General features: G+C 40.2%; 13 protein-coding genes across 22 annotated transcripts; 2 read left to right on the top strand and 11 right to left on the bottom strand.

Annotated features, from left to right (window-relative positions):
* Positions 1–763: 763 nt before the first annotated feature.
* On the bottom strand, positions 764–6,681 carry LOC117807772 (mucin-5AC-like). Its single transcript, XM_034677177.1, has 14 exons — positions 4,956–6,681; positions 4,740–4,850; positions 4,496–4,657; positions 4,314–4,421; positions 4,084–4,239; positions 3,832–3,996; positions 3,590–3,757; positions 3,333–3,506; positions 3,098–3,205; positions 1,953–2,114; positions 1,776–1,880; positions 1,595–1,672; positions 1,149–1,231; positions 764–1,061 (listed from the first exon to the last, which is right to left on the bottom strand). The coding sequence occupies exons 1-14, from the start codon at positions 6,679–6,681 to the stop codon at positions 990–992; spliced, it is 3,378 nt and encodes a 1,125-aa protein (XP_034533068.1). The 3' UTR covers positions 764–989.
* A 20,156-nt stretch (positions 6,682–26,837) lies between these two features.
* Positions 26,838–44,773, bottom strand: supt16h (SPT16 homolog, facilitates chromatin remodeling subunit). 2 transcript variants are annotated; one of them, XM_034676241.1, is made up of 25 exons: positions 44,328–44,628; positions 43,954–44,060; positions 40,603–40,695; positions 40,347–40,517; positions 40,100–40,252; positions 39,825–39,971; positions 38,267–38,418; positions 38,002–38,174; positions 37,807–37,897; positions 37,633–37,706; positions 37,366–37,478; positions 37,188–37,253; positions 35,588–35,686; positions 35,074–35,189; positions 33,539–33,692; positions 33,314–33,441; positions 32,955–33,217; positions 32,739–32,857; positions 32,383–32,621; positions 30,492–30,567; positions 29,950–30,119; positions 29,724–29,853; positions 29,505–29,631; positions 29,334–29,411; positions 26,838–27,811 (listed from the first exon to the last, which is right to left on the bottom strand). In XM_034676241.1, exons 2-25 carry the CDS (start codon positions 44,017–44,019, stop codon positions 27,708–27,710), a joined length of 3,102 nt encoding a protein of 1,033 aa, XP_034532132.1. In that variant the 5' UTR covers positions 44,020–44,060; positions 44,328–44,628; the 3' UTR covers positions 26,838–27,707. The 2 variants fall into 2 exon arrangements, with proteins under 2 accessions (XP_034532132.1, XP_034532131.1); XM_034676240.1 differs by having other exon boundaries at positions 43,954–44,773.
* Positions 44,774–47,791: 3,018 nt separating this feature from the next.
* tox4b (TOX high mobility group box family member 4 b) lies at positions 47,792–57,917 on the bottom strand. 4 transcript variants are annotated; one of them, XM_034677024.1, is made up of 9 exons: positions 55,215–55,876; positions 54,975–55,058; positions 53,012–53,299; positions 52,671–52,931; positions 52,281–52,589; positions 52,030–52,110; positions 50,577–51,203; positions 50,325–50,479; positions 47,792–49,014 (listed from the first exon to the last, which is right to left on the bottom strand). In XM_034677024.1, the coding sequence occupies exons 1-9, from the start codon at positions 55,320–55,322 to the stop codon at positions 48,957–48,959; spliced, it is 1,971 nt and encodes a 656-aa protein (XP_034532915.1). In that variant the 5' UTR covers positions 55,323–55,876; the 3' UTR covers positions 47,792–48,956. The 4 variants fall into 4 exon arrangements, with proteins under 4 accessions (XP_034532915.1, XP_034532918.1, XP_034532916.1 ...); XM_034677027.1 differs by lacking the exon at positions 55,215–55,876 and adding an exon at positions 57,792–57,913 and having other exon boundaries at positions 48,023–49,014; positions 54,975–55,043; XM_034677025.1 differs by having other exon boundaries at positions 48,023–49,014; positions 54,975–55,043; positions 55,215–55,915.
* Positions 57,918–61,223: 3,306 nt separating this feature from the next.
* Positions 61,224–103,210, bottom strand: LOC117807669 (solute carrier family 12 member 6-like). 4 transcript variants are annotated; one of them, XM_034677020.1, is made up of 27 exons: positions 103,043–103,210; positions 98,218–98,949; positions 89,372–89,466; positions 88,641–88,769; positions 84,261–84,407; positions 84,118–84,172; positions 77,848–77,978; positions 77,462–77,703; positions 77,253–77,380; positions 76,982–77,167; positions 74,685–74,849; positions 74,286–74,384; positions 73,980–74,037; positions 73,697–73,871; positions 73,436–73,554; positions 73,216–73,314; positions 72,905–73,024; positions 72,676–72,780; positions 71,175–71,343; positions 70,892–71,087; positions 70,591–70,760; positions 70,359–70,490; positions 68,955–69,062; positions 68,662–68,718; positions 64,175–64,413; positions 63,957–64,090; positions 61,224–62,451 (listed from the first exon to the last, which is right to left on the bottom strand). In XM_034677020.1, the coding sequence occupies exons 2-27, from the start codon at positions 98,426–98,428 to the stop codon at positions 62,360–62,362; spliced, it is 3,561 nt and encodes a 1,186-aa protein (XP_034532911.1). In that variant the 5' UTR covers positions 98,429–98,949; positions 103,043–103,210; the 3' UTR covers positions 61,224–62,359. The 4 variants fall into 4 exon arrangements, with proteins under 4 accessions (XP_034532911.1, XP_034532910.1, XP_034532914.1 ...); XM_034677019.1 differs by having other exon boundaries at positions 98,218–98,946; XM_034677023.1 differs by lacking the exon at positions 68,662–68,718.
* A 4,918-nt stretch (positions 103,211–108,128) lies between these two features.
* Positions 108,129–118,303, top strand: LOC117807104. Of its 3 annotated transcripts, XM_034676164.1 has the most exons (10): positions 108,312–108,580; positions 109,802–110,417; positions 110,495–110,583; positions 112,119–112,258; positions 112,356–112,442; positions 112,545–112,637; positions 112,811–112,873; positions 113,792–113,887; positions 114,027–115,846; positions 116,462–118,303. In XM_034676164.1, exons 2-10 carry the CDS (start codon positions 109,837–109,839, stop codon positions 118,212–118,214), a joined length of 4,722 nt encoding a protein of 1,573 aa, XP_034532055.1. In that variant the 5' UTR covers positions 108,312–108,580; positions 109,802–109,836; the 3' UTR covers positions 118,215–118,303. The 3 variants fall into 3 exon arrangements, with proteins under 3 accessions (XP_034532053.1, XP_034532055.1, XP_034532054.1); XM_034676162.1 differs by having other exon boundaries at positions 108,129–108,580; positions 114,027–118,303; XM_034676163.1 differs by having other exon boundaries at positions 108,452–108,580; positions 112,143–112,258; positions 114,027–118,303.
* lpcat4 (lysophosphatidylcholine acyltransferase 4) lies at positions 118,187–137,230 on the bottom strand. Its single transcript, XM_034676165.1, has 13 exons — positions 136,742–137,230; positions 132,310–132,673; positions 130,593–130,705; positions 128,562–128,622; positions 128,306–128,364; positions 126,480–126,514; positions 124,019–124,073; positions 123,741–123,823; positions 122,060–122,185; positions 121,779–121,935; positions 120,685–120,777; positions 120,447–120,582; positions 118,187–118,814 (listed from the first exon to the last, which is right to left on the bottom strand). The coding sequence occupies exons 1-13, from the start codon at positions 136,817–136,819 to the stop codon at positions 118,645–118,647; spliced, it is 1,530 nt and encodes a 509-aa protein (XP_034532056.1). The 5' UTR covers positions 136,820–137,230; the 3' UTR covers positions 118,187–118,644.
* Positions 137,231–140,884: 3,654 nt separating this feature from the next.
* On the bottom strand, positions 140,885–146,440 carry emc4 (ER membrane protein complex subunit 4). The gene is made up of 6 exons (XM_034677041.1): positions 146,266–146,440; positions 144,142–144,289; positions 143,817–143,928; positions 142,654–142,807; positions 142,380–142,540; positions 140,885–141,171 (listed from the first exon to the last, which is right to left on the bottom strand). Exons 2-6 carry the CDS (start codon positions 144,246–144,248, stop codon positions 141,136–141,138), a joined length of 570 nt encoding a protein of 189 aa, XP_034532932.1. The 5' UTR covers positions 144,249–144,289; positions 146,266–146,440; the 3' UTR covers positions 140,885–141,135.
* A 1,377-nt stretch (positions 146,441–147,817) lies between these two features.
* si:cabz01101003.1 (ubiquitin carboxyl-terminal hydrolase CYLD) lies at positions 147,818–168,429 on the bottom strand. The gene is made up of 17 exons (XM_034676695.1): positions 168,329–168,429; positions 167,882–168,075; positions 166,380–166,497; positions 165,956–166,113; positions 163,516–164,046; positions 163,129–163,234; positions 160,726–161,189; positions 160,419–160,584; positions 159,828–159,969; positions 158,543–158,665; positions 158,332–158,423; positions 158,149–158,212; positions 152,391–152,595; positions 152,194–152,302; positions 151,971–152,089; positions 150,515–150,722; positions 147,818–150,430 (listed from the first exon to the last, which is right to left on the bottom strand). Exons 2-17 carry the CDS (start codon positions 168,050–168,052, stop codon positions 150,246–150,248), a joined length of 2,961 nt encoding a protein of 986 aa, XP_034532586.1. The 5' UTR covers positions 168,053–168,075; positions 168,329–168,429; the 3' UTR covers positions 147,818–150,245.
* A 2,222-nt stretch (positions 168,430–170,651) lies between these two features.
* On the bottom strand, positions 170,652–197,696 carry LOC117807853 (adenylate cyclase type 2-like). Its single transcript, XM_034677262.1, has 26 exons — positions 197,400–197,696; positions 191,010–191,965; positions 188,102–188,299; positions 187,863–188,024; positions 184,845–184,994; positions 184,239–184,393; positions 182,531–182,642; positions 182,309–182,436; positions 180,690–180,848; positions 180,436–180,595; positions 180,059–180,241; positions 179,770–179,801; positions 179,603–179,662; positions 178,715–178,778; positions 178,489–178,586; positions 178,324–178,408; positions 177,986–178,123; positions 177,828–177,905; positions 175,934–176,109; positions 174,784–174,868; positions 174,532–174,690; positions 173,204–173,350; positions 173,004–173,111; positions 172,799–172,913; positions 172,489–172,613; positions 170,652–171,421 (listed from the first exon to the last, which is right to left on the bottom strand). The coding sequence occupies exons 2-26, from the start codon at positions 191,790–191,792 to the stop codon at positions 171,287–171,289; spliced, it is 3,795 nt and encodes a 1,264-aa protein (XP_034533153.1). The 5' UTR covers positions 191,793–191,965; positions 197,400–197,696; the 3' UTR covers positions 170,652–171,286.
* A 4,020-nt stretch (positions 197,697–201,716) lies between these two features.
* Positions 201,717–217,374, bottom strand: khnyn (KH and NYN domain containing). The gene is made up of 9 exons (XM_034677238.1): positions 216,792–217,374; positions 213,830–214,091; positions 211,512–211,646; positions 208,228–209,996; positions 206,423–206,553; positions 206,061–206,157; positions 203,655–203,762; positions 203,405–203,506; positions 201,717–203,320 (listed from the first exon to the last, which is right to left on the bottom strand). The coding sequence occupies exons 2-9, from the start codon at positions 214,046–214,048 to the stop codon at positions 202,960–202,962; spliced, it is 2,922 nt and encodes a 973-aa protein (XP_034533129.1). The 5' UTR covers positions 214,049–214,091; positions 216,792–217,374; the 3' UTR covers positions 201,717–202,959.
* Positions 217,375–220,393: 3,019 nt separating this feature from the next.
* Positions 220,394–234,170, top strand: ripk3 (receptor-interacting serine-threonine kinase 3). Its single transcript, XM_034676745.1, has 13 exons — positions 220,394–220,472; positions 222,360–222,523; positions 222,601–222,766; positions 223,082–223,237; positions 225,806–225,954; positions 227,372–227,421; positions 227,897–228,058; positions 228,913–228,995; positions 229,078–229,138; positions 229,224–229,288; positions 231,315–231,366; positions 231,465–231,634; positions 233,335–234,170. The coding sequence occupies exons 2-13, from the start codon at positions 222,366–222,368 to the stop codon at positions 233,557–233,559; spliced, it is 1,497 nt and encodes a 498-aa protein (XP_034532636.1). The 5' UTR covers positions 220,394–220,472; positions 222,360–222,365; the 3' UTR covers positions 233,560–234,170.
* Positions 234,171–240,638: 6,468 nt separating this feature from the next.
* Positions 240,639–249,758, bottom strand: si:dkeyp-74b6.2 (cerebellin-1). Its single transcript, XM_034676851.1, has 4 exons — positions 249,646–249,758; positions 244,723–245,432; positions 243,368–243,487; positions 240,639–241,201 (listed from the first exon to the last, which is right to left on the bottom strand). Exons 2-4 carry the CDS (start codon positions 245,044–245,046, stop codon positions 241,004–241,006), a joined length of 642 nt encoding a protein of 213 aa, XP_034532742.1. The 5' UTR covers positions 245,047–245,432; positions 249,646–249,758; the 3' UTR covers positions 240,639–241,003.
* A 7,828-nt stretch (positions 249,759–257,586) lies between these two features.
* LOC117807498 (zinc-binding protein A33-like) lies at positions 257,587–262,987 on the bottom strand. The gene is made up of 10 exons (XM_034676815.1): positions 262,699–262,987; positions 261,290–261,521; positions 260,834–261,197; positions 260,624–260,719; positions 260,294–260,527; positions 260,054–260,201; positions 259,931–259,957; positions 259,759–259,823; positions 259,361–259,477; positions 257,587–258,250 (listed from the first exon to the last, which is right to left on the bottom strand). The coding sequence occupies exons 1-10, from the start codon at positions 262,712–262,714 to the stop codon at positions 257,849–257,851; spliced, it is 1,701 nt and encodes a 566-aa protein (XP_034532706.1). The 5' UTR covers positions 262,715–262,987; the 3' UTR covers positions 257,587–257,848.
* Positions 262,988–264,326: the final 1,339 nt, after the last annotated feature.

Here is a 264,326-nt window from a genome sequence, read left to right as displayed (position 1 = left end):
AGATACACAAGACGTCTATTTCTGCCGGATGCCGAAGCACGACGCATCAATCTCAACAGAGCAGAGGGAGCGGGACAGGAAGTCAGGCACCAAAACAAAATGAAAACATCCGGTTAATTTTCAGAATAAAACACTCTGTGTTATCACCAGATCGTATTTCACTTAACTACAACAACAAACCGTCATGATGAGCCGAGCCAGGCCTGGAGTCAACAGGTCAGAGGTTTTTCAGAGGACCAGAAAGACAACATGGATGAGGAGAGGAGGAGGATGATCGTTGATTCAGGAATTACCGCAGGAAAAACTTGGTCACATGACTCCAACTGTACGGCGGTCCTGCTCCAGACCACAGCAGATCGGAGATGGGCCGAATCTGGTCGAAGTCCCGGGTCAGCCTCCTGAATCACAGCTACTTTGTGCTATGTGCTAATAAAGGACTTCCTGAGCTTCTGAAGCCAGCCTCAAGTGGACACTCAAGGAACTGCAGTTTAAGCATTTCAAACACCAGAAGTTTCTGCTTGGTTAAAGTGTTTTTTGTTTGTTTGTTTTTTACACGATTTGATGGATTGGTGATATATAATTACTTATGTTTATTATATTTAGAAAGAACAAGATAAACAAGTGTTGGTGGCTAGCAAGAGAGAGCAAGATCGGCTATATCTTCTGTTTCTATTCTCTATTCTGAAACTAAGCTAAGCAGTTCCAACAAACTAGTGACATATGAGACAAGATTATTCAAGGAATCCCAGTACAAGAAAGCAACTACAGAAAACTTTACCCCTCTCTTTATTGAGAAACAATCAAATGTAAAGTTTAAAAAGCACACGTTAAGTACATTGAGAAATTGAAAAATGAATCACATCACATAAGCTTTTTAGGGACTTGGTAATGTCAGTGGCCTGTTGTTTTATGTGAAACATTTGGTAATGAGTGATAAAGATCACAATCCATGTTGCTCCTCCATTCACTGTCAGTCAGCTGGTTTGTGATTATTCCAGTCGTCGCAGTAAGCTCACCTTGATGCTCCCAGGAAGTCCCTTTTCTATTAGAAGATTGCGAAACTGACAAAGTACAAATATCAGACCAGAAATGGAGCCAGAACTGAAATGGAGAGTTAGTGCTAAGAGGGACCATGTCTCAAATCTCACCTGTACTGCTACTAACTCTTTGAGTTCATCTTCGCTCATTTGTGTTCCAGAGCTAAGTTTCACTCCCAGGATGACCACATAATCTGCCAAGAGCAAACAAAACCAACAAGGTTAGTTGAACTGACTTCTGACTCAAACACATACAGAGTGTTAACCTTAAATAAAGTTAACTGTGAAATCCAATAAAAGTATCCAAAGTGCTGTTTTAAAACAAGGAACTGGCCCAACTTTTGGTATCAACATTGCAAAATGAGCAATAAAGTTTATGGAACCATAACTTTGGTTAATGCCAAAGAGATGAATATGAAAGTCACGGTCATGTTTTCATCTACACAAATACTTAATTTGCTCCATTTTTGAAGTTAAACACTACTTATTTAAATCTCTGTAAATGTTGAAAGGGCATGAGAGTCCTCTACTTATGAGAATTATCAAATTTAACTTACCAGTAGAGGGACCTGTTGGGTCCACTTGTGGGGTTGAGGGCTGCTCAGATGTGGCAATGCGTAAGTTGTCTGGATTTTCTTTTTTTTTTAAGGGACATTAAATTAAGACATAGATTAATCACAACGTTCAGGGCGTATCTTTAAATAAGCTATTTCCCCATGAAAGATACACCAGACCTACCAGAGATGAATTCTGTACTAGCCGAGAGTCTCTCATTGGTGGATACTTTCTGTGGGACCTCTGTGGTTGTGCCGGTGGACAAGTGGTGCTTGTTTGGAGCTTCACCTACAAAATACACCATTAAGCTTTTGCAGTGACTGCCATCAATGCAAATTTAAGAATTCTAATACAACTCACTGGAAATAGGCTTTGTTTGGTCCGTCCTAAAGGTCAAAGGCTGCTCAGGTGAAGTCTCCTCTGTGCTGAAATGACTGGTGGTTGGTTTAGTACCGGGAGTGGTTCCTTTACTTGGTGCCATTGTGGTGACAGTGGAATATGTTGATTTATGAGAGGTTTGGTCTAAAAATTAGACACACAGACAAATTATATGTTTAAATAAAATTCAGATATTTTGGCATGATACAGAGAAGAATTTCCTGGGATACAAGTCAGTACCTTGGTCTGGATGAAGTAATATCAGTTGGGGGTCAAAACAGAATTAAGGACTATTCAATAGGGGGGAAGTCGAGCACACAGCCTAGACCAGCATCTCATCTTGGCTCTGCCTCCCCTGTCTTCTAATATCTAACTACAGACTCTTCTTGTTGTGTGTTAGGTGGTGGGGTCTGCGAGGGTCCAGGTGGTAGAGTAGGTAGTATCAGTGTTGTCACTACCTGGAGCTTGCATGTACGGATTCTGGGTCCATTGAACGTGGCAGGTTGGTTTATTAAATTGGGGTGTTCTGCTGGTGGATACGATGGACAGTGGGAGCTGGCATGGAGGGAGGTTGCTAAGAGACTCTAGAGCTAACTGTTTAGACTGCCCGAGGTGTTATGGGCCTAACTTGGATAACCCCCCCAGTGATGTGCTGGCTCTCGCTCCTCATCTGTCCTTTCTATCTCAGGCTTTGGGGGACAACAGGAGCCAAGGGGTAGGCTACTAAACTTATCAGTAAAGGGCATAGTGGGTTGGGTTACTTCACTGAGCGTTCATCCTTAGTTGGAAATATATAGTCTAAGGTGTTCCCCAGGGGTCATTACTTGGTCCCTTAAAATTTGCAAATTACATGCTTCCTTTGAGCTAAATATTGTACCACGACTTCTAACCACATTAGGTTAAAATCAGGATTATGTCTTAGGATACAACTGAGATCATCTTGAAAATTTAACAACATGGTGGATTGTCTACTTCAGATTAAGGAGTAAGTTTGTACTTGGCTTCAGTTACACATGTGGTCAAACAAGGCCACAAGTTGGGCCCTATTTCTGCTACAATTGATACAACTCTAAACGCATTTGAGCTGCTTTTATGCTACAGAGTGTGAAAAATGATATGTGACTCACCAGTAATAGAATTAGTTTGGTACTCCTCTTTAGTAAGAAGCTGTCCAAGTGAGGTGTCATCACCAGTAGTTGATTTGATCTCAGTGATGGTTCTGATAGCAGGAGTTGCTGGGGACATAGTCATAAATATTAGAGAAAGTTGGCTTGTTTGAACCTCGTATGGAAAAATGGTAACATATTATTCAGAAGTGACAACATCACCACCGACAGTCGGCTAGAAAATACTTCCACTCACTTGTAATGGGTCTTGTTTGGTGAACTTCTGTTGTTGGAGACTGTTTGGATGACGTCATCTCTGTACTGGCATGCCCAGTAGTTGCTTTATTTATGTTATTGGTTGTTCTCTTACTTGGGTTCAGTGTGGTGCTGGTAGTATAAGTGGATAAAGGCGTCCAGTTTGGGGTTTCATCTGCTAAATGAGCATTTTATATTAAGGTATAAACAGAGCTCAAAGTCGTCACCTTTAATGAAACTCACAGTCAATACACTCACCTGTAACACTTTCTGTTTGGTCCAGCTTTGTGGCTGAAGACGGCTCGGCTGAGACCTTCTCTGTACTGACACGACCGGCAGTCGTTTCCATTTCAGTGGTAGGTCTTTTATTTGGGACCTCTGTGGTCAGGGTAGTCGACAAAATTGCCTTGTTATGAGCTCCATCTGCTAAAAAGGAGGTTGTATTCACAGTGCCTCAATATTTCTACCATTTATGAAACAAAGAAAACAATTCAACTCACTGGAAGTTGTGCTTTTTTGGTCCATCTCTGTGGTTGAAGGCTGTTTGGAAGAGATAAACTCTGTACTGGGAGGAGAAGTAGTTGACTGGGTGTTAGTTGTGGTACTTCTATCTGGTGTGCCCGTTGTTGTGGAGGTGGATGAAAGTGGGCTATTTGTCGTTTTAACTGTGAAAAAATTAAGGTGGCTCTTTTATTTTGGGTCTCTGTGATGATGGTAACATGTTGAATAAAACTAGAAATTATGTAACTCACTAGTTGAGGTTTTTGTTTGGTCCATCTTTGTGGTTGAAAGTTTCTCTGAAGAGGTTTTCCTTTGACGGACAGTTGTTGATTTTATATCAGTGGTGGTCCTTGTATTTGGGATTTCCTTTTTTGTAGTGGCCAAAACTGGCGTACTTGAGGTTTCTTCTGAAAACCAGAAGTAAAGGATTTTAAGGTCACAATGCTAACAACATCATAATACTCCAACTAATAACACTCACCAGTGGTGGCTCTTGTTTGGGCCACATGTGGGGTTGAAGTGGTTCCTATATTTGGGGTCAATGTGGTGCTGGTTGTACTCGACGGAAGAGGGTCGCAGGGGGTTGTATCTGCAAAATAGGAACATGGTAATCACAGTGCAACAACACGACCCACAGTTGATCTAAAAACAGATTGTACTCACTTGTGATGGTGTGTGTCTCGTCCAACTTTGTAGTTGAAGGCTGCTTAAAGGATTTAGTCACTGTATCGACATGACCAATTGTTGATTTAGTTTTGGTGGTGGATCTTTTATTTGGGCTCGTTTTGGAGGTTGTGGAAGACAGTGGCCCATTTTGAGTTCCACCTGCAAAATAGTTCCATTGCATTCACATAGTACAACATTACCACCATTACCATCAATGACACAAGAGTATCATTAAACTCACTGGTAGAAGTTCTTGATTGGCCAATCTCTGTGGTTAAGGGCTGCTTAGAAGATGCCGTCTTCACATTGAAATGCCCAGTGGTTGATTCTATATTAGTGGAGGTTCTTGTATCTTCAAAAACATGTCAACAACAAGGTTTGGGGGAATTGTTTACTGCATGAATATTACTTTATGACTCATACCACAAACACTAAGACCAACAGCAATTTAACTCACTTGTTATGGTTTCAGATTCAGGAACCTCTGTGGTTGAAGGCTGCTGGGAGGAGTTGATCCCTGTACTTTGATGACCAGTGGTTGATTCAGTTCCAGGAGTGGTCCTCTTAGTTGGGGTCAATGTGTTGCTTGTAGTGGATTGGTCCTCTTTTGTTGTTGAAGTTTGTCCAGATGAGGTAACCTTGGTACTGACATGAGCAGAGGTTGATCTTCTTCCAGGAGAGGTCTTCTCAGTTGGGGTCAGTGTGGTGCTGGTAGTGGCTTGGTCCTCATTTGTCGTTGAAGTTTTGCCAGATGAGGTAACCTTGGTACTAACACGAGAGGAGGTTGATCTTCTTCCAGGAGAGGTCTTCTCGGTTGGGGTCAGTGTGGTGCTGGTAGTGGCTTGGTCCTCATTTATCGTTGAAGTTTGGCCAGATGAGGTAACCTTGGTACTGACATGAGCAAAGGTTGATCTTCTTCCAGGAGAGGTCTTCTCGGTTGGGGTCAGTGTGGTGCTGGTAGTGGCTTGGTCCACATTTGTTGTTGAAGTTTGGTCAGATGAGGTAACCTTGGTACTGACATGAGCAGAGGTTGATCTTCTTCCAGGAGAGGTCTTCTCGGTTGGGGTCAGTGTGGTGCTGGTAGTGGCTTGGTCCTCATTTGTCGTTGAAGTTTTGCCAGATGAGGTAACCTTGGTACTAACACGAGAGGAGGTTGATTTGCTTCCAGGAGAGGTCTTCTCAGTTGGGGTCAGTGTGGTGCTGGTAGTGGTTTGGTCCTCATTTGTTGTTGAAGTTTGTCCAGATGAGGTAACCTTTGTATTGAAATGAGCAGAGGTTGATTTGCTTCCAAGAGAGGTCTTCTCAGTTGGGGTCAGTGTGGTGCTGGTAGTGGCTTGGTCCTCATTTGTCGTTGAAGTTTGGCCAGATGAGGTAACCTTGGTACTAACACGAGCGGAAGTTAATTTGCTTCCAGGAGTGGTCCTCTTAGTTGGGGTCAATGTGTTGCTTGTAGTGGATTGGTCCTCTTTTGTTGTTGAAGTTTGTCCAGATGAGGTAACCTTAGTACTAACACGAGAGGAGGTTGATTTGCTTCCAGGAGAGGTCTTCTCAGTTGGGGTCAGTGTGGTGCTGTTTTGGTCCTCTTTTGTTGTTGAAGTTTGGCCAGATGAGGTAACCTTGGTACTGACATGAGCAGAGGTTGATCTTCTTCCAGGAGAGGTCTTCTCGGTTGGGGTCAGTGTGGTGCTGGTAGTGGCTTGGTCCTCATTTGTCGTTGAAGTTTGGCCAGATGAGGTAACCTTTGTACTAACACGAGAGGAGGTTGATTTGCTTCCAGGAGAGGTCTTCTCAGTTGGGGTCAGTGTGGTGCTGGTAGTGGTTTGGTCCTCTATTGTTGTTGAAGTTTGGCCAGATGAGGTAACCTCGTTACTGACATGAGCAGAGGTTGATCTTCTTCCAGGAGAGGTCTTCTCGGTTGGGGTCAGTGTGGTGCTGGTAGTGGCTTGGTCCTCATTTGTCGTTGAAGTTTGGCCAGATGAGGTAACCTTGGTACTGACATGAGCAGAGGTTGATCTTCTTCCAGGAGAGGTCTTCTCGGTTGGGGTCAGTGTGGTGCTGGTAGTGGTTTGGTCCTCTATTGTCGTTGAAGTTTGGCCAGATGAGGTAACCTTAGTACTGACACGAGAGGAGGTTGATTTGCTTCCAGGAGAGGTTTTCTCAGTTGGGGTCAGTGTGGTGCTCATAGTGGCTGTGGACAAAAGTAGCTTGTGTTGAGTTGTGGTTGAAGGCTGCTTAGTGGATATACTGGGACCAGTTGTTGATTTTATCCCAGTATGGGTCCTTTTTTCTTGAGTCACTGTGTAATCACTTGTAAAGGGTCTTGTTTGGTCTGCTCCTGTGGTTGAAGGCTGATCATGTGAGGTGATCTCTTCACTGGCATGATCAGTTGTTGATCCGATGTCTGTAGAGGTTGTTGTATGTGGAGTGTTTGTGGTAGTGGAAAAAGGATGCGTGTTGGGAGTTTCATCTGCAAAGCGGATACAAGAGAAAAAAAGTCTTGACAAAATAATCCCGCTCAGCTACCGCTACGACTTCCTGCCTCTCCTGAGATCACAGGCAACAGAAAACACAGTTTTAACTCTAATCTGAAGTGAAAGTTAAACTAACGAAGACCAAAACAAAACTTAAGGAGTCAAAAGTCTCTCAAAATAAGGCAAAAAAGACAAAACCAAACCTTTTTTGTTGCTGTCAATTGTATTTAAAGCAAACTTAAATAAAAAATAAACAGAAGTCTTTTATTTTGTTTACTCTCATGATGATTTTTCATTGATATATATGTTTCTTGGTCTTGTCACGGTCTTGCCCAGCCTTGGTCTTGGTCTTGACTTGGTCTCTATCCCTAAATGTCTCGGTCTCGGTGCACTCTGGTGTCGGACATGTCTTGGTCTTGGTTAATGTGGTCTTGACTACAACACTTATACTACAGCTCAACATGTACAGCATATAAGTTCCTGGATAATATTTCCTACAGGGTTATGAGGTGAAGTGCGTCATATTTTGTCACAAGAGTTATAGGGATGTAACAAATAAAAAACTAAAATCAATTTTACTCACAAGTAAAGGGTCTTTCTTGGTCCACCACCGTGGTTGAAGGCCGACTTATCTCTCTACTGTGAGGTTCAGTATTTGTGTGAGTGGTAGTGGATATACTTGTATCTGGCATCACCATGGTGGCTGATATCTTTGGTGCTTCTACAACAGAGGCAGACTGAGAGTTAATACAAGGTAATTAAAAGGACTGGCTGACATTGTTAGGTGAATAAGTCTTCACTAATGATTTTTATCACAAATAATAAAACTAGAAAAACTTCACTCACCGGTCATGATTCTTGTTGGGTGAACTTCGGTGGTCAAAGGCTTTTCAGGGGAACTTCTCTCTGTACTGATATGAACGGTGGTTGACTTTATGTAGCTGGATGTTCCTGTATCTGGGGTCACCGTGGTGTCAGTCGTGGACAAACTTGGTTGGCTTGGAGTTTTATCTGTGCATTAGACACATTTGAATTTATTGGATGTGACGATACCATGATCAATTTAACAAAAGGCTAATTCTACTCACTGTTTTTCCTTTGGTCCAGCTCTGTGGTTGCAGGCGGGCTTAATGAGGTTTCATCTACACTGACATGTTGTGATGTTGATGCAGTCTTGGTTGTGGTTTCCTTATTTGAGAGAGCTTCAGTTCTGGGTGAAGAAAGTGACTGCTTTTGAGATTCACCTGCAAGATGGAGACATGATATTAACACGCTTCAAGACTTCAAACATCAATGTAAGTTAAAGTAGATTCACTCACTGGTTGTGTGACTTGCTTTGTCCTCTTTTGTTGTTGATGTTTGGCCAAATGAGGTAACCTTGGTTCTGACATGAGCAGAGGTTGATTTACTTCCAGGAGAGGTCTTCTCAGTTGGGGTCAGTGTGGTGCTCTTAGTGGCTGTGGTCAAAAGTGGCTTGTGTTGAGTTGTGGTTGAAGGCTGCTTAGTTGATATACTGGGACCAGTTGTTGATTTTATCTCAGTTTGGGTCCTTTTTTCTTGGGTCACTGTGTAATCACTTGTAAAGGGTCTTGATTGATCTTCTCCTGTGGTTGAAAGCTGACCATGTGAGGTGATGCCTTCACGGGCACGACCAGTTGTTGATTTAATATCCGTGGTGGTTACAGTATCTGGGATCTCTGTGGTAGTGGTGGTAGGAGGTGTCTTGGGAGTTTCTTCTGCAAAATGGAAAGATGGTCATCATACATACGTTAAAAACCGGTTATGACTCCGTAGTGGAAATCACTGCAAGGCGCTCAAAATCCCTTCCAAGTGAGGGAGGAAAACGAAACAGGATGCTAGCAAGAGACGTTGTAGACTGGAAGAAGGACAAGAAGTAACAGGTGCACTATGACGCAGCACAGAGACAAGGGATCCCGCATCGAGGAGTGTCAACAGAGCAGCGAGTGTCCGCCAACACCATTTCCATCAAGCCTGGGTCTGTAGTCGGCAAACTCCAACCCGGGAAAACCATTGTTCTATCCCCTTAGGTCTTTTTGAAGAGTCGACGTGAGGTGGGCCGCGTTGGGGAGCATCAGGAGTTCAGAAACGTGGAAGGAACGTTCCACTTTGGACTTGGACTTTTATTTGCCTTTGTTAAATAGTATTTTATTGTCGCTTTTACACCTGTCGCCTGTTTTAAAGTCTATTTATTAACCTTTATGTTAATAAACTAGATCATTGTTCATTTTAGATTCCTGTCTGGTTTTTAACTCTGCTCCACATGATTTAAAGGACCTGTGTATTTTAACCAGTCCTAGGCTCACCATTTTAAACCCTGGGTTCATATATTTCTTCAATTCGCTTACCCCAAACAATGACATCAAAGAACTTTAACTCACCTGAGGTTGGCATTGTTTGGTGAACTGTGGTTGAAGGCTTCTTAGAGGAGTTAATCTCTGTATTGCGATGACCAGTGGTTGATTTAAGATCAGTGGTAGTTTCCTGATACGGGGTCACCGTGATGCTTGTGGTACTTGACAAACGTGGCTCATTTGTTGTTTTATCTACATACAAGAAACGTTGTAGTCATTTGATGTGACAAAACACAATGTATATAAACTAATGTTACTCACTGGTAATGTTTTTTTGGGGGGCAACTCCTGTGGATGAAGGCTGGCCAATTGGCATTTTCTTTGTACTTAGATAACCAACGGTTGACTCCATCTCAGCGGTGGTTCTTCTTTCGGAGGCCATTGACATAATGGTGGTGGACAATAGCAGCAAGCTTGGAGTTTCACCTGCAGAATAAAGAGGTGGTGTTAACAGGTGGCAACACTAACACCATTAATAAAACAAAAATACTTAGAAGTACTCACTGGTAACTGTTCTGATTTGGTGCTCCTCTGTGGTTGAGGGCTGTCTAAATGAGGTGAACTTTGTACTGACAGGACCAGTGGTTGGCTCAGTAGTGGTGGAGACTCTCCTGGTAGGGTTGTCAGTGGTTTCTGCTGCTTAATGGAAACATGAGGTTCAAAGGATTCAAATTTAACCTTTAAATGTGATTAAGACAAATACTCACTGATGAAGGGTCTTGTTTGTTCCCCAGTTGGCACTGAAGGCTGCTCAGGTGACACAATCTCTGTGGTAAGCTGGCCATTAGTTGATTCAATTTCATTGGTGGTTCTTTTATTTGGGGTCGATGTGATGCTGGTGGTATTGATGGACATAAGCAGCTTGTTGGAAGTTTTATCTGCAAAATCAGACATTGTATTTGCAGTCTTTGACATGTCCATCATCAAAGAAATTCAGACTTGTCTTACTCACTTTTAGTAGTTTTTGGTGGATTTGTACTTAATGGACCACTGGTGGATTCAGTTTCAGGGCTGTTGCTGGTTTTTGGGGTTTCTGTGGTGACGGTTGTTGACTGAAGTGGCAGGTTAGGAGTTTCACCTTCAAAAAAGAGACATGTTCTTTAAAAGGTTCAAACACCCACCATCAATATGAATATTGTTCTACTCACTGGTAGGCCTTGTTTGCGTGACCTCTGTGGTTGAAGGCTGCTGAGGCAGGACCACATCTGTGGTGAGATGACCGGTCTCAGTACTCATACTTCTGTTTGGTGTTTCTGTGGTGGTGAACAGTGATTGGCTTGGACTCCCTTCTGCAGAATTAGGACATTGATCATTCTTATAATTTCAATTATTATTGCAACCAATCTAAGACAACGTGTTAGAACACCAACACCAACACAGCTTTATCCCATGGCTCAATTACTGCAAAAGAAACACTTTTAATACTTTTTTGTCATTGAAAGTGAGCTGCGTCCTATACACCAGTGCAACCAATATACCAGCATGACTTGCTGGTATACTTGCGGTATTTTACCCATAAGATGGCGCTTAAAAAAGCAATGCTCAAAGCCCCAGGCAAACCAGTTTAGTGGTGCCACTTTTTAACGCTTTCCCCCTCATTGGGTCAAGAAAACGGTGGTATACTATTAAATGATTAAATCTTGTGCAGTGCTGGTTTGATTGAGGAGACTTCTCAATTCAAGCCAACAAGTGACCAGGGGAGAGGGTTGGCAGAAGTCTCTGGAATCGGTCAGAGGTAGTGGATCCATCCGTACCTCACAAGTATCAACGCTACTGTTGGCTGAGCTCAAAAACTGGCAGGGTGGCGATGACAGATGGTACTAGAAAGAGCTATACATCAGCATAGAAACTGGACATTGCTGAGTGCAATTAAAGCTTTCAAGAGTGAACACAGTTTAAACTTTTTTTTCTCTTGGATCCTTTAAAATACAGACTGCATCTCTATACCAGTGCAACTTATATTCTGGATTTTGCGGAAGTTATGAGTTTAACAGAGATCCCTAGCAGGTGACTTTTTTAACCACTTATTAAACTAATGTGGACAAAGTGGCTTATTAAAGATTTTCAATGCAAAATTAAAATATGGTTTTAAAAAATAACATTACCATCATCATTAAAACTAAAAATAAATTACTGACTGGTATTGGCTCTTTCCTTGTCCACCTCTGTGGTTGCAGGCTGCCTTACTGATGTATTCTCTGAGCTGACATAAGACCCTGTCTGATCTGTACAGTGGCATGGACACAGGCATCCTTTGGTGGTGGTTGTGGATGAATGTGGCCAGTTTGGTGTCTTACCTGCAAATGGAAAGGGGGATTTAAAGGATACGCTGTCAGCACCAACAATAACATGAAATCTCTATTTAACTCACCAGTAATAGATCTTGTTTGGTCCGTGAGTGGGGTTGAAGTAAACCCATTGCGGAGAATGCCTTCGGTGGATTCAGCTTCTCTGGTGGTCCCTATATTCAGGGTTGGTATGGTGCTTGTAGTGGTAGTCGGTAAACTTGGCTTGTTTGGAGTTTCATCTTCAAAGTGGACAAAAAAGAGATGGTTCCTGATAAATTTAATCCATGACATACATTCATATTTCAAACTGGCTGGACCCATTTTTTTTAGAAGATGTGGAATAATGTACACACTTGTAATTGCTATCATCTCGTCCACCCCTGTGGTCAAAGGCTGCCATAATGACGTAATCCCAGTCGTGGATTTTATGTCAGATGTGGTTCCTTTCTGATGACTCACTGTGGTGGTGTTGGTGGCAGTGGACAAAGCGGCAAATTAGACATTGTATTCAAAGGTTGTGACAGTTGTGTAATCAGAGGGGCAATTGGTTCTACTCACTTGTACTGGTTTTCGTTTGGTCCACTTTGGTTATCGAAGGATGTTCCAATGAGGAAGTCTTTGTACTGGGAGCTGTAACTGCAACACACAATAAAAGAGACCTTGTGTTGAACTCTTTTAATAACAATATCTTAAGGGGTAGTTTCTTAAGATTGCATCTTTTCCACTCATGTAATTGTAACGCTGCTGGTGGAGGTTGAGAGAGCTAGCAGTCTTGTCAGTTAGCAGTCGACCCAAGATAGGGAGGGAGCATCAGAAAGCTTTGAGATGACAGAGTGGGGATCTCCACACAGCAGTTTATTATACAGGAATTAACACCTTATAATGACGGGTCTCCACAACGCTTTATTCATTTATCCTACATGACAAATAGACAATAGGCATTATATGAGAGTGCTCTCTCGGTCGGACCGTTACAACGACTGCAGTCTAAGAGAGTAGCAACTTCTCTGTAATATGAAACCAAAACAGAAAGGTGGCACCACCTTGTGGCTCTGCCTGGTACTGCATCAGTATTACATCAACTTGATTCTGACTGTTACATAATGCAAAGACAGTTGGGAGCTCTAACATGAAGACCTTAGCAAGACGGTGGATTTCTTCCTTAGGGTTTGGACTAAGCCTGCCCTAGGTCAAAACCCTTGGAGTTCCCCAAGGGTCACTGTTCGGGCCCTTTCTATTTTCAACCAATATTCTTTCTTTTGGCATTAAACTGCACAATTTTGTCATGACTACCTTGTACACACGCATACGAAGGATGTCCATTGTCCTATTCTACCAAACCCAGGTACAAAAAATGTATAACAAATAATGCAGAATAAAATAATGCTTCTCAATCCCAACTTGATACTTTGGGACTGTTTCCATTTTATATATGGTGCCCCTCAGAAATCACCCTTAAGACACCTCCCATTTCCAACTAAAAAACATCAGAAGTCAAGATTTTCATCTATCTCACCAGGAGTGGATGCTGTTGGACCAAGTTCTGGGGTTGGAGGCCTAAGAGATGGGATAGTATTGGTGGTAGTTGAGTCTTCTTCTGTGGTGGCTATTGCGTTTGGGATTTCTGTCGTGGTGGTTGACAAAACCGGCACGTCTGGTATTTCTTCTGCAAAGAAAAAAAATGCAAATGTGCAGAAAAGTTTAAATAATGTAAACAGTTTTCATTGAAACTACTTCATACAAGAGATTTATTCACATTAGACTCTTGGCATTGCTATCCTGTCAAGATCAAGAACAATATATTTAAGATTCTCAAAGCATGACTTGCTTCACGGGAGGTCTATACATCCACTTTGTCCAAGTCGGACATATTATTATGCAGTTTAAGACAAAAATCAACAACCATAGGACTCAAAGTGGAAGCCACCAATGTTTTCACCAAAACTTGAAACAGACCCACTTACTTTTTTCCCCATAACACATGAAAACAAGCTTCCTGCTGCATTGCTCATCTGACCACAGGCCTGCATTCCCAAGATCAGTTGCAGTGCAGTTCTCTTTCCCTCCAAAATGATCTGGCTGTCCTTGCTTCCAGTTGCGATAGGTGGACTCACTGTGATCTGACCATTCCCGGGTCCTTTCCAGAAAACATAGGAACATATATTTAACTCTGCAACAACATTTGACTGTTTAAATCAAACAGATGTAGCCAAAAAATCAAGAGCATGTGCAAGTCTTTCCAGACCTATAGAGGCCGATCCAGACGGCCCTGTCTTGTGCCATACTGTGAATTTCTTGGTTCTCCTTCTCATTTCTGATACTGGCCAGGTCTGTGTGGTGCCTCCTGCAGTAACGCCGGGCTTCAAACCAGTTCAAATGAGTCCCAACATAAATGAAACGTTGAGTAGAACTGGTTCTCCCTGTGAAATAAAAGGGCACCAGTCAGTGTTAATTGAAGTAAGAGCACTTTATGGTTGTTTTATGGTTATAGAAAGTGAACAGAGACCATCGTAACAGATGAAGGGGATTTTCAGGGAGCACTGCAAGTCGTCCCAACACCCTCTGGTCCACATCCTCACACACATCTTATTTCCATGGAAGCGGTCCGGCTGAAACACATCCCAGTTCCTGTAGTCCCGCTCTTTGTGTCTGTAGTAGCTCCATTCTGAAAAGGACCACCTCCAGTTGGTGAGGTTTTCATGCAGGCCGATCCAGGCCTGCCCCTTAAAGCCTCCGGTAGAGTCCTGAGCTGTGTTCACCAGACTGTTCATGTCCTCTATGTTGTCAACGGTGGCCAGGTCTGTGTACTGCTCTCTGCAGTACATCTGCGCCTCCAGCCAGGTCAGGGTCTTATCGATGAAGTGGTACTGACGAGGAAGGCAGACATTGAGAGGACACAGCTCTGTGGATGGAAGAAAGGGATAACCCAACAATGGAAAGTTTACAGAACTTGTTTTTGATTTGATTGAAGTTAGTCCTCCATAGTTCCAAACCTTGGAGTCAAAGCCCGTAAGGCATGCCAAGGAAAGTTACAACGACTGCAGTCTAAGAGAGTAGCAACTTCTCTGTAATATGAAACCAAAACAGAAAGGTGGCACCACCTTGTGGCTCTGCCTGGAACTGTAGCAGTATTACATCAACTTGATTCTGACTTATATAATGCAAAGACAGTTGGGAGCTCTAACATGAAGACCTTAGCAAGACGGTGGATTTCTTCCTTAGGGTTTGGACTAAGCCTGCCCTAGGTCAAACCCTTGGTGTTCCCCAAGGGTCACTGCTCGGACCCTTTCTATTTTCAACCAATATTCTTTCTTTTGGCATTAAACTACACAGTGTTTTCATGACTACCTTGTACACACACATACGAAGGATGTCCATTGTCCTATTCTACCAAACCCAGGTACAAAAAATGTATAACAAATAATGCAGAATAAAATAATGCTTCTCAATCCCAACTTGATACTTTGGGACTGTTTCCATTTTATATGTGGTGCCCCTCAGAAATCACCCTTAAGACACCTCCCATTTCCAACTAAAAAACATCAGAAGTCAAGATTTTCATCTATCTCACCAGGAGTGGATGCTGTTGGACCAAGTTCTGGGGTTGGAGGCCTAAGAGATGGGATAGTATTGGTGGTAGTTGAGTCTTCTTCTGTGGTGGCTATTGCGTTTGGGATTTCTGTCGTGGTGGTTGACAAAACTGGCACGTCTGGTATTTCCTCTGCAAAGAAGAAAATGCAAATGTGCAGAAAAGTTTAAATAATGTAAACAGTTTTCATTGAAACTACTTCATACAAGAGATTTATTCACATTAGACTCTTGGCATTGCTATCCTGTCAAGATCAAGAACAATATATTTAAGATTCTCAAAGCATGACTTGCTTCACGGGAGGTCTGTACATCCACTTTGTCCAAGTCGGACATATTATTATGCAGTTTAAGACAAATATCAACAACCATAGGACTCAAAGTGGAAGCCACCAATGTTTTCACCAAAACTTGAAACAGACCCACTCACTTTTTTCCCCATAACACATGAAAACAAGCTTCCTGCTGCATTGCTCATCTGACCACAGGCCTGCATTCCCAAGATCAGTTGCAGTGCAGTTCTCTTTCCCTCCAAAATGATCTGGCTGTCCTTGCTTCCAGTTGCGATAGGTGGACTCACTTTGATCTGACCATTCCCGGGTCCTTTCCACAAAACATAGGAACATATATTTAACTCTGCAACAACATTTGACTGTTTAAATCAAACAGATGTAGCCAAAAAATCAAGAGCATGTGCAAGTCTTTCCAGACCTATAGAGGCCGATCCAGACGGCCCTGTCTTGTGCCATACTGTGAATTTCTTGGTTCTCCTTCTCATTTCTGATACTGGCCAGGTCTGTGTGGTGCCTCCTGCAGTAACGCCGGGCTTCAAACCAGTTCAAATGAGTCCCGACATAAATGAAACGTTGAGTAGAACTGGTTCTCCCTGTGAAATAAAAGGGCACCAGTCAGTGTTAATTGAAGTAAGAGCACTTTATGGTTGTTTTATGGTTATAGAAAGTGAACAGAGACCATCGTAACAGATGAAGGGGATTTTCAGGGAGCACTGCAAGTCGTCCCAACACCCTCTGGTCCACATCCTCACACACATCTTGTTTCCATGGAAGCGGTCCGGCTGAAACACATCCCAGTTCCTGTAGTCCCGCTCTTTGTGTCTGTAGTAGCTCCATTCTGAAAAGGACCACCTCCAGTTGGTGAGGTTTTCATGCAGGCCGATCCAGGCCTGCCCCTTAAAGCCTCCGGTAGAGTCCTGAGCTGTGTTCACCAGACGGTTCATGTCCTCTATATTGTCAACGGTGGCCAGGTCTGTGTGCTGCTCTCTGCAGTACATCTGCGCCTCCAGCCAGGTCAGGGTCTTATCGATGAAGTGGTACTGACGAGGAAGGCAGACATTGAGAGGACACAGCTCTGTGGATGGAAGAAAGGGATAACCCAACAATGGAAAGTTTACAGAACTTGTTTTTGATTTGATTAAAGTTAGTCCTCCATAGTTCCAAACCTTGGAGTCAAAGCCCATAAGGCATGCCAAGGAACGTTACGACTGCAGTCTAAGAGAGTAGCAACTTCTCTGAAATATGAAACCAAAACAGAAAGGTGGCACCACCTTGTGGCTCTGCCTGGAACTGTAGCAGTATTACATCAACTTGATTCTGACTTATATAATGCAAAGACAGTTGAGAGCTCTAACATGAAGACCTTAGCAAGACGGTGGATTTCTTCCTTAGGGTTTGGACTAAGCCTGCCCTAGGTCAAAACCCTTGGAGTTCCCCAAGGGTCACTGTTCGGGCCCTTTCTATTTTCAACCAATATTCTTTCTTTTGGCATTAAACTGCACAATTGTGTCATGACTACCTTGTACACACGCATACGAAGGATGTCCATTGTCCTATTCTACCAAACCCAGGTACAAAAAATGTATAACAAATAATGCAGAATAAAATAATGCTTCTCAATCCCAACTTGATACTTTGGGACTGTTTCCATTTTATATGTGGTGCCCCTCAGAAATCACCCTTAAGACACCTCCCATTTCCAACTAAAAAACATCAGAAGTCAAGATTTTCATCTATCTCACCAGGAGTGGATGCTGTTGGACCAAGTTCTGGGGTTGGAGGCCTAAGAGATGGGATAGTATTGGTGGTAGTTGAGTCTTCTTCTGTGGTGGCTATTGCGTTTGGGATTTCTGTCGTGGTGGTTGACAAAACTGGCACGTCTGGTATTTCTTCTGCAAAGAAAAAAATGCAAATGTGCAGAAAAGATTAAATAATGTAAACAGTTTTCATTGAAACTACTTCATACAAGAGATTTATTCGTATTAGACTCTTGGCATTGCTATCCTGTCAAGATCAAGAACAATATATTTAAGATTCTCAAAGCATGACTTGCTTCACGGGAGGTCTGTACATCCACTTTGTCCAAGTCGGACATATTATTATACAGTTTAAGACAAAAATCAACAACCATAGGACTCAAAGTGGAAGCCATCAATGTTTTCACCAAAACTTGAAACAGACCCACTCACTTTTTTCCCCATAACACATGAAAACAAGCTTCCTGCTGCATTGCTCATCTGACCACAGGCCTGCATTCCCAAGATCAGTTGCAGTGCAGTTCTCTTTCCCTCCAAAATGATCTGGCTGTCCTTGCTTCCAGTTGCGATAGGTGGACTCACTGTGATCTGACCATTCCCGGGTCCTTTCCAGAAAACATAGAAACATATATTTAACTCTGCAACAACATTTGACTGTTTAAATCAAACAGATGTAGCCAACAAATCAAGAGCATGTGCAAGTCTTTCCAGACCTATAGAGGCCGATCCAGACGCCCCTGTCTTGTGCCATACTGTGAATTTCTTGGTTCTCCTTCTCATTTCTGATACTGGCCAGGTCTGTGTGGTGCCTCCTGCAGTAACGCCGGGCTTCAAACCAGTTCAAATGAGTCCCGACATAAATGAAACGTTGAGTAGAACTGGTTCTCCCTGTGAAATAAAAGGGCACCAGTCAGTGTTAATTGAAGTAAGAGCACTTTATGGTTGTTTCATGGTTATAGAAAGTGAACAGAGACCATCGTAACAGATGAAGGGGATTTTCAGGGAGCACTGCAAGTCGTCCCAACACCCTCTGGTCCACATCCTCACACACATCTTGTTTCCATGGAAGCGGTCCGGCTGAAACACATCCCAGTTCCTGTAGTCCCGCTCTTTGTGTCTGTAGTAGCTCCATTCTGAAAAGGACCACCTCCAGTTGGTGAGGTTTTCATGCAGGCCGATCCAGGCCTGCCCCTTAAAGCCTCTGGTAGAGTCCTGAGCTGTGTTCACCAGACGGTTCATGTCCTCTATGTTGTCAACGGTGGCCAGGTCTGTGTACTGCTCTCTGCAGTACGTCTGCGCCTCCAGCCAGGTCAGGGTCTTATCGATGAAGTGGTACTGACGAGGAAGGCAGACATTGAGAGGACACAGCTCTGTGGATGGAAGAAAGGGATAACCCAACAATGGAAAGTTTACAGAACTTGTTTTTGATTTGATTGAAGTTAGTCCTCCATAGTTCCAAACCTTGGAGTCAAAGCCCGTAAGGCATGCCAAGGAACGTTACAACGACTGCAGTCTAAGAGAGTAGCAACTTCTCTGTAATATGAAACCAAAACAGAAAGGTGGCACCACCTTGTGGCTCTGCCTGGAACTGTAGCAGTATTACATCAACTTGATTCTGACTTATATAATGCAAAGACAGTTGGGAGCTCTAACATGAAGACGTTGGCAAGACGGTGGATTTCTTCCTTAGGGTTTGGACTAAGCCTGCCCTAGGTCAAACCCTTGGTGTTCCCCAAGGGTCACTGCTCGGACCCTTTCTATTTTCAACCAATATTCTTTCTTTTGGCATTAAACTACACAGTGTTTTCATGACTACCTTGTACACACGCATACGAAGGATGTCCATTGTCCTATTCTACCAAACCCAGGTACAAAAAATGTATAACAAATATGGCAGAATAGAATAATGCTTCTCAATCCCAACTTGATACTTTGGGACTGTTTCCATTTTATATGTGGTGCCCCTCAGAAATCACCCTTAAGACACCTCCCATTTCCAACTAAAAAACATCAGAAGTCATTATTTCCATCTATCTCACCAGAAGTGGATGCTGTTGGACCAAGTTCTGGGGTTGGAGGCCTAAGAGATGGGATAGTATTGGTGGTAGTTGAGTCTTCTTCTGTGGTGGCTATTGCGTTTGGGATTTCTGTCGTGGTGGTTGACAAAACCGGCACGTCTGGTATTTCCTCTGCAAAGAAGAAAATGTAAATGTGCAGAAAAGTTTAAATAATGTAAACAGTTTTCATTGAAACTACTTCATACAAGAGATTTATTCGCATTAGACTCTTGGCATTGCTATCCTGTCAAGATCAAGAACAATATATTTAAGATTCTCAAAGCATGACTTGCTTCACGGGAGGTCTGTACATCCACTTTGTCCAAGTCGGACATATTATTATGCAGTTTAAGACAAATATCAACAACCATAGGACTCAAAGTGGAAGCCATCAATGTTTTTACCAAAACTTGAAACAGACCCACTCACTTTTTTCCCCATAACACATGAAAACAAGCTTCCTGCTGCATTGCTCATCTGACCACAGGCCTGCATTCCCAAGATCAGTTGCAGTGCAGTTCTCTTTCCCTCCAAAATGATCCGGCTGTCCTTGCTTCCAGTTGCGATAGGTGGACTCACTGTGATCTGACCATTCCCGGGTCCTTTCCACAAAACATAGGAACATATATTTAACTCTGCAACAACATTTGACTGTTTAAATCAAACAGATGTAGCCAACAAATCAAGAGCATGTGCAAGTCTTTCCAGACCTATAGAGGCCAATCCAGACGCCCCTGTCTTGTGCCAAACTGTGAATTTCTTGGTTCTCCTTCTCATTTATGATACTGGCCAGGTCTGTGTGGTGCCTCCTGCAGTAACGCCGGGCTTCAAACCAGTTCAAATGAGTCCCAACATAAATGAAACGTTGAGTAGAACTGGTTCTCCCTGTGAAATAAAAGGGCACCAGTCAGTGTTAATTGAAGTAAGAGCACTTTATGGTTGTTTCATGGTTATAGAAAGTGAACAGAGACCATCGTAACAGATGAAGGGGATTTTCAGGGAGCACTGCAAGTCGTCCCAACACCCTCTGGTCCACATCCTCACACACATCTTATTTCCATGGAAGCGGTCCGGCTGAAACACATCCCAGTTCCTGTAGTCCCGCTCTTTGTGTCTGTAGTAGCTCCAATCTGAAAAGGACCACCTCCAGTTGGTGAGGTTTTCATGCAGGCCGATCCAGGCCTGCCCCTTAAAGCCTCTGGTAGAGTCCTGAGCTGTGTTCACCAGACGGTTCATGTCCTCTATGTTGTCAACGGTGGCCAGGTCTGTGTACTGCTCTCTGCAGTACGTCTGCGCCTCCAGCCAGGTCAGGGTCTTATCGATGAAGTGGTACTGACGAGGAAGGCAGACATTGAGAGGACACAGCTCTGTGGATGGAAGAAAGGGATAACCCAACAATGGAAAGTTTACAGAACTTGTTTTTGATTTGATTGAAGTTAGTCCTCCATAGTTCCAAACCTTGGAGTCAAAGCCCGTAAGGCATGCCAAGGAACGTTACAACGACTGCAGTCTAAGAGAGTAGCAACTTCTCTGTAATATGAAACCAAAACAGAAAGGTGGCACCACCTTGTGGCTCTGCCTGGAACTGTAGCAGTATTACATCAACTTGATTCTGACTTATATAATTCTAAGACAGTTGAGAGCTCTAACATGAAGACCTAAGCACGACAGTGGATTTCTTCCTTAGGGTTTGGACTAAGCCTGCCCTAGGTCAAACCCTTGGTGTTCCCCAAGGGTCACTGCTCGGACCCTTTCTATTTTCAACCAATATTCTTTCTTTTGGCATTAAACTACACAGTGTTTTCATGACTACCTTGTACACACACATACGAAGGATGTCCATTGTCCTATTCTACCAAACCCAGGTACAAAAAATTTATATCAAATAATGCAGAATAAAATAATGCTTCTCAATCCCAACTTGATACTTTGGGACTGTTTCCATTTTATATGTGGTGCCCCTCAGAAATCACCCTTAAGACACCTCCCATTTCCAACTAAAAAACATCAGAAGTCAAGATTTTCATCTATCTCACCAGGAGTGGATGCTGTTGGACCAAGTTCTGGGGTTGGAGGCCTAAGAGATGGGATAGTATTGGTGGTAGTTGAGTCTTCTTCTGTGGTGGCTATTGCGTTTGGGATTTCTGTCGTGGTGGTTGACAAAACCGGCACGTCTGGTATTTCTTCTGCAAAGAAAAAAATGCAAATGTGCAGAAAAGTTTAAATAATGTAAACAGTTTTCGTTGAAACTACTTCATACAAGAGATTTATTCGTATTAGACTCTTGGCATTGCTATCCTGTCAAGATCAAGAACAATATATTTAAGATTCTCAAAGCATGACTTGCTTCACGGGAGGTCTGTACATCCACTTTGTCCAAGTCGGACATATTATTATGCAGTTTAAGACAAAAATCAACAACCATAGGACTCAAAGTGGAAGCCATCAATGTTTTCACCAAAACTTGAAACAGACCCACTCACTTTTTTCCCCATAACACATGAAAACAAGCTTCCTGCTGCATTGCTCATCTGACCACAGGCCTGCATTCCCAAGATCAGTTGCAGTGCAGTTCTCTTTCCCTCCAAAATGATCTGGCTGTCCTTGCTTCCAGTTGCGATAGGTGGACTCACTGTGATCTGACCATTCCCGGGTCCTTTCCAGAAAACATAGGAACATATATTTAACTCTGCAACAACATTTGACTGTTTAAATCAAACAGATGTAGCCAACAAATCAAGAGCATGTGCAAGTCTTTCCAGACCTATAGAGGCCGATCCAGACGCCCCTGTCTTGTGCCAAACTGTGAATTTCTTTGTTCTCCTTCTCATTTCTGATACTGGCCAGGTCTGTGTGGTGCCTCCTGCAGTAACGCCGGGCTTCAAACCAGTTCAAATGAGTCCCGACATAAATGAAACGTTGAGTAGAACTGGTTCTCCCTGTGAAATAAAAGGGCACCAGTCAGTGTTAATTGAAGTAAGAGCACTTTATGGTTGTTTTATGGTTATAGAAAGTGAACAGAGACCATCGTAACAGATGAAGGGGATTTTCAGGGAGCACTGCAAGTCGTCCCAACACCCTCTGGTCCACATCCTCACACACATCTTGTTTCCATGGAAGCGGTCCGGCTGAAACACATCCCAGTTCCTGTAGTCCCGCTCTTTGTGTCTGTAGTAGCTCCATTCTGAAAAGGACCACCTCCAGTTGGTGAGGTTTTCATGCAGGCCGATCCAGGCCTGCCCCTTAAAGCCTCCGGTAGAGTCCTGAGCTGTGTTCACCAGACGGTTCATGTCCTCTATGTTGTCAACGGTGGCCAGGTCTGTGTGCTGCTCTCTGCAGTACATCTGCGCCTCCAGCCAGGTCAGGGTCTTATCGATGAAGTGGTACTGACGAGGAAGGCAGACATTGAGAGGACACAGCTCTGTGGATGGAAGAAAGGGATAACCCAACAATGGAAAGTTTACAGAACTTGTTTTTGCTTTGATTAAAGTTAGTCCTCCATAGTTCCAAACCTTGGAGTCAAAGCCTGTAAGGCATGCCAAGGAAAGCTTTAAAAGTTTCAAGATGGACTAACAAAACAAAACTTTAAAGCCTCTGGTAACCCAAATCAACAAAAACATTCTACCTATGATATTTCAGACCTTATGTAAATACTAAAAACTATGTAGAAATATTAGAACTCAACTTTGTTCCATTTTCAAATATGTTCAATTCCGTTGTTTAACACATTCTCACGCTGGGTTTTAAATAAGCAGTTTTTGAACAGAGCTTTTTCATAGTTGTGGATGTTTATTTTCACTCAGATTTTTGTTGAAGCTTGATTACAAATTACATTTTGATATTTTATATGAATTTTAAATATTCCATTTCAATTCCAGAGGCTTTAAGTTCTGCTAATGTAACATATCGTTAAATCCTTGTTTTAAAAATAATGCCTCCTAAAGCTCCTGTGAGGAACTTTGTTTTCTTTGTTTATTTTTGCGCCCCCTTTTGGACAAAGTGGTGCAGTGCATCTTATCTCTTTGGTTATAAAGTCCATGTAGTTAGTGTGCAAGTAGTTTAAATAGTCGAACACATCAGTCATCGTTGACCTTTGAAAAATGTATAATACCCTGAATACTCCTAAAAACATTTTACGCTAATCCTTCCAAATATTTCCCCCTCTGGTCTTTAGTGGTGGACTAGTCTGGAGTCTCTTTGTCAACAGTACGATTTTATGTTTCATCATTAAACTGGAAAAGATATTGCAGAAAATAAAGACATCTAAATCCCATATTGGCTCTTCATTTCAACAATTAAATTTCACAGATTTGGACAGAAGTAATACTTACCCATGAGGAACAGGAGGACACATAGCCCCCACTTCATGCCTGATCAGCTTTCTTCTCACTTTTCTTTTTTTTTTTTACTGCAGCTAAAAAATCAAGGAAGACTTTTACAAGACACTCATTATTTCATTGTGTTATGTATCATGCTTTTCACATAGGCCAAAATATGTCAAAGTGAGGGGCTGCACAGATGAGCACCATGAACAGTTTGGGATTTGGTGCCTTGCTCAAGGAGGGGAACTTGCTCCTCTCCAGCCTGACTTGAGACTTGAACCAACCACCCACTGCCAACTTTGAGCAGTGTCCAGATACTGTGAGGTCTGCAGTTCTCTGGGTGTTTTTAAAAGTAAACTTAAGATTTACCTTTTTAATCTAGCTTTTAATTTGGAATAATTTATTTTTGCCCTGGACTGCATTATTATTATAATCATTGCTTTAAAATGTATTAATATTATTTATTTATCTATTTATTTCTTGTATTCATCTGATCTTGTTAACACTACCTTATTTTTAACTTTTCTTTCCACTATTACTCATTTTATTAATTTTGCTGTATTGATTTTATTTTTAAGTATTTTTTATTTAGCAAGATGGCCACCTCCATGGAAGAGTCCCTCTCTTTATGTAGATATAAAGGCTCATTCTGAGTTAACAAATACAAAATCAATTTTAAATAAGGTGATTATACACTCATTTAAACAGATGCTTCTAAATTCTACACACTGTACCTTTAAGTAAAATTTGATTGACTCAAAAATGGTGCCAACTCTTGATGATTTTACCCACAAAACCCTGACTTTTCATAAACGTATTCACAATCAGATTTTTCATAAAGGTAATAAAATCAGCACAATCCTTCTTTCCCATTAATGCGACAGTGACTTTATACCAATATTTTTCTGCTTTGTGAATACTTTAATTCTTGTAGTTGTATTTTAAAAATTGTGTGGCTATGTCGACCATTATTGAGGCTCTAAACATGTCAAATTTGTTGAAATGTTTTGCTTTACTCTCTAAAACTCAGACTTGTTCATTACTGGAGTATTTCTATATTATCTATTTGATACTTCTGTCCCCAAAATTCAGACACCTACATTGGTTTTACTCACTTTTTCCCCAGTTATAGCATAATAAGCTAACAAGAAATTATGAAGAGGCAACACTAAAATGTTCTTACATTTATTTACCTACATATATCTATAAATAACTGTCCAGTATAAGCAGCAATTCTCTGCATGAGCTACTTTTGCTTAGGTCCTAAATCTGAGTTCTTCCTGTTCTCCAGCTGATTGATTGAAAACCTTTAACCCTACCAGGACACATTTGTGAATTTAAATACAGAAGCTTGGATCATGTGCTTGTTTCTACAAATAATACAGTTTAAATGATTACACAAGAGGATAAAGAAAGACACTTCCTCACATTTCTAGTCAAACTTAAATGGTAAATAATGGTTTCACCCACCTGGAGCTGCTTTTTTGTGGAGTTCTTCCTCTAACACGACGAGTAGTTCTAAAAAAAGGCAGATTTTCTTAAAGAGTTGTGGAAACAGTGTCGCCAAACCATGCGACAGTGACTGTTCTGGTTGTCCACAAATGTCTTGTGTGCACAGGTTGACGGGACGTGAACGTCCAAAGAAGAACAGGTTTATCTGTAAAGCAGAGGCAGCCTGGGGAGGGGGACAGGGGGGTCATTACACACAAAGGGGATTAGCTACAACTTAACATATCTCTAATTAAAAGCATTAAAAGCAGCTTCGTCTGCAGAAATATTCAGTGAGGTCAAAAGGTCAGACATCCTTGTGTTGCAATGTGAGCAATAAACAAAATTGCAGTCACAAAAACAAAGATGAAAGATTTTTAAACGTCGGTCTTTGAAAAGAGTGATTTGTTTTTGTTAAGATTAAAGCAAAACTGGAATCAAAGGGAAGTTCTTTGATGCTACAGAATAGTGAAGTACCAATTTGTGATTAGTCAGAATGTTTTTTATTCAGATCAATCTTTATTTGTATAGCGCCAAATCACGACAAACATTATCTCAAGAAGCTTTTACAATCAGAGCAGGTCTAAACCGTACTCTGTCAAATTATGAACAGAGACCCAACACCAAGACAGGACAAGATCCAGTCTTAGCCCACCTTAATCCACCATGAGCATTGCACCTCGCAATATTTAGCTAGTTACAGCGGCGAACAGGCAGAAACCTCGAGCAGGACCAGACTCATGTTAGATAGTCATCTGCCTCGACCGAGTTGGGTCTGGTAAGAGGGATAGAGGAGAATAAGAGAGAGAGATAGAGGTGATAATGATGAGACGAGTAGTAGTAGTAGCTGGAGTCGAGCAGTAGTAGTAGCTGGAGTCCAGTACGTCTGTATCAGCTGGAGTCTGGAACTTCCGCAGCAAGAGGATGTCTACGGCAGCTCAGAGGAACCTACGAGCCAAGGGAGCTCAGGGACTCCAGAAAGGTCTATGGTTAGGAACTTTAATGGGTGAAGTAAGTGATGGGGGGGGGGGTTGGGGGTGAGATAGGATCCCAGTGTGTCAGTTCCCCTGGCAGTCTAAGCCTATAGCATCAGAACTAAGAGCTGGTCCAAGCTTGAGCCAGCTCTAATTATAAGCTTTCTCAAAAAGGAAAGTTTGAAGCCTGATCTTAAAAGTAACATATGACTCCAGTTGTTCAGCAGTCCAGCTCTGTGCTGAGTTCTGAAAACGCAACCGGTGGGTGTTGATGGACGAGAAAGCATGGAAATGGACCAGACACGGATCTGGATCTGGTATAAGTCCCGTTTAAGAAGCACGACGAAGAACACAAACGGTAAAGACAGCTAGCTGCTGTCCGTTCAAAGTTGTTGGGGTGGAGGTTAGCATAACAAGAACTGCTGTCTTCATAGATTTACAAAGTCAACAAACCAGTAACAGTAGATAAAGTCAGAAGAGTTACGTCCACGAAACTTTGGAAATCACGACTACAAATGTTTTTATTTAAACGATCTGTAAATTAAAAAATGGCGGCAAGTGTTTTATAAAATCTTGTCAGATTCTACACATGGTCAGCTGAGGTGACAAAGTTTCAGACAACTTCTCAGTACTGGAAATATAAAATACAAGTGATAAAACGAACTTTTAACATTTCTAATTTTTCGCCCAGAGAGAGGCGTGTTCATAAGGAAAAACACAGAATCGAAATAAACTAGAGTTCCTTTTAATTTTATTACAAAAACAGGATTTTCAGAATTAACAGTACAACAACAAACAGAATCTACTGAAAATTAACAAAATGAGGGGAACAGAGAGGAGGACAAGTGCGAGGGAGACTGTGTGTATGCGTGTATGCGTGTGTGCATGTGTGTGTGTGTGTGTGACTTTATAAACCCCCGTTTAAAAAAAACAAAGATCAGAAAATGTGTCTGCCCCTCCCTGGAAAAAGACAAGTGTGTAATCTTGTTTCTACAATTTAACAAACACAAAGAAAAAAAAAAGGAAAACAGCGTGAGGAGAGCGAAACAGAAGACAGAGGGTCGGGGTGAATCGACAGTTTCTCTCTTTTCATATAAAAACACTTGGCAGAGAATCTTCTCAAGTCTTTTCTTTTTATTATCCGTTAGATTAGAAACAGAAAATTAACAACGCTTCAATAAAAACCCTTTTAAACACACATGCACACACACACACGCACACGCATACACACACACAAAACCCTGATGGATGGATGAAAGAAGACAGGAGGAGGAAACAAAAGAGAGAATGAGGAAGGAATGAGGAGGAAAAACTAAGAAATGACAAGTGTGTGTGTGTAGATGTAAGTGTGGTGTGTGTGTGTGTGTCCTGCCTGGTTCTCTCTCATCATTACAACATCACTGACCAACACCAAAATCAGGGGCTCCTAACATCTATATACACATCCTGTGTGTGTGTTTGTGTATGTTTGTGTGTGTGTGTGTGGGTCAGAAGAGCCAGTTGGGGTAAAAGAATAAGGGGTCAAGGGTCAACTAGGTTTGGCAGTATGGGTGTGTGTGTGTGTGTGTGTCTGTGTGTGATTATGTGTGTGTGAGACATTTAGTGCCGTCTCTTCTTCTTGCTGGGCGGTGGTGGCGGCTCTGGGCGGACCTTCCTCTTCTTGTTGGATGTGTCCTCGTCCTCGTAGTGGCTCTCTCTGTCAGCTAGAGGGCGACAATGTACACAATATGTTTTTACATTTTCAGGATATTTGAGACGTTTCTGAATAGTCTTGGTGTTTTTGCAATTCTCCTTTTCAAAAATCTCAATGAAGCCTGTATTACAAAAACAATCAGAGCTCCTTAAGAGTCATGAACAGCCTCACACTCTGAGCTAAACTATCCAGGTATTTGTGAACACTGGAGCAGAAGTGAAGTGTGTCCAAAGGGGATGAAAACAAACGGCGTCCAAACATGAAAGAAATTTCATTCTGGACGAGGAAGTTGTTGACATTTAAAGTTGAAAAGCTTAAAGCTTTTTCTGAAGAACAATAAATTATGAACACATTAAAAACATTTTGTTGTTTTGAAAGTGAAAAGCTTTTTCAGACTTTCTTTTTCCTTTGGATCCAGTTTGACTCCATTTACCCCTGAACTACATGCGTTTCAGCTGGTGGACCCAGGGTCTAAATTTAGTTCAGGGGTAGATAATCTCCCCTCTATAAAGCCCCTGCTATGGGGGGGTTAGTACTTTTCAAAGGTCCCAGGACTTTCGGGGGTAGGGCCTGCAATGCTGAACGTGTCTGATTAGTAGATTAACCTCAGTGTTTTTATTCCGCCAGCCGTCCACAATAACATCACACACATCTGTGATTCACTTGATTTCTCTTTCTTTCATTAGTTTTTATTTGTTCTATCTTTTTTGTATGTGTGTGTACTTTTCAAAAGAAGAAGCTGTGATTCTCTTGATTTAGCAGCTTGTAACAGTAGTCTTCTCTCAGCCCACCGTGAATGCGTCTCTCCCGGTGTTCCGGTTTTAAAAGTGACCCTGTAAACTGGAGACCTTCAGCTGAACGTGTCCGTGAAACACAGAGGGAGTTCCTGGGAATGCAAACTAGTTTAGTTTTTAATAAGATTTCAAAATATCCTCATCAGATATTTAATGATCGTCTAAAGACGTTTATGAGGGATGCATCCGGCTGAGAGTCTCCAGTTAACAGGGTCGCTGTTTAAACCAGAACACCAGCCGATCTCTGCCACAGCTTTTTGAGTTCAAAACGATTTTAAAGCCGTGTTGAAACGTCTTTGCTACTCGCGCTTATCTCCTCTCACGTGTTGATTCAGTGAATCCATCTGTGATGAAATATAGCACCATCTAAAACAGCACCAGCTGAGTCTCTTCATGCTAACAGGCTAACTGTTGTGTTGCTCATAATGATACCTGCCTGTCCGTCTGCTTCTATGGTGTCATCTGTAATAAATGGCATTCGTCTTTGTTTTACTGCCCTCTACTGGTCTGGTGGTGCAGTGCATTTACTTTTTTTCCCCTCCATACATCACTGGCCTTATTTACACAATCTACCCGGGACTTTTTTTGGATGTATAGCGATGAAACTCATCGACAGTTGGCATGTTTGATGTGTCATTTGGTGGGAGGAGCTTAGCGAGGTGATTGTTGAGTATTTAAAAATGAGCCTTCCTCTCTGCAGCTAACCGATTACATCACTGACTCTACACGTCTACAAACCTTTCCTGGCCTCTTCCTCCAGCTCGTCCCAGTCTTTCCCGCTCTCCTCCTCGCTGCCGATCGACGCGCTGTAATCCACTGAAACGGGGAACAAACAAACACGATGAGCTCTCTGCACACATTGATCTCATGTAAACAGACACTGCAGTGTTTCATAACCAAACGGCGTACCAGAGTCCTCCGTCTCCGAGTCGTAGTCCTCGTCACTGTCCTCCTCCTCTTCTTCTTCCTCGTCTGCAGACGGGTTGAACGTTTCGTCCTCCATTTCTGACTCCGAGTCTTCCTCTCCACCACTCCCCTGAGACGAAAACAGAAACAGGAATTAGATTTAATCACAAACGCACATGTTCCGATGAAACGCTCGTCTTTGCAGCGCTGTGGTTAACGCACCTCGCTCTCTGGGTCCAAGAAAGACCAGCCTCCCTGCTCGAAGAAGCCCTCTGGATCGTCTACGATGGTCTTCATGATCTTCGTCCAGTTCAGCGACTGGACTCCCTCTGTGTACTTGATGTCACACGAGCTGAGAAACAAGACAGCAGAATATTTAAAAACCAGATCTCAATGCTCCAAACTGTGAAAATGAAAACCCTCGTCGTGTCGTATCGTTGTGTCTTACTTGAGCCACTCCTTGATGGGGTCCAGGGAGTTGACGGGCACGGCGTTGATCATGGTCACCTTCTTGTTGTAGTCCTTGTAAACGATGACCACGTCGAAGTTCTTTAGGTGGAACTGCACACGCTCAAAGTGGACCAGCTCCACCTCGTCCAGAGTCACCACAAACGGCGGCTGAAGACAAAACGCAAACGCAAAGAATGTTAGACTTTGAAAAGATTGTCAAAGTGTTTCGTTTAAACTACAGATATTCTCTGGGATTGTTCATGTCTTCAAACTTTAACTCTTAGTTTTCACAACTATCACGTCAATCAGATGGTAGCAACAGAATAAGGATCGGGGTTAAACTTTGGGAAGTGAGTCTACTCTTCTGTATGTTCCTTTGATTCAGAAAATACAACAAACTGAGAAAACAACATAAAGATGTCTAAAGAAGGGTGGGACTGAAAGGAACAAGTCTGACCTGAGGGATCAAAACACACACGAAGGGTCTAAATCTGAAAATGTCAGTTTGAATGTTGCCTTAGTGTTTTTTTTTCCACTCACCCATTCTGTAACATTCACAAGTGAACTGGACGTTGGTTGTAACAGGCAGGTGCTCCTGTAGGGGGCGCCCTGGAACCTTTAAATGAAAGAACACAGACAGAAACAGTCAGAGCAGCCAAACGGAAGGCAGTTAAATCCCAGGAGGTCACCTGCTGCATGCATCACAGAGTTGTAGAGTGTGGCTGCTCACGCTGCACGCTCTGAAGACTCAAAGCGGGAGAAAACAAGAGCAGCATGGAGGGAGAGAGATGAACGGCTGTGTGCACGGACTGATTACCGCTCAAGTGTGCGTTTACCTTGAGATTTGTTAGTCCTATTGTGTAAGTCATTAGCTGATTCATGCTGGTGTGTCATTACTTTAACACTCTTTGCAACATTAGGTAGTTTATTAGTAGATTGTTGCTTTATTTAGTGACTTATTTATGCAAATGTAGACAATCTACATTAGTGAATATAGTGTTTTGAAGCTTCTTTCATGTATTAGCTGCTGGATACATAAAGCTTTATATTAGGGGTGTAACGGTACACACAGACTCCAATTCAGTGCATTTTGGTGCATTAAGTTAAAAATGGTAACAAATAAAATGTATTTTCCTTTAGTAGTAACTTACAGAACTTTTACACACAGTCTTAAGTGTAGCATCATCAGTTCAGGCTTGTAGACCTGCTCAGATTTTCCTTTTCTTTTTACATTTTAAAGGAAATATGATTTATAAAAGTATTATTAAAAAATAACAGATTAAAACAGAATCCTGCAGAGGTCTTTTCACCACATAACAAGGAAATATCTGTGACCACAATACTCAAGTCATTAATAAAAAAAAAAGCAGAATCTTTACATTTTTGGTTTTAGATGCAGCCTCTCTATCTTAGTGCTTCGCTGTGTGCTGGTCCCACACAAACAAATGCACACAAACACACACACAGACTCGCCACTTGTTTACTACTTGGAACGCCACACTACTCCACTTTAATCTGGATTTTGGGACTTTATGACAGATCTATTAGCTGAAGGCTCACTTTCATTTTTTGGGATTTGCATTACCTTTAAATAGAGCTGGGCGATATTACATTTTCAGGGAACTAAATCCAGATACAAGCTAAACAGACAGTCTGGTTTCTTCAACTTTCAATTTAAAAGGCAGCAAAAATCTGCCTTTAAATTTAAATAAAATAATGATTTCATTTTTATTGTGATAATTATCGAAATCGACTGATATGAAAAAAAAGATTGTGAAAACATTATTTTTTTTCTTCTTTGAGTTTTGTTCAGTGTTGCTGTTGCTCATTTCAGCTGTGTTTACATTCTGCTCCAAGTGTCTTTAAGCCTCGCCTACCTCTCACCCTGAGACATGATGTCGTCTTCTTCTTCTGTCTAATGTTGGGTGGCGACTAGCGTTTAAGAGGTGTAATGGGGTTTTGGGGGTGTAATTAAAGGTTTAAATATATACATTTTTTAATCGAACATTCGTGATTCTTACATTGAGAAAGATGATATCACAATAATTATAGTTAACGAATTATCGCCCAGCCCTACATTTAGATCTGAGCTTTACCCATTTGGTACGCTTCTGCACTAAACCAAAAGGGCCATATTGAAATGGTTTTGCACGCAGAAATGTACTTTTTACATCCTGACTTTATGCATTCTTCTGATTGTTTGATGACTAAACTTTGGGTAGGTATTCTTTAAAGAACCTCTCGCACTCATAAATCCCATATTTCTACTGTAGTGAAGTCTCATTAAATCTTTTAAAAAGGAAGAGAAGCTGTCTGCCTTCGTGTCCTGATAGACAAAATTAAAGCAAAAGAAGTCTGAAATCTTCCATCCTTTCACAGAAACTGCTCTCAGATCTTTCACCTGTCACATAAGAAGTCAGCATTCACTCACCCGAGGTCTCTGAAGGGCACTTCGAACTCCAGCTCCTCCTTCGTCAGCGTCTCCACCTTCTCGATAAAGTTCTTGAAGGCCGACTTGAGCTTGTGCCTCATCTCGCGCTCCATCTGCTCGGCGTACAGGTCGTCTCTGTCGTGCATGTGTTGGTGTTTGCCCAAATCTGTGGTGATCTCCCCGACCTCCGTGTAGAACTGGACGTCTGTGTGGCGCCGCTTCCCGAACATGATGGCGTTCTGGGAGGAAAAAAAGAAAACAGTTATAACCCAGTGTTCAAACACACACAAATTAAGGCCACTTCCCAAATTGTCGTACTCTTCCTTTAAGGTAAAAGTCCTGGAGTCTGAACAAACCTTGAGGTGGAAGTGAAGTACGATGATCATCTCCCCGTCGCACGGCTGGAAGACGGCGTGTTTGATGTTGTTGTACAGGATGTCGACTTTATCTCCGCGGACTGACGTGAAACGGAAACCTGAGCGGGAGAGAGAGAGAGAGAGAGCGCCGTTTGAGACGTTTAAACCAACCGCGCTCCTTTGAGTCCCATCAGAAGTCACTTCCTGCCGCCTCACCATTAGTATGAGCCTCCAGCGAGCCCTGCATCCTCTTCTGGGCGATGTTGGGTCTGATGTAGAGGTCTTTGAGCTTGGGATTGCTGCGGTTGAGGTTGATGACCAGCGAGTCCTGCTTGATGATGCCCTCCTTCTCCTTCTCCTCGGCCTCTCGCGTCTTGTAGCGCTTCTGGACTTCCTTGATGATGCGGAAGGCGTTCTGCAGGTTTGTGGAGGGCACGGAGGTGTCGCCGGGGGCTTTCAGGTTGGAGGCTCGGTACGTGCTGAAAGGAGAGGAGAGTGGAGAGAGCGTTATGAAGCTCTGAAACTCATATTTTAGTCAATCCTCGTGGATCATTCTGGATTTAGATGAGTCTCACATTTCTTTGACAAAAGTGGCGTCGGGGTTGGGGAAGATATTCCCTTCCTGTCGCCCCAGAGAGCTGCCGGGGACGTAGAAGTTGATCCTCAAGTAGGTGTAGTCTCCTTCTACGGACATACTGATATTCTAGAGGAGTGTCAGGGGGAGAAAGTCAGTCAAACACAAACAAAAACAAAAAAAGAGTGGTCGTATGAAGGAGGAGAAACAGATGAAGTCAGTGTACCTTGATGGTGGCGATGTGGAACGGCGTGGCGATACCAAACACGGGCATGACGACGGTCTCGTACTTCTTGTCGATGAAGATCTTCATCTCTCTAATGTCTTTTTCTCGAGGCATCTGAGAGACGTTCTTGTAGGACACGTTGGATTTTCTGGCCCTGAGGGAGAAACAGAGCGGACGAGACTGATGAGCAGGAGATTAATTACTGAACAAAACCAGGACTCGTGTGTGCTTACTGCTGACTCTGAGCTTCACACTTCAACACTAAGATTATCTATGGATACAGAAATGTTGATGAAACAGAGAGCTGTATCAATCAATCTCTTAAAATCAAATGCAATTCAAGACTGCGTGCATAAGAACAAACCTGTTCAGTTAAAAAAAAGGTAAATACTTGTGTATATTAATCAAGGACTGACTTGTCTCTATATTTCAAACAAACCCAACAGAGTTCAGAGTTTGTAATGTGTCTATAGGAGTGACTGACAGAAGACTGGGTTGAGACAAAAGGAGACTAATCTTTGGGCTTCTTCAGCACCTCGGAGAGCTCCATGGATAAAAGCAAACTCAAGACCTCGCTTTTAGTCCCGCTTTAGGTGCATTTCGACCAGTAGCTCCGGGGTCTTTCAGCCCCCAGAACTACTTTACCCTGAACTAAAAGGTTCCTGTGCCACCATTGTTGTCTAAGTTTAGAACACGGGCTGAAGTCCCGGGTAGATTGTGCAAATCAGGCCAGTGACGTATTGACAAAAAAAATCATAATTAAATGCACTACACCACCAGACCAGTAGAGGGCAGTAAAACAATGACGAATGCCATTCATCACAGATGGCACCATAGAAGCAGACGGACAGGCAGGTATCATTATGAGCAACACAACAGTTAGCCTGTTAGCATGAAGAGACTCAGGTGGCGCTGTTTTAGATGGTGCTATATTTCATCACAGATGGATTCACTGAATCAACACGCGAGAGGAGATAAGCGCGAGTAGCAAAGACGTTTCAACACGGCTTTAAAATCCTTTTGAACTCAAAAAGCCGTGGCAGAGATCGGCCGGTGTTTTGGTTTAAACAGCGACCCTGTTAACTGGAGACTCTCAGCCGGATGCATCCCTCATAAACGTCTTTAGACGATCATTAAATATCTGATGAGGATATTTTGAAATCTTAATAAAAAACTAAGCTAGTTTGCATTCCCAGGAACTCCCTCTGTGTTTCAACAGCTGTGTAAACTCCACAAACACTGACACGTTCAGCTGAAGGTCTCCAGTTTACAGGGTCACTTTTAAAACCGGAACACCGGGAGAGACGCATTCGAGGTGGGAGGCTTTGAAAAGTACTATGCCCCAACCAGGGGCTTTTCAGGGGGGAGATTAACTACCCCTGAACTAAATTTAGACCCTGGTTCCTTTGGTCTAAATGCACATAGTTCCGGGTAAAGTTCCTGCGGTTGAAAAAAGGCTTTAGTGGGGTGTTGGCCTAGCGGTTTAAGCACACGCTCCATATACAGGTTCCGCGTGAAATTGGCCAAACACTCACTTCTGGATCTGCTGCTCTCCTTTCTGCTCCGTCAGACGCCGCTTCGCTTCATTGTTCAGGTGATTGGCCAGCTCCTTCTGGTGGGCCCGCCTCTTCTCCTCCGCCGTCATTTCGTTCTGAGTTCAACAACAGACAAAGCTGAGTTCAACAACAGACAAAGCTGAGTGATCACACACAGACACAGCCGTAGGGGTTTTCTTTTTGATGTGTTCAACAGAGAATGGGAGATAACAAAAGAAGATCCATGCAGGTTACAGACAAAGTGCTTTGATGGTCAAAAACACACACCACCACGACCACGACTCAAATTAAGGAACGACAAAAACTCTTTCCCATCAGTACGTGGATTCTGAAACTGAACTAGTCCAGCTGATGAGAGTTTATAGGAAACAATGAATACTTACCTTCCCGAGTAGCTGATAGAGTACAAAGACATTCACACTCTTAGTTATCAACACTCAGCCAAGGAGACAGAGTAACACACAGCTTACCGCATGCTCTCCTCCTAACTTACTCTGGTTCTGTCAGCCAGCAGGGCGGCGCTGCGAGCACCCTTCCCCAGCAGCTCCTCTGCATCGTCTCCGTCCTCCTCCTCGTCCTCTTCATCATCATTCTAAGGAGGAAAGAGTCGTTCATCTTAATAATTATAAATGCATGAACTGGTTTAAGAGCTGAGACGACTAAGGACTGAAGAACCACACGAGAAAAGAGAAACACGGAAATCCTCGACTCGTCTTCTGAATATGCCATCTTTCTTTTTGAGGAAGTTGTGACCATATTTGGAAGTGGGGATGGAACCCAGGACGTTCAAATCGGTGATTCAAACGTCGCTCAAAGTTGCAACACCGCTACTTAAAAATGTTTTAAAAATTAGGGCAGCTGGTGGCCTAGCAGTCTAAGCGCCCCACATACAGGAGCTATAGTCCTCTGTCGCAGAGGTCACCGGTTCAATTCCCGGCTGCAACCATTTCCTGCATGTCTTACCCCTCTCTCTATTCCCTACGATTCTTGTCTCTCTTCGGCTGTCCTATCTAATAAAGGCAAAAGTCCAATAAATATAATTTAAACAATGTTAAATTAATATTAAATATTAGTTGGTTTTTTTTACATACCAAAAAAAGAAACTTCCATAGTTTTAATGAATAACAAATCTAATTTGTTTTGCTGCAAAGTCAGGAGTTTTTATGCAGGTCTTTGGGGTTTGACTCACTTTGGACCTAGCCTCTAGTGGAAGTTTGGGGAACTGCAGTTTTTGGGGGTTGGTCTAATTTTCAACTTTCTTAGCGCACCAAACAAAAGGCAGCAGCTTTACCATCTTATCAAGTATGACAAAAATTCAATGTTAGATGTTAACCAGCAGCAGGACGAGGTGCTGCTAGTAGCGGTCACTGACAGCGTCTGTCTGACAAACGTCAGTGTTTCTGTGATGCAGCGTGGTGTGTATGTTTACATTTTACAGCCATGCTCAGTCTCTGGAAATATGTGTGTAGTAGTGTGAGATTCAGAAACTGAGAAAATCACAGCGACTGTCGCCAATGTTTTCATCTTCTTTGGCTATTTAATGCAGTTAGCATTCTTCTTCTTCTCCTGTTATTAATGCGGTTAGCAAACAGCTTTAAGACGCTCTATAGGCACCGTCTGGCAGGAATACAGTATTACAACCAGGCACCGGAAAAAATGATAAAAACGTGTACTTTTAAAATGAGAAAATATTCAAAGTAACTCTTCGATTTTTACAAAGTGAATGAATATTCGAATATTCTAAAATCATTGCCCATCTCTAATATCAGCATTATATATCAGCTAACCTGCTCTCCAATTATCGGCATCAGCACTTAAAAAACAGTATCGGTCAACCAGATTTCTCAGACAGATTCAAGTATTGTTCCCCGCATGTCAACCTGCTGATTTACCTCCAAGATGTAATCAAAAAAATCTAATAATGAGAGAAAAAAGAAATGAAAAAAAAAAAATCTAATAATTATCTGAAAATGATCAATAATAATCATTTATATACATATATATATCTTGTAAAGTCTCAGGTCCTGGTGGAAGTTATGTTCGGTTTTTTTTATGACAAATGACAAAAAGTGATTTTAGCAGCGAGGACTCACCTTCAAGAAGATTCCCACATTTTTGATCTTTTTCTTGACCGGTGTGAGTATCGTGGCGGCCTCCTCCTGTAACACAAACATCTCAGGATTTAATAAACACATTACATCGAGTCGGTGTCGTGATATCTCAAACTTTCTCCTGACTGCTTCTCAGTGTTCAGTGTGTTTGTGTTCTCACCTCATTGATCTGTATTGTGTCTCCAATAAACAAAGCGTACTTCTTCTGCTCCTCCTTTTTGCCCTCTTTGTTTACGAGGTCAGCGAAACCCAAACTGATACTCAACACCATGCCTGGAGGAGACACGCAACAACTTTGGTTAGAATGTGATTCGCACAATCTACCCGGGACTTCAAGCCCGCGGTCGAAACGCAGACAACAATGGGGGAACGGGAACCTTTTAGTTCCGGGTAAAGTAGTTCTGGGGGCTAAAAGACAGATTCTCACCTTTTTTCAGTTTGTACTGATTTTTTGCGTTCAAAACCAAAGAGCCTTCTCTGAACTCAATTCCCATCGCAAAGCTGCAAAAAAACCCAAACAAGTAAAGATATTAAACACGTTTCTAACATGAAAATAAAACAGGTAGAACAGAAAGAGGAGGAAAGCTTTGCGTGCATGTACCCGAGGTTTTTGGTCAGCTTTGCAACAAGATCAGGTTTCTCTTTCTTCACGTACTCCTGAGCGATGTTGTAGGCGTCACTGATTTTTACGCCTGTCAGGGAAACAAAGAAAAATCCACTCTGGGTTTGAATAAAACAAACATTTCACAGACAGGTGCTCAAAAGTCCCACTCTCCCTGCACACCCCTTAACCCACCGTGTTTGAGCTCTTTCAGCAGCTCCTCCTCCACCTGCAGCAGGAAGTTGTAGTTGTCCTGCATCTCCTGAGGCGGGTCCACCATGAGGGTCCGTACCAGGTTGGAGCAGTACGACTTGTAGCGGATGCCCATGGCACACGTGATCGCGCCGAAGTGCATGTGGTTCTTATCGCTGTGAGATCAGAGGAAATGAAGAGGATGGGTTCTGCGGTTGACGATAGAGTTACAAACACTTCAGTGAATCAGCCGAGAGAGGAGGTCTACCTGACGACGCTGAACTTGAGGCTGTAGTTCCCCCCGCTCTGGATGATGGGAGGGTAACACATCTCCACTGTGGAGGGATCTGCACCACCCAGGTACTTCTTCTCCTCGATCGCCTTCTCCACCGACTCCGCAAGCTTACTGTGGCGCACTTTCTGCAGGACGGAGGGAAAGAAGAGGGAAGAGAATTCAAAGAAGAGTCGAAAAACCTCATTTTCATGTTTAGCAGTTTAAAGGAAAGATGATGCGTCTCAAGAACTGAATCCTCTGGTCCTCCCTTCTGGACTTAGTCAAGTTAAGATGCAGAGTTTCTTAGACTTGGAGGATGTTGTGAAGAACGCCACAAATAAGATTCCTACTGGATCCAAACCTGTGCTTCAAAAGAGCTCCTTTAAGGGAGATGCTTAAAGAGATGAAGATACACGTAAATGCTGCATTCACTGGCCATCAGGAGAATTGGGAAGGACAGGAAACCTACTGTTTTCTTCCCTTTTGAGGTGTTTACATGCTACAAAAATAACAGCTGTTCACCAAGAAGCCACAGCATGTAAGGAACTCAGACTTTTTAACGGCATGCAGCTGCAAACAATGGACACTTTGCAGCACTTTGTCAACTCTTGGAATCATCTACCAGTCAGGGTCCGGGAGGCAGACACCTTCTCTACCTTAAAGAGCAGGCTTCAAACTTTCCTTTTTGATAAAGCTTATAGTTAGGCTTGGACCAGCTCTTAGTGATGCTGCTATAGGCTTAGACTGCCGGAGGAACTCACCCCATCACTTACTTTAACTCTCCCTGTCCCATTAAAGTTGCTAACCATAGACCTCTCTGGAGTCCCTGAGCTCCCTTGTCTCGTAGGTTCCTCTGGATCTCTGCTGCTGTGGACGTGCCAGACTCCAGCTGTCTCACCCTATCATCTCTCTCTCCTCTATCCCTCTTTCCATCACCAACAGAGTCTCAGCAGATGTGTGTCTAACATGAGTCTGGTCCTGCTGGAGGTTTCTGCCTGTTAAAGGAAGTTTGTCCTTGCCACTGTAACTTGCTAAATGCTGCAAAGTGCTCTGCTCGTGGTGGATTAAGATGAGATCAGACTGAGTCCTGACTGTAAGATGGGACTGGATCTTATCCGGTCTTGATGTTGGGTTTTTGTTAATGATAGAACATAGAGTACGGACTAGACCTGCTCTGTTGGAAAAGAGTCTTCAGATGACGTTTGTTGTGATTTGGTGCTATACAAATAAAGATTGATTGATTGAAGCCAAATGAAACTCCTAAAATCTCTGGAACAGAAATGAAACTGAAAGGCTGACATGGACTCTTTTTGTTAATGTGTCACTTGTTGATATTTCTACGCACAAAGGCCTCACATCGTGAACACATAGCGGAAAAAACGTCACTATTTTGAAATTTAGGTCCCATAAAGTTCTTGTTTTTATGATCATTTCTGTAGCTGAAAGTGTGTCTAAGTAGAGAAGAAAGTCTGGGGAACATCATCTCTTCCAACATCAGGTCGAGATCAGCTTCAGAATCATTCATTTGGACATAAATCTGCCGTCTCCTCACCTCGTCTGCGTCCACGATCTCCATGACGCGCTCCTTAAAGAACTTGGAGTAAACCTCGCTGGTGATGGCCGCCGCCTTCTTCATCAGGCCCAGCTCGCCGTCCTCCTTCACCGCCATCGTGTACGCGACCACAGCGCTGATGTCCACCTGCAGGCGGCGGGGCGAAGAAGGGGGGCAAATGAATCAAGAAAGAAAGAAAAGGAGCGAGTTTTGACTGAAGCGGGGAAACAAGTCCTTACTTTTCATCTAAGATCACATATTAGATCAGGTCTGACCTTTTCCAGTCCCTCAGCGCTGATCGTGTCGTTCCAGCTCTTCATGTACTCTCCGGGGAACTTGTCCTTGCTGAAGATGCCCACCGTCTTTCCTTCTTTGCTGCTCCGGATCGCCTCGATCATCTTGTCGAAGTTGCCTTTGTTGCTTTCATTCTGGTAGAAACAAAGAATAGAAACGGATTTGAATCCAGAGGGAAGAACACAGACTCGAGGAAGGTGCGTGTCCGTCAGTCTCCTCACGCGTTACCTTTTCTCTGGTGAGCAGGGTGATGGGCGGGACACCGTTGGCGTTCTCGTTGCCTTTCGTTATGGCGACTTGTTTGAGGAAATCCACCTTCTTCTTGCTGGCGAGGAAGATGATTTTGGTGTCGCAGAACACCATGATGGTGTCCGTCAGCTCGTAGCCGAACAGCCATGTCTGGTGAAAGAATAGAACAGAGTTAAGGGTTCGTCCTGAGTGACATTATCCTGCTGCTGCTGCTGAGACTGAGACGATCTCTCACCTGTATGGCTGTGGATTTGGCGTACACGATTTCCTCATCCACTCCCACGGACACAACGATGGCATCGACTTTGCCGAACTCATCCTCCGCTTTCTGGAAATCAAACACAGATAAAGTATGAATTAACTGATGCCGAAGTGAGATGCTCCTGCTTTGGAAAGATTCTGGTAAACACGAAAGATTCGTTCACGCCTGAAAAAATTTCGGACAGCCTGACCCGAAATTTTCCATCGTTGCACGTTCACACACGTCCCCTAAAGCGGGAGATTTTCCCGATGAAGAACAGGAGCAGAAACGAGTAAATGGCACTCCTATAGCAAGCATGAAGAACGCACAGGTCACGATATAAACCTAATCACCCTCTTCCCCTCGCTCTCTCAAAGTCTGGATAAAGATGGCCGATAAATCTAGCGATGGTTTCTTTAAAGCTCCTGTGTCGTGTTGATTTTGGCGCCCCCTGTGGACAAACTATCACATCTCATGTCTTTGCCGATCTTGTCCTGTATGTGTTCGTTGAGGTGTTTAGTGACAAAAAATCTCACCCAGCTCTCGGAAATCAGCCGTGACTTACGTAGGGACGGGGCATGATTTCCGAATGCTGGAATATTCGGTCACTTATTAAAGATCGTAGAGTTAACGATTTAGAGTTATCTCATTTCCAAAGTGTTATTTTCTTTGTTTACACCGGTGCCTGGTTGTAATATCATATTCCCGCCAGACGGTAATTATAGAGCGTCTTAAAGCTGTTTGCTAACCGCGATAAATAATAGAAGAAGAAAGCTAACTTCATTAAATAGCGAAAGATGTCGAGAACATTAGCAACGGTCGCTGGAAATTTGTGTGTAGTGGTGAGAGATTCAGAAACAGATAATCGCAGAGATTGGGTAGGCTGTAAAAAGTAAACACACTGCTGCGTCACAAAACGCCGACATAAAGGTCCAGACAGATGTTGCTAGTGCTTGCTACCATTAGCTTGATTGCTAATAATCACAGAATAGATGCCAGTGATTATGGAATAGTATTATGGCCTGAAATACCCATCTCTAGCAAGCGGCAACCTCCGGTCTCAAATGATGAAGCCAATGCGGAAGTGTTATAAACTGCAATTCATCAAGAATCCTCTTGAGGCTGGCTGCAGAAACACCGGAAACCACATAGACATGAATGGGAAAAAGACGATCTTTGCAGCATTAATAAACATGTTTACAGCCTGATTCAAAAAACGGCTTGGCCCTACAAAGCTAATCTCTCTATCGGCACACACTGTACGGGGGTGAATTTTTTTCTAACGTGACGGTTCAGAAGATATTAAGAGTACGAGTTTTGCCCAAATAAGGACATGACTGACGTGACTCCCGGTTGGGAACACAGCCATTGGCTAAGAGGCTCACACTACGTCACACTGCCTAGTTGAGTTCCGCATTTCCAATATGGCTGCTGCCGTCGATGTGCTTCAAAACAGCTCTCAGGAACAGATGGGTGACGTCATGGATACTACGTCCATATTTTATACAGTCTATGATCTCTAGTTTTACACTCTGTGTGTTAAATGGATGTTGAAGAATACACATTTTTTGCCTTAGTCCGACTACAACTGGACTTCTGGAAAACACGTAAAAATGTCAGTCAGACTGAAATCGCACTAAGCTGAAATTCTCAAAGTGAGACTTTCATACACAAATATGCTAGGTTGGGGGTTTATTTTTTTTTAGCATGTATACACCATAGGCATCCTTCCTAACAGCTACATTGTAATCCCGCCTGTCAATCAAGTCAGTCATGTCCTTAAATGGGCAAAACTCGTAGTCGTAATATCTTCTGAACTGTCGCTTTAAGAAAAAAAATCACCACTGTACAGTGTGTGCCGATAGAGAAATGAGCTATTCAGACCGAAGCTGTTTTTTGAACCAGGCTGTAAACATGTTTATTAATGCTGTAAAGATCGTCTTTTATGAATGGTTGTGTATGTGGTTTTTCGGCGTTTCTGCAGCCAGCCTCAAGTGGACGCTAAATGAATTGCAGTTTATAACACTTCCGCATGGGCTTCATATTTTCTCGATCAGCCTTCAAACTGTCCAAGGCGTTCAGCACAGCCTGGTTCTTTACTATTTGAACACCAGGCTTTGACTTGTTGAAGCATCTAACGGTGCAAATGTGTAGAAGGAAGCCGGTCAGTAAACAAAACCTCAACAGAAGAAGACAAAGGGAAGAGAACAAGACGGAGCTATCCTATCACATGTATGAAAGGTCGACTATACATCAATTCTCACCTGGTGCTTGTATGCTGGGACAAGTACTATAGTCCAATTAAATTATAGCTATAACTGTCGCTCACTGTGCATGAACATGTACTGACTGATTCCTTTCTGAGGGAAATTAAAGTTCAGTCTACAGTATGTTTGAACAGTGTGTTTTAACACTTCTTCTGACTCCCTGCAGAGGATAAATGATAACTTTAAAGACAGTATCTTCTTCCTGGTGGCCTCTTTCACTCCTTTAAGTCTCACAGAAGCATCCCTATTGTTTTAGTGTCTGCTAAAAACTCCTCTTAGAAGTTTAATGTGAAATGTATTAATGCAAATGAGACATCCACTGCTAGTTAGCATGTAAAATGTGAGGCCATAAGTGCTTTTCTGTGTTGCTCAGCAATATTAAACGACAAAAACAACACTAACAATACATGAAAGACTTCTGAGAATAAGTTAACAGATGAAAAGTTCAGGAAGTATTATTTTTAACTTATTTAGAAGAAATTAGACTCAGAATAAAGTGATTGTAAGGAGTCACATCCTGCACATGTTACTGATGCTGGCGTTATTGAGGCTAATGAGAGAGCTAGCATTAGAATAACGAGTGTTACAAACTAGCAGTGACATTTATCAACTCGGGAGATTAATTATTATCACACGTATGGTGTTAATGAGCTCTTAAAATCACTTTTTCACTATTTAAATGTTGAATTAACTCACCCTGCTTCTGCTGAGTTAGCTAGCTCGGTGGGAAACTTGCTAGCTAACATGCTAGCAGCTACATTAAAGTGAATGGGTTTGTTAGCATGAGTTAGCTAGCTACTTTCACTCAATATAATAAGGCAACATTGTTTTAAATATATTGAGTTTATAAAGTGATTTGGATGAATTGTGAAAATCCGTCCCACTGAGGCCTGTTCCAACCCCGGGTGTGGGTGCTCGAGTAGGCCGGGGATCATCACCTCTCACGCCGACAACACAGCCACCTCACTGGGGCTGAAAAACGCGGCTGTGCAGCCTCCACTAGCTCACTTTCTCCTCTTTAAATCAACAAATACTCACACTTTCACTCCATCAAACACATCCAATCCATCACTTTTACCTTCCAGTTGCCGTAGAACCTCTTGATCCGGCGGTAGTAAGCGTCCTTGTCCAGGTTTACCGCCATGGTGAGTCCTGTGTCACAAACTCCAGCTCCCGGCTTCCCTCCTCAGCAGGCCGGATGATGATGATGACGATGATGATGATGAGGAAGATGAAGAAGAGAGTCAACCAACAATAATTCCCTTTCCACGCCTGCTTGAGATGCACACACCACAACTAGATGCAGCCCCCCCTTGTTATGTCACTAAAGAGGCCTAATATGCAAAATCAGACCCTGCAGTGTGCTTCACATGAAACCCCCCCTCCTAAAAATATTAAATAATAAAATGTACTTTTGCTCCCCTGCACACTCACCACTACGTACATACCAACCTGTTATAATTAAGTCCTCCCTCCCTCCTTTCCTTCCTCCTCTGCTCTTTTTTCCTCTCCCTCCCTCTCTGAGTCTTCAGCTTTTATAATAAACAATCTTCCTTTAAACCACAAAGAGGCACAACACCACTTTCTGTGAACACACACACACTAAAGAGAAATCTAGAGATTAAAAATAACAGAAGCATAAAATATGATATTTCCTGTCCTGGTTTTGAGATAGTAATTGTTGCTTTTGTGGCGTATTTCGGTGCAATTTGCAGCGCTGCACTGCGCAACAGCGCCTCCCTTCTTGTGTTGACCACGTTGCTTTTTCCCGCCATGGTGGACTTTCCCGCCATCGTCATCGAACACTACTCCTGACATCTCGCGAGAAAAAGTGCAGGGATGAGCTCATCCCAGTGTGAGTCCTATTTCGGCTTCTTTTTGGGTGAGGGGGCTTCAATCAATCAAGCTTTATTTATGTAGCACCTTTCATACAAATCAAATGCAATTCAAAGTGCTTTACAGCAAGTGAAAACAAGAAAGAAGCAGAAATAAAATAATGTCAAGAAATTAAAAAAACAAAAAAAGATTTTAAAATAGAGACTAATGCACACCAACAACAATATGATATGTGTAATTATTATGAGTTAAAGCATTAAATTAACATTAAGAATAGAAATAGTTCAAATAAATAGATTAAAAAATGGTAAGGATAAAAGTTGAAGATCAAATTAAGGCTAAAAATGTCAATAAAACTGAGTAGATAAATAAAAAACAAATAGTTAAAGCTGCTGTTGGTAGGAATGGGGTAAAAAACGATACTTTTTGTGCTGGGTTTGGAAAAAGAAGTCATGATACCCATCGGTACTCATCAGTAATTGAAGTAATTTGAGATTATGGTGAAATCTGTGTTTTCCAATGCCTTTGTATCAAGCAAAGTTATTATTCCCCTCGTTCCCGTTATCATGGACCAATCAGAGCTACTCTCCTAACCGCTGGCCTTATTGGTCCAAGTTGCGGCCCCACTACGTCGTCCTGATTGGCTTGGAAGCTGGCACTTCTTCCTCATAGAACACGCACAAGAAGTAGGCAAAATCTGGTGAGGGTGCTCGTGTTGAAATTACATGTTGATGCTTTTTCTTGCAGCATTCTTTGCCCTCCTCACCATTGCCCCATTGTATTTTTTGCTGTCTTGTTTTGTTTGGTCTTCCTTTGTATGTTTTTTAATTTGTATATTTTATTTACATGTATGTTAGAATGTTAGGCTTGGATTGTCTTGTCGAGTTGTGTTGTTTGTCGATCTTGTGGTTGATACATGTTGTGATGTGTGACTTAATGTACAAAAAGTTCAATAAAAATATTTCAAAAAAATAAACCAACGCCCCATTGTCCCACACAGTTTGTTCCCACATGTTGATTTTCTGATGTAGGTTTGGACAGATTCTCCTTTGGAATCATCTACCAGTCAGGGTGTGGGAGGCAGACACCCTCTCTACTTTTAACAGTAGGCTTCAAACTTTCCTTTATGATAAAGCTTATAGTTAGAACTGGATCAGGTTTGGACCAGCTCTTTGTTATGCTGCTATAGGCTTAGACTGCTGGTTGGACCAGTGCACTAACACACTGGGATCCCATGTCACCCCCCATCACTTACTTTAACTCTCCCTGTCCCATTAAAGTTACTAACCATAGACCTTTCTGGAGTCCCTAAGCTCCCTTGTCCCATACGTTCCTCTGAGCTGCCATCAACGTCTTCCCGCTGTGGACGTTCCAGACTCCCGCTGACGTGCGGGACTTCCCGTCTCATCACTATGATCGCTCCCTCTGTCTCTTATTCTCCTCTATCCTTCTTTACAACCCCAATTCAGTCTCAGCAGATGTGTGTCAGCAGATTGCTCAACCCCAGAAAAGAAGCTCCTGGGATGCATGATAAGTATAATCCTTCCTTTATCAAGTAGGAAAAAAAATGTGCAGGGTGTAAAGTTTGTTCATTCAATGCTACTGTAGAAATGTTGCAGAGCAAGATGGCCGCCTCCATGGAAGGAGTCCCTCTCCTTATGTAAATATGCCCGAACCGCCTTATCTGGTTCCTCTGGATGCGGAGGAGCAGCGGCTCTACTTTGAGTCTGAGCTCCTGACCCACTCTCAAAGACTGAGCCCAGACACCCTGCAAAGAAAGCTCATTTTGGCCGCTTGTATTCCCAATCTTGTTCTTTCGGTCACTACCCACAGCTCGTGACCATAGGTGAGGGTTGGAACCTAGATTGACCGGTAAATTGAGAGCTTTGCCTTCTGGCTCAGCTCTCTCTTCACCATGATAGACCGGTACAGCATCCGCATCATTTCAGACGCCGCCACGATCCATCTGTCAATCTCTCGCTCCCTTGAACAAGACCCTGAAATACTTGAACTCCTCCGCTTGGGGTAAAGACTCCCCCCAGACTTGAAGTGGGCAATCCACCCTTTTCTGGCTGAGAACCATGGCCTCAGACTTGGTAGGTGCTGATCCTCATCCCCGCTGCTTCACACTCGGCTGCAAACCATCCCATGTTATTTGTGAATTTGAGAACAAATGATGCTTTTGTTAAATAAAAATGTACGGTGTGCCGTTGGCCTAGCGGTCTAAATGTGTGCCCCATGTACAGAGACTATAGCCCTCGTCGCAGAGGTTGTAGGTTCGATTCCAGCCTTGACCATTTACTGCATGTTTTCCCCCCATTCTCTACTCCCCTCATTTCCTGTCTCTCTTCAGCTATCTTGTCCATTAAAGCCAAAAATGTCCAAAACAAAAATAAATGTTGGGGCGCTGGTAGCCTAGCGGTCCTTAGCCCGCACCCCATAGAGGCTACAGTCCTCGTCGCAGAGGTTGTAGGTTTGATTTCCAGCCGCAACCATCTGCCGCATATCCCCCCAACTCACCACTCCCCACATTTCCTGTCTCTCTTCAGCTGTCCTATCAAATAAAGGGGAAAAGCCCAAAAATATAACTTTAAATAAATAATAATAATAAATTATTGTGAAAACATCTTTCCTTTTTTTCTTTGAGTTTTCGTCAGTGTTGCTGTCACTCGTTTAAGCCTCGCCTACGTCTCACCCTGCGACATGATGACGCAAAAAAAACAAAAATGTAACTTTAAAAATAAATAAATGAAAAAATATATAAATGTCAAGGCGCTGGTGGCCTATTGGTCTAAGCGCCCCACATACAGAAGCTATACTCTTCATTGCAGAAGTCGCTGGCTCAACTCCCGGCCGCGGACCATCTCCTGCATGTCCTCCCCCACCCTCCACTCCCCAAATCTCCTGTCTCTCTTCAGCTGTCCTGACCATTAAAGGCAAAACGCCCAAAAATATAACTTAAAAATAAATAAATAAATGTTGCGCTCTATATTTAAAGAAAGAAGAACACTGCCTTGAGATATATCAAATAAATGCCCCCCCAGCTGGTCTCGTGAGGCTACACCGCACATCACAAAATGTGTATTAAAACATAAAATATTTTATTTCACAATTACAAACATTTCCAGGATATCTACAATCAACCAGCATGATCTTCTCTGCGACTGTGAACAGTATTATTTTGGAGACATGAGCGTCCCTTCCTCCATAATTTAGCAGACCTGACAGCAGTTTCTTAAATTAAAACAGTGTTGTTTTGAAAAGTAAAGCTTGAGTTCTGTATTCCCTTTCCCCTCACTGAAGTATTATTGAAGCTGGTGTGTTTTAGTTCATTCATATATTTTCTTTACTTTTTTTTTTTGTTATCCTCAAACACATTTCACCACAAATGTTTGTCATAAAACAAAATATGCACCACGTATTAAAAAATGCTCTTATTGTGGCGGGGTGTTTCAGGAAGAGATGAAAGCAGAGAGAACGATAGAGCGATTTCCTTTCCTGAATTTTAGCACCTGTTCAGAAACATTCAAACCGTATGAATGACGCTAGCTTTAGTCTTTTGGCGAGCTTCAGGAGGAAACTCGTTTGACACCTGACATGTTCAACCCCGCCGCTTCATGACTCCACGACTGTTTGTGCTTTGTCCAGTTGTTGTTCGTCTGTACCGTGAAGCAGCCGCCGACCCGTTTACAAGAAAAAAATGACACAAAAAAGGATTCTCAGATTTCATTTTTGATGTAACAGTAAAGGGAAGAGCAAACTCAAAAGAGGCCGAGTTATTTAAATAAAATTAACCGAGTTCATCTGCAGGAGCGTGACTTCCTGCGCTTCTTTTTGTCCTCATAATTAAAAACACCAGAAGTCTGTAGAAAATGATCCAATTTTATATTCATAGAAAGTCTGAGTCTTCAAATCACAGAAGAGATGATCAGTGGGGACGTCTGAGGGAGGCAAGTCTCCTTATGTCTTCATCCGTCTGTCCTCGCTGTGAGATGAAATCCCCGAGTATGAGGGCGCCAGGGCGTTTAATCAATCACAGAATCATCAAGCGTAGTAGCTTTCAAATGTTCCCCCTCTTTGTTCTCATTCCTCCCATGATAAGACAAACTGTTCTGTTCTGGGCCGATACCTGAGCCGGATCCTTCATCATTCGTTCCTCAGTTTCTCATGTTTTTGCATTTCTTGTGTCATTTGTTTGTCCGTTCTCTTCCCCGTGTAGCAGTCCTCCGTCGGTTTTCTTTCTCCCTATGTGACGGTGGTGGAGTTCTGACCACGGATGGAGCACCAGGCCATGAACACGTCTCTGTGGGGGAGAAAGGATAAAGAAAGGTGGGAGGTCATTTCCTCTGGTTTGTATACAGGTATTTGTTTACGAGGTTAAACTCTGCCTTTAGTGTTCACACATGCCGCTCACCCTGGTTGTAGAGTATCTCCGTCAAAAACTTCAACAGAAAACGTACGAACCAGCCATGAGGAAAACTGTGGAACGAGCTGCCCCTCCAAAACCTTACCAAATTTTAAATCCTCTCTTTTTTTTTGCTCCTTCTCTTTTAACCAAGCATGAGAGTTGTGTGGTCTCTGTCTCTCTGTTCTTTTATTTGCAACTATCTCATTTCTTTTTGATTGTTCATGAGTGTGATGTGATTTTATTATTTTTTTTTATATTTTTTTAATTATATTTTCTTTCTTTTTTTATGTCGTATGTGTTTCATGTTTTGGATTAATATAATTTTATAAATTTTTTAAGTGTTTTATGTGTTTATAGAATAATTTCAAGTGGTTTTTTTTCAAAATATTCATTATGTTTCATTTAATTTTAAGTGGTCTAAAAAAAGTTTTGATTTAATTCTTTTTTAAATATTTTTTAAATAATGTTCTTTATTTTGTAAGTGTTTTGTGTGTGTTTTATGTTTTGTATTATAGTAATTTTATTTTCATTTATGTGTTTATAAAATACTATCAAGTGTTTGTGTTCATTATTTTTTTTAATACGTTTTTTTCCAAGTTTTGTAAATATTTTTGGGTGTCTTGTTTTTATTACTATATTATTTTTAATATTTTTTTAATAATTGTTATATTTTTGTCAAGTGTCTTATTTGTTTAATGTTTTTTTATTATGTGTTTTTTAATGTTTTAATGTGTTTAAACATTTATCAAGTGTCATTTGTTGTTCATATGTTTTTTATTATTATTATTATTTGGTTTTATTTGATTATTTTAAAGTGTTTTAAATTCTGTGTTTTAACATATTTTACTTCACTGTGCAGCACTTTGGTAAACTTTGTTTTTTAATGTGCTACTTAAATAAAGAACATTATTCAAAGAAAGAAAACCTCCTCCTGCTTGATAACTCACTCCTCACTGACTAACTGTTCCATGTGAACGCTGAATATAAACTCAAATTTTCCCTTTTTCAAAATCAGGTGAAAACCTCTCGGGGCCTTTAAACCAGACGTAACAAATCCAGGAAGACAGAGAGGATTTAAGAATCCTTTAAAAACATCAACACCTGAAGCTTCAGAGACTCTTTGCTCTGAAGTCACACTGGCCTTCAAAGAGCAGGTTATGTACGTCAGCCTGTTGTTGTTGTTGTTGTTGTTGTTGTGTACACACCTGCAGTGTGTGGCGACACACTCGTTGCTGCAGTACTCCTTGTCCCAGTCTTTGCTGTCCACAGCCGGATTGTTGCAGCCGGCGCGCACACACACGTTGAGGCTGGCGGTCGGGGTCATGCTGGGGACGGGGGCGACGTTCACCTCCACCTCCATCTGAGACACCGAACAAAACACAAGTACAGACATTAACAGAGTTTCTCTAAGGGCAGTGAATGCAACAGCAGGCCTGGATATAAAGTTTGTGTCTCACCCCTTCTTCTGCCTCCGCTGCCTCCGCATCACCCGCATGTCCCACCTCCATCGAGGAGGCGTCACCCGATGATGTCACAATGATCGGCACTTCCGTCTGCCTCGCCAACGGGGCGATTTTGATCTGCAGCGGAGGTGGAGCCGTAGCGGCAGCCGCTCCTGCTCCTCGCGGTTTGGCCTGCAGAGGGGGCGGAGCCTGAGCGTGCACCATCTGCTGCAGCCGCGGAGGAGGAGGGGTGCTCTGCATCTGCTGCAGAGGCGGAGGCTGGCGCGGCGAGGAGGCGGCTGTCGCCGTGACGGAAACGCCACCGGAGGGCAGCGTGGTGTGCTTGATGACGATCTTGGTGACGGTGGGGGGGTTAGGGGGAGCGGGGAGAGGTGGAGGTTGGGGTTTGATGGCGCCGGTGCGGGAGCGGGTGGTGACCTGAGGGAGGTCCAGGATGATGTTGGAGGTGCAGATGTTGGTGATAGTGTTCTCCTCGGGGTTGTAGTGCTGGGAGCGGGTGGCGCGAGCAGCCAGGGCAGAGGCGGGAGAAGCTATGATGGTGGGAGGAGGGGCTGGAGATGGAGACGGAGATGGAGATGGAGATGGAGGCGAAGGCGAGGTGTCCATGACTTCAATAGGAGCCTGAAGAGAGGACGGATGGACCAAAGGAACAGAAAGAGAACATGTTACGAAGTTTATCACATTACAGACCTTAGTGACATATCTCTCCACTGGACGATCTTCTCAGTTGTTGAATACCGTAGCCTACTTTTGAGCCTCTTTAGTTTAGAAGACCACTGTGTCTCTCCATCTCTCGTCCCCCTGGCGCTGTGGTTGTGAGCGACAGCTGGCCTCAGTCATCAACGGTTTACTTGTTTTATAGATGAGTGACGCTAATTCATTTAGTGAACAAATATTGGCATTTCAAGTCTAGAAGAGGGCCCAACTTTTTCAAAAAAGGTCCTATATTAGTTTAAATACGGTAATAATACAGCTTTTTGAAGGGGGGATTTTCTTGCTACCTTAAGTCCTATCATTCATGACAACTTTGCACACTCTTGGTTTTCTCTCAGTCTGCTTCATGAAGTGGTCTCCTGGAATGGAAATATATGTGTACCACCAACCTGGATGAAAATGTGCCTATGGCTTCAATCTGGCGCACTTACATGCCCATGTTCATCAATGTGCACTGTGTTCTACTTTAAAGCCATTGTTCACTGATCGCACATGACGTATGTTAGCTAACTCAACTGAGCAAGGATACCGCTTAAGCCTTAACACCAGTGGATATTGAAGTAATTTACGTCATGAGATTCAAGATTTTGGTACATTTCTTTCACACAGATCATGAATTTTAGGAAGATTTGATGCTAAGGGAGGAGACACTTTTGATTCAAGATCAACTCATAACCATATTTTGTAGATGAAGATCTGTTGCCTACATGTGTGATAACAGAGGACTTCTTACCTGAGAAGATTTCCTGGATTTGTACTCTGCCAGCGCCTTTAAGTAGTCCTTCTTTGCAGCTTCGTTTTTCCTCTTGTAAACCTGACAACGAGGGGAAAGTGTGTTTGAATCTCACGTGTGATTGATCTCATGGTTGCTATCATGCAACTCAAAAAACAGCAAGCCACAGAAATCATGTAGTGAGTTTAACCTCTGACAATTCCACCTTATAAGGTCATCTCTAGGACTCCCCTGAAGTGTGTCCATCTCACCTGCTTCTGCTCTTCCCCCAGGCTGTCCCACATGGACGCCACTATCTTCGAAACCTCTCCGAACGTGGCGTTGGGATTCTGTCCTTTGATGGCCGCCTGAGTGTCCCTGAAGAACAGAGCGTAGGCCGACACGGGTTTCTGCGGCTCGTTTGGGTCTTTCTTCGTCTTCCCTTTCTTCCCTCTGCCCGCTCCTCCTTTCCGTCCGACGGCCGGAGAGATGCTGGGAGTTGGGGACTCGGAGAGGGACGGGTCCAGGGAGATGACGCCGGGAGAGACGGCCAGAGAGACAGGCGACTCGACCAGGACGCTCTGAGGAGAGAAGAAGAGAGTCAAAATACAGATAAAGAAGATACACAGCAGCTGAAGGAATGAACCGAGTTTGAGACCGACCCTCCTGAAGTCGTCCATGTCGTCATCCTGCAGCGAGCTGGTGGGCGACGCCGTGGCCGACATTGGGTTGTCGGGTGACTGTGAGCGCTGTAACATGTTCCCTCCTCCCAGGCCGAGCCCCAGCTGAGCGCTGAGCTCTGATTGGTCAATAGTGGTCAGCTGGTTGGAGCCCAGCAGACCCTGACTCATGTCCCCAAGTGGGACATCGATGGTGACCGGGGACGAGCTGCTGAACTGAGAGCCGATTGGATGTCCCAGATCCTGGAGGGAAAACGAAGACGAGTTAAACTCAAGTTTGATGCTCAGAGAACTTAAGAATCTGAACTCCTCAGCTTCCTCACCATCCCCAGAGACGAGCCCAGCAGAGTGCTTCCCCCCGACTGGTTCATGACCCCCAGACTCAGGTGCTCCAGCCCCTGCGAGGGCGCGCTGACGAAGGTGGAGGCGAACGAGGGGTCGTCGCCTTCCACCACGGCATTCCCGGAGACCACCACGCTGTCGGAGGGGCCGGTGTCCGACAGCTCCCCGAAATGTGACACCACGTCCGACACGGTGAGGGCCGAGTCCGGGTCCAGAGAGATCGGGGGGATCTCAAACTCTTCATCGCCGAGGCTGGGAGTGTGGAAGGTCTGAAGACGAACAGAGAGGAGAGATGAATGAGGAGAAGCTCACCAACAAACTTAGAGCAGAAGCAGGAGAGCCTCAAGAGAGTTAAACATGACGATCAGTGATGACAGAAGAAAAGCTGCAACTGTGCTGTTTCCACCACAGCAACTCTCCCCAGGGACCAGGAATTTTTTGAGGTACTTAGTGTTCAATTAACGAACACATCAAAAAAGTCTGAATTCATCGAGACTAAAAGAAAACAACTTTCCATAAACACTGTAAGCAAGACTTTCTCACTCGCATGTGTACACCGGGAAGGAGGCCTTAAAGACGCTTTCACATCACTCTGATGAGGTGCTTCTCGACCTCATGAATTTAACCTGGAACCAGAGACTTCCCCCAGGAACTATGTGCTTTTCGACTGCGGGAACCAGGGTCTAATTTTAGCTCTGGGGTAGTTATTCTCTGCCCTGAAAAGCCCTGAATTAATAGTGGGTAGTACTGAATAGAGGTCTAGGAACTATGGGAAGCAGGGCCTGCAATGTTGAATGTTTCTTATTGGCCTGATTTGAATTATAATCCTGGGACTTCAGCCCGCGGACGAAATGCAGACAATAATACGGCCACCGGAACCATATAGTTCCTGGAAGAGAAGTTCCTGGATTTAAAAGTTCCTGGAACTTCTGGTCAAAAACACCTATTGAAGCAGATGAAGCTCAAGCTAGCTATCAGCTACTCCCAGGTTAATTGATATAATAGAATACAATGTACTTTATTCATCCCCGAAGGTGGATATTCAGGTGTCTGTCAGCTCATCTCCCATTGGCTAGAGAGTTATGAAGCCTAATGGCTGCAGGGATGAATGATAATGATGAATGTCAACATGGAGTCCCTGAGCTCCCTTGTCTCGTAGGTTCCTCTGAGTCGTTGCCATAGACAGCCTGCTGCTGTGGACGTGGCAGATCCCAGCTGATACAACTACTACTAACCGTCTCATCACTATCATCTCTCTCTCTCTCTCTTCATCTCCCTCTAGCCCTCTCTCCAACACAGTCTCAGCAGATGTGTCTCTAACATGAGTCTGGTCCTGCTGGAGGTTTCTGCCTGTTAAGGGAAGTTTGTCCTTGCCACTGTAACTTGCTAAATGCTGCAAAGTGCTCTGCTCATGGTGGATTAAGATGAGATCAGACTGAGTCCTGTCTGTGAGATGGGACTGGATCTTATCCTGTCTTGATGTTAGGTCTTTGTTAATAATAGAACATAGAGTACGGTCTAGACCTGATTGACAGCAGTGAGTATCTTCACCATCAGGATGTGATCAAATATCGTGATGGGAAGGACAACACTTTGAGGATGTGGTGGTTTTGGAATCAGTCATGACACACCTGTGAGGTCTGGGTTTAACACAGGTGATAGTCCATTGGAGTCAAAGTGGGACAATACTACACAAGATCTGCGAGAGGAAGACCTGGTTCAGGAACTTGGAATTTAGTATGTTTCTGGAGGACGGAGCATGAGCATTGGATCAAAGAGGATTTCTATAACGGGGACAGGGTTTTGTTTTCAGGTCCCAAATGTGGTAGACGTCTCTGTTGTCATGTTGTGACATTGAAGCAGCGTTACCTCTGAGACCAGAGCAGAGAGAAGAGGCGCTCCACATGCATGACATGCTGTTTGACTCGAGCGACAGGAGCTTACCTCTGAAGAGGAGAGGAAGGGATGGCTGGACCCTGCTATGGTCAGGTAGTTGTCACTTCCTCCAGGGAACTGAAACATTAAAGCCTGTATTAGTTACAAGAAAGATGAGTGTTTTAGAAAGAGTGTCCCACATTATCTTAAAACATCATGACATTCAAACACAGGGTCATTCAGATCCAGATTCTAAGCACATAAGACTTCTTCAACTGAAATCCCTCCATTCACAAGAGAGAGATTCACCTTGTTGTCTGTGTCAAATCCATTGAATGACTGCGGATCCAGGAACTCTGGATCCCCGTCGTGCTGCCCGGTACCATCCGTTAAATCCGAATAAAAATTCAGGTCCATCTTTTCAGCTGGGCCTCATATGAGAGCTGTGAGGCCCCCTTTAATATAAGTCGATTAACCGAGGTGTCCTGTTTCTGTAGTCTTCAGGTTTTAAATAGCGGATCAGATGAAACGCAATCCCTATAAATAAAAACCGGATTGCCTGTCTGGTGGTTTTTCTGTAACACTGACAGGTCTAGATGCTGGACTACCTCATGTGCACGCACAGCCGACCGTGCCAAAAATAACCCCGTCTGCTGGTCTGGCTGACTCGAGGTAACGTGGCTGATACCGGTCTTTATTGCTGACTTGTCCTACCCCGGTTTAGCGTTAGCTGGCTTTGACGCAAGGCTGCAGCAGTGCTCCTCAGACCAGGAGCTGGTTTGTCCGACAGTCCTTAAACGTGACACCGAGCACACAGCCACGGTTAACGGGTCCGGTAATTTAGAGGCTGAAAGGTGGGACTCTAGAGATCCGGATCAGGAGGGTACTGGGTATTAAAGGTGTTTGACAGAAAGGGGGTACAGACGGAATCCCCGGTTCCTCGCTTCGCGTTGGCCCGGGCCAGGATGATCAATCGATCCAGAGCGATGGATCGAGGATGAGACGAAGCTGAACGATGACGAGACCGGAAGTTGGATGATACGGATCTCAAAATAAAATACAAAAAGTAACGTGACTTTTTGAAACCGCCTACTGTACTAAGTTATACTTAACGGCCCTGTGAGGAGTTTTGAACTGGCTGAGAAACAGACTGAAAATGATACTGATGCCTCTTTATGACCTTCAATAGCAAACAAGACCATCAGTAACAACACTGACACCTTCTCTGTTGACATTTTTAATGCCTGAAACCGCCCTGAGGGGGTAGGTGTCAGACCAGCTGATGGACATCTTGCTTCAGAAACAGCCTTTATTTGACTGTTTTCATGGAACATAATCACATTGCCTGATACAGTTGAATGTAAAAAGACATCAGGATGAGATTTTTGTTGAAAACACTACTTGTGCATGTATAGGACAAGAGATAAGAGGTATCACTTTGTCCACAAGGGGGCAGCAGAATCGATACAAAACAAAAGTCCCTCACAGCAGCTTTAAGTCAAAATGATGACAATATTTTGTCAGAATTTTGACTTAAAATTTGATTCAGATAAAAATAAAGTAGCTGAGTTGACATTAATTATTTCTACTTTTAATTTAAACAAGTGACCAAATACACTATACCAAAATTGAGTATGTAGTAAGTGAACAAGAGCAAAATCTGCAGTATGCCAAAACTACCTGGATGTTGTACTAAATTTGAGAAAGGTTACAGAAGTGGGATTAGTACAGAAGAAGATTAAGATAAGATACTCCTTTATTCATCCCACAACAGGATAATTCACGGAGTTACAGCAGCAAAGAAGAAGGTGTACAGTGCAAGAATTCCAACAAGAATATATATAGAAAAAAATTAGGGCTACTGAAAAAAAACAGGACAGGCAAGCAAAAAAGTTTTACAGTGAAATATTTTTAAGAATTAAGAGATTAAATTCTATATTCTGAATTAAACAATATGTTATACCTTAAACTGTTTTTTTTTGCTCCAACTGTTTATTTTAAGTGTCCCTTTCCGTAGATTACATTTGAATACTTTTAATTTTTTACATTTGTTTGCAAACATATCTTTACCACAGGTTAATTCAATTTATTTGTTTCTTTTTAGTTGTTTTTAATGATCAAGGATTTCATTCTTAAAGTTTTAAAGGTTGATTTTTTTTTAACTTGAATAATAATGTTTCATTTGGTTGAGTTGTGCGTGTTCAATTTATATACCATCATTTTATTTTGAAATACGTAACCGGAAGCCACCCGGCATAACAATAGTTCCACTTTTCCCTCATCAGCAATGACTTCCCTTAGCTTAGCTCACTGTGTCGCTTTAATAAAGACAATATTCAGTTAGTTTTGAGGTAAAGTTTAGAAAGGCAGAGTATTTAATCCTCAGTTATTGTTTTTAAAGTCATTTAATAAATCAAATAAAAGGTTTAAACAGAGTCTGAAGGCCGCCTGGCAGCTTATCTCCCCTACTCTATTCAATGGTTCGGTCCATTAAAATCCTCTTAGTACTTTGAGAGGTTTGGGATCACATATTAGAAACACTTTAATGTATTAAAATCAATTCATTTAGGCGACATCACTCTGAGATGTGTCATTGTGAGGTGACAGCTTTAAAACTTCACAAAAACGACAGATTATAACATCAAAATCAGGAGCATTAAATGTGACTGTAAAGCTGAGTGTGAAGGATTAACTGTGTTTAAAAGTGAAAACAAAGTGAGTTACAGTGAAGTCAGTGTAAAGCATTTAAAAGTCGAAGAAACGCTCGCCACAAGGCCAGCTCTGTTGTGTTAAATGACCACCATAAAGATCCTGTTAACCATCAAAGTGTGAAGACAATGTGTTCATTTTATTATGTGAAGAGTTTCTAGTACCAACTACTCTTACCTCCATGCTCACCCCCGAAAACCTGATTATTTTTTAGTGTTTGTCCCACTTTTTCAAGTGAACTTCGGCCACAGTTTATTTCCTCAACTACCGCAGGGGCACCGGCTTCCGGATTGTACGTACAAGTGGAAGTGACGCAATGACGCAAGGAGCATTTTAGCCGGTGACACATTTTGTCGTGTCCGTCAGTTATGTTGTTGATAAAGTTTCATGAGCTATTTAAATAAGTTTAAAGGACTGTGGACGATTCAGTTTAGATAATTTTGATGTTTAAAAATAATTAAAAAATAATGACAATTATTTTCTTTAAATTTCTGTTTTTGTGTGGATTAATATTCTGATATTGACTCAAAAACAATAAGGGGAAAATATTTTGTCCCAAATAATTAGTTATTAAATTAGCTGAGTTATTGTAAAATTTAGTTTTAAAAAAAAAGACCCCTTTAGCTCCATTTTTCTTCACAGATAGAATATAAATATGTCTCATTTGTTTTGCACTAATGGAATTATGTTAAATCTCTTTTTTGGAGATCTCATATTCAAGATCTATTTTTTAGAGAGAAAAACCTTAGATTAAAAAAACAAGGTATTGTTATTGATGTTATTAATCTTTCGTACTTATCAGCTAAATTCATATTCACACCAGCTAATTTTAAAAACAGTAACCCAACTGCAGTCTCTACTTAAAATCTCACCAAGACACACTACAATACAGCAAACTTCTAATGCTCTGAAATTGACCTACGGGCAATTTAATAATAACAATAATTCATAGGATTTATATGGCGCTTTTCTTGATACTCAAAGTTGCTTTAAAGTGACTAATTAACCTGATGTGCATGTTTTTGGATTGTGGGAGGAAGCTGGAACCCATGCTTGCACGAAGAGAACATGCAAACTCCACACAGATAGGCACCTGCCCGACCGGGGATTCGAACCAGGAACCTTCTTGCATTCAGCCTCATTTTTTGCTGATGTTCAAACCTGCTGTATTTAACAACTTGTACAAAGCTTACATATTCAAAATAGCTCTGACTGTTCTTACTGCATATACAACATATTTATAACATTGAAAGTTCAAATATAACACTTAGTATACTTTTTAGTTCCATTTAGAATAAAACACAAGGAGTTAAAAGACCGATCTTGGTTCTGTTTATGATATCCACCACAGGGGGGCAGGTGGAGTCGGTGGTCTATCAATCAGAAGGTTGGCGGTTCAATCCCAGCTCCGGCAGTCACATGCCGAAGTGTCCTTGAGCAAGACATTGGACCCCACATCGCTCCCGCTGTTGTTAAGCTGTGTGTGAATCAAGTGGCAACCTCCGGCCGAGAGAATTGAAGCCAATGCGGAAGTGTTAAAAACTGCAGTTCCTTCAGTGTCCACTAGAGGCTGGCTCCAGAACTACCGGAAACCACATACACATAAATTAAAAAAAGACGATCTTTACAACAGAAATAAACATGTTTACAGCCTGGTTCAAAAAAGAAGTGTAGTCTGGATAGCTCATTTCTCGATCGGCACACACTGTGAATGACGGGGGGTGAATTTATATTCATAACGCAACATATTCAAAGATATTAAGATTACGAGTCTTTCAGTGAGAGGCACAGCTGACTTGATTGACAGGCGGGAACACTGTAGCTGTTGGCGAGGAGGCTCAAAGCCCGCCTCTTCACGTCACACTCGCTCGACAGAAGTTCGGTTGAGTTCAGCATTTCCAATATGGCTGCTGCCGAATATTGGCTTCAAAACAGGCTTCAGAAACAGATGGATGAAGTCACGTATACTACGTCCAGTCTATGGTGTGAATGTGTTGAGATTAGCGATATATAAGTACAAGTCCATTTAATATTTTTACCAAATGTTCAGTGTCATGTCAAGACCTTCAAACCTCAAAGTTCAATAACCTTTCACAGTAACAATGCGATTATAAAAAAAAAAGGGTCACAAGTTGTGAATTTTCTTTCAAAATTGCTTTATTTCTTCCAGTATTTTTTCAAGCAAAGTATTTTATGCTTCCTTTTTATATTAATGTAATTAAAAAAAGATAAAACTTGGGATCTTTTTTTGTCTTTATGTACAAGCCAGAAAACAATGTGTAGGAAAAAAAACAGTGAACATAAAAGAATCCCTGCAACGATAACACTGTAAAAAAAGAACAAGAGCGCAGAGTGGAATCAAACACCTCGAGGTTTACAGCTCCTTTAGCATCAAGCGCGCGTTCACAGACACACACTCTTTCAGACACACACACGCACACACAGCAGAAATCAGCAGGTTTAGTTCAGGTGTATAGTGAGGTGGAGATATTTCAGGGAACAAGCTCACATGAAGGAGAGCAGCCGCTTATTAGAAGAGATGGAGAACACCATTAATCATTTATCCATCACACTCACACTCACACTCACACTCACACTCACACTCACACACACATACAGTGGGTTTCTTTCAGCATGCAGTGCAGTGGTCTCTCCGTGACGCTCCAGACTGTGAACGTTAGGGTTTTTCATTCTTCAGATAAAGATCGGAGTCTGTAAAAATGTAACTGTGGATCAAGTCTGTTGATTCTGTTCTCAGCAGATTACACAGTAGCAGGTGTATGGAAGCCCAGTTTGACCAAAAAAAGGTAAAAACAGATGGAGTCAAAATTATTAGAAAATGTCAAAGTAAATATCTTAAAATCATGATTTCACCCCAGAAAAAAAAAATCATGACACATAATTTATATTCTTCTTTTTTAGTCCCGAAAAAATTGAATGACATCATCCAAATTTAACTTTTTTTAATCTAAAATTTAAAATTTGATCTCTTCTTAAAATTGAAATTGCATTAAAAAAATTGACTTCAAATTTTAAGTTAAAATGTAACATTTCAAAATCCTAACTTCATCCTAAAGTAGAAAAAAAATCCATTAAATGTTAATTTCCATCCAAAATAATACATTATCAATAAAAAATGTCTGTTTCTATTCCCCTTATTGGATATTCCATACTCAAAATTCAAAATATATATATATATATATATATTTTTTTAATTTAGACTCTACTTCCAATCTCAAAAAACTCTTAAATTTAGCATTTTAATCCCAATAATAGTTATTGTCTTTTCAAATTACATTTAATTAAACTATTTGAATATTTTGTCATAATTTCGACTTAATATTCAATAACAGATAGCTATGAAGAAGCTGAGTTGACATTAACTATTTATAATTCTAATTTCAACAAGTGATCAATTAAAGTGAATTCTGTTTTGTCAAGATCACAGACCGTATAAAAAATGGACGGCACACCAGTTTCTAGAAAGTGAAGCCAAAATATTAAAGGCTCCCCCTGGTGACTGGCTGCAGTATGGGATGTAAAGCCCCGCCTCCCCCATGTTAACAGATGGGAAATGGGTCAAACTAGAAAATGAGAGTTCACATATTCAATTAACATGATTGTTTATGTGCACATGTACGAGAATTTCAGTTATTTGATGTAAAAGAAGGAATGAGACGTCATGATGCTTTTTATAGAAGGGAAGGAATGTTAAGTTTTCGTGAAGTTTTACGTTAGCAGAGCGTCGATTCTGTGCATGGCTTGGTTCCAAAATGCATCACCTGCACATGTCAGCGCCCGTCACGGCTGTATTTTGGCTTCATTTTATTCAATGGCAGGAGATACAGGCATGTCGTCCATACTTATACACAGTCAATGATTGAGACAATAAGACATCATGGAGGCTAGGCAGTAAAGTGAAGCTTCTTTTTATGTACCTTTTTTAACTTTTCTTGGCAAAAATGGGCCTCCATACAGGACGAGAGGATCGCTGGAACAGCAGCAAGATTAGAAAAACATAAATGAGTGAAGAAAGAAAAACATTCTGTGTTTCACAGTTAAAAAACTCTGAGGTAAAAAAAGGAAACATTTCACTGATATGAAGCTAAATGATAAAAAATGTCTCGTTAAAAGTGATAAAAAATAAAAAGAGGTTATATATCTTCCACTGTCACTTTTCCAGTTTGATGTAGCTTTGTGATTATCGTATCTTCATGGAGAAAAAGACAACACACACACACACACACACACACACACTGCATGAACACACTCATCCTCCGCTCACACTCGCTTCTGCTCCCAGAAATACATTCTGCACAAAAAGCAGCCCTGAGTCTCGACGGTGGGATGCTTCACTCACACCAAACGCAACACTGGTCCCCTCTCCAACGCACCGAACCTCTACAGGTGACTTAAAGAGACACACACACACACACACTCTCACACACACACACACACTCAGCTGATCACTCATTCTGTTGCTCGTTCCTGGAATTGTGTTGGCGTTTCTGTGTTGGTGTAGGTGGAATGGAAACCCTTCTCCTGACAGTACCGTGGAGATGAAAAGAAAAAGGGTTGAAGGATGGGTGGAGGCGACGGGTGGAGGCGACAGCTGATGCTAACAGTCTTTTCTTTTGTTTGTCCCCCCCTCTCTCTCCCCTCTCCTCCCAGAGCTCACAGGACCCCTCACTGTCTCCTGCTCACATTGGTTTCCTCTTAAACGCCGGCTCCTTCTGTTCGTTCAATCAGGAGTAGATGGTGATGACCTCACTTCCTCCGCCTCTGACCAACAGGACGCGCTCCAGACCTTCTGTGAGGACCTCGAGGAACTCCATGTCTGAGCGCAGAGTTAAGGATGTAACATAAGAAAAACAGAACACAAAGTGATGAAAACTGGAGGATGTAACAAGTGAAGATTGCCTAAAACCCGCTCCTAGTAAAGCTCAGTCTGGTCTGAGGTTGGTGGTTCAGGGTTTTAAAATCATCCCCGATCCAGAAAGATGAAACTGTTACGACTTCTTCTCCTTTGACTCTTCTGATCTTTGTTTTTTTAAGACAAGCCTCCACACTGAGGTACTTGTGTTCTTCATCCTCCTCTTCTTCATCCTCTTCTTCTTGTCTTCTTTTTCTTTCTTCTTCTGCTTCTTAGTCTGTATCCTAAAAGTAATCTTCTTCTTTGTCTTATCTTCTTCCTGTTTCATATCTCTCCTTCTTGCTCCTTTTTCTTCCTTGTCTTTCATGTCCACCTGTCCTTCTTCTTGTTCAACCCCTTTTTCTTGTTTTCCTTAATGTTTATTTTCTTCTACCTAATCATCTTCTTGTAGTTGTCTTTTTCTTCTCCATCATCTTTTCTCCATCTATCCTTCTTTTGTCATCTTCTTTTTACTTCATCTTTATCTTCTTCTTTGTCTCTTTATCTTCTTTTCTGTCTGATCTTCTTCCTCTTTTCATTTGCTCCTCTTTTTCATCATCCTCTTCTACTTGTCTTGTTCTTTTTCTTCTTTTGCTTCCTTGTCTTTCTTATCTGTCATCTCTTCTTTTTCTTCTCGTTCCATCCCTTTTTCCTTAACATTTATCTTGTCCCAGTTGTTCCTCTTCTTTTAGTTGTCTTCTTCTCCTCCGTCATTTGATCATCTTTTAATTTTTTCTCGCATCATCTTTTACTTCATCTTTTGTCTCTTTGTCTTTATTTGTGCTCACCTTCGTTTTATTATCTTCTCCTACTTGTCTTGTTCTTTTTATTATTTTGCTCTCTTGTCTGTCATGTCTTCTTCTTCCTCTCAGTCTGTCTCCCTTCATCCCCTTTCCCTTAACATCTATTGTCCCAGTTTTTCTTCTTTTAGTTGTCTTCTTCTCATCCATCATCTTCTCTTCTTTTTCTTTGCCTTCTTTTCGTCTTCATTCGTTATATTCTTTTTCTTCATCTTCTTCGTCTCATTCTCTTTATTTGTGCTCATCTTCTTCTTCCTCTCATTTCTCTTCTTTTTAAGCTTTTATATCATCCTCCACTTGTTTGTTTTGTTGTTTGTCTCTTCCTCATCTTCTGCTTCTCGTTCATCTCCTTGTTGTTATTTCTTTTCTTTTCGTTCTTAGTCTTCAGTTCGTTGAAAGCTAGATAGAAGGTTTTTCAGTGTTCTACTGCCCCCTGCTGGAGCGAATCAGAACTGCTCAGCAGGAACACTTTTTTTTGGAAAGTGTCAACTCATTCCAAAAAAAAGAAAGAAGAAAAACAAACAAGTTTTATCTTTTCAGACATGAGATTTTGAAACCAACCTCTCTGATTCAACAGAAGAAGAAATGTTAACAGTTTGAAGAAGTTTAAACCGTCAGAGTTAAGGATACAGTTCTCGTCCCCATCAGTGTTCCTGGGGGGCCCCGGCATGTTGAGCAGGACCAGCCGAGCATCATGGGATTTATTAACAATGACTTCGTTCAGCTTCACGGCGGTGTGCATCCTCCTGACGTTGGAGTGATCTCTGAAGGAAACAGACACATTAAAAACAATCTATGTCACCTTACATGTGGTCAGACCTGCTGATAGATCGGCGTGTGAGACTCACGGCCGCATGCTGAGCATGTCTCTGAAGCCCTCGGGCGTTGAGCAGCCAGAGTGCGTGGCTCTGTACTGCGAGGCTTTCTCTTTAGTCCAGGTCATCTGGACTCTTCGATGGTGCTCCGAGCTGCTGCCGCCGCTGCTGCTAGCCGGCCTCTCTCGCTCTGCAGCATCTGTGTCGTCATCATCATCTGATCCGATGCTGGTTAGCCGCAGCATGGAGTTACGGTCTTTCACCAGCTGGGCCTGATGACAAACACAAACATTTCCTTCTCCATCTCAGTTCTACCTTCTTTTTTTTTTAACATTGTTCTAAACCCCTGACCCCTCCCTCGTGTCTCCTCAGGAGGAGTCAAAGGAGGGGACTTGAGCACTTGTGTATCAGGCGCAAAGATACACCTAAAGACAACAGAAGCAAGCTAACTTAGTGAGACGACACACAGGCTACATCTGATCTGGAAGAGGGACTGAAGGAGAACTACGGGGACAACTTTCAAGAGGAAGACCTGAGTCAAAGGGTGGCTGATATTTAAGGTGGTTAATCTTTGTTAGGAATGAAAAAGAGAAACGATGACTTTATAAAAATGAAAGTGAGAGAATATTTTAAAAGCTGACTTACAAATAAAAAATATGAGATGTCATATTTAAAATGTACAGCTAAACGTGTAGTCAGTGAGTACAGATGACTTCATCCGGACTGATAGAGATGGTCTGTGTAACAAGATCATTTCTGGAGGTCTCCGGAGGAGATCCAGGTAGAGCTGGGCGATATTACAAAAGATGTTATCATGATAATTTTTCTCATATCAGTCGATATCGGTAATTATCAAGATAAAAATCTAATCATTATTTCATTCAAATTTAAAGGCAGATTTTTGCTCCTGAGTAGAGCTGGGCGATAATTTGATTAAGATAATTATTGTGATATCATTTTTCTCAATATAGATAAATCAAATGTTCGATAAAATTTGACATATTTAAACCTGTAATAACACCCCCAACCACTGGAAAATGAGGTGGTGCTAATGTGTCTGAAACGCAGCCAATCATGTCGCAGGATGAAAGGTAGGCGGGGCTTAAAGATGTTTGAAGCGGAATGTAAACACAGCTGAAACGGGCGACAGCGACACTGAAGAAAATTCAAAACGTACCAGTTCAAAGACGAGTCGTTAGTCTGACAGTGTCGACTCTGCATTAACTATTAACTTAATACACTTCATTAAATACACTTTCAGGATGTGGGTAAATAAATCTGATTATGAAAATTATCTCAAACTGAGAAAAATAAGAATCTACAAACTAAAACTTCAGAAAAATCTCATCTTACACAAAAGACAGTCTTCAACTTTAACTCAAGAGTAGAGCTGGGCGATATTGAAAAAGATGTTATCACAATAAATATCAAATCATTATTTCATTCAAACTTAAAGATTCCTTTAAGGAAGATTTTTGCTCCAGATGGTTTGTTAGCTCGTATCTGGATTTCATTCTCTGATCAGCTTCTTGAATCCTTCATTTCTTACTGTGCTAACAGGAAGCAGGTCTTTTGTGTAAGATGAGATTTTTCTGAAGTTTTAGTTTGTAGATTCTTATTTTTCTCAGGTTGAGATCATTTGCATGATCAGATTTATTTACCCATATCCTGAAAGTGTATTTAATTAAGTTATAGTTAACACCGACTCAGCACATTGCTAACGACTCTGCTTTGAGCTGATAGGTTTTGAGTTTTCATCAGTGTCGCTGTCGCTCATTTCAGCTGTGTTTATATTCTGCTCCGAACTTCTTTAAGCCCCGCCTACCTCTTATCAAGGGACATGATTGGCTGTTCAATGCCGTCTTCTTCCTCTGTCTAATGTTGGGTGGCAACTAGCATTTAAGGCACATTAGCACCCCCTCCATTTCTTTGGGGGATGTAATTACAGGTTTATTTATATCCAATTTCTATCGAACATTTGTTAGATCTATATTGAGATCTATATAATCAAAGTTCAGGATCAACTTGTGTCTTCTTCTGAAGGACTCAGAGGAACTCTCTGATCTAAAACCTCTTTCCTCACAGGATGTGTCTAGAAGGGTCTCTATCCACAAAGGTGTACTATATCTAAATCTCTCTACATACATCAGCTGATTTTCTACCACAGAGAAACTTACATCATCAAAACTCCAGCGTACACGCTGAGGGGATCAGTGACAAGAGGATACGACACAAACTTTAATAACACAGCAGAACGCGACTCGTCCTGCGATGTGTCAGAATTTGTTACATGACTTGATTCTGATGGGAAACATGGCGGCATTTCATAACAACAGCCTGTTGCTAGAGATGCAGCTCTGATCCCAGACTGTGGAGGACTTACTGTAATCAAATCAATCTGCCCAAAGAAAGGTTAAAGACACAGAAAACTGGAGGTTATGACAGAGAAGGCTACCAAATCAAAGCTGGCACATGAAGTGAAGACTGAAGAGAACAAGGTGCAGGATAGTGACGGCGATGAGGCAGAACATCTCAATCAGCGGTAGCTCTGTGTGGTACAAACCTTTGGATTGTCAACGTGTTCAATTCTTTGATTAGTTTCAGTGCGAGGTGCGTTCAAATGCGTGATTCTGAAAGTCTCAGAGCTTGAAAAAAGAGATGGATGGTCGTGATATTTTCAACCCAAAGCTGTGCGAGCAGAAGAGAGAGAGCGGCGGCGGTCGAGTTGCATAGAAAGAAAGTGAAGCGAGTGAGCACTGCTAATGAAAACAAAGCGTTGAAACATTAAATCAAATGTTGGTCTCTGTTTTTGATGCCGTGGTATCGAAAGACGTATGGATGTCGTTTTATCTTAAAGAGTATCGTAACAAAGTTTCGCAGGATGATGTAACGTGAGCAGGTTGTTCTGGAGGAGGAGCCTCGACAGGGTGAGACAATCCCTTCATGAGATCCACTTTAACAACCTGCTCACGATACTTCATCCCTTACTTTAGATTATGTGGAGCCAACTCCGCACACTTTACATCTTTCTACACCAGCATCTGATTCAAAAGCACAAATAATCTCAAATCCACTCACAGCTGCAGAGAGCTTCTGATACCTTCTTCATGATTTGTCCTCTAGCACCAGCTCTGCGTAACTTCTGTCTTAAGTTAGTCACTAAACCATATTTTAAAACTGTATAAATAATGGACGTAGTATCCGTGACGTCACACATCTGTTTCTGAAGCGTCAATTGTCGGCGGCAGCCATATTGGAAATGCTGAAGTCAACCTAACTTCTGTCGAGCTAGTGTGAGGTAAAGAGGCGGGCTTTGAGCCTCCTAGCCAACAGCTAGTGTTCCCGCCTGTCAATCAAGTCAGCTGTGCCTCTCATAATGGAAAACTCATTATCTTAATATCTATCTTATATATATCTTATATCTACAGTGTGTGCCGATCCAGAAATGAGCTATCCAGACTACACTTGTTTTTTGAACCAGGCTGTAAACATGTTTATTTCTGCTGTAAAGATCGGCTTTTTTGAATTAGTGTGTATGTGGTTTCCGGTACTTCTGTAGCCAGCCTCAAGTGGACACTCGAGGAACTGCAGTTTTTAACACTTCCGCATTGGCTTCAATTCTCGCAGCCTGAAGTTGCCGCTAGGTTAAAACTAGTTAGTTTGTAATTTAAGTTGTTTCATTGTTTCGTTGTACCACAGAGACTTAATATTCACCAAAACATGTCGCAGTTATGACAAGCTTCAAGCTAACGGCTAATGCTAACGGCCGTAACGTCCGTTAAATCGACAAACAGCAACATAGCGGTATTTAAAATATGACAAAGCACTTTGATATGGTGATAATTAATCTATGATGTAAAATAACAGTGAAATCGAGTGGTGAAGTCGTCAACTACAACATACGGTATATTAATAACGGTACTCTAATGTAGTGTAGATGTACGGTAATTATCTTCGCTCATGGGAAAAGAAATTGGACATAAGATCAGAGTCGTCATACGTCGTTGATTCATGTAATCTAACGAGGAGAACATATTGCCGACACGTCACAGCTGCTACAACTCTCAGCTTCTCCTCATCCTTCAAATGATCCCATCTTTGAAACCGTGCCCCAGAACAACCGGTCTTTAACGCAGGACTTTACTCAGAGCTAGGTGTAAAATTTAAGACGCAACTTATGCTGACATTGGAACTATCTCAGCTGGTCTAAAGCCTGAAATGTTAGTAGATCGTAAACTCCATCCTAAAGGAGAACTTACGTTCAATCTAGGCTACGTTGGAACTTACGCAGAGCTGGTGCAGGACTTTAATACATGGTTGAAACTTGAATTTCTACATTTCTCAAACACACACACACACAGCCATAAGTTCTCTATTACGAATCTGAAAACGTCTCTAAAGAGGGTGCTTTGGTTTCACCAACAGATGACTGTCTCTCAATAAAACTATCTATTCAACTTTCTCAACATCCGCTACAGTTTTTCATTGGACTCACAGGCGGCTATAACCACTGACCTCACCTGAGACCTTGTAGCTCCTACTGCCTCTGGCCTACTGCTGTTGAAACCAGGATATCCCTAATAAAATGATGCACGACAGTCACAAACACATCACACCAGCACCAACATCACCGCTAACTGATAATAGAATGAGCCAAATACATTAAAATATGGTTTTTACCCACTGATAGGAGTGATTGACATCAAGTAGAGGATTTGAAATGACTACAGGACATTCAGAATACAAGGTGATTCCTTTTTCACTGCCTTCATTGATTTAAACTCTTTTCAGTCACAATCCAACCTCAGCTTACCTCTTTCTCTCGGTCGGATTTCGACAGTCTCATCTGTCGGAGCATCTGGGACCTCTGCTCCATCATCAGGGTTCTTTCATAGGTGTACGCACTGATGTCGCTGTTATGCTACAAAGACACAAGAGAGAGAGACATTCAGAGAAGAACAGATGAGCAAACAGCCACAGAGAGGAGCGTTAAGGTGCATTTCGACCAGAACTACTTTCCCCTGAAGTAAAAGGTTCTGTGCCCCCATTCTTGTCTGGGTTTCGACCGCGGGGTGAAGTCCCGGGTAGATTGTGCGAATCAGGCCAGTGACGTATGGAGGAAAAAAAAGTAAATGCACTACACCACCAGACCAGTAGAGGGCAGTAAAACAAAGACTAATGCCATTCATCACAGATGACACCAGAGAGGCAGACGGACAGGCAGGTATCATTATGAGCATCACAACAGTTAGCCTGTTAGCATGTAAGAGACTCAGCTGGCGCTGTTTTAGATTGTGCTATATTTCATCACAGATGGATTCACTGAATCAACACGTGAGAGGAGATAAGCGCGAGTAGCAAAGACGTTTCAACACGGCTTTAAAATCCTTTTGAACTCAAAAAGCCGTGGCAGAGATCAGCCGGTGTTTTGGTCTAAACAGCGACCCTGTTAACTGGAGACTCTCAGCCAGATGCATCCCTCATAAACGTCTTTAGACGATCATTAAATATCTGATGAGGATATTTTGAAATCTTAATAAAAACTAAACTAGTTTGCATTCCCAGGAACTCCCTCTGTGTTTCAACAGCTGTGTAAACTCCACAAACACTGACACGTTCAGCTGAAGGTCTCCAGTTTACAGGGTCACTTTTAAAACCGGAACACCGGGAAAGATGCATTCATGGTGGGCTGAGAGAAGACTACTGTTACAAGCTGCTAAATCAAGAGAATCACAGCTTCTTCTTTTGAAAAGTACACACACATACAAAAAAGATAGAACTAATAAAAACTAATGAAAGAAAGAGAAATCAAGTGAATCAAAGATGTGTGTGATGTTATTGTGGACGGCGGGCGGAATAAAAACACTGCGGTTAATCTACCAATCAGACACGTTCAGCATTGCAGGCCCTGATCCCTGAAAGTCCCGGGACCATTGAAAAGTACTACCCCCCTAGCAGGGGCTTTTCAGGGGGGAGATTATCTACCCCTGAACTAAATTTAGACCCTGGGTCCACCGGTCGAAATGCACGTAGTTCAGGGGTAAAGTTCCTGTGGTCGAAAAACGCCTTTAGCGTGAATACTGGCCACATTCCTCACAACTAACAAATGACTTAAATCTCCATCAATTAGCAATAATTACAAGGATTGTCCTTTAAAGGAGCATGCTGAAAGTTTCCTCAAATAATCGATGTGGTTCTGAAAGAGTTGAAGACGCACCATCTCCACTACTTCCACCTCAGCCTCGATGCGGAGGTGATAGAGGAAGGTTGCCAGATCCTTCTTCATCTGGATTGAGTTATCCTCCATCTGAGCCACCGTGAAGATCCGCATCCCACACTTACGCCACACCTGGGAAAGAAATCCAAGAATCAGAACAAGATCGCAGGAAGGTTTAGTCAGATGAGTTCAGATTCATTCATTTGATGGTAGCAGTATAACGCAGTCGTACTTTGTGTTGGCGCAGCAGGAAAGGCAGCAGCATGAGCATCCCCCCATCATGAACGATCCACCACACGTCGATGTAGCCATCCGTGCTGGGCTCGCTGTTGGTGGGGAACAGGGAGATGTTTTTGGGAACCAGCAGGGCCAGGTGGGCTGCTGTCGTGACCCGCACTGTGTCTGGAAGGAAGAAAGGGGGTGCTGTTAGCCTGCAAATTCTGAAATCAGGACCAGAACAATCCTCTCCTTTCCTCTTCTCTCTCTTCAACATGCGACAGACCACAACGTCTCTCTGTGGTCTTTAAACTCACTGATGAAGGTCTTCCAGGACTGAGGATCCTCGCTCTGCCTCCACGCCTGCGGCCAGCCCATCACCACAGTGTTGGGTTTCATCCCCCCGAGCCCACTGGACTGGATCATGTGACTGATCCCGTCCCGCGGCTTCTGGGCGACTATGCACTGACAGAAACCTTTCACTCTCTCCTTCTCCATGAGGAGCTTCAGAGTCTGAAACAGGAGGAGGAAGAGAAAGGGAGTAAGTATTTGATTTCTGCATTAGGCCCTTTAGATCTACAGACACCGTCATGCTCCCACCTGTTCAGCAGCGAGAGCCTCTCCGTAGCTTTGTAGGAAGTTCCCGGGGACGACTGTGCCGACGATTGTCAGACCCTTTCCCGCCTTCAGCTGGCTGGCGAAGGTGAGCAGGCGAGGTGACTTGACGTGGGCGTCCTCGTCTAGTTTCAGTAAGACCAGGACCTGAGGCCTGTGGGGGGGGGGGGCCAGGTGTTAACAGATGTAGAGATAAAGCAGTGATACCAGTGGATTCTCCTGCATAGGGCCCCTTAAATTAAAACCAGCTCTGGTGTGGTTTCATAGTTCTGATTAAGTCGGTGATCCTCCTTTTCTGCCATGTCTGATTTTACCAGTGTCATAAGTTTTGTCACTGATGCCCACTCTGTTCTTTGCTACTGCTCTCCCTGCCTTGGCTTTTCATGTATGCACACAATTGAAGGTGTGCTCTCCCCGCCTTAGGCTTTACCCTTTCTCTTAAGCAGGTGGAAGGGCAGGGAGCGTATGTGGAGGATCACCGATTGAATCAGAACTATGAAAAATTATCAAACTGCTAGCTCTGCGAGGTAATCAGAATTGTGTCTTTTTAATCAGATTTCGCGGATTAAGAAAAGTTTTTACTACTCAGTCTTTGCCGTTCCACTTAGGCAGGTGGAAGGAAAGGGAGCTTATGTGGAGGATCACTGATTGAATCAGATCTATGAAAAATGAACACAACCCTCCTCAAACTGCTAGCTCTGTGATGAAATCAGAATGTGTCTATTTAATTGGGTTTAGCTGTTAAATAGAGAGTTTTGACTACTTAGTCTTTACCCTTCCTCTTAGGCAGGTGGAAGGGCAGGGATCATATGTGGAGGATCACCGACTGAATCAGAACTATGGAAAATGACACAACCCTCCTTAAATTGCTAGCTCTGCGATGAAATCAACATTTTGTCTATTTAATCGGATGAGAGTTTTGACTACTCAGTCTTTGCTCTTCCACTTCGTCAGGTGGAAGGGCAGGGAGCTCCCAGAACACGGCAATTCGGCTAAATTGAACTTATTGCATTCAAATAATGAATCCTTTTTCCGATGAGAGCGGTTCTGACTGAGTTTGAATTTGGTGGCGGTTCTGTATCTATTAGTCCAGTGTACTAGAGAGGGGGCTGCAAAACTGCCACAGTGGAAGAGATGTGAAATGTTGTTTTGCAGAGAGCCTCTGTGGACCTTTCTCAAACCACCCCCTACACCCTTACTAACATTCTGTTTGCACACTAGCCTGGAGGGTCAGCAACACTGAGTGCAGTCCAAAAACTCTGAGTGTGGAGTGGGGGTGGGCTGTTTAACCCTACGACAGCAAGTCTGCACCGATGCTGACTTGCCTTGTAACTGAGATCAAGATGATCATAGTGATGAAAATATCTAAAACGTTGGCAATATATTCATGAATGAAAAAGTACCAGGTGTTGTGAAGCAGGTGCATACAATGAAAGGCCTCTGAACTTTAACCCTTAAGTGTGTGTCAAAAGCATCTGTTCTGTACCTCCAGTTTTTGGTGTGTGGCGGTCCCTCCTCCAGCCTCAGGAGGGCATAGCGAGCCGCACTGAGCGACAGACCCCTGATCCCGTCCCCCCACTCCTTCTCCGCTCTGTGGAACACACATGGACACATGATTTAAAAAGACTCACACTGTAATGCGTCTCCTGTGGCTCCCTTAACCACACACACTCCACTCTTGACCATTCTGTACATGGACTGTCATGGAAACATACCCGTGGTACTCAATGTACTTGTAGATCATGGTTGCGATAACCATGGCGACGATTGCGTAGTACCAGGAGGATATGAACATGAGCGCAAGGCAGATCGTCATTCCCAAAAACGACAGAGTCCTGAACACAACAGAGGTACAGGTCAGAGTGTGTTCATACAGAAGTGAGTGCGTCAGTGTGTGTGTATTTGTGTATGTGTGTGTGTGTGTGTTTATTTGTGTATTTATGTGTGTGTGTGTGTGTGTGTGTGTGTGTGTGTGTGTGTGTGTGTGTGTGTGTGTGTGTGTGTGTGTGTGTGTGTGAGGTAGTACCAGTGGTAATAGGAAAAGCGTGGCCTCCAGTTGGGCGTCCTCAGGAGAGTCTGGAGGCCACAAGCAAGGTTCACGAACAGGTAACACATCAAGAAGAACCTGAAGGATGACAAGAAATTAAAGGAGAGTTACAACACACACACACACACACACACACACACACACACACACACACACACACACACATATCTATAAGAACACACACGCTGATGTGTCTCACATTGTTAGTATTGGAGCCACCAGGTCTAAAGAGGCGATGAGGATCCCCAGCTCAGCAATCAGGGCGGTCAGCAGCAGGGCCCAGGTTGGCTCTCCGTTAGCTTTGCCATGACCAAACACCTGAAACACACACACACACACACACACACACACACACACACACACACACATATACACACACACACAGGTGCATTTAGTGACTCATACTTCATTTAGGGGAGATCAAAGTTTGGGTACTTCAAATAACGTCTGCAGCTCTCACCCGGAGGAAGGGGATGATGTTGTCTTTAGCGATGGCCTGCAGGAGTCGGGGGGCGCCGGTCAGCGACTGCAGCCCGGCACCGCACGTTGAGAAGAAAGACCCGATCACGATGACCCACGGAGACGGCCAGGCCAGAGTCCCCACCACCAGATTCCCCTTCACCGAGTCCCCAAACCTGCAGAGGAAACAAAAACACACACACAGATGTTCAGAGACTTCTTTAATAAAGAAGTATTCCGTAAACGATCCATCGGTCATAAAGGAGGTGAGCAGGTGCACTGACTTGTCTCTGAGGACCACTCCGTCGATGCAGGCGGCGAACAGAACAACACTAGTCAGGTCTGAATGGACGACACTCAGGAAAACACTCAGCAGTCAAAGTAAATCCTGAGTGCCTTTGAGACACAGCAGGACTATAAAATATCAATCTACCCCGAAGTGGCCGGCACAAACAGAGTCTGAAAAGTCAGCTGCGTTTTGTGTAATCACACTAAATGGATGTTCCAAAGTGTGCTGTATTTGGGACAACATATTTAGGAAGGGGGGTTCAGGCCTCTGAATATTTCTAAAATGACTCCCAAAAGGATACAGACAAGGGAGGTGGTGAGGATGGCGAGGATGGTTCCAATCGGGATGGAGCGCTGAGCATCTTTCAGATCCCCCGACCGGTTTGATCCGGCCATGATTCCTGAGGAAACACGGAGGAAAGTCATCTCAGATCATGGGGTTATAATATAAAAGGAGCATTTACAGAAGTTTTACAATTTCTTTTAACGCTTTGCTCAAATTGTCAGATATTCTGGGGTGAATAACATCGATGTAGCAGCCAATAAAACGCTTCTTAAGACGTCTTCAAGTTATACAAGGGAATCAAAGCTTAGATTTTTAAGTTAGTAGGTATATGAATCATGGGAAAAACTATCTGTAAGTTCACTAAATAACCACTTAACATGGTCGGTCAGCATTACAGTAAGAAAGCCGTGTGTACCTGTGACTGAGGGGAAGAAGATGCCCACAAGCAGCGTAAAGGAGGTGGTGATGTCAGCGAACACGTAAGGCTGATGGGTGGAAGCCGGGTGTGCATCGAGAGACGAGTCCACAGAGCCTTTCTCCACCACGTCTCCTCTGCTGAGGTAGGAGCTCCACACGTTCTCTGTGAGGAGGAGATTCAAAATCAGGAAGAGTGCAACTCGCTGCGCACACAACAGATGTGCAACTTTACTTAAGTGTGCTCAGGAAGGTCTCTTTTCTTTGTTAGTTTTTGATTGTCTAAAACAGCTCCAAAATTTTGTTTTATGGAGTTGCTTTCGAATTTTGAGAAATTGTATGTTCGATATCTGGCAGACAGATGAGAAGATGGATCCTGCTCTCGTGTTAGTATAGTACATGGAAGACACTGTAACTGGCAGGAGGTCAAAAAAGTTGAGAATTTTTTGACATAATAAAAAGTGTAAGATAACAAATAATCAATAAAAGACAGAAGATTTTCATTTCCTTTGGGACAGTTAAATGCATCTTATCGTATCGTGTCGTATCACATCATATCTGTCATGTCGTGTTGTATCTTGTTGAATCATTTTACATCATCCCGTGTCGTGTAGTTTCGTGTCATGTCCAATTATGTTGCATAGTTTCATGTCGTGTCATGTCATATCATATAAAACCATACTCTGTTGTGTCTTTAAAGGTGACATATCACGCTTTTTTTAACAATATATATTGGTCTAAGAGGTCCCCAAAACATGTCTTTAAAGTTTATGCTCAAAAAAACACTTTGAAATCAGATTTTGGTCTGCCTGAAAATCCCTCTTCTTCAGTCCTCCTCAGAACACTCTGTTTTCCCTCTGACCACGCCCCCTCAGGAAGTGGATGTGCGTCGGCTCTCCAGCACGTTGATCTAATGTTTACATGTTGGCTGAATATACACGGCTGCTCACAGACCCGCGTTACTTCAACCCTCTGAATCTGATCCAGAATCTGATCCTGACGGAGAGGCGCCTGTAGCAGGACCTTTCTGAACGATTGGTCACAGATTTAGTGTTTCTTGTTGTTTTATTTGTCAGTATGTAGACGTGTGTCTTGGTACACAGCTACGAACATGTAGCTATGTGGCTATGCTAATTAGCGCTAGCACTTATCCATGACAAATAAAAAACATCCACTAGATCTTCAAATCTGCAGACGTGGGGAGTAAAACCGACCTCTGCCAGAAAGGCAGCGGGACCTTTTCTGAAGGATTGGTCACAGATTCTGTGTTTCTTGTTGTTTTATTTGTCAGCATGTCGATGTGTGTCTTGGTACACAGCTACAGCTACGACATGTAGCTATGTAGCTATGCTAACTAGCGCTAGCACTTATCCATGATAAATAAAAATCATCCACTAGATCCTCAAGTCTGCAGACGTGGGGAGTAAAACCGACCTTTGTGTTTATTAAGACAGCCTACAACTAGCATGCCTCCCTCCTAAGCTCCTTGTTAGCACACATTTGTGCAGGTAATGAAAAACGGAGGGGGGATTCAGTATTATTTTATACAGTCTATGGGCTGAACAAGCTCTGAGCTCTGACTCCGTGACAGACCGGATATTGTTGTTACGTAACAAAAACACGGAAGTCTGAAACAGCTCGTTTCAGCACACATTTACAGAAAGGTGGAGAAATCAGAACAGGGGCAGAATGGATTTCTTTCATTCTCGGGGGGTTTGTAGACATGCCAGGGACACATATTTCAGGTAGAGAACCATTAAAAAGTCCATTTTGCATGATATGTCACCTTTAAGTGCCGTGTAGTTTCATGTCGTTTCGTATCATGCCGTGTTGCGCAGTTTCGTGACACCATACCGTGCCCTGTCGTCTTGTGTCATGTTGTATCATATCACACCACACCATGTTGTGTCTTAGTTTATTTTGTTGAATAATCTTACATCATACCCTGTAGTTTTGTGTCATGTCCCATTGTGTTGCGTAGTGTTGTGTCTGGTCATATCATATAACACCATACCTTGTTGTGTCTTAACATGCCCTGTCGTTTCGCATCTTATAATACCCTACCATGTCTTTCGTGTTGTGTCGTATTATGCCGTATCGTGTAGTTTCGTGACATTTCGTGTTGTGAAGTTTCGTATGACACCATCCTGTGTCGTGTCATGATGTTTCATATGGTTTCGTATGATATCGTATTACACCGTACTGTGTTGCATCGTGTTGTGTAGTTTTGTGTCCTGTCGTATGTTGTCGTGTTGTGTTGTGTTGTGTCTTTTTGTGCAGCGTCGTGTCGTGTCTTACCTGAAATGATCCCACTGGCCAGTCCTGGAATCGCTTCAATCTCGGTAAAGTTGTTGGATGTGAAGTATTTGTCACAGGAGGCGTTCAGTTCTGGGCCTTCGCAGAACTGCCTCCAAAGATACGTGGTCTTCTCCATAGGAGGGGGAGCCATGCTGGGGTCAAAGGTCGGGCCTATAGTGCTGGATTCTAAAGTGATGAGGTACTGCATGTCAGAAAAGTACTTTTAATGGTTTTGATTCTTGTGATGGAATCAATAAACCTCGGTGTCTACCGTTAATAAATGTGTAGTTGGTGTCGGGTCTTTCTGCTTGGTTGTCGATCAGCGGGAGGATGGTCTTTGCACATTGGTCATCGATGATTTCATGGCCACTGATCGTTCTGTTCCCCAGCATGCACACACTGTGGATACGAGATACATCAGTCAAACAAAAACAACACAGTTAGCGTTGTATTTCTGGGAACTTGCGATCGAACACTCACGGGAAACTTGGTGGTTTGAAGGCGGAGACCAGCGCTCCGATGTAGATGGAAACAATGGAGACGATGACGCAGGCGAGGAAGATGGAGGCCAGTTTGTTGACGTACTTCACGCCCACAAAGACCAGCAGGGACATGAGGAGGAGGCAGATGGAGCCGTAGACGCGCATGTTGTTCAACATGGCTGCCCCTTCGCCTTCGGGGTGCTTGGCCTCAAAAATGGCCGCCTTGGGTGCGATGTACATCTGGAGGACGGAGGGAGACGAGATGAACAAGCCAGAGAAAATATTTTAATAAATGCTGTATTTCAAACGGCCAGTAAGGGGCGACTTCACACAATCCCCCGATCACATAACAACCACTTCAGAAGTAATGACATCAGAACCCACCAGGAGGATCTCGATGGCTCCCAGGATGTACATGGCTCCAGCAAAGGTGGTGCCCAAGTAGAAGCACAGGCCCACCGCCCCCCCAAACTCCGGCCCCAGAGAGCGGCTGATCATGAAGTAGGCGCCGCCCGCTAGAGGTGGAGGAGAGAGAGAGAACGAAAGAGGGAGAGCAGGGGGTAGTTGGAAGAAATGGAGAGGCACAGAGAAGAAGGAAAGTAGAATGGTAAAAGGATAAGAATTGGGGGGGAAATTAAAGACAGACAGAAAAGATGATGGAGAAAGAAGAAGAGATGGGACACAAAAAAAAAGAGAGGGGAGGGTGGATGTTAGTGACATTATGGCGTTAGGAGGTAAAGAGAGAAAACAGGAGGACAGCTGATGAGAGAAGTCGTCCTATGCTTGGAGAAATAAGCATAACGTTCTACATAAACATCGGCAAAAGAAGACAGAGCAGGCCTTTGGTCAAATAGTATCTGCAGAACGCTGATTTCAGCCTCATCTGAGGAACAAGCCTGGGTTCAGCTGACTGGAAGGAAAGCATCTCTGTACAGTATCTACACTTTTGTTATGCTTTCAGCTGTGAGAAAATGTGGGAGTAGGTGGAGGTAGAGCGTACAGCTTAAACCTGAAGGAGTTAGCTCCAGCTGATACAGGCTTCTCTGCCTCCCTGCCCATTTTCTATCATATCTCTATAACTCTTCTCTCTGTTTTTCTCTTATCTTTTCTGTTTTCAGATTGTGGGCTGAAGGCGGTGGAGTGCTAGCATGAAGGGGGTTGGTTCCTGGATGCTGAAGCTAACAGTTGAGGCTCTCTGAGGTGTTGTCGATCTAACTTGACAAAACACCGGGGAAGGGATGGGCCCTCTTGATAACCCTGGTGGTGTACTGGCTCTTACTGCCCACCTTTCCTAATGCTTGGATGTTGGGCAACTTTAGGGGCCATGTGGTAGGTTTTGTAATCTAACACGCTTCTCCTTTTTATTAGAGTGCTTGTTTGAAATAAATAAAGGCACAAAAAACAGGTTATTGAAGACATTCTTTTAGGTAAGAGAATAAGGGAACATATTGGCACTTAGATGAAAAAAGACACGGTATAAAACCCTGAATAAAGCTTTGAGACGAGTACCCCGGTCCAAACTCTACAAAGCTCTTAATGGTCAGACACCATTGTGTTTTAAAAAGCTCATCGTGCCCTATTACCCCTCTAGAGCACTACACTCCCCACATGCAGGCCTGCTCGTCCACCTAAAGTCTCTAACAGTAGTATGGGAGGTAGAGCCTTCAGTTATCAGGACCCTCTCCTTTGGAATCATCTCCTTTGGAATCAGGGTCCGGGAGGCAGACACCTTCTCTACTTTTAAGAGTAGGCTTCCTTTTTTTGATAAAGCTTACAGTAAGAGCTGGCTCAGGCTAGGACCAGCTATTAGTTATGCTGCTATAGGCTTAGACTGACACACTGGGATCCCATCTCTATCCTCTGTCTGCCTATCACTTACTTTAACTCCCTGTCCCATTAAAGTTAATAACCGTAGTCCTTTCCGTTGTCCCTGAGCTCCCTTGTCTCGTAGGTCCATCGGCTAAATCTACTACTATCCGTCTCATCACTTTCATCTCTCCCTCTTCATCTCCCTCTACCCCTCTCTCCAACACGGTCTCAGCAGATGTATGTCTAACATGAGTCTGGTCCTGCTGGAGGTTTCTGCCTGTTAAAGGAAGTTTGTCCTTGCCAAAGTGCTCTGCTCATGGTGGATTAAGATGAGATCAGACTGAGTCCTGTCTGGAAGATGGGACTGGATCTTATCCTGTCTTGATGTTGGGTCTTTGTTAATAATAGAACATAGAGTACAGTCTAGACCTGCTCTGTTTGGAAAGAGTCTTCAGATAACGTTTGTTGTGGTTTGGCGCTATATAAATAAAGATTGATTGATACACCAGGCGAGCTACAGAATAAATCACTCGGCTAAATTTGCGGATACAATTTGAACCAGTAATAAAACAGAGTACATGGAGGAATCAGACAGTATGATGAACTACAAACTCACTACTCATTAACAGCTGAAAATCCAGTGTTTGGCTTCCAAACTGCAGCCTTTCAACAAGAAAATCATGCAGGAATTTGAAGATTTTAACGTGTGTTCAGGTTAATTTCATAAATCACGTATGAGTGCTATGAAAACTTTAAAGTAGGAACATGATGTGATCCATCAGCAGGAGGGTTCTTGCATCTCAGCTGTTTTTAAGAAGCCAAACACCTTGAATTACTTCTATACCCACAGTCAGCTGCAGTCACATTCACACAGCATTAACTACCATCTACAGCCTAGATGGTGAGAGAGCATGGAGCTGTTCAGGTGAGGGGGGGTGGGGGGTGGGGGGGGGGGAGACAGGATGGAATGAAATGTTAGATTCACTCTCTATGTTACCCAGGCTGCTGTTTTTTTTCAAAATGTCACATGCTAGTGGAAATATCGCACTACTTTGACATTTGGGAGATTCGTCTACAGGCGAGGTAAAAGTCAGCGGTGGATAAATTATCCTGAGTTGTTTTTTTTATGTGTGTGCAGACAGACAGGGAGAGGTAGACAGAAGAGGAGACGGGACAAACACAAATAACACTCATTAGAAAAAAAAAAGAACATGTATTTTTGTAAGTTCTGCCAGATAGAGGAGCGGGAAACTGTAGGGAGGGGAGAGCTGGGAATTCATGTATTGTGTTTCCTGATTACAACAAAGAACATTATTATTATAATTATAATCGCAGGATTCACTGATAAATATTATGTGTATGTCAGCATGCGACAGGACAATGAGTATGCTCTAATGACTAAAACCCATTTCAGGAAGTGTTTATTCCTCCAGGGGGGGATTTTGACATTTAATGGTCAGCGAGTTTAATCCCCTCCCAAGAGTGCACACACAGCTAATTCTTCAACTTAATACTGAGATAATTATAGCCACAGATACCTTCTGCTTTTCACAAAACATTCTGAGGGATTTTAATCCAAAATGAAGCACCGGATCTTTGAGAGAAACATGAAAAATGAAAGGGGGGCTGATGGGAGAACTCCGTGAAGCTCACTTTATATTTAATTTTATCTTCAGGTGAATCACACGATGTGCTTTCCGCCCGACTTTAACGTTACACACTGTGTTTATTTTTTTCTTGTTAATGTAAAACAACATTAAGAAACAGCCCTAGTGGAAAAGTACTCCTTTGTTGGATAGCTGGATATGTTGAGACTTCTTTTAGAATTGATTTTAAAGTACTTTTACTTGTTTTTAAAGCTCTTAACAGCCATGCTCCTCCATACATCACTCATTTTATGTTCCAGCCAGATTACTGAGGTCCTCGAATTCTTCCCTTTTGTGTCTCACACAAAGAGAGAGAGCTTTCTGTTTTTATGCCCCTAAGCTGTAGAACTCTGCCTCTGGACATTAAAACGGCGAGCTCTCTGGGTGTTTTTAAAATTAAACTTAAGACTTACCTTTTTAATCTAGCTTTTCATTTGGAGTAATTTATTTTTAGCCCTGGACTGCATTATTATTTCAATCATTGCTTTAACATTTATTTATCTTATTTAATTATTTATTTCTTGTATTCTTCTGATCTTGTTAACGCTACCATATTTTAAACTTTTCTTTCCACTATTACTTTTTCAAGTTATATTTTTGGCCTTTTTGCCTTTATTTTATAGGATAGGTGGAGAGAGACAGGAAATGTGGGGAGTAGAGAGTGGGGGAAGACATGCAGGAAATGGTCGACCGGCCGGGAATCAAACCGGCGACCCCTGCAACGAAGACTGTAGCCTCTATATGTGGGGCGCTTAGACCGCTAGGCCACCAGCGCCCCGCTACTACTTATTTTATTAATTTTACTGTATTGTTTTTATTTTAATTTTAAGTATTTTATTTATAATCATGCCTTTTATAATTTTACCATTGCTTTTGTTTCCTGTCTGTCTGTTATTTTGTGAAGCCCTTTGGGCTGCATGTTTGTATGTATTTAAATCAAGTTAAATTGAGCTGAGTTCTGATCTAATTTTCAGTAAAAATAAAACAAAATCAAAATGATTGCCTGCAAAAAAAAAATGTGTTAGCTTCGGTTTAACACTGAATAAATAAATATGTTAAAAAATATTGACATCTGGGTGTGGACTTAGCCTAATGGTTAAGTTGCTCACCCATGAAGCGCGTGGCCCATGTTCGAATCGAGGCTGCGGCCTCTTTCCCATATGTCATTCCCCCACTCTCTCCAAGTTTCTTACACTATCCACAGTCCTCTTCTCTATAAAATAATAAAGGTGTAAAAGCCCAAGAATTATAACTAAAAAAAAAAATGTTGTTAGCTTTTATTTCACACTGAATAAACAAATATGTTAAAAAATGTTAACATCCGATGACACAAGGTGAAGGAAATCACCTTTTCTTCCTTCAGTTGGCGTTTCTAATATTTTACTTCCAACTAATTTGAGAGGCACCCTACTGCAGGCAAGATGGCGCCGCCACAACATCCACACCGGAAGTCCATACCGGAAGTCCATACCGGAAGTGATTCTTTAACCCCCTCTCTACCCAATGCCGGATGCTTCGAACTGGAAGTTTCTTCTTCGTGTAGCGTATTGATTGCATTAGTCTGTCGCTGCTAAATCAATTAGCAGAAAGCTAATTGTGATAGAGAGAGTGAGTGAGAGAGATCCCGCTGTGTATGAAGAACAGAATAATGTAGAGTGTTAGTGTGTGTGGGGGGAGGGGATGAGAAGGAAAAGACTGTAAGTAAGAGGGAAAATACACTCAAGCTGTACACAGAGATCTATATTCACCACAAAAACAACAGAGGCTCCCCAGGATTGTGTACTGTACATCTATCATCAGTGGCTGACAGTGGTGCCTCAAGTTGAAATATTTTAGTCCTAATATTTTATGTTGATTTGGAGTTTGTCTAGTCATTCTAATTGAAGGTTCCAACTTCAATGTTTTCATGGACGCCAAATAAAGTGATCTTGTTAAGACATTGGTGTACATGCATAAAGCATTCAATCTGAATAAAACTGTTTGACAAGCTCAGAGTGTTTACGCCCATCTAATGTCTCAAAATAGAAGGAGAAACCATTCCCTCCGTTTGTTCTTGTGGTTAATGAACACCCCTGTCACTGTGTCATTGTAACGTGTTACAAATTATGTTAAAAAAGAAACAGTCACCACACACCTCTACATTTTCCTCCTCCACTCGCCCCTGCACCATAGATAACATTCTGCTCTTCTCTCGTGACTGTGGATCTACTCTGGATCTGTATTTCATTCATTCATTAATCTATACATGTGATCACATAGGCAGACAGCATGCAAGGTAATTTGGAACAAACACTACAGCAAACTGTACTGAGGTACAGTCAGGCTAACACAACATAAAATAACATATGACCCAGACAAAACAAGAGAGGCATATGCAGATGTCATCACGGCAGCATCATAATCAGCTTTAAGTATTTCAACACACACTCGGAACAAAAGGCTGTGCATGGCTGAGACGTTAACACTATAACTTAGTGATTCGTGCAGGCTTCTAAGTAACTTGAATTCTCAACAGCCTATACACTTTTGGAGTCAATCAACTAGTCAATAATACTGATACGATTAAAATGTAAGTGCAAAAAAGTTAATAGAATTACGCGTAAACCTACGTGTTTTTGAAGGCTTTTATTTTGCGTTCACGTTCCTGTTTTTCAAGGCTTTTATTTTTGTAACTTCCGGTGTGGGTGTTATTGCAACGTTTTTAGCTTTGTAACTTCCGGTATGGACTTCCGGTATGGACTTCCGGTGTGGATGTTGTGGCGGCGCCATCTTGCCTGCAGTAGGGTACTCTTGACTAATTTCCTCATATCATCAATGAAACCTTGTATCTGTAAGCTATGTTTTCACATAACGAAACACTGCATATGATTCAACCATAATCTTTTTTATTTTAATAATTCCATCTGTTGTAAATCTAAGTTTGTAAGTCTACTGAAATACATAAAAGAAGTTCAATAGCACTGATTAATGGTAATATATTAAGTTACAAGGTTTCTACCCGACAGTGATGATATGTAATAAAGTCATTAAAGTTTGGGAATTTGATGGACACTTGTATTAACTTCTTAAAGTGCTCCACAGCTGATGTATAATGAATCAAAGCAATGATTATGTGAAACTTGGAGTTTAGACTATGGCACCATTAGAGGTTTCCATCAGAGCTGTTAAATCCTCTGTGTGGACAGGATGAAAGAAATACCTGGTACGACTCCGTTCGTAGCGATGGCACTCATAGATATTGCAGTCAGCATGGTCTGAAAACAGAAACAGATTTTTAGAACATTTAGGGGTGGTTGTTTTTTGTTGTTTTAAGTCTTCAAAGCTGAGTACTCTCATACTCACACAGCAGCAGCAAATGAAGACGATACAGAGAGCCTGAAGCACCCCAGCTGTCCCCACCACCCAGGTCAACCTCAGGAACAGGATGACGCCGAAGATGTTCTGGAGGCACGGCAGGTAGACGCCCATGAACGTACCCATCTGAGGGGACTGGAGGGAGACAAGCAAAAAAAAAAAGGGTCATTGTTTATCAGGAACTCACATAAACAAAACAGGCAGGAAATGTGGGGAGCAGAGAGTGAGGGAAGACCCGTGCAGCTAATGGTCGAGGCCGGGAGTCGAACTATAGCCTCTGTATAATAGGCGCACACTAAACCGCTAGGCCGACGGCCCCCTTTCATATTTTTTTAACTTTTGGTCACTTTAATGAACTTTTCCAAATATAGATCCACATCATGATGATGTTGTTCTATAGCCTACTTCAGGCGGGGACCTCAAGCAGACAGTGGGACAGTTTGTTGAAGCCGTGTACGAACAGTTGAGATAAGCGAGACTTGGGAGTCAAAAGGTGCTTTTCAACCGCAGAAACTTTCCTCAGGAACTAGGAACTTTTTTTAAAAAGTTGTATTTTTTGGGGCTTTTACATCTTTACTTATAGAGGTGTGGATAGTAGATAATGTAGGAAACTGGGACATCTACACTACGATATCCGATGATACGCTACCTGATACATTTTTCAAAGTTATGCTTTTTGGGACCTTTTTTGGGACCCAAACGAAAGAGATTGGAGGAATGACATGCAGGAAGGGGGCCACAGGCTGTAATCGAACCCGGGCCACCTGATATATGAGTGTGAGACTTAACCAATAGGCTAAATCTGCGCCTGGAACTGGGTATTTTTTTAGGAACTATATGCTTTTCGACCGCAGGGACCAGGGCCTGAATTTAGCTCTGTGGTAGTTCATCCCCCCTTGAAAAGCCTTCTCTTAGGGGGTAGTACTTTTTGATTGGGGTGCAGGGCCTGCAATGCTGAACAAGTCTGAGGTTTGAAACAGTGGATTGCCTCCTCTGGGTGGAGGATGGAATCGAACCCAGGCCATCCGCTATATGGCATGCAACTTAACTAAATCTGCCAGGAACTGGGAATTTTTGAGGAACTATGTGCTTTTCAACCGCAGGAACCAGGGTCTACATTTAGTTTTGAGGTAGTTAATCTCCCCCTTGTGGATTGCCTCCTCTGGGTGAAGGGTGAGTCTTTGCCTCAGTCCAAGTCTCTCAGGTTCTTGTTCACAGTGGGGGTAAATCGGTTGGTGCAGCATCAGCAGTCATGTGGGCGTTGTACTGGACCATCATAGTGAAAACAGAGCTGAGCCTGAAGGCAAAGCTTCCAAATTTACCGGTGCATCTACATTCCAACCCTCAGCTTAGGTCATGAGGTTTGACCAAAGGATCACATCATTCCCACAAGGGGTGGCCAGAGTAGGCCTCAGAGAACAAGGTGTAGATCCGCTCTTTCTTTGCATGAAAGGAGCCAGTTGAGGTGGTTCAAGCATTTGATCAGGTTGCCTCTTTGGAGGTTAAACTGGGAGGAGAGCTTACTGGATGGATTCAACTGTGTGACCCATGAGGCCTGGGATCTCCTCAGAATCTCTCAGAAGGACTTGTAGAAGCGCAACAAAGAGGAAGGATGGAATACTTAATCCATTTGTTGCTTCAAACTGTGATCTTCATTTCACACTCTTACATCACGAATGGTGAAATGGTGTTACAAGTTGGTGTAAGAGGAGAATGGGGCGGTCTGTCCTCTGTAGTTGGTGGTTTATTGCTAAAACAAGTTAGACAAATGGACAGCAATCTTATCATCTTTGGCTCCTTTCTGTTTCTGGAAGTTGTTGTGTTTTTTGTTTAGCTGAGCTGCTACACATTCCCTCCCTCCCTCTGTTTGGCCATTGTACTAAACTCTGGTTGGGAATGACTGCACTGCACCAGAGTGGCTCACCACAGACTTATGTCAATGCTTATACTGATCACACAGTGTGGCCAGAAGGAGGATTACAAATGTTTTGGTTGGATTTCCCGAGCCGTCTGTGGTGAATGTGCCCGGTCCTGCAAACATGCAATCAGACCGGGTTGGAAATCATAAAAGACTGTGAACCGTGACAGCAGACTGTCTTATCTCGAGCTGCCGGCTGCTTATCAGACAAGATGCAGTGCAGATCAGGGTCACATCCTTCTGTAGTTTCCCTTTCGATCCCTTTCAATTCCAGTCGAGGGGATAATAATCAACGAAATCATTTCCTCTTCTTCTGGTTTTCTTTTTTATCCTGTTACATTATTTGATCTATTGCAGAAGTATTGTGGTGAGGATTAACACTCTGTTACACTCTTCATAAAACTAAACCCTGTGATGAGACTTTTAAACTTGATGACAAACCATGTTTTAGGAGACGATATGAAATTTTACGTTAGGTTAGGTTAAACTAGTTATGTCACGTTAGGTTACGCTATATTATGTTATGTCACGTTTGGTTACATCACGTTAGGTTACGTCGGGTTAGGTTACGTCAGGTTAGGTTGCATTACGTTAGCTTGTGTTACTTTGAATTGCGTTACGTTGAATCACGTTAGGTTGCGTTACGTTAGGTTAAGCTAGTTATATTACGCTAGGTTAGTTATATTATGTTATGTCACATTTGGTTACGTCACGTTAGGTTGCGCTAGTTATGTCACATTAGATCACGTTACATTATGTTACGTCATTCTAGGTTACGTCACGTTAGGTTGCGTCAGGTTAGGTTACGTCACGTTAGGTTATGTTATGTTAGCTTGCGTTACGTTAGGTTACGTCACGTTAGGTTGCGCTAGTTATGTCACATTACATCACGTTACATTATGTTACGTCATTCTAGGTTACGTCACGTTAGGTTGCGTCAGGTTAGGTTACGTCACGTTAGGTTATGTTATGTTAGCTTGCGTTACGTTAGGTTACGTCACGTTAGGTTGCGCTAGTTATGTCACATTACATCACGTCACGTTAGGTTACGTAACGTTAGGTTACGTCACGTTAGGTTACGTCATGTTAGGTTATGTCACGTTAGGTTGTGTTACGTTGAATTGCGCTACGTTGAATCACGTTAGGTTGCGCTAGTTATGTCACATTACATCACGTTACATTATGTTACCCCATGTTAGGTTACGTCACGTTAGGTTACGTCAGGTTAGGTTGCGTTACGTTAGGTTGTGTTACCTTAGGTTACGCTAGTATCATGTTAGGTTATGTTATATTATGTTATGTCACGTTAGGTTACCTCACGTTAGGTTGCTCTAGTGATGTCACATTAGATCACGTTACATTATGTTACGTCATGCTAGGTTGCATTACATTAGGTTGGGTCACGTAAAGGGTGCTTTACGTTAGCTTGGGTTACGTTGAATTGCTTTACATTGAATAACATTAGTTTATGTTACATTATGTTACAATACTTCATGTCGGAATGTGATATGATTCAATGTGATACAATACAATACAATACAATACGTGATATGTCATACGTTACATTATGTTACGTTTCATTAGGTTATGTTACATTATGTTACCTCCTGTCCATTACGTTATGTTGGGATGCGACGTGATATGATGTGTTAAGATTCATTATGTTACAACATGTGGTATGATACAATGTGACATGATATGTTACATTAGGCTTTTAAGATTACGTTGCATTACGTCATATCACGTGCAACACACTTATTTACCCCTGAGGGAAATCTGTCTTGGACTAAGGCTTGGACTTTGAATAACAATTTTGGAAGATTTCAGGACCAGACTATACGCAGACATTTTCAGGACTGCAAGTGTGAAAAAGGCTCATATCTCATTTATTCTCAGATTGCTTTCCTTGCACTAATTTTGCACCTCTGCAAATTTTTGCACATCTGCAAATTGCACTTCTGCAAAAGTTCATTATGTCTGATCTCTGATTCAACTGCCTGTGTTGTAGATATTGCTGATATTGTGCTTTGTATTGCGTCATTTGTATTGCGTGTGATTTTTGAGTCTGATTTTAATCAGGTCTGACTGTATTGTTGTTGTTGTTGTTGTTGTGACAGTCTGTGTGCATCAGCTGCAAAACAAACTTTCCCTTCTTGATCGATAAAGGTTTTATGAATCTGAACTCTAACTGAACCCGTAATCGTCATCGGGGCTGTGATTGCTGCAGTGTGAGAACACTGAAGGAAAGAAAGTACATTTAAGGTCATATAATCAGATCTGAGTCGTGTTTAAACAGAAAGTAAGAGTGCTTCTGCTTTGAACAGGCTGCAAACTGCTTCCCATGACAATATGGATGCACCTGTTTTAGTTGTGCAGAGAGTTTCTTTCTCTTTGAAAGTCTGAGATTTAAAAAAAAAAAAAAGGCTGATGGGACACAGAGTCTGTTGTACCTTTCCTGCTTTCTTCTTCTCCCCGATGCTCTCGGCCTCCTCGTGTTCCTTCGCCCCCTGTGTCAGGTTGGTGTAGTTCGCCAGGCGATTGAGCAGAGAGGACACCTTTGGCCGAGTGTCCATCTCCTCCTGTGGCATGAAAAGAAGAGAGAGGTAACACAAGAGGACAATGGTGGAGGAGGTGGCGGGGATAGAGGTGAGCCGAGGGAAGGAATCAGATAGCCCGGGAGTGAAAAAGAAAGAGGGTTTAGAGAGTAAACAGAGGGGAGAAGAGCCAAAGACAAGGACAGGGTAGAGAGACACAACGGGGGAGGAGGGAGGGGAAAAAGAGGTGAATTAATGTAGCAAAGAAAAACAAAGGAAGAGGAGAAAGCAGATCACAGAGTACAGTATGAGAGGGAGACAAAAACGTCAAAGAGAGAACAATTAAGAAGGAAAAGAAGCGTATTGAAAGGATTGTTACAAAGCTGGAGACACAGAGGACAGAGCTGTTTCCAGGAAACTTCAAATCTATAAAAACTAAAATTATCTGCACAAACCCGCCAAACGCTGCTTTATTTTTGGCTTGAGACTCTTTGGCAAATAAACAGCCGCCATGTGGAGGTTCTGTTTTTAACCACTAAAACAAGAGGAGTGAGCCCCTGTGAAGTTTTTAACTCTGATATAAGTATAAAGAACATTGAGTGAGTCTAAAAGAGAAGCAATGCAGGAAAAATTCAACGTTTCCAAACCTCGAATAAGGCCAAGTTTCGGTCGTAGAAGTCGTCATCGTCCATCCCGTGGGTGTTGTTGATGTACACGCTGGAGATTTTGGAGTTTCCATCACCTGAACACAAAGACAGAGGACAGAATAAGTCACCTTGTTTGGATCTTTTAACCTGTTAAAAGCCGCCATCACTTTGTGGAGTCACCACATTCTGTAAAACACAAGGGGGGACAGTTGTGTGACTGCCTAACCCTAACCCTTGGTATTTGTCAGGGGATTTCATGCCTAACCCTAACTAGGGTCGCAAAGGGGACCATGGGAATTATGGGAATTAATGGGAATATATGGGAATTAACTGGGAATTTATGGGAATTAAAGGGTATTTATGGGAATTAACTGGGTATTTATGGGATTTATGGGAATTAACTGGGAATTTATGGGAATTAATGGGAATTTATGGGATTTATGGGAATTAACTGGGTATTTATGGGAATTAACTTGGAATGTATGGAAATTAACTGTGAATTTATGGGAATTAAAGGTTATTTATGGGAATTAACTGGAAAAGTATCATATCAAAGCATAAATATTTGTTTTCTTATAAGCAGACATCCATCCAAAATAATAAAATTAAAACAGATTTATTTGTAACTAGAACTTTATCAAGTGTTAAATATTTTATTGAACAATCAATTCTTCCATTGAAGAACAAAAACATGAACATTGAGTTAAATATAACTCATCCCCCCCCGACCCAACGTATTCAAAAATTAACAAAAATGCAATCCCAAGAAAGTTCCATTCAAAATGTTAAATGAAAAGAGCCGCTCTCCCTCCAAAAAGGTCCCATTCAACATGCAAATAAAAAAGCATCTTCCCTCAAGATTCTCAAGCCTAGCCTCTGCAGGATTCTAGAAGTCATGTGTGCATGTGATGGAGGAATGCACAGTGCATGTAGGGGATGTGGTCTCAACAGCCCTGCAGTAAGCAGTGTGCTCTGTGCATGTGATTGAGGAATAGCATAGATATTCAACTGTACTTGCATGAAATCTGGTTGTTTTAGTCAGGATTATGCTGAAATATATTTTCCCCAACTATATTTAAGTTCTCTATTAAGAGCCAACCTTCAATTTAGTAAATTCCTGGTTTATTCCCATGGAAAGTTTCCAAATTTGAAAAACCTAACCCTTGGTGTTTGTCAGTGGACTTCATCCCTAAACCTAACCTTTGGACTTTCTCGCAATCTATCACCTCACCCAAATCCTTACCCTGACCCGAACCACTCAGACTCTTAACATCCAGTAAATGCCAAAGAGAAAACTGCTACAGGAAACTGAAGACTCAAACCCTGCTGGGTGAACCTGTGCAGTAAAATAGATCACAATTTTCACCTCTGTCCCCGTCATAGCTTAGCTGGGGTCCGGTTACACTCTGTTCCAACTTGTCCCTACCACACACACATACACAAACACAAACACACACACAAGATTTGATGCAACGGCCACCATGTGGTCGGTCGTGTTCCGCCTCAGTCAGCAGAGAGCCTTGCATCAGCAGCACCTGAGTCAGCAGCATCACTTCCCTCCCTGCTCAGCCACACGCACGCAAACAGCAGCTACCGCTCGTGTGCAGCGTCATGCTTTACATAAGGACATTTAGACGTGGCCTGACACACACAACTCAAACAATACATCTAATAAGTCTAGGACTATGTTTTAACACACTCTGAATATGGTGACCTCATTGATACAAGAGAAAACTTTGATCAAGAAAATAATCTAGATGCAACACTAACTAATCTCTGCTGATTCAAATTGTATTTCCTGTCTTACTTCCACAGTAGAAAGAGTCAAAGTAACGGTAATTATCAGGGGTGAATGACGCTAATCCTGCACTTCTATTCTTCAGTTATCAGATGTTGAGGTGTGTAATTAAATGATTGTGTTGCGGTTTATCTAATACCCCAGAGTCCCTGTGTTGTGGTGGGATTTCCATTATTGAAGGTATCAGGTATCTTGGAGCAGGATTAGCCTTGTGGTTAAATCGCTCGCCCTTATAGGAGGACCGACTGATTCTAGCATGTGGCTCCTTTCCTGCACGTCACTCACCCACTCTCTCACTGGGTTTCCTGCTCTGTTCACTGTCCTGTCCTCTCAAATTATTAAGCTTAACAGCCCCAAAAACGTAACTTAAAAAAATGTATCAGGTAGTGTAGCGCAGCATAGCATAGCATAGCATAGTAAAGAATAGTATAGCATTGCATCGTGTTGCCTAGCATTTCATTTGTAGCGTTGCATCCGTAGTGTTGCATACGTGGTGTTGCATACGTAGCGTAGATTCAATTCAACCCAAAATTGAATTTCCCCCATGGCGATTAATTAAGTACAATAAAATACATGTTAATAAAGTACATGTGTTTATCGTAGCATAGTTAAGCTTAGCTTAACATTACATAGATTAATTTCAATTCAATTCAAATCAAAATTGAATTTCCCCATGGCAATTGATTAAGCCCAATAAAGTACATGTGTTTATCCTAGCATAGTTTAGCTAGCTTGGCATCGCTTAATGTAGCATAGCATAGCATAGTGTAGATTAATTTACATTAAAATTAAAATTGATTTTCCCCAGGTGATTAATTAAGTACAATGAAGTACATGTTAATAAAGTACATGTGTTTATCCTAGCAAAGTTTAGCTTAGCTTAGCTTAGCATAGCATAGTGTAGATTCATTTCTATTCAATTCAAATCAAAATTGAATTTCCCCCTTGGCAATTAATTAGGTACAATCGAGTACATGTGTTTATCTTGGCATAGTTTAACTTAGCTTAGTATAGCTTAGTGTAGCTTGGCATAGCGTAGCTTGGCATAGCGTAGCTTAGCATAGCTTAGCACAGCGGGAATAGCACCGCAATTGCCACCCATATCATTATATTGTAGTTTTTTGTTTTTTACTACTTTTCTTATATTTTTTTGCCCTTTTAATTTAATTTAATTTAATTCAATTTAACTAAACAATTATCATGTTGCCCAAAAATATGTTTTTCATTGATCGGTCGAAGTTCTGGAAACTAGCTTCTAACTGTGTTTGTAGTCATGAAAGCTGCTAAAAAAGCTTTTGAAGCGGTTATTTTTTCATTTAAAAGAGTTTATAATTTCAGCTCTTTTTGTAAATTTGTACCACTGAATCTGCGCTCACTCCAAGAAGTAGCTCTGATAAGAAAATCAAAGACTGAACAAGCAACAGCGGTAAAAGATTGATGTCTGAATCAGCTGTCAGCCGAACTGTAATAATAACACTGAAATCTGTGTTGATACTCTAATAAAACCCTTCAGACTGAAACCTTGCCTTTAAACTCTTCCCATGAAGACAGAATGCTTTGAGGCACAGCTGTCTGTAGATCCCAAAAAATGCATCATCAGCTTTCAGTCTTTCACTTTCAAACAACAAACAGCAGAGATAATATCTAGATAAATAAAAAGCAGCATTTGTCTGGTGGGTGGCGACTTCCCTTCCTGCTCTCACTTCTCTATTCTGACAGAGATAGTGAGTGTGACACGCACTCGTCTGTTGATACTCAGAGAATGAAGTGAACCAGTAAACTAATCAGGAACGGGTCGAATGTTTCTCACACACACGTGATTGGAGGATTCTTCACAGCATATTTATAGTCTGAACTCTGTCCAACATGCTCTTCGAATGCCTTCAAGAAGAAACATAAAAAAAACCTGCATTCTTTGGATGGTGAAAAAGTGCATGCACACATATTTAAGTTCACATGAATGGGATCTTTGTTTGACACCAGACCTGTTGGTCAGGTTAGGATCTGGAGGTGTGCTGAGGTCACAGCATGAGAACAAACAGGAGCAGAGAGACGATGACGGAATTGGATGTCAACACAGAGGCGCTTTTCATGCCGTCTGACCGGACCAACTTCCTCCCACACGCCTTAGAGTAGAACTTCTCATCTGTTACATACTGAAGAGATGGTGCACTGTTAAAATGTGCACGCTGTAAGGATGTGACGTAGAGCTTTGATCCTTTGTGGTTGTGCAATAGAAATGTCACACTCTATTTTTAAGAAGTGCTTTACTTTATCTGATATTTGCTTATTTACTTCACCAAATGTTTCTTTATTTTTTGGGAGAACTTCCTCCAAGAACTCTTCGGTGCTCCAGAAGTTTGTGCATTTTTTATCCAGTTCTGAATCTCACAGAGCCACACCTGTTTCACCGGCAACTGGCACTTTCACTTTCTCATGTTGGACGTCTCATGTTGGACTCATTAAGGACGTCTTTTGTTATTTAATGGCAAACAGCCAGCTGCTCTCAGATGCCCTACAACCACTGTCTGATGGCTGTGCTACATCACAACCAGGCGCGAGTAAGAAAACAACAACATAGTGCGTTGTTCTTATGTATGCCCCACTGTCTGTCAAGCACTTTGTATACCACTGTTTTTTAAAGGTGAGATATAAATAAAGTTATTATTATTATTATAAATAAGGAACAACACACAGGTCAGCAATCTTTGGCTTTCTATCAACCACTAAAAACAGAATCTGCCTCCCTCAACTCTAAGATCTCACGTCTTAAGTTTCCAATCTGTCCATAAACCACGATCTGGAGGAGGATGTCCAGCAGCCTGACTCCTCACTAAAACTAAAAAGAGAGACTACATCACACTGTTTTATCTCCCCTCCATTGACTCCTGATACATTTTAAAATTGATTTTAAGATTTTATTGTTGACTTTTAAAGACGCTCTAGACTTGCACCCCAGTACATATCTGATCTCCTCACCCCATATGTGCCAGGTCGCACCCTGAGGTCCTCAGACAAGGCTCTGCTTGTCAAGATTAGATTTGCAATGTCTTTCTCCTCTTTTAAAAAACACATTTTTATGAATGTGTTTTCAAAGGAGACATCACCTGAGCGTGTTTTGATCAAGAGGTTTTTATAATTTTTCAGGCAGCATCACTAGCAGAATTTTATAATATTATTTTGAACAAATTTAACATTTTTAATATTTAATGTTTCTGATCTTTTGATCATTTTAGTATTTGTAATAATTTTAAAATGTTTAACATTTAACATTATTAATATTTAATATTTCTGATTGTTTTTGGATCATTTTAATATTTTTAACATTTTTAATGTTTCAGATTTTTTTATCATTCTACTATTTGTAATATTATAAATGTTTTTAGCGTTTCTATATTTAATATTTCTAAAAAAAAATGTATCATTTATCAATATTCTTAGTATTTTTAACATTTAACATTTTAATATTTAATATTTCTGAATTTTTAGGGGATATTTTAATATTTTCAACATTTTTCACATTTATTGTACTACTCTTTTTTTATTCATTTTAATATTATTATTATTTAACATTTTTCATAATTGTATATTTAATATTTCTGATTCTTTTGATCATTTGAATATACTTTTTTGATTTTGTTTTTATTCTTCCATCATTTTTTTATTTCCTTTTATTTGTCTTCCTCACATTTCTCTTTTATTGTCTTTTAATTTTGTTCTTATTTGCAAACCACTTTGTAACCCTGTTTTGAAAAGTGCTTATAAATAAAGATTATTATTATCATTATGAATATCTCAGTTGAACCTTCATCAAACAGTAGTTTCAGCATTGCCTCAGTCACTGTTTTCAGGTGTTGATACTCAGAGTTACAGGAGTGTGTTCTGGTAGAGAAGTCCTCCACCTGAGACAGATTACACCACATGAGAGTGATGCCGCATCATGAGAGGGAATGTGTGTGTGTGAGCAACCGGTGAAGCAGAAAACTCCTGCAGCCAGATGTGAGCGTGTGAGTCTGCTTGGACAGCTGCAGACTTCATCGGTGGATCACCGAGCATTTGACCTTTCTGAAAATATCCTCCACTTCATCACCTCTCAGGATCTCGTCTCGCCCACTTTCACAGCTTTGTTCTCGTGTCAGCGTGGCGTCTGTGACGCCCGCGGCACAGTCCCGTCTCCCTCTGCGTTTCTCTGAGAGCTGGCATCGCACGAGCTGGATCGAAGCTCAATGGGATTAAGCGTCTCCATTTCTATTTGTGGAGGCTTATTAAACAACGTGGGGCGTCCTTACTACTATGCAACCGCTTAAGTGGCTCAGAGCTGTTAATGCAGTTACATCTCTCCACGGTTATAACCCCGCCCTCCGCTTTGAGCACATCAATCAGAGCAGCGTTTCCACACGCCGTCTGCACAGTCACAGCGCTCTGAGGGAGACCATTTTTCCTCCTCTTCATGTCAAACTGGACCTCGTGGTCCACATGAAAAGGTTGCTGCTGTCTGCTCACATTAAGTAAAGAAGTGAATCTGGATATCTGCTCTGAAGGTGGGCTGAGGGGAAGTGAAACTTACACCATCACTACAGGCTTATATTAAAGTCCTCTTATTGTTCTGTGTGTGTGCTGAGGGCTCATCATGTAACCTGTTGCTCATGTAGCTTCCTGCAGCTTTAAGTCAAGTTCACACTGTTCATCTTGAGACATGTTCACTACTTTTAAACCACCTAAAGATCACAGATCGCGATGAAACCCTCCACTGATCGGTCAGAGTCTGCGTGCCGTGACAGAGTTCAGCCTGTGCTGAAACAAAGCAGAACGCACTGATTTCACAGAGGTGGTGTGAAGATGTCCGTCGTTAAACTGTAACTAATGAATAACTTCATGTGTGTTAATGTGACTGTGAGTGTCTGTGTGTTTCACATACTTAAAGCTGAGGTAACCTGAGTTCATGTCAGAAAATTGGAAACCATGTGCCTTCGATAACAGCAGGCCCTCTGACATCACTGAAACCAAGAAATGTCCTAGAAGTTTCTGAATGTTTTATCCCTTGAGAACCACAAAGACATTAAGGTTTCTGTCCCTCGTGGAGCTTCAGCCCTGGTCTCTGTTGTGAGATTGCATTTGGGTAAATTAGCTGTATAAAAGGTTTACAGAATGAGTGATAAGCATCATTTATTTGCTGTGTAGCTATAGGTGTATATAAAAGCATCACAAAATTACTTAATGAGGAAGAAAACAAAAAAGAAGTGTGATGATTCTCAAGCGAGCATCTCAACAGCTTGTGAGTTTAGAAAGTTGGCCGAATTATTCTAGAAAAAAATTTGAACTGTATCTTACGTAACGTGGTGTAACATTATCACGTTACTTTATTATGTTATGTAACCTTATTACATTACGTTGCATTATTACATTATGTTATTACATTATGTTATTATGTAACATTACGCTACAGCGTTATAACGTTATTACATTACATCACTTTATTAGGCTATGTTATTATGTTATGTAACACTACCACATTATGTTATAACCTTAAAACATTATTATGTTATTAATTTATGTTATTATGTGACATTATTATGTCACATAACATAAAATAATAACATTACATTATTTTATTAGGTTACATTATTATGTTATGTTATTAACTTGTGTTATTGCGTTATGTAACCTATTACATTATGTTATAACCTTAATACATTATTATGTTAATACATTATGTTAATATGTTACATTATTAAGTTACATTATTACGTTATGTTTTTATGTTATGGTCTTATACTACGTTACCTTTTAATATTACTACATTACTTATTACATAACGTAACCTTTTTACGTTGCGGGATCAAGTTGTTATTATGTTACGTTATCAACTTACATTATTGTGTTACGTTACTATCTTATGTTATTACGTTATGTAACCTATTACGTTACATTATAACGTTACTTTATTATGTTACCTTATGTTATGCTATTACGTTATGTTATTATGTTACTTATTATTGTTTTTTGTTATGTTATGACAATATGTTACATTATTACATAACATTATTACGTAACGTTAGGTCATGTTACGACACAATATGATTCAATATGAGGTTATGCTATAGTATAATACATTATGATGGGGATACAATCCTATATGAATAAGATACAATATGATACACCACGAAAGGATTCAATTAGGTGCAATCCCATACAGTACAGTTTGGTGTTATACGGGTACAGTATGTTGTGTTTCAATATGGTGTGATATGATACGATAAGATACGATACACTTAATCACCCCTTAGTGAAATATGTCTTGGACTGAAGTGCTGCATACATTTAGCTCCCTCCAATGTTATTATTAATTCATTAACACAAAATTCATAACTTCAAAAGTCATCAGAGTGTGGCTTTTGCTGTGGTCTGCAAGACAAAGAGTTTTTTTTTTTTTTGCTTTCTTGTCTCAGGTTTCAACCTTGAAGAATTTAATGTTTGGATTTCCATATTAATATAACTGACTGTAAAGGCCTTGTGAGCACTGCTGGAGTCTTATGTTCACAATAGATTTTATTGGAATACATTTATTTTGCTGTAGCTTACAGATCTTGTTCATTAACTATAAATGAAACACAAAGTATGAATATTATCATCTTGATATTGAATGTGATGAGAACTTCTGAATGATAAGTCTTGTGGCTGTTTATAGAACATTTCTTCTTAACTTCCATGCTTTCTATGAGGAGGTTTAAGTCAGTGGTTGAAGTGAATTCTCCTTAGTGACATGGAGGAGGATTGGCCTGCTGACACGTCTCAAACATGTGGATTAAACTGTCAGTAATGGGCTTAAGCACAGTGCCAGGTTGTTATGCATACAAGGTGTGTGTGATCTGGTTCTCAGTGAGTGAGTCCCTTTGTGGGACGCTTCATGGAGCACATTTTAAACATGTAACATCATGCCATGTTTACCTTCAAACTTCTGTGACAGCACATTAATTTTATGTGACTCTGTGTGTGTGTGTGTGTGTGTGTGTGTGTGTGTGTGTGCGTGTGCGTGTGTGTAGCTCACCTTGCTCTATGCTGCTGTGTTCAGGCGTGTCGGCCCCGTCTCCTCCGCCTCCTCCCGTTGCCTCGCTGAGCGGGTCACTTCGATTGACGCTCTCCCTGGAGCCGAACTGCACGCGGGCACCCGAGCGCGAGCTGATGTCAGGCGACGTGTCGGACAGCCCCGGGAGGTCCTCCGCCTTGGTGGGCGTCACCGTGAAGCGGACTGATGCCATGGCAGCTCACTTGGGGGAAAACGTCGAAGTGAAGGGCGGGGTGTTTTTGTGGGGGGGGGCTGACCTAAGCTGTGCTAGTCTACCTCTCAGGTGATGCTAAGGTAATGATGGCCTCTGTGATTCTTTCTTTTACTGCAAGAATTCTCCATTTGAGCAAAGAGGCCGGCTGCCACTATAAGCATGTGAAGGAAAACTGTCTACTACTTCTTCTCTCCCTCTCAGCTCTGAGGAGACATAATCTCAAATAATCCTAACGATTCTGCTGGAAACAAAGCTGATTCATGAGTTACAACTGAGAGAGGAGTAGTAGCACGAACACAGGGTTGAGGATGTCCCTTTAAGCTAAACGTTCCCCTTCTTTCCTTCGAGCTGCACTGAAATAGTTGATCCGTTCTCCCACACTCCGTCTTGATTCCTATGGCTGAGAATAACAGTCGCACAGCTCTCTAAACTCGTCTCTCTCAAAGTAAACGACTAAAAATTGGTCCGACATGCGCCTGAGAGATAAAAAGGTCTTTCTGCTGATAGCAAACCATCGGTGGTCACAAACAGGGTGGGGGATGGCGGGGAGAGGGGACAAGGCGGGCGGTGCAGAGAGGGAGAAGATGGGAGAGAGAAACAGGAAGCAGAGATTAGCTTTCAGAGCCAAAATGAACGAAATTCAACACTTTTTAAAAACATGTCATGAGGCTTCAAGCTCTGAGGAATCAAACGCAGGAATGTGACACTACTACTCACATTACCCTCCACGTAGCAGGCCTGACAGATATATTATGTTCTGATATTATCGGGGCCGATACGAGTCTATATCTGTATCTGTATATTCCACTGCTCAGATAATCGGTTAACGTAACTTTCGATAATGTAAAGTGTCTCAGTACATCATTGTTCCAGCAGCACTGGGGGCGTAGTTTGCATAAAATGTGCTAATAATGTACACGACTTTTTCTTGTAAATAAAATGAACATACTGATTTTCTTTTGATGAAGATTTGACATTCCAGCTGAGAAATTCCACCCTAAAAAACCTCACGAATGTTACACTGACGAATGCTAAACTGTAGCCTTAGTTGGACGTAATCTCAGTGGTGTCGCCCATTTGTTTCTGAAGCCGATCGTCAGCGGTCGCCATATTGGAAATGCTGACTGATTCTAACTTTGGTCAAGCTAGAATTATGCAAAGACGTGGAGTAGAGGCGGGCTTAATCCTCTTCGCTAACAGAGTTCCCGCATGTCAGTCAAGTCAGCCATGCCCTTATTTGGGCAAAACTAGTAAGTTTAGTATCTTTAAAAAATAACGCGCTATAAAAAAATTGATAGATAAATTAGCTATTCAGACTAAATTCGTTTGTTTATACCAGGCTGTAAACATGTTTATTTCTGCTGTAAAGATCGGCTTTTGTGAATGGGTGTGTATGTGGTTTCAGGTACTTCTAGAGCCAGCCTCAAGTGGACACTTGAGGAACTGCAGATTTGAGTTTTCCATAATGAGAGGCACAGCTGACTTGATTGACAGGCGGGAACACTGTAGCTGTTGGATAGGAGGCTCAAAGCCCGCCTCTTTAGGGCCTTCAGAGGTCGCCGCTTCAATTTCCAGCCGCAACCATTCACTGCATGTCCTCCCCCACTCTCCACTCCCCCAAATTTCCTGTCTATCTACAACTGTCCTATCAATAAAGGCAAAAATGACCAGTGAAATATTGACAGGGACATCCTTTCCCAGCAACATGACATAACCAGCAGAAACCACGCTGTGTTGCATTGCAGGTGCAAAGTCACTGATGCGGTTTACTCCCTCTTCCTGGGAAAAGAAGTGACAAATACAGGTGGCTGTAGCTGAACTGTTGTTTTAGCCCAGTTCATAATTTAATTATTAAAAGGAGAGCGGTTCCAACCGGTTGTGCCAGTGGCTGCTGCGGGCTGTTTCCTCTCACTCAGCATGCAGAGACACGGCACGATTCCCTCTATTCCTAACGCTGCCTCGCACGGAGATGGACAGCAGAGAGGGTTTCACAAAAAGAGGTATAATACTCGTCTGGCTTGTTCTTCAAGAATAGAAACAGAAGAAACGACAAACTTCCAGAGCCAGTGGGGGGGGGACACTGGGGCCTATCCCAGCATGCATTGTGCTGGGAAACACCCTGGAGACGTTATTAGTCTAGACAAACACACTCGCACCTAAAGGCCATTAGAAATATCCGGAATAACGCGGTCACACGTGGAAACCAGGACCTCCCCAGAACTGTTCCAGCACTAATTGAAGTTTTCTGTGTGTTTAGTCCTGCTGTGCGTTACACTGACACAGATGTGACAATATCACATGAGTGTTTTCATTCTCACAGCCAATTCTTCCTCCCTTCTTTACCAGGCGACTCTAAAAGCTTAAGTTTCCACTTTCAGGCCGAGTAGAACATTTTGTTCTCCTGAAAATTCAGCCGTCAGATTAGAGTTTTTTAAGCTGTTATTTTTTGCATCTAAGAGGATTTTCTTCATATTCGGATACACGGATATATGTATCGCGTCCCATCTTTGTGTTGTAGATTAGGACTGAGTCAGCAGTTAATCTTCACCGGTCCAAAGACACACTCATTCAGAACGCAGTGGTTGAAATGTCATGCTCAGATCTACCGGAGCTCTCTTTAAACCTGCAGACAACTTGTTCGTACGAGACAGCTGTCACTCTGTGTCACGGTGAACACAGACTCCAGACCGCGGCGTGCTTCTTCACTTCACTGAGAACACACACAGAGAGAGTTATAAAGAGCGACAGCAGGCTTCGTGATCAAATGACCAGATTTTGTACGTGTGTGCAACGTCCTTCCCCTCTTCTCTCTCTCTCTCTCTCTCTCTCTCTCTCTCTCTCTCTCACTCACTCCTGAGGGCTGGGGGAGTAGATAAGAACACTAGAATTAAAACATAATCAATAATCCTGTGATATTCTTTGTTATGGCGGGTTTCTTAACACAATGAAACCTCAACGTGTGGCGATTAAAAAGTTTGACATATTTTAACAGGAAGTATTTTAAGTTTGATGCATCATGATACTCATGTTTATCTAGATTTAAATTGTTGAGTGAGTATTCAGTACATGTATGTATGTATGTACATATATATGTGTGTGTGCCCTTCTTCTTTTTATTCCTTTATTTTTTTATTTTTCATTCCTCTACATTTTTATTCCTCTTTATTTTTTAATCTTCTTTATTTTATTCCTTTTTATTTTGCATTCCTTTTTAAATGTATTTATTTATCTTTATTTATTCCACTTTATTTTGTATTCCTTTTTTAATTAATTTATTCCTCTTTTTTTGTATTCCTCTTTATTTTGCATTATTCATTCCTCTTCATTTTTAGTCTTCTTTATTTTTTATTCCTCTTTATTTTATTCCCTTTTCAATTTATTTTTTCATCTTTATTTTTAATTTTTTATTCATCTTTATTTTTTTATTCCTTTATTTTTATTTATTTATTTGTTACTTGTCCATCTCTTTCTCCATCAGTTTTGAACTGTCAATAATACAATTGCTCCAAATATTATAATTATTTTGTATTTTTTTATTTTTTTATTAATTTGCCATCCTTCTCCCAAACTCTCTTAAAATGTCTTAACACTAACTGCATAATTTGACAAATGCATTGCATTTCAAGATATATCTTATTATATTATATATTTTGTTAGTCACGAAAATCACTAATAAAAATGTTTAAAAAATAAAAATACATAAAATAAAAAAAGATTAAAATTGTTCTACCATCCACCCAGGCAAAAGAAAGAGATAACTTTAAGTCCTAGAGAATGTTACATAAAAAAAAGTACTTTTTCACCACTGGTATAAGGATGTACTCCTTTTTACTGAAAGATATTAATTGATAAATATTACAGCTTTTACTATGACTAATCAGCTCAATTAAGCCCATGCAAGCCCTCCTGCTGTCTCTCCTCCCTGATGTAACTGTAATCAACACGATCCAGGGACTAGCATTCAGCCTAACACGCCTCCATCAATTAGGATAACCATTCTTTAATTAGTCCCAACCAGGAATTTAAGGAGAGCTCCATGATAACATGCTCGGCTGCAGAGCTCCACTCACTTCCATTCTAAGCCAATTAAGCTCGCCCTAATAATTCTGGCTTGAACCGGTCTGTAAACACCTCCTGATATTAATACAAAGACGAGCCCTGACGTCCTGATGGAAACATGAGGAGCTGATGATGTTTCCTCTCCAAATCTCAGGATTTGTGTTTTCATGACAAAAGGAATGCGGCTTCATCTGCGTGAAGCTGCGTGAAGCTGCGGGTTCTGACTCTTAAAGAAGCGCGTGGTGGTTTGGGGATAAATGGGTGAAGTAATCAGCCTGTTCTTCACATATGTGTTCTTTTTCTAATTAATGTAGGCATGGTATCACCCCGAGCTGCATGAGGAGCTCTGAAGCCATCCCCTCAGGTCGCTGTAGGGGGACCCTGCTGGACTCAGGTAGGAGGTCTCAGGCGGTCCGCGTACAGTCGGTCCAGCTAGGCGAAGCTAACGTTAGCCATGCCGCTGATAAACTCTCTGACAGACTAACGCCCACTGATCACCTCGAAGACAACATTTCACCCACATGAAGCACATACCTGGCTCGAGTCCCACCACAGAGACAGCTTCCACCTCAGGGCTGTTTTCAGTCACATCTGGGGAGGTTTCACTCCTCTCCCAGGTTTTCTCGGCACTTTTTTTTGTCCAACCGACCCGACAAATAACATGCGAGTGCGACTCGCAGGTCCTACTTCCCTTGCCGTCGTTCCAACGTCTTTGCGCATGCGTGAATACAAAAATTGTTCAACATAACTGGGAACTGTAGTTTTTTTTAAGACCAAACGTATACAGCTGTCAATGCTGCATATAACATAAGATATACTTTATTGGTTTCCCACTGGGGGAAATTCTTTTGTTACAGCAGCTTACAACACAGGACAGGGGAATACAACAATGTACTAACATAGTTAAAAATATAATAACAATAATAATAGCAATGAAAAGGGTAAAATTAAATTAAATTAAAATAAAGTAAAAATAAAATAAAATATGGCAACTATTACAGATATATACACACTATGTACACTTCTATCTGATAAATAGATAAGGTAAGTTATTGCACGATAAAAAAAAAAAATATATGACAAGTTTTCCAAACAAACCATGACATGTTTACCTTTTTTAATGTGCTATACATTCTATTTAGAAGGAAACCTATCAACTCAAAGATAAGGTATTCCTTTATTCGTCCCAAAACGGGGAAATTAAAGTGTTACAGCAGCAAAGTAGATATAAAACTGTATAAAGTAAACGAGTTGATATAAAACAGTAATTATTATTAAAAAAAATAGCAATTAACAAATTAATTTAGCATATCTTAAGAAAAGTATGTACAGAACTAATTAAGTAAATTTACATATATTTACAAAACTAGTGATAATGAAGCCCTAAAAGGACGCCGTTATTCTACCTCACTATGTGTCAGAGGGAAGCTTCATTTTATTTTATACTGAACATTTATCTAACAGCTTTGTTACCTTCAGATTATACCACATAAATTAAGCCTAAATGGTGCTATACATGCAGGACTTTTACTCTAATATAGGATTAATTTAAGGTTAGGTTAGGTTAGATAAGAGATTCCTTTACTTGTCCCACAACGGGGAAATTCAAGTGTTACATTAACAGAGGAGACAAAGTGCAAAAGAAATATATAAAGTAAACAAGAGCCTATAAATTAACAATCATCAAAAAGTTATTAGCAATTAAAATTAAAATCAAAGAGGTAAAAGATAAACATATCTTAAAATCACACATATATATATATATTATTGATTATAGAGTCTGACCACTGCAGGAAGAAAAGACCTGCGGTATCTCTCAGAGAGACACCGCAGGTGAAGAAGTCTGTCACTGAACGAGCTACTTAGTGTTGTTATGGTCTCCTGGAGGGGGTGTGACGTGTTGTCCATCAGAGAAAATAGCTTTGCTATCATCCTCCTGTCAGCCACCTACTCCACAGGGTCCAGTGGGCAGCCCAGGACAGAGCTGACCTTCTTCACCAGTCTGTTCAGCTTCTTCCTGTCAGCAGCAGAGATGCTGCTTCCCCAGCAGACCACTCCAAAGAAGATGGCTGATGCCACCACAGAGTCAAAGAAGGACTTCAGAAGAGCCCCCTCCACACCAAAAGACCTGAGTCTCCTGAGCAGAAAGAGTCTGCTTTGTCCCTTCTTGTACAGCGCATTTGAGTTGTCTGACCAGTCCAGTTTATTGTTCAGGTGAACACCCAGGTACTTGTAAGATTTCACAATCTCAATGTCCATTCCCTGGATGTTCACTGGTGTGGGAGGAGGGGACTTGCGTCTTCTGTAATCCACCACCAGCTCTTTGGTCTTTCCTGCATTGAGCTGGAGGTGGTTTCTTTTTTTTTTTAAGGCAAACTCTTAATAAAATATAATTTAACTGATTTTTGAAATCTGTATGAGTTGTTTTTATATTGAGAAAGCAGTCCATCAGAAACATGTCTGTAATTTATCAAAAGCCGAAATGTTTCATCTTAATTCATAGAAAATGTCATTTATTACCACGTTATGTGGGACTGCCCAGTTATTAATGACTATTGGAGAGAGATACACAATGCCCTACAAGATATTTTTGAACATGTAGTTCCTCTTGAGATCAAGATGTTGTATTTTGGGATGAAACGCCAGGACTGGTCGAAAAGAGACAAATATTTAATGCACATTTTGCTGGTTGCGGCTAACAAGGCGTTAACCAGGGAATGGTTGTCACAGGAGAGCCCAACTCTAGACGGATAGATGGACATTACAATGGACATTTATTATCTGGAAAAGACTCAGCCCTTGTTAATCACAAATCAGAGCAATTCACTGCTCACTGGAGGACATGGGTTAATTTTTTAATCCTCCATAGACCAGATTTTATTTTCACTGCTTCTTAGTTTTACTGTAAAGAAGACTTATTTAATTCCGTTGGTATAAATGTGCTTTTGGAATGTAGAGAATGTAGAGAAGATGTATATACCATGGAAATGCTGATGCAAAATTTCAATAAAAAATAAATTATAAAAAAGAAAATGTCATTTAAGAAAATAACCTAGCATAATTTATTCACTCTTGAAGAGCAGCATGTGAAGAAGTCTTTTTTTCTATGGTTCATTTTGTAGTTATTTAATGTTGAAAACATAAAACACACACAGGCAACTGGATTAAAACAACAAACTGAAATTTATTCAGCATCACGAAAAATCAAAACAATAACTTTAACTGAACGTCAGCGTACATCAGTTTGTGGAAAAATAAGATTGATGGCTGATAACCAACACATGAACAGTCCCCTAAATGAGACCCAAGACTTGAAGGTGACACTGAAGAAGTCCTGGATCCTGAATGTGATTTTCTTTTCTATACAGTCTCATCTTTGCCTCCATTCATCTCTCCATCCGTCCGTCCGACACCTCTCCACGTCTCCATCCCCCTCACAGCACAGGTCTGGGCTGCTGGGTGAGCAGAAGGCCGAAGCGTTTCTTCACAGACACACGGTGTCGGGAGAATTTGTCATCCGGGGAGAAGCGAGCTGGGTGGGCCGAGCTGGTGGGCTGACCATCAGGTTGAAGCTTCTGTTGGTGACAAAGAAGGAAGAGATTAGTCCAGACTAATAAAACAGACACCTTTAGAGCATGATGAGACCTTCATTGAGCCCAGATCAGAAATCCAGATGATCCAGGAGAGGAGGGACGCATGGAAATATCTTAATGTGACAGCTGATCAACTATCAAAACTAGTTTCACATCAAACCTGCTACAAAGAATCTTGGCATCTGGTTTGATAGCAATTTAACGTTCGAACATCACAGAACAAAACTTTAACAGTTGTGTTTTTACCACCTCAGAAATATTTCCATAATTTGATCAGTTTTAACTTTTAAAGACACAGAGACAATTTTATCTCCTCACGCCTGGACTATTGTAACTATTTAGCAGCCTGCACAACAAATCTCGTGATCATCTCCAAACTGTACAGAACTCAGCTGCCAGGGGACAGGCTGTTCCGGTGGGGGGGTCAGACACTCTGGAACCATCTCCCCTTGGAAATCAGGTCTGCTGAGTTAGTGAGCTCTTTTAAATCCCTTCTTAAAACATACTTTTATCGCAGAGCCTTCCCAGATTTTATCTGAATTTTATTTTATTTTAACCGTCTTAAAGCTGCTGTGAGGAATTTTTGTTTTGTATCGGTTCTGGCGCCCCCTTGTGGACAAAGTGATAACTCTTATCTCTTGTCCTATACATGCAAAAGTAGTGTTTTCAACAAAAGCTTCATCCTGTTGTCTTCGACAGTCAACTTTATCAGGCAATGTGATTATTTTCCATGAAAACAGTCGGATAAAGGCTGTTTCTGAAGCGAGATGTCCATCATCTGGTCTGACACCTACCCCCTCAGGGCGGTTTCAGGCATTAAAAATGACAACAGAGAAGGTGTCAGTGTTGCTGCTGATGGTCTTGTTTGCTACTGAAGGTCATAAAGAGGCATCAGTATCATTTTCAGTCTGTTTCTCAGCCAGTTCAAAACTCCTCACAGGGCCTTTAAGAAATATATTTTAAAATAATTGTATTGCTTTAGAGTTCTTTTAGGGGAATTTTATGTCTTTTAAAATATGTTTTATTTCTTTATCTTGATTTGTGTGATTTAATTAACTGCCTGTTTTATCTAGCTGCATGTGAAGCACTTTGTAACTCAGTTTTTGAAAAGTGCTCTACAAATAAAATAATAATTATTAATATTTTGTGAAGTTAAGACTATGTTTTCTTCATGTGTTGTGATTGCTGGATGTCCCCTTTAAAACTGCAATAATAAACCTGTACACTGTATGATGAGTTCTGTATGGTTTCTTTAAGTAGGACAGTGAGGACTGACAATACTGATTAATAAAGGATCAAACACCCTCATGTGTGTATTATTGGTACATTTTAGGATTACAGATTCTGATTAGCATTTAATCAATTAACACATGGCTCTATTAAATGATAGTGGCTATAGTTGCAGGTGAAGTAATCTCGTTTTACACGTTACTTCTTGCCAGCTGAGAAAATGTTATTACTGTTATAAAAAAAAACTACAAATAAATCTATATTTTTTAAATCTATATTTTGTAAGGGCCTTTTTTACTTCCGTGTTTGACTGTAAAAACTATTCCCTACTCTTCAGGTGTGAAATTAAGGCACAGTTTCAGGTCCATGCCTCAAAATAATAACACAATTACATAAATAAAAGTTGTTTGAATATTAAATAGTAGTTTTATGTCTTTAACACTCGTGCACTCACTCTAAATTGTCTTATGAATAAGTGGAATAAACAACAAACAGACACGTTGGATATTCAGGATGTAAACACAATGCTAACGTTACCTTCAGGGTGTAGACTCTGTCCCCGGCCTCGTTTATGTAAAACTGAAGAAACATCTCGAAGTTTGTTTGTTTTAAAGCTTCAAACTAAAAAGTAGAAGTTGTTTTAAATCGAAAAATCCCTCCAAAGTTGAAGCTAACACGCTTTTCCAGTCTGAATTCCACGTGTGGCGGAGACTCTCTAGGCTCTCAGAAAGGGCGGATATCCGGTTCATGAATATGGCACGCAAAGCATTCTGGGAAATGGCGTCTTTATCTAAAAAAAGTTTGTTTCAACTTCTGAAAGCCCCCAAAAGAAAAAAATGACATATTATTTATTGAATGTAGTTAGTTAATAGTAATTAAAGATTAAAATAGAAGCTTTAAACTATAAAGTCCACCTTTCATAAGTCTTGAGGCGTTTCCTGGTTCAAGACGTGCCTTATTGCCATAGTGACAGTCAGCTGGATTCAAAACATGTTGGGTTTTTTTGAGGTAAAATGTAAATAAAAGAAAAACAAAAAATAAATAAAAGGCAAATATAAAATAGTAATAAAAATGGCAAATATTTTACACCTTGTTTCAGATAAAAACTACCAGTTTTTACCCTGGAAAAAAATGTTTAGAATGCTTTTATGCACAACTCATTCAAATCAAATCAACCTGAATGAGTAATATTTTTAGAATAATCACAACAACACATGCAAGCTGATTGAAGCAAGTTAACCACAACAAGGTAGGTTCAAATTAATTTTTCAATGGGTTTTAACATTATGTTTTATGGATTATTTTGCTTGTTTGCACTGTAAAAAAACAGGGTTAAGTTAAAGAAGCAATACTGCGTTAAAAAAAAAGTAAAATGAATATATTCAGATGTATTGAAATGTTTGTGTGACCTCAGGCAGTTTTAAAAAAAATGTGTGTTTCAGTGCCTTAGAATATTTGAGCCTCTTGATTGAGAGGATTCAGTTTTATGAAATGCTCACACTGCAAAAACTCAAAATCTTACCAAGTGAAATTGTCAAAATGTCTTATCCCACTTGATTTAAGATACATTTACTTAACAAGTAACATTTGAGCAAGATAGAGGGACTTGTTTTAAGACATCTTAAATATCGTGTTAAGTCAAACAATCTTGAAATGGTCTTGTTTTGAGTTGTAATTTAGAAGAAACAAGGTTTATTTTACATTTCATACATTTTTCAAGCTGAGATCTTATTTTTAGACGACGGTTAATCCTGATTTAAGACAAACACTTAAATTGATTTAAGTAAATGCATTTTATTGGAGTATCTATCAGAAAACAGCTCCTTTAATAAAACAAAGAAAGAAAGAAAGGTTTTTTTTTTAAGGGTGGGTTACAGTTTTCAGACACTGTTTCTTCTAAATCAGATAAAAATATACATCCTCAAACTACATGCACACAATGAAACACCTACTTTAGAGCATAGCTGGCTTATCCTAAAAAACAACATGACTGAATATTAGTATATCCAGCTCACTATGAGAAGACATTATATCTCAAACTGCTCAAATTAAACTTTGTTATCTTATTTCAAGTACAAGATGGTCTTAAACCTAGAGAAGGGCCGCTATAATACAACTCAAATTAAGGTGAATATATCTCAAATGAAGAAGTTGACATGACATATATTAGTGCAAAATCTTTTTTTGAGTGAAAAAATACTAATTGTTATCATTCCTGGCTTATTCTGAGACTCTAAGCTTTAAAATACTGGTTAAATATTGTTTAAAATAAGTTTTCCCTGCTAATTTTAAGATCACAGTTTTCCAAATATTACGTCTTATTTGAAGAAATCTTACCGAGCAAATTTTTACTTGTTCTATTGGCAGATTGTTTGCTTATTTCAGGGTAAGCAGTACTAAAAGAGCTGTCATGAAGTCTTTGTTGTTAGAGACTCATTTCTGTTTATTCTTATATTTCTACTTTCTTCAGATAGAAACAAACAACAGAGATATAAATAAATACAAATGGATCCAGTGTCGCTCAGCCTCCCTGAAATCATCATAAATGACAGAGGAGACTTTGATACCACTCCTCCAAACCTCTCATCAACCAACCACCAAACCTCTCCAGGGAGTGGATCTGGTCTGAGTGACAAACCACGCAAACCCAAAAGGTCAAAATCGACTCCTCAGAAGAACCAGAAAATCATCGACTTGTTTGGACAGTTCAATCAGCCGGACTTTAGTTCGACACTGAATGAATCAACGTCATCCCGAAGTTCCCCTTCTGGGAGCTTCAACCAGCAAAACCAACTCCTGATACAAGCTCATAGTGGATCCTCTCCGTTCCAACTCCAGACTTTATCCCCTTGTTTCGGGTCCCCGACTGGAATCTGGACCCCCTCTCCTCCTAACCCTTCCTGCTGGCTGAATATGAGCCCAATAACCTCACCTCCAAACCCCAGGTTTGGGTGTAGCCCATATGTTTTGGTTCCCGTGAACCAGTGTATGGCTCCTTGTCCTCCATTGGTCCTGCCCCATGCTAATCCCAGCTGGTGCTCATGTCCACCCATGGTGTACGATTTTCCTCCCTACACTCCAGACCTGTAAGTGACCCAGCAGACAACACAGTTTTAGATTTCTACATTTCATTGTTGGATCCTAATTGGTTGTTTTACTTCAGGGCATCGGGAGGACCGGTCCAGCCAGTCAGCGAGCTGCCAGAGTTCGCAGAGACGAGAGAGAGGAGTGAGGAGACGGGCATGCCAGAAGGTCAGAGGTCAAGGGATTTCATAAAACAACATTTATTTTGTATTTACCCCACTGGTGTTGGAATTCACGTTCATGCCAGCCAGTATCAGGTTACACGTTTACCAGTGCTCTAGATCAGGGGTTCCCATACTTTTCAGCCTACGACCCCCAAAAATATAGATGCCAAAGACTTTGAGGGACCCCCACTGTCCCCTTAAAGTGATTTAATGTGGCTTCATTTAGCTGGTCTGGAGAAAATGTACCTACCTATATGTCTGTGTTTCCTGTGCCGTTATGAAGTCACCTACTGCTACTGATGCTTCTGATAATTAACTGTTTACTAACCCAAAACTTAGGAGTCATCTGGCAACAAAGAAAGGCAGAAAACTCATTACATTTTCTATTTTCAGGGTTTTATTTCAAGTTTAGCCACTATTTTTGTCAATATTTTTTACCATAATGGGTAAAATGTACTATTTTTAGATCAATAAGAAAAAAACAATCTGGAAGACATCTCACGACCCCCCATTTGTGTCTTGCGACTCCCCAGAGGGTCCCAACCCATACTTTGGGAACCCCTGCTCTAGATGAGACTACACACTATGTCCACAGGGGGCGCCAAAAACTACACAAATCGCATGTTCCTCACAGCTGTTTTAACCCTCCTGTTCTGTTGTGGGTCAAATTGACCCTTTTTAAAGTCTATTTTAGGCAAGACATACCTTCCAATCCAGCTAAATGCAGCATAAAAATCTGGGCAGCATATGACAGAAGAAGTGTCGTGTTAATTTATCAACATCACTTCATGAAAAATCAAAAAAATCAAAATGTAAAATAAAATAAACAAAAATGTATGTCATGTAAAACTATTGTATTTATATTTAGAGCTTTCCAGTGTACATTAAAAAAGTTTTAACATTAATTTCAATGAAAAACGCGTGAGTTATGCTCATTGACCGATGATCTGTGAGAATTAAAGAACACCAATTAACTAAATCTTGATTTAAATGGTTAGTAATGGAGCTAAAAATTTAATTTAAAAAAATGTGTTTTGGTATTTCTTTGGGGTTCTGACACTTTTGGATAATTGAATATACCCCGGGTCAAACTGTCCCAGGAACATTATTGCTGTTCCAGAGAAACGAACATAACAGGAGGGTTAACTGAAAACTTTGATTTGATCATGACGCTACTTAATGATATATCTGAAGTGGACAAAATCCTTGATTTTAACAATATAGGAACTAATTTGTGACACCAGCTGCAATTATATTTAACTTGTAGATGATGATGTTGTTTAGAAATAGCTCTTAAAAATGACTAAGTATATGTTGTTGAAAAGTAAAATTACAGCTCTTAAATAGAGTTCAAAGCTTGATCTGAAAGGCAACTGGACTTAGTAGAAATTCTTAAAATTGAGGTCTTTTACGTTAAAATAAGGGACTAGAAAACATTTGCTGAATACGCTTGGTTCAGTTTAGGAAGAAAAAATGCAGAAGGAGATAAAAATGGTACGACTGATGACTTCTTGCCTGTCCTCTCTCTCTCTTTCAAAGATCTTGAACTGTCTTTCCTCACAGGAGGAACACAGACACACGAGGAACCTCATGGATCCCAGACCTTATTGGATGATGAAGCGCTGGCAGTGCTTGCTTTTGAAGACTACAATACGGTCATAGACTCCCTGCTTTCAGAGGTACTGATGAAAATGATTTCCATACTTGCAAAAAAAAAAAAAAGTTAATTTTAATAATAATTTCAAAGTTTTCTCACTTTATAAATTTTGCTCACAGAACGGAAATGAGAATCTTGGGATAGCAGACGACTCATTTGAGGAGTTTCTGGATAAACTGTGGAGGGATGAGGAACTTGTTAGGGAGGTAAGTGATAAGAATAATTTATGACATATAAAAAGCAACAAAGAGGAACCAAAAGTTTTATTATCTGCATGTTCAAATTTGTGCACACCTCTTTTCTCTCAGTTTGGGCTGACACTGAATATGGAGCCCCCGGCTTCCTTGCAGCCTTTAGATCCACAGCTTGACCATGTTGCTCCAGATAACCAAACACAAGAGGTAACATTATAATCATGCAGGAAAATGTTGTGTTTGTTCCCATTTTGACCCTTAACATCCAAAGTCCTGGACTAAATGACAAAGTTTCCCTAGCTACTAGATCCACTGTATGCTTTAAAATGTCCAAAATCTACCAAACTGACTGCTTTTGTTGTCTTTCTTTGAATCATCAGGAGCTGACATATCCACCTTCAGTAAACACCAACTATGAACATGTAACTGAAGGCAAATACCAGGTGTGTTGACAAGTATTGTGACGTTATTCCTTTTTAATCATGCATCAAAAACTGGGTATTAAGTAAAAGATGAAGACACTAAAATACGTTTCTAAAAGACTGTATCCTCAATTTGTTTGGGAACTGTTATTTCACAAATCTTAACTGACCCTCGGCATGGTCTTCAAAGCTGAAATAGAAACCATATTTATTGTATTTATTGCTAAATCTGTCATTACCAACCATAATCTCACCATGTCGACCTGTCACTACTGAATCATTTTTAATACTGCCTGTAATTACTACTATTTAATCCATTTGTAGCATTGTATATATCTAAATTGTGTTCTATCTTTATTTAACTATTTTTATTTGGACTTATTTAATTTTACTAATTGGAACATTTTCTTGATTGTACTTATGTCTGGGTTGCTGTAACAACTGAATCCCCCCCATGGATCAGTAAAGTAATATCTTATCTTATCTTATCTTATGATGGTTTTACAATCAGAGGTCCTCAAGTTGCATTATGGGTAATGTAGGAAGAAGGGTTTTGGGGGTGTGGCATCCTCCAGAGATTTTAAATCAATGTTTCTCGGCCTCTGATGCTTTGATTTAGAAAAATCTTTCTTATAGCTTTCCCTCACAATCCCCAAAAATGTATGACCATGTGATATCAAAGTCCCTGAAGTCTTTTTTTCTTTTTGTAAGTTATATTTTTGGGCATTTTCGCCTTTAATGGACAGGACAGCTGAAGAGAGACAGGAAATGGGGGGATTAGAGAGTTAGGGAGGACATGTAGTAAATGGTCGAGGCTGGAATCAGACCTGCGACCTCTGCGACGAGGGCTAAAGCCTCTGTATACGGGGCGATCGTTTAGAACCCTAGGCCAATGGCGCCCTGCCCCTTTAATTTCTGCTCTCTCTGAACTCTTCTCAGGTGGAGTCGACGATGAACACAGAGCACTTGGATTCTGCTGTTTCTTCAGCTCCAGAGCCCATCGACTTTCTTCCACTTATTGAACTCCAGCAAGAGGTGAACATGAAATCAGAAGTAGTTATTTTGCCATGTCATGGAAGTGTTCTGTGATATTACAAGATGGTAGCGTATCATTTCCTGAAAACAATCAGCCGGTAGAAATGTTGTTGTTGTTATTGTCTCTCCTCGTCTTCAGCCTTTGGAGGAGATCTTGGAGCAGCTGCTTACTCTTACTTCTGGTGACTCCAATGTGATATCTCCTGAAACTAAAGAAACATCGCAGCTCGCTTCAAATAATGAGGCACCACTCCAAAGGGCTCAATCACCCATTTTAGGCCCTCCAAGCTCACAGTTTGACTCAAACCCAAACCACAACGGACAAACAACCCTTCAAGAGGAGCTGCTGCCGCCCAATGCAACGGTGAAGTACCTTGAGATGACACACCTTTGCCGTCGCTGTGGCACCCTCTTCATGGACGATAATGTCACTTCATATCTGCAGTTTCCTCCCAACGTCACTCCAGACACCAGCCTCATTCCTGAACTTCAGGAAAAGAGTTCAAATGCACCTGCCCCCGATTCTCCCTCCAGGGATTTGTCAGAAGCAACCTCTGCTTTCCTTTTGCACCTGGAAGATACAGAGCTGGATTGGACGACCCAAAAGCTTCAGGAAGGACCTCCAGTTGGGGATCCTTCAACCTTTTTCGAGTTCCCCTCGACCTCCAGGGTTTCAGAGCCTAATGGGGATCTCCATACCATTGCCAACAAGGATCCTATGCCAAATTCAGGAGCTGATGTATCTAACACTGAGCCATCACAATCTGCAAGCCCTCAAACTTTGATTGTCCAAGCTCTGAAAGCACTCGATCAAACACCATCTCCGTTTAAGACACCTCTTGAACAATGTAGTCCCAAAACCCTTAACCCAAACCTGTCTTCTCTTGAGTCGGTCCTTGTGCAAGCAAATTTGTCTTCTGTTGCCGATTCCAATGCAGAGCCCCGTGATCCCAAAGTTGGTGCCAATTCATCAGACTCAAAGCCAGGAAATCAGACATTAGTGACCCCAAAAGATCTGAAGGTTTCTCAAGAGTTTGCATCCTCTGGCATGGCATTAAGCGCAGGAAAGTCAAGTACATTTTGGATAAATTGTAACGAAAAAGGCCTTGGAACACCAGTGGCAAGAATGCAGCCTGTGTTGAAAGCACGAAAGGAAAAAAGACTCAAGGAAGGGAAAGGGGGGAATAAGGAAAGGACAAACATCAGACGCAGTCAGAGGCTGTTAGATCTTATTGGAAAAGGTGAAGCAGGAATGGGTGGACAAATTAGGCAGAGCATTACCCCAACGCCAAAATTCAGCCCTGAGAAGGATGGAGAACAGAAGACAGAGTCTTTTATGAAAAGGCAAAGAGATTTGGGCGAGTTCGAAGAGCAGAACATGGCAACAAAAACAGCTAGAACAACCAAGCAACTTACAGAAATGAACAAGAAGGTACATCGTCAAAATATCACAGAGGAGATAAAGCAAGTCAAGACGGAACAAAGGCTCCAGTGCAAGGACAATTACCCACAATTCATACAGTTAGAGATAGAGAAGAGCAAGGTCAAGTCCTCACCCATGAGAGAGATGCCTGACGACCAAAAACAGGAAGATGCAACTGAACCAAAGACTCTGATAGTTAAAAGCCAGATAAAAAGAAACAAAGGCAAGAGAGACAGAAAGGACAGTCAGAAGAAGGATGAAAATGCTAAGTCCAACAACAAAAACAAGGTTTCTAAAAACTGCAGTCCAGTATGTCCTCTGAGGTGCCCAAGAGTTAAAAAAAATACTCAAAGTGAAGAACCCCTGGAGGACGAACAATCCAACAAGACAAATGATCCCACTTCTGTGAAAACCTGCATGGAAAGCCCAAACTTAACCTCTGTTGTGTGTTTGGGGACTTGGCAACAAAGCAATGAAAGAATGAAGGGAGGAGGAGGTACAAGACGAATGACTTATGAATTCAGTCCAATAAAAAGATGCCAACAGGAACTTGGGGCTTCCAAAGAGATCGAGACCAAAACGGACAAGATCAGATTTAGTCCAATGAAAAGGGGAAGATGGAAGAGCAGATTCGAGGGAAACTTTGAGAGTGGCAAAGAGGGACCAGGAGAAACACCTGCCTGTAAACCAAACCATACCTCAACAAAATGCAATATAAACACTTGTGACAAAAAGATCAGTCCAGTTTCTGAAGCAGAATCTCCTCTGAGGTGCCCAAGAGTCCAAACAAATACTGCAAGTGAAGAACCACTGGAAGACAAACCATCTGACAAGACAAATGATCCCATTTCTGTGAAACCCGGCAAGAAACCCCCAAATATAACCCCTGTAGTGCGTTTGGGAACCTGGCAACAAAGCAAACCTGTTGCATCAAGTCAAAGTGAAGTTGCAGGAACCAAAACTCATGACTTTTACAGCTTGAGATCAGGAACTTGCAAGACTCGAGAGAACAAGGCACCTGAGGTGGTGCATGGACAAAATATCTGCGATCCAACATCAGACCAGACAGCAGGTTTGAAAGGTGGCGATGAAAGAATGAAGGGAGGAGGAGGTACAAGACGAATGACTTATGAATTCAGTCCAATAAAAAGATGCCAACAGGAACTTGGGGCTTCTGAAAAGACTGAGACCAAAACTGACAAGATCAGATTGAGTTCGATAAAAAGAGGAAGACAGAAGAGCAGATTCAAGGGAAACTTTGAGAGTGGCAAAGAGGGATCAGGAGAAACATCTGCCTGTAAACCAAACCCAAGCTCAACAAAATGTGATATAAACACCTATGACCAAAAGATCAGTCCAGTTTCTGAAGCAGAATCTCCTCTGAGGTGCCCAAGGGTCCAAACAAATACTGCAAGTGAAGAACCACTGGCAGACAAACCATCTGACAAGACAAATGATCCCATTTCTGTGAAACCCGGCAAGAAACCCCCAAATATAACCCCTGTAGTGTGTTTGGGAACCTGGCAACAAAGCAAACCTGTTGCATCAAGTCAAAGTGAAGGTGCAGGGACCAAAACTCCTGACTTTTACAGCTTGAGATCAGGAACTTGCAAGACTCGAGAGAACAAGGCACCTGAGGTGGTGCATGGACAAAATATCTGCGATCCAACATCAGACCAGACAGCAGGTTTGAAAGGTGGCGATGAAAGAATGAAGGGAGGAGGAGGTACAAGACGAATGACTTATGAATTCAGTCCAATAAAAAGATGCCAAAAGGAACTTGGGGCTTCTGAAAAGACTGAGACCAAAACTGACAAGATCAGATTGAGTTCGATAAAAAGAGGAAGACAGAAGAGAAGATTCAAGGGAAACTTTGAGAGTGGCAAAGAGGGATCAGGAGAAACATCTGCCTGTAAACCAAACCCAAGCTCAACAAAATGTGATATAAACACCTATGACCAAAAGATCAGTCCAGTTTCTGAAGCAGAATCTCCTCTGAGGTGCCCAAGAGTCCAAACAAATACTGCAAGTGAAGAACCACTGGAAGACAAACCATCTGACAAGACAAATGATCCCATTTCTGTGAAACCCGGCAAGAAACCCCCAAATATAACCCCTGTAGTGCGTTTGGGAACCTGGCAACAAAGCAAACCTGTTGCATCAAGTCAAAGTGAAGGTGCAGGGACCAAAACTCCTGACTTTTACAGCTTGAGATCAGGAACTACCAAGACTCAAGAGAACAAGGCACCTGAGGTGGTGCATGGACAAAATATCTGCGATCCAACATCAGACCAGACAGCAGGTTTGAAAGGTGGCGATGAAAGAATGAAGGGAGGAGGAGGTACAAGACGAATGACTTATGAATTCAGTCCAATAAAAAGATGCCAACAGGAACTTGGGGCTTCCGAAGAGACTGAGACCAAAACGGACACGATCAGATTGAGTCCGATGAAAAGGGGAAGATGGAAGAGCAGAACTGAGGGATCAGGAGACACATCTGCCTGTAAACCAAAGCCGACCTCAACAAAATGCAATATAAACACTTGTGACAAAAAGATCGGTTGTTATTCTCCAGAAGAAACTGTCAAAGATGAAAAATGCTGTGGAATGAAAACCAGATCAAGCTGTGAGGGAAACAGCAACCCACGCTTTCCTTCCATGCAACAACAAGGCCTTTCTGATAAGTTACCCTCAAAGTACAAAGACTTTGTGTCTTTCAAAACAAAGGCGCGCAAACATCAGCCAAATAAGAAGTCAGGAAAAGGAGGAATAACACTGAGAAGTGGGCGGAAGATTGATAATTACCGTGAACAAAAGCAAAGAGAACAAAAGGAGAGATCCGAGGAGCACAATGAGAGACATTTTGAACATGCAAATGTGTTGAACACGGCAAACTGTCTTTAAAACAATTCACAGTTTAATTCATTGTTAAATACAAAAATATGAACACGTGTAAGAAAATGTCAATAAAATAAATGTCTTGATTTACAGAGCTACACGTTTCTTTTTGCACAGACCATTGTCCCGTTTAAAAACATACAATATCCACGTAGGCATTTTTTATAAATAACACATTTCAAGGTTTAAATGGTATAAAAAAGGTTTTAACAGCATATGGAACAGTGTTTTTCTAGAGTTACTGAAGTTCAAGACATGAAATATGATCAAAAACTTTTTCTCATACATCGACATCAGAGAGAAACTGTAGTCATAATTCAAACCTCTCTTTGTTTTTCTGTTTCTTGTCAATAAAATCCTACATTAATACAGCTTAAGAACACATCCCGACACACACATTAAAAACACACACGTCTCGTCACCGAGCATTCGGTCTTCATTCAATCTTTTTGTTGTAGTCCTCGGATCTGTTGCTGTTATGCATGTTTCCGTTGTTGTTCACAGCCTTCTCATTGGCCACGCGATAGCTCGGCTCCTTGGGCAGGAAGTATTCTATCACCATTCTCTGGTAAATCGGGTGGGTTGTGAGAGTTTTCAGCAGATGTTCTGTAGAAACGAGGCAAATGTAAGACGACAATGTGAGATTTTCACCCAGACAGTTTTATGTTTCAACTAGGGATGTTAATTTTAAGTATCCTCCGTGATCGATCTTTGGAAACATCAACAATTATCGATTAATAATTTAAAAAATTTGACCATTTCCCCAAAATCAAATTCCCCTTACTGACACAATGTATATGACTGACAGTGTTGAATAGCTACGGATCATATTGAGGTGTAAATAATGTTAAACACGCTGAATATCAACATGTGGAGCAGGCTCATAATCTCTGTGGATATACAGTCATATAAAGTGAAGGCTTAGACTACAACATGTGGATTTACTGCAACAAGAGAACTGAACAGAAACATGTTTCAGACTCAAGGTGTCCAGTTTCCTGTCTACTCGTTCTTATTGAGAAAAATAAGCACGTGTTTATGGTCAGGTGTCAGTTGGGAGCACAGCCGGGTCATAATCAGTCCGGTGGTGGAGAAAACTGAAGCCAATGCAGAAGTGTTAAAAACTGCAGTTCATCGAGGGTCCACTTCAGGCTGGCTCCGGAAGTACCGGAAACCACATACACACCAATTCAAAAAAGCCGATCTTTACAGCAGAAATAAACATGTTTACAACCTGGGACAAAAGACGAGTGTAGTCTGGATAGCTAATTTCTCGATCGGCACACACTGTACAGGGGAGGGGGGATTTTTTCATATGAGATTACGAGAGGCACAGCTGACTTGATTGACAGGTGGGAACACTGTAGCTGTTGGCGATGAGACTCAAAGCCTGCCTCTTTATGTCACACTCACTCGACAGCAGTTATGTTCAGCGTTTTCCAATATGGATGCCGCCGCCAACTGGCTTCAGAAACAGATGGGTGACGTCACGGATACTACGTCCATTATTTATACAGTCTATGGCTGAATGTCACCACTGAGCGCAACACCTTCAGTCAGCTGATTCACATCGAAACATGCTTTAAACTCAAGCACCTCCCTGATAGCTGAAAGCTGAACCAAAAATGAGACCACATGATGTTTGTTCAACGTGATAGAAAATCGAAACAAAAAACTTGTTGACATTCTTAACAATTAATTAATCAATACTAGTTTAATTGTTTCAACTAAATCACAGAAAGTCGGACTGTTGTCTCTTCATTATATTAACGTTTGTCTAATTCTAGTTTTCTACTTTGAGTTTCGCGTCACACTGTTACAACAAATCACACAACATTATAACTTAGTGTCCCAGTGTGTGATATTTTACATTGACTGAATGGCGCTGCAGGGGCATGAGAGGCATGACATGTAAACACTGTAGAACGCCAGCTCCAATATTGACAGTGATGCTGTTTTGCCTCCAAACATACCCCCGAGGTTGGAAGAACTTTACCCCTCACCGTTTAAATTTACAGTGAGGCATTCCAGTCCCATCTTGAACAGGTTACTTTCACACGATTGTATAAGCTACAAGTCTGAGCTTTTGATTGACAATGATCTATGGTGGATCGAAGTCCTGCAACTTAACAAAACCATCAGTTTTCCATCGTTCCTTCTCCAACAGTCCCAGTAACAGTTTGCACTCTAAAATAGCTTAATAAATACACTACACACAAGTTGCTTAAAGACACTTACCCTCAGTAAGCTGACCCTGACTGGAGGCCTCAGTGTAAAGTTTAGCAGTGTTATTTTGATGGAGACCCAGCAGCGCCCCCATGAGGTCGGACAGCTCCTCTGCACTCAGACTGCCCTTGTTCTCTTTGTCGAACAGCTGCAGAACAAAGAAAATGACTTAAGAAAGGAAGGAAGGAAAGCACCGTATCCTATGAAGATGTGTTCTTGATTTCAAGTCTGAGAAAAAGATGAGACTCACAGTGAACGCCGTGTGAAGGACGGACTTGAAGCTGAGAAATCCTGACAGAGCGGAGATACTAAAGTAGATCTGTCTGAGGTCCGCTGTTTTATCCTGTACACAGAAAAACAGACATAAAGGAGAAGATGAAACAGTCCAAAAGCGAAATATTTAAGACATTTGTTCTTCTCCTCTAAAACACATATTGGCTTCAAAGTAATCTGTACATTTTGAATCTTTAATTCTTCTGAAGTTCTCCATCGTTTTAAAAACCTGATGAAAAGGCTTGATTTTTAACTTTAAAACAAATCACACATCTGATGATTCACCAGGTGATAAAAGGTCACTCTGAATAAACACAACAATGTTTGATAACAGACGTCTTTGATGTCAAATTACTAAGAGGATGACTTAGACAAGATTCTTTGAAGCATCCTCATCAAAATCTTACTCTGTAACTATGACTACTATGTGGCTCATCACTCTCTCTCTCTCTCTCTCCATCTCCCTCTGTCCCTCTCTCCAACACGGTCTCAGCAGATGTGTGTCTAACATGAGTCTAGTCCTGCTGGAGGTTTCTGCCTGTTAAAGGAAGTTTGTCCTTGCCACTGTAACTTGCTAAATGCTGCAAAGTGCTCTGCTCATGGTGGATTAAGATGAGATCAGACTGAGTCCTGTCTGTAAGATGGGACTGGATCTTATCCGGTCTTGATGTTGGGTCTTTGTTAATAATAGAACAGAGTACGGTGTAGACCTGCTCTGTTTGGAAAGAGTCTTGAGATAATGTTTACCTGCAGACTCTGTGATCCTGTGTTTAGAGGAACTTTAGACCCTTTGATTGGTCACATTTTAAATGTTTGTTTAAACAGCTGGGGAATTTGCTGCTTCAGAACATTCTTAGAACAACAGAAAACTGTCTCTGGTAGAAATGTGATCCATTCTTTGGACCTTGTCCTCAGAAATAGAACCTTTAAGCACTTTGGTTTCCAGATACACTAAACATGTAACATTTTGTTGTAGCTCTACGCTATTTACAAAAACAGAGACGTAAACATCATGGACGAATGTTGATCTCAAGCAGCTGATCTTAGCAAATAAAGAAAACGACCTCCTACCTTGGAGTAGAATCCACAGATTTCGACAGCTGTCCGTTTGTCCTCCAGCTCCAGGATAGAGCCCAGCTCCTCTGCGCTGACCTTTGACCCCTGAGGTTCTGTCTTACACCTGTCCATCATCCTCTCCAGCGCTGCTTCCACTTCTTGTGCTCCCAGGCTGACACAGAGACACAAAGACAGTTAGGAAAAGAAGAGTAGTGGAAAGAAAGGAAGTGAAGTCGGGTAGTGTTCTCTCTCTCTCTCCCTCTCTCCCTCTCTCCCTCTCTCCCTCTCTCTCTTACCCGTGTTTGTGTAGCAGTGAGACGGTTTCACGGGCAGGAGACTCCAGCGCGAGAGAGAGACCGCCCAGTTTGCTGACAGGAACACCGCCTTCCATCAGGTAGTTTGTGGAGGGGATGCCCAGGGCCCTGAACACAGCGGAGGAGGGAAAGAAGAAATTACACACGATGTGAAGCCTCTGCAGTTTCATAACCTCTTTTTCATTTTGCTTTATTGTGACATTATTGTCTTAAGCTTTTAACCCTGACGGTAAGTTCCATATGTGTATGAAGCAGGTACATTTGTGCAGTTTGGATTAATTTCACATAAAGAAGAGTGGAAGTTGAACCTGTCAAAGAACAAATGTGTTGTTTTCAGGAGAGAATAAAAGATTAGGTGTCAGGACGTCATGCCTTTTTTTAGAATAAGAGTTGATGTGCCAAGAATAAATCAAACTTGTTATAAAAGTGAAAGTCAGTTTGGTGTAAAGATTTATTTTGATTGCGAAACTCTGTATTTGGGCGATATAATGTTGAAAATTGGATTATTAATGACAAAAAATTACTTAGTATACTATTGACAGCAAATAAAAAAGCCATGACAAGAAGAAGAGAAAAAGATCAATTGTAATGACTGAATTTCCACCCCTGGGAAGAATAAAGTATTTCTGATTCTGATTCTGATTTGCTATATCTTATTTTATCTTATTTTATTTTTACCTTTATTAGTATTAATACCATTACATTTTTAACTAAGTAAGTACATGTAACTTGCTGGAACAAGAAGAGTGCCCCCCGATCAATAAAGTTTGGAGACACCTTCTCATTCAAGGGTTTGTATTTATTCTAATTATTGTAAACACTCTATATTAATACTGAAGACATCAGAACTATGAAAGAACGTGTATGGAATTATTGAATGAACTGAAAAAGTGTTAAACAAAGCAGAATATGTTTTATATTTTAGATTCTGTAAAGTAGCCCCCTTTTTCCTTCATGACAGCTTTGCACACTCTTGGTATTCTCTCAGTCTGCTTCATGAAGTGGTCTCCTGGAATAGTTTCTAATTAACATGAGCCTTGTCTAGAGTTCATTTGTAGAATGACTTGCCTTCTTAATGAGTTTGAGACCATCAGTTGTGTTGTTCAGAGGTAGGGTTAGTACACAATGGATATCCCTATTTGACTACTGTTGTAATCCAGATTATGGCAAAACCAGATTATTTCATAGTTTTGATGTCTTCAGTATTAATCTACAATGTTGAAAATAATCAAAATAAATGAAAAACATTGAATGAGAAGGTGTGTCCAAACTTTTGACTGGTAGTGTTTATCTAATCGAGTCTGAATGAACCAATAACACTGTATAAATAATCATATACAAAAATCTGTAACACTTTATAACAGTAAATGAAAACATCTGCAGAGTTTTATGCTTCCTTTAGTTTTTAAATGAATATAAAATAATAATAATAGCTCTCTATCACCATCTAGTGGCAGCTGTGGAGAACTGAATCTCTTCCTCCTTTTCCTCAAGAACCTCCTCAATGTTTCCCGTTTCTTTCTGGACTACAAGAGCGTGACATGTTTCAAAAGTTTCAGATTTAAGGAACCAGAACAACTGAGAAGTCTGCAGCTCAACTAAACCACGTTCACTCTGCTTAGAGTTTACAGTCACTTGGTATGTGGACTATGCTGCTACTCACTTGGCCATGAGTTTCTGAACGTTGTCGGCGTACAGGGTGGGGTTATTTTTCTCCTCTGGGGACGGTGTGTAAACCGGCAGAAACTGCAGCACAATGAAAAAAAGAGTCAGTGTTAAGGAGAGTTTGATATTCATGCATGAAAAGAATGATCAGAATAGTGCTTTAAAACTGAGCTCTGTGTAATAAAAAAGGCTGTTACATCACATGTAGTGACGTCGAGGTAAAAGGTAGAATATTCAGATAACACCGGTTCATCTTAGAGGTTTAACTCGTCTTACCTCGATGGTCATGTTGGTGTAGAACTGAGAAGTTGTGTGCCACAGAGCCTGAAGCCTGTTTAAAGAAAGGGGGAAATATTCTGTCATGAAAGATCCCAAATTAATAAACATATTTAAATAGTAATCTCCAAGAACTGTTCTTCACAGCAGCGACTGTGAGGCTCCAGTTATTGATACTGTTGTGGAAGTTTTCTGCGACTGGTGAAGGGTGAAATAGAGGCTTCTGCCTGCCAACAAGGTTTTATATTTTCGTTGCAAAGAAAAGGTCGATCAACACACAAACATGGGGAGATTTAACATTTATCCCTGAGGAATGCCCCTAAGGTATGCTCATCACACCCTTTGTCTGCTGCAGGCACTGGGGCAGGATTTTGTATCCAGGCGGGAGGTTTAAGAGGTCTAGACATCGCGATTTCAAACCCAAAAGGACCTGGTATCTTGTGAGAAAGCAGGAGGTGGGGCATCTCAAGTAGTTGAACACAAACCAATCAACTTGAGATTAAAGAATGACCTTTGTACCCGTGCACTGAGGAGGTTTATCTTATGTCATTTATTCATTAATCAGATTGTGGCTGTGGATGTGTCACTACTTGTATCTTGGTATGCAAAGAAGTTACTAATAATCAGTAGGAGTGTTTTATTACAGTCATATATGACAGTTGACGTGTTAACAGCAAAACATCCCGTTGATCAAAGTGCAAATCTTGCTCTCTATGCCTACATCTGGACATTTATCTCTAGAGGCGCCTCTGAAGAAAGCGCCCAACAGAGCGCCGACTAACACCGGCACAATCAGCTGCATTTATTGACTTACAGGACTTTATCCTCTCAATCTACTGCGTGATGAAATGAGGGTCGGCAATTGTGTTCCAAGTGCCTTTGAAGATCCTTGCACACTTGACCACTGAACACGTGCTTAAACACTACTGTGTATGCAAATGTTCCTTTGACGTGGCACAATGTCACCAAAGAGTGTGCGTGTTCAAGCGCCCTCAGCTAAGTGTGGAGAAATGGGACAGGGCCTTTATTTACCTGCAGACTTTATGATCCCTTGTTAAAGCTGGGGTTGGTAGACAGATTTAGATATACTTTTTGTTATACTGGTTAAAATGATCTTTCTGTCCCGATGGCAATCAATACATAATGTGTTCTTAAAAAAGAGTTTCAAAAAGCTGCGATCTACAGCCGGAGTAAACCTGGGAAAACCCCAACCAATCCCTGCCATCAGGAGCCAAATTATGAAACCAATCAAATCCTGTCCTGCCGTTCTGCCCGCCTCCTGTGCATACATTTCATGTTTGTTTGTGTTTTTAACTTTCACTAAGATAATGTTTTGGTGTTTTCTTACAGCTGAGTGAGACATGAGTTGACGTCGTGCAAAATACAAACGATGTGCTGAGGACCGGTTTTTAATCAGTCACGATCATATGGTCGCGAATCAGCGGCGCTCGTGCATGCGAGCGGGGGGGCGTTGTTTTGGAGGAGCTCCGAGGGAGGGGTTAGACAGAGTCCTGTGGAAATGCTACATCCAAATCCATGCTAGTTTTCTGTGACTACCAACCCTAGCTTTAAGCTGTGTCTAATAAATTGTGCTTTTGACTGTTTTCTGAGTGTTGTCACACCTTTACGGACAAATTCAACCAGATCTGTGTCCGGTCCGTCTCTGAGCCGTCACGGCACCGGATCTGATAGGTTTCTATTCTAGTTAATGTGTTAACTTCCACTGGATCCACTCCGTCTCTGATCCAGCCGGTCGGAACGCAACGGATCAGATACGCAAGACTTCTATTTTTGCCGAATGCCGGAGCACGACGCATCTCAACAGAGCAGATGGAGCGGGACAGGAAGTCACTCTGTGTTATCACCAGATCGTATTTCACTTAACTACAACAACCGTCACGATGAGCGGAGCCAGGCCTGGAGTCAACAGGTCAGAGGTTTTCAGAGGACCAGAAAGACAACATGGATGAGGAGAGGAGGAGGAGGAGGAGAATCGGTGATTACCGCGGGAAAACCTCACTCCAGCTGTCTGGCGGTCCTGCTCAGTGCTAGATTCTGAAAATGCAACTGGTGGGTGTTGACGGACGAGAGAGCACAGAGCAGGACCGCAGCGGATCAGAGACAGACCGGACATGGATCTGGTGGAAGTCCTGTGTGAGGCTAGTCGGATAGTAGGACGCTAAATGTCTGTATCAACGAGGAAAATGGTCGCTTCAGACTCTCCCTAAGGCAGAACATCTCAGCTGATTAAACACAAAGTATGCCCCTTATAGATATTCTTTAAAGTTATTTGTTGGAAAAAGCAGCTTTTGCATCATCAGTACAGTTTTCATTCAATATCAGAACATGTTCAGTAGGTGGCCATATTGTTACAGGATAAAAACAACAAGAGTTGAGATTTTTTGCAAGATTCAACCCAAACTCAGCGTCACATTGAGACAAAGAGGAAGGAGGAACTCACCAGGTTGTTCCTGTGTGTGACCATCGCACAGTGTCCTAAAGGTGGAACCATAAAAACAAAGAGATCAAACAGTGGTCATAGAATAAAAAAATCATCCTCTACTGCAATCAGGGGTGTGTGTTTTTATGGCTTGCTCACTTTCCATCATACACACCCTGACAGGAAGCGAGTGTGTAAACATAAAGGGGCCTGCACAAACATTACAGCGTGTCCATAAACACAGCGACGGCCTGATAACGTGTCGGTGGAGAGTGAGGCATTCACGGGCGAGCGCAGGCTGACATACATGTGAACGAGCTGCAGAACAAAGCAGCTGCTGTGCTGAGAGAGCAGAGCGGAGTTATGCTACCAATGTTAGCAATGCAGGTTACTCAACTTCTATAAAGAGAGGACAGTGAGACGTCTGTCCCATTACTACGATTCACTGTATCAGCAGATCTGCTTGAAGTAGAGATTTGAAGATGATTGTATTGGTTTTTAAATCTCTTTATGGTCTTGCTTTTTATTATTTATCAGATTTCCTTTTATTAAATGAGCCAGTGAGAGCCTTCAGGTCTTCAGGTAGTGGACTTTTAATGGTACCAAAAGTTAGAACAAAGACTCTTGGTGAGGCAGCCTTTTATCATCACGGCCCACATCTGTGGAAAAACCCACCTGAAGATCTGAGGGCTGCACAGAGTGTAAACATGTTTAAAGCAAACTCAAGACCGACCTTTTAAGTCTCACTTTTATCTGAATTTTATTCTTAGCAGAGTTTTATTTCACCTTATTTTATTAATTAATTTTTTAATCTAGTTCAAATTTGAGTCAGCTCTTATTTTATTGTATTAATTGATTATTTAATTAATTAATTAATTAATTTATTATCTAGTACAAATTTTAGTCACTTCTTATTTTATTGTATTAATTGATTAATTAATTTATTAATTTATTATCTAGTTCAGATTTTAGTCACTTTTTAATGTAATTCAGTTTAATTAATTAATTTGTTATCTAGTTCTAATTTAAGTCACTTCTTATTTATTTTATTTATTTTATTTATTGTATTTATTTTATTTATTAATTAATTAATTTATTATCTGGTTCAAATTTTAATCACTTTATTTTATTTTATTTATGTATTATCTGTTTGAAATTTCTGTCACTTTTTATACTATTTGGTTTAATATTTTAGTGTTTTATTATTTTATTTATTTTTGGTGAGTTTAATTTCCCATGTTGAGTTTTAATATCTTATTTTACCTCTCAGCAACTTCTTTCTTATTTTCATTTATTTTATTTTTATCATTATTAATATTATTATTATTATTATTATTATTATTTTTATTATTATTATTATTATTATTATTATTATTATTATTATTATTATTGTTGTATATATTGTGTTCTTAACTTTAGGATTGTGGGGTGGGTTTGGGCTCGGGGCTGGGGTTGGTATTAGGATGGGGTGGTCTTTTAGTTTATTTTATATATATATTTTAATTTATTCTATTTTAAGTTGTTTTTATGTACAGCATTTTGTGTTACAATGTCATTGTATGAAAAGTGCTTTATAAATAAAGTCTGATTGATCGATTGAAGAGTAATATGAAGTCATGGGACCATCTCTTATACGACTTGTTGCAGGAAAGAAAGAGGATGCATGGATAAATATAATAAATGAATCAGACATCCTTCCAATAATTGTTTGATTATAAACATATGTTCCTCTATCTTATTGCACCACACCTTTAAAGTTGACTCATGGTTTTTGGGACATGGGACAACCAGAGGCTGAAAGAGTCATTTGTCATTTTTGTGCAGCACTTCCTCCAGGCTATACTCACCAGCTTGTTGGGGTAACGCAACAGAACAGGTTGGACCGGGACTCCGACCAGGAAAGCACCTGACGAGGAGAAACGAGAGAGAGTGGAGTTTAGACTAACCCTGCAGTGAAGTGGTTAATCATCCACGAGAGAACAATCGCCCTGAACAACCAGCTGTTACACCCTTTCCCTCTCATGCTGGCCATTCCTACATGATTCATGCAAAAAAAATGGGGACTTCAGGTAAAACCAGACTGGGTTAAATGCCCGTACTCACCGGGCTTGAATTTAATGAGGGCGCTGCCGTTAGACGTGGTGCCTTCGGGGAACATCAGCATCTGGTAGAGATAGTAGATTTGAGTTTTGGAGTCAAGATTAGAGACATTTATTGTCACTGAATGAGGGAACTGTTAATTAAAATGTACATTTCTCCAGGTCAAACCATGTGAGACATGCAGAGGTTCAGGTTTTTAGGTGCATTCTCTGCATTCAGAAAATGTCTCTGTTGGGTTTCTGCCTCTGGCTTGTTCAGTGTCAGCTCTGCACAATGTAAACAAGTCCAACTCTCAAACACACAGGTGCATGTGAATGAGGGCAAGAGTCGTCACAGTGTGACCCAAAGAGTTAAAGTGTGTCTGTCGTGCTTCAGTATTTGGATTGATAGATTCTTCAGTGAATAAATAACCCTCATTTCATGTTCCAGTTTAACTAACAGTGATCCAGTTCTCTCACCTCTCACACACACATCAGCTCTCCTAGCACGGCCTCTCTCTCTCTCTGCAATTCAGGCTCTGTTGACCCAATTCTACAAAATATCAGATTAGGGGTGGCATTGGCCTCACGGTCTAAGCGTACGCCCTCATGTTCAGAGGCTATAGTCCTTATCACAGAGGTCGCAGGTTCGCCTCGCAGTGCTCTACAGTTTGCTGCATGTCTCCCCCCCCCTCTCTACTCTACACATTTCCTGTCCCTCTCCAGATTAACTTTCCAATAAAGGCAAACATGCCCCAAAAAACACTTTAGGAGTTATTTGAAAATTAAATATATATATATGATTTTTTTATTATGTAAAAAATATTTATGTAATACATATATATATATATACACCCGCAAAAAATACATATAATATATATAAGATTTTTTCTAAATATATAAAAAATATGTATAATATATAAATAAATATATATACACACAATATACATATTTTTACTATTATATACCATTTTTAAAAAATATATAAAGAATATGTATATTTAATATATATACACAGAATATATAAATAGGATTTTTTAAAAGATATCTAAAAATATATGTATATCATATATATCAATAAATATATACACAAAATATATAATATATATATATACAATGTTTTCAAAAAAATATGTATATTATATATATATAAATATATATAGACTCAAAATACATACATATATATACATACGATTTATTAAAAATATATATAAAAATAAATAATATAATTTTTTTCCTACACAAAATACAATATATATATAGGATTTTTTAAAAATATGTTAAAACAATGTTTATTATATATATATATATATATATATAAATACATATACACAAAATATATACAATATACGATTATTTTGTAATATGTATATATCAAAAAATATATATAATGTATAATTTGATTTATATATACATATAAATATCAAATTAACTTCTCACAAAAAAATGCATCTCAAGCTTTCCCCCTATTCCTCTTTTTACAGCCGCAGATGAGATGAGTGTAGAAACGTCAAACCACCATGATCAAGTGATCAAATGACATCACTACAGATGAGCTGCACTGACCAAACCACTGTATTAGAAGGCAACTCTACAGCAGAGAGGTACCTCTATAGTCAGTGTATTTAAGGAGGGATGTTAAAGCAGTGTTTCTCTGCAGAGTGTGTAACTGTTGAATGAAATTGTGCACTATGTTAACTTTTTTAAACATTTTTGCTCACAGCTCAGAAAGAAAGAATGGTCTTTAGGGAACAAGTGTTGTGCAGAAATACTGTCACATAAGAGATTAGGTCTAAGGTGAGGACTTTGTACCCTTCAACATAGTTTGAAAAACATTAAAAGTGTCTCTCCTTTCTGCCATTTCAAAGACTTTATCTCATCTTAATCAGATTTTCATGAAGTCAACACAAGCAGGAAAACCATTCCTATAATCCAAGGGTGTTTACCTTTTCTCAACTGTTATTTGGAAAGGATTTAGAGATTTGTAAACATGACATCAGCCATGATGGTAGCAGATTGTTTATCGCCTTAAGTGACGAGTTGTACGGCGTCTCACCTGAGGCCAGTATCCGTCAGAGGTCAGCCTCTCTGTGAGCTCGGCGACCGCTTTCTTCCTGGACTCCGGGTCATTTCTGCTCACGAGCACGGACTGGTTGAACTCCAGCAGAGCTACAAAAAAACAAACACAGAGAAATGAATGATGGAAGAAGAATAAAATCAGAACCAAGAGAGAGAGAGAGAGAGTCAAGAGGGAAAAGACAGGACAGTGAGTCACTTCTTTACCTTTGACACACTCTCATTTCCTTTATCCTTCTACTCTTATCATTACTTCTAGTAATTTGATTCTGTAGTGTAGTGGAGGAAAACCAGAGTGCCAAAAAAAAGATTTCCAAGATGATTCAGAACAAACAAACATTCTCTCATCAAGGCGTCATGAAAGTTGCAAAGTCATGTACAAGGCCGAGGTGAAAAAAGGACTTTAGACTCCTGCCAGGCTGGAGTTTTGGAGGCTTTCTCTCAACTTTTCCTTTCAACCTTTCCTCTTCTCTCTAGTCTAGGTATATTATTTATTTCTCAAAGAAGATTTTTAAGTCTGTTTTATCACAATCAAACTCTACCTAACAGGAAATCAATCGTATTTCTTCTTTGATTTTAAAGCTCCAGTGAGGAACTTTTGTGTTGTGTCAATTTTGGAGCCCCCTGAGGCCAAAGTCTTATCTCTCATCTCTTTGCTAATCTTTAATTGTTGCGGTGCCATTGGCCTAGCGGTATAACGGATCCGTGTCCGGTCTGTCTCCGATCCATCACAGCACCGGATCTGATTTCTATTCTAGTCAATGTGTTAACTTCCACTGGATCCGCTCCATTGCGTTCCTGCTGCGTCTCTGATCTGGCAGGTCGGACTCGGAACGCTCTACGGATCAGATATGCAAGACTTCTATTTTTGCTGTTGAGCGATTGTGACGTAAAGAGGCAGGCTTTGAGCCTCCTAGCCAACAGCTACAGTGTTCCCGCCTGTCAATCAAGTCAGCTGTGCCTCATAATGGAAAACTCGTAATCTAAATATCTTTGTGAGCCGATCAAGAAATGAGCTATCCAGACCACACTTGTCTTTTGTACCAGGCTGTAAAAATGTTTATTTCTGCTGTAAAGATCGTCTTTTTTGAATTAGTGTGTGTGTGGTTTCCGGTACTTCCGGAGCAGGCCTCAAGTGGACACTTGATGAACTGCAGTTTTTAACACTTCCGCATTGGCTTCAATTCTCCCGGCAGGAGGTTGCCGCTTAGTACAGAGGCTATAGTCCTCGTCGCAGAGGTCGCAGGTTCGATTCCATCCTTGATCATTTACTGCATGTCCTCCCCCTCTCTCCACTCCCCCACTCTCCTGTCTCTCTCCAGCTGTCCTATCCATTAAAAGGTGAAAATGCCCAAGAGTATAACTTGTGAAATGAAAAAATAAAAAATGTCTGCAGTCAAAACTATCACTGTGTGGATCATTACTGTGGAATATGTAAATAAAGTCTGTAACTTCAGTCAGCTGTGACTGGATTTGACTGGCACCAACCTGGTGACTGTGGTTGTAGGCATCAGAACTGACCATATATAGAAATGTTCTCGTTGCTGATGGTCTTGTTTGATTTGTAAGCTCATAGAGCAGCATCAGTATTAATTACAGTCTGTTCCATAACAAGCTAAAAACTCCCTACAGGAAGTTTAATGTCAGCCCAACAGAAGGATCCTCTGAATCTGTAACTATCTGATCCCGTCTCTCACCTCCGATGACCGGCAGACTGCAGTTCTCCGACCGTGATACCACTGTCGCCAGCTCCGTCTGACACAGAACCATCATGTCCAGGAAGGTGCTGTGTGGCGCCACCACCAGCACCGGCGCCTCCTTCAAATCCGCCCTGCGACCTTTGATCGTCACCCAAGGGAAGCCCAGGGCGAGGAAGGAGGCTCGGCTCAGGTACAAGACGATGGGGTGGATTAACCAGCGACGCCAGCCCTCCACGGGACGGGAACGCTCCTCCTCGGACAGGCCCGCCAATCGTAGACGAGATACGGGCCACATGATGAGGAAACAGACGGCGGCGAGGGAGACGCGGATAGGGAAGAGGACGCTGCCCAGGATGATGCCCTAGAAATCAGAAAAAAAATAATTCAACATCAATTTGATAAGTCAGTTTTATGTGTTGTGAGAAATTATTCACATTTGAGTCCTGCAGCCTGTTGCACCAGCTGTGCGTGAGTTCAAACCTAGCCTACGGTCTACTTAAGATGAACCTTACGTCCCTGTGGTGAGACCAAACTCTGACACAACTTACATTACAAACTAACTAGTTACAACCATAGACTGTATATAAAATGGACGTCATCTCGCTCGGCTCGAAGTGAGGCTGCCACAAAAACTGCTCCCCCTAGTGGCTGGCTGCAGTATAGGTCAAAAACTCCATCCCCCCCCATTCATTTGAAGGAGGCTGCGGTCAAACTTTAAAAAATAAACACACGTCGTACGAATGTTCCTCTCATCCGTATGCTGTGGTGATATGTCGTTATTATTCGACTGTTTTGTGTTCAAGGCCTCTTTTTTCTGAAAAGCTTATTTTCATTAGTTATTAGAGGTTAAAAAACAGGGTTTTACATCCGGGTTTACTTTGATTGACAAGCTGCCGTAAAGAGAAACTCTGTAAAGGCTGATTTATACTTCTGCGTCGCCCTACGCAGCAGGGGCTGACGCGGACATGAGCCCCTCATACTTCTGCGTCGGTGTGTCTGTGTCGCGCAGCAATTCTCCGCCGAAACGCCTGAGGGCAGTGTGGTCTCTCTGATAGCCGGTCGCCTGCTTCCGGTCCCGCTACGATCTCTGTTTACTTTTCCACATCGATTCAGAGCGTGTTATGTTAATCTACAGCTGATACATGTTGCTGTTTATCATACAGACATGATTACATGAAGAATAGAGAGGAGGAGATGAAATACACGGCCGATGTGTGGCCGATGTCCGGGATCCCGGAAGTGCTGTGAATGCGGGAAAGACAAAGCCGTCGAGCGGACCAATCACAGAGCTTGCGGTCCGCGTCGGCTCTACGCGTAGTTACATTTTGGAGGAGGTGCACGTCAGCTACGTGCGTAGGCCTCTGCGTAGGTACGGGAGCTACGCGGACCTACGGCGTAGGTTACGCCGTCGATTCGACGCAGAAGTATAAATCAGCCTTAAGACTTCGGGACGCTACGCTGTAGGGCGGAGCTTGTTACCGTAGAGACACAAATTTCCTACTGCGCAGACTCTGGCTGCAGAAAATGTACAAGATGGCAGCGTTCTGGAACGGGATATTTTGGCTTCAAAACCGTGACGCTGTCCATTATATATACAGTCTATGGTTATTACAGACACCATAGAGTCTATAGTTATCACCTTACTATGACACTTTATCAAGATTGATATACCTTCTGTTATTTTTCTGCGACAGTAGCGGCAGTTTGCGGAAGTTCGTTTAAGCTGTTGGTCAGTTACGAGACGATTAGGCACTAAAGATAACAAATGTAACAACCCCTACATCAAAATTGGTGCTGTCCTCTGATTGGCTGCTGGAAGTGTAAACGTCATATCTGCGACAATCTTTTGGTCAGTTTGGCCCACAGACTGTGTAAAATATGGACGCAGTATCCGTGACGTCACCCATCTGTTTCTGAAGCGCTGTTTTGAGGCCAATCGGTGGCGGCAGTCATATTGCTGCTGTCGAGCGATTGTGACGTAAAGAGGCGGGCTTTGAGCCTCCTAGCCAACAGTGTTCCCGCCTGTCCATCAAGTCAGCTGTGCCTCTAATTGGAAGACTCGTAATCTTAATATCTTCAAAATTGCAGTGTTAGAAAAAAATTCACCCCCCGATTGAGAAATGAGCTAACCAGACTACACTTGTTTTTTGAAGCAGGTTGTAAACATGTTTATTTCTGCTGTAAAGATCGTCTTTTTTGAATTGATGTGTATGTGGTTTCTGGTATTTCCGGAGCCAGCCTCAAGCTGATCCTCAAAACTGCAGTTTTTAGCACTTCCGCATTGGACTCATATTTTTAGACCGGAGGTTGCCGCTTGGTTTCAACGTATGGTTTAGTGTGGACTTTACACAGCTGGTGCAACAGGCTGCAGGAATTCAACTTTTTGTCCTGAATAGAAAAAAAATGTCCTCAGTGGACCTAAAGATGACCCAAGGTGACCGTTATTTGATCGTATTTACATTCATCATATGATGTTTTTGGTGAATGTAGAGGAAGGGTTGCGTCATGTGCCGGGGTTTGAGTCAGACATAGGGGAACACAGGTCAATTTGACGTCTAGTCTAAAAGATGCAACTTTGCAACACATTCTTCCTCTAATCAATGTGAGGAAAAAGTGCTCTATCATCACAACACTCTAACTTCAGACAGGACGCCCTGCCCTACTTTGGTGTCTGTCACGGTGTTACGTAATCCTCCGGTATGTTGTTGTGGTGTGTCATGCCTGCCTGTGCACTTTTATGACAGGTCTGTTTTGCTTAAAGTCACTAAAGCTAGAAAGAGGAGTGTGAATGACTCTTTGTTCTTTTATAGGGAGGTTTTTCAGAGATATGAAAGAGAACTTTTAACCTAAGACATGTAGTGTGAGTGTCGTCTTGTTGTGATTGTGTTCTTCCCTTTTTTACGGGTTGGCCCAAAAAGTCTCTCAAGAAACGGCAGCTTGTTCAAATCGCTGCTGCCAGAGTTTTAACACGAAAAAAGAAACTTCTTAAAACTCTGCACTGGCTCCCTGTTTCTTTTAGAATTGATTTCAAAGTTATTTTAATTGTTTTTAAAGGTCTTAACAGCCTTGCTACAGATCTCCTGTCATTTTATGTTCCAACCCGATCACTGAGGTCCTTCAATGCTTCCCTTTTAAATGTTCCTCGTGTGTCTCATTCAAAGAGAGAGAGCTTTCTGTTTTTACGCCCCCAGACTATTGAACTCTCTGTTTCTGGACATTAAAGCAACGAGCCTTCTGGATGTTTTTAAAAGTAAATTTAGACTTACTTTTTTAATCTAGCTTTTAATGTGGAGTAATTTATTTTTTAGCCCTGGACTGAATTATTATTTTATTATTTTAATTATTTCTTTAACATTTATTTATCTCATCTATTATTTTATTATTTTAATTATTGCATTAACATTTATTTATCTAATATATTATTTTATTATTTTAATTATTGATTAAACATTTATTTATCTTATTATTTTACTTATTGCTTTAACATTTATTTATCTCATCTATTATTCTATTATTTTACTTATTGCTTTAACATTTATTTATCTCATCTATTATTTTATTATTCTAATTATTGCTTTAACATTTATTTATCTCATCTATTATTTTATTATTTTAATTATTGCTTTAACATTTATTTATCTCATCTATTATTTTATTATTTTAATTATTGCTTTAACATTTATTTATCTTATATATTATTTTAATTATTGCTTTAACATTTATTTATCTTATATATTATTTTAATTATTGCTTTAACATTTATTTATCTCATCTATTATTTTATTATTTTAATTATTGCTTTAACATTTATTTATCTTATATATTATTTTAATTATTGCTTTAACATTTATTTATCTCATCTATTATTTTATTATTTTACTTATTGCTTTAACATTTATTTATCTCATCTATTATTTTATTATTTTAATTATTGCTTTAACATTTTTTTATCTTATCTATTATTTAAATTATTGCTTTAACATGTATTTATCTTATGTATTGTTTTATTATTTTAATTATTGCTTTAACATTTATTTATTTTATCTAATTATTTATTTATCTATTTATTTCTTGTATTTATCTGATCTTGTTAACACTACCTTATTGGTCAATTTTCTTTAATTTTACTGTATTGATTTTATTTTAGTTTTAAGTATTTTATTTTTTAATTTTACCATTGCTGTTGTTTTCTACCTCTCTGTTATTCTGTGAAGCACTTTGGGCTGCATGTTTATAGTATGAGAGGTGCTTTATAAATAAAGTTGAGTGAAATGATTGCCTCATTACTTTCAGGTGTTGAAGTTTGGAGTCTGGCCTGAGTAGAAACACAGCCCTTATACATTTAGTGAATTTTAAATCCAAACGTTTGCACATATAAGTGGTAGCGTTGAATATAAATGTAAACATGGTGTCTTTAAATGCACATTACCCTGATCCTGAGAGCCCGGGTCAGCTTCACCTCATGATGGAACGGATGAGCCTCACAGTGACAGTCCAGCTTCTCCATGGTGACCAAACCAAACCAAACCAGTTCAGTTTAACCACAAATGTATCAAAAAGTCGCAAAAAGTCGCAAATAAGTACCTCCTCTGTTTTGTTAAAGCGACACAAAGAAGGTGATATAAGACCCCGTGTTGACAGTGACACACTTTAAAGGACGAACCGTGAAATTGAAGGTTTTAAAAAACGACTGTTCACTTAGTGAAGAACAAAAAGGGTTAATTCCTTCCTTCCTTCTTTTCGACGACGACAACTCTGTAAATACTCACTCCTCTGCCCTCCACATGGCTTTAAAAGTCCCTCATCCTTTCCTTGTCCTCTCTATCCTCACCTGTCCCGCCCCTTTCTCCCTCTGACAGCCCGGCCCACAGTCACTCAGAGGCGGGTCTGTCTGGCAAGTAAAACCGGTCCCTGAAACTCGATGTCTTCCTAAAACCCTGCTCCTGTAGGGAGGATCCTGAAGGCAGCACAGGAAAACAAACACAGACTTAAAAAAAAAAAGAAAAAAAGTGAGGAAATATTTACAAACTATGACAAACAAAGTTATTATTTACAAAGTCAATAAGTCCCATTGTTTGTCAAAAAAATCTAAATAATTTAAGAATTAAGTTTTTTAAAAGATCATATCATTTTGGAATTTTTAGTGTTGAAAATCAGCTTTTTAAAAATTATTTATTCGTTATTAGGATCCTCATTAGCTTCAAAAGTGTGGTTGCTAATCTTCCTGGCGTCCACACAACAAAACAAAAATAAGAATAACTATTACCAGTATCTTTTAGAATAGATTTTAAGATTATTTTATTGGTTTTTAAATCTCTTAATGGTCTTGGCCCCTTCTTATTTATCAGATTTGCTTCTATCATATGAGCCAGTGAGAGCCCTCAGGTCTTCAGGTAGTGGACTTTTAATTGTACCAAAAGTAAAAACTAAGACCCAGAGTGAGGCAGCTTTTTATTATCCCGGCCCACGCCTGTGGGACACCCTGCCTGAGGATCTGAGGGCTGCACAGAGCATAAATATTTGTAAAGGCAAACTCAAGACCTACCTTTTTAGTCTTGCTTTTAACTGAGTTTTATTTGTATTCTTAATAGCTGTATCTATTTATTTATATATGATCTATTTCCAATTTAGTCACTTTTATTCCACTTTATTTATTTATGTACTTATTTATTTATTTTAAGTCTAGCATCTTAAGTTCTTTTAATGGTTTAATGTTTTAGTCTTTTATTATCTTAGAAATGTATTTTACTTTGGTGATTTTAATTTCCTGTTTTGAGTTTTAACATCTTATTTCACCTCCAGTGTCTCCTCATTAAGATATCATGAGAGCGTTTCCTCAGTTCGTTCAGCAACTTCTTTTTTATTTTATTTTTATTGTTTTTATTGCTATTGTTGCATATTGTGTTCTTAACCTTAGGATTATGGGGTGGGTTTGGGGTCGGGGCTGGGGGTGGGATCTTTTTCTTAATTTGCTCTATTTTGAAGTTATGTACAGCACTTTGTGTTACAATGTCATTGTATGAAAAGCGCTTTATAAATTAAGTCTGATTGATTGATTGATTATGTAAATCACACAGGCTTTTTTCGAAACCGCCTACTATACTAGCAGTATGTACTGATTTGGTCTAAATTCAGTCTGTAGTAAGCAGTAAGTGAACAAGAGCAAAATTTGCAGGATGCCAAAACTACCTGGATGTCGTACAGTCTGCCCTGCGTACTGTTTCCCACAATGCACAGCGCTTGTTCCGCTTTTTCTTTTCTTTTTTTGATGGAGGGAACTGCTGTAAAAATTATTAAATTCCATATCAACCACTTCTTAACTTTTTAAATCATGAGTGGATGCTAAAGAAGCAGTTTTGCTATCAGCTTGGTCGTTGTTTACTTCCGCTTTCCGAAACCAGAAATTCAGTGATGTCTGACCCAGCACGCTGCAACACAGATCGAATAGAACAGCCATACTACAGACTAAATTCAAACGCAGTATGTAGTAGGCAGTACCTACTGCCTACTACATTAGTAGGTAGTAAGCAGTAGGTCGTTTTCAAAAACAGCCACAGTATCCGTAAAACAAAAATGGGTGCCATAAAAGTCAAAAATGAAAATGATAAATATAACAGTCATGTTTAAAGTGAAGAGTTCATATTGTGGGTCAATTTTTGTGATGATTTCGATGGTAAGGGTTTTTGATACGTTGGTGTATCAAACTTTTGGTACCGATATTGGGGACTTTGTCAGTCGGGTGTTTTGATATTGATCCCAAGACTCGTCAAAAACACACTTTATCCCTTGGCATGAGTGTTGATGGTGTACTGTGCAGGATTGCTATACTTGGATACTGTCTCTGATCCCCCCCCACACACACACACACAAACTTTGTTTTTTCCTTTGTTTTTTGCGTGTCTGGTTAGGTTGTCTTTGCATTGTTTGTATTGCTCTGTGTATTTTTGTGTTTTCAATGCTGTCACTATAAGAAGGTGTAAAACGGACACTGTCCACTAGAGATATGATCTTTTATATGTGCATTAGCTTCCCTTTTGACAATTTCTGATTGTTTGCTTTATTATGTGTCTGTATTGGAAAAGTTCAATAAAAACATGTTAAAAAAACAAACAAAAAACCCTACCCTTTATCAATACATTTTAATATTTTCAAGAGCAGCAGCTGCTTTCCATTTGAAACCAAGAACAGCCAAAGTGCTCAATAATAACACCGTTTCAGGAACATAGTTTTGGCTATTTGGCTAACCAATCACACCTTGTATTTGAAAAACATTTGACTTTGGTGCATGAATCAGTAAAAACGAGTTGGACCATCAGTCTGTATCCACCTTTCCAATTTTTTATCAATGACAAAAGGCCGAACAGGCTTTCTGCTACTTGTCGCTCAACTTCTGTCCCTGCCCCACCTCTCTCTGCTTTTGTTCTCCAGGGTGTTGCTGCTGATACCAACACAACAAACACACACCCAGAAAAAGAACACAAGAAACGCATGAGAAGGAGAAAGACAAAAGTCAAGTTTGGGTTGTTGCGAGTTGTCAATGCATGTGGATACAGTTTCTAACAATGTTAGGAAAAACAGGTAAGGGAAAAGAAAAAAAAAACAACTGCACACACACAAAGTTAATAACCATCCAAAGTGCTGTAGAGGTTCTGGAGGGCATCATTTACACTGTATCAGATCTTCTCCAATCGAAGATTAGAGCAACGTTTTTCCAGTTCAGTGACATGAAACCGCCATGATACTAAGTGTTCATTTTCATACTGCGGCCAGCTTTATCATGGTCACTAACTTTCTTCATGCACCATCATTTGTTATTTATAGAGCAAACTTTGACTCAGTTCCTCTCTGGTCCGACACATTTATTGACTCAGTGACAAACATTTTAATTCAGCCATTTAGGTTTTTATTTCAAAGAACATTTCAAGAGTAAATCAATATAAATTAAACAGACCTATAAATTACACATGATGGTTAAATGTTAGTGGCTAGCATGCGGAGCTAAAAAAAAAGAGGCATGTCACTACAACATAAGAAATAGAAATAAAGGGAAAAATTAGAAAACAAGTTAATGAGGCATCTTTTCTGACATTATCATCAGGGATGCACCGATCTGGTCCTGGTGTTGGGTATAGATCAGTTTTATGTTATTCGTGTACACATTTTGCTGGGTGGACAGCTAGTGTAGCACAGAAGAAGCTAAATACAACCTCAACCTCGGTCACATGACTCCAGCTGTCCGGCGGTCCTGCTCTGTGCAACGTTCTGGAAAGACAACCAATGAGTGTTGACGGATGAGATAGCATGGTTGGACCGCAGCAGATCAGAGATGGACCAGACAAGGATTAAGTGGAAGTCCCAGGTGAAACAGTGTCACAAAACCAAGGTATGGATATCAGGACTTTAAAAAGTTGGATCGGTGCATCCCTAATTATTCTATTGATCTATAAACTCTCCCCTCCAGTTTCAGGAGGTACAGGCCACTGTTCAGTTCTAAACTCTGTGGATTAACATTGTAACATTCTTTTAAGAGATGAAATACGGTCGTGTAACAGCACTCAGCAGGACGATCAGCTGGATTCTGAAACCTTTATTAAAGAGAATAAGAAGAAGACGATGTCTGGGAACAGAGTTCATCATAAAGACAAAGACAGAGAGCCGAGCAGCAAGTCCAATAAAATAAGTTTTCTGTTAAAAAGGTGAAGAAACGTCCGGTGAGTAGAATCTGTAAAGGTTTGAATGTTGAAAGCTGTACCGGGTATCCAGACTGTACAATATAAACCTCTGTAAATATCTGAATCTGTTAATGTGCACGCCGGGTCCTCTTCACAGCACCATGCCTCCACCCATGATCTCCATCCTCTGTGAGGAGAAGGACAGAGTTCAATGTCAGGTTACATAGAGGATGGGATAAACATCAATACTTTGAGGTCTGTGGTGATCATTTTATTTAGCAAGAAATGTGATTTACAAGCAGGGGTTGACAAAAAACTAAATAAAATAATAGATATGTAAATTGTCATTCAGTAGTGTCTGTTTCATTATCATCATTATTATTATTTTTATTATTTTTTTTTGTTTCATTGCTTCCTGTAAACATGTTATTCCTGCTCTATTTTGTTTAAATGTGACTTGTTATTTATTATTTTATTTTTATTATTATTGACATCTGTTTCTTGTCCAGCTACTTTTATACAAACTATTTATGTGAAAAATATTAAGTAATGGTATTAAAATATTCACTCATTATGGGTTAAAAATGGAAACAGATGCTAAATTAAAATGTTTAAATATCCTGAATATTAATATTCTGTACCAGCCTCAAAGATCCTATAAATAGGATTATTACGTAAAATTAAATATTTTCATTATGTTCCTTTAGATCAATACTGGTCCAATAAACTAGAAAAATTATGATTTAAAATTCCAACGACTTCTCAGTTTGTTTTTGGTATTATAATTTTAAATTTTCATTTATTTATTTATATTTATTATCTTTTTTAATTGTTATTCTTAATGCTTTTTTTCCTTTTCCACTTAATTATTTTTTAAATATTAACCTCTTTATCTTATTGTAGTTTCACTATTATTTATTTCCCCTTTATTTATTCATCTTTTATTCTAAATTATTATCATTTATTATTATTGGTTGCTTTTTCGTACAATCACTTATTGTTTTTCTCATAAAAAAAACATCACTTTCTTTATTTGTTTACATTGATCTTTTGTATGTAATGTGTAAAAATTAAAATAAACAGATATTAAAAAAAATAAACGAGTAAATACAATTCTAACGACAAAGTGGACGTATTGTGCCCTCTACTGGCTCAAACGTGTACTGCAGCCAGGATTTTTGAGGACTGCACACCAAGATAACTTGGATACTTTTTGAGGTACATGACCAAAACTGAAGAACCGATCAAGTAAATGAGCTCATAACGAGGATTTGTAAAGATCAACCAGTAGGACAGGAAACCACAGACGACATGTAATACTGGACTATACCAGACTCTCTGGTTTAGCTGTTACTTGTTTGCAATTACATGATAATGACCTGAAAAGACTCTTACCTGAGGCGGGTCTATGAAAGCCAGCCAATCAGACGAGTGTGTGGGCAGCAGTCCCATCGACTGACACTTGTAAATGGCCAACGCGGACCCCAGCAGGTTCCCGATCAGGTACACGAAGCCCTGAAGCCACTGCTGACTGGAGCTCTCCAACAACTTAAAGGCTGAGAGGAAAGAGAAGGAAGACGTGAACACAAACAGATCAAACAGGAGGTCTATAAACATGATGAGGCGGAGAGAAGGAGAGGAGGAGAGAAGGAGAGAAGGGGACACTCACTGGCTGACAGGGACATGAGCGCCTGGATGGGCCTCCACGCCATCATGCACACCATCATGATGGGGAAGATGGAGATGGTGTTTCCTGACATGTACATGATGAACAGGTTCATGGGGATCTGCTTCAGGGGACCGAGGGCCACGTCCCAGCAGCGCTGCACCACGGAGAGAGAGAGAGAGAGAGAGAGAGAGAGAGAGAGAGAGAACACTGTTATTACCAAACTATTGATCATTCTGTTAAAATGGTTACTTATAATAAATATTATCTTTCATATTTCGTAGGATTTTGATATGAAGTGTTTTATTTTGATTTCTGTGTTTGTGAATGATTCCACCACGCTGTCACTGAACAGACAGGACAATAAAGGGATGAGGGAGAGAGGATGAGAGCGAGAGAGAAGGAGAGAGAGAGATGAAGAGGGAGAGAGAGATATGGATGCGGAAAGAGAGAGGGGGATAGAGAGAGAAAGACGGAGAGAGACAAAGAGAGAGAGGGAGAGGCATGGAGCTGGAGAGAGAGGGCGACAGAGAGACCAAGAGTGATAGGGGGACGGAGAAAGAGAGAGACATAGGAAGTAATGGAGATGGAAAAAGAGGAGAGAGAGGAAGAGACGAGAGACGGAGAGGGAAAGTGAAGGATGGAGAGAGAGAGAGAGAGAGAGATGAGAAAGAGAGAGAGAGAAAAGAGTGAGAGAGAGAGATAGATGAGAGGGAGAGACGAGAGAGAGAGAGGGAGACGGAAAGAGAAAAAGAGTGAGAGATGGAGAGAGACAGAGGGAGAAAGAAGGACAGAGAGAGAGAGGGATTAAGAGAGAGAAAAAAGAGATCACGACAGAGATGGAGAGAGAGAGAGATGGAGAGATAGAGTGCTCCTTTTCTTTTCTCTCATGTTCTCATGAAATGAAAATCTGCTGTTGTTTGATTTTTTATCATCAAAGATAGAAACGCTTGATTCTGGATACGTTATGTAACAACTCTGCACTCAAGTGGTACTTCATCTACTTCTCCTTCTTTCTATCCTTCAGTTCTCTCCATCCTTCAGTGTTTTTATTCGTCTTTGTGTTTTTGATGAAGGAAACTTGAGCACAGCTGAACTTATTTCATAAAAACATTCACTCTTTAAAATCAAGAAAGGAGGTAAAGGATCTCCTCCCCTCGCTTCACCTTCTCCACCAGGTTCTTGTCGGTCTCCTGGATGCTGGTGTCAGGTACTGGTTTCTCAGAGTACCCAATGGGATACACCACGTCTCCCTGACCGCCCTGCCTGTCACGACTCCTGCAGCGAAGAGACGACACGAGCATGTTCAGGTATGAGGCAATCAGTGATCAACAACAACATCAAACAATAACAAAGGCCTTAAAGGACAGATGAAGAAGAGGAGGAGGAGTGGATTCAAAGAGAGGAAGATGAAACCTGCAGTGTTTCAGTTTCAGATCTTTGTGAGTTCATCAGATCAAAGAGTGTTCTCTGTGTGGCGTTCATGTTCACCTGGTGTTGCCCAGGCTCAGCTCAAGAGCCCACTTCATCCTCCTGGCCCCGCCCCCTCCTCTTGTGGACAGAGCTCCGCCTCCTCCTTGTCCCCCTGGAGAAGCCATGGCAACTCGCTGCACTGCTGGACCTCAGAGACAGGAAGCTGCTACACAAACAAAGAACAGAAATCAGGTGGGATTTCTCTTTCCGTGGAACAGATGAAGCTTTGAATTCATGGAGTACAGAAATCTGCATTACACCTGTGTGAGAGAGATAACAGGACAGTAGAATGTTTAATGGTTAGGATAAGAATCTTCTTCCTGATGTGTGTTTGATTATTCAATATGGAAGCCTTGAATAGACATGCATCCAGAGGCAAAAAGGCCCAAAAATATAACAAAAAAAAAAAAAAAATAAGAATGCTAGTTTTCCTCACTCATCATTGTGAACTGTATGTAAAATCTGACCACTGAACAGTGCCTGTGTTTTAAAAGAAAATGTTGTCTGTGATCTCTATCTGCACTTCATTTGCAAATTAGTTGCACCTTTTAAATTATGAACTGTATTTTTTACTCATTGTCTGTAAATCTGCTCTATACCGTGTCTTACATATGTTGACGTGTGCTGCTGACCTCTTAGCCAGGTCACCTTTGTGCAGAGGTCTTGATCTCAATGGGATTGATCTGGTTAAATAAAGGTTCATAAATAAATAAAATAAAAATACTGCGGTTAATTCTATCTGATTTCTCGGGATCTTAACTTATTTTTCTTGTGTTATTGAGAGAATGCTAGTTTTCCAATATAATAAAGGCAAGGCAAGGCAAGGCAGCTTTATTTGTATTGCGCATTTCATACACGAGGGCAACTCAATGTGCTTTACATTAAAACATTAAAAGCAATGGAGACATTCAGACAAGCATAAAAGAACACAATTAAAATGACAAATATGATAAAACAGAAAAGAAAAGGAAAATTAGAAATATATTAAAAATTACATTAAAATTTTAATTTAAAGTGAGTTAAAATGAGCTAAGATAGGAAGGCAGAGGCAAATAAAAATGTCTTAATCTTTGATATAAAGAGGTGAGAGTTGGAGCAGACCTGCAGCTTTCAGGGAGTGTGTTCCAGATATGTGGAGCATGATGACTAAACGCTGCTTCACCATGTTTCGTTCTGACTCTAGGGACTGAAAGCAGACCAGTACCTGATGACCTCAGAGGTCGAGGTGGTTCATAAAGTAGCAGCAGATCAGCGATGTATTTTGGGCCTAAACCATTCAGTGCTTTATAAACCATCAGCAGGATTTTAAAGTCTATTCTCTGACAGACAGGAAGCCAGTGTAGAGATCTAAGAACTGGAGTGATGTGGTCTACTTTTTTGGTCCTTGTTAGGACTCGAGCAGCAGCATTCTGGATGAGCTGCAGCCGTCTGATGGACTTTTTAGGGAGTCCTGTAAAGACCCCGTTACAGTAGTCTAGTCTGCTAAAGATAAATTCATGGACAAGTTTTTCTGCATCCTGCTGAGACATAAGTCCTTTAAAGGGGCAGGATTAAATGAATTTCGCATATTTAAATCAAAATGTCTCAGTGTTTGTGGATGGAATTTGTTGATTTAATTTTTTTGTATTATTTTTTATTAAATTCCTATCTTTTTACCTATGTGTTCCATTATTTGTATTTATTTAAATGTTCAATATAAAGACATCAAATAATAGATTAATTTGACACATTTTCTTGAGCTCACACAACATTTAGCTGTATAATCTTCTGACTATCTAGAAGACAGAGGTTTGTTATTGTGCTAAATCAGACAACAACATGTCATACTGCCTCTTTATAACGCCTGTAATTAACATGTTATCAGGGTAAAATGATGTTAATTAAGTGTATTGGTGGTCCGTTTTGGGCTTCCGTAGTTTTGCACCTAGATTCATGACTAAATAAAACATCTTTTATTAATCTGACACTTGATCTATGAGGACTAAACTGATCATATTGATGCATTTCTATAAGTGGAACACAAACAACGACAGCTCAATGGAAACCCTGTCAATATGTGACACCATGAAGAGTAACAGAGCAGCTCTCACACAGCTTTATAAAAGACAGGACGACAATAAACAGGATTTAAAACCTTCTTACTTTATATGAACATCCAAAGAGACGCTTTAAAGGTTTCTGTTGTCGTTCTTCTCGGAGGTAAAGGTTGAAAATAGGAAGATATGCCGAGAAGAGAATCAGCCTTTCGTCGATGTCGCTCCGGTTCCGTGGCGCGTAATGATGACGCAGTTACGCTGTGCGGAAGTCGCCTCACGTTCGCCCTCTAATGGCCAATCAGGAGGAAGACTTCAGACTTTAACTACACGTCCTTCTCCTTCTCCTTCTCCTTCTCCTTCTCCTTCTCCTTCTCCTTCTCCTTCTCCTTCTTCTTCTTCTTCTTCTTCTTCTTCTTCTTCTTCTTCTTCTTCTTCTTCTTCTTCTTCTTCTTCTTCTTCTTCTTCTTCTTCAAGCTTTATTAAGATTCTTGCGAACAAGGTGTAGAAATACCAAATACCAACAAGTTAAGCTGAAACGGCAAACAAACAAACAAACAAACAAATGAACAAATGAAAAATAAATGAATGAGTAAAGATCTATGGTAAAAACATATGTAAGTAAATAAATAAGTAGAAAAATAAATAAATAAACAAATAAATGAATAAGTAAAAAAAAATAAAAAATAAGTAAGTAAATAAATAAATAAGTAAGTAAACAAATCAGTAAAGAAATAAATAAGTAAGTAAATAAATGAATAAATAAATGAATAGATGATAAAAAAATTAAATAGTAAGTAAGTAAATAAGTAAATAAGTAAATAAATAAATGAATGAGTAAAAAAGTAAGTAAATAAATGAAAAAATGAATAAATAAATAAACAGATACATGAATGAGTAAATAAATAAAAAAGTAAATTAAAAAATTAAAAAGTAGTTAAATTAATAAATAAACAAATAAAGGAATAAGTAAAAAAAAAAGTAAATAAATAAATAAGAGAAAATAAGTGAATAACTAAATAAATAGATGAATAAATGAAAATAATGACATGACCTTGAAGTCATTTGAACATGTTTCTCCATGCAACACAGCTGATATAAAAATATCACCGTATCTCACATATCAAAATCGAGCCAAACCTCATTATCATCTCAGCTTGTAGTCACACTAAAACACATTATTGCTGCTCCAGACTCAAGACTGTACAATAAACACAAAGATCACCAACAAAAATCACAACACCCCGACATCCTCGACACTGTGCCGTCGAAATGTTGGTCACCAAAATACAAATACAACTTACAGGAAACAAGAGAAAGAAAACTCCTACTACTTGTCTTTGTACAGTCTACAGTGACCATAGAGGTTATGTATTATGACTGACTGTTTCATTTATGTATTTGTTTATTTTCAGCTTGTGAGTTTTCATGCTGCTGATATATCACACTTCCTGTTGACTCAAGTTGCTACTTTGTATCATTTTGTGTTATAATGTAACGTGACCTTTTTATGTGGTTTGCCATTTGGCGATAATTACATATAATTAGGACACACCTACCTAGTTGGTGAGACGCTGATGAAAGCCTCGGGCTGAAACCGGTTCGTTTCTTTAAGGTGACGTCAAATTCTCTGTCTAATAAAAAACATTCGGACACTCGACGAGAAATCAAAGCATTTATTACAAATGTCCACATTTGATGCAGCTGTTAACATCACAAACATGTAAACCTCTGTGAGTCAGTTTAAGGCAATGGTATTATATACAGTACACACATACTGACGTGTAAATAAAGGAGTGCAAATATAACTGTAAAGTGTGTTCAGCATTACAGACATGTTACTGTTGTACAGTGTGAGCATTTAAAGGCACAGGGACACTACGATGTAAACACCAGACCATCCATCAGAGGTTTTATTAATCAGAGACATAAAAGTTTGAAGACACAGAGCGTCCGGTCACATTAAGCTCATTGCCACTCAGCTTCATTCAGATTTCGTGTTCCCTGTTCAGGCCCAGTTTCAGACTGAGTGACGGTCAAACTGCAGAAACCTCCAAGCTCAGAACAGGTCTCAAACGATAAGATTTTGCATCCCTTCGTTTTTTGTTTGTGCAGCATTTTTTCTGGAATGTCCTTCGGGTGCAAATTCTGGTCTGAGTTTCTCTGATTGTAATCCACTGACTTGGCGTTCCATTCATCCTTTACAGAGATGAATGAACACTAGTGCAAACAACGCTAAATAAAGAGCTAACAAGACGAGTTTGATGAGGTTAAGAATCCTATACATGTTCGGGGGCGCCGCTGGCCAGCGGTTTAAACACAGGCCCCATATACAGAGGCTGTGGTCCTCGTCGCAGCGGTCGCTGGTCTAACTCCCAGTAACAGCCCTTTGCTGCAAGTCTTCCCCCACCCTCTACTCCCCAACTGCCCTGTCTCTCTTCAGCTGTCCTACGTATCACGGGAGAGGTTTAGGGCCACAGAAAAAAATAAAAATTAAGACAAAAAAATGTTTCGCCTTAATTTAAGGCAACATTTTAAAAGAAATTAAGGCAAAATAAGAAAAAAAATTATGGTGACATTTTTTTTAACCTGAGATCAAAGTCAGAATTCAGAAAAAATTAAGGCGATATTCTTATTTATTTATTTTCAGGATTCTGACTTTAGTCTCAGGATTAAACAAAATATATTGCACTTAAATTTTTTATTTTTCACTGGCTCCAATCTTTTCGGTAATGAATAAAGGCGAAAATGCCCGAAAAAATATATAAAAGAATCCAATAGTTTTATACAAACCACCGTGTAAATGATTCCTTCTGTACAAATCTAAATGTGTAAACGCTCTGCGGTGGACAAATGTAACTGTGACACTGTCGACTAACTAAATCAGATTTTCAACATTTTCCCCCGTTATTTTCTTCTTCTAAAAATTAGGGAAATATGCTGATACCAATAAATCTCTCTGGAGAAATAGATTATAATCTCAAAGGGACTTCCTGGTTGGGGTGCTGTTGGCCTATTGGTCTAAGCGTGCGCCCCTTGTACAGAGGTTATGGCCGTCATAGCAGAGGTCGCGGGTGTCACTGCATGTCCACCCCCACTCTCCACTCCCCTCATTTCCTGTCTCTCATCAGCTGTCCTAACCATTAAAGGTGAAAATGCCCCAAAAAAATAACTTCAAAAAAAAAGAAAGGAAAAAAAGGGACTTCCTGTTTCAATAAAGGTTAAATAAAATAGAAATAAAGTTGTGATGATGTAATATTGCACTGAAATCTCATGAGAGCCTTCATGTCCTCAATTAGAGCTGATTATCTGTAAAAAGAATGTACATACGCCAAATTTAAGTCCCTAAAGTTGCATTTGATGCAGATTGCTAAACATCATATATGCTTAACAATACTTAGATCTTTGTTCTGGTGGTTTTACAAGACGTCTCAGGGAGTCTTTTAGTCATCTGGATGATGACTGTTGCATCTGCTGCACTTAGAGTGGAACTGCACAAATTATAACTCCATTCTCTGTGCAGGAAGACACAAAAGGCACATTTTCTTGGCTTTTCTGCAGAGCGTTAAGAAAAATATTGCCACTTTTTTTTTTGTTCGAAAAGTAAATATAATACGAAGTCGCATAAACACAAGCAAACAAGTTGTTTTGTTAATTGTACTTGTTTTTTTTGGTCTACTGCCTAGAGGCTAGAGCCTAGAGGTCGCAGGTTCGATTCCAGCCCCAGCCATTTACTGCATGTACTCCCCCACTCTCCACTCCCCTCACTTCCTGTCTCTCTTCAGCTGTCCCACCCATTAAAGGTGAAAATGCCCAAAAGAAGAAAACAAAAAAAACAAAAACAAGAGTAAGGAAATGGCAAAGGGGATGCATATATCTAACTTGAGTGTTAAAGTGAAGGGGCAAAGACCAGGATGAAGATCAACAAAGATACATCCTGCAGAGAGCAGAGAACCTTCGTATATGAATTTTGAAAAAAAGGGAACTAGTCCCTCCAGTGGTCATATTTTGGACCTGTATTGTTTGCCCTGACGGTTAACACAAAGAGGGCAGTGTGTTGTTACACACTCGGGTCTGTGTGTGTCTAGGTCACTTGTACAGGCTGAGCTCTGGGCTGTGGTACAGACACATGTAGGAGTCACACAGGAGGCGGCGTGCGGATTCTCGTAACGAAGCGGCGTCCACTCTGCTCAGCTCCTCCTCTGATAGGCCGAGGAAGCGTCCCACCTCTGGACACGCCTTCACGTGAGGGATGTTGAAGCCGTTCTCTCCACCTGAGTGGGACCACAGACAGACAGGTGAGCACTTCAGCAGGGTGTCATTCATTAACTGAAACCCTAGTCAGCGGGTCGTCTCACCTTCTCTGTCGGCCATGCTGTCGAAGAACAGCCAGTCCGTGGGGAGGGGGCCGTGTTTGACGAAGCTGACGTAGTGGCTCGTCTCGATGCACGTCACTGCGAACAGAGACATCCGCTGTCGGGTGCTGTGCAGAGAACCGGTCCAGGATCCTTCAGGGACGGAGACCTTTATTGGGGTGTGGGACTCCCTCTTTTTGTGAATGTGGACCTGGTGATGGAGAGGGAAGAGACAGAATGCTTTCCTTTAGCTCTTCATTTCTCAATGATGATATCACATTTATTTAAACCCTGAATGTAGATCTTTTTACTGCATCAAGATCCAAGAGAAGAACTACTGGAGCTCAAACTCCCAAGGAGGAGCGCTTGTTCGTCTGTTTCTTGCGAGTCTCAGTTTCAATGTTAACAAATAGTTACACTGAGGTTTCATTTTTGCTTATGTGTTATGAAGTCATAAAAGAGACAGATTTACCACTTCTGATTTACATTCATTAAGTTAAAGATTTAAAAAGGATAAAAATGCAAAGTGGGAGGAGAAGGAAAAAACCTTTGAGTCTCAGTTTCACTGTTAACAATAAGTTCCACTATAGGTTTCAGTTTTGCTCCCTATGTGCTATGAAGCCATATAAGAGACAGAGTTCCTTGTTATTTACATTAACTATGTTAAAGATTTAAAAAAGGTAAAAAAATGCAAAAGGGGAGGAGAAGGAAAAAATCTTGTTCATCTGTTTATGGCGAGTCTCAGTTTCACTGTTAACAATTTGTTACACTGAGGTTTCATTTTTGCTTCCTATGTGCTATGAAATCATAACAGAGACAGAATTGCAACTTCTTATTTACATGCATTATGTTAAAGATTAGGGGAGGAGAAGGAAAAAACATTCAAGTCTCAGTTTCACTGTTAACAATTTGTTACACTGAGGTTTCATTTTTGCTTCCTACGTGCTATGAAGTCATCAAAGAGACAGATCTTCTCGTTGTTTGCATTAATTATGATAAAAATGTATAAAAGGTAAAAAAGTAAAGGAGGAGGAGAAGGAAAAAACTTTGTCTGCATAATAACCACGGCCATTTCCTGTTGTTACAACTCCCCACAGTAGAATCCATTCATTAGTTTCTGATGAGTCTCAGTTTCACTGTTAATAGTCAGGTACACAGTTTTTATGATCTGGGTGCAAAGGTGTTTGATGGATTTATATCCAATCACACTGCAGTGCCTACATTGATAATTATGCTTGTTGTGATGTTATTAAAATCAAGTTTTTGGACCTTTTTCTTGATATGCTCGAGCAGCTTGGGTCTTCAATTTAGACCAATGTATTTTGAATTATCCTGCCTGTGTTTTATTACAACTTACATGTGTACTTCAATGTGACATCATTTAAGTTGTTCTGTTGCATTTAAAATAAGTTTGAGAGGATTAAGTAACATTTTCAGCCTCAAAGTAAGAGGTGTGTACCTGTGTGTTGCAGGTGTTGCAGTACTGTTTGAGACGACCTGGAGTGATGTCCAAGTCTTCATAACACTGGAGACACTCCCACTCAGCTACAGCCTGGCAAATGCTGCACTGTCTCAGAGCTAGGGAGACAAAAAGGACAAAAACGACACTTAAGGCCAAGTAAACTACAACGAAAACGTTATCCCTTCTATTAAATAAAGACTTCCAAATGTTTTGCTCTTACTGTCGTCCAGCAGGTCTGTGATGTCCAGGCTCTGTGTGGGTAAGATGGCGTCAAACATTTTGAAGTCCTTTCCAAACCGGGGCATGAGCAGCAGCAGGCAGGATGGCGCCTGTTGAAGCCATAAAAAAACACAAGATAGTTCTTGGTGTCTTAATGGAAGTACCTCGACTTGAAACTCTGGGAGCTTCCTGTGTTACCTCGACGAACTTGAGACCCGAGTGGAGGAAGGAGGACTCCAGCAGAGTCTGGACGCTTGCGACCCTCATCCGACTGGACGGTGGCGAGGAGAGGGGGATAGGGGACTGGATGGGGGAGATGGTTGAAGGCGAGGAGGGTGAGGAAGGGAGTGTGGGCGGGAAGAGCTGGTAGAGGTGACACTGTTGAGGCTGATGAGTCATCGATCTGAGGGAGAGAAACAGCCGGTGTGACTACTTTTAAATTACAGTCTTTTTTTTATAATTCTTATAAAATCTGTGTCCAAATGTTATTATTTGTTTGCTGAGATGTTCTTAATTTCTCATTTTTATCTCCTTTAGCTTCAATCAGGGTTCCCACTCTTTTCCAGAGATCATTTCCAGGACATTTTCATTGATGATGAAGCTGGTATGACAGTCTAAATTTAGTTCCCTAATTTTGTTCCTAAATAGTCTAATATGTTCCTCTCAGTGGAAGTCTACATTGAAAGACATGAAGTCTATGGCTATCAATGAAATCATCTCTTACATACTTAAAAATTATTGCAAATTGATAATAGAATAATGCAACCACATATGTACAGCACTTCACTTTATTAGTGCAACCAAGTAACAATGATGGGCAACTCTCATTTCAGCTTTCTCTTTTCTCAAAAAATATAAAATGAGCTAAGAAAAAAAACAAAAGAGCCAGCAAAGGAATCAGGAAGCTGCCTTACTGAAATAATTAAATAATAATAATGATCAGAGGATCAGTGCTTTAATGACCTAAATAGATCTGAATGACAAAAAAGGCCACAAATGTTTCTCAACTCAACTCAAACTCAAAATATACCTGCTTAATCATGATATTCATCCTGCTGAGTGGTCGATATAAAACAAAGCAAATGTCATGTTTTTTTATTTGAGTTACCGTAAACTCTGAAAAAATCGCACCCATGTAAAGACGCACTCTGTATTTGAAGATTTCTCTCAGAGGTTTAAAAAATGTAAACTGTCTTCCTGCGTGGCGATGTCTATTAGGATCAGCGATGTCTACAACGTGGAGTTTCTGTGCAGCTGTGTCGCTCTTTTTGTTCCGTTTGTTTTCACTATCGGGTGTTTGCACTCCTACTAGCTAGAGCAGGGGTTCTCAAACTTTTTGGAGCAAGGGACCCCTTACAGGTGAGAAAATTGTCCAAGGACCCCTCATAATTGTAACACAGATTAAGCACATAAGTAATGTGTCATGATCAAAAGCTGCGGCTCTGAGAGCCGATGCTTTATAGTGAATCAGAAGAGCCGGCTCGCATGGAGAGAGAGCCGGCTCCCAGATTTTTCCTTTCTCTGCTTAGCTCTCACAGTGCTCAGCCCCAGCTCTGCTCACAGCAGAACTTTGTTTTGATTGGTCAGCCAATCACATGTGAGGATATAGGATTCAGGTGATGGAGGGGAGGCTGTGTATCCTTGCTTCATCTGTTCCTTCAGAGAGAGTCTTCTCAAAGACAGGGCAAATACTCACTGAGAGGAGAAACTTGATCAGCCCATCCAAGCTGACGCATCTGATTTTTCTCAATGCCAACCTGAGGACATTAATAATGTTTGCTCCAGTTTGGTTTTGGTTCTGTTTGCTCGAGTTTGGCTTTGGTTCTGTTTACTTGAGTTGGTTCTGGTTCTGTTTGCTTGAGTTGGTTCTGTTTCTGTTTACTTGAGTTGGTTCTGGTTCTGTTTGCTTGAGTTTGGTTCTAGTTCTGGTTCTGTTTGCTTGAGTTTGGTTCTGGTTCTGGTTCTGTTTGCTTGAGTTTGGTTCTGGTTCAGTTTGGTTCTGGTATGGTTCTGGTTCGGTTTTGGTTCGGTTCTGTTCGGGTTCGGTACTGGTACGGTTATGGTTCGGTTCTGACATGGTTCTGGTTCGGTTTTGATTCGGTTCTGGTTCGGTTTTGGTTCAGTTATGTTCTGGTATGGTTCTGGTACAGTTCAGGTTCGGTTCTGGTTCGGTTCTGGTACGGTTCTGGTACGGTTCTGGTTCGGGTCTGGTTGGGTTCTGGTTGGGTTCTGGTTGGGTTCTGGTTGGGTTTGGTTCTGGTTCTGTTTGCTTGAGTTTGGTTCTGGTTCAGTTCGGTTCTGGTGCGGTTCTGGTTCGGTTCTGGTTCGGTTTTGGTTCGGTTCTGTTCCGGTTCGGTTCTGGTACAGTTCAGGTTCGGATCTGGTTCGGTTCTGGTATGGTTCTGGTATGGTTCTGGTTCGGTTCTGGTTCGGTTCTGGTTTGGTTCTGGTTTGGTTCTGGTACGGTTCTGGTTTGGTTCTGGTTTGGTTCTGGTTCGGGTCTGGTTCGGTTCTGGTTCGGTTCTGGTTGGGTTTGCTTGGGTTTGGTTCTGGTTCTGTTTGTTTGAGTTTGGTTCTGGTTCTGTTTGCATGAGTTTGGTTCTGGTTCTGGTTCTAACCCTAATCCAAACCCTAACCCTAATCCAAACCCTAATCCTAATCCAAACCCTAACCCTAACCCTAACCCTAACCCTAATCCAAACCCTAATCCTAATCCAAACCCTAACCCTAATCCAAACCCTAATCCTAATCCAAACCCTAACCCTAATCCTAACCCTAACCCTAATCCAAACCCTAATCCTAATCCAAACCCTAACCCTAATCCAAACCCTAATCCTAACCCTAATCCTAACCCTAACCCTAACCCTAACCCTAATCCAAACCCTAATCCTAATCCAAACCCTAACCCTAATCCAAACCCTAATCCTAATCCAAACCCTAACCCTAACCCTAACCCTAATCCAAACCCTAATCCTAATCCAAACCCTAACCCTAATCCAAACCCTAATCCTAACCCTAACCCTAACCCTAATCCAAACCCTAACCCTAATCCAAACCCTAATCCTAATCCAAACCCTAACCCTAATCCTAACCCTCACCCTAATCCAAACCCTAATCCTAATCCAAACCCTAACCCTAATCCAAACCCTAACCCTAACCCTAATCCTAACCCTAACCCTAATCCAAACCCTAACCCTAATCCAAACCCTAATCCAAACCCTAACCCTAATCCTAACCCTCACCCTAATCCAAACCCTAATCTTAATCCAAACCCTAACCCTAATCCAAACCCTAATCCTAATCCAAACCCTAACACTAATCCTAACCCTAACCCTAATCCAAACCCTAACCCTAACCCTAACCCTAATCCAAACCCTAACCCTAACCCTAACCCTAATCCAAACCCTAACCCTAATCCTAACCCTAATCCTAACCCTAACCCTAACCCTAACCCTAATCCAAACCCTAACGCTAACCCTAATCCTAACCCTAACCCTAATCTTAACCCTAACCCTAATCTTAACCCTAACCCTAACCCTAATCTTAACCCTAACCCTAACCCTAATCCTAACCCTAACCCTAATCCAAACCCTAACCCTAACCCTAATCTTAACCCTAACCCTAACCCTAACCCTAATCCAAACCCTAACCCTAACCCTAATCCAAACCCTAACCCTAATCATAACCCTAACCCTAATCCTAACCCTAATCCAAACCCTAACCCTAACCCTAATCCTAACCCTAACCCTAATCTTAACCCTAACCCTAATCCAAACCCTAACCCTAACCCTAATCCAAACCCTAACCCTAACCCTAATCTTAACCCTAACCCTAATCCAAACCCTAACCCTAATCCAAACCCTAACCCTAACCCTAACCCTAATCCAAACCCTAACCCTAACCCTAATCGTAACCCTAACCCTAATCCTAACCCTAACCCTAATCCAAACCCTAACCCTAACCCTAACCCTAATCCAAACCCTAACCCTAACCCTAATCGTAACCCTAACCCTAAACCTAACCCTAATCCTAACCCTAACCCTAATCCAAACCCTAACCCTAACCCTAACCCTAATCCAAACGTAACCCTAACCCTAACCCTAATCCAAACCCTAACCCTAACCCTAACCCTAATCCTAACCCTAATCCTAACCCTAACCCTAATCCAAACCCTAACCCTAACCCCAATCGTAACCCTAACCGTAACCCTAACCCTAACCCTAATCCAAACCCTAACCCTAACCCTAATCCTAACCCTAATCCTAACCCTAACCCTAATCCTAACCCTAACCCTAATCCTAACCCTAACCCTAATCATAACCCTAACCCGAACCCTAACCCTAATCCTAATCCTAACCCTAATCCTAACCCTAACCCTAACCCTAACCCTAACCCTAATCCTAACCCTAACCCTAATCATAACCCTAACCCGAACCCTAATCCTAATCCTAACCCTAATCCTAACCCTAACCCTAACCCTAATCCTAACCCTAAACCTAACCCTAACCCTAACCCTAATCCTAACCCTAACCCTAATCCTAACCCTAACCCTAACCCTAAACCTAACCCTAACCCTAATCCTAACCCTAATCCTAACCCTAACCCTAACCCTAATCATAACCCTAACCCTAACCCGAACCCTAACCCTAACCCTAACCCTAATCCTAATCCTAATCCTAACCCTAACCCTAACCCTAACCCTAATCCTAACCCTAACCCTAATCCTAACCCTAACCCTAACCCTAACCCTAATCATAACCCTAACCCTAACCCTAACCCTAATCCTAGTCATAACCCTAACCCTAGGATCAGGGTGAGAATGGTTCTGTAAAAGAATAAATGCACAAAATTGGGCAATTATAAGGCTTCTCATAAAAACACTGTACGTAAAAGGGTTTTCAACACACAAACCATTCGTTTTTGCAATGTTAAAGTAAAATTTACGGCTACAAAAGATCCTAAATTAAGAGCCGTTAGGGAGTCGAAAGAGCCGGCTCTTCTTTGGGAACCTGTTTGCCAGGTTTTCCAGGACGCCTGGGAACCCTGTCAATTAAGTGGTCACTAGTTCTTCTGAGGTCGACAAAGATGCATCCTTCAACTATCTGCCCATCTAACAGCCTTTTTCAAACCTCATCAAATCAAAGTTTGCAACTGCGAATGCGTCTCTCCCGGTGTTCCGGTTTTAAAAGTGACCCTGTAAACTGGAGACCTTCAGCTGAACGTGTCAGTGTTTGTGGAGTTTAAACAGCTGTTGAAACACAGAGGGAGTTCCTGGGAATGCAAACTAGTTTAGTTTTTATTAAGATTTCAAAATATCCTCATTACATATTTAATGATTGTCCAAAGACGTTTATGAGGGATGCATCCAGCTGATAGTCTCCAGTTAACAGGGTCGCTGTTTAAACCAAAACACCGGCCGATCTCTGCCACAGCTTTTTGAGTTCAATAGGATTTTAAAGATGTCTTTGCTACTCACACTTATCTCCTCTCACGTGTTGATTCTGTGAATCCATCTGTGATGAAATATAGCACCATCTAAAACAGCGCCAGCTGAGTCTCTTCATGCTAACAGGCTAACTGTTGTGTTGCTCATAATGATACCTGCCTGTCCGTCTGCTTGTATGGTGTCATCTGTGATGTATGGTATTCGTCTTTGTTTTACTGCCCTCTACTGGTCTGGTGGTGTAGTGCATTTACTTTTTTTTCCTCCATACGTCACTGGCCTGATTTGCACAATCTACCCGGGACCTCAGCCCACGGTCGAAACGCAGACAACAATGGGGGCACAGGAACCTTTTAGTTCAGGGTAAAGTAGTTCTGGGGGCTAAAAGACCCCGGAACTCTTGGTCGAAATGCACCTTATAGAGATCTGGGTGAAACAATCTGTGTGTGAACTGCTGCTCTCTAAGAGGAAGTTTGCTGCTGGTGAAAACAGCAATTATGGCCGTGAGGTTACCTGATCTTGAGGAGCGGCTCGACTCGGAGGAGCTGGAAAAGCTTGTTGAGGAACTCTTCGGGATCTGACGGTCGGAGAAACAGCAGCATGACAACATTCCTCAGATGTCAGCACGCAAACACAAACACAAACACATTCATGTCTGATAACGTCTGCAGAGAGCATGCTAAAAAGCACTCTCACCTTTCTCCTGATTGGTGAAGCCCATGTCGCTGTTCTGGGCCTCCAGCAGTCGCCTTAAGGCCATGGTCTTACTGGCACACACATAGCCATACCTTTGAAACATACAGGGGACACAGAAATACTTCAGGAGGACATTTGCAGCGCTGTTGCATCATCAATTGCAGCTGCATACACTCCAGCTCTGTACTTCCTCTGGGGCATGTTTACAAACCTTCTGAGGGGATTGACGACCTCACACCGGAGCAGGTCCTGAGCCTGAACGGAGTTCGGCTCTGTTTCAGCGTCAGAGGGCCACAGCAGCACCCAGTCTGCTGAGCTGCAGCAGGAGAACAGGCTGCAGAAACACACCACAGACACAAGATAAGCAACCAGTCTTGTATTTGTTATGAATGAAGTCAGCACTGTGAAACCCAAACAGTTGTTTTTTCAGGGACAACAAAAGATGAAAGGTACGTGCACCAGAATGCAGCTGCAAATACTTTGCATCTGCAATCTTGGAAGGCAGACAGAAAGCAACCACAGAGCAGCAATAACCACAGATCTGAGTCCCTCACTGTCGTCTACAATCACAGGTATTCAACGCTTTTATAAGAGTGAGATTTGAAACACATCCTCATTAAATGTAGCAGAAGTCTGGCAAATATGTAGGGTTTAACAATTTTATTGATCTAAATGTTGCTTTATTATTTTAGTAATGTTAACTGTTATCTAATTCTATTTGATTTATATATTAATTCATTTATTTATGTTATTTATCTACTCATTTTTATTGATATTTTTAGCCTTAGTTTTATTTTCAACTCTTATCCTTAACCCTTTTAAAAACTACTTAAACTATTTGTATTATTAATTTTGATGATTTAACTTATTTTAATTACACATATTATTTTTTATTTTTTCAACATTCTTTTTATTGAACATTATCAAAATATTAACAGTCCAGCACAGTTCATAAACAGGTTGTTTGAAATATGCAGCAAATCCAAATCCAAAATACATCTGCAGCAATGATCCAAAAATTCCTTATTAGGTTTAACATTTCAGGCAATTGCCTCTTGAGTTCCCAGATACTCGAACACCTTGGCAAAATTTGCTGTAAAAACATCCATCTGACCTTTAATACAAAATCTGAAATTTTCCAGAGAGATATTCTGATATCAATGAATTACACATATTGTATTGTTGGTGTGCATTAGTCTCTATTTTATTTTATTTTATATTTTAATTTTAATTTTAATTTGTATTATTATTATTATTATTATTATTATTATTATTATTATTATTATTATTATTTTCCCCTAATATGTCTTGCCAAAGTTTTTTTCTGCTTCTTTCTTGTTTTTCAATCCCTGTAAAGCACTTTGGGTTGCATTTGATTTGCATGAAAGGTGCTATATAAATAAAGCTTGATTGATTGACTAACTCACACTACATGAATCTGTATTCATCCCTGTGTTTTTGTGCATTAAACAGCCTCAGGTTGTTTCCTTCCTCACCTGAACAGAGTAGCATCCAGGTAGCAGGAGTTGAGGTGACCCTGAATGCCTCTCTTCCAGCCCTCGTACAGCTCTCTGGCCTCTTCTCCGTCCACAGGAGGAGTGTGGTCTTCCACTCGCTCGCTGCCCCACTCTGCAAACGCTGAAAGCCACAAGAGGAGAGAGAGAGTTACTTTAGAAAACTGAGGTGATGTCAGAATATGGACAGACTATCCAACCGCCTACGATGGCGCCATGGGATGTCACACAACGCCGACCGTCCAGGCACCTCTTGTAGCGTTCATCATGGTAACATCAGCTCTGCAGAAGCCTCAGGACTCGCCTCGACGAGGACAAAACTTGGCACGGACCAAAAACATCATGCCAACAACAGGACTCTAGGACTGTCCAGTATCATGGTATTTATTTCACAGTCACACCAGTTGAATTTTTGGTTAAAAAGCCACTATGTCGTTTTAAATTAACCAATATCGCCCTTTAATCGTATCGGCAACCATGAGTCATGATAGGAATCGAATCGTTGTTAAAAAGAATCATTACACCCTTAGTTCGTACAGTCATTGTCTCAGACACTGTGACCTTGTTTCCTACCTATGGAGTTGCACCGTTCAACTTGATTGACAGGCGTCTCAGGGGCGGGGAACCTGGAGTCCCGCCTACAGTTGCGAAGCTTCACAAACAGCCCCTTGTTGGCCGGACATCTGAAGTGCCGTTCACCGAGGTAGCTGCCATCTGTCCCTGCAGAGAGCTCCTGATCCTGAGACACACAGAGAGTTTGTTTCCTTTTAAAATGTTGGACTGTAAGTTTTAGCACACTCAACATAACACTTGCTAACTAACATCATGATGAAGCATTGCATCATGGGCTGAAAACTAGTGATGAAAAATGTTCTCTTACCAGCTCGATCCCAGCCACCGGCTCTGTAATCCCACTGATCCGTCCAATCCAGCGAATTACCCCAAAAAGAGGCGGGTCATTAACTTCCACCATCGACCCCACCTCCAGCTCGTCCACCATCCCCGCCTCTCCATCGTTCCCAGCTGCCTCAGCAAAGACCGGCGACCTCAGCGGTGAAGACGGAGTGTTCTCGCCGTTGGTGTGCTGTGGGTAATCCGTTTCTATCGGAGATGTTGGGCTGAGCGGTTTAGGAGGCGGGAATGGAGGAGAGGACAGTTGTTTGTTTAGGGGCTTGGGTGGAGGCAGAGGTGGAGGTTTAACTCCTCGTGCGTTGGGAGGCATCAGGGCAACTTTAGGACCGGAGGCAGTTGGTGAGATTTGTCCTGGTTTGGTAACATAAGGCGGGGCTGGCCTCGTGGTGGGTTTGGGGAGCTGAGAGAGGTTGTGACGGGGAGATTTAGACTCTAAAGAACACAAAAGAGACACAAATGTTAGAGTTTCTTAATTCATCTGGGGAACAGGAACACAGTAAAGTCAGCTCCACATGAAGACAATCATTTCTATGTTTCTTAGAAAACACACAAACTGGTTTTCTACCTTTAAGGGGACACTTGGCACACATATTACATCTGTGATAAGGACATTGTTTTTCTATCTTTGTGGGGTCGCACATGCAAACTGTTTTTTCTATCCTTATGGGGACATAACGTTTTTGGGGGGTCTTTTGGGGACACATGCAAACTGTGTTCTCTTTCCCGGTGGGGACATACATAAATTTTTCCATTTTGTAGGTTTACATACACTGTTTTCTGTCTTTGTTGCCACATAAGGACCTTGTTTTTTTTTCTATCTTTTCTATCTTTGTGGGGTCACACAGACACACACTGTTTTTGTGTCCTTATGGGGACATAACTTTTTTGAGGGGCCTTTTTGGGACACATGAAAATTGGGTCCTTTTTATCTGTGGGGACACACACATTCATTTTTCCATTTTGTAGGGCAACACACACTGTTTCGGTCTTTGTTGCAACATAAGGACTTTGTTTTTCTATCTTTGTGGGGTCTCACACACACTCAAACTGTTTTTTCTATCCTTATGGGGACATAACTTTTTGAGGGGTCTTTTGGGGACACATGGAAACTGTATTCTCTTTCACATTCATTATTCCACTTTGAAGGGTTACACACACTGTATTCTGTCTTTGTGTGGTCACAAAAGCAAACCGTTTTTCTATCCTTATAGGGACATAACGTCTTTTGGGGACGCATGCAAACTGTTCTCTTTCTCCGTGGGGACACACACAGTCAGTATTTCACTTTGAAGGTTTACACAAACTGTTTTCTGTGTTTGTGGAAACACAAGAACATTGATTTTCTATCTTGGCGGGGTCACACACACACACACACACACACACACACACACACACACACACACACACACATGCAAACTGTTTTTTCTATCCTTATGGGGACATAAAGTGTTTCAGGCGTCTTTTGGGGACACATGCAAACTATGTTCTCTTTCTCCGTGGGGACACACACATTCTATTTTCCCTGTTGTAGGGTTTCAAACACTGTTTTATGTGTTTGTTGCAACATAAGGACATTTTTTTCTATCTTTGTGGGGTCACACACACACAAACACACCGTTTTTTGTATCCTTATTGGGACATGTTTTTTTTGGTCTTTTGGGGACACATGCAAAACTGAAGGACTTCACACACAGTTTTCTGTCTTTGTTCCCATATAAGGAATCTCTTTGGGGTCACACACACTCACACAGAGACTGTTTTTTCTATCCTTATGGGGACATAACCTTTTTGGGGGGTTCTTTTGGGGACATGTGCAAACTGTAAATTAATATTTGTAATTCAGACACAAAACTATTTGTTTTAATTCCTGACAAACCAGTTATAGGTTTTTGGTGAGAAAGACAAATTTAAATCCGTCTTCTCTGTAGGTATTTGACAGGTCATAATATTATTCCCTTTAGCTGCTTCAGATTTATGATCTTGGTAGCATGCTAGCTTGCTCACTGTTACTTGTGCTGCTGATCAAAAACATGAAACATAACTACAGAGGTGTTACCTGCTGCTCTTTAAACCCACAGGCTACACACTTCTGTGTTTTTCTTTGACTGTCACAATGTCATGGCTCACTGAGTTACATATTGAAATGACTACAAAAGGGAAATACTACAGCTCTATACTGTACTCTGTTACAGTTTCTACTCTATCACTACTGTGAGGCTGTTTCCCAAAGAACAGCAACGAGTTCTCCTTTCTGCAGTAATTATTAACATGAAGTTACAAATTAACTTGCATGAGGAGAAAGTAACCCTTGATTATAAAAGGCTTTGAATAGCAGTGTCATACTCTGAGTGTGTGACATGCTGTGATTTACCTGAGGAAACCTTGGTGGCTGGCAGTAGAAGTCCATACTCAAGGGAAGGAATGTGGCAGAGCTTCTCTGTCTTATAAGATCCGTCCCAGTTACCAACAGGCTGGTCCTGTTGGACAGAGACAAACACAAAGCTGCAAACAGAACTGCTTACATAAAGAACAGTACCCTGAAGCCTGGTTTAAACGTCCGTGTCGACTCCACGCCGCAGAGCAATCACAGGGTTGCGTGTTTGTGTGTTCTGCATAGACACACGACATCCACCCAGACGTATAAACCAGGCTTCATTGGTTATGTCAGAAATGATTAGCAATGAGGGAAAGACTCTAAGACTCTAACTCTAAATCATGTAAGCTGCATTTGAATGCATCATATTATTCATTAACCCACCGTCAGGATGCCGACGTACATCCCTGAAGAGGAGCGCCCAGGCAGGAGACCACAGAAGCGCACCTCCCCGGCGTGCACGTTATCCTCCAGGGGGAAACACACCCTCTGACCGACATGGAAAGGAGGAGGTGACGCCGGACCTCGCACCTGGACCTGGTTCTGAGCCGTGACGGGTGCAGACTCCGCCGTCCGAGACAGGATGCCCACGGCGTGCGTCGGAGGAGGGCTGCTGGGACGGTGCTGACGGAAGCTGACGTGGCGGCCATGCTGCTGCTGCTGCTGCTGTTGGTGATGATTCGAGTTGTTGCCATTGCTGCCGTGATGCCCGTTGCTGGCGTGGTTGTTGCTGATGCGGTGTTGGTGGTGGTCTCGCTCGCGGGCTCTTTCTTGAGCGTCGTATACGTTGTTTCGAGACCAGCTGCGCAGCCGGATGTGGCTGACTGGGAGAAAGAGGCCGCAGGCTTCAGGGCAGCTGAAGAGCCGGTGACCTCTGAAGGAACCGTTGCTGTCTCCTTTACCGGCCGCTGAACCCTGCAGGGAATGTACAGAAACAGTTTCCTCGTCTGTGCTGCGTGTAGAGAGCAGGAATACATCATTTTTCACTTCACTCATTAGACCCCAAAAAATAGATGATAATACCCAAAGTGTCATTTACTCGTTCCTGCACCGTCGTCCCCACAAACACTGAGGGTTAGGGATGTAAGGATACACTCAACCCACAATTCAATTCGAATCCCGATTTTTAGTTCACGATACGATTCACTCACGATTCTCCAACGATTTTCAAGAAATCTGGATTGAACTCAAAATTTAAATAACTATTATTTTATTTCAATTCTGAGATACGGACAGTTGCAATATATATTTTTTCTCTTATATTTCTTTGTAAACAAAGTAATCCTTTTTCATTTTTACACTTTTTTTCAGCGCTTTGCAAAAAAACTAAAATTACCATACAAAAATACCTTGTTGGAAAATTTCAGAACAATTATAGAGAAATGGTAAGTGAACGATTCACGAATGAAAGTATTAGATATTAAAACAAATAAGGTAAATCTCTTTAAATTAGGGATGTAAATTTCAAGTATTTTCCATGATCGATCTTTGGAAATGTTAACAATCAATTATTGTTTAATCATTTAAAAACGCAACATTTTCCATTTAAAAAATAATGCCAAATGTGTTTTTTTCCCCAAATCAAAATTTCCTTCACGACACAATGTCTATAACTGACTGTATTAAACAGCTACGGATCATATTGAGGTGTTCAAAATGTTAAACACGCTGAATATCAACGTGTGGAGCAGCCTCATACTCTACGCTGACATTAAGTCATAAAAGTGAAGGCTCAGACTTCAACAAGGGAACTGACCAGAAACATATTTCAGACTCACAGTGTCCAGTTTTCTGTCTACTCGTTCTTAATGAGAAAAATAAGCATGTGTACGTGGTCAGGTGTCAGCCGTGAGCACAACCGGGTCAGAATCAGTCCGGCGGCAGAGAAAAAAAGCGCCCGTGGAGACCTGTCACTCAGCCGCAGCCGCCAGCTGAGCATCTCTGCTGTGTGCAGTCTAGGGCTGCAATTTTGACAGCCCTAGTGCAGTCAGCTGATTCTGAAACATGCTTTAAACTAAAAACACCTCCCTGATAGCTGAACGAAATATGAGACCACATGAAGTTTGTTTGATGTGAAATAAAATCGAAACAAAAAAAATGTGTTCAAGTTCAATGAATTAATCAATACTCGATTAATTGTTGTCATCCCTAGTCCACAGTCATAGCCATAAATGCAATGGTACTAATAATAGGCATAATCATTTATTTTGCTGTTTCGGTTTTCGGCCTTGGTTTCCTCATTTTCGGTTTTCGGTTTCAGCCAAGAATTTTCATTTCGATGCATCCCTAATTACACATCATGAATGACTCGTTCCCTTGAGATATTTACTTGGTCCCATGAGGTTACCTTGTTCCCTCTAGATAATTACCTTGTCACTACACAATAACTTGTTTGCAAAGAACAATTTAATATGTAGTTCTCTTGAGATATTTACTTGATCCCTCTAAATATAAACTCTGTACCATGAGATATTACCCTTCTCTCACAAGATGTTAATTTGGTCCCATGGGATTACCTTGTTCCCTCCCTGCCTTCTAGTGGTAGTTGCTTCCCAATTTTTGTTCTACTTTGCCACAAGATAATGAGCTTGAAAACGACCTCTCTACATGAGGTCATTATTTGATCCAATGTTAGAATCTACTTGCTTCCATGAGGTAATGAATCCTAAAATAAACACGATGTGTGGTCCTCTTTGTGAAGCTGCTCAAAGACTGTTTGCTGCTTTCATTTTAAGCTACCAGGAATCACAACTTTAATGTTAAGAGTGTTACCAAATGAAGCCCTGCCAAAATACACACAGTCATATCTTTGATTCAAGTTTACCTTGAGCTGCACACCAAAGTGCACAGCATTACTCCCTCTAGTAAGAGGCCCAATGTATTTCAGCTCTGCCTCGGCCAGCTCGTCCTGAGGGCCTATTTGGACCCAAAGTAAAGCATCCATAGACAAACTAACCAGCTGCTGTAACTTCCCCGGATTGCCTGAAAAATAAAAAAAAACAATGACAGATGGAAATCTTACAACAGGAGGGAAAAACAAATGACCTAAACTTCACTTTTAGTTTCTTTTTGAGTCAAATAGGGAGAGTTATGGATTTAATCAACAGTCAGTGTGAGAAAACATTGTTTAAGTTTATATTGTTGTTATTGCTGCAATCACAACTGCTTCCATCATCAGATTAATAACTACACAATAATAACCTCCAAATTTTCTTCAATTCTGTACAAGTTCTAGAAAAATGTGTTACTGAGGAGTTTGAGGCGGAGTTCAGGGTCAGCTACAGGCTCCAGCAGGCCGCTGAGGTCAGTTGGGACTTCATGGAGGAACTTCCTCTCTAGTTTTACCACCACACCATTGTCCAACACCTGAGGGAGGGGGGAATAAAACAACAACACGGCAAGTCTTAAAGGACATTCAACCAAAGTTCAACATAACTTACGAGAGGTTCAATCCAATACGATAACTCAAAATGTGACTCAGCAGGGGACAGAACAATAGATGGTGGGTGGAAAGATTGAAACATCACACTTTAACCTAGGCCTAGGCAGTACCCCGGTGTTATGTACAATAATGAGCAATCAAAAAATGTTCTGTTTGAATATACAAAATGTATGTTAAGCAATAGAATAATAAAATCAGTAAATCCTTCAAGTTGGCACAAATAAAGGATTAATAAATGAAAATATTATACTTTTATTGTATATTGTAAATACTGATAAGTTGATCAAATACCAGAAATTCACCTATTGAAAGAGTCACCTTTAAATATCTTCTTTTTTACAGACTTGCTTTTATGTGACGTCTTCCTTTTAAGTGCTTTTTATTTGTATTCATTATTATTCTTAGTTTTGATCCAACTAATTAATTGTTTTAATTTTATTTGATTATTTATTGTTTTTCATTTATTATTTCAATGTTTAAAATTCATCCTTTTCCATTTGTGATGTCGTCTTCTTCTTAAAACCTTTTTATTTTATTGTCCTTTAATGAAAAAAACAACTACTGTCTCACCACTTTATTCTGTTTAATATGCGTTTATTATTTTAAATCTTGTTGTCCTCCATATCCCGCCATGTTTTGCTTGTCAAAGCACTTTGTAAACATTTGTTTATAAAGTAAGCATATAAATAAAAGTTATTATAATGTTATTATTATTTCTTCAAATGCATGCACGGTAGAAGTTTATGATCATAAAAAGGAAAATTAGAATATTAAAACCTTTTTCAATAACTAGAAAAATTAAGATGAAATCACAACTTTAGAAAAGCTTTACTTGAACTAACCTAAATTATACAGTGTGTTTATAAAACTAACTAAACTGTTATAAAATAAAATATAGGGAAAAACAGCTTGAGCTTTGTCTGTCAATTTATTTCACACTGCTTGATTCATATATATAAACAAATATTTTATGTATTAAATAAATAATATCCTCTATTTTATGTTGTATGTATTTTGTTTTTTTTTTGTAAAAAGGGGGGTTGCATTGAATTTTTATCTCGCAATTCTTGCCCATTTTTGGTCTCCTCTCAGTTAATTATCACATTTTACGAATAACTAAATAAATAAATAATAATAATTAAACTAAGCTAACAAACCAAAATTAAAAAATAGATAAAAACTGAATTTTTAAAAAAGTTAAACAAATAAAAAATAATAAACTATTATAACCGTGATAAATTGCTGCTTCTTTATTATTATTGATTTTAAAAATGTAGTTTTGAACACAGAAAAATGAAGCTTTAGTACCTTCACCCACAGAGAGTCCCCTCTGCTCTTCGCCCCGTCTTGCTCATGGCAGATCCAACCCCGCTGGAGCCGAATGGTTCCTTCCAACTGGTCCTGGACCTTCAGGCCGGTCGAGACCAAGAACGTTTTGGGGGTGCGTCGCTTCCTGTTCTGCTCGTGGGCCCCTGACATCTCGAAGCGTGTTTTCTATATTGCTAGTTCACAGACGTATACAGAATTTTATTATTTAGTAAAATAAAGTGAAAGGGTTCATTAAAAAACCCTGAAAAAGAGGGGTCGAAGTGGGCCCGTCCACCTCCAGTAAAGGTAACTCCAGGTAACGATTGAGTAACTTTCTCATTCATGTACAGTTACGCAGTTAAGTGTTAAACCCCTTAAACAACATGAAAACATCTCCACCTCACAAACAAACAAACATATGTCAGAGTTTAACAAATGAACACTCACCAACTTCATCAACTCACACCGTCAACATTTCCCTTCGAGTTTAAAGGAGCTACGCTTCAATAACAAACCGCACCGCGAAGCAGGAAGCGCGCTGACTGACACCCGGGGGAGCCAATAGGAAGTGAGGAAAGTTTGTCAGGGAGTGGGGACAGCCAATCAGAGCAGGGGGTGGGCGTGACCGAGAGCAGGGGGGAAATTCCACAGTTCTTGACAGACGAGGTAACATGCAGAAAGGAATCTGGTACACATGTACACAGGGGGGAGGATTAGGGTCACTGAAAACATAATTATATATTTTGTATTATTCCAAGAAAAAAGTTCTGACTTTTCCCTTCCCCCTCACGTGTCTGATTGCTCATTGTTTTATTAATTGATTTGATTTCAGTGCAGACATTTTAGCCTTCTGTTCTTTGACATTTTTATTTGCATTAATTGTTTTTTTCTTTTGTTAAATAAACAAATACTTTATTTGATTCATTGCCCCGTGGTATTTATGAACCTGTGTGACCTTTTTGTTATATGAGGAATTTCCTGGGGGTGAAATTCCCCTAGGTGGCGTTGCTGTTTTATTTAAATCAGACCACTCCTGCTACAAAACAGTCAGAATTCTGACTATAATCTCTGAATTCTGACTCTGTTCTCAGAATTCTGACTTTAATCTAAGAATTCTGACTCTTTTCTCTGAATTCTGACTTTAACCTCAGAATTCTAATTTTTTCTCAGAATTCTGACTTTAATGCATTGAAAAAAAAAAAATAAGGTCAAATATATTTTATTATTAATTCTGACCTTTTTCTCAGAATTCTGACTGCACTTAAAAAAAAATTCAGGTCCAATATATTTTATTATTATTCTGAGAAAAAAGTCAGAATTCTGACTGTAATCCCTGAATTCTGACTTTAATCTCAGTATTCTGACTTTAATTCCAGAACTCTGACTTAAATCTCAGAATTCTGACTTTTTTTCTCAGAATCTTCTTCCATAGCGTCGCCAGGGATTCTGGGCCCCCTGAAAAGATATCTCAGTGGGCCCCATCACCACAACCAACCCTACAAAATATAACATTGCTGCTATAATACTGGTTTATTTCCATTAAACAAAAATACATGCTTAAAACTATCCTTGTTAACTCACTCAAATCTAAGCTACATATCAATATTATTTATTTTACAATTTCTTCAAATGTAACTTCACAAAATTGACCTTCAGACTGTCCACCTCTTTAAACAAGATTATTTGAAGCCAAGTGACTTGTATAACAACAAGAGGGCATTATTTGGTATAACCTAACATCATGAAGTAAAATAAAGCTTTTAGCCTGCTTAACATTTGATGCTGAGTAATTTATGAATATAATAAACTTTTACATAAAACGCAAATATACTCCAAGGAAGACTCCTGTTGACTGACTGCCTTGAATCTAAATTGCTAGTATTAGCTTAAGCATTCTTGAACTGTGTAGTTTCTTTTGAAAGAAAGCTGTTAAAAGCTGTTTTCCCTTAGCTTTCTTTCTTTCTTTCTTGAAACCCTGACATGCCTTTTTGGGGGGTACATAGTGCTGCAGCATCACTCTCTCTTCACTGTACCGACTGCTGACAGATCATCCAGTCGATAGGAACGGGATGGACTTAACCATTCTGTGCAATCAGCTTTGAGAGACTCCCCTTTTTTCCAGAAAGGAATTCTGAATTATTGTTTATCTATTCAGACAATTCTAGTTATCTTATTGCAGTTATAACAAAACAAAAGAAAAGTGTAGTAGAAAACACATTTTATTTTAGGCCCATTAAAGGCCCCCCTCCCCACTCGGGCCCTAGGTAGTCGGTCCCACCATGACGCCCCTGCATGTACACAATAGTGGTTGACTTTTTTTTATTGTTTTATAAATATAATATAAAAATATGTCCCTTCAGTGACAAACTCTACCTTTTTTTTTACATTCACACGTCATCCCACGCAAAAAAAGAACATGTATTCATATATTCTGTACCACATTGTCAACAATGTAACACATTACATTTCAGAAAAGTGCAATTTGAATCAGCATCAAGTGTCTTTACGTGGCAGAACACATCTTTGTGCCAGGTATGTGTCAATGCATCAAGTTCTCAGCAGTAGTAGATATAAATACTATCTTTTAAATCAGTATAGGGACATAATAAATCTCTCTGACTCCAGCAGGGAGGGAAAAACAGACAAGGAAGGGTGGTCTGTGAGAATATGCAAAGCTCTGTTTCCCTTCATAAAGGCAGTGACATTAACCTCCAAAGTTACTTCACTTTAGTCGCCGTCTTCACTGGTAGAACCGTCCAGGATTTCACAACGAAAGCAAAAATAAGACTTTCAAATCTGTCACAATCTGGTTTTTCTTTCTCTTTTCCAGGCTGTGAATCACATCATGATTTATTAGTCTTGTTTTGAAACCCTCTGAGACCAGTGAAGAGGACCAATCAGTACCTCAGAGCTTCATTCATATCAACATATCTTGGTTTAAGACATTTTTAACGAAAAAAAAGAACAGCTGTTTTGTTCACTGAAACCAAAAACACATGATTAAACAGCAAAACATAATCTACCCACATGTGTAATCTTTGGTACACCTACAAAGGAACAGATTTTATCATTTAAATAAATTAGTTTATAACACACAGTGTATTTTATCGACTGTATCAATGAAGAAAAGTATAAAGAAGATTGTATTTTCACAATCTGTTACAGTACAGGGACAGTTAACTTTCACTTAGTCGTCTTCATTGAACCGGATCACAGGATCTTCTTTAGTGTCTCATCCAAAAGACAGAGGCAGCTCCTTGCTGAGTCTCTATAACAGCATGGAGTCTGTGCAAATGTACATAATGCTAATGACTGAGTCTCAGTTGAGACAGAGCCACGTGGTGCACCCGGTTCATCAAAACAAACACTGACAGTTCATGTTTGTACACGAGTCTGAGTCTGAGGTCAGAACTGAGGAGACGTCTGATCCGTGTTGACAAAGTACGTTCTGAGATCTCCTTTCCCCTTGACGTGGACGACTCCTCTGAGAGTGACGCCGTATCCCACGCTCTCCACCATCTGAGACGTCTCCTCCGTCACCTGGGAACAGAAAGGAAAGAATTACATGATTAATGCAGTCAATTATACAGAGCTGTGAGAGGAGTGTTTCCTAGTCCTGCTTCCCATCCACTCAGGAATTTTCCAGAGCTCTAGCCCAGGGGTTCCCAAACATTTCAGCCTGTGCCCCCAAAAATATTGGTGCCAAATTCTTGTGACCCCCACTGTCCCTCAAAGTGATTTAATGTGGCTTCATTTAGCTGGTCTGCAGAAAATGACCCTACCTATATGAGCATGTCTGTGTTTCCTGTGCCGTTATGAATTAACCTACTGCTACTGATGCTTTTGATAATTAACTGTTCACTAACCCTAAACTTAGGAGTCATCTGGCAAAAAGAAAGGCAGGAAGCTCATTACATTTTCTATGTTCAAGGTTTTATTTCGAGTTTAGCCACTATTTTTGTCGATATTTTTTTACTATAATGGGTAAAATGTACTATTTTTATATAATCAAAAAAGGAAGACATCTCATGACCCCAAACTTTGGGAACCACTGCTCTAGCCTTTAAAAGGGTACGCTCCAGAGACGTAGCTGAGACCAAGCGGCAACCTCCGGTCTTAAAATGTGAAGCCATTGCGGAAGTGTTAAAAACTGCAGTTCCTCGAGTGTCCACTAGAGGCTGGCTCCAGGTGTACAAGAAACCACATACACACCAATTCAAAAAAGACGATCTTTACAGCAGAAATAAACATGTTTACAGCATTGTACAAAAAAATGACTTTAGTCTTGATAGCTCATTTCTCTTTCGGCACACACTGTACGAGGGGTGAATTTTTTCATAACGCTGCAATTTTGAAGATATTAAGATTACGAGTCTTCCAATGAGAGGCACAGCTGACTTGATTGACAGGCGGGAACACTGTAGCTGTTGGCAAGGAGGCTCAAAGCCCGCTAGCTTGACAGACGTTAGGTTGCGTCCAGTATTTCCAATATTGCTCCCGCCACCGATCGGCTTCAAAACAGCGCTTCAGAAACAGATGGGTGACGTCACGGATACTACCTTGACTCCTTCACTAAGTCAACACTTCTACCTCGTTCCTCCTCTCACCTGTATCTTGTCCAACACTCCGGTGCTGTCCATCCTGCTCGCCACGTTCACAGAGTTCCCCCAGATGTCGTACTGAGGTTTGTGAGCTCCGATCACTCCTGCGATCACCGGACCGAGGTTTATTCCTGCAGATGAACAACGTTAACAAACTTATATCTCACTTTCTAAAAATCCTCCTTTGAAGACTTCATTACAGCTTTAATCATTCTTCCTCTGTTTAGACAGATAAGGGATTTGAAAGAACAGACTGCTTAACATCTTGAGTAAAGGATCCAGTAGTGATCTACATCTCTGTTTCAAACACACTCACCAATCCTGAGCTTGAAGTTGTTGAAAGAGTGCGTGTTGATGAACTCCAGTTTCCCCATGAGAGCAATTGCAAACTCCACCATGGAGCGAACATGACTGTAGGACATCTCCACTTTCTGCAGGGGGAGCCAGAGGTCATGTTACTGAAGAGCAGGAAACTGAAACTGCTCTTTCAAACATCTTTTAAAAACAGAGATGTATCAAACCTTTGTTTCATCTCCAACAGGCGTCTGTCTGAGCCCCGCGGCGGCCATGTACGTGCTGCCGATCGTTTTGATCTTCTCCACCGTGCAGAACTTGGGCTTGGAGAGAAGCTGCAGGACACAGAGAGGAAGTCAAAGAGAGCACAGTTTAGAGACCCACTGACTCCAGCCTCTGACAGAATTTAATATCCTCTTCCTCGTACCTCATCGAAGTCCGATATGATCTCGTTGAGGAAGCGCAGACACTCCAGCCCGTCTCTGTTGGCACTGCTCTCGCTGTAAAACTCTTTAAACTGAGGCACGGAGGCGAACATCACACACACGCAGTCATACGACTGACTGTACAGGTCCTGGAACAAGAGAACAGTGAAGTACTGGATGAGCCTCAATGACAAGATGACACATGTTAAACACAGCATGTCCACCGTCGTTTAATTATCTAAAGGTGTTCTTTGACCAGAGGGACTTTACCCCTGAACTACGTGTGTTTTGACCAGTGGACCCAGGGTCTAAATTTAGTTCAGGGGTAGATAATCTCCCCCCTAAAAAGCCCCTGCTAGGGGGGAATTCCTTTCAAAGGTCCCAGGACTTTTGGTGGGCAGGGCCTGCAATGCTGAACGTGTCTGATTGGTAGATTAACCGCAGTGTTTTTATTCCGCCCTCCGTCCACAATAACATCACACACATCTGTGATTCACTTGATTTCTCTTTCTTTCATTAGTTTTTATTTGTTCTATCTTTTTTGTACGTGTGTGTACTTTTCAAAAGAAGAAGCTGTGATTCTCTTGATTTAGCAGCTTGTAACAGTAGTCTTCTCTCAGCCCACCGTGAATGCGTCTCTCCCGGTGTTCCGGTTTTAAAAGTGACCCTGTAAACTGGAGACCTTCAGCTGAACGTGTCAGTGTTTGTGGAGTTTACACAGCTGTTGAAACACAGAGGGAGTTCCTGGGAATGCAAACTAGTTTAGTTTTTATTAAGATTTCAAAATATCCTCATCAGATATTTAATGATCGTCTAAAGACGTTTATGAGGGATGCATCCGGCTGAGTCTCCAGATAACAGGGTCTCTGTTTAAACCAAAACACCGGCCGATCTCTGCCACAGCTTTTTGAGTTATAAACGATTTTAAAGCCGTGTTGAAACGTCTTTGCTACTCGCGCTTATCTCCTCTCACGTGTTGATTCAGTGAATCCATCTGTGATGAAATATAGCACCATCTAAAACAGCGCCAGCTGAGTCTCTTCATGCTAACAGGCTAACTGTTGTGTTGCTCATAATGATACCTGCCTGTCCGTCTGCTTCTATGGTGTCATCTGTGATGAATGGCATTTGTCTTTGTTTTACTGCCCTCTACTGGTCTGGTGGTGTAGTGCATTTACTTTTTTTTCTCTATACGTCACTGGCCTGATTTACACAATCTACCCGGGACTTCAGCCCGCAGTCGAAACGCAGACAACAATGGGGGCACAGGAACCTTTAAGTTCAGGGTGAAGTAGTTCTGGGGGCTAAAAGCACCTTCTGTTGTGTTTACCTGGTTGCGAATAGTTTTGCCCATGAAGAAGGAGGCGACGTGGAGCGGCAGCACGTTCTGCAGGAGGAGCTTGTTGACGTTCTCCATGGTCTCCATCTCCTCTCTCTCCGCCATGAAACAACGCTCCAGGAGGAAGTCCACACGGCAACCCAGCTCGTCCTGAGAGAGACACGACACATTTCAGCATATTCTTTTACCATTATCACATATATTCACGATTCTCTCTTTCAGTGACGAGATGAAAACACGTACCTGTCGGGCCAGAATGAGGCAGACGATGTAAAAGATGACGAGCCAGACTCCTGACATGATCTGAGGGTCTTTCAGGACCCCGGGCCTGAAAGAAAACACATCAAAATCAAACACTCACAACTTTCAACTCTTACAATTGTGACTACTGAACTACAATCCCTCTGTTTCCCTTCCATTACGTAACCCCTCACTCAACAGTGTCTTGTATCCCGGAGTAAAGTGAGTCGACCCCCTGCTGTAGAAAGCTCCTGAATAAAAGATGCTGATCGGAAACTCCAGACAAGCTCACAACAATCTGGGCTCAGAGTGAGGACTAAAGGCGGGAATTCAACACCTTGGCTGAGCAAGGCGGACGGAGCGAGGACTAAAGATAGCAGCGAGTGAATGTGGAGGAGAGAAGGTGAACTGGAGCTGGATTACTGAATACTGAGAGACCGTGCGGGTGTACAAATCCAGGTCTAAACTCTTATTTGGTCATCTTAAGTTGACTTGAGGCTTCTAACGCGCTTTTACCTAACTTTTTAAAGTTAATTTACTTCTTGTTGTCGTCTTTCTTTACAATTAAAGCCTTAAATGTCTCTTTATTTTATTAAAGCACCTATAGGGAGTTTTTATTTGGTGGTGAAACAGACTGAAATTAATATTGATGTCTCTTTGTGACATAAAAAAGCAAACTAGATCATCAACAACAGGAGAGATGGTTTCTAGGTGCTTAATTTTAATGCTGGAATCCACTGGTGGGGGGTAGGTGTCAGACCACGTGTTGAACTGCACACTGCCAGTTAAATGTATTTCACATTTCTTGCAAATCTGAATGTTAAAAGTCATCAGGAAGCACAATGACACATGTTCAGGACAAAATCGGCAAAGACTGCTTCCTCCAGAGGGGGCGCCAAAACCAACACAGAATGAAAGTTCGTCTCAGGAGCTTTAAAAATGTCTTTGGAGGGATTTTATCTGGTCTGCATGCAACAGAGGTGAAACATTTTGTACTGACGTGATGTCTAACGTAGAAAATACAATTTAACGAACAGGCCTAGGTTTTGATTTTCGCTCATGTTTGAAATGCTTGAACTTACGATTTACTAAATGCTAAAATAGTTCATATTTAAAGAGTAACAGCTTCTGTTGCATTCACACTGTGGCTCACTTGGTGTCGTTGTAAAGCAGGTTGATGAGGCAGTAGGACCTTGGGGCGTAGACATGGAGGAAGAGGGCGAGGTAAACCACCACGGCCAGCGTGAGCAGAAAGGCCTTCACTGAAATGCACGTCCTGACGAACACGATGACTCCCAGCATGGCCAGCAGGCAGCAGTACAGGTAGTACTGCATGTTTGGAGGAGGAGGGAGGGAGGGAGGGAGGAGGAGAAATGTGGTTCAGAATGAGTTATGTGAGACGATCAACTGGAGCTGTAAACATTCAAGGTGTCGTAAGCAAACAATCAGAGCACTTTTTAGGTTAACTGAGGATACATGTCTGTTTTATTTACTCTTTATGTTCCTGTCCTGTCATAGTAAGAACAAATAAAGCGTCAGCTGCTCATCAACGACTGAGGAGGCCATAAAAAAGTTACTGGAGGGACTTCAAGACATTCAAAATATATTAGGAAACTTCAATCTTCATGAAACTGAACTGAGAGTCATCTAAAGAAAATCAGCTTTTGCGCGACGGAGTGATGACCTGACAAATATTAAAGCTTATCTCTGTTCTTTTTAAAAATCTTGTTGTGTATCTCTGTATCTAGATTAGGGGAGATCGTCTCAATCAGCTGATTATGGCAACACTTTAAGGGTCGGATTGGTACACTTGGTGCCGCGACAGAAGGGTGCCAAAACAGCAGGACGGTACGGGTCGGTTAATTTTGCACCTTTCCCAACTTTTGATCGTGGAAACGCCGACAAACCGTACCAGAAACACAGCATATGAATACACCACGTCTGTTTTCTAAACAGGCCAAATGTGCAAAAGAAAAAACTAATTGAAGTACAGATTTTAACGAGGGATCTCCCGATCCTGATCTCAACTATCGGATCGGAGCCGATCTGGATGTTTTTTAATTGATCTGTGATTGGCATTTGAGCCTATCATCTCATCCGATCATTTACGTCCGCTGTCACTGAACCCAATTTGCAGCTGAAGGTTAGCGCACAAATGTAATTGAGCGTTCTGAGTGCTTTACTGTGTACGTCATGAGAAAATAATAAATGGGACTTTGATGTAGAACTCACATGTGCACTGCCAGACACATTACAGAAAAAAAAATCTGCTATACACACCCTACGGTAACTCTCAAGGGACATATGGTTCAAAAAGGTGAACACATAAACCAAACACAGGACAGTCTGTTACATTAGCATCCTTGTGACTAGCAGCAGCTGCCGCTCTTTATACCGTCATGCCGCTCTGTAGCTCGTGGCATGCAACCCGGCATGTTTCGATCTCGCTGTCACTCCCAATATTTACGTCTCACAGCTGAATGCTGCCGTTGTGAATAAAGCACTGCCTCGTGAGACTTGTGTTCAGAGCAGCCTCGGATTTAAGCGTGCTGTAATGCATGCACACTGTTTTTTTTGGGTCTCACACAGCAGAGCTTGTTAAACAGATTATGAGTTTTACAACAATGCTAGCTGGATTAAGTTGAATAGAATAAACACAAGACATATTTTAGTTATTTTTTTAATTACTTATTTTTGTTAAAGAAAAAAACAGCGTGCCGCTCAACCCCTTTACCTCTTGTGCAACTATTATCTAGGCAAACACAAGTATTGGATCAGGACTCGATATCGGCAAATATTCAATATAAAAAAAAACAGATCTGGGGCCAAAAAAGCTGATCGAGATCATCCCTAATTGTAACCTAGTTGTGGAGTCATTTTTCACTGGAAAATATGTTAATTGTTGGAGGTGCTGTGATAAACCACTTCATCAAAAGGTGCTTTATCAAATATTTCTGAAGCCATATTTTCCACTGGGAATTTTAATAATCAGATGAACGCATACATAGATAGATAACAAGGTTTAATGGTGATTTTGAAGTACTCACAGGCCCGGTGTAGAGTTTCAGTCCTTCCAGCTCGGTCCTGTTGACGATCGCTGTACAGTCATTTCCCGGGAGGAAAAACTGAACAAAAAATCAACAAATGTTTCAATAAATGACTGAAAAGTGAAAGACAAGATGAAGATGAGGACAACAGAACTCACATAGTTAAGGATGGCCATCAGCAGCGTTATGAGCACGCAGAGACAGACCACAAAGATCCGCAGCGCGGCCCTGGTGGAGACGCCACGGGACAGCCCCGATATCCACTGAACGCCCATCGGCATCTTTGAACGCCATTTCTGTAAACAAGCAACATCCAAAAAATAAATACAGGAATGTTTATGGCTTTTAAATCTTCATACTTGGTGTTTGACTTCAAAGATCCACAAAGCAACCGTTCACATGTCGTTCTTAATGAATGAAAACCAACACATGACAGCCGGAAGATCCTCTTTACTGACCCTGAACATACAAACATGCACATGTGTTTGTTTTTTACCTCCAAGTATCCAGTGAAGGCGATGGATAGAATTAGCACCAGCACAGGGAAGGTCACACCGTAGGACACTGCCAACTCAAAGTTCCTGAGAAAGGATGTAAAAAAATGATTACGTTCACGCACAAACAGAATCACGAGGGAGCAAATAAAGGATGTTTGACTCACTTCCTTGAGACGAGCATCTGAACGGTGAAGAGCGTGATGAAAATCAAAGCAATGCAGCTGATGGATTGGTGTAAACCTCTGACTTCTGAAAGGCGGAACTGAGAGACAAACAAGGGGGAAGGAGTTTTGGTTTGCAAACACACAGAAGAACAAAATAATCATGTTTTGTTTCTGCTGCTTTAACAAAGGAGGAGTGTATGTATCAGCATCTCAAGCTCAAAGCTACCTTCTTCTCCAGGCTCAGGTCGTTGAAGAGCAGAGTGCAACAGTTGAGCTTCTTTAGTCTCCTCCTTCATGAATGAACACAGAAAGGAAGTCAATCAGCTGACAGGTGTTTTTTTAAATAACAAGAACAGAAAAATGACGATTGGCTTCAAAACAGCGCTTCATACACGCCAGACGTTGGTGTGGATGTTGTTTCCGCGGTTTCTGTAGCCAGCCTCAAGTGGACACTCGAGGAACAGCAGTTTATAACACTTTTGCATGGGCTTCATACTTTAAGGTTTCATAGATTTCTATTCTAAATATTCAGCAGGGGGAGGTAAAGCACACAGCCTAGAGTGGCGGGGGTGAGTTATAGCCAAGACCAGCATCTCATCTTTGCTCTGCCTCCCCTGTCTTCTAATACCTAGCTGCAGACTCTTCTTGTTGTGTGTTGGGTGGTGGGGGCTGCTAGGGTCCAGGTACTAGAGTAGGTAGTATCGGTCTTGTTTCTACCTGGAGCTTGCATGTACAGAGCCTGGGTCTGTTGGGAATGGCAGTACTGTATGGGTTGGGTTATTAAATTGGGGTGTTCTGCTGGTGGATATGATGGACAGTGGGAGCTGGTACTGAAGGGGGTTGCTCTGGGACGCTAAAGCTAACTGGAGGAGCTCACTTGATAACCCCAGCGATGTGCTGGCTCTCGCTCCCCATCTGTCCTTTCCATCTCAGGCTTTTGGGGACATAAGGAGCCATGGGGCAGGCTACTAAACTTATCAGTAAAGGGCCTAGTGGGGTGGAATTCCTAATCACTGAGCGCTCATCTTTTCCTTCAAGTTCCTTGTGTTTTACTCAGAAAGAGCTCAGACAGAGACGAAACAATGAAGACATAGGTCTTCATCAAAGATCTTACCCTGCTGAGTCCATCGTGTCCAGTGATGATCCAACAATGGTATCTCCTGCCAAACTGGGGCTGAACAAGAACACATCAGAAACAGAATTAACCTCAAACATTAAAAACTTTCACCGGTATCAAGAGGATTCATGGAGGGAGTGAAAACACGTGATTTGGAAACGTACCTGGATGAACTGCTGTTGCGAGCTGTTCTGGCCTAAAACACACACACACACACATTTTGTTAGCAGTATGAATGACCTGAGGTGACCTCTCTCAAACACTTACAGATTAAAAATTATCTAACATCAATGAGAGACAGACAAAGGAGGAAGAAGAAGAAAGAGGAGGGTGTGTGTTCCGTGTTTACTGAAGGACTGTTCGATCCAAACGTGTGTGAGCTCTGAAAGCAGTTAGTTTTCACTTTTAAGCACCAGGAGAATTAAATAAAGGAAGTACGGCACAAACACGTACAGAGGACGGATGCGATCTGTTCATGACATTGGTGATGCTTCTCGGCAGTTTCCTCTTCTTGGAGGGCGTGGCTTCAGGGTTACTCAGGTCCGCGAAGGGGTGGATGGTCCTCCAGGACTGCAGGTACTGAGACATCCGGACCGACGCTCGCTGCCTGGGTTCCCCCGACGCCAAAGTGGTAACCTGAAATTCAGATAGAGATTCTTTGGTTACTTGTTTCACTTTCCATAGACCTTTCTGGAGTCCGTGAGCTCCAACCCTAACTCAGTCACCAGATGTGTGTCTAACATGAATCTGGTCCTGCTTCTGCCTGTTAAAGGAAGTCTGTCCTTGACGCTGTGACTTGCTAAATGCTGCAAACTTGCATGTAAACTTACTGATTTAGGTCTCCTGGAAATGCTGCGTTGCTTGTAGGGGTCAATCACCAGGTAGGTTTTCCTTCCCTGGAGAAGAGGATTCCGACTCCCCCCGTCCCCTTCCTCCACTTGGTACGCTCCGTTCAAGTGCTGCAGCGTCTCCTCTGTGATGTGAACTCGTCTGTTAATAACAAAAACACACTGTTGCATGAAAAGACGCCACAAAAAACCCTCAGAACTTGATTTTATACATTGTCCGGCCAGGTGTTTCTTACTCAGGTAATCCTCCAGACTCCATGTGGTTGGCCAGCGTGACGTCATGTGACCACACGTCATACTGCCACTTCTGCAAGCCAATCACGCCGCAGAGCACGTTGCCGGTGTGGACGCCTACACGCATGCTGATCTCGACCCCGGTCGCCTCTCTCAGCTTACTACAGAGACAGAAAGAAGTTTAACATTCACCCCTGCTATCCTCTGGCTTTCTTTGTTGAGCCATGAAGCTTTGAAATGTACCTTTAACTCATATTTTAGTAGATGTAGCAGATTATATTGGCAGCCTGGTTCTTTTTGTATTGATTTTAAAATTAGTTTTCTAGTTTTTAAGGCGCTGCATGGCCTCACACCAGACTACACCTCAGAGATGCTTTTAGTAAATAAACCGGGAAGGCCTCCTCTCTTTTAGCCGTTCCTCAGAGCAGAACAAATACTTCATTCTCCAAGACAATGGAACAGCCTGCCAGAGGATCTGAGAGAAGCTGGAGATATTGAGGCTTTTAAATGTAAACTAAAAACTTTCTGTCTGGCCTTTGGACAGCTAAAGAGAGACAGGAAATGTGGGGAGTAGAGAGTGGGGGAGGACATGCAGTACATGGTCGCTGCCAGGAGTCCAACCAGGGACCTCTGCAACGAGGACTTTAGCCTCTGTATATGGGGCGCTTAGACCGCTAGGCCAACAGTGCCCCCAAGAAAAGTTATTTTAAATAACAAATATTCTGCTTTGATGAGATATCTATCTCTGAATTACAAGAAAATATTTTCAGAAAAAAAAATAATCATCTGGCATATTTTTCATTTAGGAAAAAAAAATTGTAATTCAGAGACAAATATCTGGTTAATTCCGAAAAACGGAGCAGATTTTTTTTCTCAGGTGAATGCAATGAGATTTTAATGTTGTTTATAATTTATTTAGTTTTAACTACTTTTTATTTTTAATTTTCTTCTATTCAGTTTTATTCATATTTTCAATGTATTTATTTAATCTTCCATTTTTATCCTGATCCTTTTTTATTTATTTATTTGAACAATTTTTATTCTTATTGTTATTTATTATTATTACAATTATTATTTTTACAATTATTTCATTTTTTTAAGTTATATTTTTGGGGCTTTACTCTTCTTTTTTTTATGCTTTAACTTATTTTAATAACATATATTTTATTATTGTTTGTGCGCATTAGTCACTATTTCAAAATCCATTTTCTTTTTTAATATGCAGCACTTTGCCATTATTTTATGTCTGGTTTTTCTTGTTTGCAAAACATTATTCATTACTCTTCACGACACAAACACAGGACAAGTTCAACTGAGAATGCGCTGTTTGGGATAATTACAGTAAATTTAAATTTACTGCGCTCGAATGTGTGGTGTGGTTTCAGCTGCAGTGGAGCGAACAGTGAAATAAAAGTGCCAGTTGACCCATGAGGAAGTTATACAGAGAGTAAAAGCAGTACATGCAAATTTGCCGCAATGCAAAAATTTCATTCATGTGGCTGGAAAAAACAGAGTTTCAAAGGAAGGAAGTGCAGCATCAGCCATTTTTGTTTTATAGCAGAATTATAAATAACAACAAAAGAAGAATACGTCATAAAAAAAACACTTTGAATGAACTGACCTGATGGCCGTGCACATGTCGAGACCCATCTGGACACAGTTCCTTGCATGTGTGGGGATGGGGTCAGGTAGGCCCGACACACAGTAGTAACAGTCACCTAAGATCTTAATGCGAAGACACCCGTTCTTCTGTGGAGAGGAAGAAAACCAGACGGGGAGATTAGAGCCTGACTCCTGCTGAACTCAGAGTTGTATTTTGCTCTGGGTCAGCTCCTCCTCTCACCTTGGCGATGTCGTCGAATCTGCCAAAGAGCTTGTTGAGCACAGCGACCAGCTCCTCTGGTGTGCAGGTACTCGCCAGCTTTGTGAAGCCCACGATATCTGCATACAGAATGCTGCACAGATACACACAAACATCAGACATGTGTGCACTCATGTGAGTCATGTAACATTTACATCAGAGTGTGCAGAGTCAAATCTGAACACATGTTTTTAGTCAATGTGTGACTTAGACTTCTCTGTGAGTCTCATAAACTTACAATAACATAGACTCCTCTTATCTCAAGGTCTGAGATTTGTCCACATTTAAAGTTTCTTAAAAGTCAAAGTAATTCATTAAAGGGATATTCAGTTTTTATGAAGTGGGGTTGTATGAATGACATGTCACTAGTAACTGTACGAGCCACAATGGATGCCGCTCAGCTCTGCCCCTTTAATGAGAAACTGAACGCAAGCTAGGCTACAGTTCACTGCAGATGGGGCCACCTAGTTTAGCTAATTTTGACTTCCACCAGATCTGTGTCCGGTACGTCTCTGTTCCACTGCGGTCCGGCTTTGTGTCCTCATATCCATCAACACCCAACAGGGTTTCAGAATGCAGCACGGAGCAGGACCTCCGGACAGCTGGAGTCATGTGACCGAGGTTTTCCCCCGGTAATCACTGAATCAAGGATTCTCCTCCTCCTCTCCTCATCCATGTTGTCTTCCTGGTCCTCTGAAAACCTCTGACCTGTTGACTCCAGGCCTGGCTCCGCTCATCATGACTTTGGTTTGTTGTTGTAGTTAAGTGAAATACGATCTGGTGATAACACAGAGTGTTTTATTCTGAAAATTAACCGGATGTTTTCATTTTGTTTTGGTGCCTGACTTCCTGTCCCGTAGAGTCTTGCGTATCTGATCTGGAGGGCTCCGACCTGCCGGATCAGAGACGGAGCGGATCCAGTGGAAGTTAACACATCGACTAGAATAGAAACCTATCAGATCTGGTGCCGTGACAGATCGGAGACGGACCGGACACCAATCGAGTGGAATTTGGTAGTTACTATGATGAGGTTGGATATTTGGCTTGAAAGGAGGCAGGACTTGCATTAAAATGTAACATGTTTACTTTTGTTGGTACTTTAAATTGTAAAAAGAAACTTTGGTCAGGTTGCATTCAAGGGGATCAGTCCGTCAAAAATTCCTGCACAGTGTTTAACTCTTAAGGTTTGTTTGCAATGTTTGAAGTACTCTAAGTTGTGACTTTGAACAAACATCTTCTTATTGAGTACTTAAAGAATTGGCATTGACAATAAATCAGGATTCAAAAGTTCAGTCGACAAAAGTATGCATTTGGAGGAGCCTCGTCCCAAGACAGGAGGTGATGGTGCTCATGGGAAATGCAGTCTTCGTCCCCTTAAACCAACCTATCCAAAGAGGTCAGAATCAACACATCATGAAAACTCTTCCACGTTTTTTAAACCCGTTCCGCTTCACGTCAGGGTCTTGTCTCAGACTGTCGGGATTCCTTTTCCCATAACAACCTGGTAACCATACATTATCCCTCACGTAAATCACAAGAACATAGTCAGAGCCGGAGCGAGGCCTCTGACTGACTGTAAAGGATGCAGCAGATGAAACAGGAAGTCTTGTCTGGAAGTGGAGAGGGACAGCTGTTGAGTTCTGGAAAAGCTAACAAACCCAACATGACATCATCACAGTGTCATCCTCACCTGACGTCTTTGTGCTGCCGTATGTAGAAGCTGTGGAAGTTGTGGAAGTTGGATTCGTTTCCCGCTTCCCCCGTCGGCTTGGAAAGCCTCTTTATCACCTCCGTCTTCAGCTCCATGGCGATGTAGCGGGGCAACACGGACAGGAGGAGCTGCTCCTGTTGTCCAGGAAGGAAAAAAGGGATTAAAAATAAGTGCGGGAGACAACGGTGAGTGACGCGCTTTAGACCCTGAACAATTTCCACATCGGCTGTCCGTTCACGGAGGCCGTAAAAAGACGAGGCGGCCATCAAAAGGCTCTTTGAGGCGATGCCCTGTTTACTCTGTGGACCATGTTTCATCTATTTGTTTACCTGCTGTGAATATTGTCCACCTGGGTTTGCCTAGTCTACCGCTGCTTGGCATCAGACAAGTGAATGATTAATCTATTGACCTAATAGACAGAAGAGCACACAGCAACCAAAGCCAGGCCGTGCAGGTAAAGAGGCCCTTTATGAGGCAGATTACACGTAATGATTTTTAATTCAGATCCACTGAAACAGGCAAATAAAAAAAAAAGGAAGCTAGATCTGAGTTCCAAAGAATCCTCCAGGAAGTCTTTGTGCTCACCTGCTGGTATTTCCTGACTTCCTTCTGCGAGCGAATGGCGCTGAACTCTTCTCTCTTCTGATTGGATTTCCGGAGATCATGCTCGGTCATCCACAGGTGGAAAATCCCGACACAGTTCACACACACGAAGAGCACGGCGTTCGCCACCAGCTGAGGAGAGGAGAGGTGATTACTGTTACTCAGCCTCAGCAAAATAACAGCTAAAGCAGTGCGTTAACATGTGGATCAATCACTGACATATGAGTCAATCATCAAACTGTTTCAACACTTAGTGAGAGACCAGATTCAGTTACACACATGGGGCCATTTAAGACCTGGTTTAGGATTCATCTGTGAGGATAAACCTTGCTTGTCACAACCACAGATTGCATAATTCATGGTCGTAGCATCCGTGACATCACTGTTGCCTATCGTCAGGTGCCATATGGAAATGCTGACTCAACCTTGGAACCTTAAAGGTGACATATCATGCAAAATCGACTTTTTAATGGTTCTCTACCTGAAATATGTGTACCTGACATGTCTAAAAAAAAACAAAAAACGAAAAGAATCCATTCTGCCCCTGTTCTGATTTCTCCACCTTTCTGTAAATGTGTGCTGAAACAAGCCGTTTCAGATTTCCATGTTTTTGTTACGTCACAACGACATCCGGTCTGTAATGGAAGTCAGAGCTTGGAGCTTGTTCAGCCCATAGACTGTATAAAATACAACTTAACTCCTCCTCTGTTTTTCATTCCCTGCACACACGTGTGCTAACAAGGAGCTTAGGAGGGAGGCATGCTAGTTGTAGGCTGTCTTAATAAACACAGAGGTCGGTTTTACTCCCCACGTCTGCAGATTTGAAGATCTAGTGGATGATTTTTATTTTTCATGGAAAAGTGCTAGCGCTAGTTAGCATAGCCACATAGCTACATGTTCGTAGCTGTGTACCAAGACACACATGTCGACATACTGACAAATAAAACAACAAGAAACACAGAATCTGTGACCAGTCGTTCAGAAAGGTCCTGCTGCAGGCGCATCGCCATCAGGATCAGATTCTGGATCAGATTCAGATGGTGGAAGTAACGCGGGTCTGTGAGCAGCCGTGTATATTCAGCCAACATGTAAACATTAGATCAACGTGCTGGACAGCCGAGGGCACATCCACTTCCTGAGGGGGCGTGGTCAGAGAGCTCATTCTCATTTAAAGGCACAAACAGAAAACAGACTGTTCTGAGGAGGGCTGAAGAAGAGGGGTTTTCAGGCATGCCAAAATCTGATTTCAAAGTGTTTTTTTGAGCAATAAACTTTAAAGACATGTTTTGGGGACCTCTAAGACAAATATATTTTGATGAAAAAGAGCGTAATATGTCACCTTTAATATCTTCGAAACTGCCACATCATGTGTGCCGAAAGAGAAATTAGCTAATCAGACTGATTAGCAAACATGTTTATTTCTGCTGTAAAGATCGGCTTTTTTTTAATTGGTGTGTATGTGGTTTCCGGTACTTCTGCAGCCAGACTCTAGTGGACAATCCAGGAACTGCAGTTTTTCAACACTTTGGCTTCATTCAACGAATTGGCTTCATTTCTCACCTCCAGAGGTTGCCGCTTGGTCACAACCCACGGAGAGATAAATGGACTGTGTTTATACTTTGCTTTTACATTACAAGCCGCATTCACACCAGAGAGGCTGCTGTGAAAGGCACCCAGCAGTATAAGCTACTTCCATTCACACACGGATGACACAGCTACCAGGAGCAGTTGATTGTTCAGTGTCTTGTGGAAAAGGGTACCTTAGATCCAATCCAACGCCAGACTCGACCACTGAACCACAGCCGCGTCACATACGGTCTGACTCGCTTCATTTTACTATCTGAGCTGGATGACTGTTTTGTGGCACATGCAAAGCAGTGTTCTCTTCGCATAGGAAAATAATAAGCAAATGTTGGCCTACTCCTCCCTTTAAAGCTTCATTATGTGAAGCACTTTGTTTTCCATAAAAATGTGTGGGAGGGTCAACTGTAACAGAATTCTGGACAAGGCACCGAAACCATTCCAGGAGGTGACGTCATGAAGCTGAATGATGGAAAACCAAGAGCGTGCAAAGCTGTCATCAAGGCAAAAAGGGCGCTACTTTAAAGAATCTAAAATATGAAACATATTTTGATTTATTTAACATTTTTTTGTTAATTAAATAATTCCACATGAGTTCTTTCATAGTTATAATGTCTTCAGTATTAATGTTAATTAAAATACAATTAATTAAATACCTAAATAAATAAGTTAGAAAGTAAGGAAGTAAGGAAGGAAGGAAGGAAGGAAGACAGTAAATAAATAAGTAAATAAATAATTAATAGTTAAATAAATAAATAAGTAGGTAAATAAATAAGTAAATAAGTAAGTAAATAAATAAATAAATAAGAAAGTTAGTAAATAACTAAATAAATACATGAGAAAGTAAGTAAGAAAGAAAGTAAATAAATAAGTAAGTAAATAAGTAAGTAAGTAGGTAAATAAGTAAGTAAGTAAGAAATAAAGTAGATAAATAAATAAGTAAGTAAATAAATACATAATTTTATTTAAAGTAAGTATGTAGGTAAATTAATACATAAATAAAAATATGTAATTAAGTAAATAAATACATAAATAAATATATACATACATAATTAAATAATTAAGTAAGTAAATACATAAATAAATATATAAATAAGTTAGTAAGTAAATAAACAAGTTAATAAATAAACAAGTTAATAAATAAACAAGTTAATAAATAAAATAAATAAAATAAATAAAATAAATAAAATAAATAAAATAAATAAAATAAATAAAATAAATAAAATAAATATGTCTAAAGTAAATAACAGATGTGAAATTTAATATACCGAGCTACAGCTGATGTCTGTTTTCATTTGAGCAGAGCTAAGCTAGCTGTCTCAAACTGTTCCAGATCCCTTTGAGGCTCACTTTTAAAAGATTGGGAATCAAACTGCTTGTTAAACTTTTCCCTTAAATCTATTCACAGTAAATCTTTACCTGCACAGCCAGATCTGGTGTCTCCGGTTCCGTGACGGGGACGTAAACACTGATGATGATTACGTGCGAAACGCTGGTACCGATCCCAACCATGAGGGCCCAGGCCATGGAGAGAGGCAGCACAGTGTAAACACTCAAAGAGAGGAAGAGGAAGAACGCCACCTGAGGGAAGATGGAGATAGTTAACAACAGAATGATGACAAATCTCTTCGTCTTTTTGTTTCATGCTTTGTTCTCACCTGTTCCCACGCTGTGACGGGCCCTCCAGTGAAGATGAAGACGATGGCAGTGATGTACAGAGTTCCCCAGACGAAGAGGGCCAGGGCTCCTCCACAGCGCCTCACAGTGGCCAGCCAGGGCAGGCAGACGAGCAGGATGGCACTCAGACAGAGAACGATGCACAGGATGGACAGAGCTCCTACGTGGACGTCGATATGCTGCGCAGAGATGTGTAAAAATCTGGAAGTTAGTGGCAACATTTCAACATTTAAAGAACAATATTCTAGACAATCTCTCTAAAAGTCTGTTAAACTTAAAGATTCAATTCAATACGCTGGAATAAAGGACTTAAGACCCAGTAGTGTCCTGTCTGCTCATCACTGAGGACTACAATGAAAGTGCTTCCTTCATCAGACGTGAAAGCTTAGCTGAGCTTCAAACCGCCTGTGCGTTGTTTTTAATCTGTTCCTGCCATGTGAATTATGTGAGTATTTCAAATCCTGCAGTTGAAAAACATGGGGCACTTTCTTTTTCTCTGGCGTTGCAGCTGTCACAAAAAAACCTTCGATCTAAATGAGATATCAAATTTTAGGATCATATTTCATTAAAGCAAAAATAAAGTTTGAGTCTGATTCGGTTATGTACGAACCAATATGGATATGCAAATGTTCAGGTTTTCAGTCTGAACAGAGAGGAACAGCTGTTATGTCAAGAGAGAAGCTCTTCAATGAGGCCGAATCCATAAAAAGTATAATTATGAGACTAAAGTTGAAGCAACACGAAACATCTTTTTGCTGGTTCAAATGACCTACATATGTATGAGATACAATGTGTCTCATTGTATTGTTGGAATAAGTGGCACACAATGACAAAGCAACAATAATGTGGCGGTACTTTTGAGAACAGGTTTAATGCTCCATTTATTCAACCTCGATTTGAAACCACTGCATTCTCTGAATTATCAACAATGTTTCAGAGACAGCACATGACGAGTTTGTTGTCATGTGCTGTCACACAAGCCAAGCAGTGGAATCCAAGATGGCAGCCAAGCCAAGAACTAGAATCCAAGATGACAGCCAAGCCAATAACTAGAATCCGAGATGGCAGCCAAGCCAAGGACTAGAATCCAAGATGGCAGCCAAGCCAAGGACTAGAATCCAAGATGGCAAACAAACCAAGAACTAGAATCCAAGATGGCTGCCAATCCAAGAACTAAGAGCCAAGATGGCAAACAAGCCAAGCACTAAATTCCAAGATGGCAGCTGAGTCAAGAACTAAAATCAAAGATGGCAACCAAGCCAAGAACTAGAATCCAAGATGGCAGTCAAGCCAATAACTAATAGCCAAGATGGCAGCCAAGCCAAGAACTAGAAACCAAGATGGCAGCCAAGCCAAGCACGAGAATCCGAGATGGCAGCCAAGCCAAGAACTAGAATCCAAGATGGCAGCCAAGCCAAGCACGAGAATCTGAGATGGCAGCCAAGCCAAGAACTAGAATCCAAGATGACAGCCAAGCCAAAGAGTAGAATCCGAGATGGCAGCCAAGCCAAGAACTAGAATCCAGCATGGCAGCCAAGCCAAGCACTAGAATCCAACATGGCAGCCAAGCCAAAGAGTAGAATCCGAGATGGCAGCCAAGCCAAGAACTAGAATCCAAGATGGCAGCCAAGCCAAGCACGAGAATCTGAGATGGCAGCCAAGCCAAGAACTAGAATCCAAGATGGCAGCCAAGCCAAGAACTAGAATCCAAGATGGCAGCCAAGCCAAGCACGAGAATCTGAGATGGCAGCCAAGCCAAGAACTAGAATCCAAGATGGCAGCCAAGCCAAGAACTAGAATCCAAGATGGCAGCCAAGCCAAAGAGTAGAATCCGAGATGGCAGCCAAGCCAAGAACTAGAATCCAGCATGGCAGCCAAGCCAAGCACTAGAATCCAACATGGCAGCCAAGCCAAGCACTAGAATCCAAGTTGGCAGCCAAGCCAAGCACTAGAATCCAACATGGCAGCCAAGCCAAGCACTAGAATCCAACATGGCAGCCAAGCCAAGCACTAGAATCCAACATGGCAGCCAAGCCAAGCACTAGAATCCAACATGGCAGCCAAGCCAAGCACTAGAATCCAACATGGCAGCCAAGTCAGTCCTCTGTTGTTGTGTCTGTGCCTGAGGTCTGAGTTTCTTCAGCTTCATGCATGATACTTCCTGTCATGTGTGGTCTAAATGTGTGGTGCTCTCAAGAAAAACATCTTCTCATCAGTCTGGGACCACTGGATTAATTATATTTATGGGATGCTGTTGGATTTGTAAACCATGTTTGAACCTGTGATGTCTACAGCCTTGGCCTACTTGATTTTCACCTGCTGTTATATACCATCCAATAAGGATTGGGCATTACTTGGCCCTAAAGGAGTGTAACTTTCTCACAGCCCTGGATCACTGGATGGTATATGGTTATTGGATGCTTTTTGGATTGCCTTACCATTTTAAAATTAGGTCTTTGAAGACCTGGCCTACACGAGGCCCACCTGATCTCTGAGGCCCAGGCCTACCTGCTGGAATACACCTCCAAGGAATCACAGGACTTTCCTTCAAGCGGTACAGTTTTTATTTCTATATCATTCTTCATCTTTTTAATCTCAACTCTGAGACTTCTTGTTGTTTTCTGGCATAAATGTTTCAAATGGACATAAAATGGACAATGAGTGTGTTGAACTGTGAGAAAAAAATTCCCTAGCCACTAGAGCCTACAGTAGCATCCGTACTAACGCCCTAAATATTAAATTTACTTCGATATAAGACGATGAAAAGCTAGAACCAGTTAATATCTCACTTATCTATCCATTGTCTAAAACATTCCGTATCTAAATATGCAGCTTAGCCTGTCTCTCTCTCTCTCTCACACACACAAACACACACTCATCATGTCTCACCCGTACTGTGGTGGGGATGAGAACTATGAGGGCCACGCAGAACGCCAAGGACAGTACCAGTCCGGACAGCATGGCCGGGGTCTCCTCCACACATTGCAGGCAGCCTCTGTGGAACACCTGAAAGCAGCAACACACCCCTTCTTTCACACTCCGCCTCGACCGAGTGCTCCCAGTGTCCTCGTCGTCGTCGTCCCACCTGACGTCGATGCTGTCCCTCGGTTGGAAGACGTCCGTCGAATCGTCGCTTTGTGAGTTCTCTCCTTTGTGTTTATCAGTCAAGTCTGATTTGGGTTCGTCTTTGTCACCCTCAGGGCTGTCTTGGGCGTCTAATCCAGGCTCAGAGAAATTCAGAGGAGAGATGTGGTTTGTCTTATCAAGCGTGTTTCTATTGAACTCAGATAACTCTTCATCAGTGAGGTCGCTGCTGAATCCAGCGTTAACGTGTCCACGGTTAGAATCAGAGTCAGGGGCACCGTTATCTTCATGCGGAGTCACACTTGCTCCCTGTAACAAAGAATTGGCTTTCAGAGGTTCAAGGGCTTGCACTGTTTTCGCCACACCCACCTCTACAGAACCCTGGGATGCATCAAGTCCTGGTTTTAAAACGTCCCCACTTTGTTGTTTCACGCCATCTGTTGTTTTAACTAAGTCTCCAAGCTCCAAGGTATCACCTTTGCCCACCACGTCACTTGGGATGACCTTGATGTCCGGCACTAAAGGCAACTGGAAAGTTCCTTCTCCACGATCCACCTTCTCCTGAAGACCCTGAGACCGGTCTGGCATTGTGACTCGTATGAGTGTGAAGTACAAATGTTTTGTTGATGGAAAGATGACAGGCTCTTTCAGAGGTCACACAGATCCTTTAAGGTCCTGAAGATGGCTGATGTGGAATCTTAAACCACAGCAATATCTCCTTTGATGGATTCTGTTTCATTCTGGGTTGAAGAAGAGTCGTGCTGCGAAAGACAAGAAGAAAATTGAATTTAAGATTTGAAACAAAATCGTCAAAGTGTGAGAGTTGTTTCGGTTTTGGAACAGCCTTTAATACGGTCTCAAATATAGGGTGAAGTATCAGAAAGATGAAAATTTTACACACTGATACGACTATATATTGTAAACTTGAAAAAAAAATCAACATAAGTAGGAATGAGTGTAACATCAGTCAGATCTGTACTGTTGAAAGCAGTCCCTAGATCAAAATCAGTGTCCCTCTAATGTCATGACAAACAGAACACATTCAGATGGGGCTGGGAGCTGAGCTGCCACTACCATTAGCTCCATTACTGTGACTGTGAACTTGTTTCTTGGTGTTTGGCTTGCAGGTTCGGGTTCCTTCAGTACATAGCTCAATTTTTTTAACAAAAGGAAAACACTACTTTTAAGGGGCTGAAAGCTGTGCGACCTTTAGCTCAACTTGTTTCGTTGTGTTCCACTTGCAGATTAGGATTTCTTCAGATTGAGGGAAAACCATCCTTCTCTAGAAAATACATCAATGCATAGAGTAGTCCCTTGTTCAAAATCAGTAGCCTTCTGATGCCATTACAAAAACCAGATTACGGGTTTTTAAGAATGTATTTGAACGTTTCTATTAACAGAGGTAAAACCATCTTTTAATACATCAACCATTGTCCCTTTAATGACATGACAAAAACGACACATTCAGAGGGGACTGGAGGCTGAGCTGCCACTACCATTAGCTCCATTACTGTGACGGTGAGTTTTTTTCTGTGTGTTTGGCTTGCAGGTTAAATGTCCTTGGGTACATAACTCCTCTTCCAAATAAAATCAATTGCAACTTTAAAATCATGTCCTGCAAAACTCAACACATTCAGAGGGGGCTGGGAGCTGAGCAGCCTTTAGCTCAACTTGTTTCTTTGTGTTCGACTTGCAGATTAGGATTTCTCCAGAGTGAGGGAAAACCATCCTTCTCTAGAAAATACATCAATGCATAGAGCAGTCCCCTGTTCAAAATATGTGGCCTTCTGATGCCACGACAAACACAACCCATTCAGAGGGGACTTGGAGCTGAGCTGCCACTAACATTAGCTCCATTACTGTGACCCTGAGCTTGATTCTTTGTGTTTAGCTTGCAGGTTAGGCTTCAGTTGCAACTTAAAAACTGTGTCCTTCTGATGTTTTGTGAAACACAGAGAAAAAATTCAGAAGGGGCTGGGAGCAGAACTGCCTTGAGCTAAGCTTGTTTTTTCGGGTCTGACTTGCAGATCAGGATTTCTTCAAAATGTGTTTGTACGTTTTTATTGACAGAGGGAAAACCATCCATCTCTATGAAAGAAATTGGCAAATTGGACGGTCCCTAGTTCAAAACCAGTGTCCCTCCAATGCCATGACCAAAACAACACATTCAGAGGGGGCTGAGAGCTGAGCTGCCACTACCATTTGCTCCATTTCTGTGACAGTGAACTTGTTTCTTAGTGTTCGGCTTGCCGGTTAAGCATCCTTCAATACATATCTCAATTTTTTTAACAAAAGGAAAACATGATCCATTCAGGGGGCTGAGAGCTGAGCTGCCTATAGCTCAACGTGTTTCTTGGTGTTCAGGGGTTTCTTCAGTATGTACTTTAAACCTCTTTAAACCAAATCATCTCCTCCTCTCCAAACTAACTCAATGAACAGCAATTCCAGATTAAAATTAGTGCTCCTATGATACTTAGGCAGCCCATCTAGGGTCTACTAGTTGAGCTACTACCAGTATTATTTCAGCCTGTCTAGCTGGTCCACTTCTATGGAGATAAGAATTTAACATTGTCTATTATACTCGTTTTTACAGACTTCAGCAAAAGCTAGCAAAAACAGAATGATAGCATCATGTTTACAGTAGATAAGGTATTAATTACATAATGTGATTATTATAGTATCTGAATCTGAACCAGGGAAGAGAAAACATCATCAGTACATCTCGACCAAGAATACAAACATCATTTCACTGTGCTGGCTGAGACAGTAAGACAGAGTTCAATGCTAACAGCAAGGAAGTCATACCTGTGCATTGTTTTAATACCACTAACATTACCATCTCCCTCCAGTCATTTCCCCATTACACAGAAAACTAGTTTGTCAAGCTGTGAGCTCTTCCCCAGTGACACACACTTCACTCAGGTGTGTACTGGAATGACATGTCTGCGACGCACCCAGTGCACATTAAAAACCTTTTTTCCATTCAACACCTTCATTCGGAGGTGTTACTGTGATCTGCTTCTCTGCGGCGTTCCTCTGTTCCTGCTCAAAACGAAGAAGTTTAGAGACTGTGTGAAAAATATCCCAACTTCATCATATCTCTATTGTCCAATTAGTTCAAGGATTAAATCTCTAATTCATCTCTTTGCTTTCTTCTGTGGTTACACATCACAAAAAAAACAGGGAGGGATTAAATGTTACTTTATATGATTTATTAGTTCACCTGGTTTGACCTGCCTAGTGTCACCCTTACTGTGCTCTTTCATCCTTGACAATAACCTGGTTTCTTTTCAGCACTTCACAATAAGTTATTATATGCCCTCTTTAAAGCAAAACCCCCGTGTGGTAGTGTTACAGTGCATTTGTTGTTCCTGGTGTTCTTTTTTCCCCTGCCGGCAGGATTCAATACCCTGCTCTGTTTGGCAAAAAAAACACAGGAGCACCAACCCTTTTATTTCAAACCAAGGATGTGAAATGACAACAAGTATATCAAGTTTCTCAATACCTTGACATATTCATCTTGTTATCTCAAGATAAAAACACAGCACAGAGGAAACCTGCTTTGTTGTACCAAGATAATGAGAAAGATAAGTTCAGATCTTGAGTAAACAACCAGGAGTTACTCATTATCGCAGGTAAACTGAGTAAATGAAATGTACAGATCTATGTCCACTCAGGGTTTCTGTACAAATCCAATTAGATGTATGGTAGATATATGCGATCATTAAAGTGGACCTATGGAAAGTGACTGGTTAGTCACTTTTGGAGGGGTTACATTTCCCTTAAAATCAAGACAATCAAGCTACAAAATAAGATAAATAAGCATATATGACTTTGTGCTCTAACCATTAACTACTGTCTTTAATTAGTGATTAATCTGGCCACAACAGGAAGTCATAAAAATGTGGAAAAATACAAAAAGCTACCCGTCAAATCGTCGCCACAAAAAGCTATCCAGCCAGGCAAAGCGTTTACAGCTCCAGGGATCACAAGATGTACCACTGAACATATAGCCAATAGACCTGCTTCTATTCTCTCTGGTCGACAATGAAGGATATAGAGAGTTAATGAACACACCAATGCCAGAGTATAACATAGCATTTTTCCAAGTCTCTGTATGTCTTTTTTTTTAGTTTAAACATAGCAATATGTTATCAAGGTATTATCCTACCATAAGACTTTGATATCGTTCCATCTCTACAGGATAATTTTCTGGTGAACTAGAAAACAAAACAATAATCAAACAACCACTCAGTGACTAATGAGTTAAGTTCTACTTAACTCATTAGTCAACTCTTAACTCTTTTGTCCTTACGATCTTGAGCTACTGAACAGCTGAAATGAACTCGTTCTCACAGGACGGCAGAGTCAATAAAATGTATAGATGCATGTTAGGGCTTCAGTATATCACTACTTTGCTAATAAATGTTCAATCCTGTTTGGTTTTTACAAGAAAAGTACTCTAATCAAAGAGAGAGGCAGCAGAAAATGTTGGAAAGTATTTCTCCTTCTCTCTCCAAGACAGAGGGACTATTTTCTAAGTAGATGATTATCATAAAATCAACTTCATGGGTCATTTTAGGTGAGTAAAGCCAAGAAACAGCTAAAATCAACCTGAAAATGTTAAATTGATAAATTCAACAAAAATTCAATGTTAAATACAAAAAATCTGATCACTATGACTCAACTTAATATCATAAAATAAACGACTTGAATCATTTTTGGTGAATAAAGCCAATAGACGGCTTCAAGTTACTCTGAAAATGTTAAATTCATAAATTCAACACAGATTCAAAGTTAAATGCAAAATACATGATCACATGAATCAACTTTATATCATAAAAGCAACTTCATGGGTCATTTTAGAAGAGTAAAGCCAATAGGCGGCTAAAATCACAATGAAAAATGTTAAATTGATGAATTCAACATGAATCAAATGTCAAATGCGAAATACATGGACACTATGAATCCACTCTATCATAAAATCAACTACTTAGGTCATTTTAGGTGAATAAAACCAATTGACAGCTAAAATTACCCTGGAAATGTTAAATTGATAAATTCAACCCACAATGTTAAATGCAAAATACATACTCACTATGAATCATGGATTTTGTTAGTGAGATTATAAAGACAGCTTTGATAACAAAACCATTGATTCACAGTGAACATCTTTTTTTGCATTTAACATTTAATTTGTGTTGAATTTATCAATTTAACATTTTTCAGGGTAATTTTAGCTGTCTATTGGCTTTATTCACCTAGTATCAGATTTTTTGGTGATCTAAACAATGACAAACATTGTTAGTGAGATTATAAAGAAAGCTTTGATAACAATATTTGTGTTGTTATGGATGATAGCAGCAGTTGTAAACATAAGAGTCTAATTTTGAATTAATCAATTTAACATAAAAGTATAATTTAACTCTCATTTTCAGGTAGTTGATTATCATAAAACAACTAATTGGGTAGTTGATTTACTTGGGTAGTAAAGTTGATTCATAGTGATCGTGTATTTTGCCTTTAACGTTAAATTCATGTTGAATTTATCAATTTAACATTTTTCATTGTAATTTTAGCTGTCGATTGGCTTTATTCCTCTAAAATGACTCAATTAGTTGATTGTATGATATTAAGTTGATTCATAGTGATCATGTATTTTGCCTTTAACATTGAATTCATGTTGAATTTATCAATTTAACATTTTCAGGGTGTTTTTAGCTGTCTCTTGGCTTTATTAATCTAAAATGACCCAAGTAGTTCATTTTTTTGATAAGCAACTACTTGGAAAGAAGTCCATCTTTCTTGGAAAGAGAAAGAGAAATACTCTTCCAACATTTTCTGCTTCCTTTCTCTTGGATGGGAGTACTTTTCTCGTAACATCCAAACATATAGCAGCAGGTGTAGGAGTCAATTTAACATTTTTGTATCATTTACCTCTCATTATGAAAATCTCCTTTAGCCTACTGACCATACTCTTTGACTTAAAACTACAGTTTTAGGTGATTCCCTCACTTTGCACCTCACTTTGTCGTCAGCTGTAAGGTGATGTCAATATATTGGTTGTGTAACAGAAGAAGAGTTTAAAGTGGAGAATTAATTGAGGAGGATTTTAAAAACACTATGAGTCAAAAGTTAGGATGTTAAAAAGTGTATAATAGGGATAAAGAAACTGTGAAAGTGAAATGTTCTTACCTCATTGTTTATCAACGCTCCTCTCTTCTCGTCAGCCAGCTCGAACACGCGACAGGTTTAATTCCCCTCCGTCTTTAACTTTCTTTCTCTGCCATCCTCTAACTTCTCTCAGAGAACACTAAGAAGACTCTTTGGACCATGAACGAGTTTCAAAAGTGCCCCAAAAGTCCTCAAAAAGTCGGCTTTTCTTTCCTCTGCGCACGAGAGTCAGTGAGGTTCTGAAGCGCGAGGCAGCGAGTGCGGTGCGGGGGCGTGCGCAAGGCGAGTACGCGCGCCCTGGTCCAGCTATTCAAACAGATGTAACATGAGGTAAACCAAGTCTATGAGGTAAACAGAGAACAGAGGGATGGAGAGAGGAAGGACAGGGTACAGGTCAAACCGCAGACCAGGCCGGGGAAGTGTTCAGTTACTTCACCTTTACTCTATTACCTTTACCAGTTTCCTTTATTCTTCTCAATTACACGCCATATATGGGCATGGATGTGCCTGTAATAAATTGCCAAAGTGTTGAATTATTTTAAAAATTACTTGATGATTATAATTTCGAAATTCAATACCATAATGATAGAAATAGTATTAATCAGACTACATTTTTTAAATATAAAATATTAATTTACAGCACATGGTATTATATTATCAGCTTAACCTCCTGAGACCCAGAAGAAAAAAAGGTTATGATATTATTATTATTAATTTTTCTTGATAAAACAAATATTGTGGTTAAAAGAAACATATTACAGACAAAAAATTCCAATAATGTTGTTTATTTATTTTTTTAATCATCTGTCCCTTGTAGCGGACATCAGGTCTTGATAAGTCACAGAATGTAATTATATTATTTCATGGATTTGTGTATTTCTGATAAGATTTCTGGTCATTTTATGAATATTAAAACACTTACATGGTGGGAACACATCAGAACATTAACATATCATTTTAAACTGCATTCTCAACCCTTGATAGTCACCTAAAACTGATTGCATGTGTGCGTGTGTGCATGTGTGTGTGTGCATGTGTGAGTGTGAGTGTGCATGTAAAATCCTCTCAGCCCTCTGCTTCCTGAAGTACTGAAATTTGTTAATCACAGATGTATTTAGTCCTGCTGTCCACTACAAAGGACTCTGATTAAAAGTTGTGTTTTGAAAGGGTTAAATGACTGTGACTGTACATTTGTGAGATCTTACTAAATTGAGGCTAAGACTCTTACATTGAATAATCAATTTGATTATAAACAAGAGAAACATGATATCTGCAACAACAAAAAAATCCCTCACCTCCTTTGGTGCCATAAAATATGGAAATTGAGATTGCAGTCATTTTGAAAAGAAAGTTCATGTGCTGTGTTGGACACATCCCCACAAGTGAGACATCATTAGAAGGCCCAGGATGTCCTCTTGACAGGACAGTAGGGTTTTTACAGACTGCATAAATGGTGCTTAACTTAGATGGCTAAAATTCATGACCTCCACAGAGGTCAAAAATGAAATGCTGGGTCCCAGATGTTATCCTTTATTGGATAGGACAGCTGAAGAGAGACAGGAAGCAGAGGGAGTAGAAAGTGGGGGAAGACATGAAGGAAATGGTCAACCGGCTGGGAGTTGAACCGGCACCATCTGCGACAAGGACTATAGCCTCTATACATGGGATGCTTAGACCGCTGGGCCACCAGCGTCCCTATTCTGTTTTAGTTAGTTACATAATTGCCTACAGTAGTCTCTGGGGTAGAGAAAGTAGAGAGGGGTCTCTGATCACATGTAATCTGATTACATTTTAAAAAGTATTCAGATTACATGTGATCTGACACCACCCTCATAACCACCTCCACTGTATCCTCCTTTTTTCTGATTAAAGATGTTTATTGGTGTAGTAATATTCCCCTATCTTGCCAAACATGCAATTTTACAACATGGGCAAACATAGACATGCTGTTGTGCAGACCGGGCAGCTGCAGGTTTTATTGTCAGCTGGAGACCATGTATGGTTTTCATTATGATGAACCTGCATTGTGAAAGGCCTTGAGTGGACAGGTATTGTATTTGGACTTCTGGATGAGTCTTCTGCGAGGTACGTCATCCCAATGCACTAAAACAAGGAAGCACATTTGAATCATGTGACCATTTTTATCATGCAAATCAAAGTTTTGTGAAGAAAATACGCCAGATTAAGGTTATTTAAGCTTCACAAACAGCACTGAAATACAAACATGTCTGTTTTATGTGATCTCATTTGTCACCTGCTTCTCTACCTCCATTCCTACACAGCATGCAAATGTTAAACTGGTGTCACGAAGTACAGAACAAACCTACAGCCACCATCCACTGCACTGTCCCACTTACAGTTAACCTCATGCACAAGCGAATCCGACTCAACCAGACATGTTGAATGTTAAAAATGGGGCATGCACATTAAGCCGTCTGTGAAAACTACCTGTGACTTGTTTAGGATGTTCCTAAAATAGATGTGCTGTCTATTTTTACCATTGTTACAAACCCACCTAACCAGTTTAATGCCAATCTATTCAACGAGAGGAGACTTTGTCCTTTGTGGAGTCCCAAAAAAGAAACATGGCAGCCTCCCTTTAATGAGTTATGTTGTTGTGTTATCATTTTATTTCTCTTGTAAACAAAACAGAAAGTAGAAACAGACAAAGAGAGCATCATTTCATATCATTCTCTTCATGAAGATGATTCTGTTTTGACATTTTGGAGGGAACTGAGTGTTGATTTTGGTTTTAAAGTTGATAATTCTGATCAATAAGGGTTCTCTGATTGCAGGGAAAAAACAAGAAGCTCATTGGTTTCATTAAATGGAAACATCACTCCAAAAGTAAGATTTTCAATAGTTTTAGATTGAGTTATAAAAAAAGTGAACAAGAAGATGAACTTTCAAATCATGTTCAATAAATAGTATCATTTTGCCACCAAACATCAGAATAACCTTTGGCAGATTCTGTCTTTAGAAATATAAAATTGATGATGCAACATTTATATCAAATCACTCCCAAGGGGATTTAAACACAAAACTGTAACAGAGGAAAATGCTGTAAAGAAGAAAGCTATGATCTTAAAACATGCATGGCATGCAGAGCAGCATTCAACTGGTTGGTTTTACAGTCTGCTGATTGCACTTGATGGTAAACAGTGGTGATGAGCGACCTCTAGTGGATGTTGACACAAACAACATTTTCCCATTTGGTAAACTGTGTTTGCTTGAGGGCTGCACAGTGGTGCAGTGGGTAGAGCTGTTGCCTCACAGCAAGAAGGTTCCTGGTTCCAGTCCCCATTCAGGCAGGTGCCTTTCTGTGTGAAGTTTGCATGTTCTCTCTGGGTACTCAGGCTTCCTCCCATGGTCCAAAACATGCTCACCAGGTTGATTGGTCACTCTAAATTGCCTGTAGGTGTGAGTGTGTGAGTGAATGGTTGTCTGTTTTTCCGTGTTTGCTCTGTGATAGGTTGACGACCTGTCCAGGTTGTACCCTGCCTTTGGCTCCAGCCCCTGACCCCAAACGGGATAAGCAGCCAAGATAATGGATGGATGTTTTCTTGACTGTCAAGAACAGACCTGTAGTCTTGATTTATGGATTTCCATGGTAGACTTTCTGTGGGAACAAGGATTGTTTTTTCTTTCAAAGGCTGAGCGTGGCTTCCAGGTACCTAAGTTGTAAGCTCCCTTACCAGTCCCACCAGGGCCTTGACCTTGCCTTTCCCTCCTGGGTGCCTCTGCCCCAGCCTCTACCTTCCACCAGCCTCAACCTTCCCGTACCATCTCCAGTTTTTTATCAATCAATCAGACTTTATTTGTAAAGCGCTTTTCATAAAATGACATTGTAACACAAAGTGATGTACATAAACACAGATTAGGTGATTCGGGCATTTGATAAGGATGCCTCCTGGACGCTTCCCTTTAGAGGTGTTCCAGGCCCGGCCAATTGGGAGAAGGCCCCAAGGTAGACCTAAAACTCATTAGAGGGATTATATACCCCACCTGGTCTGGGATCGCCTCAGGAATCCCCAGGAGCTGGAAAGTGTTGTATGGGAGAGAGATGTCTTGGTTGATCTGCTTGGACTGTTGCCTGCCTGCATGATCCAACTACAGATAAGCGGAAGTAGATGGATGGATGGATGGATGGATGGATGGATGGATGGATGGATGGATGGATGGATGGATGGATGGATGGATGGATGGATGGATGGATGGATGGATGGATGGATGGATCATTTCAAAAACAAAACCGTCATGAGTCATAAAGAGGGACTTTCACAGACACAGTAAAAAGAAAACACTTCAAAGACCAGCAGTTCATTTTTTTCTTTTGAATCAAGAAATACTTTAATACACAAAAACAAGGGCAGAGATCAACACAAGGCTCTTAAAATGTACACTTATAAACAAAGCAATTAAGAAAAATAATTGTCACATTTAGTGAGCTTTTTAAAATTTGCCTTTGAGTTTCTGAACCAAACGGATTCATGCTCTGTGTTTTTTTAGGTGCAAAGTAAAGATAATTAAAACATCAGAACTGGTAAAAAAAATAAGTTATAAATATAAAACTGAGTGCAAAGAAAGGTGTAGGAATTAGTTTGATGGTATTTTAACGTGGAAAAATAACCTCCAAATTACAGACGGAGGTGTTCATGTACAAAGATTACCAAAACTCTCTCATTCAATGGAAATCTACAAAAATACTAAGATCTTGATTTCTGCAGCAGCCGCGGTGCAACACATTAAATTCTGATAGCAGAAAAATAGTTTCTCTTCTATTGTTCTTCCATAAAAATGATTTTTTCACACAGATCATAAAAATGGCACATCCATTTTTTTCTTTTACTGTATTTTCTCAAGGGGCTTAATCCGAATTCGATCCGAAAATGACATTAGCATGGCTGCATGATAAAAAAAGCATGAGGCTGCTCAACCTTCAACCACTAAAACAACCCAGAGGATGTGCAACTGGTATCATTAAGTGCTTTTTAAAACATTATGAAAAAGACTAGGATCCTGAGGAAAAGCTAGCTTCCTTAAAGCTGCACTCAAGCTAAATTCTGAAAGCTAACATGCATGCAAACATCCTCAGGGAGACAGAGCTAGCATGTTGATGCTTAGCAGGCAAGTTTAACATGTTCACAAGTTACTTAAGCTCATTAGCTTAACAGATATATGATTAGCATGCTAACATTGGTATTTAGCATGGAACACAAACTATTATGCTAGGCTGACTGGAATGTCCTACGATCTGCAGGGGTTGGCCGTATATTGATGTGTTGATCAATAGGATATTTAACCTGATGATCCAACTTTAAGATTATAAAGCTAATGACCGTAACAATTTCTGAAGAGTCAGATATGACCAGGTTAGCATTAAAAGCTGCTCTGCTAAATTAAACCTACGTCTACTGTGGAGAGGTAAATATTTTCTATGACAGGCAAATTAAGACTTTGACAGTTGTGGGTTATGAAGCCTGTGTAGTTTGTTGCTGCTCTGTTGAGAAACAATGATATAAGATCAAGCGCAAGAAAAGTCAGATTTCACTTCATAAAAACATTAAGACACAAAAGATATTTAGTCCTTCTGCTGCTGTAAGATCAGATCAGAGAGCACGTTGATATCCGTCTCCTCTGGGTGGCTCTGCAGCACCAGCGTCACCATGTTGTCCTGACCAAGGAAGACCTGACAGAGTTGTTCTCTAAGGCTGGCTGTTTCTCCTGGACTCCTGTCTGCTCTTAAAACCAGTTCAGGGTCCGGCGCTCCAAACTGCCCCCTTCCTCTCCCTTTACCTCGATGACCTCCACGTGTCACATCGACAGCTCCCCCTGGGGTTCGGTCACGGTAGTTCAGGACCTCCGTTTGGGGGCGTGGAGGTTTTGAAAAAGGGAATGCAGAGGCTACTCCGGCAAAAGTGTGATTTCCCGGGTCAGGAGTCCTGAGTGGAGACAAAGGTCATTCAGACATCGTAGCAATACTGCATTTAAAAGGACTGATGAGAGATGTGGATTGTTACTGATACCTGTGCTCTGAGCGTAGGAAGTCATCCAGGTGAGGCCCTCCTCTGCCCAGGGGGTCATCTGGCACCATGAAGAGATCCCCAACAAACGTATACTGCAGGAGTCTGAGGAGGGAACAAGAGATCCAGCTGGATTTAAGAATATCAGTTGATCCAAAATATATGCAAAGAGAAATGCTGATTACAGAGGTACGACTACATTTGTCTGAATGATTTAACACAATCCTGATTTCAACGTGTCGTCCCTTTGTACCTCTTTTTGATGATGTCCCTCCACGCAGCGGTCTCGTCTGAAAGGTCTCTCAGATTGTCGTTAGTCACAATCACACCATCCGTCTTCTGTGCAAGCTGCAGCATAAATCTGTAGAAACAAGAGCACACAGGAGTCAAATATTTGAAAGCAAAGTCACAAAGACCCTTACATTTTGGCACCATGAAGCGGAAAAAATAGAATCAGGCAGAGTCGTTAGGGCCTGTGTCCACCAACAGCGGTTTTTCACTCTACATCTGTTTATGTGTCACTACGCTCGCAGTTGAATATTGTAAAGACCTCCAGAATTCATCTTGGCACAATAGACACACAACACGACAAGTCAACATTAACACACTTCTTTTCAGAAGCTTGTCCAATCGAGTGGAGCTCCCAAACTTCACTGTGTGTGAGCCAGGTCCAGCATGCTACTGCAAGGGCCAAGAGATCAATCCATCAACAGATAACACCCGTGAGCCAATGTGCTCTGGCATTGCCCCCACAAACCCCACCCTCACTGCTCCCCCCTGCAGCTGAGTCAGCAACACTCCCCGCTAACACAAATATAGTTCAACTTTGGACCACTGCTGCTTGTCAATGCAACTTCTCATTAAACAACCAATGATACTGCTATTGTGGCGTGTATCTGGAATGGACAGGAATCTGAATACAGGGATCTGACAAAAGCCTTCAGTGACTGGAGTCAGAAAAACTGCCTCCTACTGAACACCTCAAATCAGCTAGCTAGCATCAGCTAGTTAACATTAGAGGGGTGGACATCGAGGTGGTGCCAACCTACAAATATCTAGGTGTACACCTGGACAACAAGTTGGACTGGTCCCTTTACACAGATGCACTCTACAGGAAGGGGCAGAGCCGCCTCTTTTTCTTATGGAGGCTCAGATCCTTAGACATCTGCAGAGAGATGCTGCAGATGTTTTATCAGTCTGTGGTGGCAAGTGTGCAACATCGGCGTGTTTTACAGCCATGCTCAGTCTCTGGAAATACGTGTAGTGGTGTGAGATTCAGAAACGGAGAAAATTGCAGCGACTGTTGCTAATGTTTTCTTCTTCTTTTGCTATTTAATGCAGTTAGCATTCTTCTTCTTCTGTTTGCAAACAGCTGTAAGAAGACGTTCTATAGCCACCGTCTGGAGGGAATACCGTATTACAACCAGGCACCGGTAAAAACAATGAAAAATTTTACTTTTAAAATGAGAAAATGTTCAAAGTAACTACTCGATTTTTACAAAGGGAAAGAATATTCGATTACACAAAAATCATTACCCATCCCTAATGTTGATGCACACTATTCTCCATTAAAAGAGGGTAAGAAGCTCAAATTGAAAGTTACATTTTTGGGCGATTCTTTTGCTTTTATAAGACATTACGAGGACTTTAATCCGTGTATATGGGGCAAGTGCTCAATCCACTAGGCCAACCGGCTTACTAAGAAGCTCAAATCAAAAAGAAAAAATGAAATAGGAGTTGTGTGAAACAGCCTTAAAACCTTTAAAAAGATCAGGCTTTTTAAACTTAGAATTATTATAAGATAAGATGTGACTTTATTGATCCCCCCCAGGGAGAAATTCAGTTGTTACAGCAACCCAGACATAAGTACAATCAAGAAGAAGTTTCAATAAGTAAAATAAAATAAGTAAAAATAAAAATAAATAAATAAAGATAGAATACAATTTAGATATATACAATGTTACAAATGGATTAAATAGCAGTAATTACAGGCAATATAGGCATTATAATCTTTAATGTCCATACATGTTGATATTATTTGTGTACTAACAGGGGCTGTCATCAATAAAAAATGGATTGCAATGCTTATTTTTTTTTAAATCAAATTTTTTTCATTTTTAAGTTTATTAGACACCTGCACTGATCCTGCTACAGTAAAAAACAATGTGTGCCTCTCCCTATTAAGATATGCATGATGCACTTTTACCAACAATACACAGAACTGTATATTCATTATTATTTTATTTTTTTTGCAATGCACTTTAAGTCACCAAATTAAGGCACTGTTTTGTTATTTTGTGCTATTTTGTACTCTTTGGCACACCGTAGATAAGCTGCTGCAGTGTCTCCCTGCTCCCTGATAGAAAATAAAGACATGACTTTGATTTGACAGGCCTAATATTAACTGCTCTAACAGCATAATATGGCAATGCATGAGTGATACATGGATTTAGGTAGTGGGGTAGACTAATTCAAATATGCATCAATATCCACAAAGATGTTTTGCACAGGACAGTGAATGCCATCAGAGTAATAGGAAACAAGTTACTGTGCTGGTTCTTCACTAATGTAAAGGCATCAGATGTAGTCTGGTATAAAAACACAAAGCATCTGAAACAAGATAGTTATTTCAAAAGTAGTACAGTGAAGTTGTGACTACCTGTCGTCGTACGAGCTGATCCTCTTGCCCTGAACTTCTCTGGAAGGCGTGTAGGCGACCAGGCCCAGCGTCTGCAGCTCAGTCAGATAGTGCTGCTCTGAGAGGCAGGAACAAACAACACCATGTTTAGTCCGTGCTAAAAAGGAAAAAACACGCCCACGCACTCTTTTCTTCACCCAGCGCTGGTTTGCTTTACTCTGACACAGCTTTGGAAACTTTCATGCTGTTGACAATCCAAACTTAACTGCTCAGTGTAATACTGAAAGTAATGATGACAATAATGGAGACTATTTTAGTTCCATAATTTTAGACATGTGAGATTAAAGAGTGTCCAATGCTGCAAGAGGAACTGGCAGTGTTACCTTTGATCTTTGGGTCGCTCTTCTGTCTCCACTGTGGCAGGAGGGCGCTGATATGACGATGGCCTCGATCCCAAAAGTGCTGGATGGCCAGAGCAATCCCACGACAGGAGAAGAATTGACCCAGCCCATGACTATAGAGAGCAAGGAACAGTGGATGTATTATTACATATTCAATACGGGACCTACTTTCCAAAATCATGACGCAAATCCCAAATTCTAGGGATGTAAGGATTCACTCAACCTATGATTCAATTCACTCACAATTCTCTAACGATTATCAAGAAAACTGGATTGAAATCAAAATTTAAATAACCATTATTTTATTTCAATTCTCAGATATGGACGGTTGCAATACATATTTTTTCTCTTATATTTCTTTGTAAACAAAGTTTTTAATTTTAAGGTGTGTTCTAACTCAAATGAAACCACTGCACACTTTTTTTCCACAACTTGCAAAAACACTAAAAATGACGGTACAAAAATACCTTGCTGGAAAATTTCAGAACAATTATAGAGAAATGGAAAGTGAACGATTCCCAAATGAAAATATTAAATACTAAAACAAATGTTCCCCGCGAGCTGAGGAGTAGGTGGCAAGGATGACGTGCTGGTACTGAGGTGCAAGCTAAGAAAAGACGTCATGGACCTGTCCTTCCACCCACTGTTATGAGGAATGTAAGATCTATCTACGATAAGGTGGACGAGCTAACCCAGCACCAGAGGGAATACTGGCAGAGTAGCATCATGCTAACAGAGCTAACACCGGACACGAACACCACATTGGAAGGATTTCACCTGCTGTGGGCGGACAGGATACAGGAGAGCAAGACTGAACTAACTGGTGAAGAAGGCCAGCTCAGTCCTGGACCCTGTAGAGGTGGTGGCTGAGAATTATGGCCAAGCTGTCGTCTTTGATGAACATTTTTTTTTTTATATATATATTCTTGTTGAAATTCTTGTTCTGTACACCTTTTTGTTTGCTGCTGTAACTCCATGAATTTCCTCATTGTGGGACGAATAAAGGAGTATCTTATCTTATCTTAATCTCTTTAAATTAGGGATATAAATTTCAAGTATTCTCCTTGATCGATCTTTGAAAAATGTTAACGATCAATTATCATTTAATCATTAAAAAAACAGAACATTTTCCATTTAAAAAATAATGCCAATTGCGTTTTTTTCCCCTAAATCAAATTTTCCTTCACGACACAGTATATATAACTGGCAGTATTAAACAGCTACAGATCATATTGAGGTGTTCAAAATGTGAAACACACTGAATATCAACGTGAGAAGCAGGCTTATAAATAATCTCCGTGGACGCATGGTCATATGTGAAGACTCAGACTTCAACATGTGGATTTACTGCAACAGGACAACTGAACAGAATCATATTTCAGACTCACAGTGTCCAGAATTCTCATTCTTATTGGGAAAAATAAGCATTTAAATGCGGTCATGTATTTGACGGGAGCGCAACCGGGTCAGAATGAGTCCGGCGGCTGAGAAAAAAAGCACTCGTGGAGACCTGTCACTCAGCTGCAGCCCCCAGCTGAGCATCTCCGCTGTGCGCAGTCAGCTGATTCTGAAACATGCTTTAATCTTAAAACACCTCCACTCAGCGAGTGAGGAGAGAGAGCAGCGCAAGAGACTAGAGTATAATGCAGATAGCACCTTCTACTGTTTAAAAATCAACACAAAGTATGTTGAATCGATTTTAATCCACCCTTATTTGTATCATTTTTTTTACTGTCTTGTGATATATCCTTACATCCCTATCAAATGTCCTTAATTGCAATACCCACCTCATGGCCACGTTGCTCCCGTCGATGATGATGGTCCTCAGTTTCGGGTTTCCAGGCTTGTCTGTAAGCTGAAGTTTGAAGCTCGTCTGCAGGCCTTCCAGGAAACGCTGCTGCCCTGTCACCACCACTGAAGATGAGCCCATGAAGCCCCGTCTGTCCCTCGCTCTGGTCGGCGAAGAGTCAGCTCCTGAGAAAGGGGTTTGGTGTGCTTGGTGTCCTCGTTTTTGGGGCTTTGGATTGAAGACACTGTTGTGGTTGGGGGGAGTTTGTTTGGGATTGGGTACGTAGTTGGTTTGGCCGTATTGTTGGTTGGTTTGGAAAACGGTTAGTGGCGCATCTAAAGATGAGGAATACGTAGGCATGGGTGGCCCTTTGACGTCAGGCAGGATTTGGTGCGTAGTTTGGGACCTTGGGGGGTGGTGTTGCTTTGCCTGGGGGGTGTATTGACTCTGGGGAGGCAGTTTGGGCTCATTAAGCCAAGCAAGCATATCTCGCTGTTTGCCAGTCAGATCCGGCAGCTCTGCCCATCCTCTCCCACCCGATTCTCCTGTTTCTGCGGGTTTGAAGAGCTCAACTTCTGCATGTGCTTTGACCTCTGATGGCCCAACTCTTGGTCCTTCTTTCTCCAGCATCACATCATCCATCTCTCTTGGTTCTTCCCTAAAGGCACCCAGCTCTTTGCTCCCCTCCCTTTGCAGCTCCAGGAGCAGCTGGTGGGTGGATCCCTCCGGCAACCTGTTGTAGGCTTTAGCTACATTCTGCTCCATGTAGCCACAACTGGCGGCTGCTTTCTTCAGCACTCCCAACACAAAGTCTTCTTCGGAACCCTCTTTATCCTCGGTGCTACCCTCCCCGTCAAAGTGTCTCCTGCTCTTTGTAGCTCCATTCTCCTCGCTGCGGACATCTTCCACCTTTTCGTTACTTCCTGTGAGGTTATCTCCTCCTGCTGCCAGTTCTTCATCTTCTCTGTGCTCTGTCTCACAAGGTCGATTCCTCTCCACATGATTCGCGACACCATTGTCTTGGCCTTGCTGAGTCCTTTTCTCCCGGTCGCTGAGATCCTGCTCCTGTTGGACGAAGTCCAGTATCTGTGAGGCCTCTTTAGGTCCTGTCCGTGCAAGTACCCTTTTCACAACATCATCAGTATACCCCATGGCCGTGAAGAACTTTAAAAGAAGCCAGAACTCCTTATTTCCTGCAGCTAACTGGAGCTCCACTTCTCTCTCGCCGCCAACTCCTTCCTCCTCCGTTGTTCCAACCATTGCCACTTGATCCAGCTGATCCTCTTCCCCGACTTCCTGAGGAAAGCTAACTTGTCTTTCCTCTAGAGCGCCTCCAGACTGGAAAAAGGAGTCCCTGGCTGTAGAGTCTTTCTGCAGACCTTCAGTTGTTCCTTCAATCCACCGATCAGAAGCGCTGTCCCATCTCCCCTCCAAATCCCCATGTGGTCTTGCTCTTGCATTTCTGTCTCTCGCTGCCAAACTAGGGTTAGATCCAAACCCAGAGTCTTTCACCAAATCCAGCAGAATTTCCTTCACTGACCCAGGTAGGACCAGAAGATCAAGGATGTGCCAATCCTCCCATTTCTCTACAAGAGTTTTAAAGGCTCGACGTGAATCCAAAGACTCGCCAGTGCCAGCCCCGGCCCCAGTCTCAGGGCGTTTGGACTGTGTGCCCTCATACCTCTCCACCAGGTCCATAATAAGGGAATAAGCTCGCACCACTGGCTCAGCAAGTCCTGATATGAGCAGGGACCCTGTGGAGCCAACCTGGATTGGGTTGAGAAAAACAGAAGGATATTAAGTTCCTCTTATGACAGCAAAACAAATATCTGAGTGGACAAGACTCAGATGATGCTTCAGGGAAGTTATGGTAACTTAAAAATTCTTAAAAAGTGTCAATCATGCATTAATAAGGAATTTCCAAACAATTAGTCTCAAATAATTCCAGAAGTCCAACACTGAGAAAGTTTCCTAGTGATTTAGATTTATTTTAAAACTCATAATCAGACATAACAGGATAAAATTTCCATAAGATGATGAAACAGCGTTGCATAAAAAAGCCCTTGTTACTTCATAAGAAGGGGTGACTCATTTCTTCGCTGATGACACAGTAGTGATGTTGAGTAATTACGTAATTTCTTGAAAAAAAATAAAGATGAAAGTCATTTGGTTATTGTTCACTCCCATTATTGCACCAACAGTCAAAAATATAACTCCTAGTATGATGCACCATGTGATCATGCAGCTGGGGGATTACGATGACTTAAGTGTGTATAAAGATCTGACTGTGTGAGCAGTGAACGGGACGTTGGTCTGAGACAGTGTTTAAAATGATCTTTGTTTGGTCTTGAATAATGAAGCAATAGTTATGGCTTTTTACAGCATGTGGTTGCATGGGATAAACCAACACGAGGAAGCGGGTTATATGGGTTATATAAACATGTGGTCGTGAGGTAGAAGCGAGAAAAGAAAACCTACACAGAATCATATTCTTCTTGTATCGCCTTAACCGTGCAAGTGATACATTATCTAGACTGTATCGGCTCACTTGAGGAGTTTAAGTGGTGCATTTCGACCAAGAGTTCCGGGGTCTTTTAGCCCCCAGAACTACTTTACCCTGAACTAAAAGGTTCCTGTGCCCCCATTGTTGTCTGCGTTCCGACCGGGGGCTGAAGTCCCGGGTAGAGACATTCATCACAGATGACACCATAGAAGAAGACGGACAGGCAGGTATCATTATGAGCAACACAACAGTTAGCCTGTTAGCATGAAGAGACTCAGCTGGCGCTGTTTTAGATGGTGCTATATTTCATCACAGATGGATTCATTGAATCAACACGTGAGAGGAGATAAGCGGGAGTAGCAATGACGTTTCAACACGGCTTTAAAATCCTTTTTAACTCAAAAGTCGTGGCAGAGATTGGCTGGTGTTTTGGTTTAAACAGCGACCCTGTTAACTGGAGACTTTCAGCCGGATGCATCCCTCATAGACGTCTTTAGACGATCATTAAATATCTGATGAGGATATTGAATCTCTAAACTCCCTCTGTGTTTCAACAGCTGTGTAAACTCCACAAACACTGACACGTTCAGCTGAAGGTCTCCAGTTTACAGGGTCACTTTTAAACCCGTAACACCGGGAGAGACGAAGTCTATCTGTTCAGATACCCTCCCTCCTTTACATGAGATACCACAAAAGACATTGTGATGTCTTTGCTCAAATATAACATGTATAAGTATCTAAATGTGTATTCAAACACAGACCCAGAAAGCAACACTCACCACTATATGTGCTGAGGTGCTTTTGATCAGGCAGTCCATGAACAGCCCTTTGGCTCCACAGAAGACACAGTGAAGGACCCCGGGGTAGGAAACCTCCTGCTGCTCCTCCTGGTTCACAACTCCTTTCACGAATAACTGCAAGATGAAAAGAAAAATGACTGCTTTGTTGTATTGTTGCTGGTGAAAGAGAAAAACAAATAAACAAAGAACTCCATTCAAATTAAAATCAAGAGTTGAATGATCATTCTGAAATAGTGTGGAAAAGTAGCAGATGGATGTTACTGTAACATATTAAATGTTTGGTATGTTGAATCAGAGAGCTGTCTGAGTAACTGAGAGAAATGTTAAAAGTGTTATAACTCACCCAAGTCTCCTCTACTAGTATTTACACACTGCTTTTATTTTGTATCTCAGACAAAGTTTATGATAATTTCTTAATATATTCTCCAGGATTATTTAAATTGTAGTATTGTTTAATAAAAAGCATATTTTTAGAATTAGCCAAAACTTGCGACACTTGACATTTTTAATTCTAATTTTATTTTATTTAAACTGAAATTTGAATTTTTTTTTAACTCAAATTTAACATTTTAAATTCAAATTTTTCATTTTTAATTCAGTTTAGACATTTTTTACTCAAATTTATCATTTTAAATTCAAATTTGACCTTTTTTTACACAAATGTAACATTTTAAATTCAAATTCAACATTTTTTTACGCAAATGTAACATTTTGAAATCAAATTTGACTTTTTTTTTACTCAATTTTAATATTTTTAATTCAAATTTGACATTTTTTATTCAAATTAGATTTTTTTTTACGCAAATGTAACATTTCAATACAAATTCAACACTTTGAATTTAAATTTGACATTTTTTTATTCAAATGTAACATTTTTAATTCAAATTTGATATTTTTAATTTCATTTTGTCATTTTTTTAACTCAAATTTGCCGTTTTTGTTAACTCAAATTTAACATTTTAAATTAATTTGACATTTTTTACTCAAATTTAACATTTTTTATTCAAATTCTAATTTTTTATATCCAATTCAGTCAACCCTACCTCTAAGTAATAAGCAGCTCTTAAATCTTAAGTAGTTGTATCTCAAATATGTGAGTTTAGTTGGTCTTGTCACTGAATTCTCTGAGTTATCCCGGTCCTTTGATTAACCCTGAAACATAAAGAAAAATACTCCCAGTGTGAAATCTGAAGTCGCAGGTGTTGTGATATTTTAGATTCAGATCTCACCAAACAGAAATGTTGAGCACACTCTCCACCTGAGAAACTTGGCTGCAGTGAAACCAGTTTTAGATCAAGACGATGCTTAAAAAAGGATTTCAGTTCAGTCAAATCTCTGCAGACCGGTTTACACCAGAAACAAGAAAGAGGAGCCTCTACTGTAAACCGCTCTACACTACGCCTCCTCTTACAGGTAAATGTGGTCCTACTTCCTGTTTACAAATACCTCACTGGGTGAGGTCAAAGCTACAAAGCCAACTCCCTTGTTAACTATTTTGTTATCAGAGTACTGCGCTCACATGCGGCTTGTTTTGGTGTTCAAAGACAATTTGAAATTTCAGCTTTGTTCATGTTTTTAAAAATCTGAAAAATGTAGAGGTAGAAAAGTCCCAAGTTTTGTGTCAATTTTTGGGACTACGTTTATCATGTGATATCAGTTCGGTATCATAAAAAGTGTTACATGTGTGAAGCCGGATATCATTTAAACTGATGAAAAATGACAACAAATACAAGGTTGAGTTGTGATCGCTAAAATGTAACGTGTATAGTCTGGGTTTAGATGTTGTGTATTTACTTGAAATTAAGTGGCTCTGATATTATAGGAGCAAACACATTGTTTTTAGTGAACAGAGGCGTCCTCTAGCTAGCAGGCAGCCAGGGCTTGAATCCAGTCCTGCTCTGTGCACTTCCTATCCTTTCTAAACAAAGGCATAACAGCATAAGAATTTCAGTTTAGCTCACTTTTATGACATCTACTTACTTTTACGAGATGATTAGTTGTGTCTTCACTCTCATGGTGAATGAGTCAGCTGACTTTGCATCAATATCCGATTTAAAAACCTCCTCAATGAGTCATTTTCCAGTAACACTGACCTTTTATCGAAGTTCAATGTAGACCAACACCACGCATAATAACAACAACTTAACTGGTAAGGTGCCAGGTTAAAGTGTTTCCAAACTGGGACAGGAAACACTGTATGTTTGCCAACTTTGCATAGGAAAATGACTCAACTCTTTATCCGTTCATTCACAACATGCACAACAATAATAAATAATTAAAAACAGTTCTTATCTTACTTTTGCCGCCGTCACATTTTTCCTCAGCCCTTGCAGTTTCAGCCAAATCTGCCCGTTGTTTCCCTGTGATAAATCATCCGCCCCGATTCCAAACGTCACGCCGAATATCCGCTCCACAGTGCCGTGCATGGAGGTCAGAGATCTTCGTAGAACCCCAGCACACGCAAACTCGTCCTCCACCTCGGCCTCTGCCCCTCCATCACTCCTCTCACCATCCATCGCTTCTTCTTCTTCTTACACTGGAGTCAAAGAGTCGAACATGCTGTGGAAAAAGAAAAACGGTTTCTTTATTTTGGTGGCGTTTTTTTTCCACTAACTCAGCTTACTTTAGCTCTAAGTACTGCAATTTGTTGGAGCTGTGGATTCTTTGCACCATTTCCTGTGGTAACTATTTCCTGTCTTTACTAGACTTTACAATAAGTGCTTCATTCATTCATTCATACATTAAAATATACATATTTTTAGAATTAGCCAAAACTTGCGACATCTGCCATTTTGAATTCAAATTTGTCATTTTTTTAAACTCAAATTTAACATTTTAAATTCAAATTTAACATTTCTAATTCAAATTCATTCGACCCTAACTCTAGGTAATAAGCAGTACTTAAATCTTAAGCAGTTGTCTCTCAAATATGTGAGTTTAGTTGGTCTTGTCCCTGAATGCTGAGTTACAGAGAGAAATGTTAAAATGTTACAACTCACCCCAGTCTCCCCTATTAGTATTTGCAAGTACTAAAGCTTTTATTATGTATCCCTGACAAAGTTCATGATAATTTCTTCATATTAACTCCACCTTTATTTAAATTGAATTATTTAAAAATATGCATTTTTTTAGAATTAGCCAAAACTTGCGTCATCTGACATTTTGAATTCAAATTTGACTTTTTTTTACTCAAATTCAAAATTTAAAATTTAAATTCACCATCTTTTATTCAAATTAGACATTTTTTATTAAAATTCTGTCAACCCTTATTCTAAGTAATAAGCAGCAGACTTCAATCTTAAGCAGTTGACAAATATGTGAGTTTAGTTGGTCTTGTCCCTGAATGCTGAGTTACTAAGAGAAATGTTAAAAGTGTTACAACTCACCCCATATTATATTATATTTCTGGCTATTTTCCGCATCTTTGCTTAAATCATAGTATTGTTTAAAAAATGCAGATTTTTAGAATAAGCCAAACCTTGCAACATATGACATTTTTAATTCAAATTTGATATTTTTATTCAAATTTAACATTTTAATTCTAATTCAGTCAACCCTAGTCTAAGTAATAAGCAGCAGACTTCAATTTTAACCAGTTATCAAATATGTGGGTTTAGCTGGTCTTGTCCCTGAATGCTGAGTTACTAAAGAAATGTTAAAAGTGTTACAACTCATCCCAGTCTCCCCTATTGGCAAGTGCTAAACCTTTTATTTTGTATTTCAGACAAAGTTTATGATAATTCCTTCATATTTTATTTAAATAGTATTGTTTAATGAAATGCATATTTTTTAGAAAAAGTTAAAACTTGCAACATATGACATTTTTAATTCAAATTTGAACTTTTTTAAAAATTCAAATTTAACATTTTATTTCAAATCCATTCAACCCTAACTCAAAGTAATACGCAGCTCTTAAATCTTAAGTAGTTGTATCCCAAATATGTGGGTTTAGTTGGTCTTGTCCCTGAATTTTCTGAATTACAGAGAGAAATGTTAAAAGTGTTACACCTCACCCAGGACTCCCCTACTAGTATTTGCAAGTACTACAGCTTTTATTTTGTATCCCTGACAAGGATAATATTAATTTCTGGCTAATTTCTGCACCTTTATTTAAATTGTAGTATTGTTTTAAAAAATGCATATTTTTAGAATAAGCCAAAATTTACAACATATGATACTTTTAATTCAAATTAAACATTTTATTTCAAATTCAAACAATCCAACTCTAAGTAATACGCAGCTCTTAAGTCTTAAGTAGTTGTCTCTCAAATATGTGAGTTTATTTGGTCTTATCTCTGAATTTTTTGAGTGACAGAGAGAAATGTTAAGTGTTACAACTCATCCCAGTCTCCCCTACTAGTATTTCTGTCTCTGACACAGTTAATGATCATTTCTTATTTTTCTCACCCTTATTTAAATTGTTATATTTAAAAAAAAGAAGAAGCATATTTGTAGAATAAGACAAAACTTACAACATGTGACTTTTTTACTGAAATTTAATTTTTTTTATTCAAATTTATTATTTTTATCTCAAATGAATTCGACCCTAACTCTAAGTAATAAGCAGCACTTAAATCTTAAGTAGTTGTCTCTCAAGTATGTGAGTTTAGTTTGTCTTGTCCCTGACTTTTATGAGTTACAGAGAGAAATGTTAAGTGTTACAACTCACCCGAGTCTCCCCTACTAGTATTTTGTTTAGTGTCCCTGACAAAGTTAATGATCATTAATTCATATTTTCCTCACCCTTATTTAAATTGTAGTATTGTTTAATGACATGCATATTTTTAGAATTAGCCAAAACTTGCAACATATGACATTTTTAATTCAAATTTGACTTTTTTTTTACTCAAATTTCACATTTTATTTTAAGTAATAAGCAGCTCTTAAATCTTAAGTAGTTGTCTCTCAAGCATGTGAGTTTAGTTGGTCTTGTCCCTGACTTTTCTGAGTTACAGAGAGAAATGTTAAGTGTCACACCTCACCTCAGTCTCCCCTACAAACACATTATTGACGCTTGTTTATATAACAGTGTTTCTCTGCTTTTGCACTAATTACGACACCCAAAAATCCAAGGACTGATCATTTCACCCACATTATGAAAGTGGTTTCGTAATGTAGCTGTATTCTAGACTTCTAGTATCACACACAGACCTTGGATTGTTCTCTGAGGCAGCTAAAAAGAGGTATTTAAGAGAAACCAGACACATAAAGCAGTTAAAGAGCAGAATGGTCGTGTGTTGTGTGTTGTGTGTGTCTTACTTGAAGTCTGTCGCTTTGTGCCTCCCCAAAGTTTCGTTTCCAGCAGCTTCACTCACAGCGAGGCAGCTGATCTCTCTCCCAGCTCTCTGTTATAAAACAATATCATGACTCGGATCAGTCCAAAGTCCAACAACACATTTGGGAAAAACAAATCGCTCCACGAGAAAAGGTTTCAGATCAGGCTGCAGGAAACCGAGCTCTCTGCTGCTGCTGTGAGGAGGAGGAGGAGGAGGAGGCGGATGAGGAAGTGTTTGTGGGTCTGGACTTCACATCACCGGCTGGAAACCCCGAAGACAAAACCGAAACTAACCGAGGAACTCGAGTATTTACACTCAGACAGGGAAAGCATTACATTGTAACAAGTCAGAATGAGACTGCTGAATATTCTAACACATTACAATGTATCCCCTCACTGGTGTTATTTCATTAATGTGTCATTTCCTGGTATAAAAAAAGAGTAAATAAATAAATAAATATATAAATAAAGAGTGTTTTATGTTTTAAAACACACATTTTGTTCACATTTTAACATTAATAATAAGACTTCTGCGTGTTGGAGTCAAACAGAAGTTAAAGGGGATTTCCAATGACGTCACATGGGGCTTTTCTGTCCCTCCCTTTATTTTTGTTTATTAACCCCTGGATGACAATAACACACGCGAGAGGCTTTATTTCAGCTGACACAGAGTCTGTTTTTAACACTTTAAGATCCCTGTCTCAATATCTCATTCAGTAGAATAGAAAAATACACTTAAAAAAAAAAGATTTATTTTTATCAACACAAAGTGCTTTACATAAAAATACTAAAAATAGAATAAATCAAAGATACCAAAAAAAGCAGACCTTCCCCACCATCCCTCATAGTAATAATAATATTAATAATGATAATAATAATAAATAAAATAAAAAGAGAAGTTGCTGTCTAACCTTATTATAATAATAATAATAATAAAAAAATATATATTTTTATTATTATTATTATTTATTTTATTATTATTTTTTATTGTTATTGTTTTTTATTATTATTATTATTAGGTTTGTCAGAAACTTATCTTTTAATTTTATTTATTATTACTATTATTATTAATATTATTATTATTACCCCCCACCATCCCTAATTATAATAATAATAATGATAATACTGATAATAATAATAAATAAAATAAAAAGAGACGTTGCTGTCTAACCTTATTATAATAATAATAATTTTATTATTTTTTATTTTATTATTATTATTTGTATTGTTTTTGTTTTTTATTATTATTATTATTAGGTTCGTCAGCATCTTATCTTTTTATTTTATTTATTATTAATATTATTATTAATATTATTATTACTATGAGGGATGGTGGGGGATGTCTGCTTCTTTTTTGGTATCTTTGATTTATTCTATTTTTATTATTTTTATGTACAGCACTCTGTGTTACATATAATTGTATAAATAATAATAATAGTAATAATGATAATAAAAAGAATGATTTCTTTTTATTATTATTATTACTATTGTTATTATTGTTTTTTATTGTTATTGCTTTTTATTATTGTTATTATTATGTTAGTCAGCAACTTCTCTTTTTATTTTATTTATCATTATTATTATTATTAATAATAATAATAATTAATTATTACTATGGGGGGTTGTGGGGGAGGTGTGCTTCTCTTTTTGTATCTTTAATTTATCCTATTTTATTATTCTTCACGTAAGAAACCACACAGAACATGATCATTTTGCTCTTTAACTGGTTTTATGTGTCTGGTTTGTCTTAAATATCTCATTTTCGCTGCCACAGAGGACCGTCCAAGGTCTGTTTATGTTAAAGGAAGTCTATAATACAGCTACATTACCAAACCACATTCATAATGTGGGTGAAATAATTCCGCAAAATTCTGCACACTTTCCAAATATAATAAAAGAAGTGTATGTATGTCAAAGGCAGGAAGACGAATGTCGCTGCCTCCTACACTAGATCCTGTTTGTTTCAGTTTTAAGAGTCATAGTTTTTCTGAAATGTCATCATATTTGAAAAAGTGAAAATTTTGTAGTTGAATTTATTTTGAGTTTGAATATTTCTTAATGCTGTAAAAATGTACTGTAGCTTGTGTTTCGTTTCCTTGGTGTGATTGGTAATAGCACAGTCATTTCAGTTGTGGGTGATTATGTGAGTCAGTGACATTTTTTAAGCTTTTCATTTACTGTCATTCATATTGAAGACTACGCCCTCTGCTGGTGACTTTTGAAGTAGCGTCCAAAGTATTCTCTTGATAACCTAATCTTTTTTTTTTGCACTCAACTTTAGTGTAATTTCAACAATAAATACAATATATTTTTATAATAATAATTATTAATTAAAATAATTAATATAATAATAATAATTATTATTATTATCTAAAATTATAATAAATACAATTATATTGTAACACAAAGTGCCTACATAAAAATAATAATAATAATAATAATAATAAAAAAAAATAAGTTGCTGACGAACCTAATAATAATAATAGAAACAATAACAATAAAAATAATAAAATAAATAATAATAGTAATAATAATAATACAAATAAATCATCATAATCATATCATTATAATCAATATTATTATTTATACAATTATATGTAACACAAGGTGCTGTACATAAAAATACTAAAAATAGAATAAATTAAAGATACAGAAAAAGAAGCAGACCTCCCCAACCATCCCTCATAGTAATAATAATATTAATAATGATAATAATAAAAATAAATAAAATAAAAAGAGAAGTTGCCGACGAACCTTGTTATAATAATAATGAAAACAATAACAATAAAAAACAATAATAACAATAATAATAATAATAATAAAAAGAAATCGTTATTTTTATTATCATTATTACTATTATTATTTATACAATTATATGTAACACAAGGTGCTGTACATAAAAATACTAAAAATAGAATAAATTAAAGATACAGAAAAAGAAGACCTCCCCCACCACCCCTCATAGTAATGATAATATTAATTAGAATAGTAATAATAAATAAAATAAAAAGAGAAGTTGCTGACGAACCTAATAATAATAATAATAATAATAATAACAATGCAAAATAATAATAAAATAGATAATAATAGTTATAATTATAATAAAAATAAATCATTATTTTATTATCATTATTATTACTATTATTATTTATACAATTATATGTAATTCATAGTGCTGTACATAAAAATAATAAAAATAGAATAAATTAAAGATAGACTCAGAGACCTTTATCATATTTGTGGTTTGTGACTGGATTCAGTTGTAGAGATTTGTTAAACTTGCATATCAACATTGCCTTTGTCTGTCAGTCAGTCATTTAAAACAAACATCTTTAAAGCTGGAAAATGTAATGCAAAAAAAGACATTTGACACTAAAACTTGTCTATTTGTAGTGCATCATCTTTTTTTATATTTGAGGTATGACAACAACAAATAAAGAAACTGAAAAAAATCTGCTGAGAAAAGTGTTAAATCCTGTCGTTACCACACTTTTAACCCTTTGTTTCTGGGCAGCCCTCGAGCAGAAGTTACAATGAAGATGTGGGGGGAGCGGGCAATTTCACTTCCTTCTTTGAGAGTAGATATTGAAAGAGCAAGAGGAGTTTAACAGCATTATCTCAGTCTGTACGCCTGAAACACAAGGAGTAAAAGATTAACCTGGAGGGTGAGTCATTACGTCTTTAAATGAAAAATCACTTGACGTTGTTTGAAGTGTTTTAGGAGTCTTTATTATTGACCTGGCTGGGAGAAGTGATAATTCTGATGTGTCTGTGCATGTTACGTTTAATAATGCCGGTTCTGTGCAGCCTTGGGCTTTCTGGCATAGTCTGAACAAAAGTGTGGCTTTGTGTGGTTGATGTACCAGACTCTATGAGAAATACTAAATGCCATGTTTAAAAAAAAAGGAACTCAAGTTGCTCACAAACCAACAAACAAAGAAACCAGCAAACATCAGAAGTCAAACAACACTTTAGTTTTCATGTAACTGTTTATATATCTTTATAGATATTACATTTATAGCTGATTTATCCATCAGAACTTTAACCCGTTGGCAACAGTCCAGAATAAAAGCACGTAAGTACATGAAGTGATATGGTCGGGTGATAGGAAAGTGGACTTGTGGGAATGCTGTAACCTGCAGGATTAACTTGATCTTAAAAGGAAACTGAAGTTAATCAGTTACAGGAAACAGAACATACAAGCTGCTGCCTGAAAGTATGACAAATACTGCATAATAACATTAGGTGAAACGTATCTGTTCAGGTGAGGTACATAATTACTCAATAAAACAGCTTTCCTTTTGTTACTTTTAACTGACCAAAACTTCATATTTTGTCACTCTTTGTTTTATTTTAAAGGGTGTACAGCAACAGGTTTTGAAGCGGTTTCTACCACACCCACATACGTGCTTTTATGTTCTCTTAATTGCCCAATAGTTGTATTTAGTATAAATGAGTAAATAATGTTTGGACAAAGTGAGCTATAGCTGGGCATGAAGCAAAAAATGAGATAGTTTTTCACGGAAGTGGCTGAGACCAAAAACAGAGCTAAAATTGAGTAGATATTGGGCTAACGTTAATCAGAGCTGATTAAAAAAATGATCCTAAATAAAAATGAATGCTCTATAACAACTGTTTTTGTCAGTAAGTCTATGTACGCTAATACGTTTTCAATATTAGCTTTAAAATGTTACAATAAGTCAGAGGTGTCAACCCCAAACTTTCACCCTCTGTTCTTTCTCTTGCTACTCTAAAAAGTGTTGCAGTTATTTAAGCTACCAAATCTGTCAGAAACTGTGTTTAGACCATGTTAGCAACTAGCTAGTACGTATGAGACATTAAGAAGCATCTTAAGCCAAATATTTATTCTAGGAGGTGGTTGAGACCAAAAACAGAGCAGAAAGAGTGTAAATATTGTATTCAGAGCTGATTAACAAATGATCTTAAATAAAAATGAATGCTCTATAACAACTGTTTTTGTCAGTAAGTCTATGTACGCTAATACGTTTTCAATATTAGCTTTAAAATGTTACAATAAGTCAGAGGTGTCAACCCCAAACTTTCACCCTCTGTTCTTTCTCTTGCTACTCTAAAAAGTGTTGCAGTTATTTAAGCTACCAAATCTGTCAGAAACTGTGTTTAGACCATGTTAGCAACTAGCTAGTACGTATGAGACATTAAGAAGCATCTTAAGCCAAATATTTACTCTAGGTCTAGGAGGTGGTTGAGACCAAAAACAGAGCGAAAAGAGAGTAAATAATGGATTTACATTTTCATTAGCTACACAAAACAATCTAACAATCGAAATTTGAAATATTAACTTGAATGCTAATACATCATCTGTGTCTATGGCTAACTTGTAGCTCATATCTAATACACTCTAACCTTTGGACCATTCTAATGATCTGAATTTTTTTTCTTTTGTTTTTACCTTGAAAGGAATAAAAACCTTTAATCCACAGTGAGCTTATCTAACACATTTTGTCAGTGGTAATTGGCTTTCATCTTTTGCTTTTGATAGTTACATTTTCATTGATCATTTCCTCTTCAAGTGAACTATGGCCCTGTCCAGCTGTCCACCGCAAAGGTTTATTAAGAACACCAATCTGGCGGACTGGAAGATGATTGACTCGGGGGGGTTTGGAAATGTCTTCAAAGCCAGGCATCGTCAGTTGTGCTCCAATGTGGCCATTAAAATTCTTCACGTTGATGATGGGTAAGTAGTTTGCAAGAATTTCTGTTTACTGCAACCAAAAGATTTTGAGGATTACTAATGATGCATCAAACACACAGTAAATCCTTGCTGCGGGAGATCAACATGATGCGTCAAGTGAGCGGTCCGTATGTTATTCACGTCCTCGGGGTCTACGAGGATCAACTGCCATTTCATCCCCAATCATCGATAAAGCTTGGTCTGGTCATGGAGCTCATGGAGAGAGGATCTCTGGCGTCTCTGCAGGTAACTGGTACATCATTATAAAAAAGAGTGCCTAAGGTATATAAAAAAGGCACTTGCTTGGAAGAGAATGATACAAACTGATCATTGGTCTTATGTGTATAATCACAATCTTTACATAACCATATTTTAAACTTTAGCATATCAAACACCTGATAGCTGTTATGTTTCCATACGACGTAGCCTGCTGTGTGCAAGTGTTTTTATGCGTTCTACTGTCTTTGACAACATTATTTTCTCAATGTTTCTTATGTTAGCTAAAGCAGTTTAAAGACAAGTTGTAGATCTTAAACTATAAAAATAATCTTACCCCGACAGAAAACCCTCACTGGAACGCCACCCTGGCCACTAGTGTTCAGACTGGCTCACCAAGTGGCTCTGGGTATAAACTTCCTCCACAGTTTGTCGCCTCCTGTGCTCCACCTGGACCTGAAGCCTAGTAATGTGCTGCTGGACACTTCTCTCAATGCCAAGGTGGGTCTCAGTTTTTTGGGGATTATGACAGAGTCTTTATTGAGATGAATGATGGCCCAAAAGACACGTAGACCTACTGTCACCAGATTGACAGATCTGAAACACAAATCCTGCTGCACTGTAAAAAACTCAAAATGTTTGTTGTAACTGATTACATAAGAGTTTTTAAGTAGCGGAAATACAATTTTTGACTATAACTGAAATGATAAAATATGATTTCAGTTTGCTCAATTGTTTTCTTTCTTTTTCTTTGACTTTCAAGTTTCCCCAACTCAAATGTATTAGTTACATTTTTTTATATTTTTAATTCATACATACTAGATGAAACTGAGTCCATGTCATGGTTTGGTTATTTTAGTTTTGTCCTTGTGTTTCATGCCTTGGTTCTTCCCCTTGTTTATTCTGTATTAGTTATCCTTTGTCTTGTTGTGTTTTCTTAGTCTACCCATAGGAAAATAAATTTAGAGAGGAGATCTCAAAAGTGTTTCATTTCTGTCTCCTAGACAACAATGAGATCTGTTTGAAAGCAAAATGAGACTACAGCTTATGTCTCCTGTTTCTCATTCTTGCCTCCAGAGACTCAAGTTGAGCTCAGATGGAGCAAAGAAAGAGCCTGAGCTCATCTTTTCATCAACATTTATAGAGCCCTGCAAAATTAAGATTTCAATGTAATTGTCCACAAACGTACAATTCTCATTAAAACATTTGAACCACTTGCAAGATCAGATATTTAGATGTGAAATGATCTCTTCTTTGAATTCACAGTCTGGTCCTTCCTTTACAAGTCTGTTTTGAACAAAACTACTTCACAAAGATTTCGTGGATTTGAGAGAAATTGCAAAAGATAGAGATTTGATACCAGGTATGACAGACCATTTACTTAAAATATGGGCCGCAAAAGGGCTGACCAGATTTAGCCAGATTATTACAATTAAAGGGGTGGATTCTTTTGGGCGCTGGTGGCCTAGTGGTCTAAGCGCCCCACATACAGAGGGTACAGTCCTCATCGCAGGGGTTGCCAGTTTGATTCCCCGCCGGTCGACCATTTCCTGCGTGTCTTCCCCCGCTCTCTACTCCCCACATTTCCTGTCTCTCTTCAGCTGTCCTGTCAAATAAAGGCAAAAAGCCCCAAAAATTTATTTAAAAAAAGAGAGGAAAATTTGCCATTAATGAGATCTCTCATTTAAGTCTCAAATAAGACTCATGTCATGGTCTCAACTATTTCTCCTAGTGAATTTTAGGAGAAACCAATGAGAACAATTTGAAACTTGAATGAGGCAGAAGTGAGAATCTCAATTTTGTCTCCAGAGACTTAGAAGAGAAAGCCTTGAGCAGTAAAAGTTTCCTCTGGGTAGTCTTGTTTTTCATGTTTTATTTTGTAGTTCTGAATCCTTGTGTCACCAGTTCAGTTTTACGTCATGTCCTTATGTGTTTCCCTTCTTTTGTGATTACCCTCATTAGTCTCACCTGTGCCCTGTGTTCCACACCTGTGTTGATGACTCTGTGTATTTAGTTCCTCTGTGTCCCCCTGTCCCTTGTTGGATCATTGTTGGTCTTCCCTGTACCGGTACAGCGGTTTGGCATTGTCTTTCCTCGTTACTTGCTGCTTCGCGAAGCACAGCCGTTGTGGTTTTTCACGTTCACGTGGTGACGTTGATGACGTCATACGCAGCGTCCCTCTGTACACTCAAAAGTTGTTATTTGGAAATGGATATTAACTCAATACAATTGATTCACATATAATTAAAAACAACATTAATTGTTCGGATAACTCAATAATTAATTGTTGGTTCAACTAAATAGCTGGTTTTGAGTGCTGTACCCTTAAAAGTACTGTTCGGGTTTACAGTGCGTGATGTTGTAAAACTATGCTCCAAGCTGTTTGTTGTACATGTAAGGTACCTGACAAGTGATATCATTTTCTACTTCAAGATAAATAAGTAACTGAGACACTCGGTGAAGATGGTGAAAATGTGGAGGGCCACATTGTAAACATGAACCCTGTTAAGTCATTAGCTATAGACAGCTATATGCTTGCATCCAAACACTTCCTTGCGCTACTTTAGCTAACATTACATCGGCTAGTTAGTGAAAAATGGCTAAATTGTAACATTATGCTAGCTAAGAATTTAGGACTTTACTTTTGAGTCATGTAAACCCTCCATTAAGTAAGAGTATTAGAATTTAGCAGCTATAGTTAGTATTATCTAGTAAGTGGCTAAATGCTTGAGTTTCACATTTCATTGTCTCTTCAGTCAATGATCAATCTGGAAGTTGTGGATTCATAACAATTGTCAGAAACAATAGAACTATACAGCTGACATTTAAAACAGTTTGTTGATCATACACTCAGAGCGTGACATCGGCAGAAAATTGCTACCATGTGAACACAGTTAACGGTTCCCTCCAAAATGTTGTAACTTCAGAATAAAAAATAAGAACAACACTGTGAGTAAGCACAAGTTACAGAAGTAAAACTAATATTTCCTTCATCTCGGTATTGACACAGTCTGTTGTTTTGGTGCCTTTCTTCCTCTTTATGCTAACTTCCTTTCCTCCTCTCTCCAGCTTACAGATTTTGGCCTTTCCAGGTTTTATCACAGTCACACTCGGCTTTCCAAGAAGGACAACGAAGAAGAAGGAGGGACACTTCCGTACATGCCACCGGAGGCTTTTGACTTAACATACAAACCTACCAAAGCCTCCGATATCTACAGGTACAACTGAGTTCTTTCATCTACTGTATCATATTATAAATAAGTAGGATATCTTTGTTAAGATTGCCTATATTTCATTTCATTGGACTATTACTGGTTGCATTTGCTAAAACAATAGTTTTATATGATGGAAACGATTACAGCTAAGTTCAGTGTCAAACCAGGTAATCATGTGACTTCCTCATCAAACAAACCACACACAAATGCCTCTAAACTCCAATTATTCTCCCATTTATTTTGATTTCATCACTAAATGGCTTTATTGTTACATGGGTGCCACTTTGCATATGTCAACAAACCGATCAACAAATTAAAAATTGAAATGATTGCCGTGTCAACAGCGAACTGCGTGTCTTCAATCAATGGCAAATTTGCTCCATGGGGTCCCCCAGGGTGCAGTTCTGGGCCCAACACTTTTTTTCTGTTTACATGCTCCCCCTTGGAAATATAATGCGAACACATAATGTAAATTTCCACTTTTATGCTGATGACACGCAACTTTACCTCCCCGTCAGAGCTGGTGACCGGTCAAATATCAAAACCCTTCACATGTGTCTTGAAGAAATAAAATCAGGGATGGCAGACAACTTCTTTCTACTCAATATTAACAAATCAGAAATCATTCTAATTGGTCCAGCACCAAAATGAACCCTCATCATGCCCAACCTAGATCATTTAGCAATCCCTGTCAAAACATCAGCAAGGAATCTTGGAGTCATTTTTGACCAGGGCTTATGTTTCGAGCCACAGATTAAGAAAGTTGTCCAGTCCTGTTTTTATCAGCTCAGAAACTTTCAAAGGTAAAGTCCATTATTTCCTCCCGCCTTGACTACTGCAACTCACTATACTCCTGTCTCAACCAAAAATCAATTAACGACTTCAGACAGTTCAAAATGCAGCAGCTCTGCTTTTAACTGGAACTAAAAGATTATCCCACATCACCCCAACTTCAGCATCCCTACACTGGCTCCCTGTTGTTTTTAGGATCGCTTTTAAGATACTTTTACTCACATTTAAAGCACAACATGGACTCGCCCCTCCATACATCTCTGAGATCCTCTGGCAGTGCTCTGCTTCCTGTTCCACGGTCTAGACTAAAAACTAAAGGGGACAGGGCCTTTCTGTCAAAGCCCCCCGGACTTTGGAACGGCCTGCCAGAGGAAATCAGGCTTGCAGAGTCAGTCTCTCATTTTATTTCACTACTCAAGACACTTTTATAGTAAAGCTTTTATTTTGTGAATTTATTTTAATCTTTAACATTTTATCTCTGCTTTTACTGTCTGTTTGCTTTTATTGCTTCTCTGCTTTTATTGTGTTTTTATTATTTTTGTGAAGCACTTTGTTACATGTATTGAAAAGTGCTATACAAATAAAGGTATTATTATTATCATTATTAAGTCTGTCCTCTCTCTTTCAGTTATGGCATACTTCTATGGTCTATTGTTACAGGGAGAAAACCGTATGAAAGTAAGTGACCATCACATCTTTTTATTCTCTTCTCCCTTTTCTCGCTTTATAAGCTTGAAACTTCCTCTTGATGTTCATTATTTGACTGACAGATTTAACTATATATTGGCGTAGTAAGTTGGCATAGTAAATGTTTTGGCCAAAAGTTACACATTTAAACATGCAGCTGACCCGAAGCAACAGTAGCATTTATATGGAGTTGTGTATTTCCCCCCCGATTTGATTAAGTCCAATATTTACTCCTTTTTAACTCTGTTTTGGTCTCCACCAACCCCTACAATAATTTTGTGGCAAACAAACCTCTAAATGCTCCAAGTTTCTGTTTTTCTTTTTTCTTTTTGACTGGTCAGGTTGGATACAGTGAATTTAGAAAAATGTCCTTGTTGTTGATCAAAACAACTCCCCCAAAAATACAATTTTCAAATTTGAAAGGCCGCTGAGATCCTTTTTTTAATTTACCCCTCCTCCCATGTAGATGCACTATCCACCATCGTCCGCCTTCGGATCCCAGAGGGACAACGTCCATCGCTGGATGAGATAAGACACCAATTTTCTGGACTTGCAGGCTCGGAGGGTTTGATGAACGTCATGGTGAAATGCTGGGAAGGAAATCCAGAACAAAGACTCTCCTCCCTTGGTGAGATAACTCCTTCGTCTAACTTTAAAACCTCTCTGTTAGAGCAGGAGAAAGAAACATGATAACAAAGGGCTGCTATACTGATAGTGTCAGCATACATTAAGTGAAACAGCTTTGGGGATTCATGACTAAAGACACTGACCCTATCTTATTGTCCATATTCACACACTCACTGACTTTGAGGCGTGTTCCCACTAAGTCCCTGGGGGCTTAGGGATGTCCCACTATAAAATCTTCAAGTGTGTGAGGGATCTCTCATAGACCTTTTGAGCACTTTATGCCCCCTTTCCATAAGTGGGCATTTTTGCAGACTTAAGGGAATTACCCATAGTTCATTGCATTGTGACGTGAAATACAGGAGTCAGATATGAGCTTTCTGAAACCATAGATTTGATAAAACATGAACGTAGTCCCGGTGATGATGGTTTCTGGTAAGGAGCTTTGAAGCCCAAAGATGGCAGCCATCATATGGAAAATACCGGCTGTTTTCGGCTACTGCTAGTATAGTAGGCTGTTTCGAAAACAGCTGCTGACTCCGGCTAATCTAGATCTAGGTAAATAGATACAACCCCCTATCTGCCAGCCATTTATTTGCCAGATTATGCATAGGCCTATCTCATATTCTTAACACAACAGAAACAGATGAGACATACAAATCTACCCCCCATATAGTTTTTCAAAGATAGGTATATTTTGGTACCGGGCTGTAAACATGTTAAATTCTGCTGTATACATATGGAACCTTTTTTCTGCTTGCTGGAAACTAAAACTCATACAAAAAGAACAAATACTTGACACTGTTTGTAATGCTTTGCCTTAACATCACTTATTTAACTCGTACATTTCTTCCATAGAGTGTACAACTTCCACAGAAGAATTGTACAAAGTGCACAAACATGCGATTAATGACATTGTCCATCAAGTGCTCAAGAAACTGGTAAGATCATCAAACTTTGACATTACTCATGAAATGTCTCTCTGCCCTGACCTTCCCTAACTCTCTCTGTTCCTCTTTCCAGGACCAACAGGAAGAAGCATTGATAGAGCAGCTGGAGGGGGTTCATATCACTGAGACTCCAGGTCTGTTTGAATGTTTTTGTTGCATGAGATAAGAAGGTAGACATAATTGAATCTGTACTTTAACAAGCTTTGTCTTTGTTTTCAGTAAGTGCCAGAGGTGGAGGAGGGAATCTTTACGCTAGTGTGCCAACAGGGCAACCGCCAGTTCAGGTATGTTTCAAAGAATTCAGACTTCACACAGATTTTCACTAAATGTCATAAAACTTTAAAGATTATGACAACAAAACAAAGGTCTTAGTGGATAACATCATCATCACTGATTATGAAACATTCCACGATGTGGTCTGAGAGTATGTTTTCTTTGTTATTGCTTAACGCTGTGGGGTTTCTGCACAGCACAAGTTTGTCAATTTTGCTACTACAGAGGAATATTTCATGAACCATTTCCTCACTCGGAGTTTTTTTGGAAAAACTGCTTCACAAAGCAAATCTTAAAGTGTTGATAAAGCACATGAAGTTTGGTCAAGGTTGGGCAATCAGTGGTATAAGGGTAATACAAATACAATCAAGATTATGGGTGTTGTCAAATGGAAATGATTTTATTTGTATTTATTTTATAATATTTTATTTATAACATTTTAAACATATTAACCAGACAAGTCAAAGCCAATCAAACAATGTCTCAGACATTTGTAATAAAATGAAATAAAATAATAATAATAATTTATAATGATAAATAAATAAATACATGAATAAAATAATAATAATAATAATAATAACAGATAAATAAAATAAAAATAATAAGAAAAAATAAATTAATACATAAAATAATAATGATACAAATAATAACAATGAGTAAATAAATAAATAAATACAGTAACAATAATAATAATAATAATAATAATAATAACAAATAAATAAATACTATAAATAATAATAATAATAATAATAATAATAAGAATGAATAAATAAATAAAATAACAATCTTGAAAATAATAATAATAAATTGATAAATGCAATAACAATAATACATGAATATATAAACAAATAAAAAAGCGTTTGAGGTAAAATTGAAATAGAATTTTTTTTGTTGAAAATTAATTTTAAATAAAAAAATAAATGAAGAAAAATAAATAAATTAGAAATAAAAAATCAATGACATCAAAAGGATCATTCAAAGCTTCCAAGTCATGTCATCAAAGAGTCAGACAGCGGGAACATGACACTCTCCATTTGTATGACTGGCATCATGTTAAAGATCCATTTCTGAAAAAGAAGGAGGGGACGGGGACTTCCATTCTCTTAGAATGAGTCTTTTGGCAGCTATCATCCCCTCTGTTGGTGATTGTCGCACAGAAGAGGAGAGGTCCTTTGTGAACTGTGAACTGTTAAAGATTGCAAGTCCAAGTTGGGGCTGACAGAGTCTTTTATAAGCTTCAAGTTTTCCCTTTAATGTATGTGACTTGAATAAAATTTTAGACCTCACAGAGCAAGTTAACAATTAGCCATTAAGTTGGGCCGCCATTTTTGAGCATCTTAAGCTAACCATAATTTGTTTTTAGTGACACCTTAGCTCCAATTGGCCGATCAACAGCTGCTTCATCCTGTAAAATAACTGAATACTTTTACATAACTAGAAACACTCATGTTTGATTGGTTTCCCAGAGTTAAATGGCAAAAATAAGGATACTGCAATGTTGGTTACGCTGTCAGTAATGCTGAACACACAGCTGGTTAGCTGCTAGCTTAGGGAAAAATAGCTCTGTCCAGAGTAATTATGTCTGGATAAAAACAAAAGTTTGAAATTTTAGGATAGATGACATCCCAAGGTATATTTACACATTTTTTTAAGGCAGCCTGGGTCCAAAAAAGTTGGATTTGCTGCTTCTTACTTCATACAGTTTTCAACAAACAATTGTAACTTTTGAAGAGAAGTGCTAGTTGGTTGAGACAGGTCAGCTGTTGCCTGTTTTCACTCTGTATGCAAAGGTTACCCTGCAGTAGCTTCTGTCTTTGCATACAAAATGTGAGTGGTATGAAAAAAAAAAGTGAAACTAGTCCTTTAAAATCCAACACAAGCTGTTTGATAGTACTTCATAAAGGCCCGACAGAGTCTTCACGTGACTCTAAAAGAGACTGCTGAAAAGTCACGACATATTTGATATAATGAGTCTTCAAACACGAGACAGGTTGTGGTTTCCGTGACGTTTTGCAGCTCACTTCTTTTTTGTTTCAGGAAATGGCTGGTGGTTGGACTGGAGACCAAAAAAACACACCTAGATTCAAAGGTAAAAAGGAAGTTAGTCTCGCAGCATAGAAACCACAAAACTAAACATAAATCTTTACCCTTTGCTGAATGTTTTCACATACTGTCCTTCCTTTTCAGATCCCCCATCTCAAAGGCCGATAAATACGCCTGAGGTCGACTATAGCCGCTCATCAATGTACCATAAAGTGATGAAGTCGTCTGTTCTCCCCATTGTCTCTGCAGCACAGACTCCTACGAGAGTGCCATCAATTCAAGGCACAGCAAGATACAAACCCCAGGAGTTCATAGTGGGTTTTTTACATTTCTCTCTTTTGTTCAAGAAATATATCTGACATGTGACAGATTGGATTAACTTTACCACATTATTTAAGAGGATTGTTTGACTGTACAAAAAAACATTGATGTCAGTGACGACATCCACTGGTTTCTGGACACGTGTTTAAAGTCAAACTACCGCAATTACAATTGACATGCTGAGAATCCCCAAACTTTGAGGAAGTGCTTTAAAGAGTACAGAACATTTCCTCAACTTTAAAATTAAAGAGATTTGTCTCACAGTATTTCATGATTTGCTGATAGAGATTCACGTTTTACATTGAAGCCCTGATAAAGAGAGACAGGTAGAATACAAGTCTGATCAGTTTTTGCTTTATTTTGCGTGAAAATGAAGTTACAAAACTTGATAACACATAATGTATGTTTTGTACTTTGTGCAGTTAAAAGTTAAAACTCTCCCGTAAGAAAACAGTGCTTTTCTCTTATGAATTTTGGGTATTTGTTTAATGGAGGTAATTGTGGCTTAAATTAATACAACATTGAGCAACTCTTTGAAAACTGATACCAAACAAAATGTTAAAATCCATTTTATTTCAAACAATAACAAAGAAAATCCTGTTAACATTTTTGAAACAGTCTTTAATTCTTTTTTAATTCATACATTTTTTTACATTATTTAAAGGCACTATGAGGAGTTTTTAACTGGCTGAGAAACAGACTGAAACTGATACTGATGCCTCTTTATGACCCTCAAAAGCAAACAAGACCACCCACAACAACACTGATACCTTCTCTGTTGTCATTTGAATGTCTAAAACTGATCTGAGGGGGTGTCAGAACAGATTTAGAAACACCATTTTTTGGCTCTTTTCATTGCAAATAATCACATTGTAAGATAAGTCTAAATGTAAAAAGACAACAGGATGAGGTTATTGTCTAAAGACAATTATTTTTCATGTACAGGACAAGAGATAAGAGGTATCACTTTATCCACAAGGGGGCGCCAGAATCAATACAAGCTAAAAGTTCCTCACAGCAGCTTTAAATGCTTTATAAAAATTTTTTAAAAACCTTTTTGGGGAAGAAGTGTTAAAATAACTTTTATTAATAACAATAACAAAGAAAATCCTGTTAACATTTTTAAAACAGTCTTTAATTCTGTTTTAATTCATACATTTTTTACATTCTTTAAATGTTTTCTAAAAAATTTAAAATAATTTTAAAAACATTTTGGGGGGAGAAGTGTTAAAATCACTTCTTCAAAAAAAAACAACTAAGAAAATCCTGTCTACGTTTTTAAAACAGTTATTCATTTTTTTAAACTTTTTGATTTTTTTTTTAAATATTGGAACCATTTTTTTTTGTATTATTTTTTGAGGGGAAAGAAAAATCTGAAAATTTCACAGGTCAATTTTTTTAGTCTGTTTTTTTTAATTTTCTTTAACACTAGAATTAGAAATAAATATTCAACCATATATTGGAAGAAATAAATATTAGCAGCCTTCCAGAGCTTATATAGTTTATCCTAATCTGAATTAAAAATGTGTTTTTGTGCAAAGATATCAATCATAATTTAATCAGAGCGTTTCTTTTATTCAGAGTAATCAGACTCTAAAGATTATATGTCTTAGTTAAGATAGTTGACATCATCTCAACATAGTTCCATATCTGGCTGTTTTTTCTAACCTTTCATTTCTGATTTTGTCCTCAGCGTAAGTGCTCGTTCTCCAACTTTCTCCCCTGCTACTCTCCCCCTCCTCCACATGAATTTTACATCACGATGAGCGATGTGACAGGAATTCAGTACGGCAACAACAACACCATGCACATCACCACCACGGCCCCACACGAGAGGAAGCGGCATCCAACAGCACCACCCAGTGTCAACTTACCTCAGACACCACCCAGAGGCAGAAGAGATATGAAAGGAGCCTGAATGAGCCTGAGAGTTCATTCTGGACATGGGAGAGTTTTTCAAAGTTATTCAAAGAGTCGGAGGACCTCAGGCCAGGGGTGTGCACAGACATTTCTGGGGGACAGGGGCTCGTGGAAACACCCCACCTTCAGATACACTCAAACTCTCTATATACACCCTGAGGTTGCCATCGCAGCATTAGAAATGAAGAAAAACTGTTGTCAACTCTTTGAGGACGCCTCTGAACCAAGACGTTTTAAAAATATATTATCCGTACAGTTGTTACGATCAGTTGATACATTTGATCTTAAGTTTCTGAAGAAGCAATGAAGCCCTGACAGAATACCAGCATGAGAAGAAGCCTGATTGATTTATTGTTGAAGTTATTTCAGAGACCATGAGAATGACTGACTTAGATTTGGTTCGTTTCTGAGCTTTAGCATAAAAACGGACTCTTTCATGTTGATTTTGCTCCAGTTAAACTATCTGAAGGCAGATTGTTTTGTAGTGCTGTCCAACCCTAACTCTGAAGTGATGCCAAATTTACTCAGAGCCGCCGATTTGCAAAACAAACACACCCCACCGAGCTGCTGTACTGTAAATCTGCAAGGAAAACAACTTTTCAGCCTCCACACTGACTCGACTATGCTAACTTATCATTCTTCAGTTGTTCGGTACAGCAGGAGGAGCTGTTTAGCTTTTAAAGACAAATTAAATAGTATGTAAAAGGCAGAAAGTCAAGACCAAAATGAGCTCCTCGTGTTAGCTTCCATAGCTTAACTGCAACCAGATGTTGCGTTTGAAGCCACAGGATCCACTAACATCCTCCTCTGGTGTAAACACCTCTAATTATATTAGTTTAACCTTCCTGTTACCCTCAAATTTACTAACATCTTTTAACCTTGGGGTCATTGGGAGCAATTTAAACCTCCAGAAACTGATTGTTACCCAGGTTTATGTGTCAGGTACTTTATGTTTCTTTATTGACCACCTAAATAGACCTTTAATTAAATTAAAATTCAAGCATGAACATAATTTAAAGCATTTAGAAGGACTTTATTTGTAAAACAGAACATCAAACTGCTGTGAGTTTGTCATGCTCTCATCATCCCTGCCTTGTTTCCGTTATTAAAATGAATGACACAGGACACATCATTGAATGTCTTTAGAGACATGGTGGATGGAAATATTATATCTCAATCTAAAGGTTGGCGGTTCGATCCCAGCTCCTGCAGTCACATGCGGAGGTGTCCTTGGTTACAGTGACCTCAGTATCATCCAGAACAACCAAAACAAAAGTTTTTAAAATGTTGAGATTTCTTATGATTTATACAGCTAAAACAGCCTGGGGTCAAGTTGACCCCAAGGAACACCGATTTTTTTTTTTTACAGGAAATTGGAACATATCAACATTTTAATTTTACGTTTTCTCAGTTGTCCCCATTGAATTAGGAAAAGTCAGGAAATATGAAGCCAAAAACATTGAATGGGGTCCAACTGACCCCAAGGATAATAGGAGGGTTAAAATAAATAACAGCCTGATACAGCGGACACCAACCAGAGGGAAATTGAGCCTCAAGCCCCGCCCCTTTTTTGCACTTGGTTTTTGGCAACACTTTTACTGTCCCGGTGCAAGATGGTCCTTTTTTGTTGGGGATAAATGCCTTTTATTAAGTTTTAGATAGATAGATAGATGGATAGATAGATAGATAGATAGATAGATAGATAGATGGATGGATGGATGGATGGATGGATGGATGGATGGATGGATAGATAGATAGATAGATAGATAGATAGATAGATAGATAGATAGATAGATAGATAGATAGATAGATAGATCGATTGTCTTCTCGAGATGGTGGCAGAAATTCTTCTTTGACATGGCTCAAACGGGCGCATACACTTCACAATAAAAACAAAAACAGAAACAAAAACATAGAGTTAGTTAAAATAGTATTTTCAGGCTTTGAAAGCTTTTAAGGCTCCATTACCAGCGAAAATAATTCACCATAGCTTTAAAAAAACAGAAACAGCTCTTGATGGTAGCTTTAAGTAAGGAGCTAAACAAATGGATCAAAAGTGAACCCTAAACATGCTCATCTCCTTTCAAAAACAAGATGAAAAACAGCTCTGACCACGCTGCCCTTCCTCTTGTTTTTGCCGTGTCATGTGTGTATTCAGCCGGGTTACATCACGTAGGTTTCTAAGGATTCGTTCCTCTCAGGGAGTCCCCTGAACGTCTCAGACTAAATAACTGTAGTTCTCTATTTGTCTTTATACAAGTTCTCTATTAATGCTGTGTCCTTTTTTACAAAACAGGAAGTTCTCTAAGAGAAGCTTCCTACATGTTGCTGTTTTGGATTGTCAAACCTTGCTGTAGAAGTAGTGTGCAGCTTTACAGATGATGTGTTGGTATTATTATACAGTCTCTATTTATTGTGGTGCTCTTCTCAGAACATTTTAAACCAGCGGGCCAAACTTCACACTGCCCCATCAGCAGTTTCAACACCAGCCAAGTCTCTTCGTATGGTTTTGCTTTTTTTACCAACTGGTCAACAAAAAACCACGGTCACAGTGCCAGCTCACCATCAGGTGCCAAAACCGGACTTAACGACAGATTGGCTATTAATTTACACAGGTTGGTTTGTTGTATCTTATGATTAGGTATAGTTTGTTTCACATACCAAGAGGGATTCATTATAAATCACCTCAGGACCTTTTCTTCTTTTTTATACTTGTTTCGTTTATCTAATTTAATTTATTCCTACGTATACTTTTCTACAACATTATGAGCTCACGTTACGATGTATGTTTCATGTTTTTTGAAATGTGTTTTATTTACCTTTTTATAAATGTAAAATCTGCTGATGCATTTCAAGTTTTTTTTTTTGTTTCTATTTTTTCTTACCATTTTGTTAGTTTATATTGTTTTCATTTTGACTTTGATTTTGTTTCCTTTAATGTAAATTCGTGTATGTATATATATATATATATATCTGTGCAGTGTCCTTGAGTGCTGAGAAAGGCGCCTTTAAATAAAATGTATTATTATTATTATTATTATTATTATTAAGTGTTGTATTTGAAGTAACGGTGCTGCCGAACAAATATTGAAGTCTTAAATACTTCACTCAGTAAAAACATGACGTAGCTCCAGAAAAGTTATGGAACAACTGAAAGCATTTAAATATTTAAATTGTATTGTCATGCTATTTAAAATAAATAAATAAGTAATTGAATAAAAAGGGGGAAAATTTCAATTTCCATTTTCAATCTGTTTGTTGATATTATCCAATTTCCGCACCCTCTGTTGCACTCGCTCTCGTAGGTCCCTCTGAAGCTGGACATAAGTCCCATAGAACAGTTTATAAAGAATCCATTTTACAATTTTTGTTTTTAAACATCATGTGTAGATTTAATCACAATTTTGTAGTCCAGCTGCAATTTGCCCCAAAACTTTTTTTTTAAATCAAACAAAATAATCAGTGTCCAGTGGTATGGGGCAACTGACGTTTTTTTAATTTCATTTTTGGGTGTTTTTCCGTTAATGGAAAGGACAGCTGAAGAGAGACAGGAAATGTGGGGAGTAGAGAGTGGGGGAGGACATGCAGTAAACGGTCAAGTTTGGAATCGAAACCTGCAACCTCTGCGACGAGGACTATGGCCTCTTTACATGGTGCGCACGCTAAGACCGCTAGGCCAACGGTGCCCCAACTTAAGTTAAGTTAGATTTTTATTTTCAAGTCATTTCAAATTTTTAATTGATTAATTTGTGGTTATTGACTTTTTAAACTTTTTATATAATTTATATATACTGAAACATACTGATTTAAGATGCAGAAATGCAAGAGTTGCTCATTTCCTTTGATTTCAACAATCATAGACTGAAAATATCTGTCAATCAATCAATCAATCTTTATTTGTATAGCGCCAAATCACAACAAACGTTATCTCAAGATGCTTTTACAAACATAGGAGGTCTAGACCACTCTATGTCAAATTATGAACAGAGACCCAACTTCAAGACAGGGTAAGACTCAGTCTGACCCCACCTTAATCCATCATGAGCATTGCACATCGCAGTATTTAGCTAGTTACAGTGGTGAGGAAAATCTTCCTTTTAACAGGCAGAAACCTCCGGCAGGACCAGACTCATGTTAGACAGCCATCATGCCTCGACTGAGTTGGGTCTGGAAAGACAGATAGAGGGGAGTAAGAGAGAGAGAGGTGATAGTGATGAGACAAGTTGTAGAAGCTGTTGCCGCTGGAGTCCAGCACGTCCGTATCAGCTGGAGTCCAGATCGTCCACAGCAGGAGGACGTCTACGGCAGCTCAGAGGAACCTACGAGACAATTGAGCTCAGGGACTCTAGAAAGATCTATGGTTAGTAACTTTAATGGGACAGGGATAGTTAAAGTAAGTGATGAAGAGGTTGGGGGGAAGGGGGTGAGCTAGGATCCCAGTGTGTCAGTGCACCAGTTCCCCTGGCAGTCTAGGCCTATAGCAGCATGACAAAAGCTGGTCCAAGCCTGATCCAGCTCTAACTATAAGCTTTATCAAAAAGGAAGAATCTGTGAACTTAAGATTTTGGTGAAGCAAAGTAAATTAACAGAAGGTAATCCTGGTCATTTCCACAACTTTGTAACATTTCAAAATAATTGAAATGGATTAATTAAAAATGTTTGAATTCACATTTACAAAACAGAAAAAGGCCCTAAACTGTTTTCTGTAAAAACATAACGTTGAATCTTTTGTTTTTGAAGGCTTTGCTGTTTTTTAGGAGAAAATTAGATATATCCACCTTTCTTCCCTCCACAAATGTTCCATACTGTGCATTAAATCTCTTTTTTTTAAGCATATTTGGACGTCTTAAGTGTTAAGAGGTGTTTATGCTCAGTGTGTGCTCTTATTTACCTTTGCCTGTTGATGAACTCTAACTCTAGGTGGCACTACCACCTTTCAGTTCACCTATGGTGTCTTGTACTCACTTACCCTCTGTAGCTGCTGACATGTATTAGTCATCATCACCTCCACTTCACTTGTACAACTCTGGGTAATGAAGTAATACCATCAACAGGAACCTGCACAGAAACATCACTGTTCACTCTGTTTACTGTTTTCTGTGATCACTTGTGGTATCTGTCTAGTTCCTGAATGAAAGCCTTCACATTGTTTTGTGCTTCAGACATGAATCTGCAAAGTGCTTACACAGGCCTCTGCTGTGCACCGGGGTGTTGACACTGATCGGATGTGACGGTCCGGTGTGAACTCGGCGGGCTTCTGGCACTAGAACGCTTCCCTTGCTGCCAATCCTCCATCTGCCACCGGATCCACTGCGGAGAAACGCACAGTCGCTGTGTGTCTCTCACAGAATATATGTGGGCCTTCAAGTTAAAGTTATTTCACTGCTTAATACTGTAAGATCATTCTCTTACAGCTCTCCATGTTGGAAAAGCTTGTCATGAAGTTTGGACGTGTTTTTGGTAGAAATCCAATCCTCTGTTATCCTCAATTCAACTTGTGTGACACACAGCAGGTACAAACCTGTTTTTAGAACAACCTCCTGTTTGCATCAGGGGATTTATGTGACACATATGAAGTGTACAAGTTTTGGTTTGGTGGCATGACAGCGAATTGTTAGCCTGTTCTTATAAGAGAAGTTGATATTTACCTCAAAGAGAAATGTTATATGGACTTAAACTCTTTAATATGTTGACTACCTGCAGGTTTACGAGACTGAATGAATGTTGTAACTCGCAAAACCATCAAAGCAGAATTCCAAGTCAGTAAATAATAGCATCAATGGTTTCTATTTTTAAGATTAAGTGATACAATGCAGCAAATTCTTGTACTGGATGTAACAAAAGTATATTTTAGATGTTAGTTATGTAGAAAGTAGCAGGGTGAAAATAATAATAATTCTAAAAAATTCTGGAAAAAAAACAGAATTTTGCTGAATGTATTAAAATTAATTGCATTACATTATTTGCATTATTAAATTTGTTTTTGTCAAAATTATAACAGATACCAAACAAAACTTAAAGATGCAAAACCTGCTTAATATTATATAATTGTTGTGATTTAGTAATTTTCATCCGATCCTTAATACTCAAATGTTAGCTGGCTGTCAATCCATAGAAATACTGTCATGAGAAATGCTACTATAATTCAACATGCTTTATATAATGCCTCTTTGCCTAAATGTACACAGTTTTGAGGATAAGACAACCATGGGGAAGCCAAGTTAGTCTACAGGTCAACACGTCGCCGTTTCACTTTGTGTCTATCTCCCCACAGTGACTCCAAAGTATAGGAAAAGCAGTCATAACTCACCTACTTGAAGATTAAAGGAGGTGATTTTAAAAAGCTAATAATCAAAACATTCTTTTTTATTAAAGCTTATAGTTAGAGCTGGATCAGGCTTGGACCAGCTCTTAGTTATGCTGCTATAGGCTTAGACTGCCGGGGGAATTGGCGCCCTGACACACCGGGATCCTATCTCACCGCCCCATCACTTACTTTAACTCTCCCTGTCCTATTAAAGTTACTAACCATAGACCTTTCTGGTGTCCCTGAGCTCCCTTGTCTCGTAGGTTCCTCTGGATCTCTGCTGCTGTGGATGTGCCAGACTCCAGCTTCTACAACTACTACTACAACTACTATTCGTATCATCACTATCATCGCTCTCTCTCTCGTTCTCCTTTATCCTTCTTTCCAACCCCAACACGGTCTCAGCAGATGTATGTCTAACATGAGTCTGGTCCTGCTGGAGGTTTCTGCCTGTTAAAGGAAGTTTGTCCTTGCCACTGTAACTTGCTAAATGCTGCAAAGTGCTCTGCTCATGGTGGATTAAGATGAGATCAGACTGAGTCCTGTCTGTAAGAGGGGACTGGATCTTATCCGGTCTAGATGTTGGGTCTTTGTTAATAATAGAACATAGAGTGGTGTAGACCTGCTCTGTTTGTAAAAGCATCTTGAGATAATGATTTTTGTGATTTGGCGCTTTATAAATTAGATAGATAGATAGATAGATAGATAGATAGATAGATAGATAGATAGATAGATAGATAGATAGATAGATAGATAAAAAGGCAGAAATTAGATACCAGGATTTTCTTTATTGACTCACTCAAAGACTTGTTTCTCTGTATGTCGTGCATTTATGGAAAGTCACAATCTCTGACAATTTGAAACCTGGTGTTAGCAAGCATATACGACACATTACAGTAGTTGGACAACACACAACCAAAAATAGAAGGATGGAAATGTAAAATACATTCATGGTTAATTTGATACATATCAATGCATCAAACCAGTTTGCTGTCATATCCAACCTCAGTACGGATTTCAACTTTTACCCACTATAATCTCTGTGAAATTAAACAATTTTATTGATACCCTGTCGCCTGTTCTTCCCCCCTTTCACAACAATGAGAGCTTGTTCTCCATCCCACCTTCACCAAACCTACAAGGGGAACACCAGAAACCCAGAGAAGGTTGAAAACTTCCACCCTCCCATCAGGTTGCCCCTCTCCAGTTTGAGGTAAGCCTTGTCCCCTCTCTCCATTATCACCAGTCCAGCGTTGGTAGCAGCTTCCCGGGTCACATCCTGATCACCTGCGAAGGCTGAGATCACCGGCCAGCCATTGAGAACCAAACTCACCTGCAAGGATGGGTGAGGAGAGGGAGGGAGGTAGAGTGAAAACAAGGTGCAGGTTGGTTATGTAAAATCCAAACACCATTATGTTTAATTTGGCAATTAAGTATGATTCACTTTGGTCACGTTGTGTCACTGATTCATGATGTGTTTGGCGTTTGGCTGGAGGATTATTTAGAGTTGAGAGACTTGAGTAGACACAGTAAAAACTTTTTAGCTACCTCAATAATCAGTAGCAATGACTGTAAGCTTAGAAGTATGACCAGTGTTGGACAGTAACAGAGTAAATTTACTTGAGTAAAGTACTTCAGTACAATTTTTGAGTATCTGTACTTTACTCAAGTATTATTTTTGGAAGATACTTATTACTTTTACTCCACTATATTCAGAAGACAATTATTGTACTTTTGCTTTGAAGTCAGCTCATGAATGTCCTCCTTTCTGAAATCTGATCCCTAAGACAGTAAACTATGTTTGTGTAGTTCTGTTTGTCTCAGTGGTTTAGTCGTACCTGTATATCATGCGTCTCCACGGTTGAACTTGGAGCAAACACAGAGCGAATTTCACTCAGATCAGGCAGTTCATTAAGAGGTGGTAATGATAGCTATAACTCTCCACCTGAGCACCCCTGGTCATATCTTCAGCCCGTGTGTGAGGTTCTTGAAATGAAGAATGATACGGAGGCCTATCACTTGTAATGTTCTCCCTGTCTCCCACTCTGCCCAAACATACAAACATTCACTGTCCAACCTGAGAAAGCTTGTTGAGCTATGTAACGTTTGTTTCATTCCAGATGAACATTTCAAACTAAGTTGTTGGAGTAACTTAGATTCTGTTTTTATTCCATGGTATAGTTTTAAGAGATAACAAGTAATGGTTTCAAGATAAACATAATGTAACTGAATGTACTTCTATGTATTCTTGACTGCACTCATGCCTTTAAGATTTTTTAAAGAAGTACTTTGAATACTTAAGTATTTTTAAAAGCAAGTACTACAGGACTTTAACTCAAGTAATAATCTGACAGAGCAACTTTCACTTGTATTGGAGTAATATTTGACCTGGAGTATCTACACTTTAACTCAAGTAATGAAGCCGTGCACTTTGTCTACCACTGAGTGTGACTATAATTAAAGGGTTAGTCACACGCAGCTCAGACATGATAATGACTAAGCAACGTTTGTTTGGTTGGAAAAACACTGCAGCTAGGTTCGAACATGCATAAATAATGAGCATCTTTCTTTGAACTTTGTAACACATTTGTAGTTTGGTTAAGTTTAGTTTTGGTTTAGGCACTGAGGTTACTTGGTTAGATTTAGGTTTAGTCACACACCAGAACCCAATACAGTACTACTACATGAATACTGTGTCATATTTACACCAGATGGGCCTTTTAGCAAGCTGTAGTTAAACACACTGAAGGTAAACACACAGCTTTATTTTCCTCAAGATGCTTTCATGCTTATATATATATAGTCAGCTAATTTTAGCAAAAGACTGGAGACAGAAACATCTACCTTGGATTTGTTAAAAAAGTAAAAATAAAAATAGCAGCTCTTAAAGGTAGGAATGGGGTAAAAAACAATTCTCATCAGTACTCATCAGTAATTGAAGTAATTTGAGATTATGGCCAAATCTCTGTGTTTTCCAATGCTTTTGTATCAAGCAATGTTATTATTCCCCTCGTTCCCATTATCACGGACCAATCAGAGCTACTCTCTGACCCTCTGTCCTGATTGGTCGAGTGGTGGACCCCACTAGGTTGTCCTGATTGGCTGGGAAGCCGGCACTACTTCCTCATAGAACAAGCACGAGAAGTAGGGGAAATCTGGTGGGGTGAGGTAGTGTTGACATTCAAAGTCTCTCTCCAAACAGCAGCTTTAAGAGCTCTTAATCACAACCTCTATCTAACTTCATCAAGTCTGTATTTCAAAATAAAGCACTGTTTTAATGAAATTCAAGTATATTCTTAAAGCCTCTTAAAGCCCAGCTGTTTGCTTGAAAAATGTTTAAAAAAAAGTCAGATATTTTTACATATTAAAAAGCACTAGAAGGACTGATAGGTGAATTCTGGACTGCTATCCTACCCAGCCAAAAAGTCCTTTGCTGGATTTGGTTCAGATTGAGTATTTCCCAAAATGTTAAACAGCTCTCTCAAACTGTTGCTCTTACTTGTATCGTCTGCCGGTTGTACACTTTGACAACATGAAAGCTGAAACTGTAGACTCCTTTTCTGGGGGCCACGAAGATACTCCTTGCAGGATCAAAGTGGCTGCCAACGTTTACTAGGATCTGGAAAGAAAAAGAGATGACAAGGGAGAAAAAATCATACAACCAGATCTTGAGCCTTTCTACTGTTGGAGCCTGAAGTTTGTGGATCTTTTACTTAAGTCTTTTATTTTGGAATACAATGTAAGCCTGCTTTTTAACATTATGTTGTATTGTTTTGCATCCAAACAGGAGAGCAAAGGCAGAACATTTAAAGAGTTAATTTGCAAAAACAGATAACTCCTTTTTTATACATTTTCAAGAAACCTATTTCTTTTAATAATAATAATAATAGTAATATACATTTTTAATAAAGTTAAATTTTTTAAGATACCTCTAATTAGTAATGTATTTTTTACTTTGTCAAAGCCACCCATCTTCAGTGGATTGATAATACCTAAAGCTAGCAATAGAACAAATTTTTTCTTGAAACATTTTGAATTTTTTAAAAACAATTAAAAAAAATTTATTATGATGGAGGAAAGCAAATACAAGACACAAATCAGCCAAATTATTATTTGTCATGTCAAAATTATTAGTTTTTTAATATATTTGTTTTATTTTTGTAAAGAGTCTTTAAAAGCGCCTTTTATAAATAAAATGTATTATTATTATTATTATTATTATTATTATTATTATTATTATTATTATTATTATTATTATTATTATACCAGAAACCCTTCATGGCTTTCAGCCACAGCTCCAAGACATTTAATCCACAACCATCCCCTATAATTATTGTTATTGTGTTTCACTGTCAGGCTCAAGCTTAATCCCATTTGACGAAGTGTCACGTGGAGCCCTGCCTTTGAAACCTAAGCTTTAACTATGTTTAATTACTCACAAGACGGAAATGACTCAGACCATGTTTGGTTTTTGCCTGCAGCCATTAAGTAGCCTGCGTTTTGTTAGTGTAGCACGTACAACGCATACATGACTAATGGGAAATTCCAACCAGAATGTTAAATTGAGATTACTTCATTTGAGTGAGGGTGGCCAAAGGAAGTATTTTTCCATATGTTACAATATCCGCTGCTTATAATGAACACTACTCAATAACTATTGGATGGACTGCCTTGAAAATTGGTGCATCTATTCATGCTTTTACTGGGATGGATTTGTATAGCATTGAGATCATCCAACTTCTCCCTAGCGCCACCATCAGGCCTGTATTTTCATATTTTTCCACTACCAGCAAAACTTACAACACAAAGGACAAACAGGGGTATTATTGCTTATTAAATGGAACTGAGACCGACCTGGTCGAAGTAGATGGTCATGGTGCGGTTGCTCATCTCCGACGGCTCATGGTTGGTGTTACGGATAGCTGAAAACGCCACCCTCCCGGTTCCGGACCTCACCGACATCCCCAGAGCGTTACCCGATGGCTCAGCTGAGGGGGTGGAGTCGCAGACCACCAGACACTTCCCCTCCAGCACAATTGGCTCTGTATCATTCTGGCAACTGACTTGCGAGGGGTCCCAAAGGACCAGAAGCAGCAGTCCAATGGAAAAAACTGATCGGGGTGCTAGGCAGGGCAAACAGGGAAGAGATGTACAGGGCATAGCTCCAAACCAGGACATTTTGTAAGTGTTTCCGGCTTGTTGATGGTTGTACTTCCAGTGCAGTGACAGCACAACTCCTTACAGAGAATTTGCCAAATCTAGAGTACACCTCACTTCAGCAACAGGATCATAATTTCACTCCTCATCAAAGGATTTCTTGTTTATCTTGGAACATTTAATGATTCACGAAACCGGCAAACAAAGAATACTTCCAGCTCAGAGTGGAGTCTTTCCGGAGAGGATAGTTAGTTGACACCAATATGGCAGCTTCCAGTAACTGCAGACAGGAAGTCCTTATTTAGACGGTAAAGACTGGAGTTATAGATCACGAGACAGAAGCAATCTGCCAGCTGAGCGCAGGAACACAAACCAAAACTGGTTCAGGGGGAGTCAAGGCTTTGGGCCTGTTTAAAGCAGGGGAACACAAAACAGAAATTTGTGTAAGACTTAAATGTTTTCCATTTTTGACAGACAATAACACAAAGATTCACAGTTTGACAGATTTCTATTGTGGTGCAATATTTCAGAGAGATGTAGAGGAAGGATTTGCAATAAAAGCTATTTAGTAAAATCAAAGAAAATTGTCTAACTGAGATAAAAGAATATGATTGTGTTTATTTTCACAGTAAATATGCAATCACTACTATCCTCACTGTACAGTATATTCTGCATTGATGACCAACAAAAGTACCTTTTTAATTGCCTTTACTTTCTTAAAAATGTGATTAAAATAGAAAAAAAACTATAAAACATACACAACCCAGCAACAAATGCTTTACTGTAACAAAATATAAACTGTGTATTTTAATATTAGAACGAAATCAGGGTTTAATGGAAACTGGTGTAACCTGTATTTCATTAGAGGGGTTAAATGTTACCTAGTTTTAAAGTATGGCTGTAAAATTATTAACTGTTTAATCATTATTAGTTGTATGATTGTCTAGTTCACTCACAATTAATTGCAAATTAAACACATATTTTTTGAATTGACCTAAATGTACCTTAAAGGGCTATTTTTCAATTTTTTAATACTTTTATCAACATGACAGTAGACAAATATGCATGCTTCGTGCAAATGTATGTCTATTATTACATCAACAATACAATACAATGCCAAATACTGTCCATTATAACCCAAAAGGTACTGCAAACTACAGCCTGACATCCAACAACAGATGGGCATTCTGATCTAAATGTAACATTACTTAGTTAAACTCAAAGACTGTAGTACCTAACTTCCCATTTGTAAAGATGAACTGTTTATTTAAGCAGCTCAACACGAACAATTGGACCTCATGCATCACATCTACAGACACATTGTACAACAAGTACAGTTAAGTTTTCCATCACTCAAACATCACTCCCATCCTTTGTACTTAAAGCAAATAATCTCACACAATGTAAGTTTCTAAATAAAGACCATGTCGGATAGATTGTAATGGAGACGCATGGAGGACTTTGGGGAGGAGGAAAGGGTTGTCTGCATCGGCGTAAAATTAACACCCGCCAAGCGCCAATGGCGGGTGAAAAATTAGTTTGGCGTGTAAAACAAAAACACACACCCGCCAGTGGCCGAGGGATGTTGTATTGCATGTGAGGTTTTGTTTTCATACTTTCGCCCATTTCTGCCGACTGTCAGGCTATTTTGACCCTCGCAGCGCCCTGTACTTGTGTTGTGATTTGGTACGTTGGGAATTGCATGACGTCAGCTGCTGGAGTTTTATTCATTCCCTTTAATTTTTATTTAATTTAACCTTTATTTAACCAGATGAGACCCATTGAGATCAGGACCTCATTTACAAGGGCGACCTGGTCAAGAGGTCAGCAGCACATGTCAAAATCAAGGGAGAAGTTCCCTCCCCTGGTGGTGAAGCTTTCAGCAGTGGGTCTGCCCCCTGGTGGCTGGCTGCAGTATAGGTAAAAAAATCTGTCTCCCCCATTCATTTGAATGGGGGAGCAGTCAAACTTTAAAAAATAAATACAAGTTGTACAAATGTTTCTCACATCCGTATGCTGTGGTGATATGTAGTTAGTATTTGACTGTTTTGTGTCCAAGGCCTCTTTTTCCTGAAAAGTTTTTTTTCGTTAGTTATTAGAGTTTAAAAAACGGGGTTTTCTTCCTGTTTCCTTTGATTCACAGCCGCCGTAGAGGGAAACTTCAAAGGACACACAGCGTCTTGTGACGCTACGCTGTAGGGCGGAGCTTATTACAGTGGCTTCACAGGCTCTGGCTGCACAATGGCGGCGCCCAGGAGCGGGATTTTTTGGCTTCAGAACCATACGACGGGAAGAGGCGGAGCAACGCTGTCCATTTTATTTACAGTCTATGGTCAAAATATATAGCACAACTCAACAGCATGGAGCATATGTACAGGCAGTATGTTGAAGCAGTCAATAATTTAAAAGCTTATTTGCAAATAAAGTGCAATTTGTGATTACAAAACAGCATTTAAAAACACAGGCACTGTTCTGGGGTCTGTCTTTCATTTAAGATGGACCCAAAAGTTTACCTGGAACCCCTCATCCAGGTCTACTGCCCTACTCACCCGCTACGCTCAGCCTCTGAAAAGCGCTTCCAGCACACAAGGCCTCAAAATCAAAATCACTAGCTGGACTCTTCTCTTCTGTTGCCCCTAAATGGTGGAATGAATTGGCCAACTCCATTCGATCTGCAGAGTCCCTCTCTACTTTCAAAAGACAGCTAAAGACCCAGCTCTTTAGGAAGCACTATGCACTTAGCTAGACTGTTCTCCACTGTTGTCCCCAGTGGCAGATCATGTCTTCCAGCTACAGTTGACTCACACTGTCCTGCTCTACTCTGGGAATCTGTGTTCAGGTCTGGAGTGACCCAGCACTTGGTACTTTGGTCATTATTGTGGTGATGTTAATTGTTGATGATGATAATGGAAGGTCTTAAATGGTTTGGTTGCTTCATTGTAGTGAAAAAAAAAAAATCCTTACTTAATTTTGTACATTGCCTTTACACTGCTTGGCAGTACCTGCACCCAAATTGACTTGAAGCACCTTGTTACTCTTACTGATCTTGTTTCCTCTTGTCTAGATCTTTGCTTGTGTTGTTCTTGTTCTTGTATGTACATCGCTTTGGATAAAAGCGTCTGCTAAATGACATTGTAACATTGTAACATTGTAACAAAGGTGTCCAGTGAGATAAGATCTGACAGATTCAAGTCCTTCTGGAGTTTATTCCAAGCAGTAGGAGCAGCAAAACTGAACGCTGTCTTAGCGAACTCTGTCCGAACACGGGGAACACACATTTGTAAAGTGTCGCAGGAGCGCAAGGCATAGTGGCTTTTAGACCTTTGTAGATACACACACAAGTACATTGGGACCAAGCCAAGAAGGGATTTATAAATCAGACGTAGCCAATGTGTATGCCTGCGTACACTCAGGGATGGCCAGTCAGCTTTGACATAAAGTTCACAGTGATGGGTGAAGCATGGCAGGAAGGGCGTTTGGAGGAGGATGTGGCGACACATTCCTGGCGTGAAGCCACCACGAACAAAAAGGATTAAACAAAAAGGATTAAACAAAAAGGCCGGAGACGATCAAGAAGAGGAACTGACAGCCAAACGGAGTAATGTCACGTTTCATGACGTTTCAAAGAAAACTAGACAATTGACAATGCTGGCCAACCCAGTCGTTTTTTATTTGGCTGGTAATTTTTGGAGGTCACTAGCCAATGGCGGAGGAGGTAAAAAGTTAATTTTACGCCCATCTTGACGTACTCCGGTGGTAATTAAATCCACATCAACAGTAAATGAAATAACTTTGGTGTTATCAAGAGAATCATCTATCTTTATCCATTTCTGCTTAAGAAGGTTAGTTTTCTGTTTGCCATCCATAACATCACAACTGATTTCAGGTAGTATTCAGACCCCTCAATGTATGTTTAACCTGGGGCGGAGTGCCACTTCATATTCAATTATAAGACTGACAGGTGCACAAAAGCAAGTTTCACTCGAGGTCCAATAAAAAGAAGAACCCTGTATCTCCAGTTTGATGGGTCTGGTTTGTATTCACTGTCTGGAACGTGATTGGAGTCTGACAGGGTGGTTGTTGTTGTTGTAAGCTGGTATGCTGATTCATAGTTTGTCATTTAGTTAATGTATAATTATTCCATGGAGCAGTTTTGATGCTAAATACACACTTTTGCAAACAATATTCACAGATGTAAAAAAAAATGCATTTTATTTACAGGCCCCAACAAGCCCTGAAATTTAAAAATTACAAGCCTGATATTTTCATTTTGAAGAGCAATTTAGAAGTTTGGCATTTGGCATTACTCCAAATCTGTTTTCCTTTCTCGACTGTTTTTTGCTTCCTGTTCTTTTTTTCTTTTTTTTAAACTTAGTTTTTCTTTTGCTTTAAAGATTCATTTACACATCTTTACTGTATCTGTTGCTATATGGTTTCATAGAATATAATATAACAATAAACACAACACAACAGACATACATTTAAATGAATGAGTTAATCAAGAAGAATAAATAATACATAGAGAGAGAGAGATAATAGAAAAAGGAAGGAAGAGAAAAATATGAATAAAAAGAAGTGAATAAATAAAAGGAACTATAAAGAGAACTTTACTTCACCAACAAAATCAAGGCAGGGCTCCACCTTCCAGCAAACCTCTGCAGTCTCACAGAGTATGTTATCTTTTCCATCAGATGTATTTCAGAAACTTTATCAATCCATAAACTGAGTGAAGGTGGGCTCAGGTTTTAACCCCTTAACGATGATACATTTGACTGCTGATGTCAAGAGTATTTGTAGTAGGTATTTTCTGCCTCTTCCTCCAATTCCCTGCGGTGTTACACCTTGTAATGCAACCCTCGGATCCTTCGGGAAATCTTCTTCGAACACTTCTTTAAGCTTCCTGAAAACGACATCCCAATTTTTTTGTATTATGGGGCAAGACCAGAATATGTGTGTGTGGTTCCCCAATTTCTCCAGCACTGATTTGAGGGAGATGGGCTCATCTTGGCAACTATTTCTGGTGTCCTAAAGAATCTTGTTATAATCGTCCACTTAAATTCCCTCCACCCATTTGAGTTGGTGACTAGATGTGCCTCTGAGCATATATCCTCCCATAAGTCCTGTGAAATATCAATACTCATCTTGGTTTCCCACCTCTCCCTTATATGTGATGTATTATTGAGATTCATGTCTAGGACTAATTGGTAAAAATGACATATTACTTTTCTGTCCCTGTTTCCTAATAGCAGAATTATGACGAATGTTTCCATCATGGATGGCTTCATAAGTCTCTCCCATTCTGTATGTTAAGTTAAAAAGTTCCCCAGCTGTAAATATCTAGAAAAAGGCTGTGTTTGGAAGAATGAATTCCTCTCTCAATTGTTTGAATGACTTAAGGCTGCCATCTTTATGGAGTTGGTATAGATTAGTGAGTCCATATTCTGACCTTCTTCTAAAACCTGTATCTATATGGGAGGGTACAAAATCCCTTATGTATCCAGTATCTGTTAGTGCTGATATTGCTTTGGGTAATCCAAGCACTCTAAAATGACAAAACACCAAAAATAATTGGTCCTACATTTTAAACTTTTTGTGCACAAACCTATATTAAGAGCAATACAAAGATGGCCCAAATGTTTTCCCTCCAAAAACCAAGGGTTGGCCGCTTTGACAAAGGGACAAGGAGGACAGCAAAATGACAAATTCAAAGAGTGTGATGAGGGAGGAAATGGCTGGGAATACTAAAAAAAAGGGAAAATGATTATCTGGCAGGAGAAAATAAGTAAGAGAAAAATTGATGAGGTAATGCTTTTGGCCAGGAAGAGTCCCATATGAGTAATGCCAGCTGGACTCAGAAGGGGGAGGGGGCAGTAGACTATCACAATCCCTCCATGGAGAGGCCATCTGTGGGTAAACACTCCCACGCTTTCTCTCCCTGCACCTTTCCAATTGAAGCGTGTTCACTGCAGTTGCATTCCTCTACACACACACACACACACACACACACACACACACACGCATGCTAAAAATAAACACACTATAAATACAGATATGAGGAAACAAGCCCCTGCATAAGTGAGTGAACAATTTCTGAAGACGAATTAATATAATTAAGCAAGGGAATCGTGCAATGCAATAAAAACACGTCAGTCAAAGTAGTAAAGTTTATGATAATGTAATAATCTTACAGGAAATATTAGAAATTGGAACCTTAACTAGCTCCAAACAGTAAAAATAACAATTATTTAAAAACCCTTTTTCACAAATGATGTCAAAAAATTCAGTTTACCCAAAAAGAAAACCAAAAAAGAACTTACCTCTTGACTTAAGTGTTGCCTGTTTCATAAAATACGAAATTTCTTTCACAAAATTCGACCCATCCCAAGAGCCCGTCTTCTCTGCTACCTTCTCATTTAGCTCTGTTCCTCCCTCTCTCTTCCCCTCATCTCTCTCTCTCTCTTTCTCTATTACTACCTCTCTGTTCCAGACCCCTGCGTTCTAGCAGACGTTTAATCACATCATGAGCATCACAGCCCTTCTGTTCTCGCAGCTCCTCGACCCCCTACTGTACCTGTTTCCCCTCCCTCCGCCTCGTCTCCTTCTCTACCTTTCGTGGCTTCAACACAAAACTAGAGTATGATTCTACTTTTTCTATTTCAGTTTGAATTTGACTCTTCTTTCATAATGATAATTTACTGTAGCTTGATAAACATAATCATTTAACTTTAGTCAACCCCCCAGAAATAATAGGCTGTCTTGGAAGTGTCTCAGGTTTGGGTAACAGAAGTCTGAAAATGCAGAATATGTATTGGTCTTGGTTGATTGGAATTAACAGGGGTGCCAACACAAGTCACGATTTAAACACAACATGACGTGTTCCTGACTCAATTTCTGTGACAATAAAGGACAGAACTGGGGCAGAGAAAAGTCCAGGAAGCCAAATTCAGTTCAGAAGGCAGGTTTCTTTAATTAACAGTCCAGAGGTCGTGCACAGGAAGTCAGTCAACGGAGGCAAACAAATCCAGCAAGTGCAAATCCACAAAATCCAATGATCCTAACAAATTTCGGTTTTGGAAAGCGGAAGACAACAACATCCAAGCTAGGGGTGGGAATTGATAAGATTTTATCAATGTCAATGCCATTGTTGATTCTGCTTATCAATGCAATTCCTTATCAATTCTTCTAATGATTCCTGAGTATTTTCTTGAGGGGAGAAAAAGTAGTTCTACACAGTCTTCCGCACCAAAAGGAACCATTTTATTTTTTCCAAAATGATGTCTGCACAAGACTGAACATGAACATATTCAACTTGAACATACTGAACAATAGGTTGACCTCATTTTCAGCCGTGTGAGTCCGGACCTAGCCCCTCGAGCCTGGAGGAAAAGACTTTGAATTTGGAGAGGAAAAACACTTTTCCTCCGGGGGTCATTGCGGAGGTACTTTACCCGCTCTCGAAGCCTCATTCTTGGCAGCGTGAGTCCGGACGTGGCCCCTGGAGCCTGGAGGAAAATACTTTGAATTTGGAGAGGAAAAAATGCTTGTCCTCCGGGGGTCATTGCAGAGGTATTTTACCCACTATCAGTGTCTCATTTTTAGCTGCGTGAGTCCGGACGTGGCCCCTGGAGCCTGGAGGAAAATACTTTGAATTTCCTCGTGGTTGAAGGAGTTCTGCGTCACAGAGGGTGTGCCGTAATGCAACGTACAGCGACGTGACGTGACGTGAGGTGACGTGATGCTGGGAAATGAATTGTTAAGAAGAATAGATAACATTTGAGTTGTACAATTCCGATGGAATGGATCAATTGGAACAGGTTCTAAGTCGGATCTGGTTTTCAACTCCCACCCCTAGTTAAAGCTGATAGCGAAACTGCTTCTGTAAAATCACTTAAAATTTAAAAAGTTAAGAAGTGGTTTATATGGAATTTGATAATTTTCACAGCACCTAAAAACTGAGTGACATCGACATATAAGAAAAAAGAAGAAGCAGAACGTTAGCGCTGTGCATTGTGGGAAACAGTCCGTGAGGGAGACTGGTCTGATGCATACTGAGAAATGTTCCAGAATCAGTACAACATCTGGGTAGTTTTGGCATACTGCAGATTTTGCTCTTGTTTTCGTACTGCATACTAGATTTTGGCCGCATCAGTACGTACTAGTATAGTAGGCGGTTTGGAAAGCAGCCAAGGGTTATAAAAATAAAACAGGAAGTGAACTCAACAATGATATAACAATTTGACATTCTGCCATTGCTGTGTCAATATTCCACTGGAGTGACAGCAGCCAAAGGCAACATTTTTCCATTTAGTGACGATTAACATCAACCACTGCTCAAAATGAAAACATCTCAGTGATGTTTTATATTGAATGGATTACCTTCAAAATTGGTACACCCATTCATTTCCTCACTGGGATGAATTGGTATGACTTTGAGCTCATCTGAGTCTTCTCTTGTGACATCATCAGGTCAATTATTTCAGATCGGACAAATAATTTGGTTAATCGTCAAATACGAGCAATATTTATAACGTATATTGCATTTTTATATATGCAACCTGGTGTATCATGGTGATTGATGACTAGTTGAATGTTGCCATGGCTCCATAGTTAATAATTGTCTTTTGCTCATTTAATTCCACTAAAAATGTAACAATTCAGAGAATCAGTAGTAGATACAAAATAGGTATGACTTTGTTGTGCAATATGGAAAATGATCATTTCTAGGTTTGAAGTTTGAAGGAAACTCAAAGTTTAATACCTCACCTACAAGGCCATCAACAACCTAGCTCCTCAGTACCTCATTGACCTCCTCCATACAAAAATACCCACCCTGCTGTAGTGTCAGGTCCTCCTCTTCCATCCAACTCACCCTCCCAACAGCTTGCTTGACCACCATGGGATGGAGAGCCTTCAGCCGCTTGGCCCCCCACCTCTGGAACTCTCTCCCCCAGGATGTACAAAATTCCCAAAAAGTTATTTTTATCTTTTAGTTTGTTTGAAAAATAAGAGACTTTGAGCAAGAAATGTACATCAAAATGCCGGATGTATCACATATGATACAAATTAAAACTCATACATGAAAATTACTATTCAACATTTATTATTTTTTTGTCAGAAGGTCAAATAAACACTCCATTTCCAAAGAATTTGAGTTTTCTGACAATTATTTTATGTTTCAGGTTTTAACAGTGAAGACAGAACTTTTCAACAACATGTTCAGACCTATCAATTCTCCTTTGTTGGTGTTAATGAATGTGCATTACTGCAGAAGAAGTAGATGAGTCTCGACAGGTGTGCTTTGTTTCAATTGAACGACCAAAAAAACACAAAGGTGTGGTGTGCAGTAAACCATCTAATAATAGACTCACCTTCCTAACCAGGTTGATTTAAGTGTATGCATCTTTCATACATAGTTTTAATGTAGATGAGTGTGTGTGTGTGTTTAGTGAAAGAGCTTTACGAGGTTTAGGGTAGAGTCAAAATTCCTCAGCTCAGGGCGGAGAAGGCTTCGGTGCTTCCAACAAAAACAAGATCTTTAAATCCCGAGCCCACATTTGAACCAATGAGAACCAAATGAGAATGCAAGTCACGATCCGCTAAAGCAAGCTGGATTTGTGTCTTTTGTCTTCAATAATGAAGGTGAATGTGAGACATTGTGTTCTGACAAACAAGTCACATAGAACTTGATGACTAAGGAGTCAGATGTGAAGTTGTGCACTCAAACAAACAAAGCAAAAGCATTCAAGTGAATGGTCATTGTTTGTAAAGACAAAGACCATTTGTTATTAGTTATTAGTTAAAAAAAATACAGAAGTTTCACTGAGAAATCACAGGTTAAATACTTTGTTGGAACTCTTTTTGGTCTGTCGTGGGTTGCTTTGGTAGTTTGTGTTTGTCTTGAATTTTTTCCCTCTGTATTGATTATGAGTCATCCTTGTTTATTAGTGTTCCATGTCTTGTGTTGTATTATTTCCAGTGGGGGACAAAGTACGCAGCTTCATTACTTAACCCTCCTGTTATGTTTGTTTCTCAGGGACAGCAATAATGTTCCTGGGTCAATTTGACCCGGGGCATATTTAATTTTCCAAAAGTGTCAGAACCCCAAAAAATCCCAATAAACATTTTTTCATTATGAACTCCATTACTAACCATTTAAATCAATATTTGGTGCAATGGTGTTCTTCAATTCTCATAGATCATGGTTCAATGAGGATATCTGACTTGTTTTTAATGAAAATTCACATTAAAACGTTTTTAAATGCACATTGGAAATACCTAAATATAAATAAATGTTATATGACAGATTTGATTTATTTTATTTTTAAATTTTTTTATTTTTTATGTAGTGATGTTGATAAATTAAGAAGAGACACCTCTTCTGTCACATGCTGCCCAGATTTTTAGGCTGTTTTTAGCTGGTTTGGAAGGCATATATAGCCTAAAATGTTAAATTAACCATTTTAATTTTCTATGTCGATTTCACATATAAAGCCAAGCAAAGACGTTTCACACCGAAAAAAAATCTCTTAAAATTTGTTTTTAGATTTTTGACCTTTAAAAAGGGGCGAATTTGACCCACAACATAACAGGAGGGTTAAGTCAAAGTATAGATCCTCCTGGTCAAACATTACTCCAATACAAGTGAAAGTTGTTCTGTCAAATTATGACTTAAGTTAAAGTCATGGAGGACTAGCTTTCAAAAATACTTAAGTATTCAAGGTACTTTTTAAAATATCTCAAAACGTATTTTCACAAAGCACGAGTGCAGTCAAGAATGCATGGGTGAATATAAGAGGAAACTTAATAAGATGTTAACTTTCTGTGCCTGAAAGTGTATTCTTTTAAACTGGATTACAGACAGGGTCCCTTCCAAGGTACAATGGCAGAGAGTGTCGTGTCTTAACAGCCCGTGATGTACAGATGTAGAATGAACCTCGTGACACTGGCCAGCTTGAATAGTAATTTGATTTATTACAATCAAACAGCATCAGCATCAGTAACAAGCATCGCGACTGCTTGGAGGACGACCGGGCCAGATGAAGTCGCCTCCCTTCTGTCTCCACGTTCTGGCTTAAATACTATGAAGGTGCACTCAAATTAGAATGAGGGTGTCCTTCAAACATACACAAATATGGACTCTTCAACACAAGTTTCAAGTTAGCTGCTATTTGACTCCATTTACGGACGCCTTGTTCTAAGTATTGACAAAGACGTCAACTGTCACTGTCAATCATAGATTTGCCTATGTCAAAGGTGATCTTTTTTTAGGCCCTTCCTAGAGACTTCTGGAGCCTACTATTGTAACTCATTCTTGTGGGCCCCTGGACTTATTTTAAACAACACAGACTAGCAACATATATTTAATCTTATGTGGTTGAATATCAGATACTTCAAGAGTTATACTTGAATATGTCCCACTGGACTACTTAACATGTAAACTACATTCCAGAGACGATGTTTTCCATAGAACATGGGGACCCTTCCTGGTATATATTGGGCTAAATGTTTCCAATATGCTTACAATAGGGCTTTGTTCTATAGACACAACTTTGTATTATTATCATTATTTTTTAATTATTTATTCCTTTACTTTCTTTTCCTCTATTTTTGCACCTCTGCGATGTACTTTGTGAATCCTGGGCCTGACACCTGTATTAACTTAACTTGAATGTTAACCATGATATATGCGGCCCTCATCACTTACTTTAACTCTCCCTGTCCCATTAAAGTTACTAACCATAGATCTTTCTAGAGTCCCTGAGCTCCCTTGTCTCGTAGATTCCTCCGAGCTGCCGTAGACGTCCTCCTGATACGGACGTGCTGGACTCCAGCGGCAACAGCTTCTACTACTCGTCTCATCACTATCACCTCTCTCTCTTACTCCCCTCTATCTGTCTTTCCAGACCCCACTCGGTTGAGGCATGATGGCTGTCTAACATGAGTCTGGTTCTGCCTGAGGTTTCTGCCTGTTAAAAGGAAGATTTTCCTCACCACTGTAACTAGCTAAATACTGCGATGTGCAATGCTCATGATGGATTAAGGTGGGGTCAGACTGAGTCTTACCCTGTCTTGAAGTTGGGTCTCTGTTCATAATTTGACATACAGTGGTCTAGACCTCCTATGTTTGTAAAAGCGTCTTGAGATAACGTTTGTTGTGATTTGGTGCTATACAAATAAAGATTGATTGATTGATATATATGTGAGCCAAGTGTATATGTTTTGTTTGAACTGTTAAAAAACTTAATAAATATATTTCTAAAAAAAAAGAAAAAAGAATGCATGGGTGAACATTCTGCTCTGTTCTGTTTATCTAGAAATCATGATTTCATATCTAAAAAGTAAACCATGAAATATAAACTAAGTTACTACAAGCACACACTGTTAAAGAGGCATCACTATTAACTTTGGTCTGCTTTATAACCAGATTAAAGCTCCTGTCAGGGGCTTTAACATTAAATATAAAGTCAAAAGAAGATGGACTAGAATACTAGATATATTTACAAACTGATGAAAAGTCACATTTTTTTTTTTTAAACATGTAGCTTTTATTTTGTAGTTCATTCATATGTCACTCTTTCTTCAACAACATAAGCAGCACTTGGTTTTCCTTCATAGAAACATTTGGTAAAAAAAAATCCTTCATTAACAAAATATAAAAAATGGTAAGAGTAAAAAAATATTAATGTGTTTGAGTGTTGTTGTATAATAAAAACAGAAACATGATTTCCAGCCTGTTGCAGGTCAGTGATGGTTCATACTATTATAGTAAAATAAATGTGTTAAAACCTATACAGGTTCAAAATCTCTCGCTTCATATAACTCATCAAACTTCTGACTCAAGGGTGATGTGTTTCAGCTCCCTGACTTGTTCCTCAATAGGACTGATGATCAGCGAGGCGATGTTCTTCCCGTTTTCTTGCAGACAGGGGTTAAAGTAAGGATGGAGAGCCTCAGTGAAGGCACATCCGCTGTAGGTGTAAATGTGAGTCTTTGCTTCAGCGTCGTAGAAGGACACCAAGCCAGCTTCGTAGTCCAGGAACACGCCCACTTTCCTGGGTGTGTCCTGGATGTTGATGTTGACGGTAGGTCCTGTGCAGGCGCTCAAAGTGCTGCCTCCCCGGCGACAGATCGCCCAGTAACCGCTGTCAGGATTCACGACTAGAGCCCCTTTCCTCTTGATGGACTCCCTCGCCAAGCCTAGGTCCCAGTCGGTTTTATCTCCAACCTGAAACAGAGTGAGCAAAACGAAGAGTGAGACACAAGCAACAGAGAAGTGAGAGAAAACAAAAAGCTTACAGTCAGCTTGTTAACTTTGGATCGCTATTCCAGTGCAAAGTGAAATAACATTTTAACAACCATTAATTCATGATAAGAATGAGAAGTCTGCTACTGCACTAGAAATGCATTCTTAGAAAATGTTTTGTGTGACATTTGTGTCATAACTTATATTAAAAACAATAACAAAGAAAATCCTGTCAACATTTTTAAAACAGTTTTTAATCATTTTCAAAAAAAATTTTTTTTTGTAAATTCTTTAAATTGAAAAAAAAAATTTTTTTTAACTAATTTTAAAAACATTTTTGGGAAGAAGTGTAATAATCACTTTATTCAAATAAAAATAACTAAGGAAATCTTGTCCATGCTTTTAAAACGGTTATTCATTTTTTTAAATTTTTGATTTTTTTAAATGTATTTTGAAACAATTTTTTTAAAACCTATTTTTGGAAGAGACAAAAAAAAATCAGAACATTTTTTCACAGCTCTGTTTTTGCTATATTTTTACACTAGAATAAAAAAAATCATATATTTGCCCTAACAACTATCTTTAATCTTTAACTTTTCAGGCTTTTTTTTAATATATATGTATACATAATGGGAAACCAAAAGTTTGGGATTATATCACCCCTCTCACTTTTCAAAAAAAAAAAAAGAAGAAGCAAATTTTGACCCTAATGTGACGCCATACATGAACCCCAAGGAATCATTTTAGTGCAAATTTGTACAATTTTGTGTTACATGTTGTGTTTTTTGGCCACAAATATGTTAAAACTTTGCCAAATTGAGTTATTTGAAAGAAAGTCAATCACTGCTCAGAATTTAAACAATTGTTTCCACATATTTCTGACCCAAATGTGACGCCATATAGTTGTTTTCTGATTGCATTCCTTCCATTTAGATGCTACAAGTCTGCAAAGACCATGTTTCTTGGCACTAGAAGAAGCCTCAATTTTGCTCGATAACTAAAGTCTGCAGTGCTGATTGGTTGTTCATTTTTCTTTCAAGATGCTAGTGTGCAACTGTGGTGTCTTTATGGTATGAAGCAGAGCTAACGTACCTCAACTTCCCAGTAGCATCTCCCAGATGTGAAGGCTTGTTCCCCCAGAATGCAGACGCAGGAGTCGAATCTCTGTGGGCGATCTGTGACAGGTTGCCTCTTTATTTGGCAACTCACCTAAAGAAGAGAGAAATCATTGTTATCATCATCATCATCAGTGACAAATCAGTTTTAGCTTCATTATTATCTCCTTTCTGCCGATTTCTCACAGACTTTTTCACAACCACGTTCCCACCTCTATTTTAATTAAACGCGACACAGTCGGGGATATTTCCGATTAAAAATCTGTACCCATTTTAGCTCAACCTGCTTTGCCAGAGATAACACTTTCTTCACAGTCTGATATGTGACACCCCCAAAAACGTCTCCCACACTTAGATCATACAATGTGACAATACCTGCTTTCTGTCTGGAGAGACAACCAGCCAGCCTGAAGCCGTCTCAGGATCCAGAGTGATGTCGACTGTAGAAACAAAGAGGACAAACAATGAGCCAGGCGACCTAAGAGCTACAAATCAAAGTTACATTGAGTGTTAAGAGAAATGAATGGATGCATGATCCTGAACATACCTGCATATTGATGCATCTTTTCTGAGTCTGCAGAAAAAAGGAGAAGATGAAGGTTAGTGTCATTCATGCATGATGTTTGCAACTACTTCTCAAACTTGCAATATCTGCTGAAGCTTTACTGACCTTCTGAGGCGAGTCTGTTCGCAAGCTCTTGGCAAACATCCCCAAGTTTGTAGACGGCTCTGCTCATCATCCCCACGCAGTTATCTGAGTGCACTTCAACATCCGACCACTCTCTTGTAGATGGGAGTCTACCTAAAGATGTGAAGCTCTACAACAAGGGGAACACAAGGGAATCTCATGAGCACAGTTCTTTAAATGCTACCTAATGAAGAGATGTTGAAAGCTGGTCCGGTTTCTTACCTGCAGGAGGTGCAGAGGGTTCTGTGTGTGCTGCAGGTGATGCAGCTCGTTGCCCTTCGTCTTCAGATCCCAGATTTCCTGCTGTAACTGGTCGAGCAGCACCTCGGCTCTCTTCTCCACCGCCTGCTGCCTCTCGGTGACCTCCTCGACCAGCTCGGCCTGGTTTCTCTCGACGATGGTGATCAGCGCCGTGCACACCTGAGAACTCCTCTGTATCTCTTCCTCTTTTATTTTCTGGTGATCAAAGCAATACAGATTTAGTATTTACAGATACAAAATAGAAAACATAACTCTTTTTCTTCATGCTTTTGTTGAAAAATCCAAACTTACTTTGCTCAGATAGACTGAATTCTTCATTTGCTCCATTTTATGCTCTCTAGCGTGGATCATCTGCTTGATTTCAGTTTTAGTATTCCTTAAATCAGTCTGCAAAAGTCAAAAACATTAAGTTTTAATATCCAAGCCTTAAAAGCACACTAAGGGGTTAGTGTAACGAGGTTAAGAATGAGTTTAAAGACAGAAAAATAAACTCCTTTTCACCTTGGCCTTCTTGGTCGCTCTCTCCATGATGACGACATTATGCTGTCTGTGGTCCGTCGCAGTGCACTCCTCACACAGAGGCGTCTGGTCTTTCCTGCAGAACTTGGTCAGAGGTTTGTTGTGCTGCCTGCAGAGGTTGCTACTGGGGAAGGTGTCAGGGTCAGCGAGCCGGTGCCGCTGCAGCGCCGCGTCTCTCAGGTGTGGTGTGAGGTGATCTTGGCAGTAAGACATCTGGCACATGAGGCACGACTTCACTGACTTTGACTTGTGTTTGTAGCAGATGTCACAGGGAACGTCAGCATTGTAGCGCTGGTTTCGGGTATTGTTTGTGTCTTCCTCCTCATGGTTTGGCAGCGTCGCAAACCTAAGGTTTTAAAATAATCGTGTTAAATTCAGTTAAATGAAAACGTTCTGCTTTTTTGTAATCATTCTAAAGAACAAGGAGGAATCACAAACCTTTTTAATATATCAACGATCTCAGCAAATCCTCGGTTGATCCGGAGTTCCGGACGTACTCTGAATGTCTCTTTGCACAGAGGACACTCCGACTTGTTCCTAGTATCCCAATATCCTTCAATGCAGTGCAGGCAGAAGTTGTGTCCACACTGGATGGAGACAGGGTTGTTGTAGGTGTCGAGACAGATGCAGCACCTGAGTACTTCGGACGGCACGTTGGCCATGTTCCTCACTGGAAACACAAACACAATTTATCACTTTAACAGCTCGGCAAACAGATGAAAATCCACCGAAGAACATAAAAAATCCACCTAAAACACACGTTAACAGATACTCAGGATAACTCCCTCATTGCTACATAACATCGTTTTGTAATCAGTGACTAATCGCACGGAGGCAAGAATGTTGTCTGAGATTGCAACACACGAAAATCAAAGACAGACTACCACAAACAAGCAGCTCTGTAAATCATATCTGATCTTTCTCATCAAAACACTGATGATAAACATTAAACTCCACAATCACACACCAAACATGGCATCTGAAGCGACAGACAACAACCGGAGGGAAATGTTCAATCTGAAATAACTCAATCATGAAGTGAGTCGGTCATGTTGCAGCAAGTTTTACAACTTTTGACATTTTTCTCTGATAGTTTGTCTGAATGTTACATTTTAAAGATCATTCATATAATGTTTTTATGGCCTTCACAAAGAACGTCACTGACTGTCTGCGTTGACATTAAAATTCCATCATTTAAGCCAATGATTTTGCAGTTAGTGACTGCACAACATGGATTTTTGCAGCAGAATCCACTCAGAAAAAACCCAGCAACATTTTGCAGTGTCATAAATTTAACATTGTACAGACTCCTTGATATAAACTACAAAAGTACTTTGCTGTTTTGAAAAATACATCAAAAAAATCAAACAAACTTGTCTCATCTACAAATTAAAATCAATAACTAATTTTTTTTTCTAAACATTGAAATCACCTCAATTTTTTTTTTAAGTTTGTTAACACCATTTGATGTCTTTCCTGAATTATTTAAAATGATTACCCTGCAAAAATGCAAAAATACACAGTTTTATTTGACTTCCTAAAAGCCTCATTAGCCTGAAAGTCCATATAAACATCTTATTTTAAGAGACTACAACAAAGCCAAAAATGAAGACTTGGATTGCTTGTATTGAGAGATACAAACTCTGCTTATGAGGCCAGAAAAAGTACCTGTCAAGTGTCTTGAAATCAGAATAATGTCTTAATTCAAGAAACTTAAAAACACATTTACTCTTATTCTTCATTTAAAGCCGACTGTTTTGCATTATTATTTTAAGACTTCAATACAAAGCATTGAATCCATTTACAGGTTAGTTTTCCATGCAGTGGTAAAATCCATATAGTCTTACCTGTAAGGGTTGTCATGATGATAATCCTGATCCCTCTCACAGCCTTGCAGCGTTTAAATACTCCTCGACAGAGTGACGCGTCACACTACAAACAAGGTGTGACTCTGTTTACCATCTTGCTCCTCCCCCAAAGGGTGCTAATCCTTTTTTTTTCTCTTTTTTTTTTACTGGAGGTGATCTGGTATTTCTGGTCCTCGGGTATTCTGACTGCCGTCTTTGTCATTTACCACTGCAGCATCAGATGGTGAAATGTGCTGCAGGAGTGGGAAGGGCAGGGTTTGGGAAAGTTTGCTAGGGTGTGAAAAGACATACGGGAAATCAACTGACATGTCAATGCTTCTTTGTTGCCTACACCTGTTGGTAAATACCATTTGGTTAACGGGAGATTATGAATGGGGATTTTATTAGACGGGACAGAAGAAGAGAGGCTGATATGTGGGGGAGCAGAGAGTGGGGGAAGACATTAGTGATGGGAATTGCGGCTCTTTTTAGAGAGCCGGTTCTTTTGGCTCGGCTCACTACAAAGAGCCGGCTCTTTCGGCTCCCAAGTGGCTCCCAAGATTATTTCTTGTTTGAATGACTGTATTACCTAAAATAATGTTAAATTATATGTCAAATGAATTACTTATGTAAAAAACATACATTATATCAAATGTGTATCATTTAAAAGGCTTTATTTTTATTCTCAACATGGAGCAGAGTGTTACAGAAATTAAATTATAAAGTACAAAAAACAAGACTCATCACAATTAGACAAAAAGGTCCAATCTCTGATGTCTGTATATTATTTATAAACTTTGAAAAACCTTCATAAACAGCAGGTTCCCTTCACTGTCTTTATTCTTCCAACTGCACTGATTGATAAACAGTTGTAATGTCCATGACCTGGATGACTGAGAACCTTCACAGACAGATCTAATGTGCCTTTGCAGGTTTTTTGTAGAACCTAATTGATGACATTTTCATCTTACACAGTCTACACTCTGCCTTTGAACTATCTCTGCCATTGAAATGCGTCCACAGTTTGCTGCGTTTCCTGCAGTCACTCGTTATCGCATCTTTCCAGCGCTTTCTCTGTGTGTCACGCATGTTCTCCCTTTCGTCTCCCTCCTGTTGGTGTGCTCACTGTGTTGTGTGTGTCTGTAACCCCTCCCCTCCCCGTTCTGCTTAATGTAGACACGTGATTGGTCAAGACGCCACCACATGTCTTGACCAATCACGTGAGGCTTTAACAGAAAAATACAAGAATAATAAAAAAAAAAAAGGCTCCCAGTCAGGAGCCGGCTCCGGTCGTTCACTTCAAAGAGCCGGCTCTTAGAGCCGGATCATTCGCTACCGACACATCACTAGAAGACATGCAGGGTCTGGGAGTCGATCAGCGGAGGCCCGATTAACAAATGCAGAATTGATGGGGGAAAGGGGTTAATTTGTTTTTCTGATTCAATGTGTGTGACTCATTAGCAGGTAGCAGCCAACTTAAACAGCTAACCAACAGAACTTCAAAACGTCATCGAATTAGGGACCCAGCTAGCTCCAGCAGCTCTTTGCTCTCCATACAAAGGCAACATCTAAGAGTCATAAATCACACAGCTCAACAGCTGTTTTGATCGTAAAGAAAACAAGGCTGC

Source organism: Notolabrus celidotus, chromosome 23, assembly GCF_009762535.1.
Source record: "Notolabrus celidotus isolate fNotCel1 chromosome 23, fNotCel1.pri, whole genome shotgun sequence".
NCBI lineage: Eukaryota > Metazoa > Chordata > Actinopteri > Labriformes > Labridae > Notolabrus > Notolabrus celidotus.
The sequence above is the reverse complement of the archived record's forward strand: the minus strand, read 5'-3'. Positions and strand labels throughout refer to the sequence as shown.

Excerpts from the sequence above, each read along its gene's own strand:
- LOC117807104 (XM_034676162.1), top strand. The coding sequence starts at position 109,837 with ATGGATCCAGTGTCGCTCAGCCTCCCTGAAATCATCATAAATGACAGA. Across the intron at positions 112,259-112,355 it reads TAGACTCCCTGCTTTCAGAG|AACGGAAATGAGAATCTTGG; the intron begins GTACTGATGAAA and ends TTTTGCTCACAG. Across the intron at positions 112,638-112,810 it reads CAGATAACCAAACACAAGAG|GAGCTGACATATCCACCTTC; the intron begins GTAACATTATAA and ends TTGAATCATCAG.
- tox4b (XM_034677024.1), bottom strand. The coding sequence starts at position 55,322 with ATGGACCTGAATTTTTATTCGGATTTAACGGATGGTACCGGGCAGCAC. Across the intron at positions 51,204-52,029 it reads AATCCAGGAAATCTTCTCAG|GCTCCTATTGAAGTCATGGA; the intron begins GTAAGAAGTCCT and ends TCCTCTCTTCAG. Across the intron at positions 50,480-50,576 it reads CAGCGGAGGCAGAAGAAGGG|ATGGAGGTGGAGGTGAACGT; the intron begins GTGAGACACAAA and ends TCGGTGTCTCAG.
- supt16h (XM_034676240.1), bottom strand. The coding sequence starts at position 44,019 with ATGGCGGTAAACCTGGACAAGGACGCTTACTACCGCCGGATCAAGAGG. Across the intron at positions 40,696-43,953 it reads GGTTCTACGGCAACTGGAAG|AAAGCGGAGGATGAGTTCGG; the intron begins GTAAAAGTGATG and ends TTTGATTTCCAG. Across the intron at positions 39,972-40,099 it reads GCGCTGAGGGACTGGAAAAG|GTGGACATCAGCGCTGTGGT; the intron begins GTCAGACCTGAT and ends CGCCGCCTGCAG.
- si:cabz01101003.1 (XM_034676695.1), bottom strand. The coding sequence starts at position 168,052 with ATGTCAGGGGCCCACGAGCAGAACAGGAAGCGACGCACCCCCAAAACG. Across the intron at positions 166,114-166,379 it reads ACTCCGCCTCAAACTCCTCA|GCAATCCGGGGAAGTTACAG; the intron begins GTAACACATTTT and ends TTTATTTTTCAG. Across the intron at positions 158,666-159,827 it reads CTGGATGCTACTCTGTTCAG|CCTGTTCTCCTGCTGCAGCT; the intron begins GTGAGGAAGGAA and ends GTGTTTCTGCAG.
- LOC117807772 (XM_034677177.1), bottom strand. The coding sequence starts at position 6,681 with ATGAGCACCACACTGACCCCAACTGAGAAAACCTCTCCTGGAAGCAAA. Across the intron at positions 4,851-4,955 it reads TGAATCTGAAACCATAACAA|ATACAAGAACCTCCACTAAT; the intron begins GTGAGTTAAATT and ends ATGTTTTTGAAG. Across the intron at positions 1,062-1,148 it reads AAGAGTTAGTAGCAGTACAG|TTTCGCAATCTTCTAATAGA; the intron begins GTGAGATTTGAG and ends GTACTTTGTCAG.
- LOC117807498 (XM_034676815.1), bottom strand. Across the intron at positions 260,720-260,833 it reads GAGCGACCAAGAAGGCCAAG|ACTGATTTAAGGAATACTAA; the intron begins GTGAAAAGGAGT and ends TGACTTTTGCAG. Across the intron at positions 259,824-259,930 it reads AAAGATGCATCAATATGCAG|TCGACATCACTCTGGATCCT; the intron begins GTATGTTCAGGA and ends TTGTTTCTACAG.
- khnyn (XM_034677238.1), bottom strand. The coding sequence starts at position 214,048 with ATGGATGGTGAGAGGAGTGATGGAGGGGCAGAGGCCGAGGTGGAGGAC. Across the intron at positions 206,554-208,227 it reads GGGAGCAACGTGGCCATGAG|TCATGGGCTGGGTCAATTCT; the intron begins GTGGGTATTGCA and ends TGCTCTCTATAG. Across the intron at positions 206,158-206,422 it reads GAGCGACCCAAAGATCAAAG|AGCAGCACTATCTGACTGAG; the intron begins GTAACACTGCCA and ends CCTGCCTCTCAG.
- LOC117807853 (XM_034677262.1), bottom strand. The coding sequence starts at position 191,792 with ATGCCAGACCGGTCTCAGGGTCTTCAGGAGAAGGTGGATCGTGGAGAA. Across the intron at positions 180,849-182,308 it reads GACATGTGCACGGCCATCAG|TAAGCTGAGAGAGGCGACCG; the intron begins GTCAGTTCATTC and ends CTGTCTCTGTAG. Across the intron at positions 180,242-180,435 it reads TTTCCAGGAGACCTAAATCA|GTTACCACTTTGGCGTCGGG; the intron begins GTAAGTTTACAT and ends TCTGAATTTCAG.
- lpcat4 (XM_034676165.1), bottom strand. The coding sequence starts at position 136,819 with ATGGAGAAGCTGGACTGTCACTGTGAGGCTCATCCGTTCCATCATGAG. Across the intron at positions 130,706-132,309 it reads CAGTCTGCCGGTCATCGGAG|CTCTGCTGGAGTTCAACCAG; the intron begins GTGAGAGACGGG and ends GTTTTTTTGTAG. Across the intron at positions 120,778-121,778 it reads TCTGTGGATTCTACTCCAAG|GATAAAACAGCGGACCTCAG; the intron begins GTAGGAGGTCGT and ends TTCTGTGTACAG.
- LOC117807669 (XM_034677020.1), bottom strand. The coding sequence starts at position 98,428 with ATGGCATCAGTCCGCTTCACGGTGACGCCCACCAAGGCGGAGGACCTC. Across the intron at positions 84,173-84,260 it reads TCTTCATTTGCTGCTGCTGT|ACCATGCTGACTGCAATATC; the intron begins GTGAGTATGAGA and ends TTCTGTTTTCAG. Across the intron at positions 72,781-72,904 it reads AAGTACATTGAGTACCACGG|AGCGGAGAAGGAGTGGGGGG; the intron begins GTATGTTTCCAT and ends TGTGTTCCACAG.
- si:dkeyp-74b6.2 (XM_034676851.1), bottom strand. The coding sequence starts at position 245,046 with ATGTCCTGGTTTGGAGCTATGCCCTGTACATCTCTTCCCTGTTTGCCC. Across the intron at positions 243,488-244,722 it reads TGACCATCTACTTCGACCAG|ATCCTAGTAAACGTTGGCAG; the intron begins GTCGGTCTCAGT and ends TTTTCTTTCCAG. Across the intron at positions 241,202-243,367 it reads ACAACCGGCAGACGATACAA|GTGAGTTTGGTTCTCAATGG; the intron begins GTAAGAGCAACA and ends CCATCCTTGCAG.
- ripk3 (XM_034676745.1), top strand. The coding sequence starts at position 222,366 with ATGGCCCTGTCCAGCTGTCCACCGCAAAGGTTTATTAAGAACACCAAT. Across the intron at positions 229,289-231,314 it reads CAGGGCAACCGCCAGTTCAG|GAAATGGCTGGTGGTTGGAC; the intron begins GTATGTTTCAAA and ends TTTTTGTTTCAG. Across the intron at positions 231,635-233,334 it reads ACAAACCCCAGGAGTTCATA|CGTAAGTGCTCGTTCTCCAA; the intron begins GTGGGTTTTTTA and ends TTTTGTCCTCAG.
- emc4 (XM_034677041.1), bottom strand. The coding sequence starts at position 144,248 with ATGGCTTCTCCAGGGGGACAAGGAGGAGGCGGAGCTCTGTCCACAAGA. Across the intron at positions 142,808-143,816 it reads ACAAGAACCTGGTGGAGAAG|CGCTGCTGGGACGTGGCCCT; the intron begins GTGAAGCGAGGG and ends TCCGTGGTGCAG. Across the intron at positions 141,172-142,379 it reads CTTTCATAGACCCGCCTCAG|AGGATGGAGATCATGGGTGG; the intron begins GTAAGAGTCTTT and ends TTCTCCTCACAG.